The sequence below is a fragment of the Vulpes lagopus genome, chromosome X (genome assembly GCF_018345385.1).
Source record: "Vulpes lagopus strain Blue_001 chromosome X, ASM1834538v1, whole genome shotgun sequence".
Classification (NCBI taxonomy): domain Eukaryota; kingdom Metazoa; phylum Chordata; class Mammalia; order Carnivora; family Canidae; genus Vulpes; species Vulpes lagopus.
In genome coordinates, this window is record NC_054848.1 from 94,962,739 (window position 1) to 95,251,096 (window position 288,358).

The 288,358-nt window shown below is 39.1% G+C and overlaps 2 protein-coding genes, 1 non-coding gene and 3 pseudogenes across 20 annotated transcripts; 3 read left to right on the forward strand and 3 right to left on the reverse strand.

Moving 5' to 3' along the window:
- Positions 1-3,658: 3,658 nt before the first annotated feature.
- THOC2 (THO complex 2) lies at positions 3,659-142,247 on the reverse strand. Of its 11 annotated transcripts, XM_041740690.1 has the most exons (40): positions 142,108-142,247; positions 133,976-134,100; positions 99,196-99,254; positions 93,286-93,377; positions 90,809-90,860; positions 86,241-86,311; positions 85,265-85,386; positions 84,562-84,695; positions 74,312-74,478; positions 63,808-63,900; positions 61,036-61,191; positions 60,312-60,484; positions 58,879-59,074; positions 47,723-47,764; positions 47,161-47,291; positions 46,961-47,062; positions 39,763-39,859; positions 39,057-39,150; positions 38,558-38,638; positions 36,662-36,758; positions 34,387-34,504; positions 33,619-33,798; positions 32,696-32,860; positions 27,903-28,178; positions 26,738-26,879; positions 26,116-26,273; positions 25,096-25,224; positions 24,595-24,726; positions 24,323-24,507; positions 23,613-23,791; positions 23,277-23,379; positions 22,182-22,612; positions 21,895-21,953; positions 20,339-20,455; positions 15,412-15,549; positions 14,995-15,064; positions 14,755-14,912; positions 12,425-12,501; positions 11,903-11,948; positions 3,659-6,299 (listed from the first exon to the last, which is right to left on the reverse strand). In XM_041740690.1, exons 5-39 carry the CDS (start codon positions 90,843-90,845, stop codon positions 11,921-11,923), a joined length of 4,638 nt encoding a protein of 1,545 aa, XP_041596624.1. In that variant the 5' UTR covers positions 90,846-90,860; positions 93,286-93,377; positions 99,196-99,254; positions 133,976-134,100; positions 142,108-142,247; the 3' UTR covers positions 3,659-6,299; positions 11,903-11,920. The 11 variants fall into 11 exon arrangements, with proteins under 11 accessions (XP_041596624.1, XP_041596623.1, XP_041596622.1 ...); XM_041740689.1 differs by lacking the exons at positions 133,976-134,100; positions 142,108-142,247 and adding an exon at positions 119,697-119,958; XM_041740688.1 differs by lacking the exons at positions 133,976-134,100; positions 142,108-142,247 and adding an exon at positions 116,161-116,313 and having other exon boundaries at positions 20,339-20,374; positions 22,182-22,609; positions 39,775-39,859.
- LOC121482649 lies at positions 5,671-9,174 on the forward strand (annotated as a pseudogene).
- Positions 142,248-198,479: 56,232 nt separating the features above from the next.
- On the forward strand, positions 198,480-198,585 carry LOC121483765. The gene has a single exon (XR_005985855.1). It is a non-coding gene; the product is annotated as a U6 spliceosomal RNA (small nuclear RNA).
- A 6,546-nt stretch (positions 198,586-205,131) lies between these two features.
- LOC121482650 lies at positions 205,132-211,337 on the reverse strand (annotated as a pseudogene).
- Positions 211,338-214,577: 3,240 nt separating this feature from the next.
- On the forward strand, positions 214,578-268,820 carry LOC121482906 (X-linked inhibitor of apoptosis). 8 transcript variants are annotated; one of them, XM_041740960.1, is made up of 9 exons: positions 214,578-214,758; positions 215,026-215,152; positions 240,712-240,797; positions 245,386-246,294; positions 247,326-247,425; positions 248,437-248,503; positions 249,396-249,438; positions 255,491-255,691; positions 264,110-268,820. In XM_041740960.1, the coding sequence occupies exons 3-9, from the start codon at positions 240,791-240,793 to the stop codon at positions 264,301-264,303; spliced, it is 1,521 nt and encodes a 506-aa protein (XP_041596894.1). In that variant the 5' UTR covers positions 214,578-214,758; positions 215,026-215,152; positions 240,712-240,790; the 3' UTR covers positions 264,304-268,820. The 8 variants fall into 8 exon arrangements, with proteins under 8 accessions (XP_041596894.1, XP_041596896.1, XP_041596898.1 ...); XM_041740966.1 differs by lacking the exon at positions 240,712-240,797 and adding an exon at positions 221,586-221,669 and having other exon boundaries at positions 214,599-214,758; XM_041740965.1 differs by lacking the exon at positions 240,712-240,797 and having other exon boundaries at positions 214,580-214,758; positions 245,391-246,294.
- LOC121482651 lies at positions 237,926-240,285 on the reverse strand (annotated as a pseudogene).
- Positions 268,821-288,358: the final 19,538 nt, after the last annotated feature.

A 288,358-nucleotide genomic window follows, 5' to 3' on the forward strand; every position in this document is an offset into this window, starting at 1 on the left:
AAGGCTACTTCTGATTTGCAATGATGCATTTATGTGCCCTGTGTTCAAAATCTCCTTTTCTTCTTCCACTAAACACCCCCATTTAATAATACATCAAAGGAATTAAATTTTGTTATTAGCCTGACTGATGTGGATGGAACGGACCATTAGAGCTTAAAACAGTATCTAAGAAATAAAAAGCAATTATTCTTACAATATAGACCTCAGGTTTTCACACCTCCTTTAGTCACACTTTGAATATCTGTTCTATTGCTATTCTTAGCATTTATAAATACAACAAAATCTGTATGCAACTTGCATGAATTAGCATCTCTTAAGCAGTTTCTCTTTCTGTTCTCAACTCTAGGCCCAATAAAATCTCTTTGGCCCTGATAGTGTCTCTAGAAATGCCACTTCAATCAAAAAAATTAGGGACACCTGGGTGGCTCAGTGGCTGAGCGGCTGCTTTCTGCTCAGGGTGTGATCTCAGATCCAGGATCCAGGATTGAGTCGCACATTGGGCTCCTTGTGGGGAGCCCGCTTCTCCCTCTGCCCGTGTCTCTGCCTCTGTCTCTCATGAATAAATAAATAAAATCTTTTTTAAAAAATTAAACGTCTAAACCATGCTTCTGGTAAGTTTTAAGATAGAATATTAAGTGGCAAAAAAAAAAAAAGAATATTAAGTGGCTATAAGCGCCATTCTAACTAAAAGGCAGCCTTAGACATGAGTACCCATAAAAACGAACAAAAAAATCAAAGGCCAAGCACAGCTTTTAAACTAATGAGATCGTTTATCTTACTTTTATCATGGAAACCAATGATCACTGACTTTTCCTGATCTTTACAAACATGCTTATGAAAAGTAAGGCCATCATAAATCCCAGTTTAGAAAACCTGTTGTTAATATTCAAAAATATTTTCCTGGACTGAATCAAATCATCAGAGACCTTGGCGACAGGACCATGTATTTTGGTGTTATTTTAGAAATATATTCACCAGAATGACTTGAGGTGTTGGCCATGAGCTAATATTCCGGGCCACTATAAGAAACACTTGTTTACTGAAAAGATAGGACTTGGTTTTTTTTTTTTCTTTTTTGGACTTGTTCTTTATGAGAATGCGAAGAAGTTTCTTTCGGGCTTCATTGCCAGAAAATGTTCTTCTCCATGACTGCCTTTTTATTTAATGGACACTGTAATACCTGTAACTGACACATCTTCTCTGTGTGGCCTGCCAGGTTTCTCAGAACTGATTCATGGCCCAGTTGTACATGACATTTTGGGGTGTTAATTTCATTTTAGCTATTAATTTCACCCAGAAATCAAATTTTCTCCTTTATTTCTTAAATGCTGTACTCTTTTTTTGTAAATCCTTTTTAGAATATGGTGGGGTAGAAATAAACAACTACACAATTGCTGGGAAAAAATAAGGCTGCTAGGATTCTCCACCCGTATTTGGCTAAGGTGCTTCCAGGAAATAGAAAATGGTCCTATACCATAGCTCGGTGACTTTCCAACAATAAACTGCAAATCACTTGTACACTGACAAGGAAAGATATTCTAACTTTTACCCCTACCATTTAAGACAACGTAGATGAATGGACAATTGTCTTCCAACTTGTCACCAGCTCAAGACAGACAGGTTCAGGGTTACTTGTATGTGTTTATATACAGTTCTTTGGATCAAGACCCAGAAAAACAAAACTGCCACCTTAAAATCTTTTGAGAACTAAAAGCTAGAAAAATGCACATACCATAAAAATTTCGGGGGGGGGCCGTAGATACTCTCCAAATCCATTTATGAGCCTAAAGGCAAGAACTCTTCTAAAAGACGGCAAGCTTAAGACACCAGTCACAACAGCTCACAGCCTAGTTCCTAAAAGAGAAATCCTGCATATTACGTGATTTTCATGTAAAAGGTTCAAAGATTGGTGTGAGGGCTGAGGGGGGTGCTGGTTAGGGATAACTACTGCTCATGTTACTTAGTAATAAAATATTCATAGTGTGATAACTGCCTCACTCACATTATCCCCCTATATAGAAAGCAGTAAGCCCTGTATCACTCAGGTTTAGATTTCCTCAGAGGACCTCCCTCTACCTAACATTGTTTGCCTCCATTGACTAGAATGGAAGTCATTACATGAGGTTAGCAGGAGCTATTTTGCTTCTTACATACCTCTGGTGCATAAGCACTCAGATTTTTTAAATGAATCTATAGGAGGCTCTATTGCAGGTTTTTGTAAACGAAATTCTACTAGAACTCAGCCATGTCTATTTATTTATATATCATCTACAGCTGCGTTCATGCTATAATGGCAGAGCCAAGGAGTGGCAACAGGTTATACACAGCCATAAAGTCTCAAGTATTTATTATCTGGCCCTTTACAGAAACTGTTTGCTGACCCCTAATTACACTCATTTGGCCTACATTTCTCAAGCTAGATTGGAAGCATCGTAGGTACGGAAGTTAGCTCTTAATACTCCTTTGTACCTAGAACAGAGTGGATGCTTAAAAATAGCTATCACTACACAAATACAGACTTCCTACTTCCAACAAATTATTTTTGCACAGTTAAATCCAAAGTTAGTATTTTCCATCCTCAAGGCATTTCTAGCAAAGATACAACCAAAGCTCACCTGTGTTCAACAATTTGGGGGACAAGGAGACAAGATCTTGATGCTAAACAAGTGGCAAACTCTAGTACAAACTCACAATCATGTATTCTTTAAAATGTGAATGCAACATAACTGGAGAGCTCCTCCCTATGTTTCAGACAAATGATTTTGAGGTGAACCCTAGCTATTTTCTCAATGTCAAAATCATTTTAACAACGTACAAATTCTTTTTATGCTAGACACATTATGGGTGCTCAAGTCACTGAATGTATCATTCTCCCTAATTATTGTACTTACCAATTTTTGCAAATTAAAATTACCTGAAAAGGGGTATCAAGATTTATATCCCTTTGCCAATTCTCAAATATGCTCACCATTTCTCAATCCTTTATTTTTTTAAGATTTTATTTATTTATTCATGAGAGAGGCAGAGACATAGGCAGAGGGAGAAGCAGGCTCCCTGCAGGGAGCCCAATGTGGGACTCAATCCCAGAATCATGACCTGAGCCACACACAGAAGCTCAACCACTGAGCCACCCAAAAAGCATCCCTCTCAATCCTTCAAATAAAAAATTATAGCCTTGTCATTCTCTTAAAAAATTTATTTGCATAGGTATCATTGGTTCCAAAGAATTGAAGAGTATATGGATAACTTTAGGTATGTTTTCAGCGCACTGGGTGAGCAAATAAGATCTTTTCATATTATTGGATGAGATATCATTTGAAAACACTGTAGACCATGGACTAGGACAGAAATGGAAAAGAAAGGACTAGGAGCCTCAATGAATTATCTTTGATAAATTATTATGAATAAGCAACAATATACACAATGATATACAATCATTTGAGAAAACTATTGTTTATTTAGAAAAAAGGTTACACTGGTAGAATTCAGTTGATAAAAAATTTTTCTTTTAAAAATGTCACTGTGAAACTTTTCCAGATGAAAGTTCAGCAATACAAAGCTCCTGTAGCTGCAGAATTAAAACATAATTAACTTTTTATTCCCCCCCTCATGATTTGTCTAACATAATTACAAGGAAAAATGGCAAGGGACAAGTGAGTGCTGGTACCTTTTTCTTTTTTAAACAGGTTTTAATGTTGTACACATACTATATAAAATGATTTCTAAGCGTTGCATAAGACACTGCTCCCACTTTTAGTGACTAGTATTAAAAACAGGCCAAATAATGAATTAAAACTGAGTTTGAAAATGAGGTAAATTCAAAATGGTTCAATAATTGTTTATTTTCAGTTTCAAACAATAAAAAGGAAGCATTTCATATTGAAAAAAAAACAAAACAAAAAAACAAAAAACTAAACCCAGGCAATATTTAGTTAACCTAAAGTGAAATTCTGTACACATGTAACCTTATTTGCTTGTTGGGAACTGTATGCAGCACATTGTGCTAAAAATATGGAAAAGTTAACACTTTCAGCCATTTACTGAAAATAAACATGTAGAAACTAAGCAACAAGTTAAATATAGTAATGCACAACTCAACAATTTTAAGTTTTCAGCATAGAGCAATAAAGCAGATAACTGAATAACTTAAGAAGATGCAAATGGGCCCTCTTGATTCATAATTCTTGGCAATCTATTCAGGAAAATAAATTTCTGGTCACAGCTGAACAATTTCATTCCAATCTCACCTGAAAGAAACAAAGTGATTATATTGATAGATAAGGAAGGAAGAGAAAGAAGGAGGGAGAAGAAAGGGAAGGTGGATGGATGGAAAAAAGGGACAGAGAGAGGGAAGTTTCAAAACAAAGGAGAGAGGAAAGGAATGAAGGAGGAGGAAAGAAGGAAGGAAGGAAGAAGGAAGATTTAAGAAACAAAGAAAAATCAATGAATTCTCTCAACAAAGGCTTGAATTAAGTCCCTATTAGAGAAGAATAAAGTATTTGTGTATTTCTCATCACTGCTCACTCTCAGAAACCATTAAAGATAGGTACACTATGAGGAATTAAAAAAAAAACACTAAATATTTTGTCTGTGAGAGAAGGAGAAGGGAGGGGGAGGGGAGAAAAGATAAATGAAATAGAAACAAGTAAAATTTTCCACAGGGGCAAGCAATAGCTTGTCAAAAGTAAACAGAACACATAGCAATGAAAAGGAACCAATTTTACATGATCAACAAAAAAAGAGAAAAATGACATCACATTTTTCACAAGGACATGATTTTAATAGTGACTTATATTAAGATGCAATGTCTGCTAAATTATAAAAATTGCTTTAAAAATATATTGACTTAATTATACTCATTTCCTTTCCTTTATGTACTGACATTTTCAAATACTGCATATTGAAATAAATTCAAAACATGATCATTACAACATGTGGCAAATAACTTCATATCTGCCTAACATTGTTCTCATTCAAATTTTAAACTAATGCTTAAAGCATTAAACTTTATTGACGAAAATACTACATTCACATATTTCATAAAACCAGAGCTAGAAGGACCTTGGAAAGTAATCACACTTGCATGAAATGCTGACAAATAATTTACACATTATTTCTATACAGCATTCTGTTCACACCATGTATAACCTTGACATTACCAATTATAACTGTGGATACACTAATGTTGAACTTACAATTTTAATACTTAAACTCATTGTTCCTGTCCATCGCTGATGAATGGATAAACAAAATGTGGTACACATTCATACAATGGAGTATTATTCAGTTATAAAAAGAAATGAAGTTCTGATATATGCTACAACATGGATGAACCTTGAAAACATGATAAGTGAAAGAAGCCAGACACAAAAGGCCACACATTACATGATTCCATTTTTATGAAATGTCCAAAACAGGGAAATCAATAAAGACAGAAAGTTACATTAGTTATTCCCAGGGGCAGGAAGGGGAGAACTGGGTGTGATTGCTAATAGGTATGGGTTTTCTTTTGGGGGCAATGGAAATGTTCTGGAATTAGTGGTGATGGCTACAACATAGTGTATATACTAAAAACCACTTTAAAATGGCAAATTTTGTTATGTAAATTTTATCTAATTTTTTAAATTGCAAAAAAAAAAGTGTTGTAATAAAGAGTATTATGGTATCAGTATGGCCATAACTAGAGTAAGAAATAGGGGTCTCATTCATGATGATGTCACAGTAGAATTACTGAGCAAGGGAACTTTTGCTGACATTATTTAAGGGCACATTAAAGGATAAAACTGCTATTGCCATTAAAACATGTAAAGATGATCTTTCCCAGGAGCTGAAATTAAAATTTTTACAAGAAGCCAAAATCCTCAAGCAATATAATCATCCTGATATTGTCAAACTTATAGGAGTTCGCACACAAATACAGCCTATCTATATCATTAAGGAACTGGGTCCAGGAGGCGATTTCCTCTCCTTTCTGAGAAAGAAGGATGAACTAAAACAGTTATTGAATTTTTCATTAGATGCTGCTTCTGGATGGCGAAATCTCGAGTAAAAATTGTATACACAGGGACCTTGCTGCAAGAAACTGCCTGGAGGTGAAAATAATGTTCTGAAAATCAGTGACTTTGGAATGTCTCGTCAAGAGGATGGTGGTGTGTATTCATCTTCTGACTTAAAGCAGATTCCCATTAAATGGACAGCACCAGAAGCTCTTAATTATGGGAGATACCGTTCTGAGAGTGACGCATGGAGCTTTGGCATCCTCCTCTGGGAGACCTTCAGCTTAGGGGTCTGTCCATACCCTGGAATGACAAATCAGCAAGCACAAGAGCAAGTGGAAAGAAGATAGTGGATGTCAGTCTCTCAGCAGTGTCCAGAGCGTATTATCAATACAATGCTGAAGTGTTGGGATTACAAACTTGAAAACCACCCCGAGTTCAGTGAACTTCAGAAAGAACTGCCATCAAGAAGAAAGTCATATAGTGATGACACAGTGCCAAACTCAGCCTTCAGGACTCTATCTTCCAGCAGAGTAATATTTTCTTGTCATTAACAATGTGTTTATACCACATTACCTGGAACAATCTCCTGAGATTATTTTTTTTAACTATTTTTTAAAAAAATTATGTGCCACTTTAACGATTGTAAGTAAGAAAGCACAGGCGCTAAATCCAAGAGATAACACAGATCGATCTTTATCACACCTAGGACTGCTGATGTTTCTCACAGGGTTTCTACTTCAGGCTTGGTCCAGAGCTGGCTGTCCTCCATCCTAGACACCTCTACCGGTACTATCAACTGCACTGGTAATACTGTGTTTTCAGACAAGATTAAGATTACATCTGTAAACATCACTTCCTACTGAATGAATATTAGCTGGACAGGACATCCTGAGGTTTTTTTCTTCCTTCTCCCCAAAACCCCCTGAAGTAGGCCATGCTATATTAGTAAGGTTGCAATTTCCCTAGGTTCACCATACTCTCTCCCCTCCTGGGTATTAGACAACTATGCATGAAATGCCCTCAAAGAGCATGCTCTCACAGCTGAGGCAGCTGGTTTAAATGTTACTTTATAGAGAGTTGTGACAGCAAGAGGCAAGTCTGAAAAGTAGGGTGGTCTGGAGAAAAGAACAACTAGACTGGTGATCAAAGTAGAGAAGAAAGGCAAATATAAATTCAGCCTTTTCATCCAAGGTAATGCCTTTATAAACACACGCGTGCTCTCTCTCTCTCTAATCTTATGATTAAATTCACCAAAAAGGTCTTAAGAAATGTTTCAACAGTACACAGATTCCTCATAAAGGAGCCTTCTTGATGGCAACAGAATTTTTTTAGAGAAACTATAAAACACAGGCCCACAGAATAGATTGTTTTGGGTTAAGTGTCTTCACCTCAAAGGAGGCATCTGAGAATTTGGTTCCCTTCATTTTCACCAGTTTCTGAAACTGTCAGGATTTTGTGATCCTATTTCTCTCTCACACACACAGAGTAGAAAGGCATATATGGATGAAGCTGACAGTTAAAAAGCCAAATTAACATTTATGAGGAAAAGAAGATATAGAAGACAGAGATAGCCATCTTAATTCTACTTTACTCCTTCATTTACTCTTATACTGCTACCTAGGAATTATCAGAGCAAACATACTTCCTGAGATGTTCCACATAGATAAATGTAACACAGAATTAAAACTGAGATTCTGACCTGAATCTTAGCACACCCAGAGGTGCCTCTCAGAATAAAGGCATGTATAGGGATAGTCATACTCAGGGTAAATGTGGCATTGGATTCCTTTTCTAAGTGCTCATGCTGTGCCCCAATAAAAATAGCACAATGCCTAGTGAATATTTGGTCTACCTTACATGGGAAAAAGGAAATAGAAAATTCTTCCTATTGTGTCCTACCAATTTTTTGGTACCTATGAATATCAGTGCAAAGAACACATACTAAAGAGTATAAATGATGGTAATGAAGAGAAAAATAGTTTGTATCTATCATTTCAATCTCCTAACAAAACTTTCAAACACATTTAACAATTCCTACATACAGACCCAAAGGAAAGCATAATAAACCTGCCCTCAAAAAATATGTTGTAGGGCAGCCCAGGTAGCTCAGCGGTTTAGCACTGCCTTCAGCCCAGGGCATGATCCTGGAGACCAGGGATCGAGTCCCACGTCAGGCTCCCTGCATGGAGCCTGCTTCTCCCTCGGCCTGTATCTCTGTCTTTCTCTCTGTCACTCATGAATAAATAAATAAAGTAAAAAAATATATATTGTAGCACACAAAAAGCAATTTCTTCTTAAACAGGATACTACCAAATGCTACAAAGTGAACCTTCTTTTGAGGGCAAAAAAAAAAGTCAATGCTCTTTTCCTCATCAATAACAAACAGATATACATAATACTTCTGCACAGAGCCCTCCCTGTAGAGTTAACAGAGTATCTGAAACACAGCAGGCAATAAAGAAAACTACCTGGTTGATTAGAAGGAAAGGATGAAGCCACTGCCTTCAACAAGATCACAATCTAAGGAGAGGGATATGCTATATACTCATATATTACATAGGAATCTAGGACTAGGACTCTGTAGGGAAGCTGACATGCCCGCATGTAAGCAATGGGAAACTGAGAAAGAAACTTAACTGAACATTCCCCACTCCAACACATATTACCAGGACCTAGTACTGTGCTTCACCATGGTGACAGATTCCTAAAATAAGCTATCTTTGAGCCCTTAGGAGGTCAGTTTGCAATTACGGAATGAAGAAAAGAGGCTCAGAAAAGGAAATACAAAATCAATTTTTTACAGAGGCTAGTATATAATGGAAACAAATAAAGTGGGTGGGGACTGATTGAGGTAAACTATTTAAAAAAAAAGACCCATTCTCAACATAAGGGGGGTGGACAGCACCCTAGGCCAGCCTAGCTGATTGTTGCCATGCAAAAATCAGGACACAATGTTGCCAGATGGTCCAATTCTTTAGGAGAAACTGAAATTTGGATTTTGTCATATCACTTAAATATTGTGTGAGGCCAGGTATACATAATAAGCCACATTCTGTGGAGGATTGGAATAGGAATGTAGTATACTACAACTACAGATGGACTGGATAGAGCTAAACTATTAATGTCCTTTGAAATCAAGAATCAAAGTCCGAGACTGAGTTTCTCAAAGTCTGGGAGCAAGTCTCAGCACAACATCTGGTTCTCAAAAGTTAGCTAAACTTGACACTCATGAACTGAGGACCACGCATATCAAACTAAAATTGAGAAGCTAAAATAACCTGGTTCTGAGAGAAAAATTTTAATACACAGGAGTTTTTTAGATATTAAACTAGGGGGAAAAGTTAAAGGCAAAGCAGCCAGTACTGTTCAAGAGACTAAATCAAGGAGAGATAAGATGAATTTGGACAAAAACACTAGCAATAACAAGTAATAGAAGATACATAGAACAAGAAGAAAGGATTTTACAACTAAAAATCACAAGATAGGAAAAGACAACAGAAGACTTTGGAAGGAATTTAATCTGGGTCATATTTATATATTGTATTTTCTTACCTCTAATGTGATCATTTTAATTTTCCTGAAATCAGGACAACATTTGCAAATCAGTGTCATTTCTCTATCCACTCTGCTCAAAAAATAGTTCTAGAAACCAACAATGATTCTTACAATCAGTAACTTGTTTGAATCATGGAAATGTGACATTATGTAGCAGCTCTCTTTTCTGCAGAATGTAAAATTAATTAAAAAAAAAAAAAAAAAAGGAGGGCATCCGGGTGGCTCAGTGGTTTAGTGCCACCTTCAGCCCAGAGTGTGATCCTGGGGACCCGGGATCGAGTCCCATGTCAGACTCCCTCCATGGAGCCTGCTTCTCCCTCTGCTTTTCTGTCTTTCTCTGTCTCTCGTGAATAAATAAATAAAATCTTTAAAATAAAAAAAAAAGGAGCAGGGAGCAGCAGATTTGAAGTAGCTTAAAGGCAAATGGTGCCAATCAGAAATGATGAGACTTATAATAAAGGAAAAGGAAGAACAACAGAAAGACTTGACCAATCCTAGAATATATCCAAATAAGAGGCAGCCAGAATAGCATGAAGGAAAAATCAACCAGAGCCTCACAAAATTAAGAGTCTACCCAAGGGGAAAGTACAGGACATGGCTGTCAAGAAGAAATTGAATAGAATGAACATCATGACAGATGTATCTTTAAAGGTTATCTGAATTGGTAAGGTTTGCTACAAGACCACCAACCTAACATCTTTTCATGCCAAACCAGTCTTTTCATGCCTTTGGTTCTGAACATTTATAGAAAGAGGTAGAGTACAAATCCATGGCCCATATGAATAAGAACTCAAATCTATAGTAAAACCTTCACATACCAAAGAATAATATTTATGTACTGAGTAAAGAGAGATTATACAAAAATCACAGTGAATGAAAGTGGTCAGTCACAATGACTGGCCCATTTGTAATGAATATATAAGTGGTAGGTTTTTTTTGTTTTCTTTAATAAGGAGACCATGCAAAAGTAAGAAGTAAAAAAGCAAAATGCCAAAATAAAAAAGTTAAAAATAAAAAAAAATGACTAAAGAGTTTATAGTTCACTAGGGAAGACAGACAGTTGTTGGGGCAAGAAATGAATAGAACTGAGGAATGGGCAATCTTTCTTAAGGTTTTAAAGATAATCTACTGAATTCTAAATGCTCTCACCTAACTCTCATTTACCCTATTCTATCACTAGATAACAAGCAGAGAATAAAAAAACTGAAAAGGCACACACTACTTGTCAGGATATTAGCCATCGGGCAAACTCCAGTCCCTGCCCTGCAGCCAAAATATATTCAACAAATTACATACCCTAAAATTCATACCCCTATATAGATGGGGCTCTCATACATTTCTGACTCTTAATTTAAACTGTGAACAGCCTTGGTTATCTCTCTGGTTTCATAAAAGCACCAGCAAATAATATTGGGGGAGGGTATAGATAGCAAGTATACTTGATATCATTAAGAAATGACAGCTAATATGGAAGAAAATGGGCTACAAAAGAGTTGACAACTTCAAATACGGCCATCTCAAACCATTAAATGTAGAGGGCAAATCATCCTACATATTTCACTAATTCTAAGGCATCACAAATAAGAGCTATTCAGATGATGACCTGAGTGCTCAAAAAAAAAAAAAAAAACTATTTTAAGTTCTGAATACTCTCTTCACTAAGAGTGAACTACTGTACACATACAATTTATTTAAGATGGTTAAACACTTTTTAAGTCTCATACAAGGCATTATTACCTTGAAAATGAAATTGCATATTTTAAATTCCAGAACTAAAAGCAGACCACATTTTCTGGCCTTGCAAAACATGTGCTGTGGCAGCAAATGAGGCATAAAAACTTAGAACAAAAATTTCTGTGTAACACGTCTGCATGAAAAGGCAAAAAGAACAGACAACACTAACGGGCACAAAAACCTATTCTGTGAATTCTGGCTCTGTCAGCTAATATCTCTGCTAGCCTCTTCAACTTAACCTCTCAGAATCTCAGTTTCTTCACCTATAAAAGTGCAGATACCAGAACCACCTATAAGGCTACAGGTATTTTTAAAAAGGTGATTAATTACCCAGAGAAGATGGGAATGAGTGGTGAAAAGAAAGCCAGATGTTTTTAAATACATCTTGGTGCTTAAAAAAAAACAAAACCTTGTGGCTAATCAGCAAGCTTAAGATGAAAGCAGCTTGAAAATAACCATGAATCTTGTTTTGCATCTGTACCCAAAGACCTGGTCATTAGAGTTAGGTGCAAAATTCAAGTTGTATCTTGCAAAATGTATCTAGTTTCTTCAACATTATCATACCTCGTTTCATATTTCTATATTTAAATGAAAGGAGGTGAGAAAACACTCACCTTGATTGAAAGTCTTCATTATCTGTGCTTGTCCGAGGACTTATGAGTAGATGACAAATTAAGGGAAAACAACTTTGGAGAAAAAAAAAAAGGAATGGTGTCTCAACTTTTAGTGCAGTCCTTCAGCTTGCAGGCCTAATTGGCTCTGATGAGCCTGGTAACCTCAACTTCTACCAGCTCTGCTCATCTGCTGCATCATCTTGCCCTTCTATTCCCCATATCCCCAGCCCAAAGAACTCTGTTCCCTTTCTTCCTCTCAGTGGTAATACAGCCAGCGAGAATCTAAATCCTTTGATGGCATAAAACAACCTCAGGCACCACAGAAGTTAAAAAAAAATATATATATATATATATACACATATATATACACATCAAGTCTCCCACTTCTGCATTTCATACAATTAAGAGTTAACTGAAGAGACTATTTCAGACCACGTACTACAAGGGTACAATTCTAAACATGACCAGTATCAAAGCTTTCCATTACACTGATTAAAAACTCCAATAAGATGAAAAGGATATTGTTTCTTCTCTTCCTTTCCTCCTGAACTGTCCCGTTTCTCTTTTTTTTCTATCTTTTCTTTATCATGCCTGGACTCCTATAAGGAATGGTGGAATTAGTTTGGGAAGGGAAAACCAAATATAAAAATCAGCTCAAAATCCCTTTTTATCACCCATCAGTCATACATTTTTCTTCAACAACATATTTAATGATGCCAAAAGCACAAGCAACAAAGGAAAAAATGTGGAATTCATCAAAAACAAAACTTTCATGCATCAAAGAACACTAGCAAGAGAATGAAAATACAATGTACAAAATGGGGGGAAATATTTGCAAATCATACATCTCATATAGATCTAGTATCTAGGCTATATAAAGAAGTCTTACAACGGAGCAACAAAAAGACAAACAATCCAATTTAAAAATGGTCACAGCATCTGAAGAGATTTCTCCAAAGAAGGTATACGAATGGTCAACAAACACATAAAAAGATGCTCAACATCATTAGTCATTAAGGAAATGCGAAATCAAAACCACAATGAGATACCACTTCATACCAACTAGGATGGCTATAATAAAAAAATTTTTTTAATTAAAATAAAAAAAATAAAACAGAAAAGAACTGTCGGCAATGATGTAGAGAAGTTGGCACCCTCATACATTGCTGGTAAAACATAAGCTGTCCAGCCACTGTGGAAAACGGTCTGTCAGTTCCTCAAAAAGTTAAACATAGCATTACCATATATAACCCAGAAATTCCACTCCTGGGTATACGCACAAAAGAACTAAAAACAGGTCTTCAAACAAACACTTCAGAGCAGCACACAAACATTCATAGCAACACCATTCACAATAGCCAAAGGGAAACAACAAAAAAGTCCATCAATTAACAAATGGATGAACAAATGTGGTACATTCGTACAATGGAATATTATTCAGCCATAAAAAGAAATGGAAGTAGTGATACATGCTACAGCATATAAGAATCTCAAAAATGTTATGCTAAGTGAAAGAAGTCAGACACAAAAGGCCACATTATTATACGATTCCATTTATATAAAATATCCCAAACTGGTAAACCCATAGAGACAGAAAGCAGATTAGTAGTTGATAGGGGATAAAAGGGGAGGGAAATGGGGAATGACTGCTTAATGGGTATGGGGTTTCTCTCTGGGATGATGAAAATGTTCTGGAACTAGATAGACATGATGATCATACAACATTGTAAATATACTAAATGCCACTGAACTGTACATTTTAAAATGGTTATTTTTATGTTATGTGAATTTTACCTCAATTAAAGAAAAACACTTTTAAATATAGGAGCAGCATGACTTTTAAAACATATAGAATTTTTTTTTTTTTGAGTAGCTTTCACACCCAGCATGGAGCCCAACTCAGGGCTTGAACTCATGGCCCTGAGATCAAGACCTGAGCTGACGGCAACCCCCGTGGCCCAGCGGTTTGGCGCCCGCCTTTGGCCCAGGGCATGATCCTGGAGACCCGGGATCAAGTCCCACGTCGGGCTCCCTGCATGGAGCCTGCTCCTCCCTCTGCCTGTGTCTCTGCCTGTGTGTGTGTGTGCCTGCCTCTCATGAATAAATAGATAAAATCTTTAAAAAAAAAAAAAAAAAACCTGAGCTGAGACCAAGAGTCGGCCGGCCACTTAACTGAGCCACCAAGGTGCCCCAAAGCACAGAGAAATTTTAAAACAATCACCTTGCAATTTTTGAAAAATGCGTTTAAGAACTATGACTATATGTACCATAATAATGCTTTTGAAACACTTTATACCTTAGTAATGACTTGCCTACTTTATGGCAGATGCATGAAATGTATTGTGAGTATCATCCATGAGTAAGAGAATACACACTATACTTAGTTTGAAAATCAAATACAAAGTTGCAAACACATAAGTTTATTAGGAGAAATGTTATAAAAATGTTTTTTATAAATCACAATTAATAAGGACTTTATGACAATGTAATGATCAGGGAGAAAAAATACACATGACCATATTTTAATCTCACGAACGTAAAGAAACCAAAAAACACTGTCGGCGAGAGGAAATAAAAGAAAACAAAAAGAGAAAAACTCAATGAATACAAGTAGGTGGGCGTGAAATGGAGACAAAAGAAATTTCAAAGGTAAACTAATTCTACTCTCCCAGTAAGTTGGGACCCAACTGGCTGGAATTCCCCCAGATAACCTGCCCTCCCCAACTGCCTCCTCTTCCCACCCTCAAATAATTAACCAAAGACTACCTAATTACCAAAAAACTCAATATTTGCTAAATAGTTAATTTTTTTTTAAAGAAAAGGCCTTTTGTTCCTTTGTTTCCCTAATTTACCTTTTTGCCACCGGAGGAGATTTTATCCATCTTTTCAGATTTAAACGAATCACCACCTTTTTCTTTGCCTGAAGATTTTGACTTATTTTTTTCCTTGTCTTTCTCATTTGGATAAGGAGACTCACACGGACTTTCACTTTTGTGTTTTGAAACCCCCACTAAAAGCATAAAAGAGAATCATGAAAGCCTTTTCCAATTCAGTTTGATGACTGCAGCGAAAGTATTAATAAATCCACCTACTTGTTCCATTTTCCTCTTTTCGCCTCTTGGCTAAGTCCGGCGGCACTTCACGGTCATTGTTTGAATGATCCTAGAACCAAGAATTGTGAACTACATTGATCAAGAGTTTATGTTATTTTTTTAAATTACTTTTATATAAGGGCACAGCTAACTAGCACTGGAGAATATTGGCAGTGGTTTTACATACTTGGTAAAATGATATGAAAGACAAGCAGAGCTGGTAGAGATTATTAGGCTGAAGATCCTTATTACTGTAGAAGATTCAATTCAAACACACTTTAGGGTGAAAATACCAGTTAAAATATTTAATAACAGCCTGACATGCAACAAGCTAGTACTTAAAAAAAAAAAGGCAACAAACACACTACCATACATGATACAATGACTTTCCAAACTATTTTTCAAAAAGTTACAAACCCTTTTCCGTTCTTTCCTGTCCTTTTCATCTTTTTTCTCTCTTTCTCTGGATCTTTCCCTTGACTTGTCCAAATCTTTCTTGTCCATTTCTCTCTCCTTACTCTTGGACAGTGGTGGAGGAGTATGATTAATGTAGAGCTGTTAAATTAAGGCAATATTACTAAAGATTATTAGTTTTCCAGTATCAGCATCATCTGCTTGATTGTTTATTTAATGAAAGACAATTGGTAGTTAGACCCAAAGTCAAAACTGGTCTGCTGTCTGGATTACAAGAGGTGAAATAAAAGAGCAAGGCACAAATTATGCAGACTTCCATTCTTGGCCTTACAAAAATTTTCATTTAAACTCAATTGGTTCATTCCTGTCTTAACTAAGACTCATTAGTAAATCTATAAGCTACAGTTCCCTTTATAGCTCTATTGTGAAGATCTATAATCACCACTACAGGAGTCCATATGTGAAAAATAATGACTGGACTTTCTCTAAAAAACAATCTCTACAGAATCACAAAATTTTAAATGGTTTTACCATCCACTTACAAGGCATTTGATGACAGCAAAAAGTACAAAATAAAACCTAGCCATGACTTTACTACTACTAAGTCTTTTTTTGCCTCAGCATAATGCATATGTTATCTAAACTTATTTTTATAAATATAAAGGCTGCATATTCTCTACTTCTGAAAGCACTACAATTTCTACCAAATAATCATAACTGACTGTGAAATTTGTCTTACTGGTTCTAAATAGCTCAGAAAACCATCTGGTCAGCTGAGGATGATAAAACAACTCAAAGACTGAAAAATGATGAACTGATGTCTGCCTATTGTTTCTCCAGCAAAAGGCTCACAGGCAATAAACAGCCAAAGATGAAGGATGTGCTACCTAAATAATTAAGAAATAACCTTAGTAACTTATACAAGTTGTAAATATGGAAATCTAGTATAAAAGAAAACATTAAGTAAGTAATCAGATACCTATCCTTACAGCATTTATAACTGTGCTACAAGCTTATGTTCAATTTAAGACAAGAATTAGGCGAAATATGAAATATAACTCATTACATAACTACACAATCCTAGATATACCTTAGGAATGAAAAGAATAGTGAGTCAAAAGTCAAATAGTTTTACGTGAGGAAATCCTTTGGTATTCAAAGGAATACACCAAAAAAAGACCATCAGTCTGAAAATTAAAGAAACACTTATTTTTTAACACCACCAAATATTTTCGATTCAGTTGGCTCAGAAATACTGCCATAGCAATGCAGAAGTAGATTCTTTAAAATGTCAATGATTAAAAGTTGATCATCAACTGAAATAGACAAAATGTTTATTAATAACAAAGAGCAAGAGAATAAGAAACAGTCATAAAAGTGCTAGTCCAAATGGTACTCTTGCTGGGTTAATGCCCTATTCGACACTTTTCTAATTACGAGGTTTCTTCATATCTTAAGTTAATATTACTTATGAAACTGTTAAGACAAAAGAAATAATATATTCCAGCAATACTCAAAGAAGATTCCTCTAAGGGAAGTATTGCTTAATTCTCCTGATAAAAAGAAAAAAAGGGGGAGTTGTGATTACAGATAAGTATACAAAGTACACAGATAAGTGTGTGTGTGTGTGCGCGCACGCGCGCGCGCACACACACACACACACACACACACACCTCTTCCACAAGAATGAGGTTTTTAATTGTGCCTAACTTAAATTCTGTATTGCAAGGAACTGAGAAACCTATATATTCTTAATTTAGAAATATACCTAATTCTATTCCTTCTTCGTACCCTTCTAAGAATAGTTCTGATCACAATACTCTTTTCCACAGTAACATGTAGTCTCTCACTGCCTACAGAATAAAATGCATAATCCTTGGCTTAGGTTATGTCCAATCTCTTCACAATCTTTGCACAATTATATCATACTGTGAAGTGACCCAATGCACTCTATGCTGTGGCTACCACTGGCTCCCTAACACCCTGTCCTTCCCAGCAGTTGTCTTCACCATAATGGTTGCTCACTTTTATCTTAATCTCTTAAAATCTTACTAGCCTTCAAAGACAGCTCAAAAGCCATCATCACTTCAATCGTCCCTCAACTCTGCAACTCGCTTTCAACTCACTTTCTGGTGAACTCGTTATTTATTATTTTATATTAACCTTTTTTTGTGACAGGTATTCCTTATTAATTTCAAATCATTTATTATTGTCCATAACATAGTTTCCAGTCTGGTATGGAAACTAATGTGTCTTTTCTATTTTTACACATATCCTAGTGCCTGGTACACACCAAGTACTCAACACATGTTTGCCAAACAAAAGGAATGATTTGATAAATTGATCTGCATATAGTATTGATGGATTTTGCTTTTGATTTGCTTTTATTCTTGACATTGGGATCAACAGGTCCAAAAAACAATACAACTGGTTTTCAAAATCTGTTAACACTGCTACACTGACTTTTTTAAGGCTACCATGTATAAAGATGGCCTCAGTTGCAGGCTTCCATTTGATTATAAATCCTTGTTTTAAGATGATTAACAGAATTAAAACCTGTTTTGAGGAGTCACTGCTGCCCTCCTCAATTACAGAGAAGCTTGGGTAAAGGAAAATGCTTTTCACACTTTCTTCATCAACTGTAGCTGCTAAGACTGCTAGGTGAAAACACAAGTGACCAAACTGGAAATATGCCAATTGGAAATTGGGAGTGGAAGGTAAACAAACAAAAAGATTTGGATATTTTAAGCTAGATTTTTCTCCCTTTAATCCCACTTGAAAAGCCAAATCCATGTATTACTTTTACCATGGATTAGAAAGGGAAAAAGTAATTTAATAAAAAAAGAGGATCTCAGGGAAAAAGCATAACTAAAAAAATTAAAGCATAGAAACAATTTTCAATGTACAAGTGACAAGATAACATGAAAAAAATAGACACACATCATTAGAATCCTCTAAAAAATAAAAGCTATCCCAGAAACAATGAGTTGATATAGATTGTCAATTTTAGAGATCAAAGTCAGGTAACGTTTTTTTCCCTAAAACTTTCATATGCTATTGAACTTTCCTAGACATATAAAATTGCAGACCAGTAATCTTTGGATGCTTTACCAAAGTCCAAAGGCATTAAGGTTCATTTCAAATAGTTATTGAATACCTAATCATATCCCCAAGTTATCATACTAAGCACTAAGGCCCTGAAAAGTGGTATGAGTCACACGATTTTGACAGTACATTTAGATGCCATTTTCAAATTTTTCTGGTTGAACGTGGAATAAACCTATTGAATTTTTAATGCCCAGAAAATCACTATTTTTTTAAAGGGGGCTAGGGAGACTAACTTGAAGCACTATAATTTTAAAAACAAGGCAAACACACTAAAGAAGTTAGGAACCCCTTTTGACTACTGTTGAAATAGGTGCTAAGAATCAAGGGACCATACTTTTTTTTGCAATTTTTTTTTACATTGTGGTAAGAATACTTGAGGAACCTTAATTTTAGTATAAGTTTTGGTACTAACAAGTTATATGCCACTGGGAAAAAAATCAAGAACTTTTTCAATCTCTTATTTGTCAAAAAGAGACTACCCTCCTGTCCTATCTACCTTACAGCACTGTTATGGGCATGAAATGAGATAACATGTGTATCTCACCTGTTTTTTGTTTTCAAAAGGCTTTCACAAATGTAAGGAACCATAATTTTCATCACGGATGAGAAATTCCAGTTAACTATAACAGCAGGTTTCAAACTGCTTCAAAGTATATTTCAGGAAATAAATACTTACAAGGTAACATTGTTAACCCATGAATTTAAAATAGCCCACACAAACTACTGATGGTTAAGACTGACATACACAATCCCAAACTGGCTATGAAAACCAACTGTATTGCAATACATACTTCATTTAGCCAATAAAGAGTTTTACCTTAAAAGAAAGCATTCACACAGTACAGCTAATACTCTTGATTAATACAGTATACTCTAAAAACAATGCTACAATTTCAGGACAAAGGCACATTGGCTAACCTAAACTATTAAATTAGTGCTTATTTGCCCAATATCCACAGACATTTCATTATAAAGCTATAAACCTAAAAGCAGTAATGTCAACTGGCTTTGTTTCAAAATTTCATTTTGTATTGGTCCACCAGGAAGAGATAATACTTAGCAGATATAAGAGGAGGCAAAGTTGAAAATCAAAGTGAAAGAGGGTACAAATTTTATAATAAGTAGACAAAATAACATGAACAATGGACAATTCAACTACAATAATGAAATGAACTCTGTAATAAGATACACAAAAATTGCACATTATTTTTAGTAGAAGAATACTCAAGAAAGCAGAGTAATAGGCAAGAATCAATACTGACATGCAAACATGACCATCCAGTTGAGTATTCCCCTCCAAGAGAATGATCAGTTGACATTAACCATACTTCTTGATATTATGCTACAACTACCAAATAGGTAGCTCAGCAGAGACAACAGAAAGTTTTAGGGATTGAGATGGGCTCAGTTTTTAGAATAGTTACGTGAATGCATCAAATTTATTTTCTGGTCTTTGGGGTTGTCTAAAAAAGTCCGAAAATAACCTAACGGATTTGTTTTGAGAAATTGAGCAAGCCTACTCCCCAAAATAAATCAATAACCTCTTGCCCAAATCTTAAACTTATTTCCAGATTTTGAAGCATAAAAGGATAATGCACAACACAGCAAGCAGAGAGAGATTATAGAAATGTTGCCACATTACACGCATTTCATAACAAGCTCATTAAAAGGGACCGTTGTCATCCACTGTTTCAGTTTGTGACACGTATTTTTAAAGGTTATTCACTAGCTTACTGAATTTACTAGGGTGAAGGTATCTACTAAATAAATGAAGAATTTTTTTCTGTTTTACTTAGGCATGATGATTTTAAAAGACTCAAACCTTTGCTGAAGACTCCTTGAGTTCGATGAGACTGTCCTGTAGAAAATGAATGGAGATGACAGGTGAGCTGGCATAGTTCTCAGAACCCAGAGGAACTTTGGGAAGTATGGCTGTAACCTGGAAATAAACCAGCTACTTCTTGTGAGGATAAATCTTGTGATGTCAATTATTATATGAATATCAACAATAAAAAAAAAAAGCAAAACCATGTAATGGAATTGTAATGTTAAACAAAAAACTAAATCATATGTACTCAATGTAACAAATAATCTTTCTCTGCTCATAATTTAAAAATAAATTTCAATGCCACATTTTTCATAACACTGTACTTAATGTTAAGAAGCTTAAGAAAGCAAAACATTTCTTTCCCTCCACAAAAAGGTTAAAACAGTGGAGGTCACTGTGGAAGAAGATTATCTTACATTTTCACAGTTTTTCTTTAATTGGGAGGTTTCTTTTTTTTTTTAATTGGGAGGTTTCAAATCTTACTTTACTTATGACTCTACCATAAATATACACATTTTTAATCCTAGCCAAAAAAACTCAGTGGCATTATATTAACAAGAAAACAAAATGTATGTATTCTCTAAAAGAGTAGTCACTTTTTTGCAAAGTGCCTCTGATGGTGAATCTTATGCCTCCCACAAAAATAAGCACTTAAAAAAAAAGTAAGAAAGAAAAAGAAATAAATTACGGTATTCCACCACAGTGCTCTTTATGAGGAATTAGTTAACTTACAGTTTTAAAAGTTCAACGTACTGCAAATTCAAAGATTCCATGAAATTAGATGACTTTAGAATTAAAATTAAATATGGAGCAAGGAATGGCTACCCTGAGTCTTCAAGAAGGCTACACCCACGATTTTGTGCTGCAGTTGAATGCCTGGGGTTTCTCTTTGCTGGGTGGTAGGATTGGATGCCACATCTGCTTTTATCGTAACGCAAGGTTCAACTTGTTGGGAACCCAATGGGTATAAACAAACCTCCAAGGGAAGATACAACAGAAGCTGCATGCTCACTGAATATACACAACTACAGGAGAACTGATCACCAAGGAGACTTTAAAATGGAACTCCTTTCAAGATTCCTTCTTAGAAGGCACACATCGGTATGATGCTCATCAAGAAGCTTGATGAATTCAGAGGTATCTTGTTTATCCTGTATCATCCAGGAAGTCTTCAGTGCTATATATTCTTCAATATTTATGCTGAAAAATAGGCTTCATTCTGCTGAAAAGATTCATTTGCTTGTAGCTACCATTGCACTCCAAAAAAGACTGCTTAAAGCAGTGAGGCACTTCTGGGTAAAATTTCTCTTGCACTTTGAAACACTACAAAATTAGTGCTAGGTCCTTGAAGTTTTAATATTTTTATAATAAAAATACTCAATAGGAAAAAAATATCAGTCCACCAATATGTAAAAAATTCATTTTCTAATGCAATATAAAACCTCCAGTGGCTCCAGTGAATACTTGGCACAAGACTTGAAGGAAGTCAGGACACGTATTCCAACCAGGTGAGCCTAACATGGACGCTGCCTTCCTCAGGCTATACTAACCTTTACTGTTGAGGAATGTGATGGAGAAGGGTGGGTATCAATTTTGCGGCGTTTTTGTTCTGTTGGTACAAAAAGAAATGGTCACCATAAGATAGATTTCTACTTTTTCCAAACACTTTAAAAAAAACATCACTTTTAAGGCCATCAAGTATTAGCAGCAGTCCCCCGCCCTCCGCCGCTGCCCAATGAAGTCCCGAGATAACTTGCCAAAACAAGGAGACAAGAACCAATTATATATTAACAAGAGCCAAAAGTAAACAAATACAAATAAAGAAAGGCAAACTTGCCCCTTTCAGGCTCTGCAACATCTGATCGGGGAACAGGAGACTTCAAGGACCCAGAAACTGGTGTTTTTTCTCCTCCTTTAACATTTTCCTTTGATTTCATTTCCTTTGCTATATCTCTTTCTCTGGATGGCTCCTTCTCTCTTTCCTTTTCTTGAGTCGATTTTGATTCTACGTTGGGGACAGTGGTTTTGAATTTCTCATCTTTAGCTTTTTCTTCCTTCTTGAATTTTTCTTTCTCTTTGTCAGACTTGGGTGTTCTTTCCTTCGTCTCTCTTGCTTTTTCATCTTTATTTGGCCGCTCTTCCTTCGGTTTTTCTTTACCATCTTTACCAAGTACCCTGGCCTCTGGAGTAGTAGCTGGAGTCTTTTCTTTTTTCTCTTTTTCTTTCTCTTTCCCTTTTTCTTTGTCATTTTCTTTAACAGCTTTGCTGCTTAAGAATAAAAACATGAAATTTTAAGACAAAGTCATAAAACATTCCATATTATAAACCATAAAGGGTTTCTGACTTCAAAAATACTAGAACTAAGAGTACTCCTTTGAAAACTCAAGGACCTTAAGACAAGTAAATAGGAAGTACTTCTTTATTCAGCAAATAATGAATAACCAGATTCATGAACACCAGATTAAAAAAGAATGATTAAAGTGACATCAGGCCCTTTTTATGTGTATGCTCATAATCTCTGAGGATTACAAGGTAACAACCAAAAATTATCCCATAAGCCAACCAAGGGTGCTAATATCAGGAACTGGATTACTTGGCTGGATGGATCACTGGTCTAAATCAGGGTAGGCTTCTATTATGTTCATTATCCTTACCTAGAATGTCCACAGCAAGCACTAAATCCTAAAATGTTTTTCTAACTTCACCACCTACCTTCACCTGCATAACTCAGCAGGGAAACAAAGTTGGTCTCAGCATTATACAAAACATAATGAGGACGGTTAAGCACATCATCAAATTAGGGATACGTATAAAATTCCAAGGTCCAACATAAATGACTTTCATAGTCTTTACCACCCTCTCATTCATGTCCAATGAGGTTAAAATATAATATAAGAATTCAGAATCCTGACATACAGCACAATGTTCCTACCTGTTAGAGCTACTGTTTCCATTGCTTGAATTCCCTTTCGGTGCGGCACTAGAAGCTTTATTAACAGCTTTCACACCACACTGAGATCTCTCCCTTGATTTATCTGAAATAAAGGTAAGGTTTTATTTGACAAGCCCCTAATTGTAAATAAACTACAATTTCACAGCAAAATGATCAGAAATTAAATAGAAAGGGCTAATTATTTAATAGTTAAATACTCCTACCTAAGATAGAAACTATAATATCAAGCCAGCATTTTTACTTGTCATGTGATATAAAAGATCTAAGTTGGTGGAAACAAAACTATTACTTATAAATTTCTAGAAATAAGCATACCAGTCTCCTCAGTACTGCTTTCATCCGATTTAGATGCACTTCCTATCGACGATGAAGAAGGCCCACCACCAGGCCCATTTTGTACACTGGCAACTGCATTCCTCGGAGGGGGATCTTTGTGATGAAACTCATTTTCAGGTATCATGTATGACTTTCTACTTTTCAACTGCCCAGAGTAGCTGAAAGTCGCACAAAGTGTTTAAATATACAAATACAAATCAAAAGCACAAACATGGAGCTTAAAAGAATAAAATTGGCAAGTTATTCACTTTGCTACTTGGTTTCAGAGAATAAAAAATATTAATTTTCAATAAGTTCCTGAAGGTCTTTATAGAGAGCCCCAGATGCTTTCTTTTTTTTTTTTTCAGATGCTTCCTTAAAAATAAAAATTTCAATGTAAACTAATCCTTAAACTAAGATGCCTTTTTTTCCACTAGTGAAGATCCAAAACTCAACTGATGATAAAATTACATTTCCTCCAAATCAAGACATATTATATATGACTTTTGAAACTATCATCCAGTATAGACCGGAAGCTGATAATCAGAAGTGACAACTCTCACCAGCCTGTGGGAACATGATCGCATAATCTCCCATAATCTCCTGAAGTAAGGCAGAAGATAAACTTCAACACTGTAAAACATTTTAAAGTCTTCAGAATCCTTCTGTCATCTAGTCTCATAAATCACATTAAAGTATAATTGTGTTACCCCATAGCCAATGCATATAGATCTGGCCTCTTCTCTTTTTCTTCTTGGCAGATTTTATGTACTCTTCTTTCCAAAGCCTGACCCAGATTCAAAACTTTGGGGTACCAAGGAAGTATTTTTGTTAGCACAATCAAGATATTCCTGATGTGAGTATATTCGCCTGTTTCAAGGCAATGTACGGATGCCTACAACAAACATTTTAAGATCTATTATTATAAAAGTTTAAGTATAAAGAGAAAAAAACCACCTTTGAGAAACATATTTTTTTTTACCTTGGTTAGTTTGTAATGCCATTTATGTACAACATGTCGAAAATTTTCATAGTCTAATTGATCTGCTTTATTTCCACCATCAAATCCAGTTGCCCGTAATATAGTAAGGAATCCTGGATAATTTCCACATTCCTTAAAAAAAAAAAAAAAAAAAAAAGGTTGTTAAAGAGAAATTCTGCCCCCAAAATAGCAGAAGCTGAAAACTTAAGTGGACCAGATTAATGATTCCATGCAAAAACAAGATGTGTATTTGAAAGACAGGTAGTTCTCAAAGAAAGGTTCAGCTTATTCAATGGTATTAATTTGGAATGTCAGTTTGAGATAGGATTTTTTTAAAAAGCACTTTTTAATAATGAATGAATGATGTTTAAATTTTAAACACTGTTTTATAACTCAATCTTAGAACTCAGCTTCCCTTTTAGAACTAAACAACCTAAGGATTACTGAAAGTGGTTGTTATTATATACATGAGTAAAATGTAAGGGTGTTTATTAGTCATACCTTTTCATATGTGGCTCTATCACTGTGCCACCTGGTTACAGTCTCTAACATGCAGCAAAGAAATCTCCCATATCGACTAGCTTCATTTTCAGTACAGCTTGCAACTGTGTAAATTATATCAGAGAAAACCTATAGGAAAGATGTTTGAAAAATGAAAAATCAAGGTCAAAATTAGTTCAAAATATTAAAAGGTTATGTTATAGCAAATAATAACAAACTAAACAGGTTAGTCAAAATGTATCTTGTCCTTTTAGAGTCACAATTCCAGAAACCAAAGATTTTAGCATTTGTGAGGAAACAGCACATTCATAGAGCAACAAACTTTTATTTGAAAAACTGATTTATAACAGATGAAAAAACTCATTATTATTACAACATAACTTCTTCAACAAAGACTTAACCATAGATATTACTGGGGTTAGGAGGACAGTAAGCAGAGGTAAGGCTGATAGAAACCAGAAATAGGCAGCTGACATGCTATGACATATACATTTTTAAACCACAAATGCAGTAATTTACTATTAAGAAAAAAGCCAGATCCAAATATACATAAATGTGACTATACTGAAAAGCATCCCTGCTTTTATGTATGTGTGAAGGTGTAAGCTGTTTTGTTGTTTCTTGAGGGAGTGAAGGTTAAGAAAAGAGTTCTACCTATTATGACAAACGTATAAACCCATATTACGAGTTAACAGATTTACCAGGGGTGCTTATTATATGTCAGGCACTATTCAGAGCACTTTTGTGTGCAGTGACTTGTTTAATCCACAACAATCTTATGAAGCGAGTACTATCATTCCATTTTACAGATGAGAAAACTGAGGCACAGAGAGTTAAAAAAAAAAAAAAAACCTGCCAAAGATCATATAGCTAGAAAGTAGCAGAGCTAGGATTCAAGTTCAGGCACTTGGCTCTTGAGTTCATGCTTTTAACCATACACACAATAAAACCTCTACAGATTATAATTTTAGTTATCTTTGTGAGACTTTTTTTTTAAAGGTTGCAATAAAAAGAACTTACTCGATCATAGCAAAGAAGTGTGGAAAAATTTGGAGTTTTCTGTTGATGTACCAATTCAACAAAACGAGCACAGTAAACAGCATCAATTGCTGAAAAAATACATCGAGGAAATATACACAGCTGTAGAAATTTTGTGATGGTCTCATTTTTGGTAGATTCTAAAAATAAGGGAAGAATATATTAAGTGGTAAACTTCTTCCTCAAGTGCCTCAAGGCCATTAAACATGACAACATATTAATTTTAGTGTAGAGAATGTTATAAAAAAAAACCCACAAACTCTTTGTAGTTTGTAACCAAAAGGTCATGCCTGGGATAAAACTTTCATTTGCACTCTGTGGACATTTCTCTCTATATATTTCTCCAGAAACATGATTTCATACAGAAAAGTTGAATGATAAGATGCCAATATTGTAACTGTAAATTAATTAATTTCACCAGCAAACTACATCAGTTCCTTCAGTGAACATGTGAGGTTGACTCTGCCTTAATGAATAACCAAAGAATGGGATAGTGAACACTGAGCTGAAATACAAACATAATACACTTCAACACATCTGAAGTTACAGAGGTCTGCTTTTGTAATTTGGCAGTAGCAGGAATGTAACAATTCCAACAACTTACTTGCTAAAAGCCAGTTGTCCTTTTCCAGTTTCAGTCTTTGTAGAACTCTCTGTACGTGTTCCATCTGTTTCTTTTCTTCTTCAAGAAGCTTGTCCTGAAGGGCAGTACAACGCTCCTTCTCTTTTTTCTTTTTATTTGGAGGCTACAAAGTATAAGTTAGATACTTTTCTAACTACAAGCACATTACCTCCCCTTCTTTTAATTAAAAGATTCAAAAAGAGATCAATGCTGATATTTCATATTAATTATTTCACAGGGATACTGAGGAGTCTACTTGGATGTGCTTTCACCTCCATTCAACAAATCCAAAATCTGGTCTTCCCCTCAAAACAAGCCATCTTCCTAGCACTGATACTTTTAATCTCAGGCATGAAGTCATCTTTGACTCTTCTTTCTCCATCATTCCAGTATCCCAACTGCTTACCAAGTCTCATGCATTCCCACTACCTCTACCAATAATCCATGTTCTCAGTACTTGACAATGAATTACCCAAAGAGCCACCTAGCTGGACTCAGGCCTGATGCCAGTCCCTTCCCCTAACAAATGTATTCTTCATACCACTGTTAAGAGTAATCTTTTCAATTATCATTTTTACCATTATCACTTCCCTGCTAAGGAATCTAACTCAGCTCTCAATTTTATCAAGTCCTCTAACTTTCACTGTTCTGCATAATCTGGTCCATCCTAACCATTCACAAATTTATCACTAAACCCATTCACGACAGTAAAAGTAGTCTCTTTAAACCTTAAATTACTTCACACCTTTGCTGAAGCTTTTGAGTGACCAATCTGCCTCCCTATCTCCAAACAATCTATCTTCAAAGCCTACCCAGCTCAAGACTCACCTCTTCAATAAAGCCTTCTCCTAAAGAGTTCTCTTTTGGGGAATTCCTAATGCTCTTACATTTGAAGTCACACAGATCATTTTAAGTTGCTAACACAGTCTTCAGTTAAAAAAAAAAAAGGCAAGCTCAAATACCTTTTGTGTGAACATAACCGTCATGTATTAATTCACCAAGCCCTGCCCCCACCACAAACTCACTTAGAAAAATATTATATAGCAGTAAGATCATAGATTTAAGGAACCTGAGCTAATACAAAGTATAGGTAATTGAATTAATACCATAAAATTGCTGTACTTGACCTACTAGAACAAAGACCTACCATTTCCTGATTGTCATCAATTGCTTTCATCTGGACTTTAAGTTTATTGACTTCCCGTTCATAGCTGGTGTGTGGAACTGCAAGGTCATACATTGTCAATGACCAAAATGTGGCATAGAATTGAGGGCTGATGTCATCCCAGACTTTGGAAACATGTAAGGAGACCACTGCTTCATGGACAGGAGCCATCACCATTTCACATGATGTAATGTACTTGTGAACTTTATGTTGCTGTTTACTTCCCTTTTCTGATTTTTTAAGTTCATCATACTTGGACTGGAGATAAAAAGTAAAAACAAACACAATACAATTTATAGTACTGACTTTCATAGTATAAAAACCAATGTTTCCTTCTCAAGAATCAGAGGACAGCCAATCAAAACTGTTGTAGGAATTCTAAGTTCTTACCAATGGCATTTATTTTAAGATAAATCATCCCTGGAAACTGTTCTAATCTTTTTTTTTTTTTTTTGATGTTCTAATCTTTAGTCCTTTGTGCTCACCAGGAGCTTTTCAGAAGATTCTTATTAAACCTGACCTGTTATGTAAATAAATAGGGTATATATATCCCCTCCACCATCCATATCCCCCACCCTACTCTCTCTTACTCTACATTAAGGACTGAACATATAGGATTTCCACTCCTGCTTTAAGATCTTCAAGAGAACCAAGTAAAGGGTCTTAACACTAGTAAAGAAGCATAATGGAACTAGTAATAAGCCAACCAGCACAGAATGTTTTATTACTACACATAGCCCCTATTCGCCATTACAATTTATTAATTAAGAAAGTAGATTAGAGGGAAGAAAAAAGAAAAAAGAAAAAAGTGGATTGGGATGCCTGGCTGGCTTAAGTCAGTGGGGCATGCAACTTTTGATCTCAGGGTTGTGATTTTGAACCCCATGTTGGGTATAGAGATTATTTTTAAAAAAAGAAAGAAATTGGATCAACATTAAGAAAGGCTATAAGAAAGTTACCATGAGACTGCTGCTAAGTAGAGTGATGAGGGGATTCCCAGGATGCAAGAGTATAGTGCCAAAACTGGCAAAGTCCCAAGCAAACAAGGACAAGCTGGTCACCCTACTACTAAGCTAAATAAGACTTTTTTTTTAAGATTTTATTTATTTGAGAGAGAGAGAACATGCACGAGAGAGAGAGAGAGAGAGAGAGAGAGCACGAGCAGCAGGAAAGCCAGAGGGAGAGAGAGAAGCAGAATCCCTACTGAGCAGGGAGCCCAACATGGGGCTCGATTCCAGGACACTGGGATCATGACCTGAGCAGAATGCAGATCCTCAACTGACTGAGCCACCCAGGTGCCCCTAAATAAGACTTTCTATGAATGGATATGGTGTATTAGAGTTTAAAACATGTGGGAATGGACACTGCAGCTTTTTTAGGCCAGACTGGTTAATCCTAATTTAGAAGAGAGTCTGAGGAAGGCCAAACTTTTAAGAGTATGAGGAAAAGAATCTGTTAGTACAGTGGGAGGGAACTACATTATTAGATCATAGAGTATAATACCAAATGTAAAAAAGAAAATAACACAAAGTATTGTTGCTATTATCTCATGTCCTTCAGTCTCTTTAGGATGAAAATTTTGTTTGGGTTAGGCATCATTCCTGAAGGTGAACCTCAATGAAGATCTAAAACTCACTTCTTTTTTGTTAGAAAAGCATTTAAATCATCACAGTTTGTACTAAACACAGAACCCAGAACTAGAAGATCAGAGGTCAAAGGTTCCACTTTCAGTTCTACATTGTGATAGGCAAGAGTCTTGGCTCCTTACACTCCAGCTGTCTTCCCTCCTGAGTGCCTCTATACACCAGGCTAACTGGACTGAAGACAAACCAAGTACTTTGTTCCAGAGGGTATCTCAAGCAGCAACTTACAATTATTAAAATATAATTACAACTGAGAATCTTACAGTTTTTCTCTAAGTGGGAAGATTTATCTTCTGTTAACCCCATTTAAGAAAGCATGCTGATAATTATTGAGACCACAATACTACAAACTACAAACAATATTACTTATGAGAGAGAAGTCCCAATTACATCACAGACCTGAGAGAATAGTAGCAGGAATAAAAGAAAGGGTTTTAAAACTTTGAGAGCTGGTCCTGTCCATGGTAACTAGTATCAATCTATGTGAAGCAGAATGACATCTGCTAAAGTTCTAACAAAACATAGGATAAGTAGTGCTGAAACTCCCTACATAGGATAGCTTAACTACTTGATTTGGACAAGATCTAGAACATAAACTGAGAGAAAGCCTTTCTTTCAGAACTGAGTTACAAGGTGAGTCTCAATAATTATAACTTAAAATTAGGTTTTTAGGTATGAGAAAGTAATGATGGGGTATGGACAACCCCCATCTCCCCAGTCCTCGGGTTCTGAATCTGTCACTTCTATTACTAGGTGCCCACTTAGTTCCTATCTAGTTTTAAAAAAAAAAACAGGCTTGATCAGAAAAGACAGCTATATTTCATATTTAACTAAGATGAATATTTCCTTGTCTGAAGTTAAACTTCCTCTCCAAGCTTACACCTTTAGTCAAATGGAGAGACATGACAGCTCTACATCTCAAGTCATCCAGTGCACTAAACCTATGGCATAGAACTGATATCCACAGTTAGTGCTATACTTCTAATTCCTGTTCAAAAAGCTCTTGTTGCCATAACCTGAACAGTGTTTGGTTGGCTGAATTATTCCCATGAGAGCCTGCTAATTTATGGAAGGGTCCTAGCAGTCCTCCAATACTCCTACCCTCTCATCAAAAGTTCTTCAAAATGGGCTCTCATCCAAGAAGCAAGAGCAAGGATCCCCAGGGAAGTTTGGATGTCCATCCAGTGCAACCAAGGTTTCCAAAGAACTCCTTTTCCAGAGGATGTTACGTGGCCTATCAGTTACAGACTCATCCCTGATTTAGCTGTATAGTCACCTCTATATAGTTCTTTGTTTCCCTCTGCAACCCAGAGACAGAAATGGCATTTCTTTGTTTAGATTTTTGTACACAGGCTATGGAAAAGGTAGCTACTGGCATGAATGACCTGCTCCATTTCTGACCTGGAAAAGTTCAGCCAACCTCAGGAAACCAGGTGTTCCTGTTTGCTAGGGTTCAATATCACTGATTAGTGTGTTCACTTCTCAGTATAGCACAGGGCAGGTCAGAATTCCTGAGATGAAGCAATTCTCCCACCTCAGTCCTTCAAGAAATCAGGTCCCCTATTGTATAGCTGAAACTGATCTACTGTGGGGTGGGGAGACAACACGAGACATAACTATGCAAAGAGAGCACACAATTTTCTAGATTGAGAGATTCTAAAGGGGGGGAAGAGACCTAATCCTACTCCTGTCCCCTTTTCCCTTCTGAAGAATATAGCACAGTATTACTGCATAATGCTAATAAAGTGATAAATCAATTAACAGGTAGTTGTTAGAGGGAAGTAGGACACTTAGCAGCTGATATGTAAACACTAACAGCTGATGGTCGATCGATTAAATGATCAATTAGACCCCAAATTTCTCAGCATCTTTTCTCCACACCTCTACTACACAACCCTACATTCCTACTGGGAACAAAGAAGGGATCATAGTTTAAGACCAAGACCTTCCCCAAAATCTATAGTGAAAACTTTTCTTACACAGTACAAGATTAAAACCAACAACAAATAAACAGAAGGGCCAGAATTCAAGCCTACACAAAGGTGAAGAATATGCTGGGGCTCCAGTCAGAGTAGAGAAGTACCATAGTTTCCAAACAGAGGCTTGACCATGGTCTGAAGGAAAAGGAAGTCAATTCCCATTAGAGGTCACTGCTCGGCAGGCAAAAGTACAGGTGGCAGATAGAGAAGAGGGAGGAGGGATCCCTGGGTGGCGCAGTGGTTTGGTGCCTGCCTTTGGCCCAGGGCGCGATCCTGGAGACCTGGGATCGAATCCCACGTCGGGCTCCCGGTGCATGGAGCCTGCTTCTCCCTCTGCCTATGTCTCTGCCTCTCTTCTCTCTCTCTCTCTCTCTCTCTCTCTCTCTCTCTCTCTGTGTGTGTGACTATCATAAATAAATAAAAATTAAAGAAAAAAAAAAAGAGAAGAGGGAGGAGGGCGGTCTCCTCTTCCCCCTACCATCCTTTCAGTCACTATGCGGATGTCCTGCTTGGGAAGGTTTGCTTTGTAGTTTTCTCTTTTTAGTTGTCTCATTTAGGTGGAGAGAAATAAAACAAGAACTATGAATACACCTTTCTGAGAAGTTATATAACACAGCCTATAAACGTTTTTAGAGTATCTGGGGGTGGTTAAGTCTGTCTGTAAGTCTGTCTTTATTTCTCTCAAGGCAGTATGACTAGCAAGTAAACTGACAGGGATATTGTTACTAAGGAAAGGAGCATTTTGCAGAAGGACATACCATATTTTCCTGTTATCAGAATCAACTAGCACTTGTTAAAAAAACAAAAACAAAAACAAAACAAATTCCCAGGTCTAAATTAGAATATGGGGACATGGGATTGCGTTTTGAAGACGCTTTGCTGGGGACTCTCATTTACATTAATGTTTGAGCACTAAGTTCTAAAGGACCCATAAGACATCAACCTGGACAACTGGTGGTATAGTAACAGTAAAATTATAGTACTATTAAGACTTACTTTTAAAGGGAGCATTTTCATTGTACACTGCTGAGAGATGAGTATTAAGAGTAAATCCCCAAGAACATAATCTATTATGTGTCAAACTGAAATATATTTACAGTTAAGAAATAATTTGGAATCATTCTTGAATGGCAGCAAAGACACTTACACTTACCGAAATATGGTGTGCATACATTGGCCTAGACAGGAAAAATGCTGCATCGTGGGGTGTATGAAATTCATTACAGAGCACATCAATTGAAGGCACTCGCTTTATATAATCTTCTGTGCTTAGATTAGATGCTAAAAAACCACCAAACTGTACCAGGGTATCATGACACTAAATTTAAAAAATAAGACAAAAAACACAAATGTGCTACCATTTTATGAAACCAACATAAAAATATTCTAAAATTATTATGTCATTTTAACAATATTTTGATTGACATTTAAGAATTCAAAATTTTACAACTTAAAAGAACTTCAGAGATAACCTATAATATCATCACGTAATCATATTACCAAAAAAGATGCCAAGGTCCTGAAAAGTTGATCAGTCTAAGGCTTTAAATAGTCAACCAGGTCTCAAGTTCCAAGGTATTGTTCATCAGTTTAAGTAGCAGAATAATTTACCCTACATCACATGTAACAATTTTATGTATACAGAATCTCCTTGCCTTTTTTTTCTCACCTTACCCTTACGAAAACTTCATGTATAAAATACATGTGATCTTTTTTCCCTTATAATATAGTAGGTAATAAACACATTTTGTAGGCTAATCACAGGTTTTGCCGCTTCATATTTATAGATATATTTTATAAAGCTCACATCAACTTTGTTCTGATTGAAATTCCAGATTTCCAGAGATGAGTAAAGATATGAGCAAACAACTTGAAGTTAACTACTTAACTGAGAACCTTATTACATATTATTACATCTCCTGGAGCCTTCTCTTAAATTGTATAATTTGCACAGAATGTTTATTTTACATTAGAGCTGATGTGCGAAATGACATTTTAAAAATTTTATCACAGTCCATATTTTCAATTATCAGGATAAAAAAACTCTACATAAACACAAAAGCCACTTTAACTTGCCTGATCATAGAGTTTTCCCACAAGTTTCAAATGTTTCTCTCCACCTTCCTGGAAGATTACCCCATTCCTCTGTTGAGCCATAAGCAAACAGAGAGGAAGGGCAAGATCATGGTCCAATAGTGCATCCTTTAATCTCTGGGAGGATTTTTTAGTGTTTCTGATCTGGCCAAAATAACCACCCTGCATAAGGGAAGACATAAATTTACCAGTGTACAATGTATTAACACATGCTACCTGATTTGAAGAAAAAAAAAAACACAAAAAAGGTTCAGTTATAGTTCTGAAGATAAAAAAAACTTTACATTCCTTCCCTTTCTTCACAAATTTATTTTGGAGACACTATTGCCAATTACAGTCACTGGCTTAAAGATAACTGTCAATTGTCTTTAAATTTCTGCATATTTTCCATTTTCTACCTTGTAGTCCCTTAAAAAGAATTACTCTTTATTCAATGTGGAAAAGATTAAAAAACAGAGTAACTATGTTCAGATTTACACCAGCTAGGCTATCAGGTACTATAGAAGACTAGATATTTATTTCTCTTATAGATCTATTACTGTCTTTTATACTTTGTTTCAGCTTTTTCAAAGGGTTAAAATAACTAGTATATCTCAATTTTTAAAAGGTAGGTGAGGACAGTCATGAGGGAAAGGTATGTATGGCTTTGACATTTGGTTTCATGCATTTATGTGTTGTTTGGATTCTTTAGTATGAGTATGCATATATTTTGAACTTAAAAAGTCAACTTAAAAAATTAGCAACTCTCACCTCAGCTTTTAGTTGCTCTCCACCAGTCATGGCCTCTAGTTGCTCCATTGTCATTTCCTCTGTAATTTCTATTCCTGCCATTTTTTGTACCACTTCTTTCAATATAAGCAGGTCAAAACTATTCACAAAAAATAAGAAAGTCTACAGTTGAAACTTCAAACATAAAAGTGACTATATATATTATAATTAATATGCTGAGAATCCCTAAATTATTTGTATATAAATATGGAGGAGGAGGGGCTGGAGCGGTATTTAAGGGAAAACTGCATTCCTAGAACTATACTGGAAAATATTTGGGGCATGTAATAGGTTTAGCTTTTTCCCTTGCAAATAATTTCAAACTTACAGATAGAATATAAAGATATAAAATAGTACAAAGAACACCAATATAACCTTTACCCCGACTTCACCTATTATTAATATTAAAACATTCTTACTCCCGGTCTTATCATTTGTTTTCTCTCTCCCTCCCTTTCTTCACATACACGCACACACATACAGTTTTTTTGAACCATCTGAGAGTTAACTTATTTAGTAAGCAACATCATTTTAAGGGCACATTTTGCCCCCGAAATTCCTAGTATATTTCCTAAGAGTACATTTTCTAGGAATATAGCTATTCTCTTAACACAACCACAGCATAGTTATCAATTTTAATAAATCTAACATTGATTTAATACTTTATAGTGCATATTTCATTTTTATCAGTTCACCCAGTAGCACTTCATAGCATATTTTAATGTTTATTTTTTTAATTCAAGCACAATTAACAGTTTATATTAGTTTTAGTCACGTACAATATAGTGATTTACATTCCATACATTATTCAGTGCTCATCATTGTTTAAGTGTACTCTCAATCCCCTTCACTTCTTCACAGCATTTTTTTTATCTTCCAGTACAAGGTGGCCAATACATAGATTTGGTGGTATAGAGCCATCTCTCTAAGCAATCACACACACTTGGAAGTAATGGAGGGAGTGAGGAAGAGAAGAAAAAAGGGAAGGGAATGGAAGTTCCAAGTTGTGGTGTATGAGCCTAAGATGACAGCCTCAAGAACATGTTATTGTGCCAATAGTTATGAATTTTAATTCTCAAAGTTTAGGACTGTCAATGGAAATAACAACTTATAACTTTCAAGATCTTCTTTAATTAGTTAAGTAATGAAGATAAAGTGGAAACCTCCTTTCCTACAAAACAAATACAGATGTTTTTCCAAAGGTAAAGCCAGACATACTCAAAACACAAGTTAATAACAGACAAAAAGCACAGGTTTTGAGGATTCTTAAGTGCTTACTCTCTGAACTTGTCTTGCCTTCCCTAAACATAGTTTATGAAAACAAGAGAGCCCTCATGCAAATTAGTATGCAACAAGTACCAATAAAATGTTTTAATTTTTCTTTAAGCTATCTTTTAATTAAAAACTATATTCACAGCACAGAAAACTGACTTAGATTTTAAAATAATGTTATATTCTCCTGGCCCATAGACACAGAAGAGCAAAGTATATAGGAATGGTGGACAGATGTGCATAGTGAGTGAAATACTGATAAAATCCTAAATCTAAATTTTTTTTAAGTTTTCCCTAATCCAAAATAATAATCTGTCAAGAATTACTTAGGTAATACTTGGGTGGAACACTAGATAGCTTTACAAGTTTTGGTTTGCCTTCTACCAGAAAGTTTTTTGGAATAATTTCTAGTTCTTTGATTCTAGTCAGTGTACTGCTGATGAGGTTTAATAGACATACTAATTCAAACTCTAAATAGTAATATTGTTCCAGAATAAAATAATAATATGAATAGTATTCATAAAGAAAAGAGGACACTGCCCAAAAGGTATATAAACTGTACGTATCTCCAAGGTTCAAATTTCTAAAAAATTTATTTTTAAAAAATTCTGTGTACACCCTCAAAATAAATGTTCCTACCAATTACTGTCCAGCAGCAAAATCAATAATGTAATACGTTTTCTCATAAGAGGATTTATAACATACCATATAAACCATTTACTCAAGAGCCTAACAGGCAGTCAAAATGAATTGTCTTTTTAATAAGTTACATATATAGCCAAAAATTACATTTCTTTCTGCAAAAAAGTGTTTATGTATGAAATTACAATTTCTTTTATTAAAGAATTCCATATAAATAAGTGAGCAACTATTCTACTTAAGCCTACAAAACAGTTTTTCCAAATAATAGCAATCTCAATATCCCAATACCACCAGAAGTAGTCTACTTATTGAATTTCATTTACATATAATTTGCTATGAATACCTTTTGCCTGCCTTTAGCTGATTAGCCACATATTGAAGAAGACCAGCAAGATCAATTGGATATTTACGAAAAACTGCACCACAGAAACTAGCCAGACCTATATGAAATAAAAAAATAGGGCTTTTAAAAAACAGTTCATAAAACAAAAAAACACAATATTAAGTGGCATTTCTCAACTAACTCAATTTCTAAAACAAAATGAGGTAGGAATAATTGTACTGCTGATGCCATTGAAAGGAGCTTTACAATTAATAATAGCTAATATTTATTGAGCATACATATGCTAAGCACTGTACTATGTAAGCACTTTATGTTAATTAATTCATTTAATTTTTGCAATAATCATCTCAGGTTGGTATAAACCAATCAAATGAAGAAAATTTGGAACAGATATATCATGCAACTTGTTCATGTCACATAGTTGGTATGAGGTAGAGCAGTGATTCAAACCAATACGGCCTGATTCCAGAGCCTGTTAGGCCACAACAAAATCTTGCAGCTCACTCAGTAAATTTGAATCATCAACAAAACACCTGCCCCACTGTTTGAGTCACAAAAACAAAAACAAACAAAAACAATCAAACAAACAAACAAACAAAAAACCCTATCTTCCTCTAGAAATATGCTACTAGTTGTGGAGAGGCAAGCAAACAGGTAAAGAATTGCCAGACCTAGAAGCAAACAAAAGACCAATTTTAACCAATAGTCCTTACCACATCATTAGGAGGGAGCAAACCTCAGAAAGACAAGAGAAAATCCTAGTAAAATCAAGTGACCTGTAGCCTTTTCGACAATTATTCGCTGAGCACCTTAAAGGATATGGACAAAACACAGGTCCTGCCCTCAAGGAGCTTAGAGTCAAGTGAGGGATACAGAAAAGTAAACTGAAATAACTATGATGAATAAAAGGTTCCATGGGAGTACAGAGAGGAGCATGTAATTCTAACTTTTGGGCAGGAGCACTAATAGGGAAAGTTTTCTGAAGAAAAGTGACCCCTAAGCTGAAATCTGTAAGTAGAAGATGTGGTGGAGAAAATAAGTAAGCATAGAAGGGTATTCCAAGTAGAGGCAATAACATGTGCAAAAAGGCCACAGAAAGTACAAGTTCAGTATTACTGGAACCTAGAATATTAGGGAAGGGCAAAAGATGACCCTAATACACCAAGCAAGGACCTGATCCCAAAAGAACTTACTTGTATGACTTTAATGCAGATTTCAGACTTTATTTTTTTTAATAATTTTTTTTTATTTATTTATGATAGTCACACATTGAGAGAGAGAGAGAGGCGGAGACACAGGCAGAGGGAGAAGCAGGCTCCATGCACCGGGAGCCCGACGTGGGATTTGATCCCGAGTCTGCAGGATCGCGCCCTAGGCCAAAGGCAGGCGCTAAACCGCTGCGCCACCCAGGGATCCCAGATTTCAGACTTTAAAGGGCAATGGGGAGCTACTACAAGATTCAGCTATCAGAAACAATAGGTCAAAAGAAAAGAGAACTCACTGCTAGAAATCAAAAGCACAAGAAATTTAAAACAAAACTAGGGTTTCTGTTAACAACCAAGTTTTTGTTCTTTTAAGATGACTGAAACCTCAGGATGGAAATGAGAAGAGTTCCCCTAAGATCAATTCCCCTAAAATAATAGAAGGGAATTTTCAACTCCCCAGTAATGCTTGCACAAATTCTATCATAGCCAATAGCAGACTCTTGAGTTGGAAAATGAGTACTATATGAACCGCCTTACACAACCGAAGACTTAGACACTCCAAGAGCAAGCTGAGTGGCTAGGTATTCTCAAGACCTCTTGACAAACAGGCTCTTAACACTGGTAATAGAATACATAACACAGCAATTACAAAAGACGGAAATCTCATTCTTGGAAAAATAAAAATACTTACTCTGAAGCCAGCTTGAGATGGTTGTGTCATCATGTTTCATTCTCTCCTTTTCTGGATTAGCTAAAGCTTCAATAATACAATCTTTCACACATTAAGGAAAAATTTTAAGTCACTACATCTCTAACAAAGACCCAAAACAACAAAATGCCACATCTTGGGGGAAAAATAAATTGTTAGCCTCAAGTTATTAAGAATTATTGAAAATTCCACTCACTGTAGTACCGACTTTTCTTCTTTAGCCGCTTTTCCATCTTTCAGCAAGGCAGATTCCACCTATATTACCCCATTTAGTAAACTGAACATTCTCTCCCTACACACAACACAGACACACGTACAAACTCACTCCTGACTGGCCAACCTTTACATCAGTCAATGGAAGTAACCTCATATGGTTACTAATGGAACTTAGAATGAAAAAGAAAAAAAAAAAGAAAGTAAATGTTCATCATTAAGATCTATGAAATGTGAAATTTATGTATTACTTCACTTGAAAGGATACAGGCCAAAACATCATAATTCAATGAAGTGAGGTATTTCAATGAATCTACTACAGGTGTTATTAAGTTATCATACTTCTGTATTTGTGACAAGATCTGAAAGACAGCAACAATGAATAGATGGCATTAACTCAAAAGAGAACTTCGGTGCTAAATAATGGCTATACTTTTTTTCAAAAGAAATAATGCTTAAAATTAAAGCAGCTTCCTTCTACTTTGTATTTATGCAAAAACTACTATTCTATCATTTCTTTAGAAAATATTTTCTGCGGCTACATTTTCCAATTAGAAAATAATTCCAGGACATATTAACTTGAACTTTGGAATGATAAATGTAAAATGTCTTTTATAAATCTCATTCTAAATATGAAAGTATTATACCTGAATCATAAAGAAATGCTATTCAACTGTTTCTAACAACTAAAATAAAAAATAATGCATCTCTTTATTGATATTTTTATAAATCAACAAGGGGTAAACAAGACAATGTTAGACTGTTAACAGTAGTAGCAGTTACATATGACCAGAAGAGTAGATGAATGTGTTAAATATATTGTATGCTGTTTTATTTTTAGAGTAATTATATGATGTTTCATTTGCTAAAGATTTTTTCCCCTAAAACTACCATTTTTAGAATTTTATCATTCCATTTCCGCTTGTGCTGATTTAAAGACAACAAAAAGAAAAATCCCTTAAAATAATATTAACCTCAAAACATACATAATCAAACAAAATGGTTGGATTGCTGTGGCTCAATTTCCCAATTTGTCTTCCAGAAGGCTTCACATTTTCCTTGGTTAAACGCCTACAAGGGGAGAAAAAGGTGGCAGGGATCATCTTAAGTCATTTCCCTCAAAACATTGATAGCTTTGTTATATTATAAAAAACAAACTCAAAAAAAAACAAAAACCAATTCTTTCCCAAGTATCCAAAATGGATTCATGTAAAACCACCACATTCTTCTTTTACGTTACTATAGGCCTTAAGTTACTTTGATTAGGTGTTCTCACAAAGGGTTTTAAGATTTTGCAATACTTAACATTTTTAATACATACATTTCCATTTTATAGGAAGTCTAATAATCAAAAACTTTTAATATACTCTACAAATACATCAAACTCTTCTTGAAGAAAACCGTAATTGTTTTAGATTTAGAAGTGCTCATTTATCAGCTTAAGGATTAAGATATCAAATTCAGTGTAATGCAATGAAATACCTAATGTATTGAAATATCATCTGTCTCAGTTACCCTAATAGAGTAATAGCTAATGCTGCACTCCTTGATATAGGAAGTTCTCTGGTTTTCATATAAACAATTTTTAAAAGTAAAGATTTTTTTAAAAATCAATTCTACTCCTTTCCTTCCTCTAATTCTTCCTCTGCTCAGTATTTCTTTTACTAACATTCTGGAAAATACATCTATGAATGCTTACAGCTCAAAATTACTATACAGCATCTTAAACTCTTCTGGTATTACATAATAAATCTAAAAACTTAAAAAATCCTGATGATTGAAAGCTTTCTAGAAGGAAAATACAATCCAATGAAGGAAATAATGAATTGACAGTTCAAGGAATGGGATCATTCTGGAAGTAACAAACTTGATATTCTCTGATGTTTCTTATGACAAAACTGACCCATCAATCAAAATTATTTCATCATCAACTGCTTCCCTTTCCCATTCTCCATGGCCCCGTTTCCTTTTTTCCCCCACAGAAGAGAGAGACCTATCAAGTTTGAAACTTTGACTCTACTCTGTTCCACCTTCAAACTTACTACCACCTGTCCTTACTTCTGTTCCTACTATTTCAGGAGGTCCCCCTACTCACCAAAGCAAACCTTTCCTCCTCTCTATGCCTTTTATCCCCTTCCCTTTCTGCCTCTACTGTGGAAGGGGGGTGGAAATCAAAGGAATACTTTCTTGATTAAGTCTTCCCCTCTAGCTACTGCGATGTCTGGCATATGGAACACAATCAATGACCATCTGTGGAATGAACTACCGAATGCCTTACAGCAAATTCATTTTTTAAACAGTAATCAAAACTTGTGAAATTCTCCTAGTAATAAATTAATACATTCCATTCCCAACATACAAAATTCAATCAACACCAAAATCACATTGTTCAAGCCTGGTGAAACAGTTACAACTAACAAATACAACAAAAATCCAAGTACATAAAAAATTCTACAGATATCCTTCTGTGACATACATTTTTATTAACTCATATTAATGTCTTCTATAACAGGCAAAGAGCTAAACACTAGGAATACAAGTATGAACAATAGCTCCTCATCTCAAGCTTAGTCCAGCTGGGGAGATGGACTTAACCTATTTTTTTAAATTTACATTCTCAAATCCAGCAAATTACAGAATAGTACATATTATATGCTATCAGTAGTATGAAAGGGGGGAATAATATATTTGTATCCATCTGTATATACATAAAAATCTCTAGGACAATAAATAAACAGTAGCTACTTATTTTCCTTCAGGAAGACTGAGTGAATAAGGAATGGGATTACAGACTTTCTATTATCTACCTCTTTATATTTATTAAAATTTAAACCACGTGAATGTATAAACTATTCAAAAGATTAATTAGATAAAAATAATCATAGCAATGTATCTAAATGGTATGATAGCATCATTTGCATATGGGACAATGACGGCACAAATAAAGAATAGTCAATTGTGCTTGACAGTATGTGCTACAAAAGGGTTCATTAGGAGCCAACACTGGAACCCACCCTCCAAGGATGAGGAGGTTACCAGATGGAGAGAGGAAAAAGAGAGAAGGAGAAACCTTGTACAAAGAGAAGAAATGAAAAATACAAAGAAAAAGGAGACCACAGCACATTCAGGGAAAACTTAACTGAGCTCAGTATAGCTGGAGGTAGAATTAGCAGGCAAAGAGGTTGGAAATGGGGAGGGACATCACGAAAGATGTCTTACATCACCATGCCATAAAGGCTGACACATAATCTGTAGGCAATGGTTAGTCATCTCACAAAAGGATCTTGAACAAAGAATACAAGGCACCATAATACTCCAGATAGAAGAAATAAGTTAGTGGCAGTAGACAGTGAAAGAGACAGGGTCAAGATATTCGATACTACTTAATATACAGTTAACCCTTGAACAGCATAGAGACTGGGGCAACAACGCCCCCATACGGTCAAAAATCTGTGTTTAATTTTTGACTCCCCAAAAGCTTAACTATTAATAGCCTACTAATGACCAGAAGCCTTACTAATAACATAAACAGCCAATTAACACATATTCCACATATGTATTATATATTCTTACAATAAACTAAAGAAAATATTAAGAAAATCATAAGGAAAATACATCTACAGTACTGTACTCTATTTGTCAATACTGTTAAGTTTACATCATCTATTTACAAGATGAACAGTTTGTCAGTACCTACATCAATATTATATGATACAAAACACTGGATGTTATATGCATCACTAACACTAGACATCAAAAATGAAAAGATAATGTGAAAAAGAAAGTCATATTTATTTACAGGTATGATGATTCATGCACTGACAACGAAGCAGCAACATTATGATTGCTTTATGGAAGCCTAGTATAATCGATACGATTGTTTCATGGTAGCCTAGGCTATACACTAATGAATGAGTTGTCCTAATATTTTATGGCAATATAGCTTTACAGTCATATTCATAGTACAGTATTAGAAATACTGTTACTTTTTTTAAAAAAACCACTTACCTGTGATGATAGGCTGATAATGCAGTTTGTCCAATTATGAGAAAGGCATACTGTACAGTAATACAATTCTTTGAAAGCAAAGTTATAAAACAGTAAGAAAATAAATATATTCTTAATTTTGTAAAATACTATTCACTTTATGCCTATGTAAGGATAGGCTATCCACTTCTATACATGTCTTGCATGATGAGGAGGAGGACACAAAAAATGTCTCCTACAGTTCTTGCCATTGGGTTAGACTTTCACACAAAGACACACAAAAACAACAGATAAGTTTATTAACTATATAGCATAATGATTATTTACATTCATTAACTGGAAGTGGATCATCATAAAGGTCTTCATTCTCATTGCCTTCACATTTAGTAGGCTGAAAAGGAGAAGGAAGAGGAATGGTTGTTTATCTTCTATCAGGGATGGCAGAGTGGAAGAGGCAGAGGAGGTGGAAGGAAGGCAGATGAGGCAGGCATATTCAGTGTAACTTCATGGAAGTACATGGTAATTTCTGTCTGACGTTTTTTGCTTTTCCACTTCTTTAAAAATGTTTCTAAATGGTACCCATACTTCTTCCACCACTTGCTTTAGTTTCATTGCCCGTATCATAGAAAGGTCCATGTCATAAAAGAAGTCAAAAGCAGTTTAGAATAATCAGAACTTTCTGTCAGATGGTCTAGTGTCAATATGTTTGCTGGCACTGTTTCTACACCTTCTTCATCATCTGGCACTGGTTCAGAAGCACTCATCTCCATTAAATCGTCTTCTATGTGGGTCTATTAGTTCTTGAACTTCTCCAAACTCCATACCCTTGACACCTTTCAGCCCTCCAACTTTTTTTTCCCATATCCACAATCTTTTTCATGATTTCCTTGATTGGTTCTGTTATAAATCCTACGAAGTCATATGCAACATCTGGACAGTTTTCTCCAGCAGAATTTGTTTTGGGCTTAAAAGCTTTTATACCGTTTTCTATAACAATGATGGCAATCTTCAATGTTGTAATTCTTCCAGACTTTCATGATGCTCTTGAAATTGGGGTTCTCTTTGATAGTATTCACAATCCTTTCCATAAAGTATGGCATGTAATGCGTCTTAAAGCCCCTGATCTAGAGGCTGAATTGAAATTGTATTTGAGGGCAAGAAGACCATTTTGCCATCTCTGGTGCTGAACTCTTGGGGTTCTGGGTGGCCAAGGGCATTGTCCAATATCAAAAGAACTTTAAAAGGCAGTCCCTTACTGACAAGGTACTTCCTGACTTCAGGGACAAAGCATTGATGGAACCAATCCAGAAAAAGGGTTCTTGTTGTCTGGCTCTTCTTGTTGTACAACCAAAAGACTGGCACTTGATGTTTATCTCTTCCTTCAAGGCTCAGAGGTTAGCAGTTTTATATATAAGGGCAATCTGGATCATAAACCTGACTGTATTTGCACAAAACAGCAGAGCTAGCTTATCCTTTCCTGCCTTAAATCCTGGTAGTTGTTCTTTCTTCCTTACTAGTAAATATCCTTTGTGGCTTTATTTTCTAGAATAGGGTAACTTTTGTCTGCATTAAAAACCTGTTCAGGCAGACATCCCTTCTCCTCAATGACTGTCTTAATGGCACCTGGAAACTCATCTATTTTCTGCCTCTTGGTGAGCATAAACTCACTGTTTCTCCTGTCACGTTGACATTTTTTAAGCCAAACCTCTCTAAAATTATCAAACCATCCTTTGCTGGCATTAAATTCTCTGGCTTCTGATCCTTCACTTTCCATTTGCTCTAAGTTGTCATATAATGACTTGGTATATTCTCAAATCATATTAGAATCAATAAATATTTCTTTCTTACAGCAATCTTGCACCCACACAACAGTTGGATTTTCAATACAAGATAAAAAGTATTTCACACAAAAAAATAAAAGGTATTTCACAAAAAAGTACCAGGTTTTCACATCTGCTCATAGAGCTACAGCAATGATTTCATTATTTTCCTTTAAAAAAAAAAAAAAAGACAGTCCTTACACTGAATTCATTTATCCTAAAATGGCTAAGAGCTGTAGCTGCAGACCTCAATCTAAGGTACATATTAAGCAATTCAACTTTTTCTTGTAACTTCATGATCTTTCTTTGCTTTGGAGCACTTCCGGCCACACCAGAGGCACTTCATATGGGTCCCAGGGTGTTATGCAAGGTTTACAATACCCAGTAAACACGAAAAATACATAAGAACCGTGAGAGATCACTTTCTACTGCAATACACAATTTACTGGAGATGTGAACTGCTCAGAGATTAGCATCACGCAGTGTTTTAAGAGGATATTCCCAATACTTGAGCTCACTGCACAGCAACAGGAGGTGGCTACGAAATTATTACAGCAGTACAGTATTAGTTTTATGCAGTTATGACTTAATACTAAATTTTTACATTTGTTTACATCTCTCTGGACTATGAACGTCACCACGTAAGTGTACATATAAGTTCTGGTAAATTTTAACTTTTTAGAATAGATCGTTGTATGTTTTATGGTAGCAAATGATAAAATAGACTTATCTACATATATTTTATGCATTCGTGACATACCTCTTTCTTGATTTTTTCAATATTTTTAGGTTATGTGATTTGCATGAAGATTTTTCAAATTTGTTCCATATCTCCAGAAATTTTCCAATACTTTTATTTTTTTTTAAGATTTTGTTTATTTATTCATGAGAGACACACAGAGAGGCAGCGTATACACAGGCAGAGGGAGCCTGCTGTGAACTCCATCCCAGGACCCCAGGATCATGCCCTGGGCCAAAAGATGCTTGGCCACTGAGCCACCCAGGTGTCCCTCCAATACATTTATTGAAAGAAACCCATATATAAGTGTATCCATATAGTTCAAACCCATGTTGTTCAAAGGTCAACTGTATTATTAAATAATCCACCTAAAGCACTTAGTCCAGGGCCTGGCACATATAAATATTAATGGCTCCATAAATATTAGCTGCTATTGTTACGCTAGATACTCCACTTGAGGAATTCTTAAGACCAGAACTCTTTTTGGAAGGATCAATTCTAATATCATCTCCTTCCATGACTTCACCAACGTTCACATGGTGAAACAATTCACTCTCTTCTCTATCCTCCCAAAGAACGTTAAATATGCTGTATAACAACAACTACTGAACCAGACTGTGCACCTGTTTCCCCAGGAAACTGTGGCCAGGGACAGGATCACTAGGCAGACAGTATCACTGCATACTGTTAAATCTAGTTAAACTACAGAATGGACTATTTTAATTTAGAATAACCATACCACTGCACAAATATAAAAGAAACAACAATCAATAGCCTTGCTGAAAACACTTGTAAGATAGCAGTGTAATCAGCATATAAACTGACTCCAATCTGAAGTATACAATTTTCATAATTAAATTTCAGTTTACCAGGAAGTAAAATAACATCACTCTTATGTTTTTAATAACATGAAAGTAAAGCACACAAATGAAAATAGAAATTTTTCAAAAGTTGACTCAAGGAGGTAGTTCTGCATAATCCCATTAGATCCTCCAAAAAAGAAAAATCTTTTAAAGATTTTACTTATTTGAGAAAGAGAGAGAGAGAAAGCACACGTGCAAGCAGAGGAAGGGGCAGAGGGAGAGGATAAAGCAGAAAATCCCAAGCAGACTCCATGCTGAGTACAGAGCCCAACACAGGGGTCAATACTCAACCCATGAGATCACACCCTGGGCCAAAACCATGAGTCGGGCACTTAGCCAACTGAGCCAAGAGCAACCCAAGAAAAACCTTTATTACAATAACTTCTGGTAGAGAAAATCTCGAGAACTTTGACCACCATGTATAAGCCATTAAATGTATCTTGCAAACTGAGCAAAGGCTATCCTAAAAAAAAAAAAAAAAAAAAAAAAACAACCTTCATCCTAGAATATGACATATTTAAATAAGATTAGATTTTACAGCTATGCAAGCATGACAACTACAAAAACTAATTTGGTAGTCTAAATGAGCTTTAAAAAAATTGACAGTCGTTCTATCTTCAGTATATAATCAGCTATACCATTAAGCAAATATTCCTGGGCTTCCTCAGAACTGAGACTCAGATAGCAGAAGTTGGCTGAAAGAAAGTAAATTAGATCCAGATATACTTTCCGCTAATACAAAGAAAAATAAATTAAGACTTACTTCATGATATATTTGGCTCTGTCTATTGTTTGGGCTTTAACTTTTACTAAAAGTGGGTGACTGTTATAAGTTTCATTCTTCCACTGGCCATAGAGACGGTATCTTAAAAAACGATGAGATGAAGAATTAGAAAAAGTTAAACACTTAGAGGTTAATGCACTAGAACAGTAGTTAAAAATACAAAAATATTATGTATTTACCTATGCTGATATGGAAATGTTTTAAACATTCCCCATAGTTCCTCAGACATACAAGCATTGCAGTCCATCAAAGAAAGAGATGGAAGTAGTACCTGGTCAGTAATGCTAAGTAAACAGCTAAGGATAACTTCCTAAGAAGAAGGGAGGAAAAATTATTTTAGTAAAAGATCCATATTAATCCCCCCAAAATAAATTTATATCAGCCTTTGAGAAAATTCCATTCCTGGATCTCATACCACCCACATCTAATTTCCCACACTATCACTGTTCTTTTCACAATGGATATTTGTGCTTCTCCCATCTAAGAAAGCAATAAGGTGAGGTAAGGAAAGGGGTAGCAGGAGAATGAGGGACTCTAATTATCCTTCTTCCTTTTTCAACATGATAATCCTCAAAACCAGGGGTTGTCAATCTTAAAAGATAACTGTATGATATGCCAAAAGCTAGATTCAGCATGTAGAATACAAAATATTTGCACAGTAAAATTAAGCTTGTTCACAGTAAAATTTACATATGCTGTATATAGACAAATCAGACACGTTAGATTTTTCTAGTCTCTTACCGTTTTCTCTTTATCTTCTTGTTTGCTTCCATCAGACTGAAACTAAAATTAAAAAAAACTATAAATAAAATGCAAAAAGGTTAAGATTATGATGTCACAATTTAGCGTCTTATTTGAAAATTAACTTGTACAAGGTTGTGAATTATTTCCTTACTTTTTAAACAAATGTAGATTTTAAATATAGCCAGTATTACCAATTAACATTTTAAAATTTCACCTATATCTCTAACTTCCAAATCAGTTGCAACATTCATGAATTTTAAATGTCAATTTTATAAGCCAATTCTTTTCTCAACCTCATTATCATAAACCAAAGCATCCTAAAACTGATCTAAGTATTTATTATAAGATTGTATCAAGCATAATTTAGTTATAATGCATTTCCATTTTTTTCATCCAGAAGCTCTGGTTTTCTGCTACAGAATTTGTAAAATCTAAAACTAAAGCAATAGCAAAAGAATTAAACCCAAAGAAATTTAAATTGTTTTTATTCATCATTAAACTCTCAATGAGAAATAAACCCAAAATATTAGTAACATTGCTGACAAAGACCAGACCACTGTGTAAGTTGGACTGAATGAAAAAATCTAGGTCATTTTGTATCAATGATTTGCAGGTGGACCGCTGAAGTGCCATGTTTGATGCTGATGTTGTTCATTCAAAGTGAAATAGTAATACTTGTGTGTATATAAGCAGGTGGAGAGTTAAAGGAGTGTGCAAAGGCCAAAATGACAACTGAAGCACTGACAGTCAAGGACAATCTAGATTTCTGGGAAAGATTTAACTCAATACCAAGTGAGGGAAGGGGGAAAGCTAACATGCAGCTAATGAGCTTATTATTTTCTTGGCAGAACTGAGTATTTTGTGCACGTATGTTTTCATGCTTGAATAATTTAATGGGTACTACTACAGAGAAGTCTAACTTCTGTACAATACTTTCATATAAGACTAATTCCAGGATTGCTGTCACGCTGATGGGAAAACACAAACAACCCCCCACCCTTTTTTTTTTACCCCCCACCCTTTTAATCAGCAGGTTAAAAAGATATGGTTCCCCTTCACAGAAACAAATGTTACATAAACATGTATCTTGGTCAGCAAATAATGCTGAGGTTATGAAGGAGTAACCTGACAAAAAACAAAGTAGATAGCCACTTTTTTGTTTTGTTTGGTTGGGCGGGGGGGTAATTCTGGTGGCATACTAGGAAGAACTAGATTTACAGTATATTTATGTTGGGTATAAAGGCAGTTAAGCCACTCCTTTTCTACTATACTATGATTCTAATAAAGCTACACAAAGTTTTCTCAATAGAAATAAAACATTTTCTTACCTACTAAGCTGTCCTAATTCCCATACTAAATACTTATTTAAGTTTGCAGTCTCTGTCAATTCTCTACATTTCATAACCAGGAAAATTTGAAAAAGAAAAATACAGAAAGCACAATGAAACTAGAAGAGCAGTAAGGAACATTTCTATCAAAGGCTAACTATAACGAAGATGAACAAAAAGTAGATGGAGAGGTACAGGCAAGTAATTTTCTTTTCTTTGGTAAGAATATAAAGACACATTCTACTCCCTTGATGCTTTTTAATTTAGTTTAATTTGCTTTTTAATTCAGAGTAAATATAAAACTCTCCATTCCCATACTATTTTATTGAATGGCCAGTCCAGGAAAAAATGGGAGGAAAAATGGAAGGGGACGAACAAAGACATCCACTTCATTCATTCATTTACTATGTGCCAGACACTAGGATTTCAAAGATAAAGAGACTTCCTATCTTTGAGGAACTAACAAAGACAGTTCCTATCTTTGAGGATTTCTTGAAGATCAAAACTACACTTGCCAATGTACTATTAGGAACTGAATTTTTAAGTCTCAATAAAATTAAGTATTCATAATTATTCCTAGACAAACCATCAGCTATGAATGGCCCCAAGCAGGTTCCACTTCTGCCCTATAAAGAGGGATCAGATGACAAGGCTGCATAACAGTAGTGGGTACAAAAAGAATGTAGGTCCTCCACCAAGAGAGGGGCTTCTGGGGAGTCGAGAAATAAACCTTGGGGGAAAGTTGTAGATTTAACTAGATAACTCGTTACCAATGTCCTATTTTTTATCTCTAACCCATAAATATCTGAAATGTTACTTTAGACTATATTTCAGAAAAGAAACAAAAAAGAAAAATACTTAAAATTTATGACTAGATTTGAACCTGAAGCTATATCTAAGTAAATTACAGCACTATTTTCACTTTATTTTTCTCATTCTGATTAACTACTATCTATTGAGTACTATGTGCCATACACTAGGCTAAGAACTTCACGTTTAGATCTTAAAACTCTAAGGAAAATCTTTTTGCTAGAAAGGATCCAGCTAAAACCCATCAAAATAACTCAGAAATAGGAAAATATAACCTGTAACAGGTTAAGTTACAGGACTATGAGTTTACCGAGCCTAAAGAATAGAAAAATGAATTACCCTTCAATGTTTCGTTTGAAAGTTTTGTTTTTATCTTTTAATCAGAGACTCTTAAATTTTTATAAAATACCTAGAAACAATCAGTAATATTAATACTGCACCATTTCCGAAAAGAGCTACTAAATGAAAAAGCACGATCATCCAACACATTTCATCTTTAATCACTACAAATCTGTATGAAAAATAAAAATCTGTACCGAAGAGTTAATAATATGGCCATCTATATATACACAGGATGACCATTATGTGCTGGTTCTCACTTTTTATCCCAGTATTAAGTACCAGCACAGCCTTTCCATCTTGAGTGTCCTGGTTTAGACAATAAAAGTACATGGTCTCCCTACCACATGGTAGCATTCAAACTGCAGTAAATAGACTTGTGGGGAGTGGTTTAAACATTAAAATAGAGCAAACAAAACAAAATGCTAAGTAGCTATACTTAGTTTCATAAAATTCACCACCCAAAAGTAATTACTTTGTTTAAAACATTGATTATGATATGAGACTGTGCTGTTTTACACAAGCATAGTTCTAACGAGCTGTGTGTAAAAACAGGTATTTCTGGTGCACTTAATGAATATGAATATGTAATCTATTTAAATGAATTCTCTGTATAAATGGACCTCATAAAAGAAGTCTTCTGTAAAACAAAAAATTGCCCTGTAAATCTATCTTTAGGGATAATTAAGGTTTTCATATGGAATTCATTTAAAGGAATATGCCCCTGTGTTTTCCTTTACATTCCCCAAAAGCAGACTCTATTCAAGTGCAGGCATAGTTTATTTGGCAAGTAATCCTAGGAACCACCAGTAGGAAATTATTCCTATGGGTTAACTGGAGCTTAATCCCACTGGGGACTCTGAGGGTCTGTGGAGAAATACATCTCAGGATTATTATTCCATCTTAAGGCATGGTAGTTAAACACTAACTCCTATCATTTCCCTGGTTGAGGGCTGAGGAGAGGGGGCAAGGTGAGTTACTTCTCCAGCAATTCCAGGATACACTTACTATGCAGGCTTCCAGGGCCAGAAAAGCCCTCAGAAAATGAGATAGAGGTGCCAGCAGCTGAAAACCTTTGGCTGTGTAAGAGCCAAAGGAATACAGATGGAATCTAATTGCATCTGCTACGCCCTGCATGGACAAATGGCCAAACCTCTAAGAGAGGAGAGTTTTTCACAAATATTTTTTCATGTTTATACTTTCTGAATTTTTTTCCTGAAACTGAACACTGAGGTTCAATTTCAGGAAACAGTCTTTGAGAAGAGGAACAGAATCATTTGCTTATAGTGTGCATCTAGTACACAGTAAAAATTCTACTTTTCTTTTTTGTATGAAATATACTTCTTAAAATTATACTGTTTGTACATAAAGTCGACATTTGCCTATTAGGGCTTAATATCTATGTCTGTATGTCTCTCTTAAGTAAAAAGCATAGCTAATGGTAAAAATTAAGATCCTCCTATTTGTAATTTATTACTTTAACTATGATTCTACATCTTGATTAGAATTGTCACATGAAGATATTCAGTAATATCTAAGGTGACTTTAGTTCAAATCAATTATTACAGGTGACAATATAAGTACAAATATAAACATGCTAACAGTTCTTCCCTGCTCAGGCTCATTAAATAGCAAGGATGTTGTAGATTAAAATTTGCCTTGTATGAGACTTATAATAGCAAAAGTACATAGAGGAGCTTAACATACAGTGCCAATGAGAGCAGTGTCTATCTCCTGGACAATTAAGAATTATAATGCAAGGTTCTGATTGTCTTAAAAATATTCTTACATATCCACTTAAAATTGGAAACTGACATGTCCATAGCTACCCCTAACTAGTTTACTCACAAAACCCCAGCAATAAAAATTTCCTTTATTTCGGGCAGCCCCGGTAGCCCAGTGGTTTAGCGCCGCCTTCAGCCCAGGGTGTGATCCTGGAGACCAAGGATAGAGTCCCACGTCAGGCTCCCTGCATGGAGCCTGCTTCTCCCTCTGCCTGTGTCTCTGCCTCTCTCTCTCTCTCTCTGTGTGTGTGTGTGTGTGTGTGTGTGTGTGTGTCTGTCTGTCATGAATAAATAAATCTTTTTTTAAATTTCCTTTATTTGATAAAAATGTTGATTTGTCACCAATTTATAACAACAATTTCCACAATAAAAGGGGGGGGGGAACATCTAATTACCACTACACTGAAAGAAGCCAAAGGCATTCATATATAAAAATCAAATCTGCTCCTATGGGAAATGAAGCTGCTACTTTAAAGTAGTATCTATTACTTACAAACAGAGATAGATGAAAGTATATTAACACTTTAAATCATCATCAAAAGCTAGTGTTGTGACAACTTACAAAAGTAAAGCTGTTAACTTACTATGATCTAAAGAATTCATGACAACTTTAACTCTCTAAAGTTTAGTGCCTAATTAACGTTAGTATCTAATTAATGTTGAGACATTAATTTGATTCTCATTGCAACCCCAGGAACTAGATAAGGCAAATATTCTTACCACTCATTTCTGGCCTAGAAAAGTGTCCAGACAGATTAAAAGTCACAGAACTACCAAGCAGCTAGCATCTCAGCTAGCAACTCATCCTGATGAAACCAGTTGACTCTTCGTAGGCAAGTTAGGTTCTAAAGTCAATATATACAATGGAAATGACATATACTTACAATTATCCTTAAAAGTCCCTTAAATTATCTATAGAGTAACAGACACATTATCTTTCATTTCATTCCAACACAAGACTGGTCTTTCCCCCTATAGTATTAGAAGAAATCACTGTTAAGTGAACCTGAGATAGGAACATGAAGTCATGTGAACATGAAATGAAGTAACTGGCTTGCATTTAGTGGCCAAGTCACATGAAAACACATTACTTTAAAAACCAGACTCATGGGACACCTGGGTGGCTCAGCGGTTAAACGTCTGTCTGCCTTTGGCTCAAGAGGTGATCCTGGTCCCGGGATCAAATCACACATCGGGCTCCCTGCGAGGAGCCTACTTCTCCCTCTGTCTGTGTCTCTGCCCCTCTCTCTGTGTCTCTCACGAATAAATAAATAAAATCTTATAAAAAAAAAACTAGACTCCTGCTGAATGTGGTAAAGGACCTGAGAAACTGAACCAAACTGAGAGGAAAAAATTATCCAACTTCACCCTTACTCCTAGGCATACACACTTGAGTGTCCTGATGGAACAAGTCTGGCCACATTCACAAAAATTAAGCACAAGTAATGGTATAATTCCACTGTACTTGTCCCTGCATTCAAAAAGAATATTAAGGGATCCCTGGGTGGCGCAGCGGTTTGGCACCTGCCTTTGGCCCAGGGCGCGATCCTGGAGACCCGGGATCGAATCCCACATCGGGCTCCCGGTGCATGGAGCCTGCTTCTCCCTCTGCCTGTGTCTCTGCCTCTCTCTCTCTCTGTGACTATCATAAATAAATAAAAATTAAAAAAAAATATTAAAAAAAAAAAAAAGAATATTAATTCTGAGCTCTAACCTACACAACTAGGGTAGATCTTCAGTTTGGAAAGAAAAAAAAAGTAAACATCAAGCCAAAATTCTAAAGTAACTGTTTCATAAACCAGAGCTTTGGAATCAATGGTCTAATATAGATTCTGTCCCTAGCAACTGCAATTTTTATTATGAAAAATTTCAAGTTTCCATAAAAGTGCAGTGGATAGTGCACTATCAATAAACACAGATCTACTTTGCAAATTCAACAATTAACATTTTGCCTTTTTGATTCACAAAAAAACATAGCAGATATATTTCATCTCAAAATAATTCTGTATGCATCTCCTAAAAAGAACATTCTTCCACATTACCACAATATCATTATCCCAGCTAGCTATTCCTAATATCATCTAATGCCCAGTCTAAGAAATATTCTGACCCTCTGACTCTAGGTTTCTAAGCTTCATCTGTGAATCAATATAAAACACTTTGGCTTTTACGAAAGGCCAACACAAGAAACAGCCTGACCAGACAAATGAATTAAGATGACAGAGTGAAGCATATACACAGAATTTCTGTCCCCTATCCCTAATGCAATTAACAAGATATGCCTTGCTGTTGTTTTAATGTTGCAAATCCACCACCAACCAAATAAGAGGAAACTCTGCTATTTAACTTCAAAGGGACGGGGACATGGGGACATGGGGACACGGACACACACACACACACATGATTCTGGTCCCACAGTGTGGTATGGCACCTGCCCTTAACCCAATCCCAGAAGTAGTACAAAGGAAAATAAGTCAACAAAATCCTTTAGGCAAAAAAAAAAAAAATTCCTTTAGGCAATAAGACCTGCAAGGTAAGTGAGTAGACTGAGGAAAAACTTGCTCAGCAGGACTCGGGAAAAGGAAGAACCAGCTGCTAAAACCTGCTATCTTTCAAAGGAACTGTGCACAGATGGCTGAGGGAATCAAAGTCCAAGGGAGCTGGGATACCCACTTGGCTAGACATGCCTAGTACAGGATAGGTAATAGTATCTCAGAAGAGAAAGCAGAGGTACTCCAAATGAGGACTACACTCAGCCTCACTGAGCTCATTCACTCCCCTATCAGAGACTACATAAAAGATTGAAAGGAGAACCCAATACTCAGACTGCAGCTTGGAGAGAGAAGTGGTCATAAATAAGGTAGGAAAGGTAAAAGGATTTACTCTCACTCTATCAGAAAGAAGTTGTGAACAGAACTATACGTATTAAGATAAAATGAAATGCTGTGACTACAATGGAAACATAAATAGCATGCCCCCCCCCCCAAGCATATAAAAGATAATGAACTTAGTGTGGACAAAAGTAGAACACAAAGGACAGAGGCAGATTCTCCACAAGTATCTACATATAGTCATAGAAAAAAGCATTAAGAATGAACCTAATAAAACAAGAAAAGCTTGGAGATGAGATACAGAGACCAAGATGAACACAGATTGCAGAGATAAACAAAATACCACTAACAGATTTCATTTAAAATAGCAAGGAATTTCAAGAATTGCAAAATTCAGATAACCTATCATTTCTTCCATTTCACACTCACTACATTTGTATAGGCAGGAGAGCATGATGATTTTGAACTTGGCCTCTGAATCCAAATTGCCTGGATTGAAATCTCAGCCCTGCTGCATATTAACAGTGTGACCTGGGACAATTAACCTAAAGCATAAAGGGTATGGTAAAGATTAAATTAGCTGATCCACATAAAGTACTTAGAATAGAACCTGGCACACAGTAAGAGCTCAATATTAGCTGCCACTATCATAAACAACTTAACCCATTAACATCAGCTGGATGCAAAAAAGCACCAAGGAATTCATCTTTAGGTGTGCAGGTGTCAAAGCCATTTAAGTATGTCAGGTGAGTGTGTTTAAGCTATGTTCTATAATTAAAGAAAATTAACAATAGCAAAATCTGTCCATTCATATAGAAATATTCTTTAGGGCTTCCCCCTCTTTTGAGGCTAAAATAAAGACCAATATTGGTTAATATACTAAAACAACAGTTCTCAAAGTTTGGTCTTTCAATCAGTAGCATCAGCATCATCTGGTAAGTTGTTAGAAATGCAGATTCCCTTCAGTAGGTTCCACCCCAGACCTATTGAATCAAAAATTCTGAGGATGGGACCCAACAATGTGTTTTACGATGAGCTCCAGGTGATTCTTATATATGCTCAAGTTTGAAGATCCCTGTACTAGATGGTTCTATGTTATGTACCTCAAATTTAAAAAATACAGAAATAAATGATTATAAATAAATGTAAGCTAGAAGACCATTAAGTGACAGCTGGCATAAGTACATAAGCAACATTTTCAAAATATGCATAAGTTATGTATACAAGCAACCCCAAGCTTATAAATGAATTGTTCAAGAAATTTAATTATATTTTTGGAACAAAGTTCACATTCTCCCTTTAGAAACAGTCTTATAAACCCTAGTTAAATTCCTAGCTACACAACAAAAGCCTTTTAAACCTATAAACACAGGACAAATGATCTGTTACAGTGAAATATCTTTATGGGTAAAAAATAAACGAAAATTCTAATTCAGATCATTTGAAAGATTCACTTTTCCTACCACAACCTTAGCAATGAGAGAAGACAGATTTCTTCTCACACTGTGATCAAAATAAACATTTTCTTCTTCCTTTCTGCCCTTCTACCTCTGCAAAAATAGAGACTGGAGTTAGGGGCAGGCACCAGGCACAACTGTAATAGAACAGAGGTACAGGAGAGCTGCGATGGAGATGGCAGAGGGGAAGGGTGACAGCTCTAGAACCTACGCATCTTGGTAACAATACTGTCTATGTTTAGGCATATGTTCATGCATATGTCTACGTACAGGACTTCCACAAGTTGAATGTTTGGTCTCCTGCTTACAGGTTTATAATACAGCCAAAGAAAGAATTTCAGAACAAGAGATCTGAACATTAAGATGTTCAATTAAAAAGAACTGCATTAGCGGGTGAAGGTAAGATAAGAAAGAGGCTATTTACATTGTCAGAAAAGTATCTCCCCGGAAGGTCTATATTAACAATAAAGGAAAAAAATAGTTGTACCCTAGAGAAACCTGGTAGTCCATCACCTTAACCAAGTGATCAATGTTAACATCATCAGTAATGGGATAAATTGACTTCATATGCTTCCCAATATGGGGGCACTGGGAAAGACATTGACCCTTTTGTTCTTTGAACAGGCACTAGTTAACATGACCCATCCCTTTCAGACTATAAGAATTAAGATAATGAAAAAAGAAAAAAGAATTAAGATAATGAAACATCACTATACTTTCTTTATATATGTTATATAATAAATGATTTCTATAGTAATAAACCTAGTAGATTTCTTTAGAGTACCTTTACACAACGTAAATTTGTGAGCATCAAAAAAATCTATCAGTTAAGTATTAAAAGCCAAATCAAATACTTCAGGTATCAAAGGATTAATATACAACAGCTGATAAATTACTGTTGTCAAAAATTAAAATTAGATGCAAGCACCAAACACTAGAGAAAACTGTTTTGTGCTTAACAATTTGCAGATTAACTTTTGGTAGCCTTGTTTTACAATTGAAAAGAAATTATGTATTCTTTTCTGCTTTAAGACCTTGAGTTAGGCAAAGATCTCTTAGAACACAAGAGAAAACCATAAAAGAAAAGTACTGCTAAATTGGAATTAATCAAAATTTAAAATTTTGCGTTTCAAAAGACAACATAATAAAAAGGCAAATCAGAAAAATAATAATAAAAGACAACCCAATTAAAATGAGTAGAGATTTGAATAGACATTTCAATATATGATGATTACAAATGGCAAAGAAGAATATGAGAAGATGCTCAAAACCACCCATCATCAGGGAAACGTATATTAAAAGCACAACAGGTACCACTACATACCCACCAGAATGACTAAAATTTAAGAGTGACAATAACAAATGCTGATGAGGATGTGGAACAAACTGGAAGTCATATACAGGGATGCAAAATGATACACACATGTTGGAACAGTTTGGCAAAAAGTTATACACTTACCCATATGGCCCAGCAATCCCATTCCTGGGGAAACAAAAACATACGCCCCCCCAAAAAAAAGACTTGTACAGGTATATTCATAGCAGCTTTATTTATTAATAGCCCCCAACTAGAAACAACCCAAATGCCCATCAACCGGTGAATGCATAAACTCTGCTATATCTATATAATATTGGTCAGCAATAAAGGAACTACTGACACGTGCAACAACTTGGATGAATCTCAAAAGCATTACGTGAAAGAAACCCGACAGAGAAGAGTACATTCTATACAATTCCATTTATATAAGGTTCTAGACAAAGCAAAACTATAGTGACAGAAAGCCTATCAGTGGTTGCCAGGAACCAGCAACAAAGGGACAGAATTGAAGGCAAAGGTGTAAGAGAGAACTTTCTGGGGTGATAAAAATATTCTCTACTATGATTGTGGTGGTGGACACACAACTGTATACATCTGTCAAAACTCCTCAAATTGTACACTTCAAATTGTAAGTTTACTCTATATAAATTATAACTCAAAGCTGATATAAAATTTTTAAAATAGCATAAATGGTTACCCTTAGAATAGTAACTAGAAGGGAGTACAAGGGAAACTTGGAGTAGTGTTCTATTTTTTGATCCAGGTGGAGGATACCTGGGTGTTCGGTTTGGAAAAAGTCACTGAGGTGTACAATTATGATGTGTTACTTTCTGTACATTTTATTTCAATAAAAAGTTTACTAGAAAAGAACGGATCCTCAACAGTCTGACTTCATACAAATAATCACAATGATTCAAAATTGCAGCCAAGAAAATAACAGAGTAGAAGAAAAGTAAGGGGAAAGAAAGCTGAGTTGACCACTAAAATTATAAAGGCATTCAAAAAGGAATCCTTGTATAATTTATATTTTCCTAAGCGGGGGTGTGTGTTGGGGGGGTGGGTTAGGACACAATGGACTCTGTGTGTGTGTGTGTGTGTGTGTGTGTGTGTGTGTGTGGTTATGACACAATGGACTTTCCCCAAGCTTTACTCAACATATCCTTTCTGTAAATTCAATTTGTAAATTCAACTTTCTTTTTATTTCTAGAGATACACATAAGACAAATATACCTAGAACACTTTCGTTTCAAAATTTAGTTTTCTGCTTGGAAGAAAAAAAATCTTACCTCTTTCATAAATGATTTGCCTATGCGCACCACTTTTGCAAATAAAATGGGATCGTGGGAAAGGTGAGGACCAAGGTAACAAAACATATTGAAGACATCTCTCCTCAAATCTTCAAAGCTCTCTGCTTGTTTTGGTGCCCTCTTATTTTGCAAAGCATTAACAGGTGAACCTTTAGCACCTTTAGGAACGCCAACTCTATAAAAAGAAGTAAAATTTCTATGTATACAATACTTCATTTTAAGTTAACACAGTTATATTTAATCAGTAAGTAAAGCTTTTCTTGCTCAAATTTGCTTTCTATATTTCACTTGTGCCTAACTTTATTAGTACCAGATAATTTAACTTGTAGAAAAAGACAAAAACAATACTCATTTGGAAAAACTCAGAGCTCATAGAATGTTTCAAACTAATTACATAAGGAAATCAGAGAAACGCAGATTTCAAGTAACATTTAACATACATCATATGAATTTGTTTTTAGTTTAACTTGGCCAGTATCAGGAATTTGGATATGGGAATGGGGAACAAGAGATGGACCTCAGAGACACTGGAAGATGAAACAGAAAAATATGGATATAACAACAGTGATTCAAGTCAATAAACACTTCTCAATCTGGGTTCCACTATCTAAGACTGAGTATGAGGTAGGTGGTGGTAGGGAAGGTGAGCAGCATAATGAAAGAGGGTGTCACACTAAAAAGGACAGCATGCCCAGAGTTCTCACCTACTGAGCAGGTGTCCCGCTGTGGAGTCACAGGGGTCACTCTCTGAGAAGAAGCCTTCATGGTCCACAGCCCAGGTGGCACTGAAGGCAGCAGCCAGCAGCTATACACGAGTCACAAGGCTGGGGCTTTTGAGGCAGGCTCTGATCTGTGGGGCTGAAGCCAGAGCTGCTGCCAATACTGCTCCTAAGTATCCTGCAAGTAGGCTGAGGGCTAAAGGACCGGTTGACACAATAACTAGGGATGATGAGAAAGGCTGCACTAGCAAATTCCAGAATAGCAGCCTATATGCCAGAAGAGATAAGGCAAGCAGAGAGGCAATGTCCTCACTCAGAGCCACTGAACCCCAGGACAGAGGAAAATTACACCAAGTAAAAACCTTAAGAATTCTCTGCCCTCCCCCAAGAGAGGAGGCAAAGTCAAAAACAGAAGAATGGAGTTTTCACTCTCAATGGAGCAACCCAACCTAGATGTCTAATCTACAGTTTTTAGACTACACTGCAGCACACATTCTGCATCACCTGCTCTAGACATTAGGGGACAAGTCACTGATTAATACGTATAAAACTGATACACTCTGTGAATATTATCTTCTAATAAAATATACTTAAATATTTGCTTGGTTGGAGGAAACAAGATAAATGTGCAGATTTTTTTGTAGTCCTAAACTGCATCTACCTCAATGATTAGAAAAGCATACAGTAACATACCTTCGGTAGAGAGGCTCAATAGTTATGTGAATAAGCTTGCAAATAGCAAGGGCTATTAGCTTATGTGAAGCTGCATAGTATGGAGGCATCTGATCCATAATGTTCTGTGCGTGCTGCCAATCACCAATCTTTAACAAGGCTTCCAACAAACCAAGTTTTTGGTTGTCAGGTGGCTAAAATGAACAATTACAGTGAAGATACTCAGAATACAGATTCTGATAAAGGTCAGTATTATTTTATTTTAAAAAATTGAGTTAAACACCATAATAATGTATATCAGCAACAGCTGCCACTCATGGGAAATGCAATATTTCCCTGAAAGTACAATCAAGTTTTTTAGCTATCGAAAAAAACAACAGGATATGCTTTTTAGGAGACACAGCATGAAAGTTTTTTAGGCCTGAAATTAAGTTCTATTTAATGTTTAACTGTGCCATAGGGAACTAGAATTCATTCATCTTTGAGAATCCCCTTAGGACTTGAAGACATTAATACACAGAGCGCAAATATAGCCATATATTTTACTTAGAATACATTTTGAAATTTAAGTAAGAAAAAAATATGGCAGCCTCTTTTGGGAAGGTATCAGATTAAAAATAAAACCATCTCTTCAAATTAGTATTCCAAAAACCAGATTTCACCACAATCAAAATTAATAAATTATTCTCCCATAATTCTAAATCCAGAAGGCAATGTTAATTTTACAAAAAGGAACCATATATACCTTCTCTACTTTCTCCTCTTCTTTTTCCTTTTCTTTCTCTCGCTCATCAATTTTTTCAGAAGACAATACAACCATTGTAAGTTTTCTAACAATTTGCTTAGCTTCCACAATTTCTCGTTTGTGTTCATCCATAATGCAATTATCAGCTGGAAGAAGCTAAAAATGGTTCATTAAAGTTTCATAGAACAGCTAATACTATTTGTATACATAAAAAGCAACACTGTCTACTCTCAATTGATAAAACTATAAATAAGGTCTAGCCTATTAATGACCATGATTTGCCTTTAAAATAAGTTTCTCTCCATTATTTTCTTATAATCTAACAGAGTTAAGTACTTGAATTTTATACACCTTTTAAAATCAGGTAGTAGTTTTAAGTTCCATCTCTTCTTTATGTTAGAGTTCCTATACTAAACCAATAATACAACAGTTTATCATTGAATTTATTAGTTTACCCAAGAAAATGTGTACCTGTTCCATTAAAAATATCACAGATTTCCCCTTTAAAGGTCAAACTCCAAATTAAATAAAGTACTGTATATGGATCCATTTTGGGAGAGCTGAGCTACTGAATTACATGAAGGGGCAAATTTAATTCCTCTAGGTGAAAAATCTCAAGTAAAAAAATTACGAGCAATCTGACATCTCACTTTTCATTTTCTAATACCTATTTGATGACTTAAATCACAAACTAGTTTCTAGCTTATTACAAAAGAGAAAGTAATATGTATTATGTATAGTCGACCTTCCACTATGAAAAAAGAATCAATTATCTCCAGTACAGCCATCTTGTATGAGTGGAAGATGGTTAATGTAGATATTTCATAAAATAAATGAAACACCCAACACGAAAATATAGCCAACAAATTATTTAGTAGTTTCTGCTAGGCACAATGGTGGGCTATAAAAGCATTCCTGCCTCTAGAAATACATAATCTACTTCAGTAACTAAGTCTAATGCAAAGTAAATAAACACTAAACAATAAAAGGAAACATAGTGAAATATTAAACTACATATTGTAGACTTCATCCCATCAGTCAAAAATGGGGGCAGAAGAAAAGTCACCAGGCACTGATGGCAAGGATGTAAGCAAGACTTTTTCTCATTCTTCCTGCTTTCCAACTGTCCATCAGACCTATTTTTATTGCTTTACTTATGTACCTGCCATACGTCTTCATCTTTTACCCAGATTAATGCAATTGCCTCTAAAAATCTCCCATTATAATGAATAAACTGTAAATTTCTTCTTTTATTTTTTTAAGTAATCTCTATATTCAACATGGGGCTCAAACTCACAACCCTGAGATCAAGAGTTGCATGCTCTACCTACTGAGCCAGCCAAGCATCCCTGTAAGTTTCTTCTTATAGTTCCTCTCAGTTTCTAGTTTTTTGTACTTGGAGAATATGTAATTAAGTGCATATAAAGTTATAAATGTTTTATTTTCCTAGTGAACACAACTTTATTTATTATGAAGTGACTATCTCTTTTTGCCAAAAAGTCCATTTTGTCTAACAATAATAACTTCCCTGATATATTTTTCCCACCGTTTTACCTTCAACGTTCCTTTTTCCTTAGGTTTTAGAAGTCTCATGTGAAAAATAAACAATAAATGGGTTTTTAATCCCATCTGAAAATCTTTGACAACTTAACAGGAACACTTAGGCCACTTGCATTTATTGTTAAACTCAAACAATTCAGTAATAAATCTATCATCATCTATCATCTTTCCATTTGTCCTACCAGTCTACACTTGCCCATAAACTTATACCTGTCTTTGAATTCCCCTTTTTCTGACCAACATTCCATTCCATTCTCAGTTTGTATATCACTTTTCTCCTTTAAATCTTGAATGGCTCTCTACTTGCAATAAGAAAAAATCCAAACTCCTAACATTACTAGTTTGGAAAAGCCTTCCAAAATCCCCCCCGACAAACATGGTTACTATCTATTCTGAGCCCCCACAACACTTGGTGAATACCTCCAATATAGTAGTTATTACATAATGCAAAGTGTTTCCTCCATTGCTAGACTATGACTGCTTCCAAGGTAGAGACTGAGTTTCGTTCAAGTCTGTAACCACAGTACGAGAGACCAGAAAGTGACAAAGTGATTACAAAGACAGTGAAGATGATGTCAGCTTTAGACAGGTTTAAGTCCATTGGTATCCTAATGTACAGCCAAATAAAACAAAAATTTCTATACCAAACCTAGTTTTTTCAAACTGACAGGCTAAACTGTTGTTAAACTGGAGGTCATCAATCACAATCACATACACACTCTTCTAGATCCTGGATCCAGCAATAAAAGCACAATACTATTTATTTACTACCCAGTAAAAACACAAGAAAAGCCATTAAAGAATATAAAGAGTTCTCCATTCATCTTGAATGCCTAAAATTAACAGCTGGGGAGAAGGAAAAAGTATCTAGATAATCTCATATTTCTGATAATTTGCATATAAGACAGAAGTCTAAAGCCACATTGGTTAGAACTTGGCCTCTCTTCCCATGAGACATACTCTGCTAACAATTAAGAACTTCATATCCAACCTGGAACTAAGAGTGACAGAAGGTATTTAATTTCCATAGTTTGTCGAAGAATTATATTAATTTACTTCATAAAGTTAACACAAAGCAATAATGTGCATTATGGCTTCAAAACTTAAAACTTGAGACCCTAGAACCAACCTTGAAGTGCTATATGGCTGCCTACTCCTCTTCCCACCCCTGGGATGGACAACCAAATATTCTTAGCAGCCCATTTGACTTACATGTACATAAAGATCATCTAAATCAATAAGATTAAACTGTAGAAGTACTGCTGCAACTCTGTATAAAGATGAAGGAGTCTCTCCATTTGGTTCCTTGAAAAACAAACAAAAAAGTTTGTTTAGCGCATAAAGTGCAACTAAAATCATATCCTTTACCTATCAATAATTAAGAACAATTACACCAAATAACTAGATCAATAAATGATAAGCTTCATTGTTCTTCCTGAACATACATCTGAATTGAGGACAAAGATAATTAGGTCAACATCCCTTTTCACAGTCAAACATCTTCTGATGAACACAAATAAAGGTTTCAAAAATGGACACATTTTACAATGCATGCTAATATTTCAACAAAATCTGAAAACGAAGTGAGATTTTATATTGCATAATACTTAGTTTTAGGTTTTGTTTATACGTGTGTTTTCTTAACTTGCTTTTCAAGTTTTTCTCAGTGGAGATGCAAATAGACAAGAATGCAAATTTGGAAGTGCTGAACTGTGTCTACTTTACACTTTTCTCCCTATTTTACTTCTTGGGTTTTGTGTTAAATATATCTGCTTGTCAACTGATTTCCCCTTCAAAACAGGTGTCTATACATATTACATATGGATAAATCAACATTTCAAAATATAGAATGTCCAATTCCAGGCCAGCCCTGTGGACCCTGCACAGAAACAGAAGGATATTTGAATGTTATCAAGAAGAATTTTCCCCTATTCTTAAACTGCTTGTGGTCAGCTGAATGGAAGAAGTCGCGACAACTAGCAATTACTAAATGGCCAGATGCAAATAAAAAGCAAACAATGACAGTACATTATGTTCTGCTTCTACTCAACACTAAAAGCAAAATCTTTGCAAGGCTCCTCACAATTGTGGTAAGTGTTATGGATATAACATAGGAAGCTAACCAAACTAATGGATATCATATAAAAAAGGCACTGTTCACTGTATTTTTTAAGACAGGTAAGTCTTCAACTTCACAAAAGTTTAATTCTAAATGTATATAAATGGTTATTTAGTATCAAAACATTTCACTTTCCCATAAAAACAAATGGTAGTCAGGGTTTCAGAGCAAACCCACAAAAGCTTATTATCTGACTTGAATCCATCAAAAACACCCTCATTACTCCCCTTATTTCTGTGTTTCAATGAGTTCAACACAAGAAGCCCGACTCCTGGGCCAAACATCAACTCCCATACTATCTTCATATTGCTCTGTACAATCCCTGTTCTGTCCTAATCTGTCATTCTGTATTCTTGAAAACCTTCCATGGAATCCTCTGGAATTCATAATCCGTCCTCAGCAAAACCCTCTATATATATATCCTGAGCCTATCCTCTAACTGTTCCTTCTACCGTCCTGCTCAAAGAGAGCCTAAGACGCCCCAGGAACACTACTCTCACTGTAATCCAGTCAAGCAGTGGCTCTTTTCTCCAGACCCCTCACACCTACTAGGCCTGGAGGTAGGGTATGATTCATCTTCGCTTTTTATAGTTGTTTTCAGATTATTCTCCCTCTACCCTCCCTTTAAGCCCACCCAATTTTGAATTTCCAGTCACTCATAATCCCTTACTATTGCTGTGGTCTAGTTCCATTCCACTGTGGTCAAAGAAGATATTTTGTAGGATTTCAAAGTATTAAACTTATTGAGATGTGTTTTGTGACCAGAGTCTATCATGGAGAACATCCCATGCACACTTGAAAAAATATGTAATCTACTGTTGCTAGGTAGTGTTCTATGTATATTAAGTCTAATTGGTTTATGTGGCTGTTTAAGTCCTCTATTTCCTTTTGTCTAGTTGTTCTATCCATTAATGAGAGTGGGGTGGGGTATGGAAATGTCTAACAACTGTTGCAGAAATATTTCTCCTTGCAATTCTGTTAATGTATGCTTCATAAATTTTGAGGCTCTGTTTAGTGCAAATGTGTTTACAACTGTTTTATCTTCTTAATGGGCTGACTCTTTTATCAATATATAATGTCCTTTGCTGTGTATTGTAAAATTCTTAAATAGACTTTAACATATATCTAATATACAATAGCCACCCCAGCTCTCTCGTGGATACTATTTGCATAGGATATCTATTTTCATACTTCCACTTTGAATATATTTCTATCTTTGAATTTCAAGTGAGTTGCTTATAGAGAGCATATAGTTGAATCATGTTTTATACATTCTGCCAAACTGCCTTTTGATCACAAATTTTAATCCATTTACATTTAAAGTAATTACTGAAAAGGAAGGACATTTGCCATTTTTCTATTTGTTTTCTACAGGTATTATATTATTTATTCCTCATTTATTCCTAATTTATTCCTCATTTCTTCCATTATTGCCTTCTTTTATGTTTTTGTTTTTTTTTGTTTTTTGTTTTTCTGTAGTGAAGTCTTTTCATTCCCTTCTTTCCTTTTCTGTTTTTTATTTTCCTAGTGGTTACCATGGGTATTGCAAGTGATATTTTAAACTTAATCTAGTTTGAACCAATACTAACTTAGCTTCAGTAGTATACAAAAACTCTGTACCTATACATCTCAATCCCTCCCCCTTCTATATTTATTGTTTGCCAATTAAATTTATAACTACTGTCTTATTCTTTTATCTTTTAAATCATGTAAAATGAGCTACAAATAAAAAATACAATAATACTGGCTTTTATGTTTACCTATGTAAATACCTTTACCAGTGTTATTTCTTCATATGGCTTCAAATTATTATCTAGTGTCCTTTAATTTCAGCTCAAAGGACTCTAGCATTTCTTGTAAGGCAGTCAACTAGCAACAAATTCCCCCAACTTTTGTTTATCTTGGAATGTCATAATCTCTTTGAAGGATAGTTTTACTGAATACAGAATTCTTTATTGACAATTTTGTTCTTTCAGCACTTTATATATGCCACCCCACTATCTTCTGAAGAGAAATCAGCTGTTAATCTTATTGAAGATCTTTTGTACATAATGGGTCATATCTGTTTTATCGCTTTCAAAATTCTCTGTCTCTGGCTTTCAACAATTTGAGTATAATTATAATATGTCTTGGTGTGGCTCTCTTTGAATTCATCTGCTTGGTGTTTGTAGTTTCTTAGATGTGTAGATTCATAGCTTTTATCAAATTTGGGAAGTTTTCAGCCATTATTTTTTTTCAAACATGCGTTCTTGTCCCTTTCTCTCTCCTCTGCTTCTGGTACTCCAATGTAAATATTGGTACTGGATGGTAACCTATTGTCTTAGACTCTTCATTTTTCTTCATTCTTTTCTCTTTCTGCTCCTCATACTGGATAACCTCAACTGGCTCATCAAGTTGGCTGATTGTTTCTTCAGTCTGCTGTTGTACTCCACTAGTGCAATTTTCATTTCAATTATCATGATTTTTGACTCCAGAATCTGTTTGGTTCCCTTTTTTATATATAATTTCTCTTTTTTTATATTGCTTGGTCTCCTTTAGCTCTTTGCTCCTGGTTTCCTATAAATCATAAGCATATTTAGGACTGTGATTTAAATGATCTAATAAGTAATCACCTGGACTTGCTCAGGGATAGTGTCTATTTTTTTTCCCTTATGAATGAGCCAGAGTTTGTTTCACTGCATACTTCATTATTTCTTGTTGAAAACTAAAACCCAGAATTCGTAAAAGCTGATTGACAGTTTTTACCAGCTCATTAGTTGCTTTCATGGAGGGACAGAGCTCTGGAGTTCCCTACTCTTCCATTTTCAGTTATGTCCTACTCTTGCCATCTATGGACTCCTGGGTCACTGTCCTTCATTTAGCAATGATCTTATAGCTTCTGACTCACTGTCACTCTGTCCAATTCTATTCCTTAATTTTTGGAGACTTTCATATATATGTAAGTGATATTTCCATCATGCCGGCCTCTTGGCTCCTGGAACTTCTCTCTTCCAAAGATCTTCTCTTCTACCCCATCTCAGCCATTCATTCTATATCCTAAACTTTAATATTACCAATACCTACATTCCTTCCAAAATGTCAGTTTCACATCTCTACCCTCAAATGGATCCTTAATGCTGCTGGACAGTCACACTCTATTTCTCTCATTCATTCATTCATTCATTCATTCATTCATTCATTCATTCATTCTCCTCTCTCCTATATAATTATTTCCTACCTTCTCTCCTAACCTCCAATACCTCCTCTCCCTCATCCTCTCTCAGCTGATGACCTTATTTTCTATTTTAGTAAGAAAACTGGAACAATGAGTGAAATTTCTACAAACTCTCACCACCATATCCATCCACCTACATATGCTGCTTTTCTAGATGAATTCTCTATGCTCCCAAAGTTAATCCATCCACTGATGCCCTAAACTCCATTCTCTCTATCCAAGAACATTACTCCAATAACTCTCTCCTCCTTTCCTACAGTTTTCTTCCTTTCTACTCAATCATTCCCATTAGCATAAATATGTGTTCTCTCATCTTCAAAGAATAATCTCTTGAGCTCACTTCCCCTGGCAGCTACCTTTATGCCTCTTTGTATTAACTGCTTTAGAGTTGTCTACTCTCACGATCTCCAATTCTACTCTCCCCATTCTCTAACACCAATCCAACTTTACCAAAATGGCTAGTTTTGCCCTCCCCAATGATAAATCCAATGAACAAATTTTAGTCCTCATCTTAAATGACCTATCAGGGCATTAAACAAAGTTCATCATTGCTTCTTTCATTTAGTTTCCAAGATGCTATATTCTCTTTGTTTTCCTCTTACCTTATATATTATTTCTCTATCTCCTTTGCTGATTCCTCCTCTTCCCCAGGCCCTTTAACATCGGAGTGCCAAGGCTCAGCACTGGTTCTCTTCTCTGTCTCTCTATACCCAACTCTTGGTGATTTCATCCAGTATCACAACTTTATAGATCATCTACATTTCTATTTCTGACCCAGTCCTTTCTCCTGAACAGCAGATCTGTACATCAAATTATTTAATCAAAGTCTCACCTAGATATCTAAGACATCTCAAACTCAGCATTATGCAAAACTGAAATTCCTGATTCCCACCCCAGGTACACCAAACCCATTCCACCTGAAATTTACCCTATCTCAATTGATATAACACCATCCTTTTTGCTGCTCAGTCCAAAAAAGAGGTTAGAAATAGCCTTAACTCTACTTCTTCACATTCTGTATTTAATGAACCAACAAATACTATTGGCTCTACCTTCGAAATCTATTCGGAAGATCAACTTCCACTGCACATTAACCATATCAATTCACTGAAAACCTAAGTCAAAATACACATGCACACAATGTCTTCTGTCTCTTATCTCTCTCTCTCATATCCATACCACTCATATCACCATTAGAGGCCACTACTGAAAAAAACCCTTTACTCTGATAGCTAGTAATTAATAGTGGGGGGAGGAAGTGAAGGAATCATCCTGCCATTCCAGTAGGAACTGTATTTCAGTGTAACCACGCAACCCAAGTTGATAAAGGACAATTCTTCTGTACAGAAAAATGATAGCTAATAAATGTGGAAGGCATGATAACATTAGTAAATCAACAATTCGGAACCCCTAAGGTAACAATTGACTCAGGAAAGGATCATCCATGTATTCTAAGCCACGTAATGTAAGGTTAATGAAAAACTGGATATTCACGTGGTGCCAAAGTATCAACATACAGATAACTTCCTATTAATATGAGGGAAAATGTCATTGTTGAATGGAGGGATAAGACTGTCATCAGCTTACTAGGACATTAAAAGTCAGACAGGTATGAGATGTTACATGATATGAAACATATAGCACAACCTGTGAAGTCTTGTGGAATTAAATATTTTACCTGAACATGGTCAAGCTCTGAGATCTAAGTACAAAAGACAAGACTGGTGACAAAGAACAAATTTAACCAACCACGAAAAAGCAATCAGATAAATCTAATAATACTTGGAAGACTAATGGAGTCTTCTATGGTAATGTTCTTTTCAACAAGTCAATGCCATTAAAGGAATGGGAGGATACACTATTCTAAATTAAGAGACTGAATAATCCTAACAAATAAAACACATGGCCTCTGACCTGATCATTGTTTGAACAAAACAGTTTGAACAAAACAGTTTTGAACAAAACAGTTTGAACAAAACAGTTTGAACAAAAAAGTCAGATCACATCACTCTCCTACTCAAAATCCTCCAACAGCTTCACCCCACCATCAAAGTCCAAAATCTTGCAACACTAGCTTTATGTGATGTGTTCTCTCATCTTTGACCTCATCTCCTACCACTCTTCCCATCAGTCTAATCCAGCCACACTGGTCACCTTATTCTCTTTTTGGCTGTTCTCTTTGCCTAGTACCTCTTCCCCAGATATCTGCACAGTTTAAACCTCACATCCTTTGTTTCATTGTTTAAATTTACCTTTTCAATGAGGTATATGCTCACTATTCTATGTAACATTGCAACCTACCACTCTATCACTCGCACTCTTCCTCTACTCTGCTCTACATTTTGTTTGCCTCATCTCATTGATCACCTTCTAACATACCATATAATTTACCTCAAAAGTAAGCATCATGAAGGGAAGAATTTGTTTACAGATGTAGCCCCAGCACTTAGAACATTATTACCTGGCACATAAGAAGTACTCAATCAATGTTTCCTTTTTTATCAAATATTTTATTTTGTTTAAAGATTTATTTATTCATAGAGACACAGAGAGAGGCAGAGACAGGCAGAGGGAGAAGCAGGCTCCATGCAGGGAGCCTGACGTGGGACTCGATCCCGGGTCTCTAGGATCACGCCCTGGACTGAAGGCAGTGCTAAACCACCCAGGCAGCCCTTATTTTTTTTTTTTAAGTAATCTCTATACCCAACTCACAACCTCAAGATCAAGAGTCTCATGCTCCACCAACCAAGTCAGCCAGGTGCTCCAAAGATCAATATTTTTTTAAGTGGGCTCCACACGTGGAGCCCAACGCAGGGCTTGAACTCATGACCCTGAGATCAAGACCTGAGCTGAGACCAAGAGTTGGACACTTAACTGACTGAACCCAGATACCCCCAATCAATATCTCTTATGTGAGTGAATTTAGGTTATAACAATGCCTAGCCATTATACCACTATTACTCCTATTGTTGTGTTTTGAATCCAGAAACCAAGGGACTGTGATATGGGTAAGAGTCCTCATCTCCTTCCTCTTTCCTGTGGCAAGACAACACCAGCCAAGTTTATCTTTTGGTACCCTCGCACTTTCTAGTACTCCTTTCTGTCCTTTGTGCTGATCCCTCATGCTGTCCCTAAGCCCTCTATTATAACCATCTCTGTTAGGGAATCAAGCAAATGTGTCTGCCAAATTTTCCAAAGTGTGCTCTCAACCTGCTTACATTCCACGCCACCCTTCTAAATCAAAACATCCAGTATAGCTGATCCTGGGTTGAAACTAGGATAAAATCACTCTCACTGACTTCATAGCATATAATGAGCTTTGCCTAGAAGTTCTAGCATTAAGGGGAAAAAAAAAGCTTATTCATCCAAGTAATTCCCAATTGATAAAAATATGGGTTGTGGGCAACAAGAATGAACATTTTCAGGTAGTGATAGGAAAAGGGATGGTGGAGTAAGGCGAGGGACCAATACACAAGGCTGACCATATATGCCTAGGAGCCAATTCCTAGGCTTTTATGCTCTTCATTTTCACGGCTGTCCTTACTTTACCTCCCAGACCACAAATTATCTAAAACCTTTGACATTTCTTCCTCCACCTTCAGTGGTCCTTCAGTCTGTGGATTTGTATAAGATAGTTCAAGTAGCAGAAACAAAGGAATGGTATTACACAGAGCAATATGAGGGTTACACTTTCCAATAATAGGTTATTTCTAAGTCAAATGTTTCTTGACTGGGTACTTCTTATATAAGAAAAGGGCCCATCATCTATTAAAAAAAATTATTCCAACAATGTCAAACCCCCAAGGATATTTTAAATTCAGCTCAAAAGTATTACCATTATAAGGAATATTTTCATGTAAAAATTTTAAGATTCTAAAACTCACATTCAACTAACAATACTTGATGTTATACAGTAGGACATCATTATTCACTGTAATATACTCTGAAACCTACAGTCTCCAAAGCCCTCACCTATATTCTAATTAATTAAGCTCAAGTTAAATTTCAGCTACCCTGTCACTTCAGCAGTTGGCTTCATGTTCTCAAACTCAAAGCAAACACAGTACCTCTTAAGATGTGATAAATACTTCAACTTTTCTTTCCCTGTACTAAGAGTGGACTCCCCAGCTGCTAGTAGAAACAGGGAAAGCTGAGATCACTAATTTTTGAACAAAGATAATCTTGCCTAAAAACCCTGCCATGTGTCTTATTTGTATCAAAATGCTATATGAAGTTCTGAACTGATTTCTCTTCTGGAGCATCCCAAAAACTGGAAAATAAAAGATAACCAGAGACATTAAGTGGTGTTATCATTTGAGAATCCTAAAAGAAATCCTCTTACTATCCTGAATTTGAGCTCCAGTGGACAGGAATAGACCGTCTTTACCCGAATATCGTCAGTGCCTAGCAAAGCAACAGCGTATGATAAACATTCCATAAATGAAAAAAAAAACATTCCATAAATGAGTATTTCTTGACTGAGTATCCCAGGCAGGTAGACAAATTAGGAAAGCTATACCAAAGGGACAATAAAGCCTTATTAAATTAAAATCTTCCATACGATCATGAAAGTCCTCTTCCTAAAAACATAGATCAGTCATTTACAATTAGTGAGCGTTTACTATAGGCTAAGCAGTATATTAATCCAGAAAAATTAGTAAAATATAGACACAGATGTAGTTTATGCTAATATAAGATTTTTTTTTATTAGAGATAAACAGAGAGAGAGAGAGAGAGAGGCAGGCAGAGGGAGAAGCAGGCTCCATGCTGGGAGCCTGATGTGGGACTCGATCCCGGGTCTCCAGGATCACGCCCTGGGCTGAAGGCAGCGCTAAACCACTAAGCCACCAGGGCTGCCTGTTTATGCTAATATAACCTGATAAGTGCCAGAAGTCTGTGTCAAGTTTTGTGAAAATAGAGATTAAGAAATTACCAATTCCAAAGGGGTGAAGGTCCAGCAAGACTTTACAGAACAAGCAGCACTTGAACTTAAAGAACAGAAGTGTCCTTGGGGGATCCCTGAGTGGCTCAGCGGTATAGTGCCTGCCTTTGGCCGAGGGCGTGATCCTGGAGTCCCGGGATCAAGTCCCACATCGGGCTCCCTGCATGGAGCCTGCTTCTCCCTCTGCCTATGTCTCTGCCTCTCTCTCTGTATGTCTCTCAGGAATAAATAAATAAAATCTAAAAAAAAAAAAAAAAAAGAATAGAAGCGTCCTCAAGACAAAGAAAAGACAGGTGAGAGGGCTAAGTAAGAGTTTCTAGTTATAAGGAACTGCATATAAATAAAGGCCTAAATAAAACAATATCTATACCTAAGTTCAAAAAAATGGCTAGTAATTTAATATGACTAGAATATTAAGATTTGAGTGGGGGGGGGACTATTAAAGATGAGGCTGGAAAGAAAGAATGGGGCTAAATTGTAAAGAGCCTTTTCTGCCACGTTTAGAAGTTTGAATTTTATCCTACAAAGGTTTTGGAGCAATTTGATCTCTTCTAGAATGTAACAGTAGAGGGACACCTGGGTGGCTCAGCTGTTGAACGTCTGCCTTTGACTCAGGGTGTGATCCTGGGGTCCATGATTGAATTCCACACCGGGCTTCTGCAGAGGGCCTGCTTATTCCTCTGCCTATGTCTCTGCCTCTCTCTCTCTCTCATGAATAAATAAAATCTTTAATTAAAAAAAGAATGTAATAGTAGTAATAATATGAAAAATGGATTGAAAGAGAAATAATCAGAGGCACAGATTTATTAGATATAATTATTATAGTAGTTTAAATGAAAAATAATGTAAAATGCCTCAATAATTTATCCACGTCCATAAAAGAATTCCCACGGTCACCATCTGTGTAATAAAATTCTAACTCAACACAGTAGTCAAGGCCCTTGACAATCTAAAGTGTGCCTACCTTTCCGATTTCACTTCCTGTCCCTTCTTTCCCCTGTATCTTACAATCCAGCCACATCAGACTATGTACCGTTTTTTCAATCAGTTATATACATTTATACTGCCTTGTCTTCACTCACAGTATTTGTTATTTCTGAACAGACAACTCTCAATCAACTCCTACTCATCCTTCAAGGACCAGATTTAAAAAGGGTTATATCTATAAAGTCTTCTCTAATCTCTCCCAAGGCTAAAATTTATTATGTTTTCCTCTAGGCTTTCACATCACATCATTCATACTACTAATACAGTACTTATCATATGGCATTGTAGCTATCCATTTATCTACCTCCTTAGCTAGAATGGCCAAGCTGAAACAAATCATTTACAAATAAAATTCAAATTAAGTTGTACATATAAAACAATGAGATTTATCACTCTCTGTAACACACACATACACATGCATATGTACACACATACACTTACATATTTTTTTTACCTGGTAAAATTTGAATTTGAACCCAAGAATATGACACAGTGTTTGCGGTTCACACATACTCATGTAAGATTCTAATAAAGATATAAAGAAGTCATCATGTTCTGGCCTGCATTCAAATACTTCTAAAATGACATCCAAAACTCTATTGGGATCCAGATTAAAGCATCCTGCAACAGAGGAGATATACACAAATTCAAAAGTGATTATACATCATTTCTAATAAAACCATTAACTTTCAGGGAAAACATATAATAAGATAAAAATGTTTTTAAAAACAACTTCTTTTACAAGTTTGCTTCCCCCGCACCAGAGGATAATCTTAATAATTTTTAAGATGATCAAGTCCACTCCCCATATTTTACAGATGAGAAATATGACTTGCCCAGGATTACCAAGGGGTTAATGACAGAATTGGGGCTGGAGCCCAGGACCTACGATGCACAATCAAGTAAACTTTCTTGTATTCCACACTCTCTTGATTACTCAGGCTAGTTAAACAGCTCCGCATTTTTAATTCTCAGGAAAATATGACAATCAATGCATTTACAAGTTAGGCAACTAAAGGAAAGAGTTTTCTTTCATGTTTTAAAAAGCAATTAGAATGTTGGTAAACAGTTAAAAGTTCAGGTTCATAAAAGCAGAACATCATTTTTAGAATCAATTCTTAGTTCATCCTACATACAACAGAACTATAAACCATAACCATACCACTGATTTATATCTATGGTTTGGGGCAGACATTCGAAGAGGAAAACGAGTATACTACTGATACTGAAGAGATTGAAGAATACCAAGGAGTTGGAGAAATAACCAAAGAGTGTAGCTAACACAGGCAAGAGAGGAGAAAAACAATCTAGGCAGAGCCAGAAAAGAAAGCAAAAGAAGCACTAACTAGGTTCCATTGGTTACTTATCCTTCCTAATCTCTTGGGGGTAAGCTAAAAAGGGCCAATAAACACGGATTTAATACATTCCTATCAGCCACCCTATTCTTAATACATTATTAATTCCACTTGCATTCAGCTTCACCTGTACCATAATTATATTATAGTGCAGTCATATTATATGCACAACCATTTGCACACAACAAAAAGAAATAAATGTAAACAATACAAGCGATTCCACCCACCATTTCCTCTCAATAAAATGTATGCTTATGACCCAGAGTGAGCATAAAATATCAATCTGCTGTTCCCTCAGTTTATATCAATTCCCATATGTCTTGTACATCAAGCTGAATGGAATTCTACAATTTTGAATTACCTATTTTTCAGTAGATATAACTCCTAAATGCAAGCTAACCACTTCATTGAGGCAAACAAATAAATACTCATTTCTTCTAACGCTGGAGGAAGAAAGAACAACTGTGTTGTTATAGTTATAGATAGATGACTTAGGAGATTTTTCAAAGAAAATTCTTATATAAGGTATTTTATGAGAGGAGATTTCCAGAGTTACTTCTATTAACTCCACACTCAGAGTCACATTGAATGCTATAAAACTAATACCTGATTCACAGTATCTTAGCAATCACTTGGAAAACCAAACTCTCCAAATATAAAAAGTATTTCTTTCCTCTTTTTATGAAATCCAAAGAATACATTTTCTTCTACTTCTCATTCTAAGGGGGAAAAAGACTAACACAGTGATCATGTCTTACTGAAAAGAGCTCCAGATTTTGATAAATTCTCCAAAGAAATATTTACCAAAAGTTCTGAGAAGAAAACTTCTAAATATTTTTGTCTCGCCCTGTGCCCCCAAAAAGTATAGCCTATGAATGTAAAAATGAATCCAAAATAGCAAATGGGGCAGCCTGGGTGGCTCAGCACTTTAGCACCATCTTCAGCCCAGGGTATGATCCTGGGGACCCGGGATCAAGTCCCACACCAGGCTTCCTGCAGAGAACCTGCTTCTCCCTCTGCTTGTGTCTCTGCCTCTCTCTCTCTCTCTCTCTCTCTCTCTCTCTCTCTCTCATAAAAAAAATAAAATCTTTTTTAAAAAAATAGCAAATGGAATTTTTAAAGGCTACTAGTGGAAATATAAAATGTAAAATGGTACAACTACTTTGCAAAACTAGCAGTTTCGGGATCCCTGGGTGGCGCAGCGGTTTGGCACCTGCCTTTGGCCCAGGGCGCGATCCTGGAGACCCGGGATCAAATCCCACATCGGGCTCCCGGTGCATGGAGCCTGCTTCTCCTTCTGCCTATGTCTCTGCCTCTCTCTCTCTCTCTCTCTCTCTGTGACTATCATAAATTAAAAAAAAAAAAACTAGCAGTTTCCTTAAGAATTAAACTTATAACTACCCTGATCTAGGCAATTCATTCCTAAGTATTTATCCAAGAGAAATAAATGTCTATGTTCATACAAAGACTTGTACACATCTTTGATAGCAGCTTTACTTGTAATAGTACAATCTCAAATGTCTATCAGCACATAAATGGACCAACGATAGAACAGTGTAACTGAGATAAAAACAGCAGAATACTACTCAGAAAAAACAAGGAAAGAACTAATAATACAAGCAACATGGATGAATCACAAAATAATTATGCTGAATGAAGTAAGCCAGACAAAAAAAGAATACTCACTATATGATTCCATTTATAAAAGAATTCTAGAAAATGCAAACTAATCTATAGTGACAGAAAAGATATCAGTGGTTGCCTGGAGAGGGGGAAACAGAATGAATAAGGATGAAACAAAAGGGGCATGAGGAAATCTGGGGGGACAAGGCAGTGGTAAATGTGCATTATCTAGACTGCAGTGATATTTTCACAGATGCATACACGTTATAACTCAAACTGTACACTTAAAATATACAGTTTATGTCAAGTATGCCTCAATAAAACTGAAAAAAATGCTTCTAAACTATTCTAACACTGACAGTAAACACTGAAAGTAAGACCTAGCAAATTCTCCAGCCTTATATCTGCTCCTAATTTACTAAATATGAAAATCCAATCACTAAATAAAAATGAATACTCTGTCATAGATGACAAAAGATACATTAAATATAATTTAATTTTGAAAAATTGCTGGTTGATAATTACCCATCAAGCTACATACACAAAACTTGTGAAATGACTAGAACAACATGGCACATGGGAATATTGTGCTTCATTCACACTGTTTTCAAGTTTATATTTTCAATGTGCTACAATGTGAACCACCCTCATTATTGCTTTTTTTTTTAACAGTGCTACTGTATCAAGGCTATCCTATCAGTGATCTGTACTGTCAAGTAACTACCAGTTTCTTTGTAGGTGCAATTTAAGGCAGTAATCTAAAAGAGAAAATATGTACTTTTATTTATGACAGATATTAACCTTTGCATCTTTCACAAAAGAAAAACTGGCTTATGAATTTTCTATTAAATGTCTCAAATTTACTGCAACTAAATAGAGTGACCTCTGCTCCATAAGATGGAAAAAGTAACCAAACCACAGATTTATAAAGATGATTTTTAAAACCTTAAAGATTTGCTAGGTGGGCAGTCCTGGTGGCTCAGCGGTCTGGCACCGCCTTCGGCCCAGGGTGTGATCCTGGAGACCCCGGATCGAGTCCCACGTCAGGCTCCCTGCATTGGAGCCTGCTTCTCCCTCTGCCTGTGTCTCTGCCTCTCTCTCTCTCATAAATAAATAAAATATTAAAAAAAGATTTGCTAGATAACAGTTATTTCATATAGAATAAGACTCTAGTAACAATCAGCAAGCTTGGAATGTCCAAAATAATTTTTGTTCTAATGGCAGCTGTGGTAAAACATAAGCACTCTTGTGCTCAACCATCTTAGAAAGGCTTTTGTGTAGCCCAAGAATCAAGTCAGGTGATCTTGAAAGAGATCATATGCTTAGCTCCCTACCTCTATCACCAGCTACACTAGGGATATATGCACACATATAATGCCTTTATGTCTTCTGAGGAACAAGCAGGGAACAAGTAGAAAAATAAAGCAGTAACAGTAACAGACCTGTAATGGCCATGGATGCAGTCCTTCATTTAAATAAACATTCATTAACCACCTGCTATGTGCCAGGTACTTGTGATATGGAGATTAATAAAATGTCTAAAAACAGAGTTTACACCTTTTGAATGTATCTTTTTAGAAATGCACTGAAAAGTAACTGAAATTTTCCCAAAGACAGACAAGATGGCAATAGTCATTATTAGAGAAAGTGATTGCAACTAGAGGCAAAAAAAAAATTATAGGTTAAACTTACAATGGCTGTGTGAGGAATATGCCAAATTGAGATACCTAACAGGAAAGAAATCCCAAGGTAATATTGTAAACATGACTGGGAGAAATGTCCAGCCTGTACACTTGAGATGAGAAAACAGAATAGCTTCAATTATCACGTTCCACACAGAAAGGACCTTATGAGACAGAGAAAAACCACGTCTTGAATAAAAGGACATGATCTGGCATCTAGAATTACTTTAGAAACAGGCTATGCTGTAGTTTGAGTGCTTGGACCCTCCCACCAAAAATTCCTTTAAAAAAAAAGATTTTATTTATTTATGAGAGAGAGAAAGAGAGAGAGGCAGAGACACAGGCAGAGGGAGAAGCAACAGGCTCCATGCAGGGAGCCGGATGTGGGACTCGATCTGGAGTCTCCAGAATCATGCCCTGGGCTGAAGGCAGATGCTTAACCGCTGAGCCACCCAGGCTGCCCCCAAAAATTCGTATGTGGAAATTCTAATCCCCTATGTGATGGTATTTAGGAGGTGGGGGCTTTGAGGGGTGATTAGGTTATTCACTAGAGCAGAGCTCTCATGAATGAGATTAATGCCCTTAAAAAAATAGAGCTTCCCTGCCCCTTCCACCATGTGAGGATACAGCAAGAACTCAGAAGTCTGCAACCTAAAGGAGGCCTTCACTAAAAATCCTGATTTTGGACTTCCAGCTTCCAGAACTCTGAGAGATACATTTCTATTGTTTATAAACCACCCAATCTGTGGTAACTTTGTTATAGCAGTCCAAACGGACTAAAACAGGCTAATAAAAACCTAATTTCTAAGAAATAATATTTGCAAAAAACTGTACATCTCAAGGAAAGAACCAGAGAACCAAGATGCAGAGAAATGCACCTAACAAAGTACAATTTTAAGGAAAAAAAAAATCTATGCTTGAGAACTCCAATAGCTGTCTTTTTCCTTTTTTAAAGTTTTTTATTATTTATTTGAGACAGAATGAAGGAGAGAGTACGAGGAGGGGGCGGGCCAGGGGTAGAGGCAGAGGGAGAGGGAGAAGCAAGCTCCCATCTGATCAGGGAGGGCTCTATCCCAGGACCCTGAGATCATGACCCGAGCCAAAGGCAGATGCTTAACTGACTGAGCCACCCAGGTAGCCCAGCAGTCATCTTTTTCATAGCAGAAAAAAACTTTATAACTAGTATACAGTAAAGAAACTTCAATAAAGCAAAAACACAAAGGAGGCAGTCAACTGGGCTTCCCTTTTCAAGGGACAGCAGAAAGCTCAAACAGATAAGATGCTTCTAGGCTAAAAAGCTCTTACATCCAGAATGGTCCAAAAAAAAAATACAAAGTGCACTCAAGATAACTTAGTCAAAGGGGTTAAATGTCCCATAATATACACAAGAATCATTCGACTTGGGGTCTTATTTTAATCTCTTATTTAATCTCTCTCTGGTCACCTGCCAAGCAGCTAAGAGAACTTGTGAGATTAAATGTGCAGAGATTCTCACCCTATCTTTCCCCACCCACAGCCAAATCTACAATCTTGGAAACCAGGCAACAAATTAAGGTCCTGAGGTTTGGTGAAGAGGGCTTGGGTTCTGAGTGAGAAGGAAAGGGTTAGAGCCTAGGCCAAAAAAGATCCTGGACCACTAAACCCAAAACTAGGAAAAACTATTTCCACTCCCTAAAACTACATTCAAGTTAGTCCAGGACTAATTTTTAGCCAGAACTTTTTATTTAGAGCAGAAATCAGCATTGTGTGGCCTATGGGTCAAGTCCATTCAGTTTCTATAAAAGTTGTACTAGAACACATTTATTTACATATTATCTATGGTTGCTTTAAAACTACAAAGGCAAAGTTGAATAGTTGCAACAGACACCACATGGCCCACAAAGCAAACAAATATTTACTACCTCATCCCTTATAGAAAAAGTTTCCTGAGTCCTAATTTAAAAGAAAGAAAAGGAATACCTATTACTCTTTTTTAAGGGCATTCAGAAGAATAATGCTTATAGTTTAGTTCAACAATCAAAGATGTCCATCTCTGGTATCTTTCTTTGAATTTCTAAAAGATGCATTTTGCCATCCTGATGCAGGGTTCATTTGTGTGGGGTCTAGGACTTGGTAGCTAAAGACCCTACTAATAACTATCCATTCTCGTTTAATAAGTTTTTTAAAATTAGCGTCAGACTTGAGATCACAACCACCAGATTCATGATTCTTCTTTGCTTACTCATGCAGTAAACAGTCCTATCTGACAGGATATAAACATTTTTATTACATTTAGGATACAAACATTTTGATGTGTCAGAATCTTTTAGGGAGCAATTTATTAGCTTTTAATTAAGGATGATAAGGATTTCTCCTGATCAGGCCAAGTGCCCTGAAACATAAGTGCATTTAAATGCATACCTCCCAAATTAGGTATCAGTTCTGCCAATGGCTAGTGAAGGAGATCAGACCCAAGATAGCTTTGTATGAGGTATTACGTCTAGATTGCTCTACAGAGAAAATGATGGGAATAAACAAGGGGAAGCTTGTTTAAAGATGTCTTGAAAATAAGATGCTAGGTCAGTGAACTGCTCTGGCCAGATGAGACAAGGCCTGTGTAGAATCTGCATCCAATAAATTTTAACACTGAAAAAGTACTCATTGGAATTGGGAGTCTTAACCTCAATCTCCATGTTGATGAAAAACTCTTTCCTCAGACAATAGGGGAGAGGATAGACTCAGCTAGCCAGAGAGAAACCAACACTGAGTCAGGGAGATGAGCTTACTAAAATCTTCCACATTGGGGCACTTGGGTGGCTCAGTTGGTTAAGCATTTGCCTTTGGCTTAGGTCATGATCCTGTCCTGGGATTGGGTCCCACACTGGGCTCCCTGTTCAGCGGAGAGCCTGCTCCTCCCTCTGTCCTTCCCCCCTGTTCATGATCTCTTTCTCAAATAAATAAAATCTTTAAAAATTAAAAAAAACCCTCCATGTCAAGGAAAAGAGGCTAAGAATTACTGTAAACTCTACAAGAAAGAGAGAAATACTCATTCATTTTTCAACAAATATTTACTTGGTACCTTCATACCAGGTTCTGAAGTACTGAACAAAACAAAAACCACTGTTTTCATAAAGCTGATGTTCGGGCGGGGGGGTAAGAAAATAAAATGCATTTCATATTATATGGTGATAAGTGTTCAGAAGAAAATACAGTGAATGAAAGGGAGTGTTGAGGGGGATGGTCAGGGAAGACTATACTGAGGAGGTAACATGTGAGTGCTTCTGGCCTAGTCTGCTTGGAGGTCCACTTGGTATATTGTGAGACTGCAGTTGTGACTACCACACCGTTCTTCAGAGACAGTAACATAACCTGTTCTATATGAGAGCCAAGTTCAAGGTAAGAAAGTAGTGTATATTTTCCCAGTTAGGTAAAAGCATACCTTCAAGAAAATCCCTCTTTGAAATGTCCTAAAATAACAAAGAACTAAAAAGGTATAAACCCACAAAGACAAAACTTAGAAGAAACAAGGACAAGAATTATCAACAAATAGATAAAACAGAAACACAAGAATAATTGAGGAGCTTACACAGCATAAGAATTTTTAATGTGAGGGGCACCTGGGTGGCTCAATTGGTTAAGCATCTGCCCTCAGCTCAGGTCATGATCCTAGAGTCCTGGGATGGAACCCTGCATTGGGCTCCCTGCTCAGCAGGGAATCTGCCTCTCCCGCTTCCCCCACTTGTGTGTTCATTCTCTCTCTCAAATAAATAAATCTCTTTAAAAAAATTTTTTTTATCTGAGAAATATCATCTTAAAAGAGTACATGGAAGGATGTAAGGAATGACAAAGCTATAGGAAAGCAATACTACAAAGCAAGCATCTCAAGCTAGATCAAAATGCTGTAGGAAAAATGTAGAGCCTACCCTGAAAAAAATAGAAAGGAAATCCTTTGGAGGCTTTTTAAAAATAGGTCATGCCACACAGATAAGAGCCCTGCAGCCCACAGCCCACTAGTCTTAGTGGTAAATTGATAACAGGAGGAAGTAGCAAAGAGAATAAATCAGCTGCCAGAACTACACTCACTTCAAAGGTGGGAGAGGGATGGGTGAAACAGGTGATGGGGATTGAAGAGAACACCTGTGATGAACACTGGGTTTTGTATGGAAGTGGTGAATCACTATATTATACACCTGAAACTAATACTGCACTGCGTTAATAGGAATTTAAATAAAAACTTTTTTAAAAAGATAAATTTAAAGTAAAAGTTCTTTATCTGCTACACCTGCTGATCACCGAAAGCCTAAGGTAAAAACAAAGGTAACTGTAGTAAATCTAGTTTTATCTGGGTTTCTATACATAGGAATGGAGGAAGGGAATGAGGATTGGGACACTTCCTCTCTCTTACTCATACATAAATTTCAAAAGCAGAGAAAAAAAATTGAGAAGTCGAGCATAAGCATCCCCTAAAATATAACCAGTAATGCAGGGAACATGACTTCTCCAACAGGTCTCAAAATCTAAGACCTCTAGGTGTTGTGAAATCTTCCCTAAGATAGCACACCTAACAAGTAATAGCAAAATCTCTTTCCATTCTGAAAAATCAGGACTACCATAGTTTTCTACCATTCATTCCTCCTTTCTACAGAAGCCAACTATTTCCTCCAAATGCTCAATGCAAATAAAAAAGATTAATGCTAAAGAAATTCTATTTAAAAGGTAGGGAAAGTAACACTTCCCTATCTTTTACAATATCTGCCACACTTATTTTAAATAGGCTGTTAAATAGGCTGTTGTACAAATGTTGGAGAGGAGTGGAGAAAGGGGAACCCTTTTGCACTGTCGGTGGGAATGTGAACTAGTGCAGCCACTCTGCAAAACTGTGTGGAGGTTCCTCAAAGAGTTAAAAATAAAGCTACCCTATGACCCAGCAATTGCACTACTGAGGATTTACCCCAAAGATACAAATACAGATGCAGTGAAACAGCAGGACACCTGCACCCCAATGTTTATAGCAGCAATGTCCACAACAGCCAAACTGTGGAAGGAGCCTCGGTGTCCATCGAAAGATGACTGGATAAAGAAGATGTGGTCTATGTATACAATGGAATATTACTCAGGCATTAGAAAGGACATATACCCACCATTTGCTTCAACATGGATGGAACTGGAGGGTATTATGCTGAGTGAAGTAAGTCAATTGGAGTACAAACATTATATGGTCTCATTCATTTGGGGAATATAAAAAATAGTGAAAGGGAATAAAGGGGAAAGGAGAGAAAATGAACGGGAAATATCAGTGAGGGTGACAGAACCATGAGAGACTCCTAACTCTGGGAAACGAACAAGGGGTGGTGGAGGGGGAGGTGGGCAGGGGGATGGGGTGACTGGGTGACGGGCACTGAGGGGGGCACTTGACAGGATGAGCACTGGGTGTTATGCTCTATGGTGGCAAATCGAACCCCAATAAAAAATATGCATAAATAAATAAGCTGTTGTAATGATAAAACAAGATATGTATCAAAGTCTCTTGTAAAGGTATTTTTAAAGTCAAGCTCAAAAGAACTAAACATCACCATGTTTCGAGAGTTCAATGAAGATTTTATTAAAGTTTCACATGTTTTTATTTTCCGCCCTCTATAAAATTACTGAGAAATACTTAAAAATTAAAGGTAGAAATACTAGAGAGAAAAGAAACTAATACACACAGGTAACAGTGACAAAAAAAGATTTCTCATAAATATCATCCCAAATTTTATTAGTACTGATAAAATCTTAAAAGTACAAGCTAGACATTTCTTTTTTTAAGATTTCATTTAATTATTCATGAAAGAGAGAGAGAGGCAGAGGGAGAAGCAAGCACCCTTCGAGGGGCCTGATGCAGGACTCGATCCCAAGACCCTGAATCATGCCTTCAGCCAAAGGCAGATGCTCAACCACTGAGCCACCCAGGCGTCCCATCATTTCTTAATTAAAAAAAGAAACCTATTGGGTGAAATGTGCTTTTTGTCTTTATGGTTATTCTCCAACAGTTTAGAAAAACTTACTATCACATAGATATGTCTTACCTATTAAAGATTTGATATTTTCTAAGATTAAATCACTAGTAATATTTCCAGATAAATCTTGCCCCAATTCAGCGATCAGCTTGGCATAACCTTCATTCTCTTCTCTTAACAAATTGAATTTTTGCTGCTTATAACTGAAATTAGATAAACATCATAAAGGGAATAAAATTAATTCAATTAACAAGCTTACATACAAGTACTGTATTCTCACTGAATTTTCATATCTACTATTAGAACAATTATAAGAATAGTTGTTGAAAGTTTACTTGTCTATTTTTTAAAATAGAACATAACAATGATTCATAAGGAACATCTCAATGTTAATTACACAGGGAAAACCAGTAACACAAAGAATACTACTAATCCAAAGGAACAATAACATACCACTATTTCCACTGTTGACTAAGAATGTACCCTAGGGTATAACCATACTTGTAAACTATTTTATTAGTAATAATAAAAGCACTGAATATTATTTTAACTTCTAATATAGAAAAAAATTAACATTGGTTTCACACAGGTAAAGTTCACTGCTGACTCAATAATCCTAGGCTTCTTTCAAAGGAAAAATCATAAGACATTCCAACAGCAGCAACAAAAAAGAAAACTTCAAACTGCCTTTAAAAACTTCTAGTATTCAAAATGAGAACTAAGAAAACATACTCAGATATTTGATCTGCAACACAAAGATATATGTACTTACAAGAGTTTTGTCTTGATTTTAACGGACTTTTGATTAAACTGCTGTGATTGTTTGATAAGCCCTAATGATTCCAAGGTTTCTGGATCCAGGCGTTCCTTTAGAACTGTGTCTGAAACTAAATACTGTATTAAAAAATATTAAAGGCCATTTATTCATTAGCATATCCACAATTTAAGTACATTCAAAATAACTTTTCCCAAATAAGAATATTAAAATCACATTTAAATATATATCAACAACTTTCAATTTATTTTTTTAAAAAAGCTTGGAACTTCAATTTAACAAAAATGATGACTCTTCAAATACTGAAAAGTGTGACATACAGCTCTTTAAATAAAACTCACTAAAAAATTATATGCATGCTGTACACAGCATACAAATGACAAGAACTACAGATGAAATTCTGATTAAAATTGATTTTTTCTTTAAGATTAACACAGCACTTCAGCCTTCATTAGTTTCTACTGTTTAAGTCAAATTCTAGTAGACCAAAGACAAGGACATCTTCCAGGTCTGAGTAATAGCATTTCTCCTTGGTTCTAAATGTATGAACATAAAATAGTTTACTAGACAATGATTATGACAAGTTCTAGAATTTATTATTTTTAAACTACCTCCATTCTTGTTCTCCTTGCCTAATAAAGAGTTTATGAAAAACTCTTCAGTTTAAAAGCTGTCCACATCACTTCTACTGATTTAATAGATTCTTACCTTTTCCTTATTTAGGAACTTACTAGGTCAGGAATATCACCAAATTTTGATATATACAGATAGTTTATGTGATATGAGGCCTGCATATTTCATAAAAGTAATTATCATGTCTAATTTTACAAAGCATTCCATTTCAAAATCCAAATCTCACCTTATAATGAATAGCCAACTGAATGTCAATATCGTCCTCCATTAACATGATTAGCTGTGATTACAACTGTTAAATGTAAAAATCTAGAAAGGGAAAGTATTTTTTATAACTTACCAAACATGCTAATACCAATTGTGTAAAATAGTCTCTCTTGCTTTTTTCTTCTAAACAATTCGTCTCAATATCTATAATGATGGAAGAAAAAAAGACAAAAGTTTGATTTTTCTAGACTGTCTTCAGCACTAAGTAAGCGCTAAGATACTTATTTTCTTTAAAGCTACCTAATTTTAAAATGTCTCATTCTGAATTTGGAAAAAAATTTGCAACTATAGTAAGCACGAGCTGTCCTTCATATGCATACGAATGTTTAGGATTAATTTTTCCTGATACTGGAGATTGACCCTGTGACCTATAGCATATCCATAAAATGATATGTTGATTACACAGGAGCTATATGCTATGGTACTGGAAGCAACAAAACTTTGAAACAATAATGTTTGTAAAAATGGAAATATTCAAGCAAAGTTTAAATGACAACACGTTAGAGATGCTGAAGAAGAGATTTCTTCCTTAGGTGGAAAGCTGAACTAGGTGACAAAAAAGACCTCCTAACACTAAAGATCTTATTACCTATGAAGATTAAACCTCTGACCTTGGCCACCTTGGTACCATGTACCATGTTCTAACCAAGCTATCTGGCATCAACTCTATGAAAAGACAGTATTAAAAGAATATTTTTAACATCCTATTTTGAATTACCATTCGAGTCAGCAAACAAAAATTTATTCATGATTTTTATTTTCTTCCTATTGAAATATTAAAAAAACTGAGGGGCAGCCCTGGTGGCTCAGCGGTTTAGCACCGCCTTCAGCCCGGGGCATGATCCTGGAGAGCCAGGATCGAGTCCCATGTCGGGCTCCCTGCATGGATCCTGCATCTCCCTCTGCCTGTGTCTCTGCCTCTCTCTCTCTCTCTCTGTCTCTCATGAATAAATAAATAAAATCTTTAAAAAAAATAAAGCATGGGGCCCAGGGAAGAGACCCCTCTTAAAAAAAGAGAAAAGAAACTGAGACCTCCCTGAGTTTCAGTAGATTATTCAGAAAATCTGTCAAACAAATTTTATGATTATGGAGGACATAAAATAATTAGCTCTTAATGCCAAGCATCAAAAAAATTCAACCAGGATTGACAGGATTACAAAGTTGATCTCAGGATTATTGCTTTAATGATTACATACTATTATATTAAGCTCAACTCATAATTTACAAGAGACACCAATTTTGGTGATGTAATAAAATTGTCTTCTAAGGGTTCTACAGTTTTCCCCAGATGTCATAGCACTGATTGACTTCAGTTTACTTTCTATTGCCATCACTGAGAATCAAGAGAAAGGAATTTATCATCAAACGTGTTCACATTTTCCTGGCCCTTCTCCCCTTTCCAGTCTTAGTGCCATTTCCCAATATCCTGGCCACTGGAGCTAAACACATGGTCAGCTCAAACATATTAAGAGAATTATAGGGTACAATTTATACAATGTAAACTGCAATACAATCTCATTCTCTCAGTAAGAATTTTAATCCATGTGTATCTCATCAATCCCTTCCAGGGATTCCTAGTTGTCTATTTTCTGGTCTTCTTTTCCCTCCTCGGCCTAGAACTTCAAGGACACTGATCTTGAGGGCTCAGGACTAAACTGGGCCTATCCTTTTAACCAATATCTATCTACCCAGGCCCAAAAGTCCCTGAGATCTACCCCCAAAGTCCCTAAGATCAGAGCACCTGGGTAGCAGGTTCATCCTCTTCAAGCCAAGTCTGCTCTCCTTTTAGCCATCTGACCTGATCAAGATACTACTCTCTGGGTTCTGACCATGTTAGGAAATGCTTAATAGAACCTCAGTAAATTTCTTTGTTGAGCTATCTCAACAACCAATACAGGACTCTTATAATCACAGTTATGCTTTCCCTGTTCCTTCCTTCTTTTTGTCCTAACTCATGAACTATTACTAATAAATTCATTATCCCTGACTCATCAATCCTGAATCAGTACCTAGTAAATTCTCTTTAATTTCCCCTATGAGGGGCTCTGGATGGCTCCGTCTGTTAAGCCTCTGCCAGCTCAGGTCATGATCCCAGGGTCCTGGGATCAAGCCCTGCATTGGACTGCGCTCTCTGCTCAGTGGGGAGTCTGTTTCTCCCTCTCCCACTCCTGCTCCTCCTGCTTGTGTTCTGTGTGTGTGTGTGTGTGTGTGTCAAATAAATAAATAAAATATTCTTAAAAACTAATTTCCCCTATGCTACTAAAAGCCCTCAGTCATTTCCAACTGTAGGTTCCAGTGTCATCAAACCACCCACTCCAGCTCAGAGATCCTATCAGTGCATCAAGTTATACCAGACTTCCCTCTCCAGGTCAATATAGCTTTCAGAAACTCTCATCCTTACATAATCAGTCTTTTAAAGAAAACTGTTATCTTAACCAGGGAAGTACAACACTGATTTCTCTTAGAACTCTTAAAATATTAGAAAGACAACATGATATAGTAAAAAAAAAAAAAATTACGAGCTCTGGAACAAAAAAGACCCAGGTTCAAACTCTGCTTTACTGGCTATGTGCCTTGAAAAATCCCTTCTCTGAGCTTCAATTTTCTGATCTATACATCTACCTTACAGAAGTTGCTATAAGGATTAAAATGAAACTAAATGCATAACATAATGCTTAGAACATAGAAAGTGCTCCAAAAATAGCATCTACATTATTATTGCCATTATTTTTACAGGTAGCTCCCATTCTCACTCCTACTCCCCTAGTTTGGCCTGGGGTCATCCTTGGATCATTTTTTCTTCTGCTAACAGTAGGGGTGGGTGAGCGAGGGGACAGGTGACGGAAATTCTCTTTCCAAGTTTGCCACTCAAATCTTGCTTGTAAAAATTGACTGAATAGGCTGAAAGAAATTTCCCAAGAGCAACCAAACATCCTCATAAATTCATATTAGTAGTAAAAAAGCAGTGACTTGTAGTAATACTTCATATTACTAAATACAAAGGGGCAATATATCCTAATAGAATAAATGAATAAAAAAATTATTAAGACGTACTATTAAGCTGATAGTTGATGATTACCCAAAAAAAGATATAAATTATACTAACACACACAAAAAAAATAAATAAATAAATAAATAAATAAATAAATAAATAAATTATACTAACACTATCAAGGACAACATCTTCCACAAAACTTAACCTACAAATCACTTTTAATCCTACAAATATATAATAAATAATTTTTTTAATTTTTTAAACTTGTTTCAAGCTATACTTATATGTCACGTTATGTAATAACTTTAAAGCCTGCTTTAAAAAATTAAGCTTAAAAGGTTTATTGTTGCTGGCATAAATCAATTCAATAGACAGAATGAACTTATACTTTATGATCCAAACCAGGACAGTTTTAAGGTTGAAATAAGGCACTATTAATTATGCCAGGGAAAACAAAACAAGAATGGGACATATGGTCACCCCATCAGTGATGTGCTCTTTTCATTTATCACTCACAGTCCACATACATTTTGACCTGTTCCTGACATTACTGCTATTATGAAATTTTAGACATCCTGAAAGATCAAGATCAAGCACCAGGCATTCAGATTTGCTAAGATCAAATTCCCAGATTCTCGGTAACACATTTAAGTAACCTATCTATTCTAGGAATTAAGATTAATGAGCTAAATTAATTCACTTCAGTTTGACAAACTCTCAGAGGATGTCTTATTTTAAAGTGAATATTATAATGTCTGGTAAAGGTTTCTATTAGAGCAAAGTTATAGAAAGCATAACACTGATGGGGAAAACTGTGTTCAAAGTTATTTTAATTCAAATCTAAAATTAAGAGAAATAAATTTATAATATATATTATCTTTTTAAATCCATGCTTCCCATGGAGGGATACTACCTTTTGTTATAATTCAAAGAAATATTCCTTTTAAATCTTGCATAAATTCTTATTTATTCTGGACAAATAGAGAAGTTGCTATTTCCAAAGCTGGTTTCTCATCCTCAAAACAAAAGTACTTTTGATTACTTTGGCTCTTCCTGCTCTTTCTAAAATTAAGAATCAAAAGAGTGGGCAGCCCAAGTGGCTCAGCGGTGGTTTAGCGCCGCCTTCTGCCCAGGGCATGATCCTGGAGATCCAGGATCGAGTCCCACTTGGGCTCCCTGCAGGGAGCCTGCTTCTCCTTCTGCCTGTGTCTCTTATAAATAAATAAATAAAATCTTTTAAAAAAAAGAATCAAAAGAGTATAACAACAAAGTAAATATCTCAAGTGCCCTTAAGTTTGAGATTCTGACATTCACTGATAACCTGCATTAAGATTAATTATGCAGTACTAAAATCTGAGTAACTCAGACTAACTGAACTTAAAAAAACTTGGCTTTTTTTACTTGAAATGATTTAATTTAGTCGAATTTTAGATAAAAATACATTCTATAAATTCAAACTAAATTATAAACTATATCTAAAGCTAGTTTATAAACAGTAATTATACTCATATTTGACTTAAACACTATAAAGTAAAAAAATATAGTCTAGTTCCTACAAATGGTTTGAAAGAAAACATTTTATTTAACACAGTACATTAATTTACCAAACAGCATTTTTACAGGTAAAATAAAGGCTTGATACCTACCTAATATGCAGAATACATCAGCAAGAATGGAGGGCATATCCTCACGAAATTCCTAATTATAAAAATATAATTATTTACACAGTAAATACAAGAATAGCACACCATCAAGTATGCTTTCAGAATTAACACTCTGCAGTAAAACTTAAAACCTAACAAAACCCCAATACCCTTATGGTGACAAATAATAAAATGCAAGTTTCATAATACAGAGAAAACGGAAAGAGACAACAGCTGGAAAAAAGTGTTTAAATGTCTACCATGAAACAACTTGATAAAAAACCTAACCAAGTACCTCCTGAAATATTAAAGAGCACAAATGAGGGAGACTTTTCCCTCATGTTAGAAACCACTGGAATTTGAGAACCTTACACCTACCCAAAGCAAGACTGTTTAAAATGGCACATTTTTTCATCTACAACTTTAAATGTTGTGCTTATGCCTGCATCAACACTGACCTATGCAAAAGTCCTAGTGGTGTCAGAACAGACATCTAAAAAAGACAAATAAAATTACAAACTGTTGTTCCATTACTCAAGATTCTCTGAAAATGAAAATAATTACCAAAAATATATCTTTATTTTCTTTATGCACTAATATTTGTAGCCTTTGGAAAAACTAATGCAAAATTCTCCCTTCATTTCTGGATGAAAACTTCAACATGTATTCTAGATTTGTCTCCTGACTTCCCACTCCCATGCCCAATTTTAGAGCCATTTTCCATTAGTAAAGATCATAGTTCTATCACTGCAATTAGTTTGCTGGCACTATAGCAACCCTTAAACTAGACTATTTTCAGAGTAAAAGAAAGAAATATAATCCTAACGAAAAAACTAGCAGCTGTAAGAGACATACAAGATATATTTCTATGACTAAGATATAAGATAGTGAGATATGGGACTATGAGAAAGCCATGACAAAGACAATCCAGCTGCAAAAGTATGTATAAGGACTCAAAGGAAAGGGGAAGCCAAGTAAAAACAAAATACATATTAAGTCCATTTGGACTTTTCATTTTCAAAAAATGGGAAAAGTATTAGAATCAAATCCATAAACAGACTATACCAATAGCCAATTCACAGAATGAAAGAACCTTAACTGCACACCAGATTTCATTCTCAAAAGTTTCTTAGAGGCTATGGACTTTTGCTATGTCTACTTGAATACAAGTACTCAAGCTACCTGAAGACCAGAAAGAAAAGAGGAAGACCAGAGTTTTCAACATCGAATATTAGTTGTTGAAAAAATAGCCTACTCCAACATGAATTAATACTGCTAAAGTCAGATAGAGACAGTTTAAGGACAAAGAGAAACTCATATTGAACCTCTACTACTTAAATACATTTCAATCAATATGTAGGGGGGGGGGGAATCACAACAGCTGAACATAGAAGTTTCTTACAACTATCTTCACAAAAGCACAAAAAGCATACTAAGATTACCTATCCTAATGGAAAAAGGTTACAAAAGTTAAAGCAACACAGCGGAAATTCATCCTGGTGTCAAGAAGCTCCAGGTCCCTTACCTTAGTAATACTCATTTTGAAAGCTGTTCTCAACTGAATAGATAATTTCATTTATACAGGGTTAAAATCCAGCCTAATAATAATTGAATAATACACCACTTAACTACTTAAGAAACTTAACTACTGGTTTACAATCAACACCCTTACAATTTAAGAGTTCAGGAATGCCTGAGGGGCTCTGGTTGAGCGTCTGCCTTTGGTTCAGGGCGTGATCCTGGTCCTGGGATCGAGTCCCACATCCGGCTCCCTGCGTGGAGCCTGCTTCTCCCTCTGCCTGTGTCTCTGCCTCTCTCGATGTCTCTCATGAATAAATAAATAAAATCTTTAAAAAAAAAATTTAAGAGCTCATCTTACAATTCAAATACCAAAAACCCATGAAAAGTATCTGGTCTGAATCTATCCTAAATTCTCTAATAAATAAGAATGAAACAGAATAATCGTATAAAGGTCAGGAAAATATCTAATTATTAATATTTCCTAACACAACAAACACCTGAAAATTGATAGCAGGTGAACATTAGTTAGAACTATGCAATCTCAATATAAAATAATCCTAAAGTTTTAAAATATATTTAATTTCTGAACATAAGTGCAAACAAAAGCAAATGTTTTGATATGCTACAATAAGAGAAAAATATTCTAGCCATATTATTTTATAGTTGCATTTTTAATTAAGTATATCTTGATTTCATTACAAGGCAGGCTTTTTTTTCTCCCTCTCAGCTTATCTAATGTTTTCTGCCTTACAAACAGATAAAAATCTGGCCATAAAGATAAAATATCTTTATTTCTGTCTAGCAACAAAGAATTACCAATATTGCCTTAAAACATTCACTACTATAACTTTCAACAAAATGAAATGCAAGTTATATACTTTAGGGATCTTTGTATCAAAGGTTAAAAAGAAATACGTAACAATTATTAAATTAAAAAACGTGTGTATAAATATACTTACACTAATGTCATTAAGAACATTAGATGCCTGTTCATGCTTTAGATTTCCTTTAATGACATGGTATGATAACTCATAAAGAGCCTGTTGGAAATCTGTTGAACATAAAAGAAAGAATATAAGAACACAATTTCTTAAACATGAAAGGTAGACCTTCTGAGGGAAGACCTCTATATTTCCTACTTTTCAGAATTGTAAGTATCTAAAATGGTAAGAAAAATATACTTCTAATGCTTTTCCCTAGCAGATTTTTCCCTTTTATTTTCACAAAAATGCAATACTAAAAGTAGAAAATAGTTAACCTTGACTCCACTACTATAACATAACTACTGTTTAAACATTTCCTTCCAATCTCTATGTATCCACATATTTTACGTATTTTCATTCACAGTACACATGATTTGGTATTCTGATTCCCCCACAAACACTTTTTAAAGTATTTTCTCACACTACCAAAGTCCCCAAAATTATTTTCAATGACTGCAGAGAATTCTAGCAGGTGGATATAAACTAATTTAACCATTTCTCTCACCAGCAAATTTCACAGACTTTTCTAAATAAATTCAGAATACAGTCAATTCAATCTCAGGGCTACACTGACAACAGGTAAAGAATACTAGTCTATATAAAATCAAGTTTTATCCATATCCTACTCTCAGAGAAATTTCTCCCCAAATCTAGATCTTTTCTCCTCTATCAGAACTCAAACTAAAATAATTACATACATACATACATACATACATACACAAAATTGCAGTTCTATGAGAACTGTCAACCACAAATGGTCTCATTTGCTATTACTATCACTTCCTTTGCTGGAGAAGGAATTTGGGTGAGAGGGAGTTAATGGTCACATGAATACCTCCTTCTAGCCATATTTTTCTTTAGTCGTATACACTGAAAACTTTACCTCCTTCTTCTCATTAAAAGTAGAAAAACAGGGATCCCTGAGTGGCTCAGCGGTTTGGCGCCTGCCTTTGGCCTAGGGCGTGATCCTGGAGTCCCGGGATCAAGTCCCACATCGGGCTCCCTGCATGGAGCCTGCTTCTCCCTCTGCCCGTGTCTCTTTGTCTCTGTGCCCCTCCTTCCCTCCCTCCCTCTCTCTCTCTCTCTCTCTCTCTCTCTCTCTCTCTCATGAATAAACAAAATCTTTAAAAAAAAAAAAAAGGTAGAAAAACAACTGTATGGTGACAGATGGTAGCTACACTTGTGGTAAGCATAGCATAATACAGGATCACAGAGTTGTTGAACTAATTTATTACATGTCAACTATACTTCAGTAATAAAGAAAGGGGGCACATGGATGGCTCAGTTAAGTGACTGCCTTCAACTCAGGTCATGATCCCAGAGTTCTGGGATTGAACCCCACATGGGTCTCTCTGCTCAGCAGGGAGCCTGCTTTTCCCTCTGCCTCTCTCCCTACTCATTCTCTCTTTCTCTCTCAAATAAAATCTTTTTAAAAATACAATAAAATACAATTTTAAACATAGAAAAACAGCTGTAGCTCTAAAAGCAGCTGTAAAATAGTCAATTTATAATATCCTTCTGAAGGGAATCAAAAATCTTTCAGGGCAAAATAGCAAGTAAAACATCAAATATTTAAAAATCTTCTCACAAGGCACGCCTGGGTGGCTCAGTGGTTGAGCGTCTGCCTTTGGTTCAGGGCGTGATCCTGGTTCTGGGATAGAGTCCCACATCCGGCTCCCTGAGAGAAGCCTGCTTCTCCCTCCGCCTGTGTCTCTGCCTGTGTCTCTGTGTCTCTGCCTCTCTGCCTCTCTCTCTCTCTCTCTCTCTCTCCCCCTCTCTCATGAATAAATAAATAAATCTTAAAAATCTTCTCCTGGGACCGCCCAGGTGGCTCAAGGTTGGGCGTCTGCCTTTGGCTCAGGGCGTGATCCCCAGAGTCCTGGGATCAAGTCTCACACCGGGCTTCCTGCATGGAGCCTGCTTCTCCCTTTGCCTGTGTTTCTGTGTCTCTCATAAAACCTTTAAAAAAAAATCTCCTTTAGTTTGACTACTTGTCACAAAAAGGGAACAGCATAGAAATCAAAACTTATATCAATACCCCTTTAAAAATCCTTATTGAGGGCAGCCCCAGTGGTGCAGCGGTTTAGCGCCGCCTGCAGCCCAGGGCGTGATCCTGGAGACCCTGGATCGAGGCTCTTAGCATGGAGCCTGCTTCTCCCTCTGCCTGTGTCTCTGCCTCTGTGTGTGTGTGTGTCTCTATGAATAAATAAATAAAATCTTTAAAAAAAATAAAAATAAAAAAATAAAAAATCCTTATTGACAATTTTATTAATTTGCTATTATTTTGCAATGAAATTTGTCCATTAAAGTATTTTCTAAAGAAATATAGTCAGAGTATCCAAATTCCTTATGAATTCATTATTAAACATATTCTATACCTTTTTAATAAATATGCCTTCATTACACTCATAATAAACTATATAAAAGCTAAGATGCAAAGGAAAAAATTCTATTTGTTAGTATGGTAGAAATATGAGGTCAATTTCATGCTTTGAATTTCCATTAATAAAATGCTTTTACAACAAATACTACTCAGTTTTGAAGTTACCCAGGGACATCTGGCTGCCTCAGTCAGTGGAGCATGCAACTCTTGACCTCAGTGTTGTGGGTTCAAGCCCACGTTAGATGTAGAGATAACTTAAAAATAAAATCTTTAAAAAAACTAAAGGGGTACCTGGGTGGTTCAGCTAAGTGTCTGCTTTCAGCTCAGGTCATGATCCCAGGGTCCTGGGAATGAACCCCACATCAGTCTCCCTGCTCAGTGAGGAGGCTGCTTCTCCCTCTCCCTCTGCCACCCCCCTTGCTTGTGCTTTCTCACACTCCCACTCACTCTCTCAAATAAATTATTTTTTAATTTTTTTTTTTTTAAATCTGAGCCACCTGGATGGATCAGTCGGTTAAGCATTCAACTCTTGATTTTGGCTCAGATCATGATCTCAGGTACATGGAATTGAGCCCTACATTGGGCTCCACACTCAGCAGGGAGTCTGCTTCTCCCCCTCTCTCCACCCTTCCCTTCTGTCACATGCGGGCTCTCTCTTATTAAAATTAGTAAGTAAATAAAATTAAAGTTATCCAGATAACTAAGTTTTTAAAAAAGCAATCACTCTTAGAAGGACAAAACAGCTGAACAACAAATTAAATTCCCAGAAGAATATGGGCTCATAGGCACTGAGGAAATTCTGGTATTAATCAGACAAGGTAATCCCCTTGAGAACAAAAAGCCCAGGTCATTTTGCTGACACTAAGTGACATGAAAATAATCACAATGTTATCCACAAATTAGCAAAGGCAGTTCCCAATTCACATGTTTTTAATGCCCATTTAAGTGGTTAGGAACGTCTATTGTTTTTCAGCCACAAAAACAAGAAGTGGTACTCTAAGATTACCAAGAATAACCCCACAAAATCCTGTAAAATCTATACTAAAGTTGAAAAACATTACATTTACAACATGGAGAGAAACTTAATAACCTTTATAATTATACACAAAAATAAATAAATAAAAGATTTTATCTTAATGCTAACATCTCAGAAAAAGCAGGGCTTTTTTGTTTGTTTGTTTGTTTGTTTGTTTGTTTGTTTTTAGTATTCTCTACACCCAACAAGGGTTCAACTCATGACCTGGAGATCAAGAGTTACATGTTCTTCTGACTAAGCCAGCCAGGCACCCCACAGAAACAGTATTTTTAAGGAGAGCCACAAGTAAAAGGGACTTCTAGAGATTCTTAGACATTCCTTGTGGGATCTGAACACTAAAGGCACTAGTTCTTGGTTATGTCAGGACTACTCATGTTTATCAGCCATCATTACAGTATCATTTTACTGGGGAAAAGGCAACTTATAAAAAAAAAAGAGTATGTGCAAGGGAAAGAATTCAGGGAACACTACCCAAACTCAATTCCCCTGAGACAGAACAAAGGACATTCTGAAGAAATGACATTCCATTAGTTTCCTGCATGGACTACCAACTGGGGCCGAGACCAAAGCTTGATTGTTGGCAGATACCAGCCAAAGAATGTGTGCATTGAGGAAGTAGGCAAGGGCAGGTCTAGCAATTCAGTAACTGAAGCCATGCTCATAACTATTTTGGGTTTCATATGTGAATCAGAACAGCCATGCAAATTAACAATAATCTGGTAGTTATTAATGATGCATACAGTGCCATTTAAAACTGACGAGTAATCATCCTATGTTACACTATTTACAGTTTTCTGAAAATTCTCTTATTTTACCCAATAAGATTTCAATCACAAACAAGATCAAAATTAAATGAGAAGTTATACACTTGTTTTAAAGATAGGGAAGGAGGGACACCTGGGTGGCTCAGCAGTTGAGCATCTGCCTTTGGACCAGGGCGTGATCCTGGAGTCCCGGCATGGAGTCCCACATTGGGCTCCCTGCATGGGGCCTGCTTCTCCCTCTGCCTATGTCTCTGCCTCTCTCTGTCTCTCAAGAATAAACAAATAAAATCTTTTAAAAAACAAAAATAAAGATAGGGAAGGAAAAAAGTAAAGTATCCAAATGCTTTTAGAAAAGAGTCTTTCTTTACTTTCTTACAATTCTGGCAGTCAATGGACTTATACAAAAGAAAAGGCATTAAAGCAACCTCAGAAATCTTTTATGATCGATCATGCAACTTTATAAGAAGGATAAATTGGAAAACAACTAGGGGTGCAGGCTAGGAATGTTAAGTCTTAAAACAGGTCTTACCCAAATGACAGAAAAAAATGGCTCATTTATTTGTTTAAAAATGCTTTCCACTCAAAAATTCAAATGTTCTTTAAGAAGTATACACTTTCGGGGATCCCTGGGTGGCGCAGCGGTTTGGCGCCTGCCTTTGGCCCAGGGCGCGATCCTGGAGACCCAGGATCGAATCCCACATCGGACTCCTGGTGCATGGAGCCTGCTTCTCCCTCTGCCTGTGTCTCTGCCTCTCTCTCTCTCTCTCTCTGTGACTATCATAAATAAAAATTTAAAAAAATAAAAATTAAAAAAAAGAAGTATACACTTTCATATTACTATTTAATTTTTGATAAAACCAAAGTAAATTATCTTTAGAAAAGCATTTTCAATCTTTTATTCACAAAAGCATAATAACTATAATGAATTGTATTTAATCACTTTTTATTTAAAATAGATCTATTGGTTATAAGTTTTTTCCAGAAAAAACTGTTGAGTTCCACCCTCAGTGAAAGTTACACATGAAAATGCTTTAAATTTACCAGCCGTATTTGCTTTTGTTTTTGCCCCCTCTTTTTCTAAATCCAAATGACTAATTTTAAATAAATGTTAAATAGTAAAATCCTTTAAAATTAAAATTTACATCCTGTTTAACTACATCATACTTAATAAACCATACTTGTGATATGCAGTAAACAACTCCTTTGCTTTTAATGTTTTCCATGACAACTGCCTTTAATAAGATCCCCAGATACTACCTAAACATAACCAGCTTTAGTAAAACACAACCTCAGTTTCTGGAAATTTCCTAGTGCAAACAAGATCAGAATAGTTATTTCGTGCTAGCTTTTCTCTTCTGTTTACAACTGATAGCTAGCCTGTGTAATTTTTAATACAGATAGCAACTGCTGGTATTTGGCTAAATATACTATGTCACAATTATAAAAGCCAAGCAACATATGACTATTATGCAGATAAAGTATCTATACAGAGAGAGATATAGTCTTACTGTAACTATAGTTTTATTTATTTTTTATAACTATAGTTTTAATCCTAACTGTAATGAGCTCATATAAAAGCTTTATATAATGTGAACTATCTCATACCTTTTGCTTTTCATTCATAACAATTTAACAGAAAACAGAACATCTATTAATTTTGACAAAGCCAAAAATAATAGCTATGATACTTTTAAAAGTCTTACCTCTGTAAGTTGAACTATCATGGCTTTTATTTTCACTGAGGATCCGGCATAAATGCAAACTAGAATAAAATAGAAATAATCTGCATTCATTTCCAATCCTAATATAGACAATCCTTATAGAGCAAATTATATCAACTAAAAATATTTGGAAACATATCAGATGTGTTAAATCCATTAGTTTATAATGAGAATAAAACCAACCTAAAAACCCTAGTTGTCAGGACTGGAGGAAGCTAGTTATTTTTGAAAACTGGTAACTAAAAGAATAAAAATCAAGTACTTATTCTGCCTTTCACATATGAACCAATAATTGATAAGAAAAAAGTCTCTGTACTGAAGAGACTAATAAATAATGACAAAAGAACATCACCATTTAAAAATGCCTAATAAATTAAAGGATCTAAGTATCTATCAATAGCTCTTACATCACAAGAAGAGACAAACATTAAGCATGTCCTGATCGTAATGAAAGAATACACCAGCCACCTATGAAGCTGTCAGAAAGAAAGAAGAAAGAAAGAAAGAAAGAAAGAAAGAAAGAAAGAAAGAAAGAAAGAAAGAAAAAAGAAAGGAAGGAAAGAAAGAAAGAAAAGCCAGCCATGAACCTGAATTCAAACTGTGGAAACTCTACAATGACCCTGTCTCTTCAACAAACACATTGCAAGGAAAAATTAACAATGCTGGGGAATCCTCACGGTTAAAAAAGGCTTGAGAGATGTCAATCACAGTGTTTGGATCCTATTTCAAATAAGTATTTTTAAAATTATTATTTCTGAGTCAACTGGAATATTTTTATAAAGATTTTATAAATTTTAGGGGCACCTGTGTGGTGCAGTCAGATAAAGAATCCAGCTCTTAGGTTTCAGCTCAGGTCTGATGTCAGGGTCATGAGATCAAGCCCCATGTGCGGCTCTGCACTCAGCATGGAGTCTGCTTGAGTTTCTCTCTCCCTCTCTCTCTCTACTCTGCGCCCCCCCTCCCAATTCCAGCTCGCTCTTTTCTGCTCTCTCTCAAATAAATCAATCTTCAGAAAAAAAAAGATTTTTTTATAAGAGATTCTTTTTTTAAAAAGATTTTATTTATTTATTCATGAGAGACACAGAGAGAGAGGCAGAGACACAGGGAGAGGGAGAAGCAGGCTCCATGCAGGGAGCCCGATGCGGGACTTGATCCCATGACTCCAGGGTCTTGCCCTGGGCCAAAGGCAGGTGCCAAATCACTGAGCCACCCAGGAATCCAGAAAAAAAAAAAGATTTCCATAAAAATTTATCTTTAAAAGATAATACAGAAATAGTCATGGATAAAATGATATTTACTTCAATAGAATGAGAAAATGGGTAGGGTAACAAGTGAAACAAGACTGGCCAGCAGTTGACAATTACTGAAGCTGATTGCTAATTTCACTGGTATTCTACTTTCTCATCTGAGATTTTTTTCCAATAATAAAATTTAGAAACAAAAAAAAAAAGAAAATTGGGGAAAAAAACTTGTATTTTAAATACCTCTTCATTAGATTAATTTAAATATTGCAAGGAAGGGCAGATATACAGAATATAGTGAGAAGAGGTATCCTTAATTAGAATTCCAGAGATGAGAGAACAGGGATGGGGAACCTGGGTGGCTCAGTTGGTTAAGTGTGTCTGCCTTCGGCTCAGGTCATCATCCCAGGGTCCTGAGACCCAGCCCTACATCAGGCTCCCTGTTCAGCTACTCTGTCTCTCCCCCATCTCTCAAATAAATTCTTAAAAAAAAAAAAAAAAGATGAGAGAAGACGGCAAAATCAGTATTTAAAGAAATAATAGCCAAGAATTCAGTTTTCTAGAACTGAAGTGAAATCCACGACTCGGCACATCATAATAAAGCTAGAGAAAACCAAAGACAAAATCAGTTAAGCACCTAAAGGGAAAAAAAGACAGTATCTTAAGGACTTCTAGACAAGAACTCTGAATGCTGAAAGATACATCCAAAGTGCTAAAACAAAGTATTTGCCCACCTAATTTTATACCCAAAATATTTAGTTGCAAGAAAAGGAAAAATAAGGACTGGAGCTCAGACAAACAATAACTGATTGACACGCTAAAATAAACACTTAAGGACGTTTTCTAGGTAGGATAAAAATTATTACAGAAAGAGTTGCAGCAGGAAATGAGAAAAAAGTAGCAAGTACATGGGTAATTCTAAATGAATATTAACTGATAATAATAATAGTGTCTTGTATTTAAACATGTACAGTATTAAATATACAGATAAATGGAAAAATACTGAAATACATCAGGACTAATGTGGGTTTGGGACGTATGGGTGGCTCAGCGGTTGAGTGTCTACCTTCGGCTCAGGGCATGACCTCGGGATCTGGGATCGAGTCCTGCATCAGACTCCCTGTGCGGAGCCTGCTTCTCCCTCTGTCTGTGTCTGCCTCTTTCTCTTTCTGTGTCTTTCATGAATAAATAAATAAATCTTTTTAAAAAAAACTGATGTGGGTTTATCCCAAACACACAAAGTTGATTCAAATTAATTCACATTAAACTGACTTTTAAAAAATCACGAGTTCAACAGATACATAAAAGACATTTGACAAAATTCAACATCCATTCACTATTTTTTTTAAAAGACTTAAAAAAAGGAATAGAAGGAACCATTATAATTTGGTAAAGTAGCAGTTCCAATAGTGTGGTTCACGAAACTCTGACCCCAAGACACTTTCTAGAGTTCTGCAAGATCAAAACAGTATTCATAATAATACTAAGACTTCATTTCCCTTTTTTGCAGTATTAACATTTACACTAACAGTTCATTTCTTTTTTTTTAAATTTTTATTTATTTATGATAGTCACAGAGAGAGAGAGAGAGGCAGAGACATAGGCAGAGGGAGAAGCAGGCTCCATGCACCGGGAGCCTGATGTGGGATTCGATCCCGGGTCTCCAGGATCGCGCCCTGGGCCAAAGGCAGGCGCCAAACCGCTGCGCCACCCAGGGATCCCAGTTCATTTCTTTTTTTTCTCAGAGGGAAGAGAGGCAGAGGAAGAAGGAGAGAAAGAATCTTAAGCAGGCTCCGTGCCCAGCACAAAGCCCAACACAGGGCTGGATCTCACAACCCTGAGATCATGATCTGAGCCAGAGTCCAACGCTTAACCAACTGAGCCACTCAGGTGCCCCTGAACTAACAGTTCAAAAGAAAAGGAAGGAAAAAGACTGCTGGCATCTTAGCATGTATCAAGGCATTTGCACCAAACTGCTTCATTGATTCTTCATGATCAAGAAATCAAAAGAAAGAGGGACGCCTGGGTAGCTCAGTTGGTTGAGCATCCGACTCGATTTTGGCTCAAGTCATGATCTCATAGGTCCTGAGATGGAGCTCCACATTGGACTCCCTGGTGGGTGAAGCAGCAGCTTGGGATTCTCCCTCTCTGCCCCTCCCTTCACTTGCATGTGAGGGCCCACACTCTCTCTCAAATAAATCTTTAAAAAAAAAATCAAAGAAAAGAATAAAGCCAGTCCCATGTAAGATGTTACCAAACTACCTTTTCATGATCATTCATAAAACAAGCCAGTTTCACTTAAGAAGGTACTTGATGGAAGTGGCATCAACAAGATGGCAGAACAGGAAACCCCAGGTTTTCCTTCCTCCCAATGAAACATCAACTCATCAACAATACACATACCAATTCCCTTTATGAGAAATTAAGAAACCAGTTAAGAGGCTCCTGCACCCCATGTAAGCCTAAACTAACTGCATCAAGCAGGAAAATTCATGCCACCCTTTTACCACAGTCCCTCCTCCTGGCACAATACCACACAACTAGAAAAAAACTTCCAGCCCCCAAATTCTCCCTGAGGATTGAAATAGAAGACTGGACTTTACATCTAACATTCTGACTTGGGGTATGGCCTGTCTGAGGGGCTGGTTTCTTTCCTGAACATCTTGGAGCACAGACAGGACTCTGTATACACTTGGTGCCTGAGGCCTGCTAACAACGACAAAAAATATCTGGGTGGCAAGATGTAGATTCAGAGAATCCACAGTACAGCAAACAGAAATCAATACACCTCAACAGCCTCTCCCTCAGGGGAGAAAGAGTATCCAACATTCCAGCTTTGGGGGATACTGCCTGAAGGAACAGTTTCTGTTTAGCCTGACCTAGGGCCGTGACAGCACCCAGCCTCCTCTAGCTGCCGGGACCACCAAAAACAAAAAAGAGCTGAGTGGTATGTTGCTACTTCATAGGACCCACAGTACAACAGATGGACACCAAAGGATACAAAGAAACAAAGGTTTCTAAAGCCCCCAGAATCCATAGCCAGGCTGACTGGTAATGGAAGGCTGTACATTAATAAGCCAGTCCATAAAGACTGGAAAAGAGGAGTGTTTTTTCAAATACAATCATACGAACACAACATTAAAAAGAACGTAAAGAAACAAGGAAGATGGCCCAATAAAAGGAATAAAGCAAGTCTCCAAAAACTGACCCTAAAGAATTAGAGGTATATGAGTTACCTGACAATTTAAAATAACCAACATAGTAACGCTTGGGTGGCTCAATGATCATCTGCCTTCAGCTCAGGGCATGATCCTGGAATACCAGGGCCAAGTCCCACATCGGGCTCCCTGCATGGAGCCTGCTTCTCTCTCTGCCTATGTTTCTGCCTTTCACTCTCTACGCCTCTCATGAATAAATAAAAATCTTCAAAATAATAAAATAACCACCGTAAAGTTGCTCAATGAGCTCAGGAAAATGATGCATGTATAAAAGATTTTCAACAAAAGGATAGAAAATATTTTAAAAAGAACCAAACAAATTTTGGAACTAAAGAATGTAGTAACTGGGGCCCCTGGCTGGCTCGGTCACAGTAAAGCATACAACTCTTGATCTCAGAGTTGTGAGTTTGAGCCCCTTACTGGGCATGGAGCCTACTTAAAAAAAAAAAAGAATGTAGTAACTGAACCTAAAAATTCACAGAGGTTCAACAGCATTTATAGATAATCACATGCAAAAAATGAAATTGGACACTTATCTTACATCATACAAAAACCAACTCAAAATGGATTAAATAATAAATTTAAGATCCAAAACTGCGAAATCCCTAGGAAAAGCTATATGACATTGGTCTTGGCAATGACTGCTTGGATAGAACAACGAAAACAAATAGACAAGTAGGACATCAAGCAAAAAATTGTGTACACAGCAAAGGAAACAATGAGCAGAATGAAAAGGCAACCTATGGAATGGAAGAAAATATCTGCAAACCATGTATCTGATAAGGGTTAATATCCAAAATATATAAGGAACACCTATAATTCAATAGCAAAAAATCCAATTAAAAAATGGGCAAAGAACTTGAACACATTTCTCCAAAGCAGACATACAAATGGCCAAAAGTTATATGAAAAGATGTTCAACATCACTTACCAGAGAAATGCAAATCAAAACCACAGATATCGCCTTCACACTTGTAAGGATGGCCATTATCAAAAAAACAGAAATAGAAACACTTGATAAAAGGAGTTATCCAAAATATACAAAGAACTTACAATTCAATAAAAAAAACAACTCAATTTGAAAATGGGCAAAAGACCTCACACCAAAGATATACAGATGGCAAAATAAGCATATGAAAAGATGCCCTACATCATGTCATCAGGAAAATGCAAATTAAAACAACAATGAAATACCACTACACACCTATTAGAATAGCCAAAATCTGGAACACTGCCAACACCAAATGCTATTAAGGATGTGGCACAACAGGAACTCTCAATCATTACTGGTGGAAATGAAAAATGGTACAGCCACATTAGAATAGTTTGATGGTTTCTTATAAAACTAAACATACTCTTACCTCATGATCCAGTAATCCCACTCCTTGTTATTTACCCAAAAGAAGTGAGAAATGTCCACACAAAAACCTACACATAGATGTTTACAGCAGCTTTATTCATAACTGCCAAAACCCGGAAGCAACCAAGATGTCCTTCAGTAGGTGAATGGATAAATAAACTGGTACATCCACACTATGGAATTACTCAGTTCTGAACAGATATTAGCTATCAAGCCATGAAAAGGCATGAGGAAACCTTAAATGCAAATTACTAAGCGAAAGAAACCAATCTGAAAAGGCTATATAATGTGTATTTCCAACTATATGACATTTTGGAAAAGGCAAAACTATGGGGAGTAAAAAGATCAGTGGTTGCCAGGGGTTGGGGGTAGCCAGAGAGATGAACAAACAGAACACAGAGAGGATACTTAGGGCAGGGGAAATACTCTGATACCAAAATGGAGGATACATATCAGTACACATTTATACAAACCCATAGAATATACAACACCAAGAGTGAAGTCAAAGGTAAACTATGAATTCTGGGTGACTGTGATGTGTCAATATAGATCACCAATGGTAACAAAGGTACCACTGTGGTGGGGAATGTTGAAAATAAGGGAGATGGCTATGCATGTGTGGGTGCAATGGGAAATCTCTGTACCTTTCTCTCAATTATTCTGTGAACTTAAAACTGCTGTAAAAAATTTCTTAAAAAAAAGGGCAGCCCCAGTGGCTCAGCGGGTTTAGCACCGCCTTCAGCCCAGGGTGGGATCCTGGAGACCTGGGATTGAGTCCCATGTGGGGCTCCCTACATGGAGCCTGCTTCTCCCTCTGCCTGTGTCTCCGCCTCTCTCTCTCTCTCTGTCTCTCATGAATAAATAAATAAAATCTTTAAAAAAAAAAAAACAGAAAATAACAAGTGTTGGGGAGGATGTGGAGAAACCAGAACCCTTGTGAATTGTTGGTGGGAATGTAAAGTGGTGCAGCACCTGTGAGAAACAGTTTGAAAGTTCCTCAAAAAGTTAAAAATAGAACTACAATCCAGCAATCCCACTGAGTATTTATTCACAAGAGGTGAAATCAGGATTTCAAAAAGGTATTTGCATTCCCATGTTCACTGCAGCATTATCCACATAGCCAAAAGGTAGAAACAATCTAAATATACATCAACAGATGAATGTATAAAGAAAATGTGGCATATACATACAATTGACTATTATTCAGCTATAAGGAACTCCTGTCATATACTACAACATAGATAATCCTTGAGGACAGTATATAAAATGAAATGTCACAGAAGCATAAATACTGCACGATTCTGCTTATATTGAAATATATCTAAGAGAGTCAAACTCACAGAAGCAAAAGTATAATTTCAGTGGTTGCCAGGGACTAGAGAGAAAGAGAAATGGGGAGTTGCTATTCAACGGGTATAAAACATCAGTTATACAAGATGAAAAACATCCAGAGATCTACTGTACAACATTGTGCTTATCTTTAACACAGTACCATTCACTTAAAAATTTATTAAGGCTAATCTCGTTATGTGCTTTTACCTACAATGAAAAAATGTGCTTGATGAAGTAGTGAAAAATATTTAATTAAATCCTGAGCCCTGATAACACGTCTTTTTAAGAACATGTATTTTAATATTCTATGTGACAAAATGGAAAGTACACATAAAGCATTTCTACCACACACCAAAATACTATGGTTGTCTCCAGAAAATCACTTAAGCAATTGTTTAAATTGTGAGTTGAGTTAGCTGCTTTTACATAGAATGCCATTTTTACTTGAAAGAACTGATAATGGTTATTCAGACTTGGGTTTTTGGCAGGCATTTTCTCAAAAATGAACCAACTGAGCCAGTCACTTCAAGGAAAACAACTGAGAGTATTTGCTGCCAATGATAAAATATAAGGTTTCAAGCAAAAATTCAAGTATTGAAAAACTTATAGCTACCACCTTGGACTTGACTAGTTCCCAATTCACAAAAACTTTCCGGATTAGTTCAGTGATGATATTAAAGAACGCGGGGGTGGGGGACTTTTATTTAACACAATGTATTGTGTCAATACTTTGAAAAGGTGCATTCTTCAGTGAACCAGTATTTTCCAATTGACCAATGCATGATACTGCAAAATAATGCATGGGTAAAAGATCCCAAGTAAAAGGCAAATGCATTTTAATTTAAAAAGTACAAAAAGTTCACTGATGTTGTTTTGGATTTGACATTGCAACAAATCACTAAGATACTACCACTTCACGGGATGCCTGGGTGGTTCAGCGGTTGAGCATCTGCCTTTGGCTCAGGGCGTGATCCCAGAGTCCCAGGATTGAGTTCCACATCAGGCTTCCTGCATGAAGCCTGCTTCTTCCTCTGCCTGTGTGTCTCTGTCTCTCTCTCATGAATAAAATCTTCCAAAAATAAAAACTACCACTTCACAAATTTTGTCATGATAATCAAAGAATACTATCTTCAATTATCTGAAAAGACTATTAAAATTCTCCTCCTTTTGCCAACTATTTACCTGTGTGAGGCTAGATTTTCTTCATATACATCATCAACAACAATATATTGCAAATTCTACTTCTATAAAACTCTATTTTATGCACACACAAAAATCAACTCCATTCAGGTAAGGCTTAAAAAATTAAAAGCAAAATAAGATGTTTCCAGGGGCGCCTGGGTGACCCAGCCTGTTAAGTGCTGCCTCTGGCTCAGGTCATGATCCCAGGATCCTGGGACTGAACCTCACATTGGGCTCTCTGCTCAACAGGGAGCCTGCTCTTCTCCCTCTCCCTCTGCCTGCCACTCCCCTTGCTTGTGCTCACTCATCAGAGCACGCACACACACGCTGTGTCAAATAAATAAATAAATAAATAAAATATTTTTAAAATAATCATAAATCATAGGAGGATAAGTTCATTTGCCTTGGAATGGGGAAAATCATAGGAGGATAAGTTCATTTGCCTTGGAATGGGGAAAGATTGCTTAAGCACAAAAAAAAACTACTAATCAGGGCAGCCCGAGGGGCTCAATGGTTTAGCTCTGCCTTCGGCCCAGGTTGTAATCCTGGAGACCCTGGATTGAGTCCCACTTCGGGCTCCCTGCATGGAGCCTGCTTCTCTCTCTGCCTCTCTCTCACTCTGTGTCTCTCACGAATAAATAAAATCTTTTAAAATAAAAAAAACTACTAATCATAGAGCAAAGGATCAAAAATGACATTAAGGGACGCCTGGGTGGCTCAGCGGTTGAGCCCCAAATCGGGCTCCCTGCATGGAGCCTGCTTCTCTATGTCTCTATGTCTCTCTAATGAATAAAATCTTTTAAAAATAATAAAATAAATGACATTAAAATAAATAACTTCTGTTCATCATTTTAAGAGCGGAAATACAAACCAAATAGTAACAAAAGATATCTGCCACATATACGGTATAATGCACAAAGGACACAAATACAGGCTATATAAAGAACTCCTACAAGTCAATGAAAGAAATGCTAACAATCCAATAGAAAAATGGGAGAAAAAATATAAAGAGGCCCTTCACAAGAAATCAAAATTTCAAATGGCCAAAAACACATAAAAAGATGCCCATGAAAACATAAGCCCCTGCAACAGGAATTCCATTTTTAAAATCATAGGAAACAGACTGAGGGTCGCTGGAGGGGCAGGGGTGTGAGGGCAGGGTAACTGGGTGATGAATATTAAGGAGGGCATGTGATGAGAAAAAAAAAAAAGGAGGGCATGTGATGTAATGAGCACTGGGTATTATATAAGACTGATAAATCACTGACCTCTACCTCTGAAACCAGTAATACATTATATGTTAATTAACTGAATTTAAATAAATTTTTAAAAAAGAAAAAAGAAAAGCCCCAATAAAACATCATTACATACATACCATATTGACAAAAAATTTAAAGTCTGAAAATATTAACTGTTAGTGAGGATGTGAAGCAAGGTGAACTCTCACACAAGTGTTGTTGGGAATGTATTTTGAAATAGTTTCACAGTTTTTAAGATTTTATTTACTTATTCATGAAAATACACAGAGAGGAGGGAGAGGCAGAGACACAGGCAGAGGGAGAAGCAGGCTCCATGCAGGGAGCCCAACGTGGGTCTCCAGGATCACGACCCGGGCTGAAGGCGGTGCTAAACCGGGCTGAAGGCGGCGCTAAACCGCTAAGCCACCCGGGCTGCCCCAGTTTCACAGTTGAAAGGAGAGCTAAAGTTAGTCACAATCTAGAACCCAGTGATTTCTTATACTTATACATTCCACAAAAACACGTGCTTGTGTACACCAAGATACTCATTTAAGAATGTTTCTATTGGCGCTGTTGGTAATAGCTGAAAATTCAAAACAGCAAAACTGTTAATAGCATAAGAGATAAATTATGGTACAGCTATGGAATGAAGCATCCTATAACTATGAAAATCAAAGAATGGCTAATACTTCCAAAATTATCGATGAATCTTAAAAATATAATAATGAGCAAAAGCAGCCAGTCAGAGAATACATTCTCTATGATTCCATTTATAGGAAATTCAAGAACAAACTTAAGCTTATAGGGTAATAAAACTGCAAATAAAAACAAGGAAGAGAAAGCCATAAACGTCAGGATAATGGTTACCATGGAGAGGTAAAAAAAAATGGGCAATCTGGAAGGGCAGTTGTCTTGACCTGGGTGTGAGTTACACAGGCGTGCATCTTACACTGATTCTTTAAACTCTACGTTTATGTTTTATGCACTTTTCTATATTTAATTGTACAACTTACAAAAAGAAATATTCCTATTACAAGCTTCACAAGGCTCTAACAACAAAAAAATTAATGCATATTTTCTTTACTTTTATGTCTAGCAATCTTTTTCCCATAAATCCATAAAATAACTTATAAGACTTATAGAGTATGTTTCTATATCACACCTAAAGTTGAAATATGCCACATAAATCACCCACAGAGAGATTATCTACTTTGCAGATTATCTATGCTGTTGCAGCTGGCCATTCTGTCTTCTGATTATTTCAATACCCCATCATCCTGATGAGCAGAGAGTAAGGTTTTTTAAAGTCAATAAAGTAAACTTTTGTTTTAAAGATTTTATTTATTTATTCATGAGAGACAGAGATAGATAGATAGAGAGAGAGAGAGAGAGAGAGAGAGAGAGAGAGAGGCAGAGACACAGGCAGAGGGAGAAGCAGGCTCCATGCAGGGAGCCTGATGTGGGACTCGATCCCTGGACTCCAGGATCACGCCCTGGGCCGAAGGCAGGCGCTAAACCAATGAGCCACCCAGGCATCCCCAAGTAAACTTTTTCTGGTCAACAATTCACTTGTGAGTCTCACAAAATTATCTTCAAAATCAAAGAATAAAAAAGCCTTGTCAAAGGAGACTAATTAAATCTGCATAGTTTGAAAATCTCATTTAGTTATTTTTTTTTATTTATTTTTATTTATTTATGATAGGCACACAGTGAGAGAGAGAGAGAGAGAGGCAGAGACATAGGCAGAGGGAGAAGCAGGCTCCATGCACCAGGAGCCCGATGTGGGATTCGATCCCGAGTCTCCAGGATCGCGCCCTGGGCCAAAGGCAGGCGCCAAACCGCTGCGCCACCCAGGGATCCCTCATTTAGTTATTAGTTTTTAACCAACTTCTATTTAAAAAAACGTTCAGAGCACATTATAAATGGTGAAATAAACTGATTAAAGTTTGACCCAGAACTTTCAACTACTTCCCTGAAGAACTAGACAGATCTTCCAATACACTGAGAACAGTGGTTAAGCTTTTAATTTCTCAAAATGTTAAACCTACCACAAGCTTATCTGAAATATAAAACAGAATCAATCTTCCTTCCAACAAGCAACACAGAAATATCTGATTCAGACTAGCATCAGAAAATGTAATCTAAAAACGTCTACATCCAGCTCCTTTTTAAGAGGAAATATATGAGAAAGTATATCAAGATCACTTCAATATTTGCTTTAAATAAAACAATTCCTTGTGGTTCTCACAGCCCCCAAAGGTTCAATTCCCTGTAGACAGTAGTAGTAGGAAACACTGGTTTTTGACAGAATGGAATGGAATCAAGTAACTCACCTTTCCCTTTGTATCCCGGCTACTAAAAAGCAAGATCAAATATTCCTTCTTATGGTGAATGTATTTGCTTATTCACATTTTAAATAGCTTCATTTTCTATTTGTGCTAATAAGCTTAAAGCCTGTCTTTCACAATAATCCTTCCAGTAGGGAAGAGGGAATGTCAGTGTTCCTACCTCATCCCACCTCATCTAATGGTACAGCCATTGTTACATAATTTTAAGAAGTAATTAAAACATAATTCCATCTTGTCAGTCACAAGGCCACAAACATATTCGTTAAAATGCAGGTAATAATGTCATCACAAAGTATCAATTAGCATCTCAAAGATTTGCTCAAATTGTGTAAGGAATCACTGATGGTTTATTATGATAAGGCAATTCACTTGCATAAGATACTTTTATTTCCCTAGTATAAAAGTTCTTCCTTAGTTGTAGGAGGAAACTAAACCAATTGCTAAGAATGTTCCCCCAATCAGTCCATGCTCTTCTCCCTAAGTAATTCACTAAAAGAACATAAAGTATCCTTAAAAAAAATTCTGGTTCTGAATGCTGCATGTCTTACCACAACTGTTAAACAGTTTTAGTACTCTACCCTAAATTATAAAGGAAGAAAAAAACAAAACTACCTCCAACAGTGCTCATTTCAATGTGGCTTAAAAATAATCAAATATTATGCCTTAGTCTATATTATTTTATTCCTCTCATAATCTTCAAATAATTGAGTTTGCCAGTTTTTCCACTTTTAAAACAATATGGTGCTATTGTGGAGATGCTGTCTCAGATCCCTGAAAACAAAGACAGAATCTACATTCTGTCAAAGATCTGTGAAACTTAAACTGAATGTCTTAAATTCTTCCAAGGCCCCACATATTTTGTGAATACTTCTGGAGTATTTAGCTTTCCACCTTACTTGAACCCATTTTCCAGTAAAAAAAAGGAAGCACACCACAAGCCTGAGCTATTTGATTATGGCCAGCATCTCAAAGTTGGCTTCACACATAAAACGCTGATGTCAATCTGTGCTTCAATTAAGTCTTCAAAGCAAAACAACAAAAAAGGCTAAATTTGGTGAAGCAAAGTACTGCCTCTACTATCATTATCAGAACAGAAATATGACACAAAAATGAGATATTTGACATGCAGTTTTATCTTGAAACATGCATTTATGAAAATGAAAATATTCACTTATGCGGAGGAAAGGGAACAGGAAATGTTTAAAAAGCAAAGGTTCCTGCATACAAGTACATTAAGAGCATTCTCTCTACCTTAATATTTAAGCATTGGAGAATAATTTTTCTAACAAAGAAAGCAATAGCCTAGAAAATCTCCTGATACTGCTACATTTTTTTTTTTTTTTGAAAAACACATCTCTTACCAGGAAAATGGACCAAGACTTATTCTTAGCTTGTGAATACAGGTCAAAATGAGAAAATAAATGTCAATGAAAACTAAAATATGAAGCAGCTGAATTTAAAGTATCTTTTGAAGAAAAAAAAAAGACTCAACAACCAAGACAAATCTCTTTGAATGATTATTTGCCATAAACTCCCTCCTCCTGCCTCCCTCCAAAAAATTCAGGTCAGACAACATTTAATGAACATCCAAATGCACTTAGATAAGTTCTGTAAGATGTAAAATCATTTAGTAGCAGAAGAAGAAAAAGAATGGCAACCAAAACTCTGCCAATTAAATTTTAAAAGTTTATTTTAACTACCAATAATAAGACCTAACAAAAATTTCAAATTGAGATGTAATTTTTTAAAAACTAAAATAATTAAGTTCTTCTAACAAATAGATAATACTCAACAAATATAAATATCTCAAAATTAGACCAGGTATGGACATGAGGCTAACATCTTTAGATTAACACCTTGGAACATAAATCCATTAAGGTTGCTTGTGACACAAAGAAATGCTAAGTTCCCCGTGTTAACGATTTTTCTAAAAACAAACTTCACCACTGGATCTACCAGTACATGAAAGTTTATTAGTATAATCATAGCAAGTCCTATGCTAGAATGAAGTTGTCAAGAAACTAAAACTCTATTCCCAAAATTAAAGTGATTAAATCCGTATCTTTCATATGTGGCAGAATTAAAATGTTTGCATTTATTTTTTTTAAGATTTTAATTTATTTATTCATGAGACAGAGAGAGAGGCAGAGCAATAGGCTGAGGGAGCCCCATACGGGACTTGATCTCAAGACCCCAGGGTCACAACCCCAGCCAAAGGCAAACACTCAACCACTGAGCCACCCAGGTGCCTTGATTTGTTTTAAATTAATATTCAGGGAATATGTCTGCAAGTGAAACCATTCAGAGTTCTCTGTTCTCTAATTCTTTGGAATGTTCACCTTTCTTGTGTATTTTACAATATTGGTCATATTCTAAAAGCCAAATCTATAAATGGATTTGCTAATTATCTGTTGGCACATTAACTTCATTTTTTAACATTTCTAGTTGCTAGTTTATATTTAAGAAGCTCTGTTTTCAGACAAAGGAAAAGATTTTTGGTAATATATTTACAACCCCATTCATTCTAATAAAATGAAATGCTAGACACAAGAACTCTGAAGTTAGACTATATGCAACCAAGTTTTCAAAGAGGGGAAAGGAGTCAAATAAATGAAGCCTAAGTACTGGATGATGATGTATTTGTCTATTTAAAATATCTGATTATGTCATACAACTGACCATTTTATGCTCTCTTCATGTAACAGAATACAATTATAAAACTACACTGATTTGGATCTACTATAATTCAAACAACATTCCTCACGTCATGGAGTAACTACATACAAATAAGCCCTAACAGTTTTGAAAAAGCTCTTCAGGAACAATACACATAGCATGGATCATGCAAATATACATACAGCGTATCCAAAATCTCATTTTGACAACGTATTTCAACCTCCTACATCACTATTTTTCTCCAACCAATGCCAAGAAGCCAATCAGAATTCAGATTTTCACCTCCTAGCCCTAATACCACTCATTGTAAGGTAAAAGCAATAATAAAACTGTCAAAAACAGATGGAACAAGGAAGCTGAGCAATCTATGAAGATGACAGGCCCTAAATAAGTAAACAAAATAGTGACTGATTTATCAGTTTGGGGAGGTTATCCTAATCTAATATAGATGAAAACGATGGTTTAGGTAACCTCCCGTTCTGCTTTCCCTGCACACAAGGAACTTAATAGCTTAATTTGTTAAATGGCATGTACAAGGATCTGGAAAATGTTCCTAACAGTTAAAAATGAATGTTTATCAAATAGACATCTCATGTAATAAACCAAAAAGCTCTCACTCCAAGCATATGCTAGAAAGGCGAGGGGGAGTGAGGCGGGAGCTGGGGCCTGCAGTGGGGGGACGGCGTGGGAGGGGGGACCAAACTAAATTTGAAACATAGTCCCCACTCTTCAAGGGTCTCTCAATTCGTTAGAGTACAAGAGTACGCAGCAGTAAGTCAAAGACCAACTAATTGCTAACCTGAGTGGTACAGACTTTAAGAGCAAGAGCTGTCCAGAGAAGTTTAAATATCTAAAGATTGGAATAATAATATTACTTTTAATAGCTATCACTTGAGCACTTACTATAAGCCAAGTGCTTTACAGGTATTATTAATCTTCACAACAATCCTTTGAGTAGAGTACTTATTAATCCCAATTTACTCAAGGGGAAACGGTCAAAGTGGTTAAGGAACTTACCCAAGGTCACTCAGCTAGTTAAGTGGCTAAGACCGCCGCTTATCCAGGAAATACAATTCTAGAGCTCACACAGTTAAGACTTGGTAAAGCAGCGCGAGTGCGAGTGCGCGTGGAGCGGGGGGGAGGGGGGCGCGGGAGGGGAGGAGGAGGAGTCCATACAAGCTGGCAATATCACACGCGCAAGATCGGGCAACGCATTCCCCGGGTTTCGTTCGAAGTAACGAAGTTCCAAAGATTCGTTATCTTTCGCGCGAGCAACCGTAAACTGACTATGGGGGAAGGGGGCGGCCGACCGCAAAAATGGCTAACGAGAGTTAGCTCATACAGCGTTGAGCTTTGGTTAATAAAGCGATTCAGAGAACGAAATTAGAAATAAATTCTTTGTTTTTGAATCTGGGGTTTTACTGCTTAAACGATTTCTTTCTTTCCGAGGGAGCGCGAACTGAAATTTGGGGCGAGGAAACCGCGGGTATGGCAAATTACTGTTTTCTGTATTACCAGGGAAAAAAACAAGTTTTATGACTAAAGGAAACGCGTTATTCCAGGTACTTGAGAACCCTGAGAGTCGCCAAAATTAGTTGCAGTCCCAGGACAAAATGGGGTTTAAGAAACATTTAATGACGAAAGTTGAATCAAAACCGAAATGGCTCTAAAGTGAAAAGCCGGAGCAAAGAAATGCCGGTAGGTCTTCGTGGGAAAGCGGCAATCCCAGCTACACTTCTCCCACGGCCAGCGGCGCCGCGCGAGGCCGGGACAATCCGAAAGACCGCTCCCCGGGAGGACGAGACGTGCCAACCGGGGCTCTTCGCGACGCCCCGGGCATCGCGGCGGCGGGCGGAGAGGAGGGGAGGGAGTCGGGACGGTTCGCCCTCCTCGGACTTCGGGCAAAGGAGGCGTCGGGCTCCAAACTGCAGAGTCGAACGGGTGCAGAGTGAAGAAATGGGACACAAAGATGTAAAGTCCGAACCCCCCCTCCCGGCGCGGCCCCGTAAAGAGAAAGGAGCCAAGTGAGCTCAAGCGAAGAGGGGGACAAAAAGACGGAGCGGGAGCACGTAGACCCGCAGGGGCGAAACGGGAGTTCTGCTGAGACACTAAAGGAAGACAGCCTACGGCGGGCAACGGGGATTTTGGAGAGGCCAGAGAAGGAAGGAGGTCGGCGGCGGTTACCAGCACCTCTCCTCCCCGAGTTCGAAACTCCTAGCCAACCCTCCACACCCGCCGCCCCGATGGGGGAGGGGGCACATCTTCCCCCCACAACCTCTCCCCACAAGGGAGAGCACGGCTGACGCCCGGGCCCGGCCCGGCCGTGCGCCCGCCTCCAGCCCGGACACTCACAATTCGCCTCTCCCTGATTTCTCCCAGTTCTTTATCCACTCTACGGGAACCACCACAGTTGCGGCCGCCATCTTCCCCTCACTAGTAGCAGAGGCCCGGATGTGTAGCACGCGAGCGAGGGGTCAAAGGGGAGCACCGCCCACGGGGAATGCCGGGAGCTGCGAGTTCGGTTTTCGGTTTCCCGCCCCACTTTCTTCCCCACCCGCGGAAACCCGAGGCCTGGCCTCCAACCAGGTGGCTGAGACCCGTGGGTCCTTGGCAGTGACTACGCCGACCGCGCCCTCTACAACCCTTGCTCTGGCTTCCCTTGAGAACAGGAAGAATGCCATCCCCAGACCGACACATAGCCCTTGTCCTCTTCGGTAGTATCTACTCCAGGCCACTAATTCAAACATGTATTTTTCAAGCACCTAGTGTGTGCTAGACACTGGGGACAGAGAAGCACTAAGTCATTGTGCCTACCCTCAAGGAGCTCACAGTCTGTGGGAAAAACTAACATAAGATCAATTTACAATACACGCTACTAACTGCTGAGATCAAAGAAATTCATCAGAAAATAAGCAGCCATTTACTATGTGCTAGACATGCTAATACAAGGGATACAAGCAGAAACTGACCCCTGGAAACACTTGCCGCCATCAGCGCTGCCACCCTACTGTAATCAGCCTCTGTCTCCGTAACCTTAGACAAAACTAGGGGGCGCAATTACCATAAGAAACAACTTGTTTACATTACAGAGTCTCAAAGTATCTCCTGACAAATACTATTTCAAAGGCGAAATAGGAACTATGGTGGGAAAATATGGCGGACACCGTCCCAATTATGATGAAAAATCAGCACGCCCGGGAATGAGCATCATTTGCCTCCTGATAAGGTGATAAGAAAAGCACTAACCAATTTTGTAGCATTCATGACACGGAAATTCGCAGAACCTGAATTCAATCGTGAGGGAACATCAAACAAACCCATAGAGGGACAGTCTACAAAATTACTGGCTTGCACTCTTCAAAATCATCAAAGTCACTAAAGACAATCTAGACATATTGAGGAACTCCTCCGGATGAGTAGAAACAACAGACAGGACAACGGATCCCCAGCCAGAAAAAGATCATTTTTCTTTTGCTAAGGGCATTATTGGGACAATTGACAAAATTTGAATATCTGTAGATTAACAATATTCTACCAATGTAAATTTCCTGATTTTTTTTTTTTTTATACTTGTACTATGGTTAATGTGAAAGTCCTTGTTTAAGAAAATACTCGCTGGAGCACTGAGAGGTAATAGGACATTATGTTGCAACTTACTCTAAAATGTCTCAGAAGAAAACCTAGGATGATTAAGCAAATGTAAAATATTAACATGCTAGGAGTCTAAGTGAAGGACATGCAGGGACTTTCTGTTCTATTTGTGCAACTTTTCAAAATAAAAGTTTTTTTAAAATACGGGTTTGGCAGAAATTTTAGAAAGCCTAGGCAAACCAAAGAAATAAACCTTATCACACATATATTAAGGTATGAACTTTAGAACTAGTATCTTCTAAATTTGGCAGTTTTCACCAAATGGATCAGGTTCATTTGCATTGAAAAGATGTTGAGAGGGATAGGCTGTATTCAGAATAAGTTCTGGGAAAATACTACATTGTTCATGATTGTTTTTCATCAGCTATTTCTAGTCTCCTAACGTCCTGATTTTGAAGCCCTAAAGCCACTAATTAGAAAATACACACCGTTTAGTTTCAGTGAAATCTGTTCATAAAAACCCTTTGCCATTTCAAGGAGGTTCAAAGATATGCTCGCTGATTTTTTTCATTTTTCATTATTATGGATTCTTCAAAAATGAACAGAAAGGCACAGTGAATCCTCATTGCACCATCATCCTCCCTTAAAAACATGTGAAACCTTTATTACAGAATGGCTTTTGTGATACAAGAAACATTCTCCTGCTGCTTATGGATACTTTACTGTGTAACCTATAGCAGTGGGCATTATTTACATTTGAGTCCAAATAGATCTTTGCAGAGGACAGGGAGGATGGTGTGCAGTTTATAACCCCCCAACACACACCAGTTGTTACAAAAGGCTCTCTAGACATTGCAAAATGTCTCTTTCAGTGCAAATAACCCTGTTGAGAGCCAATGACCATATTCTGCTGTATTGTGGTTTACCTTGCCACTTTATCACAGTGATTTCTCCTTCCAAACACTGAACTATGTGCAGTATGCATACTACTCAGTATGCCACAAATGTGGTATGACCTGACTGCAGTGATGTCCTTTGAAGCCTTGATTTTCCCTTCTCCCAGAGCCTGCAGAACTATTTTTACATGTTATTATGACTCCTTTAGGAATTCCTCAGAGCTAATTGGCTTTTCACTCAGGCCCTGAGAGTACTGTTCCCTGGTGATCTCACTGGCTCCGGGGTACCAATGGACTAGGCAGGGACTGAGGTCTGTGGTGAAGGCTAAGGATTGGGTGTTCAATGTTGACAGTCTGATGCATGAAGTGATAGGTTAATTTTAGGTCGTGTAAGGTCAAGCAAAACAAGACAAAATAAATAATCGAAGGATGAATGCAAAAACTGTATCCGTTGTGGAATTGTGCCCTAGAATGCTGACTATTGGTAATGGATTTCTATTAACTAAAGACTTAATTATGTTAAATATACATATCAAAATTTCTAGAATAACCACTATCATAAAAGGATATTATATCTCCTCCAAACTACCAAGAGGGGAGAAATTTAAAGAGAGAAAGAGAAAAAAAAATCAACCAATCCAAAAAAGGCAAAGGAAAAACTTTTTGGAAAAGTGGGACAAAGAATAGAGGAAGATGGTAGATTTAAACTTAAATATATCAATAATTGCATAAAATGTAAGTGAACCAAATGCTCCAGTTAAAAGTAAAGATTTATCAGTCTGGATTTAAAGAAGTCTAGCTATTTTTAAGAGATAGCCCCAAAACACACATACACAGTAAATTTGAGAGTAAAAATGATAGAAAGAAATACACCAGGAAATAGTATGATCAACAAAACTTAAGCTGTTACAGCTAAATTAATATCACACAAAACAAACTTCAAGGGAAAAATAATTACTAGATTTAAAGAAGGTTACAAGGGGTGCCTGGCTAGCTCAGTTGATAGCGCATGCAACTCTTGATATTGGGGATGTAGGTTCAACCCCCATGTTGGGTGTAGAGATTACTTAAATATAAAATCTTTTAGGGGTGCCTGGGTGGTTGGGTTGGTTAAATGTCTGCCTTTGGCTCAGGTCATGATCCCAGGGTCCTGGGATCCAGCCCCACATCCCAGGATCAAGCCCCACATCAGGCTCTCTGCTCAGCAAAGTCGGCTTCTCCCTCTCCCTCTGCCCCCCTCAGCTCGTGCTGTCTTTCACTCTGTCTCGCTCTCTGTCAAATAAATAAATAAATAAATAAATAAATAAATAAATAAATATTTTAAAAATAATTTTTAAAAAATAAAGAAGGTTACAATATATTGATAAAATTTCAATTCAACAGAAAAAATATAATACTAACCTTGGATGTATTCAACTGCTTTGACTATGTGAAACAAAAATTAACACAAATTCAAGGAGAAATAGACAAATCCACCAGCACAGTGAGTCTTTAATTCGTCTCTCTCATAAATTCATAGATGAAGCAGACAAAAAAAAATCAGTAAAGATGTAGAAAATTTGAACATCAAATGAACAAGCTAGTTCTAGTAGATACACAAAGAACACTGTACCTAGCAACTGGAAAATAAACATTCTTTACAAGAACACATGAACAAGCCACCATGTACAGACTGTTCACTGATCAAAAGCACTTAGCCAAGGGTACAAACGGGGGTCAAAATCCATCCCATGCTCCACTTGCCAAACCACGTGCTCAGGTATGGTGCTATATCCATCTAGAAGAAAGAGCACATTTTCCTAATTCATACAAAAGCAATATGTCATCCAGTAGTGGTCCAGCACATGGAACATTTATGAAAGTTAATCATATACTAGGTTAAAAAAAAGTCAACAAATTCCAAAGAATCAGTTTCATACAGTTCACATTTTCTGACCACACTGCAATTAAAGTAGAAATTAGTAACAAGAAGATAAAGAAAACATTTATGTTTGGAAATTTCAAAACATACTTTGAAATCATACATCAAAGAAAAAAGTCATACTAAAAATTAGAAAATACTTAGAACAGAACAATAATCAAAATATTATATATCAAAACTAATAGGGGCACCTGGATGGGTCAGTTGGTAGAGCAAGCAACTCTTGATCTCGGAGTCATGAATTCAAGCCCCATATTGGGCATAAAGCCTATTTAAAAAAAAAAAAAGAAAACTAATAAAAAATTATGGGTTGCCACCAAAGTGGTATTTAGAAAGATATTTATGTCATGAAACCTTTGTATTTTTAAAGAAGGCTAGAAATTAAAAAGCTAAGCATTCAATTTAAGAAGTTACAATAACAGTAAATGAAAGAAAGCAAAAATAAGGATGTTTCAAAATAACAAATATTAATAAAAAAAAATATCCGATACAAAAGATCAATAAAACCAAAAATTGGTTGGTTGAAAAGTCTAATAAAACAGATAAACCTAAAAAAAACCCAGATAAACCTGTGGAAAGACTGATAACAAAAATGGGAGAAGGTATGTATAAACAAGTATTAGGAATTGTATCAGTTGGGTTCATGACAGGAAATAGATGACATACACAAAGTGGATAATTATTTTTTTAAAGATTTTATTTACTTATTTGAGAGAGAGATCATGCTTGCAGAGGAGCAGGGGGGAGGGGCAGAGGGAGAGGGAGAAGCAGGCTGTAGGGAGCCCAACGTGGGGCTCAATCCCCGGATCATGACTTGAGCCCAAGGCAGATGCACAACCAGCTGAGGAACCCAGGCACCTCTCAAAGTGGATAATTAAAGACAGGTGGGTTGGGTTTTTTTTAGATTTTTTCAAAAGATTTTGTTTATTTATTCATGAAAGAGAGAGACAGAGACATAGGCAGAGGGAGAAGCAGGCTCCTGCAGTGAGCCTGATGCAGGACTTGATCCCAGGACCCCAGGATCACGACCTGAGCCAAAGGCAGACATTCAACCACTGAGCAACCCAGGTGCCCCTCAGATTTTATTTTTAAGGAATCTCTACACCCAATGTGGAACTCAAACTTACAATCCCAACATCAAGAGTCACATGCTCCATGGACTGAGCCAGCCAGGCTCTCCTAAAGAGGGTTTAATGAAGGAACCATGCACAACGATGTGAGTGGGCCAGATTAAGGGAAATCAGCAATGGATGGTGAAGCACCTCAGGGCTGGCAACACTGAAAGACGTTACCATCTGTAAGCCTGAAGAGGCAAGGAGAGGGAATGGTTACCAAAAACTGAGGAAATAAGGAAAAATAAAATAAAAAGGAAAGAAACATTCAACAGGAAATGTGGCCTTCTGTAGAGGAATCACTGCCAACTCACATCCCTGCAGGGAGGGAATGTGGGGAATACATGTCCTGACTTTTCCTCCTTCTACCATCTGATCTCCTGTGGCTGATACCTCCCATTGGCTGATGGCTACTGAAAGCCATAAGGGGGGAGGGCGGGGGAAGCCAAATGCAGTTAATATGGGTCAGGGAACAGAGCAGGGTGGAGAAGGATGTAAAGTGAATCTTGAAAGGGAACAAAAAAAAAAAAACAAAAACAAAAACGGGACGCTTGGGTGGCTCAGCGATTGAGCATCTGCGTCCGGCTCAGGGCATGATCCTGGAGTACCGGGATCGAGTCCCACATTGGGCTCCCTGCATGGAGCCTGCTTCTCCCTCTGCCTATGTCTCTGCCTCTCTCTCTCTGCGTGTCTCTCATGAATAAATAAATAAAATCTTTAACAAAAAAAAAAAAAGGAAAACAGAATTCCCAGCACTGACTGTTCCTTTTGCCCCTCCAAACCACTCTTGCCCTTCGTCCAGATGAAAAACCCATGCCCTCCAACAGAATGTACAAATTGCCATCAGCTACTGTATTATTGCAGGGGGATGTCAATTCATTCATAATTCCACATGAAATCTAAAAATATTCACCACCACCAGTGCTTTTCATATACAGTAGAAGGGAATGGGGGCTCTAAACATAAAGCATAGTTGCTATAGGGGCACTTGTGTGGCTCAGCTGGTTAAGTGTCCAACTCTAGATTTCGGCTCAGGTCATCAGGGCTGTGGGATCAAGCCCTGCATTAGGCTTCATGCTGGGAGTAGAGATTGCTTGAGATTCTTTCTCTCCCTCTTCCCCTGCCCCTCTCCCAGTGTGTGCCCTCTCTGCCCCCTCAAACCCCCCCACTTTCAAATAAATATTTTAATTTTTTTAAAAACATAGTTGCTACAGTCCCTCCTTCTTGCCTTCAAGCAGGCCCAATGTTGATAATCATAGCTTCAATTTTTCTGCCACCCACTCCATGCTTCCCTTGCCCTCTGTCAGCATCTCAGTAGGACAGGATATGTTCCCTGGTGGAGTGACATAAACCTTCATCCTCATGGATGTGAATCCTTATAATCTTACCTTGACTGGGTTACCAGTTTTCACTGACCAGTACTATTGAACAAGAGAGTGATAGGAGGCACCTCAGTGAGGCCCCTGAGTTCTAGAGATAGTTCTCCTTGCCTCCATTGTGTAGGAGCAACCTAATCTGCCTTTGGTAATCAGGATAGACCACCCTGGTCTGTACAGTGACCCCTTGCCTGCCTGTTAAACAGCATGGAGAACACAAAATGGCCAGAGGGCAATGTCAGTTCCCAAAACAGGATCCTGACATGTTCCCTGGTGGAAGCATTTCTCCCTTGGGCATTAGAACCTCTTAATCCACTGAGTCCAAGATGTAGGGATGGGAAGCAAACATTTCTTGAGGGAGAAGGGTCAATCCCACCTCTACCTCTCAAATCCTGGACCCACACATTCTGACAACAAGGGAGATGATATGATATATTAGCCCTTGGTTTAAAGTATATACTAGGTTCTGTAGGACAGTACCCCAAATTTGCAGGTTATGGTGCCATAATTGAGCCTTTGGCAGGAAATTTCACCATTCTATCAAGCCAGTTGCTTCTAGGTGATGAGACATGTGCTAAGACCAAAGAATTCCATGGGAACAAGCCCATCGCCACACTTACTTCACGCTAAACTGAGTTCCTTTGTTGAAAGCAATGTTGAGTAGGATACCATGGTGATGAATCAGGCATTCTGTGAGTCCACATGGTAGTGCTGGCAGAAGCTTTGCAAGCATGAAAATCAAATCCGTATTCAGAATATGTATCTATTCCTGTGAAGACAGTCAGTGCCTCCTCCGTGATGAAGGGGTTCAGTGTAACCAATCTGCCACCAGATGACTATCTGGTCCCCCCAAGGAATGGTACCATATTGGTGCCTCAGCATTTGGTCTCTGCTGATAAGCAGGTTGCCAATTCAAAGTGGTAGCAGACAGATCAGCTTCAGTGAGAGAAGACCCCGTATATATACCTCATCCCAGCTGGCACAACTATTTTGTATATGGGTCTACTGAGCAAGCACTAGGGTAGCTGAAGAGGCTGACACCAACAGAATAGGTTATCTTATCCACCTGATTACTGAGAGCCTCTTCCATGGTGGATGTCCTCTAGATGCAATTGTATGGAACACAAATATCTTCACACTTCTGGCCCATTCTAGGAGGCCTATACATATACCTTTTTCCCAGGTCCCCTTATCACCAAATTCCTATCTTGTTCTTTCCACATTCTTCTCTGTCCAGCCAACATGTTAGCCTCTGTCCCTGAATCAGTCTACATCAGTGTATTAGGCCATTTGTCCATCCACCAAAGTAAATAATTAGATATACTACTTGGTAGGATTTTCCTTTCCTTCTGTCTTTAAGGGCCATCCCTGAGTGGAGCTGTCAGCCACCTGTGACCTACTTCTGCCAGGTGCCAGCCTACCATGCAGATCCATCTATAAAGCCATAGGAATACATTTTCTTGTTCTGTTCAATGATTATAGAGAACTCTCCTTGAGGTCATATGTAGGGGCTGATGGAGAGGCAGTGATGTAATAGGACCAAGTACCATGTGAGTCTGAGTCATTTCCTCATTCACTTTTACCTTCCCAACTTTCTCAGATCTGATTTCATATACAGTGTCGATTTAACAATGGAATGCTGCTGCACATGGCCATTTGATAATTGAGTGAATTAAATAATACCCATTTCCTAATGGCCAGTTCAAGTCACATAGTCTCTTGGTGTCTCATGGTCAGAATTCAATCACTATCAGGGCCTGGTAGCCATTGCCTTTCAAATGGAGAATAACTGTCAGTTAAGGAAAGTATGGCCTGGGATCCCTGGGTGGTGCAGCGGTTTGGCGCCTGCCTTTGGCCCAGGGCGCGATCCTGGAGACCCGGGATCAAATCCCACATCAGGCTCCCGGTGCATGGAGCCTGCTTCTCCCCCTGCCTGTGTCTCTGCCTCTTTCTCTCTCTGTGTGACTATCATAAATAAATAAAAATTTTAAAAAATTATTAAAAAAGGAAAGTATGGCCTTACTTCAGCACCCTAAGAGTCTGCACTACGAGGCTTCATAGAACATGCACCACAGACTCGTATTTGTTGCTGAGACTTTTCTTGCTTCAGATCCGACTCAAAACTGGCAGCCTCAGAGATTACTCAGTAAATGGGTTAGAGCAGCATATCCAAATACGGTATATGTTGCCTCCTAAATCCAGAGAGGTCCAAGTATTGGTTTCTTTCTTTGTGGTGGGCAGTACAAGGAAAAACAACTTATCTCTTACTTCAGAAGAGATATTCTGACATTCTCCTATACCACTGGACCCCTAGAAATGTCATCCATGTAGCAGGCTCCTGAACTTTCACAAGGCTTATCTCCTATCCTCTGGTCATAAGGCATCTAAAATACTTGATTCTTCCTGCCCCTTAGACTCATTAGCATAATGCTATCAATGTCATGGACCAGCATTATATCTATAGAGTAAAAAGAGAAGTTCCTTCTGGTAGATTATGACAGAAAATGGCATAGTTTGAGATAGCCCTAAGGTAAGAAAGCGAGTGCAAACTATTTCTGATTATCTCTGCTGATGATAGTTGTTAGGTCAATAGGTGCCAGAGGCTGGGTTCATTTGCTCCAGTAAAGATACCACATTAAGGGATCCCTGGGTGGCGCAGCGGTTTGGCGCCTGCCTTTGGCCCAGGGCGCGATCCTGGAGACCCGGGATCGAATCCCACATCGGGCTCCCGGTGCATGGAGCCTGCTTCTCCCTCTGCCTGTGTCTCTGCCTCTCTCTCTCTCTCTCTGTGACTATCATAAATAAATAAAAATTAAAAAAAAAAAAAGATACCACATTAAGAGACAGAGTTGTGACTGGTGTCACAGCCTGATTAAATTAACAATAATTCAAAAGCATTCCCCAAAACTTAAATGCCTTTTCCTACAGGCCAAATGGGGCATGTGGTTGGAGTCATCACAATTCCATTGTTCAAGTCTTTGGTGGTGGCTCTTATCTCTTCAACTTCCCCAGGAATTTGGTGTTGCTTTGGTTTACTTTCTTGGCAGTAGAGGTGAAAGGGAAAGGGTTGCAGTTCCAGGTGAAACTACTTGACCTTTCCCTATAATAAGAACCCTCCCTCCGTGGATCATTAAGTCAGAAAAATAACGTGTGGTGAGTATGCCAAGATGGGTCCAAGTTCCCACTGAAATGAACTCAGACCAAGACCTAATTTATCACCTGACTCCCTAAGTCCCCACCCTGGATATGAACCACAGTGGCACACTATCCAATAATTAGCATCAATTCATAGCTGGAATGTTATAACCCTCAAAAGTTTCCAGATATTTTCTTTACCCTGGTCATGGCCTCCTAGTAAATGACCACAGGTCTCAGTGTGAGGAAGGAAGACTTGGAAAAAGATTTTCAGTATCCATCTGTAATAGCATTGTGGTAAGGTCCTTTCTCAAAGAGATCTGCCCTCCCCCTTAACCAAAGAGCTCCAAAAAAAAAAAAAATCACAGAGCTCCAGATCTGGGAACTGGCCTAGTAGATCTGGGAATAGAGTAAGAGTTCAAGAGCCTGCAAAATTTTTGCCCACTTGACCTAGAATTTTTCTGCTTCTCTGTATCACATCTATTTCACTTCTAGGAAATTCCATAATCATCCTCTGCAACAGATGGAAGTCAAAACACTCTATCCTTGTGCTTTATGTCAATTGCACCCACATCAATTATGACAGCTAGGCACCATCACCTGGACTCTACCTTTTAGGGCTCCATTATCCTATTGAAATCAGGGTGTCCAATTCCACTGAAGCATCTCCCACTATCATTTGTGGCCTACAGAGACTATTCGGTGGAGATTTTCAGTCATACTGGTGCTCCTCTCAGCAATATATTTCTTAATGCTTTAGTGAAGAGTGTCCTCCCAGCAGGGTGACCAACTGGTCCAGATTTTCCTGGGACTGTCACAGTTTTAAAACTGAAAATCCAAAAAAAAAAAAAAATAAAAAAAAAAAAAAAAAAAAAAAAAAATAAAACTGAAAATCCCACAGCCCAGGAAACCCTACTGCAGTCTTTCTACAAGTAGAGTTAGAGGCAGGCACTGAGCAGATTGCACATCATAGATCCACTTCAACATGCCCTTCTCCTTGGGCATTAGAACATATAGGCTCTACTGAAATCCAATAACACTTATGGGAGTGGAGACAATGAACTGTTGTGGGGTTTGGTCCTGAGGAGAATCAGTATTTCTTGTGAGGCAAACACCCCCATGAAAGTCATCAAAAGGTTTTTATGCAGAGGAAGGCTGGTACCATTAGACAAAAGATGTATGACTCCTTCTACTGGCAAGGAAGGTTCCGGGGAACATGAAGGTTAAATTTTTCTCAGCTTCATCTGTTTATATCCAAATATTTCCACCCAATGTGTCAGGGTTCTATTATTTCCCCAGGAGAGCCTGTCAGTTAACCTAAGAGCTCCAACAAGGCCGTACCTTTAATCAGTGCTGCACCTTTGCAAAGTTTATGATCAGTCCCTGAGCATGATTGCCAGGCATATCTGTCCTCCAGTTCCAGGAGAATAAAAACTACTTAAATGGTGACAGTGAGGCTCTTTGATTTTCCACTCTGATCTGTGTTGTGCATTCAAGGCTTTCCATTTGTCCTCTTTTCTGTATAAGCTCTCTACGGTCATCAGAAGCAGTTAGCCCTAGCCACATCCTTTGCAATCATCACTGTCACCATAGGGATAAGTGCTCTAGCCACTTGATTTCCCAAAGCTTTGCCCTCCACTTGTATTCCATTTCAAGCCGCCATCGCTGATAATTTGAGTAATCATCATTCAGCGCATACCACGCATTACAAGTGTCTCATTTCCCCCTAGAAAAGAGGTTGTCACAGAATGCATTCTTTAGGAAGCCAAAGCTGAAATTGAGTTTGGATGCAAAGCATTTACTGGAGAGAAAAACCTGTGAAGCAAATGAGGAGGAGGCGGCACTGGGCAGAGGCAGTACAGGCAGGCAAAACAAACCCAAATCCAAAGTATATGTCGATTCCATCAAAGACAACTCGCCATCCCTTCCAAGGTAGAAAGGGTCTAATGGAATTAAGACCATAAGGTGGTTGGCTAGTGTCCCTTTAGCCATCCACTGAATAAAGGACTCACCATTGGTCTCTGCTGTTGGCTTCTTAGGCACTCAGCAGTGGCAGTAGCTAAACCAGGCTTGGAGAGGTGAAGCCCACGCTGCTAGGCCCACTCATTGCCTCCCTCTCTGCCTGTCAGCATAACAACCTATTTGGGGCCCACTGCACAAGTATTGTGGTGGCCAAGGAGAAAGTTTGGCTTATATACCTGGTTGGTTTTGAATCTACTCTGCAGTGGATGCTTTTTGGTGAATATTAATGAGACAAAAATATGCACACTTGGAGCCAGCCCCAGTGGCCCATATACATACCTCTTTCCCAGACAGCCTTGCCACTGGTATGGCAGTGTTGTTCCTTTCATGCCTCCAATGAGGCAATATACTAGCCACTTTTCAGGATCTACTGTCCTTATATCAGGCTTCATCTTCCTCCATACAAAAGGAATGCCCAAGGGTACTGCCCACCGGAATGAGCTCCATTTAGCAAATAAGAAAGGGAGCAAAAGAAATGGGCAAGTATTTCACAGAAAAGGCCAAATGAATGTAATCAAAGAAATGCAGAATAACATCATATTATATACACATTATGCCACCAGATTGCTGACAATTCAAATTTCAGTGTCCATTTATGAAGTTTTATTGGCACACAGCCATGCTCATTCATTTACATATTGTCTCTGGCTGCTTTCCCACTACAGTGGCAGAGTTGTGTAGTTGCATTAGACTGTGTGGCCCACAAAGCCAAAAATGCTTACTGTCAGACCCTTTTCTAGGCAGTAAAGTTCAAGAAAAATTTAAGTTACATTAAGGTAAGTTAAACACAGAATCTCAACATTTCTATCTTATTCAGAATCTTCTTAGGAGCATGCAAAGGAAAGAATAGGGAAGAGAGTTAACCTCCTTCTACCTGGAAAAGATCCCTGAGTAAAGAGCCAAGGAATGCTGCCTAAAAAAGAAAAAGTAAAGTCAGTGGTTCTCAGACTTGAGTGAGCATCAGAATCAACTGGAAGGCTTGTTAACAAAAGACTGCTGGGCCCTACTCCCAGAGGTTTTGACTCAGTAGGTCTGGGGTGAGGCTGGAGAATTTGCCTTTCTAACAAATTCCCAGGTGATGCTGATGTTGCTGGTCTGGAGACTGCACTTTGAGAACTGCTGCCCTAAGAGTTAGAAGTGATTCCTAAACTGCGGTGCTTCAGCAACCTGCAACAGAATCACCTAGATCTCTGGCCCATGGTATTTACATTCTAGTGAAGAAGTGATATAATAAACAGTTAAGCAAGGAGCACCTGGCTGGTTCCATCAGTAGAGCATGTGACTCTTGATCTGGGGATTGTGAGTTCGAGCCCCACGTGGCAGGGAGAGATTACTTAAATACACTTAAAAAGGGCAGCCCTGGTGGCTCAGCGGTTTAGCGTAGCCTTCAGCCCAGGGCCTGATCCTGGAGACCTAGGATCGAGTCCCACATCAGGCTCCCTGCATAGTACCTGCTTCTCCCTCTGCCTGTGTCTCTGCCTCTCTCTCTCTCTCTCTCTCTCTCTCTCTCTGTGTGTGTGTGTCGCTCATGAATAAATAAAATCTTTTTAAAAATAAACAATTAAACACATATATAATGTCATATAAAATAAAGTGGATCATAGGAATAAAGAGTGACAAGGCATGCTAGTTAAGACAGGGAGGTCAAGTCAGGCCCTCTTTAAGAAGATGACATTGGATAGAGACAATGTCACGGGGAGAGCAAGCTATTAATAAGTTAACATTAATGTTAATTAATATCAATATGTTAATATGTGAGGAAGGAGTATTTGAGTCAGAAAGAACAATCAGTGCAAAGACCATGAGACAAGAATGTGCTTGGTGTGGGTTTCCAGAACAATTTAAGGCTAAGAATTTGACTCTTTGTTCTTTCTGGTTCCTTGTGTTCTTCCTTCCCCAGGGCAAGAAGCTTCAGTTTATTCTCTATCACACAAATAGGGTCATACAATACGTTCTGTTCTGCAACTTGCATAATCCCTTAGTGATAAATAATGAACAATCTTTCATGTCCCTACATTTAAGATTCATCTCATTGTTTGCAAAGGCTGAATATTCCTTTGTAGACATGTACCAGGGGTTTACTTTTTAAAAATCAATTATTTGTATGATGAGTTTCCTATAGATGAACAGTTAGATTGCTTCCATTTCTTGGCTATGATCCAGAAAATGCTATAGTATGCTTTTTCAAATGTGTGTGTGTGTGTGTGTGTTTGTGTCTGTGTACTTGTTCATACATTCCTTTATACACTAAAAGTTTACCAAGCTGCTACTACATGTTAGGTACCGCGTTACATGCTGAAAATACAACGTTCAGCAAAATGGACATGGGTTCTTGCTCTCATGGAATACAGGATCTACTAGGGGGAGAAAATCACACAAGAAATACGTAATTACAAACTTTGAGAAGTGCTAGCAAGGTATGGCTGTTGTTCAGCTTACCCAACTTTCACTCTCAAGCCTCCTTCCAGCTAGAATTCTGGCCAATGAGACAAAAGTGGGTCGTGGTAGACAGATCACTGTCCCCTCAGTCATATCCTTTAAAAAAAAAAAAAAGACTTTTTTTATTCATAGAGACACAGAGGGGGAGCAGAGAGAGAAGCAGGCCCCATACAGGAAGCCTGACATGGGACTCAATCCCAGGTCTCCAGGATCACACCCCAGGCTGCAGGCAGAGCTAAACCGCTGCGCCACCGGGGCTGCCCTCCTCAGTCATATCCTAATCCTCAGAACTTGTGCATATGTTAGGTTACATGGCAAAGAATTAAGTTTGCAGATGGAATTAAGCTTACTAATCAGTTAACCTTAGAAGAGGGAATGTAAGCACTGGGTGTTATAAGGAAATGATGAATCACTAAATTCTACTCCTGAAACCAATATTAGACTATATGTTAACTAAAGTTTAAATAAAAAATATGAAACAAAAAAAAGAAGAGAGAATGTAGCCTGGATTATCCAGGTAGACTCAGTGTAATCACAAGGATCCTTAAATGTGGCAGACGGAGGGCCAAAAAGTCAGAGAAGATGTGATGACAAAAAGCAGAAGTCACAGCAATGTGATTGCTGGCTATGAAGATGGAAGGGTGGGCACCAGTCAAGGAATACAGGCACCCTCTGGAAGCTGGAAAAGGTAAGGAAATCGACATTCCCTTAGAGACCCCAGAAGGAAGGCAACCCTACCAAAACTGTGATTTTAGCCTAGCAATACCCATTTCAGACTTCTAACATCCAGAACTATAAGATGATAAGCTTGTGTTGCTTTAAGCCACTACATTTACAGAGCTTTGTTAGAGCAGGCATAGGAAACTCATGCATGGATTACTTGGGAAAACTTTTGCTATCCTGATAAAAGTATCGTCCCTTCCTCTTCTTCCTTATTCTTGCCTTGAATGTGCAGCCATAGAAGTCATCCAGTGACCCTGAGGGAAAGGCCAAGACAACTGCGGAGCCATCAGCCCTGATATTGTTGAGCTGCTAAAGAAATGCCAGCAGCCCCTGACATCTAGTCTTCTAGTTCCCCTCTGTGAGCGGGGAAAAAAAAAAAAACCCTATAGACCCATACTTTTCAGCTCTTGTAGTTATTCAGTTACATGCAGACAAAAACATCTCTCAGTGACAAGTGGGTATAAACGGCAATGAGGGAATATCATGAAATATGCGCACAGTGGAATTTTTTTATGTCCAACATCCAATTCCCTTCCTATTTGGGGGGAAATCCCCAGTGTGCACAGCATTCGTGGACTACACTGCCCACTTCAAAGTCTAAAGGAGGAAATCTTTCATCTTCCTGCCCCTTGGCAGCCAGTACACAGGGCACATGCTCGCCTCAACTAGAAAAAGGACACGAGTGTATATAAAAGAAAAGGTTAACATCCTGTGCTTGATGCCCCTCCCAATATTCCCTAGGCACTCGTTTCTGTTTCAATGACTTCTTACTGCAGGCACCTGTGACTCTGCCTGAGGACTTTCTGGCTCAGGATTGTGCTTAGCCAGCAGTGTGGCAGGGAGTTAAGGTCCAAAGGAGCAAACCTATCAGTGATGAAAATGAATATAAGAAAAATGTGCCAGCTTCCTTGTTTCCTGGATGGAAAACCCAAGGCAGGGATCCCTGGGTGGCGCAGCGGTTTGGCGCCTGCCTTTGGCCCAGGGCGCGATCCTGGAGACCCGGGATTGAATCCCACGTCGGGCTCCCGGTGCATGGAGCCTGCTTCTCCCTCTGCCTGTGTCTCTGCCTCTCTCTCTCTCTCTGTGACTATCATAAATAAAAAAATAAAAAAAAAGGAAAACCCAAGGCATATTTTGTCTTCCTGAAGTCCCAGTAGAGTCAAGTCCCAGTTGCCCACAGCACTAACCTGCTCATTAAAAGGTTGTATTGTTTTTCAGATCTTCCCTGTCTCACTTCCGCACTCCCCTCCATGGCTTCCTGGGATTACCTTCCAAATAAATCACTTGGTCTCAAATACTCATCTGAAAGTCTTTTTCACCCAAAGTAAGAAATTTGATACCAGAAGTGGTCTTTTGAAGTAGACCTTCAGTATGGGGTTCTGGAATTGGATTACTCATATAACACATGAACACAAAGACCTCATTACTACTGGTAAGTAAAGTGTGGTGGCAATCCCTGGCATGCTGTAGAATTACAATTGAGAGACTCTTACCTATGCTGGATTGGGATAGGATAAAAATGGAAGAAAATGCACGGATTCATCCAATAGCTCTAGCGCTTGAAAGATGAAAACTGAGAATCAGGGAATTGGTTTGCTCTTGTCCAACAAGACATGACCTGTCTCAATGATCATAAAAATCCTAAAGAAAGCAAATGACAGGGACGCTTGGGTGGCTCAGTGGTTCAGTATCTGCCTTTGGTTCAGGTCATGACCCTGAGTTCCTGGGATTGAGTCCCACATCGGGCTCCCTGCAGGGAGCCTGCTTCTCCCTTTACCTACGTCTCTGCCTCTCTCTCTATCTCTCGTGAATAAAAAAATAAATAAATTTTTTTTAAAAAAGAAAGCAAATGACAGATGTGGTCAACCAGTTATTTTTTTTTTAATTTTATTTAATTTATGATAGGCACACAGTGAGAGAGAGAGAAGCAGAGACATAGGCAGAGGGAGAAGCAGGCTCCATGCACCGGGAGCACGACGTGGGATTCGATCCCGGGTCTCCAGGATCGCGCCCCGGGCCAAAGGCAGGCGCCAAACCGCTGCGCCACCCAGGGATCCCGTCAACCAGTTATTAAGTCAAGGAACAGAATGGAAGTAGAAGGCCTTCACGTGAACTTTTATCTTTTTTCATCTCTTCCAGAAAGGGGCAGTCTAGGCTAAAAATCAGGCCCAGATTTGATTGTGAGAGTGGTAGAGTTACAAGGAGGATGATGCTCATCTTTCTTAAGATCTGCCCCTGCCTCAGCATATTTGTTTTAGGGACAATTCTTAGTATGGCCCAAGCAGAGAAATACCATTTCTAGCAGAAGATAAAAGAGATTATTCACTGAATAGTTGTAGGACTTGGTAAATATATACTTGATGGAATTGAGAGAATAAACCTGGGAATGGATTTTGGGGGTACTGGACCAGGGAAGAATATAAAACTGGATACGGAAGAGTTTTTGATATTGGAACACTCTCCCATGACTCAGGATTTCACATCTTGGCAGGGATACCTGGAGTCAGTCCTAGTATGCTGCTGGAATGGCTCCTTGAAACTTGGAAACAACAAAGCCTATATAGTAAATGAAGTGGAGTTTATTTCCTCACAGCTCTCAAAACTAGAAGTCCCAAACCAAATTGTTGGCAGAGTCAGTTTCTTCTGAGGCCTCTCTCCTTGGCTTGAAGATGGCTGCCTTCTCCCTGTTGCCCCTCAGTCTGTGTGTTGTCTGTGTCCTAATTTATTCTTCTTATAAGGACACCAGTCATATTGGATTAAGACCTACTCATTCTGCCTTAATTACTTCTTTAAAAGCCCTATCTCTACATACATCACACTGTAAGATACTGAGAGTAGGACTTCAACATATGAATGTTGGGAGGAGGGGACATAATTGAGCTCATAACAGAAACCAGCAAGAGTATTGCTTATAAAACTAAAAAAAATGAAGATCAAATCAAGAATACTTACTCAGTAGCCTGTCAGTTGCCACAGTGGAAAAATCATTTTCCTTTTTCTGATTTCCACCCCTGAGCAGGTTCTCAGACCCAGAACTGATCAAATGAAGAGAGGCCAAGTCCCCATGAGGAAGGATTCTGCAAAGCAACAGCAAATATACACAGTTATGATTCCAGCAAGTCTGCCTTAGCAGGACCTAGCCCATTTATCAGTGTGACTGTGAAGCAGAGGGAAAAGGAATACCCGATACCCATATTTTGTGGAGGTGATGTCAGAGAACCTAAAGCACTGTCATAGGGCCCTCTGTTAGAGTGGGATGTGTGGAGGTTCAGTAAGAAATGGAGTCCTAGCCCAAGTCTTACAGTGAATCCAATGGATCCACACCAGAGAAATTTCTCTGGTCCCTGACTATATTCTTGGAAGAGACATATTCAGCAGTTAGAAGAACTCTCAAATTGTTCCCTCACATAACAGGCAAAAGCCATCATGATAGAAATGGCTAAGTGGAAACTCCCCGAAGCCAGCGAAAATAAGAAGCAATGCCATACCCTGATGGGACTGGCAGGGAATAGTGCCAGCTTCCTTACCTCCTGCCCAGGTGAGACAACTTTGAGGTGTATTCCACAGTCACCCCATGAGGACTGAGACCTAACTTCCCAGAGCCATACCTGCTCACTAATGCAATTTGCATTGGTTTCCTTCCTTCCCTGCCTCGCTTTTTTATTTCCCTACCGATGCTTATCACCTCCCAAGTAGACTACTTATACTCAAAGCCTTACCTCAGTGACTCACGGTGGGAAAACCCAACCTAACACACCTCCTCTCTGGCCTTTGTTCATACTGAAAAATACACATATGGAAGGTTTTTGTTGCCATTGTTGTTGGTTGTTACCTCCCAAAAACTCATACCATATGCACTGTTCTGCAATAAACTTTTTTCATTTTATAAGGCTTTATGGAAATTCTTTAGGCCAATAAATTATATATCTAATTCATATCTTAATAGCTGTGTCAAATTCCATAATATGGATATCCATATCCATCCTCCTACAGCTAAACATTTAGGTAGTTTCCAGACTTGCCTCCACAAACAATGCTGCCCTGCCATAAGCATTCTTAGACATACAGCCTAAGGAACCAGTACTTCTATTTATATAGGATAGACTCTGAAATTAAGGATTGCTAATCAAAAGTTATGCGGGTATGTGTATTTTCACTGACAAAAATCTGCCTTCTGGGGCAACTGTGGCACAGTCGGTTAAGCATCCGACTCTCACTTTCAGCTCAGGTCACGATCTCAGGGTTGTGAGATCGAGCCCCAAGATGGGCTCGTGCTCGTAGGAAGTCTGCTTGAGATTCTGTCTCCCTTTCCCTTTATCCCCTCCCTCTGCTTGCTCTAAATAAATAAAATCTTAAAAACAAGCCCACAATGATGGAGGTATGTCAAAGGGACACAGGAGTCAAACTGAAAGAGCTCCTGATAACCCAAGCTGGAACAACTTAAGTAACAACAAAAAAGTAGTGTTAGATTAAAGTATAAAATACATATTCACAGATTCATACTCTTATAAATAAACGATTATATAAAGACATAGGGAAAAGAGAAAAATCTCCCACTCAGAAGAATTCCAAATAAGTTTATGTAAACACTCTGCCCTCAAGGAGGTATGTCATAACCCCCCACTACTTATGTGGACTATGTGGGACACTTGGGTGGCCCAGTCAGTTAAGTGTCTGCTAGGGTCATGGTCTCAAGTCCCACTCAGTGGGGAACCTGCTTCTCCCTCTCCTCCCCCTCTCCTCCCTGCTTGTGCTCTCTGTCGCTATCTCTGTCTCTCTCAAATAAATAAATAAAATCATTTTAAAAACTTATTTTAAAAAGTGCAGACTGTGCATGATGGCATCCCTCCAAAGAGTACAGTATAGGTGATGGGGGGAGCAATTTTCCAGTGGACAAAACTGACAAACGCTACCTCAACAGGTGATCAAGGTTAATAAGAACAAAGATGCTATTTTGATAATATGTCCTCTTTGCTAATATGTGATGACATAGCATGTTACCTCCATGGTGATATTCAAAACCCGTAACACTAGTCTAATATTGAGAAAACAAACTTCAACTGAGGAACATACTGCGAAATACCTAACGAGTATTCCTCAAAGCGGTCAAGGTAATGGAAACCAAGGAAAGTCTAAGAAACTGTCACAGTCAAAAAGAACCCAGTGAAATATGACTGCTAAATGTAATGTAGTATCCTGGATGGGATCCTGGAATAGAAAAAGGACATTAGGGTAAAACTCAGGAAACCTAAATAAAGTATAGAGCTTAGTTGATAAAAATGAATCAATATTGCTGTATGGTGAACAAATTATGACAAATGTACCGTCTATATTAATGTAAGATGTTAATAAGAGAAACTGGGTGTGAGATTTATGGAAACTCCATACTATCTTTGCTATTTTTCTGTAAGTCTAAAATTGTCTTAAAATAATTTCATTAAAAATTGTTCATTCATCTAAGTTATACTTTTGATGTGGTATGATGTAGGGGCATGGCTGTTTTCTTTCATGTGGGATAGCCAATTGTGCCAACATCAGTTTATCAAACAATTGGATTAAAGTGCTGCTTTTGTTATCTATTACTTTACAATGCATAGTTGGATTTTGGTTCTGGACAATTATATTTCGTTGACCAAATGTTTATTCCTGGATAGGTATCATACAACAATCAATATGTTTTGATTATGGTGATTTTATGGTACCTTTTATATCTGGTAAAATATACTTGCAGCTAATCTCACAAAGGATCAATTTCTGTAACATGTAAAGAGTCACAATAAAATCAACAATAAAATGAGTGACAACCCAGTAGAATAATGGCAAACAATATGAGCATACAGTTCACAAAACATAAATATAAATGGCTCTTTGACATATGAAAACATGTTCAATCGGAGAAGGACAAACATTATATGGTCTCATTCATTTGGGGAATATAAAAAATAGTGAAAGGGAATAAAGGGGAAAGGAGAAAAATGAGTGAAAATATCAGGGAAGGAGACAGAACATGAGAGACTCCTAACTCTTGGAAACGAACTAGGGGTGGTGGAAGGGGAGGTGGGCGGGGGGTGGGGGTGACTAGGTGACAGGTACTGAGGGGGGCACTTGATGGGATGAGCACTGGGTGTTATTCTATATGTTGGCAAATTGAACACCAATAAAAAATAAATTTATAAAAAAAAGAAAAGAAAAGAAAAGAAAAGAAAAGAAAAGAAAAGAAAAGAAAAGAAAAGAAAAGAAAAGAAAAGAAAAGAAAAGAAACTAAGTCCGCAGGCACTGTGGAACTGCGAGGGACAAGACGTGTGCTCAACTCGCAGAAATAAATACGCCTTGAAGAAAAAAAAAAGTAAACATGCTCAAACTTTATCATAAATAGGAAAACATAAAATGAAACCACAGTTCACAGATAAACAAAGACCAAAAAGTCTAATATAATGCTATTTTTGTGAGAATGCAGGGAAACACCCACTTTCATACATTGTTGGTAGAAATATAAATTGATACAACTTACATGGAGAGCAGTTTTGGCACCTTATACAAGCATTTAAAATATACATGCTGCTTGACTCAGAAATCTTATGTGCTCTACAGAAGCACTAGAAATCCTATGCTATATATGTATATTCCCATATATATATATGTATAGTTGGGAATATACATATTGTATATATGATGCTATTCATTGAAAGACTGTTTATTATAGAAGGAGATCTGTGAGGTATTTTAAATATTAAAGTCCATCAACAGAGAACTCGTTAAACACTGGTAAATCCCTAAAATGAAATTCTATATGCACAAAGGAACAAGAAGCAAGCTCTTCAGGAACAAGAAGCAAGCTCTTCAGGAACATCTCAGAGTTACATTGGTAAGACAAAGCAATATGGGGACACCTGGGTGGTTGAGTGTCTGCCTTTGGTTGAGTGTCTGCCTTTGGCTCAGGTCTTGATCCCGGGGTCCTGGGATCGAGTCCTGCATCGGGCTCCCTGCATGGAGCCTGCTTCTCCCTCTGCCTCTGTCTCAGCCTCTCTCTCACTGTCTCTCATGAATAAATAAAATCTTTAAAAAAAATAAAAAAGGGAAAGTAATATGAAGAACAATGTGAATACTGTGTTAAAAAATGATTCAAATATAGGGGATCCCTGGGTGGCTCAGTGGTTTAGCACCTGCCTTTGGCCCAGGATGTGATCCTGGAGTCCTGGGATCGAGTCCCACATTGGGCTCCCTGCAAGGAGCCTGCTTTTCCCTCTGCCTGTGTCTCTCTCTCTCTCTCTCTTTCTCTCTGTGTCTCTCATGAATAAATAAATAAAATCTTAAAAAAAGGGATCCCTGGGTGGCGCAGTGGTTTGGTGCCTGCCTTTGGCCCAGGGCGCGATCCTGGAGACCCGGGATCGAATCCCACGTCGGGCTCCCGGTGCATGGAGCCTGCTTCTCCCTCTGCCTGTGTCTCTGTCTCTCTCTCTCTCTCTCTCTCCGTGACTATCATAAATAAAAAAAAAAAAATCTTAAAAAAAAAAGAATCAAATATCTCTGAAAGTATATGGGAGAAACTTATGACCTAAATTATCTATGCAGAAGATAAGTGGCTGTGGGAGGGGTGACGAGAGCTGCATGCTTCTTGGTAACTTTTGATCTTGAACAATATGAATATTTAACTCATTTAAAAGAATAAATAAAATATTAATTTTTTGATTAATTAAATAATGAGACTTTTATAAGCGTCATATTTGAATTTTGAATTGCACTATATTTGTCATTTGGGGAAGATTACTGTTCGTATTGTATTATGTCTTTCTATATCTTCAGATCTTTTCTTTTAAGTAATCTCTCCACCCAGTGTGGAACTCAAACTCACGACTCTGAGATCAAGAGTTGTAGGTTCCATCAACTGAGCCAGCCAGGCAACCCCCTTCAGATCTTATATTATGGTCTTCAGTAAGAAGCTATAATGTTCTTCATATACATTCTGTATATTTCCTCTTCCACTCATTCCTAAGTATTTTTTTTAAGTTTTATTTATTTAAGTAATCTCTATCTCCAATGTGGGGCTCAAACTCAGAGCCCTGAGATCAAGAGTTGCACACTCCCCTTACTGAGCCAGCCAGGAGCCCCTCATTCCTAAGTATCTTAAATTTTTGTCAGTATTGTGAATGGAATTCTTTCCCACTACTATTTCTAGCTGGTTATTGATAATATTAAGAAGTATTTTTGGAAAAAAAAGTATTATTGGTTTTTGCCTATTTTCATATAGTTAACCATCTCACCAAAAACTTATATTACTTCTGGTAGTTTTTGTAAAACTAGAATCTAGTAAGCTTTCTACAAATATAATTTTTTTAAGATTTTATTTTATTTATTCATGAGAGGCACAAAGAGAGAGAGAGGCAGAGAGACAGGCAGAGGGAAAAGCAGGCTCCATGCAGGGAGCCCGACGCGGGACTTGATCCCGGGTCTCCAGGATCACGCCCCGGGCTGAAGGTGGCACTAAACCACTGGGCCACCAGGGCTGCCCAAATATAATTTTTTAAATAGGATAATCTGGGGGTGCCTGGCTGGCTCACTCAGTGAAGCATGTGACTGTCCATCTCGAGGTTGGAAGTTCAAGCCCCACACTGGGTGTAGAGATTACTTTAAAAAAAAATAAAATCTTAAAAAAAATAAAAATAATAATAAAAAATAAATAGGAAAATTTTTGCATATTCTTTCTAATGCAGATTCCTATCATTCTAGTTGTAGTAAAAGCTGAATACACCTAAGAGAGAGAGAGAAAAAGAGAGAGAGAAATACAGTGATGAAAATAAGATCGAAGTTTCTTTCTTTCATACATAATTGTTGACCAGTTCAGGCTGGCAGAACAAATATCCTTGCTCCTCCAGGTTATTCAGTGACCCGTGTTCCTATCATCTTGTTGTCCTGCCATCTACTGGAGCGTTGTACTCATCTGCATGGTTGAAGTGGAGTTACAGTTACATCTATGTTCCAGCCCCAGAGGAACAAGGTGGGAGGAAAGTCTAGAATAAACAATTTCCTTTTAAGCAATTGTGGGATATGTTGACCTCATCACATCTGTTCATATGCCACTGGTGCAAACAGTCATATGGCTGCACTTAGCTTCAGGAGAAACTGGGAAATGTAGTCTCTCAGCCATGCCCTTAGTTAAAACAATATTTCTAAGGAAGATGGGGAGAACAGAATTTCGAAGACAACAGTAGGCTACACATAATACTTCACTGTCTTGTCTGACTAGATTAGTTAGAACATCCAAAACAATGTTGAATAATGCTGACAGCAGCCTTCTCTCATTCATGACTTTAATGAAATGAGTTTACTATTTTATCATTTGGTATAATGTTTGCTGTAGAGTTTTGGTAAGCAATCTTTATCATATTTAAGTAGTTTCTTTTAAATGTCTACTTTAGTAAGTTAATAAATTTCTATTTTACTTGAAGTACTTATTAAGAATGGCTCCTGAAGGGGTACCTGAATGGCTCAGCTGGTTAAGCATCTGACTCTTGATCTCAGCTCAGGTCTGAATTTCAAGGTTGTGAGTTGAGGTCCACACCCTGAGTGTGGAGCCTACATTAAAAAAAAAAATTTAAAGGATGGGATGCTGAATTTTTAAATGCTTTTTAAGTTTCTGTTAACATAATACTATGGGGTTTCTCATTTATTTGTTTTGTCATAAATTATGTTGATTAACTTCCTTTTTTTGTTTTGTTTTTTTTTTGTTGATAAACTTCCTAATGCTGAATCATTTTTGCATTTCTGAAATAAACCCTACTTGATCATGGTGTATTATTCTTTTGCTACACTGCAAGGTTTTGTTTATTAAGATTTTATTTGGAATTTCTATGTGTATATTTTGTACAAATATTTTGATATCATATAAGCATATGTAAGGCTATAGTAGCTCTAAAAAATGAATTTGGGATCTTTCCATCTGTTTCCGTGGACTGAGAACTGGTGCCAGTCCCTGAACTGTTTGTTACCAACCCATGGTGGTTAAGGACAGAAATGGAGAGGGTTTAGAAACCTTTATAGCGATCTGACATCACTATGACATCCAAGCAGTGACCGCTGGGTTCATCAATGAACAGTGCATGCTGTTTTTGTAATTACTTTTTTGTCCATATGTTAAATTGGTTTTGGTCATATTTAATAAAATGTCATTTATTTCCGATGAATCTTAACATTTAAAAATTGTGCTCGCACTTTGCTTACTTCATTTCTCTAATATTCTTATTAAATATTACAAAAGTATCTCTCCACAATAATCACACTTTTTTTTTTAAACGGATCCTTCACAGGTAAAAGAAATGTGTGGGAAATATCAGGAAGGGAGACAGAACATAAAGACTCCTAACTCTGGGAAACGAACTAGGGGTGGTGGAAGGGGAGGTGGGCGGGGGGTGGGGGGGAATGGGTGACGGGCACTGAGGTGGACACTTGACGGGATGAGCACTGGGTGTTTCTCTGTATGTTGGTAAATTGAACACCAATAAAAATTAATTTATAAAAAAAAAGGGATCCCTGGGTGGCGCAGCGGTTTGACGCCTGCCTTTGGCCCAGGGCGCGATCCTGGAGACCCAGGATCGAGTCCCACGTCGGGCTCCCGGTGCATGGAGCCTGCTTCTCCCTCTGCCTGTGTCTCTGCCTCTCTCTCTCTCTCTCTCTCTCTCTGTGACTATCACAAATAAATTTAAAAAAATTTTTAAAAAGAAAAAAAAGAAAACGGATCCTTCACTACAGATGTTTTGAAAAACACTGGTCCAAAAGGGACCACATGATATTCAAATTATTTCTTTTATTAAATTTGATTTATTATTCTCTAGAACTTCGCTATGAAAGCAACTGGACCTGCCGCCTTTCCATTCTCGGCTACAGTTACCGCTCTTTTCCGGTTTTCTACTTCTTGGGTCAATTCTGGTAGTTTATAGTCTGCCAGGAAATCCACCCTTCCGTCCGCACATTCACATTTGTCGCACACGAGATTGGTTCTCTTTAAAGGTTGTTAATATATGTCTGTTTTTATCTCCATCGTCCTTTCTAATATTTTGCCTCCACTTCCTCCTTTTCTTCCTTCCTACCTTAGTCTGGGGGCCAAGAGTGCGTCTATTTTATTGGTCCCTTCCAAACAACCCGGCTTCGGGAGCGGGCGCCGGGCGGCCGGGCGGGGAAGCCCAGCCCGGGGTCAGGCGGGGGCGCCCGGGCGCGGGGCCCGGGGCCCGGCCACTCCGAGCGGACGCAGCAGGACCGCGGAACCAGCGGAACCAGAGCCGCGGCGCAGGAGCGGCAACTCGGGGGTTTTCCGGGCTTCGGGAAGTGGCCGCCCGCCCCATCTTCCGGCGTCGCGGCCCCGGATGCTATCACTTCCGCCCCCGCCCCCGCCCCCGCCGGGCTCGCGGTGCCTGGTCCCTCCCGGAGCCGCTCCGGCCGCGCCGCCGCCTCCGCTCGCTTTGTCCCCCGCACCGGGTGTCGCGCCGAGCGCCGGGCGGGAGCGAGGGGCGCACAGCCGCGGGGGCTCCGCTGAACGCGCCCGGAGCAGGTCGGCCTTCACAGGCCGGTCAACCGAAGGACTCGCTGGAGCCATTGTCGCTCGCGGTGCCGGAGAACTTACTGAGCCTTTCGTTGGGTTTGCGCCCCTGCTCGTGACCTTCCCATCGTGTTCCCCGCCCTCGATGTGCACTTTTCAGTGTGGACAGACGCCGGATATCTTCACGTCACCTCCCCATTGACCAGAAGATTGTGGCGAATTGGAAATGAACACAGTAGTGACATACCTCAGCCTTTATCCGGTTCAAGGCATAGCAAGCCGTAAGGATGCGTTTACCAGCATTCCTGTGCTGGCTGGAACGCCGAGTGAGTTCAAAGAACGGGAATTCAAACTCTATGTTAATTATGCTGGAATTGAAAAAATAAGCAATTTTTTTTAAAGAACGGGGATTCGGGAAACTTCGCAGTAAATATCTAGTGCAGCGCTGTACAATGGAAATATGATGCAAGTCACAACTGTGACCTACATGTGTGGCTTTTTTTTTAAGTTCATTTATTTAGTAATCTCTACACCCAATGTGGGGCTCGAACTCAGGACCAGGAGATCAAGAGTCCCATGTCCTTCGGACTCAGCCAGCCAAGGCACCCCTAAGTGTGTGATTTTAAATGCTAGTAGCTACATTTAAAAAGTTAAACAGGTCAAATAAACCTTAATTTATTTGCTCTAATACATCCAAAATACATCCATATTCATCAGTATGAAAATCATGAGACATTTCACATTCCTTTTGCTTTTCCTTTTTTTAAAATATTCTTTTAATAAGAAGTGAAACAGTTGGGTTACAAGGTATGTATAATTTTTTTTCATTTGGAAAAATTATTTTATTTTATTTTTTATATACATTTTTATTGGTGTTCAATTTGCCAACATATAGAATAACACCCAGTGCTCATCCCCTCAAGTGCCCCCCTCAGTGCCCGTCACCCAGTCACCCTCATCCCCCACCCACCTCCCCTAACACCACCCCTAGTTTGCTTTTTCATACCAAGTCTTTGACATCTTGCATGTATTAACACCTCTAGCACATTTCCAATCGGATTACCAACATTTTGAGTGCTCAACAGCCACATGTGGTTAGTGATCAGCATACTGGACAATGCCGTTTCTTACATTTCTGCCATTAAGGCCAAATGTTCTGAAGAGTTGTGCTAAATCTGCAGAGCCAATTAATGAATCTATTGACAATCTAGAATCTCATCTAGATAAAACTTATAGGAGTACTACAAAATAATTAAGCCCCATATATTTTAGCAATTCCTTGAAGAAATTCCATAATGCAATGTGTGGAATACATCCTACCAGTTGTTACTAAATGTTATCAGGGAGCTCCAGAAAATTTGAATGACTGTGAGTTTTTCCCATTTGAATTATGCTGTCAAATCAGTGTAGAAACTGGCAGGAAATCCCAGTGAGTTGGGCACTTGGGGCAATCTGGGTCCATCAAATCTCTGAATCCTCAGGGGTCCAGTGCAAGTCACAGACCCTGTCAGGTTCTAGCCCAGCCCTTCCTGATCTTGGGAGATAATGAAACCTCAAACCGGTAACAATGTTCCTCTCTTGTTTTCTACTAGGGGTAGCCTTTTCTTAATGTCAGGTCATTAAAAATCAGTTCCTTATTTACAGAGCAGTGGAAGGAAGGCTAGCACCAAAAATCTGGTTTAAAAAGATGAGGGACTTAAAGGCCCCACCATGAAAGGCAGGTCTTTGAATGCTACCTGTTTTTACCTCATACCATTCAACATATCCTAAATGTCCACTCTTTGCGGATTTGTGCATACATATTACACTTGCAGAACAATTTTGCAAATTGTGTGCACACACACAAAAGGACCAAGCTTTAATAAATTGAATTAATTTTTGTAAAGCCACCTTTTGGTTTTATTGAGGTTTTATTAACTTTTATACCACTTTTTATTGTTTTTGTGGCAGAGAGGCAACACGCAGACCCCACTTCAAGAAAGGACTAATCATCCAGCTGCAAGGAGTGCCAGCAGCTGTTAGTACCTTCAGAGTCCACCTCTGATTTTGAGCTGAGGGTCACACTGCTCTTGGGATGTCCACGGCTAATGACTGAGCAAGATGGTAGGACTGGGGTATAGCCTTTTCTGCCCAACACGGGATCCTTCTAATAGGTAATCTTTGCTATGCAGCTCCCCAGTGAGCTAGCAGAAACTTTGTGGGTCTGCATTACTGACAACATGCCCTGCCTCTTCTGTTTCACAGATGTTACTCCTCAATAAACCAATAAACCTTTTGGATCCTTTAGTCCTCAGCATCTGTTTCCCAGGGAACCCAACTTGTGACAATTTTCTACTTCACTAATTTGAGCTTTATTTTTATTAATTCCGTTTATGTTTTCTTTTAGATAATTTTGCAGCTTTGTAACTGTGTTCTTAGTAGATTCCTTTATGTTTTCCTTTTTTTCTTAAGATTTTATTTATTAATTCATGAGAAACACACACAGAAAGAGAGGCAGAGACACGGGCAGAGGGAGAAGCAGGCTCCATGCAGGGAGCCGGACTAGGGACTCAATCTTGGGTCTTCAGGACTAGGCCCTGGGCCAAAGGCGGCGCTAAACCGCTGAGCCACCCGGGCTACCCCCATTTTTTTCTTTTAATGCTAAAAGCATTTATTTTTTTAGAGAGATTTAATTTATTCATGATAGACATAGAGAGAGAGAGAGGCAGAGACACAGGCAGAGGGAGAAGCAGGCTCCATGCAGGGAGCCCGATGTGGGACTCGATCCCAGGTCTCCAGGACCACGCCCTGGGCCGAAGGCAGACGCTCAACTGCTGAGCCACCCAGGGATCACCTACTAAAAGCATTTAAATGGAATATAACAAACTGGTGGACTTCAGTGCTTTCAGGGCAGTCATGTACCTTCTAATTCTCCACAGGCCCCCTCCCTCTACTTTTACATCTAGCCACTTCCTACATGTCCACCACCCACCTAGACTTTTGTGATTCCTGTTTTAAAGCTGTAAATTTTCTTCTAAATAAAGATTCAGGTGATCCCAGAGGTTTTGGTATATCCACATTTTGTTACTTCCTAAAATGTTTGAGTTTTGTTTTTATTTTCTCTTTAATCTAGGATTAAATTGGCATTCCTCAATTTCCAAGTAGTAAAGATATTTTGACCATCTTTTATTATTTATTTCTAATTTCACTGGATTATCATGAGAAAATGTAGCCTCTAAAATCTCCTCTCTTAGGGGTGCCTGGTTGGCTCAGACAGTAGAACATGTGACTCTTGATCTCAGGGTTGTGAGTTCAAGCCCCACATTGGGTGTAGAGTTTACTTAAGAAAAAGAAATTCTCTTCTCTTAAATTTATCAACTTTTTCGTCTGTGATGAAACACATGGTTAATGAACATTAGAAAATAATTCATACTGTTGGATGCATATAGATATATACATATAGTCATACATTGAGTTTGTTGATTGTATTAATCAAATCATCTATTTTCCTTTTTTAAAAATATTTCATTCATTTATTTATTTAGCAAGTGTCAGCTGGTGGGGGGGGCAGGGCAGAGCAGAGAGGGAGAGAGAGAGAATCCCAAGCAGACTCATTGTTGAGTGTGGAGCTCGACAGGGGGCTCAATCCCATGACTCTGAGATCATGACCTGAGCCAAAACCAACGGTTGCTCAACCAACTGAGCTACCCAGGTACCCCCCAAATCATCTATTTTCCAGCTTATTTTTTGTGTACTTGATCAGTTAAGTTCTGAAGGAGGTATATTATAGCCTCCCATTATGGTTGTGTTTTTTATCAAAATCTTCTTGTGTTTCTAAGAGTTTTGCTTTAGATCTTAAGCTGCTATCACAATTTAGTCCATAAAGGTTTTTGGCTCATCTCATCATTAAGGATCATATAATTTATGTCCCCTTTTGTATTGTTTATTGCTTTTAATCTTGAATTCCATCTTAAAAAATAAAACTTAAAAAAAGACTTAGCTTAAGCAACACACATGTATGATCTCATCATTTCTACGGGTCAGGAATAGCATGGCCTAATGAGTCATCTACTTCACAATCTCTCAGAAGATTTCCACCAAGGTGTCCACTCAAGGTCTCTCACAGGCTGCCATCAAAGTGTCAGCTGGGGCTGCAATCTCATGTCAAGGCTCAGCTGGGGCAGAATCCATTGCCAAGTTCAGTCACATGGTTTTTTTGGCAGGATTCAGTCCCTTGCTGGCTGTTGGACTGGAGTCCTCAGTTTTTGGCCAGGTGGCTCTCTATGTCAGAGTATAAGAACAGCCAGAGAGGGAATGTAAGCAGAACAGGAGCCACAGTTTTTCATAACCTAATTATGAAAGTGACATCCCATCATTTTTGCCATAGTCTGTGATAAGTAAGTCACTAGGACCAACACACTCAAGAAGAGGGAATTACACAGGGAGTGAACACCAGGAGGTAAGGATTATTAGGAGCCATTTTAGAAGCAGCCTGTCACAGCTCAGTATAGGATTGTCAGCCAGCAGTTCTCTTCTCCCAATATTCTATAGGTGGTATTCCAGTATTTTCTAGCTTTCTGTGTCATATTAAAAAATTCTAATCCTGAAACACCTGGGTGGCTCAGTCAGTTAAGCATCTGCCTTGGGCTCAGGTCATGATCTCAGGGTCCTGGGATTGAGCCTGGAGTCAGGCTCCCTGCTCAGCAGTGAGTCTGCTTCTCCCTCTCCCTCTAACATCCCCTGCCCTGCTGCTCGTGCTCACTCACTTGCTCTCTCTCAAATAAATAAATAAAATCTTTTTCTAAAGCCCCAGCCTTATAAGGAAAAGAAAACCCCTCTAATCCTGGTTTATTTTCCTTTGTAAGAGTGTCAGTCAGAGTCCAGCCAGAAAATATAAACAGCTCGGAGTATTTAAAATAGAGGGAGGTGCACCTAGGTGGCTCAGTCAGTCAAGCATTTGACTCTTGATTTTGGCTCAGGTCATGATCTTGGAGTCCTGGGATCAAGCTCAGCACAGCAGGCTCCATGTTCAGCAGAGAGTCTGCTTTAGGATTCTCTCTCCCTCTTGCTTTGCCCCTCTACCTGCTTGCACTCTCTCTCTCTCTCCCTGTCTCTCAAATAAATAAATAAATCTTAAAAAATAAAATAGAGGGAATATCCAGGGCACCTGGCTGGCTGAGTTGGACAAGCATGCGACTCTTAATCTTGGGGTCATGAATTCGAGCCCCGTGTTGGATATAGGGATCACTAAAGAAATAAATGAATAAATGAATAAAATTGAATGTAAACATACAGGGAGTGGAATACACAGATAATGGAAGAATTGATAAACTAAACAGGGGAAGATAAGGTATAGCCCAGAGATTAAGAACAGCAGGGAGCAACTACTGCCCTGAGGCTGGGGTAGGGGCCAAAGGCAGGAAGTAGTTTTCCTGGAGCCCAGGGGCCCAGATTACCCAGCGGAAGCCTGTCTGGGGCTCCAGAGGATGTATAATCACTACTAGAGATGCTATCTGAGGCAGAGAGGAAGATGAAGAAATACTCAGGCATCTCCCTATTCCCTGCCTCCAGCCATCCACCAATGCCTCCTGTGGTCCAAACCAGCTGGAAGCCAGAATGTGTTCTTTCTGCTTGGAAGCTTGCAAGATTTCCTCTTTATCTTTGGAATGCAAGGCTTTCACAAGGATAGGTTTCAATGTGTGTTTTTTCATAATCATTCATGAGACTTGGTGAACCCCTGCAATCTGCAAAACATAAGTTTTCTTCAACTCAGGGAAATTTTCTTCTAATATTTATTCACTTCTTCCCTGCTGTGTGTTCACTTTATCCTTCTGAGCTCCTACTATTTTCGTGGTAGATCTCCTGGATGTTTTCTAAGTCTCTTACACCTCATGATTTCTACCTCTTTATATTTTTGTTCTCTGTTGAAAGATGTATCTTCTGGTTGATCTTCCAGACTAGTAATCTGGCTCTTAGTGGCCGTCCTTTTCTTCAGTTTGTGTACCGAGTTTTTAAATTCTAAGACCACACTTCCTAGTCCTACGGTGTCTTTTTTTTAAGATTTTATTTATTTATTCATGAGAGACACAAAGAGAGAGAGGCAGAGATACAGGCAGAGAGAGAAGCAGGCTCCATGCAGGGAGCCCAACGCAGGACTCTATCTCCAGTCTCCAGGATCACACCCCGGGCTGCAGGTGGTACTAAACCGCTGCGCCACCAGGGCTGCCCTATAGTGTCTTTTCTATGTTCCAATTCTACATCCTTGGGAGTTCTCATTACTTCTTGTTATTTAACGAACATGCATATGACATGAATCGTTCTAAACCTTGTGCAAACATTAATTTATTTAATAACTATCTTCTGGCTCTAATTTTCTACATTAATGGGAGCTTCCTGTCTAATTGTTCTAGTCAGTCTTCCTCCCCTAAATTAATCATTTTTCTTAAATGGGTTCTTTTTCTTTGCCTTCTTGTGATTTTGACCCCTTAGCAATCAGGTCAGCCAATTAGGGTCTCCTGAGCAGTGGTAAACCAGTGAATGGTAGAAGGTTAAGCAGGTTTTGTTTTTGTGGGTCAGAAATAAACTAGATGAAGAGCCGTTATGCCTTTGTGAGGCACAGGGAGGAGGCTGCTCTGTCCCCTGTTTCCCTGAATACAAGTGGAAATCTCTTCCAACCATAGAACTAAAGGCAATTCAGACCAACAAAATAGTTTTCCTGGAGGTCCACCATGGTCAGCTGAATCAGGCCCCTGTAGAACCTCAGGAAAGCCTGCAGGCAGGCCCAGTCTTCACAGGGCGGCTGAACTTCCTCAGAAAACTACAAAATCACTGTCATCCCAATTTTCAACAGATATCCCTTGTCATCTACCATTATCCCTTGACTCTCACCCAGCTCTAAGGTGATCAAACAGTCTCAGCCAACCAAAGGAGTAACTCCAGAGCCAAGATCTCCTATTCAAAGTGTCCCACTTTGGGCAAAAATGGTCAGGCACTAGCACTCTTGCCATGCTTAGTCATTAGCTGGAGGGTGCCCAAGAAGAGCATGACCTTGACTTGAATCTGTTCTTCATCCCCACTAGAGGATCCTAAAAGAAATATGGCTTTAGCTGCAGCTTCCATGCTCTATCACCTTTCCTACTCTGGCTACTGTGTTAGTCTCAAGCAGAATTGGGTAGGAAGAGTGTGCCAGGAACATTTGTTCAAGCTTCCATCTTCCCAGATTTTGAAAACAAACATTTGAACAACCACTAAAAAAAAAAAACCCTCAAAAAATATAGAGAATGAATTAATTTTACTATGATGTGTGTATCTGTGGCTCTCCTTATGTTTATCTTTTTTTAAAAGATTTTATTTATTCATGACATACACAAAGAGAGGCAGAGACATAGGCAGAGGGAGAAGCAGACCCCATGCAGGGAGCCTGATGTGGGACTCTATCCCGGGACTCCAGGATCATGCCCTGGGCTGAAGGCAGATGCCCAACCGCTGAGCCACCCAGGTGTCCCTCCTTATGTTTATCTCACTTGAGATCCACAGAGCTTCATAAATGTATATAATAAATCAATTCTCAATCAAATATTTTTAGTCAGTTTATTTGAAACAACTTGTTTTATTTAACTTACTTTTCTCTTTTTTCTTTTTTTAAAGATTGTATTTATTCATGAGAGACAGAGAGAGAGGCAGAGACACAGGCAGAGGGAGAAGGAGGATCCCTGCAGGGAGCCCGATGTGGTACTTGATCCCAGAAACCGGGGATCATGACCTGAGCCAAAGGCAGGCAGATGCTCAACCACTGAGCCACCCAGGCATCCCTTAACTTACTTTTCCTAATTTTAAAACTAATTAGTGCTTGATGAAACAAAATTCATACAGAAGCAGAAGCATATAAAGTAAAAAATAAAATTGTGCCCCACCCTTTCCTTCCCCTAAATCCCTAGTAATTACCATGAACAACAGTTTGGTATGTGTCTTTCCAAACTTTTTCCAATGTATATTCAGAGCTATAGATATATGATTGATTTATTGAACATTTTTAATTTGGTGGAGTGTAAATACAAAAAAGTTTTGTCTCAGGGACGCCTGGGTGGTTCAGTCAGTTAAGCATCTGCATATGGCCCAGCACATGATCCTCAAGTCCTGGGATCGAGTCCCACATCAGGCTCCCTGCATGGAGTCTGCTTCTCCCTCTGCCTCTCTGTGTGTCTCTCATGAATAAATAAATAAAATCTTTAAAACAAAACAAAATAAAAAAAGTTTTATCTCTAACCACTCAGCTCAAACAGTATGCTTTGCCACCCCCCACCTCGACGGCTCTTTCATTCCCCTTCCCCTCCCTCAGCTGCTTCTGGGTCCTCTGGGGCAAAGGGGGTGGGGTGGGGGGGCTTTACAGGAAAGGAGCCACATGTTTTGTTTTTGATATTTCATTTTTGTGTTTATTTTTACTTATCTGGTCTTTCTTTGGTCGCTCTCTCCCGGCTAACACAGGCTGGCCTTGATGTCTTCGGCCTGGCAGATATATTCTTTTCTTTCTTTCTTTCTTTCTTTCTTTCTTTCTTTCTTTCTTTCTTTCTTTCTTTTTTTATTTTGGCAGATATATTCTTAATGCTTGCTTTGGGGAGGCAGAGGTTAGGAGGACACATATACGGATTCTTGAGATGCCAAAAAATTCTCCGCACTGCCCAATTCCCTGATTTTTTTAAAATTTATTTATGATAGTCACACACAGAGAGAGAGGCAGAGACACAGGCAGAGGGAGAAGCAGGCTCCACGCACCGGGAGCCCGACGTGGGATTCGATCCCGGGTCTCCAGGATCGCGCCCTGGGCCAAAGGCAGGCGCTAAACCGCTGCGCCACCCAGGGATCCCCCAATTCCCTAATTTGAACAATGGGCTCTCTTGCTGATTTACTTGCAACCTTCCTTCAGTTCCTTTCCCTGATAGGGTACCTCATGGCCTCTTACTACTAGGGGCCCCTCATCTCAATAGGCTGCCTGCTGGAAGCAGGATAACTTCACAACAGCTTGAGTCTAGCTTCATTCTGAGGCACCTACTTGTTCCTTGGGAAACTCAAACATCCTCCTCAGGCCTACCAATGGGAGAACAAGCTCCCCCACTTTCGCGTCTCTCCTTACCTGGCTGTCATAGATTATTTTATTCCACCTGCAGCATTCTCTGGGGGAGAAGTGGGAATCATTCTCTATGTTCACAGATGCCCCCCAATTCCAGGAGGCACGTGTCAAGTTCTCAGAAATTCTTTCACCACCCTCCACTCTAGTGGCACTCCCAGGGCAGTCCTCTGTGGCATGCGTGGAAGATCACTGTGAGGCTCTCCCTTCGAGAAAGAATTTGCCATTTAGTTGCAAGGAGTAGCTTAGTTGCAAGGAGTAGCTGACAGCCTCAAGCTGCATGCAGCCCTTTCAGGATTTACTGCAGTGTTTAACCAAGATGCTCTCTTTCTGGGCATCCTCCAGCCAATGACTGAGCATGGCAGGGGTACCAGGATCTGTCCATTTTCTGCCCAACACGTGATTCCTCTAACAGGCAATCGTTGCTCCAGAGCTCACCATTGGGTTGGCTGAAACTTTATCAGATCTGCATTGTGGTGTCAGGTTCTTTCCTCCCAATCCTACTCTCTACCCCTTTACAGATGTGATATCTGCATCACTATCTGTACGCTCCCCCTGCTTAATTCTGCACCCCCCACCTCCTGCCATTTCTTTTCACAGGTGTGAAATGTGTATCATCATCAGAACTTTTCCCTGTCTGATCCTCCTTCCCTCCCTTTACATTTCCCAGGAGTTTATCTACCCAATAAGTTTAACTCACTCTCAGCATCTGCTTCCCAGAGGACCCAAATTAACAGTCTCCAAATTTCTGCAGCTCAGCAGCCACCCTAGCTTCAAAGGGTTCTCTTGGAGCCCCCACATTTAAACAGGAAAACCACAGCATTCATCACCTTAGTCTATCAACTCCTGGATCTGATGTCTGGTTTGTCTGTCAATGAATTTGCCTCAGATTTCTGGTCTTCTCTTCATATGGACGTGGTAAGGATGATGGCTGAAGAATCAATTCCATATTTTTGTGCATGTTGGAGGGGGTGCCTGGCAGGTCCTTGGTCCATTCTTTAGAAAGAGGACCTCAGGTTGCTAAATGGGAGGTGGGGTTGGATAACTGGGTGATGGGCATTAAGGAGGGCAAGTGATGTGATGAGCACTGGGTGTTACACTGTATGTTGGCAAATTGAATTTAAATTTAAAAAATAAAAAAAGAAAGTGGACCTTACACTTGTGGGCCACAGACTGGTGGCTGATTCTGGACTGGGTGCTCTACATCAATAGCAAGTTTAAAGACAATTTAACTGGGATGCTGGGGTGGCACAGTGGTTGAGCGTCTGCCTTAGGCTCAGGGTGTGATCGAGTCTGGGGATCGAGTCCTGCATCAGGCTCCCTGTGAGGAGCCTGCTTCTCCCTCTGCCTATGCCTCTGCCTCTCTCTGTGTCTCTCCTGAATAAATAAATAAAAATCTTTAAAAAAAAAAAAGAGGATTAAACTGACCTTCCTTGGACTCCTCTGGTGTCTACTGGTATTGTCTCCTTCTGTTAGCTCCTGCCTTGCCTGGAACAGCCCACGCCCTCAGGATGCACGGCAGGGAAATTGACAGCATGACTTAGAACTCTCTGTTTCTGAAAATAGCTTTCATGTTTGAATGCACACAGAACTAGACCTTGCTCTTAAACCTGGAAAGAAAGAAAGAAAGAAAGAGGAAAGAAAGAAAGAAAGAAAGAAAGAAAGAAAGAAAGAAAGAAAGAAAGAAAGAAAGAGAAAGAAAGAAAGAAAAAGAAAGAAAGAAAGAAAGAAAGAAAGAAAGAAAGAAAGAAAGAAACAGGACCTCAGCTTTGCATTTTAGCAAGATTCCAAAACAGGACAATTCTCATTTGAATTTTATATGCACACGCCTGTGCGCATGCACACATGGATTATATGCACACAGATATATTTATGTATTAATGTTGTTTATAAAAGTGAGATCATGCTATTTATTTCTACACTTGCTTTTAAAAACCCATACAATACATAGACTGTCCAACACCAAGAATGAACCCTAATGTAAACTATGAACTTTGAGTGATAATGATGTGTCAATTTAGCTTCATCAATTGTAACAGATGTACCACTGTGTTATAGGATGTCAATTGTGGGGAGGTTGTGCATGTGTGGGGGCAGGGAATATAGGAGAATGCTCTGTACTTTCTGCTCAATTTTGCAGTGAACCTAAAACTGCTGTAAAAATAAAGCATATTAGTTTTTTAAAAGGTTTAAAAATGTAACAATAGCAACTTATATCTAATTCCTTTAATTATTAGATAGAATTCTACTACATGGGTTACTATTATTTATTTAACCAGCCCCCTACATTTCAGAATTTTTCATCTTTACAAATAATTCCATTATGATCAACACTATATATCCAGCTTTAAGTATTTCTACGCAATAGAGTCACCAAAGTGTAGTGGCTAGATCAAAGAGTCTGGATCTTTAAAATATTTATAGAAATACAATGTTTATAGATATACAAAATGCTTTCCAACAATACTGACCCACTGTATAATCCCACTACAGTGTTGAGTGGCTGTTTCTCTGCACTCTTGCCCACCCTGTAAATTGTCAATATTTTAAAACTACCAATCTGATAGGTCAAATGAAATATTTTATTTGTATTTCTTTGGTTATTAATGAGGCTAAGTATCTTTCATACATTTATTAATCATTTGTACATTCTCATATCCTTTGTTCATTTTTCTAATGTGTTGTTGGTCTTACTGATTTATAGGAATTCTTTTTCTGTACTAAGTAAAGTCCTATATGTCACATCTGTTGCAAATATATCTTCCCAATTAGTTTTTTTTAAGATTTATTTATGTATTTATTTATTTTAGAGAGATAGCAAGTGAATGGGTGGAGGGGCAGAGGTAGGGAGAGGGAAAGAATCTTAAGCAGACTTCCTGCAGAGGGCAGAGCTCAACTGGGGGCTCCACACAGGGCTTGATACAATGACCCTGAGATCAGGACCTGAGCCAAAACGAAGAGTTGGACAGGACCAACTGCATCATCTGGGCACCTCTGTTTTATCTTCATTTATGGTGTTTTATGCTTTGCAGGTTTTAAACTTTTTTATGTAGTTGAATTTATGTCTTTTTGCTCTTAGAGCTTCTTGTTTTTGTGTCACTCTTACAAAAGCCTCATCCATTTTTTCTTATACTATTTTTATGATTCTTTTATATCTTTGGTACATTTCAATGTATTTTGTAATAAGGAATGAAATAGTACATCATTTTTATTTTTCCAAATAGCTAGCTAGTTCTCCAGACATCTTTACTAGTCAATGTTATCTTTACTGATTTCAAAATGCTGCCTTTACCAAAATCTAAACTGTTGTATGCACTTGGTTTATTTCCAAACCTTTTATTCTGCTTTTTTTTTTTTTTTTTTTTTTTTTTTTTTAATTTTATTTATTTATGATAGTCATACAGAGAGAAAGAGAGAGAGGCAGAGACACAGGCAGAGGGAGAAGCAGGCTCCATGCGCCGGGAGCCTGATGTGGGATTCGATCCCGGGTCTCCAGGATCGCGCCCTGGGCCAAAGGCAGGCGCCAAACCGCTGCGCCACCCAGGGATCCCCTATTCTGCTTCTTTTTTTAAAGTAGGTTCCACACTCAACTTGGGGCTCAAATTCATGACCCTAAGATTAAGAGTTGCATGTTCTACTACCAGCCAGATGCCCCTGCTTCTTACTATTTTAATTACCATATCATACTTTAAAAATTGTCACCTTCCAATTACTTTAATATCTAGTAGAGCTAGATTTCCCTCTAACCTATTTTTTATAATTTTCCTAGATATTCTTGCATATTTTTACTTAGGTAAATCTTTAAGATCATTTTTTCAACTATCTGAGTTAGGGTCAAATGGGGCTAGGCAAGGCTACATAGGAGGCCATTGAAGCAGGCTCACAAAAATCCCCAAAATTCTGAGGTGTAAGGAAACTAGAGATAATGGAACAAGCCAGACCACCCTGCCCTACCTAAATTGTGGGTGGGAAGGGTGTCTTCTTATAATAGCTACTTATGACCAACAAAGAATAACCAGACCCCAAAGAAGAAGTAAGCCATTAAAGATGTTATCAATAGTCCTAACTCAAAGGTGATGTCAATAGATAATGTTAAAGGATTTAGGATCCCTGGTTGGCTTCTAATAAAAGACCAACCCTACAAGCTCTCAGTGGCAACCCTGGTGGGACCCTTCTCACTTCTGAGAACTTTCTCTGTATCCTCAGTTAATGAAACTTCTATCCCTTTAATCACTCTCCTGTGTCCGTGAGATTCATTCTTCAACTCCGTGAGACAAGAACCAAGCTCTCCCATATCATATCCATAAAGTACTATGGTGTTTTAAAATCAGGATTGCTATTGGAGCACCCGGCTGGCTCAGTTGGTAGAACGTGTAGTTCTTGATCTCAGGGTTGTAAGTTCAAGCCCCATGTTGGGTGTAGAGTTTACTTAAAAATAAAATCTTAGGGGAGCCTGGGTGGCTCAGTTGGTTAGGTTTCTGCCTTCAGCTCAGGTCATGATCCCAGCATCCTGGGATCAAGCCCTGCATCGGGCTCCCTGCTCAGTGGAAAGGCTGCTTCTCCCTCTGACCCTCCCCTCACCCCCTGCTTGGGCTGGTGCTCTCTCTATTTCAAATAAATAAAATCTAAAAAAATTTTTTTTAATTTAAAAATCTTAAAAAAATAAAATCAGAATTGCTATAAATTCATAAATCAATTTAGGAGTGATCAATACCTTCACAAAATCCAATCACTTGATGACTCTCTGGAAAAAATTAGCTTCCTTTATATAGGTTTTACACAATTTCTTCATTAATATAGTATTTATGGAGCCCTTTAATGTGCTATGCACTATTTTAAGATGCTGGACATAAAAAATAAAGTTTCTGTTTTTGTGGAGCTTACAATCTTGTAGGAAAAAAAATCAGTACTTTAAAAAACAAAAATATAATATGACAATTGGTGACAAGTACTCTAAAGAAAATAAAGCTAGGGGTGCCTGGGTGCCTCAGTCAGTTAAGCATCCAACTCTTTTTTTTTAAAGATTTTATCTATTTATTCATGAAAGACAAGAGAGAGAGGCAGAGACACACACAGAGGGAGGAGAAGCAGGCTCTATGCACGGAGCCCGATGTGGGACTCAATCCTGGGAATCTGGGATCAGGCCTTGAGCCAAAGGTAGAAGCTCAACCACTGAGCCAGTCAGGCGTCCTGAAATCAAGCCCTGCCTCAGGCTCCATGCTCAGCAGGGAATCTGCTTGAGATTCTCTCTCTCTTCCCCTCCTCCACTCCTCCCACCCTGTGTGTGTGCACCTCTCTCTCTCTCTCAAATAAATAAATCTTAAAAAAAGAAAAGGAAAGAAAACTGGATAAGAGGATAGAGAATAAAGGGAAAGGAATGTTATTTTATATAGAGTGGTCAGGAAAGGCCTATCTGATAGGTGAAACTTGATCAGAAACTTTTTTTTCTTATGATAGTCACAGAGGGAGAGAGAGAGAGAGAGAGGCAGAGACATAGGCAGAGGGAGAAGCAGGCTCCATGCACCGGGAGCCCGAAGTGGGACTCGATCCCGGGTCTCCAGGATCGTGCCCTGGGCCAAAGGCAGGCGCTAAACCGCTGCGCCACCCAGGGATACCCCAGAAACTTTTTTTTTTATCAGAAACTTAACAGAGGTGAACAAACCAGCCATGTGAATATCAAGGCATTACAGAAGTAAGTACAAAGCCCTAAGGCATAAGCATGATTGGTTTGTTGAGGAACAGCAAGGAAGCTGATGTGACTGAAGTGCAGGTTTTAAGATCTGAGTGGTAACTAAGGGTCAGGTTATGTAAATTCTTACAGGTCATGGGAAGGACTTTGCATTTTATTCTGAGTGGAATTAAAAGCCACTGGGAGGTTTTATTTTTATTTTGATTCTTAGAAAAGATTTTATTTATTTTAAATATATATATATAGAGAGAGAGAGCAAGAAAGAGAGAGAGTGCCCATATGGGGAGGAGCAGAGGGCTATGGAAAGAAGTAGACTCTCTGCTACTACTCTCTCCTCTGGTAGGGAGCCCAACTTGGGGCTTAATCCAGGACACTGGGATCATGACCTGAGCTGAAGGCAGACGTTTAACTGAACCGCCCAGGTGCACTTTGACTTCAAATTATCTTTATAAATAATTTTCAAATGTGACACCCAACATATAATTAAAGGTAATCAGATCCATAGTGAGAGGCAACACACAATGAACAAGAACCATCAGAAACAATAGACAATAGAAACAGACTCACTAGGATGCTAGATAGTGAGAAAAGCCTTACTCAAACATTTCTCAAGGAACTAGAAATTAGAAAAGCTATAGTACAGTTTTGAAAACAAACCAACTAGAAATTATAGAAGTGAAAATTATAACCAAAATTAAGATCTTGGTAGATAGTTTTCAGAATAGACTAAACACAGGTAAAAACAATCAATTATCCAGAAGAGAAACTAAAAGGAAATTGTTCAAATGGATCTATTTATCTCAACTGCAGACCAAGGAGCCAGAAGATAATGGAAAGAAATCTTTAAAGTATTAAAATAAAGTGACTGTCATGAAATCCAAAAAAGAAAAGAAAAAGAAAGTGACTGCTAACTTAGTTGTACCAATTCTATACAGGTGAAAATATCTTTCAAAATTGAAGCAAAGGGTGGCCCAGGTGGCTCAGTGGTGTGATCCTGGAGTCCCGGGATCAAGTCCCACGTCGGGCTCCCTGCATGGAGCCTGCTTCTCCCTCTGCCTGTGTCTCTGCCTCTCTCTCTCTCTGTGTGTCTCTCATGAATAAATAAATAAAATCTTTTAAAAAAAATTGAAGCAAAATATGGGGAACAGAAAAAGAGCAACGCAGCTTTGTTTATAATTGCCAAACCTTGGAAGCAACCGAGATATCCTTCAAAAAGTGAACAGAAAAATAAACCGTGGTATATGCAGACAATGGAATATTATTCAGTGCTAAAAAATGAAATGAGCTATCAAGTCATAGAAAAGACATGGAAGAATCTTTTTATTATTATTATTTTTAAAATATTTTATTTATTTATTCATGAGAGAGAGAGAGACAGACAGACAGACACAGGCAGAGGGAGAAGCAGGTTCTATGCAGGGAGCCCGACGTGGGACCCGATCCTGGGACTCAAGGATCACACCCTGGGCTGAAGGTGGCGCTAAACCACCGAGCCACCCGGGCTGCCCTGGAAGAATCTTAAATATATATTATTAAGTGAGGGGATCCCTGGGTGGCGCAGCGGTTTGGCGCCTGCCTTTGGCCCAGGGCGCGATCCTGGAGACCCGGGATCGAATCCCACGTCAGGCTCCCGGTGCATGGAGCCTGCTTCTCCCTCTGTCTGTGTCTCTGCCTCTCTCCCTCTCTCTGTGACTATCATAAAAAATAAATTTAAAAAAAATTTATATTATTAAGTGAAAGAAACCAATCTGAAAAGGCTACATACTGTATGAACCTAACTATATATATGACATTCTGGAAAAGGCAATACTACGGAGATAGTAAAAAGATCAGTGGTTGCCAGGGTGCTTGAGGGAGGGAGGGATGAATAGGTGGAACACAGGATTTTTAGGGCAGTGAACTATTCTTTTGTCTGTGTGTGTGAGTGAGTGTGTGTGATCTCTACACCCAACGTGGGGCTTGAATTCCTGACCCCAAGATCAAGAGTTGCATGCTCTTCCAAATGAGCCAGCCACATCTCCCTAGGGCAGTGAACTATTCTATATAATATATAATGGAGGATACGTGTCATTCATTACACATTTGTCAAAAACCATAGAATACACAACACAAAGGGAAACCCTAACATAAACTATGGCCTGCTACAACATAGGTGAGCCCTGAAGACACTATGCCAAGAGAAAGAAGCCAGTCACAAAGGGCCACATGTTATATGGTTCCATTTTAATGAAATGTCAGACAGGAATTGTGAAGAAGAGGGGCACCTGGGTGGCTTAGTCAGTTAGGCATCTGACTCTTGGTTTCAGCTCAGGTCACAATCTCAGGGTCATGAGATTGAGCCACACATCAGGCTCTACACTCGGCAGGGAGTCTGCTTGAGATTCTCTCTCTCTCTCTCTCTCTCTCTCTTTCCCTCTGCCCCTTCCCCTACTCATGCACGCACTCTCTCTCTCTCTCTCTCTCTCTCAAATAAATAAATAAATAAATAAATAAATAAATAAAGTATTTAAAAAGGAATTGTGGGGCAGCTCCAGTGGCTCAGCGGTTTAGCGCCACCTTCAGCCTGGGGTGTGATCCTGGAGACCCGGGATCGAGTCCCATGTTGGGTTCCCTTCACGGAGTCTACTTTTCCCTCTGCCTCTCTCTCTCTCTCTGTCTGTCTGTCTGCCATGAATAAATAAATAAAATATTTTAAAAATAAAAAGGAATTGTGAGGAAAAGAGGAGTCTTATTCGGGGTACCAGCAATGGTAAAATATAACATTACTTACAGTTCATTTTCAGGAGAAAGTCACAGTCTGACTAAATAAATACTAAGAACAGGTTTGAGACCTGGTAGATCTGAACACTAAGAGTCAAAAGGAAGGCGCCTCAAAACTGCACTGAACAAAAGGCTTAAGAAAGAAAAAGGCAGTAACTTGGAAGGGAGAAGTATCTATTGGAGAAATGGCATCACAGAATCACAAGTTCAAATGACCCCCCCACCAGCACCATTTATTAAAGATATTAAAGAAACTGTACTTCATCATATCAACAGAAGAGGGTGCTCTTGAACCAATAAACCAAATAAGGCCTTCAAACTCCTTTCCGCCTATGGCATCAACTATTATTGCTGAACCAGGAACTTCCAGCACAGTTTATAATGATTTAAAAAAAGGAATCTAACATCTGCACAAAGCTACTATAAGAAAAATCATGGGTTTAATATATTAAACAAGCAATTACAGATATGAAAGAATACTATGAATCAGAAATTCAAAAACTCAAAATAGACACAAACAGGAACATGTGAAGTGCGTGCTGACTGAACTCAAGGGGAAAAAAATGAAGAAAAAGACAAAATCATCTCAGAAGACCAAATTACAAAGTAGCCAAAGGAGAATGGATATGATTGACTAATACAGGAAAGAAAGAATGACAATGGAAAAGAGCCTATCGAACCAAAACAAAATAAAGGTAAAGAGGAAACTGCTAGATATATCTGGAATCTCTTGAAAAGAAAAATCAAATAATGAAGAGAACTAATATTATTAAATTAAAATCTTAACACAACTTTCTAGAATAAAAGAGCACCTGATACATATTTAAAGAGCACATTTTAGGGGCACCTGGCGGGCTCAGTCAGTAGAATGTGTGACTGTTGCTCTTGGGTTGTAAGTTCGAGCCCCACAATGGGTGTAGAGATTACTTAAAAATAAAATCTTTAAAAAAAAATAAAAGATAAAGAGCCCATTCTATAATTGGAAAAATTGACCATCAACTCAGAGATGCAATCTAATAAAATGGACATTAGTGATAAAAAAAAAATCCTTTAGATCTACAGGCAAAAGGAAGAAAAAACTGAAAACAAGTGACCTACAAAAAAGAAAATTGAGTGGCATCAAACTACTTGATAGGATCATATAAAGTAATAATACTTTGAAGAATGCTCTCTGACAAAGTAGAAATACAACCCAAAAAGGGAATGAAGGAGAAACGTAGAAGTAACTCAACGATCGCAATATATGCCATAGGTGAAAGTCAAAGGATATCATTTTTAAGATGTTTTTTTTTTAATTTGAGAGAGAGACAGAGAGAGAGCAAGCACACAAGGAGGCAGGGAGAGGGAGAGGGAGAATCTCAAGGAGGCTCCACGCCCAACTCCATGCAGGGCTCAACTTGGGGCTCAGTCTCACTACTCTGAGATCATGACCTGAGCCAAAACCAAGAGTTGGACACTCAACCAACTGAGCCACACAGGCACTCCTCAAAGAATATCATTTGAAGCCAGCAAACCAAATAGCAGAAACCTAAGTGTGAGGGAAATAGGGACTAAGAGTTGAGATCCTTAGCGATTCCAATATAGACTACCTCATCTATCTTGGTTGATGGCTTCACCTAAGCCTCCTTATGCTCTGACCCTTGAGGTAGCTCTTAAAGTATTTCAAGTATCCAGTAGGTTCCATGCTAGACAGCCACTCTCTCCCTTCTCTCCCACCAGCCCAGGCCATTCATTACATAACACTCCTCAATTCTGTTTTGTAATCTTATGGTGACACTCCCTCTCTCTCACATTCTCAGCCCACAAAAAAAGAATTTTTACCTTCCTGCTTGCCAGCTGCCCCACTTCTAGCCAGAAAATCCAGCTTCCTTTCAGTCTGCCAAAGGGCTTCCAGCTCAGCTTTATTTACACAGATTTGCACAACACATTTGTCTGTAGGGGCAGCATCCGACTTCCATCAGAGCCAGATATTGAAAGGTTACTCTCTATTCCAGAAGACTGTTGAAATGTAAAGTTGTTTTTTAAAAAATTCCAAGCTGAGGGACGCCTGGGTGGCTCAGTGGTTGGGTGTCTGCCTTTGGCTCAGGTCATGATCCCGGGGTCCTGGGATTGAGTCCTGCATCGGGCTCCCTGCATGGAGCCTGCTTCTCCCTCTGCCTATGTCTCTGCCTCTCTCTGTGTGTGTCTCTCATGAATAAATAAATAAAATCTTTAAGAAAAATTACAAGCTGTAGCCATTTTCTTTAAGGCAAACCCAGTTGCTTGTTAATCAAGGCATCAAAGAGAAGACAGGAGGTAGGTCAGAAAAGAAAAAAACATGAAATGATGCTCGTTTTTTGAGGTCAATTTTTCTTGTCATATTAAGGCAATATCCATTAATTCCTGCTTCAGTAAGGTTTTATAACATAATATCCTAAGGATACATGGAATTCTCTCAGATGTCTTTTTGAGCATATATCAAGAGGATCATTTGTTTTCTACTTTTCCCCTATTAATATAATAAATATTATAATATTAATATATTTCATCATACTGAAGCATCTTTGCATTTCTTTTTTAAAAACCTTTTATTTGCTCGGGGATCCCTGGGTGGCTCAGTGGTTTGGCGCCTTTGGCCCAAGGCGCGATCCTGGAGTCCCGGGATCGAGTCCCACGTCAGGCTCCCGGCATGGAGCCTGCTTCTCCCTCCTCCTGTGTCTCTGCCTCTCTCTCTCTCTCTCTCTCTCTCTCTCTCTCTCTCTCTCTCTCTCTATGTCTATCATAAATAAATAAATAAATCTTAAAAAAAATAAAAAATAAAAGCCTTTTATTTGCTTATTTGAAAAAGAGTGAGAGAGAGAGAGAACATGAGAGAAGGGAGGGTCAGAAGGAGAAGCAGACTCCTTGTTGAGCGGGGAACCCGATGCAGGGCTCAATCCTGGCTCTCTGGCATCATGACCTGAACTGAAGGCAGACACTTAACAGTCTGAGCCATCCAGGTGCTCCAATCTTCACATTTCTTTTTTTAAAAAAAATTATTTATTTATTTACTTACTTATTTTTTTTTTAATTTTTTAAATTTATTTATGATAGTCACAGAGAGAGAGAGAGGCAGAGACACAGGCGGAGGGAGAAGCAGGCTCCATGCACCAGGAGCCTGATATGGGATTCGATCCCGGGTCTCCAGGATCGCGCCCTGGGCCAAAGGCAGGCACCAAACCGCTGCGCCACCCAGGGATCCCACTTACTTATTTATTTATTCCTGAGAGATACACAGAGAGAGGCAGAGATACAGGCAGATACAGGCTCTCCTTGCGGGAAGCCCGATGCGGGACTTGATCCCAGGACCCCGGGATCACGACCTGAGCCAAAGGCAGACGCTCAACCACTGAGCTACCCAGGCATCCCAATCTTCACATTTCTAAGGTAAATTCCATGTGGTCATGGTAAATATGTGATGGCATTCTTTTGTTAGTATCAGAGTTCTTTCAGCAGTATTTTAAGTGATATTTCATCAAATTTATTTTGAACCATCCCTTTTTCTTTTTTTTTTAATTAATTTTTATTGGTGTTCAATTTACCAACATACAGAAAAACACCCAGTGCTCATCCCGTCAAGTGTCCACCTCAGTGCCCGTCACCCATTCCCCTCCAACACCCGCCCTCCTCCCCTTCCACCACCCCTAGTTCGTTTCCCCGAGTTAGGAGTCTTTATGTTCTGTCTCCCTTCCTGATATTTCCCAACATTTCTTTTCCCTTCCTTTATATTCCCTTTCACTATTATTTATATTCCCCAAATGAATGAGAACATACACTGTTTGTCCTTCTCCGATTGACTTATTTCACTCAGCATAATACCCTCCAGTTCCATCCACGTTGAAGCAAATGAACCATCCCTTTTTCTTGATCAATTTTTTTTCCTTCTAAATCATCTTCTTTCAAGAGCAGCACTCATATACATACCACAGCCCAGCAACCATATATGGTTCCTGCCCAGTCCAGGATTCCTTCATATACTGTGTCTTAGCCTAACATAAAGGAGCCCTCATATAGCCCACAGTCCTTAACCATAGTAGTCATTGAGGTGAGGGATGGAGCCCTCTGTCTAGTTCACAATCCTTATACAGACCTCCACTTCCAAAATCATTGAGCAGACAATCTTCTAACACATATCAGACCAGTAGGATTTCTCCTGTGCATATAAGTACTACTTTTAGCATAAATAGGGCCTGCTTAATATTCTCTCTCCCTTGCCTTCTCTCTCTCTCTCTCTCACTCTCTCTCTCTCTCTCTCTCTCCCTTTCAAAAAATAAAAGAAATTCTCCTTGTCAGAAAATACAGGGCAGCCCAGGTGGCTCAGCTTTAGCTCCGCCTTCAGCCCGGGGTATGATCCTAGAGACCCAGGATCAGGTCCCACATCGGGCTCCCTGCATGGAGCCTGTGTCTGTGTCTCTGTGTGTGTCTCTCATGAGTAAATAAATAAAATCTTAAAAAAAATAAAAGAAAATACAATAAGGTGAAAAGACAAGTCACAGAATGGAGTAGATATTTGCAATAAATCCAGTAGAAAAAAATGGCTGTTTTCCAAAATGAATAAAGAATTCCTACAAATCAAAGACAGCAGAATAGGAAAATAGGCTAGAGACTTGGGTAGTCACTCCACAAAATTGTAAATCCAACTAGATAATAAACATATGAAAATTTGCTTAACCTCATCAGTAATCAGAGAAATGCAAATTAAAACCACAATATGACGCTATTGCATACCTACTTGATTGGTGAAGATTAAAAGCCTAACACTAACAATGGCTGACAAGAACATGAGACTGTAAATTGTTGCAATCATTTTTGAAAATTATCTGATATTATTTACTAAATTTGAAGATATACTATTTCATGAGTGAGCAATTCCATACAGGTATATATTTGGCAGGAATACCTTACCATGTACCCTATAATATACAATATAATATATGTATGTATATGTTTAATAGAAGCTATCCTTCAAAAGTAGAATAAAACATGCTATGTTCATTCAATGTACTATTATAAAAGAATGAAAACAAACTATAGATACAAACAGAAACAGTGTAAAAAAAACTTATGGTGTAGAATTGAGTTGTTGGTTCTGGTTTGGTCACCTACACAAGTGAGATTTGTATCACGGCTTACAGGGGCAGGAATAAAGTTAAGGTGCCTTTCTTCTTTTTAAGATTTATTTATCGGGTTGCCTGGGTGGCTCAGCAGTTGAGCACCTGCCTTTGGTTCAGGGCGTGATCCCGGAGTCCCATGATCAAGTCCCACATCGGGCTCCCTGCATGGAGCCTTCTTCTCCCTGTGCCTGTGTCTCTGCCTCTTTCTCTCTCTCTCATGAATAAATAAATAAAATCTATAAATAAATAAATCGGTAAGTAAAATCTAAAAAAAAGAAAAAAATAAGATTTGTTTATTTATTCTAGAGAGACAGAGAGAGAACACGAGAGAGAGAGTTGGGGGAGGAGCAGAGAGAGAGAATCTACAAGCTGACTCTCTGCTGAGCACAGAGTCCAATGTGGGGCTCAGTTCACAACCCAGGAGATTATGATTAAACTGAATGATGCTTAACCGGCTGAGCCACCCAGACAGCCCAAGAGAATTTCTTAATTTTAATGCACTTAAAATTATAGTTTGTTCCTGGACTCTCTGTTCTGTTCCACTGGCTTACTTCTCTTTGTGTTCATATCACACTGTATTAATCAATATAGTTTTACAAAATGAGTTTTTCTTGATATCTGCCAAAATAATTCCTCCCACCCTGCTCTCCAACAGTGCCTTGGCTATCCTTGGCCCTGTGGATTTCCATGTATGTTTTTGAAGCAGCTTGTCAAATTCCACAAAGAAACCTGCTGGGATTTTAGTTGTAATCTACAGATTACATTGTATCTATAGATCATTACATTGAATCTATAGATCATTTTACTTTTTTACAATTGTTAGTTCATTCTCTGCGTAAAATTTGAAACCACCCCCTCCCCACACACACAAAAAGTAGGCAGGAAGAGACCCAGGGAAGAGAGCACTCCAGATTGGTGGGTGGCAGTCTTCATAAGCAAGGGAGTTTCCATATGAGGCTTGTTTTGGGTAGTCATGTCCTTTCAATGACTTTCTTCTGACAACAATATTTAGTCTTCTATTCCTTGAACACAGTATATCTCTTCATTTGTTTAGGTCTTATTTTTTAATTATCCACCTACTTATTTTGGAGAGAGAGAAAGAGAAAGAGAGAGTGGGTATGGGACTGGGGAGGGGCAGAGGAAAGAGAGAGAGAATCTCAAGCAGAGTCCCTGCCAAGCGCAGAGCCTCATTATGGGCTTGATCCCACAACCCTGAGTTCACTATCTGAGCCAAAAATCAAGAGTTGGATGTCCAATTGACTGAGCCACCCAGGCACCTTTGTTTAGGTCTTCTTTAAATTTTTTTTTTTTTGCTTTGTTTTTTTACAGAGAGAAAGACTGACAAAGCACAAGCAGGGAGAACGGCACAGGGAGAGGGAGAAGCAGGCTCCCCTTTGGGCAGGGAGCCTAGTGTAGGCAGGGGTAGGCAGAAGGAGAGAGAGAAGCAGACTCCCTGCTGAGCTGGGAGCCCGACATGGGGCTCGATCCCAGGACCCTGGGGTCATGACCTGAGCCGAAGACAGCCACTTAACCAACTGAGCCACCCAGGCACCCCTTCTTTAATGTTTTAAAATAAGGTTTTATATTTTTATTCATAGAGTATGTAAACTTCCTCTATTTGTTTCAAGACTTTTCCAACATTTTATTATGAAATTTTTCAAAAGTACAGAAAAGGTGAGAGAATATTACAGTGAACACCCCATATACCCACCACCTTGATTTTTACCATTAACATTTCACTATACTTGCTTTATTATGTATAATTCATCTCCCTAACCCTCTATCCATCCATTAATCCATGTCATTCTTGGTGTATTTCAAACTAAATTGTAGGCATCAGTGTAGAGGCAACTTTTAGGCAACAGGCTTGAGAAATGGAAACATAATCGAGGAAAAAGGGCCCACAGTGACCACTGAGCTGAATGCAAACGGGCTCATTAAGCCACCCACCTCAAGATAGTCATAGGCCTTAACTGACCAATTACAACCAGGCACAATTCCTGAAATTACCAAAAAAAAAAGGGGGGGGGGATTTCATATCTGCCCATACTCCCTCCATCAGCCCTATAACCACAGTCCCTCACCAAAGCCTTGCAGTTTCTGCTTTGCTGTCCTGCCCATCATTCCCTTGTGGTGTATTCAATAAACTTCTATCTCTTTTGTTCTGCCCTGGGTGAATTATTTCACCATTATGCCCTGGCCTCCACCCTGTTGGGTTGCCCCATGTTTGGTGTCCCCCTGCCATCTGATCAGAAGACTCCACATTTGGTGACCTCCATGGTTGGTACACTTAATACTAAATTCCTTAACATGATATTTCAAGTTTTTTTAAATGACACTGCTGGCATATTGTATCCTTTTTCGTTTTATTTCCATTTTTCTATTTGTTGTCATTATGTGGGAAAAAATTAAATTTTATATATGGATCTTTTATCCAGCATCCTTGCTGAACAGTCCCATTAATTCTCATCATTGATCTATTATGTACTTTTAGAACATTTACATACATAGTCAGGTCATGTGCAAATAATAAAAATTCTGCTTTATCCTCTCGAAACCTTATATCATTTTCCCCTTGCTGCACTGCACAGGACTTCCACCATAATGTTAAAGAAAAATGGTGATGATACTGGCGTCTCTGTTATGTTCATGATCGCAAAAGAAAAGCTTTCGATTATTCACTATTAAATATAATGCTGGCTTTAAATTTTTTCAAGATCTTTATCAAATTAAGAACATTCTCATCTATTCTTTTTTTTAAAAAAAAAAGATCTTATTTATTTATTCATGAAAGACACATAGAGAGAGAGGCAGAGACATAGGCAGAGGGAGAAGCAAGCTCCATGCAGGGAGCCCGATGTGGGACTCAATCCCAGGACCCCAGGATCATGCCCTGAGCCAAAGGCAGACACTTAACTGCTGAGCCACCCAGGCATCCCTATTCTCATCTATTCTTGTTTTGCCATTAGTTTTTATGAATGGATATTAATTTTTTAAAAAAAATATTTTATTTTTACTTAATCTCTACACCTGATGTGGAGCTCAAACAACCCTGAGACCAAGAGTCACATGTTCCACTGAGTGAGCCAGCTAGGCACCCCTGAATGGATACTGAAATTTTTATGTTTTTTCTGCTTCTTCTGAGGTTACAAGATTTTCCATTTTAATATGTTGATATGGGATAGCCAAAGCAAACCTAAAAAAGAAAGCAAAACGGAGGCAACACAGTTCCAAATTTCAAGCTCTATTACAAAGCTGCAGTCATCAAGACAGTGTGGTACTGGCACCAACACAGACACATAGATCAATGGAACAGAATAGAAAACCCAGAAATGGACCTACAACCATATAGTCAACTAATCTTCGACAAAGCAGGGAAGAATATCCAGTGGAAAAAAGACAGTCTCGTCAACAAATGCTGTTGGGAAAAGTGAACAGCAACATGTGGAAGAATGAAACTGGACCACTTTCTTACACCATACACAAAAACAGATTCAAAATGGATAAAAGATCTAAACATGAGACAGGAATCCATCAAAATCCTAGAGGACAACACAGGCAGCAACCTCTTTGACCTCGGCCACAGCAACTTCTTGCTAGACACGTCACCAGAGGCAAGGGAAACAAAAGCAAAAATGAACTACTGGGACTTCATCAAGATAAAAAGCTTCTGCACAGCAAAGGAAACAATCAACAAACTAAAGGGCAGCCTAGGGCATGGGAGAAAATATTTGCAAATGGCCTATCTGATAAAGGGTTAGTATACAAAAATCTATGAAGCATTTATCAAGCTCAACAGCCAAAATACAAATAATCCAGTTAAGAAATGGGCAGAAGACATAAATAGACATTTTTCCAGAGAAGATATCCAGATGGCTAACAGACACACGAAAAGATGCTCGACATCACTCATTATCAGGGAAATACAAATCAAAACCATGATGACATACCACCTCACAACTGTCAGAATGGCTAAAATTAACAACACAAGAAACAACAAATGTTAATGAGGATGAGGAGAAAGGGGAATCCTCTTGTACTGTTAGTGGGAATGCAAACGGGTGCAGCCACTCTGGGAAACAATATGGAGGTTCCTCAAGAAGTTAAAAATACAACTACTCTCTGATCCAGCAATTACACTACTAGGTACTTACACAAAGGATACAAAAATACAGATTCAAAGGAGTACATGTACCTGGATGTTTATAGCAGCATTATCAACAATAGCCAAACTATGAAAAGAGCCCAAATGTCCATCGACTGATGAATGGATAAAGAATAAGTGGTATATGTATACAGTCGAATATTATTCAGTCATCAAAAGGAATGAAAACTTGCCATTTGCAACAATGTGGGTGGAGTTAGAGTGGATTATGCTAAGCAAAATAAGTCAGAGACAGACAAATACCATATGATTTCACCCATATGTGGAATTTAAGAAACAAAATAGATGAACATATGGCAAGTGGTGGGGAAAGAGAGGGAGGGAACAAGCCATAAGAGACTTTTAAGGATAGAGAACAAACTGAGGGTTGATAGAGGGACTTGGGTGGGATGGGCTAAATGGGCGATGGGTATTTTTTTTTAAGATTTTATTTATTTATTCATGAGAGACACACAGAGAGAGGCAGAGACATAGGCAGAGGGAGAAGCAGGCTCCATGCAGAGAGCTCAATCCGGGACTCGATCCTGGGACTATGGGATCACACCCAGAGCCAAAGGCAGATGCTCAACTGCTGAGCCACCCAGGTGTCCTTGGGTGATGGGTATTAAGGAGGGCACTTGTCATATTGAGCACTGGGATGAATCACTAACCTGTGTTCCTGGAAAAATATTATACTATATGTTAACTAACTAGAATTTAAATAAAAATTGGAAAAAGAAAAAAATATGTCAATATGGCCAACTAAAACAATTGCTTCTTTAATGTCAAAATATCTTTGCATTTCTGGGCAAAGACTCAACCTATTGAAGATATATGATCCTTTCCTCCATATATTGCTGGACTTGGTTTCCTAAAATTTGGTTTAGGAGTTTTGCATCTATGTTGATGAATGGAAATGGCCTATCATTTTGCCTCTCTCAAACTCCTTGTTGTGCTGGTACCAAGGTTATCGGAGCCTCATAAAATAAGTTGGGCAATATTCTATTTCTAATCTCTGGAAGAGATTGGAGCTATTCTTCAAATGTTTAGTAGAACTCAATTGTGAAGCACTCTAGGCCTAAAACTTTAATATTATTTGAGCTTTCTATTTTCTTTCTGCATTAACTTTGATAATTTGTACTTTCAGAGAATTAATCCATTTTATTTAAATGTTAAAATGTCTGACATATGGGGTACCTGGGTGGCTGTCAGTTCAGCATCTAACTCTTGGTTTCGACTCAGGTTCTGATCTCAGGGTCAAGAGACTGAGCCTCTTTTCTGGTTCCACACTCAGCGTGGAGTCTGCTTGAGATTCTCCCTCTCCCTCTGCCCCTCCTGCTCTCTCTCTCTCTCTCAAATCTTTAAAAAATGTCTGACACAAAGCTGGTCATGAAAATTCTCATTACCTAAATACCTCCTCGATCTTCAGCTAACAAAATGCCTACAACGTTAGTAGCTCTTTTGATGGTTTAAAACATTTTTTTCATAGACTTTGTCCACCTTTTTTACTTGCCTTTAGAAGGAGGGTTGTTCTGAATTACCTGGTCTATTACCTGATATAGAAGACCTTAGGCAGTTCTTGGTTTAGGGTTTCACACGTGCATTTCAAAGCTATCCATACAGTCAGGTTGATGGGAAGATCAAGAGTGGTACCCTGGGTACTCCTTATTTCCTAATTTGGTGCTTCCCAGACTTGTCGTGGTACAGTTGCAGCAAAATTTAACTGAGTAAATTTGAAGAGCAAATTGGCTTTATTCAACAATTCATGAATCAGGCAGCAACACGTCAAACAAGTAGAAAGGCACTATACAACGGAGTTGAACAAAACAGGCTTTTAGGGGCAGAAACAAGGAAGTTATTAAGAAAAGAAAAGAAAGGATCATCTCAGGCAAGATCACATTCCCTTAGGAAGAAGTGCAGGGGGGTCTTATCATGAAGATTACTTCACTTGTGCTGATTAGGAAATTCCAGATTGACTGGTTAAAGGTCACGTTAAGTCCTGCAGTTAGTTCTTGGTTTGCAAGTGACTCCATTTTAGACCTTTTTTTTTTAACAGTCCTTCTAGAAACTGATTTTTTAGGGCACACTGTGGCTCATGACAGATGATTAGCTTAGGGGCTAGTCCTTGCTTGGCTGTCCTGAGGACTGAGGAGGGCAACACCTCAGGATCCCTAGAACCCACAAAGGGGCATACCTGTGTGAAGTTGTAAATAATTAGGAAACTCTTCCCGAATTCTTCCCTCCTTTCTCCTCCGCAGTTCACAGTTCTCCCTCTTTTTTTTTAAGATTTTATTTATTCATGAGACACAGAGCGCTAGAGAGAAAGCACAAGCTAAGGAGGGGCAGAGGGAGAAACAGATTCCCCACTGAGCAGAAAGCCCAATGCAGGGCTCCATCCCAGGACCCCGGGATCATGACCTGAGTGGAAGGCAGATGCTTAACCGACTGAGCCATTGAGGAGCCCCGGTTCTCCCCTTTTAAATTGTTTCCCATTCAGAGGTCAATCCTTTACACCCATCCTCATACCCCCATCTTTGTGATATATGTTCTCTCTTCACAGGATAATGAAGTCCCTGCTCCCCCAAGCTCTTCTTTAGCCCTGAAAAATCAGGCCTCTGGCTTCCACTGGTTATTAGTGGGTGTAATGAATAAGATCACTACATTTCCTTACTACTTACAGCCCATTGACAAGTCCTTAAAACAGGAAGAGTGACATTCCTCTAGGGACTCAACTGCCTGGATGTTGACACTTTGCTAAGGGCAACAGCCAATCTTAAATATTAGCCCAACCCTCCAGGATCCTGTGAGTCTACTTTAAACATATAGACATTCCTTTGGAGCTCCCTTTGTCTCCCCCCCTTCCCACGTTAGGAATCATCCTCCAAGCATATGGTCCACTGATACACATCTGAAGGGTCTCATGACTAAGGGTTTACTAAACAATAATACATGACCTTTCTTAAGATAGCTAACCCCCTCAGGATCCTGGAAACTTTGTTTCCAAAATACCTTGGAGGCTTGTTCTGTCCCTAACCACCTCCCAACTTGAAAGTATATAATCAGCCACTCCTCATAACTCCAGTGCAGCTCTTTCTGCGCAAGGGTCCTGTCCTTGTGCTTTAATAAAATCACCTTTTTGCACCAAAAACGTCTCAAGAATACTTTCTTGGCTGTCGGCTTTGAACTCTAATATCTTTCCTACACGTCAGTTGGGACAAATCGTATGGCCCACAAAACCTCAAATGTTTGTTATGTGGCCTTTTACAGAAAAAGTTCGCCAACCCCTGTGCTAGAGGACTGTTCTCATTAGTTTGGCTTGTCTAGGAGAATAACAGCCTAAAAGTAACATTAAATTTAGTCTGTGGCCTGAATCCTCTCAACAACCCTTTGACACAGGTTGACACTCTCATCACATCTTGCAGATGTGGAGGGACACTTACACACACAGGTGGAGGGACACAGCGAGTGGGTGCCCCAACCACGATGTGACCTGGGTGGGCTGGCCCTGGGGACTGGCTCCGAACTACTACAGAGGACTGTGTCCTTTGTAGAGCAGAGCTAGGAATGCAAACTTTATCTGGTCTCCAAACTGCTATATCCTGATTCTAGAGCCCCATGAGGCAGTTAGCCTGTGGCTAGACTGAAGAAACTCCCAGAACACCACTGGGAGCCTAGTAGACAGATAATTGCACTATTCTTGGCATCGTCTGCTTTCCTGGATCATGTGTAGCTCTGCCCCCACCGGAACCGTACCCTCCACACAGAGCAAAGGACAAAGACTTTCATAGGTAGCTTCCTACCATTCAGGAACAAATTCAGCATTTTCTTACATATGTTTCAACATTTCAGTTACTAAGTAATAAAATATAGCCCCAGCTGGAGCTCCCTCTGTACTTCTCTTGGATCTCTACCTTCCCTCTCTGCAGGTAGCTGCAGTACTGATATTGGGAGTTTTTCTCTTCCATGCATGCCAGAACTCTTGACTAGCCTGCCTTTTTAAGAATTTCATCATCCAGCCTGGGCAAGAAATACTAGTTCTTCGGGTTCACAGACTCCAACCATTTTCATCCCTCCTCTGATGAGGTAGGTATCTTTGAACCTGGTTGTTTGGAGTCCAGTGTCTTTGTTCTCAGTGATCCTAATCATGGGTGTGGTTGCCTGGCAAGGGGTAGGGGTGGAGGTAAACAGACGTGGAGTGATGACTGAGTTATTAGTCTGACATAAATAAGGGCTTCCCATCTCATTCTGTTACATCCCCTTGCCCAAACTCACAGGGCTAAGACAAGAAATTCTTGCTATGAGGGCCTTTGCTGAAATAGTGTTCCAGAATGTGTCCTGAACTGGGCAAGGTTACCCAGAGGAGATGAAAACATCTTTGCCAAAGGGATGAGGGAGGGAGGAGGGAGGCTAGAAGTCACAACTATGGTGTCTCTCCCAATCGGATGGGGGCCCCACAATGGGGCAACCCGATGGGGTAGAAGCCATTGGCACCAAGGCTGAACAAGAGATAGAAGTTTATTGACTACACCGCAAGGGAACAAAGCAGAGATTGCCTACATGGAGGCAGTGGGTGGGGGCTGTATTTAAAGGAAGAAGGTGAAGACGTAGGAGGATGTTTGGGATTTTCCCTTTTTGGTAACTGCATCTGTTCGTTCGTAGCCCATTGGTCAGTTAGGGCCTATGGATATTTTGAGGTGGATGGGCCTGTCCAGATTCAGCCAGGGGGTTGGAGACCCATGGGCCCTTTTGCCTTGATCGAGTTTCCGTGGCTCAAGCCTGTTGTCTAAAAGCAGCCTCTACAACAACTAGGAAAAGGTGACAAGCATTAGCTTCCAAAGATGAGCTTCAGTTTTGCATTAGAAAGGCAGATCATGAGATGGTAAGATTAGGAAATAAAATGTAAGAGAGGTGGAGTCAAACACTTCAAGACCCAGGCTGTGATGAGAAGAGAGTATTAAGGACCTTGCTCCTGTGGCACCTGGGCAGCTCAATTGGTTAAGTGTCTGTCTTTGGTTCAGGTCATGAGCCCAGGGTCCTGGGATGGAACTCCATATCGGGCTCCCTGCTCAGCAGGGAACCTGCTTCTCCCCACCCCCCACCCCCGGAGAGGCCCCCTGCTTGTGCATTCTTGCTCTCTTTCTCCCTCAAATAAAAAAAATAAAATCTTAAAAAAAAAAAGAATGGGATGTGCACTGGGTGTTATACTATATATTGGCAAATTGAATTTAAATAAAATATTAAAAAATAAAACTTCAAAAAAAAAAAAAAGGACCTGTGCTCCTTATGCCTTATTGATTTGCTCCTCCAGATCCACTCCCCTCTCTGTTCCGCACTCACCTATATACATTCATCAGTGAGCTCTTCTGCCCTGGATTCCAGTTGGCTTTGGCCAATGGGGATGACTGGCAAGAAATTGCAGGAATGAAGAACAAAGTTGAGATACCTACTTCTATGACTTGTTCCCTGGGAGGTTTCTGTAGGCTGTCCGGTTGTTTCCCTCACCTGAAGGACATAGTTCCTCCCATCAGGTAACCCTTGCCACAAGGCCCTAGTGCTCTCCCCAACACAGGCTCAAGAAATCACTCTCTCTCTCTCTGCTGCTTTAGGTATAAGAATGTTAACAATCTTGCTAACCGCAGGTTTTGGAAAATCACTTGTGGATTCTTGACATACTACCCAAATTTTGCAAATAGTTACTTTATTAAATACTTCTTTCAAAAAATTTGAGTGTGCCATCTGTTCCCGCTGGTCAGTGATACAGGGCTCATTTCTTATGTTACTGAGAAAATTGCTGACAAGTTACTTCTATTACTTCTATTAATGACAAACCAACAGCTTTAACTTTCAATCTAAGGAGGAGATATAGAGAAAGAGTCTAACCAATACTTTTGTAAAACCACAAAAGGTATACACCCAAACTTCCTAAAGAAATAATTTCTAGGAACATTGAGTCTTAAGCCTGGGAAATCTGTTTTTTTTTTTTAAAGATTTTATTTACTTATTCATGAGAGACAGACAGAGAGAGAGAAAAGCAGAGACACAGGCAGAGGGAGAAGCAGGCTCCATGCAGGGAGCCCTATGTGGGACTTGATCCCAGGACTCCAGGATCAGGCCCTGGGCTGAAGGTGGCACTAAACCGCTGCACCACCCAGGCTGCCCCATATCTCTTTTTCAATGTTGAGTTTTACAAGGGTAATCTTTGATATACTTGTCTAATATCTATCTTCCCTACTACATTGTAAACTCCATGACACCAGAGACATACTTGTTTTGTTCACTACTGTGTCCTCAGTGACCAGGTCAATATCCCTCAAACAATAGATATTCAATACATTTTTTCAATTGAATGAATGAGTGAATTATGCTTAAAAAGGTTTTTTTGAATTATGTTTTTTTTTGAAGATAGTCAAAAAGCAGTAGTAAAAACAATTAACCATCGTGGAATACTGATGAGTCATTCCCTTAATTAGAGGCAGATATAATGAGGCAGGCACTTGTTTGGATAGTTTCTTCAGTGAATCATGTGACTTCTTTGTGTGTTATAATCATATCTTATGAAGGTGGTGTGGGAATGTTCATACATTTTTCAGGGTGTCTGCTCAATTACAGAGATAACAGGAAATGATAAATTTCAACATAGCCCGCACAAAAATGTTTGGGCATTGCTTTCAGAAAGCCTTAACATATTCAGAACTGAGGAATCCATAACACACGCTTTAAGGAGATATGCTTGTGATATCAAATGAGTCCCAGAAAGAAAGAGGCAATTACATCAAGAGATCTACACCACTGTGGGAAACAGTATGGAGGTTCCTCAAAAAATTAAAAATAGAACTATCCTATGATCCAGCAATCCCATTTCTGGGTATTTATCCAAAGAAAATGAAAACATGAATTCAAAAAGATATATGCACTCCCTATATTCACTGCAGCATTATTTACAATAGATAAGATGTGGAAACAACCTAAGTGTCCATAGATGGATAAATGGATAAAAAAGATGTGATACAGGGACCCCTGAGTGGCTCAGCAGTTGGGCATCTGCCTTCGGCTCAGGGAGTGATCCGGATCTGGGGATCAAGTCCTGCATCGGGCTCCCTGAGGGGGGCCTACTTCTCCCTCTGCCTATGTCTCTGGCTGTCTCTGTGTGTCTCTCATGAATAAATAAATAAAATCTTGAAAAAAGAAAAAGGTGTGATACCTATATATAATGGAATAGTACTCAACCATAAAAAAAGAATGAGATCTTGTCATTTGCAACAACATGGATGGACCTCAAGGGTATTATGCTAAGTGAAATAAGTCAGACAAAGAAAGACAAATACTGTAATGATTTCACTTACATATGGAATCTAAGAAACAAAACAAATGAGGAAAACAAAACACTCTGAAACAGAGGACAGATTGGTGATGGCCAGAAGGGAGGGGAGAGGAGGGTAGATAAAAAGGGTGAAGTAGATTGAGAGGTACAAACTTCCGGTTATGATGAAATAAATGTCACAGGAATGTAATATACAACATGATGATTATAGTCAATAATATTGTATTGCATATTTGAAACTTGTCAAGAGAGTGAATCTTGAAAGTTTTCATCATTAAAAAAAAAGTTTGTATGACTATGTAAGGTAACCAGACTTAGGCAGTGATCATTTTGCAATGTATACAAATATCAAATCATATTGTACACTTGAAACTAACATGTTATATGTCAATTTTACTATAAAAAAAAGAAATACGGGGGATCCCTGGGTGGCTCAGCGGTTTAGCGCCTGCCTTTGGCCCGGGGCACAATCCTGGAGACCTGGGATCGAGTCCCGCATAGGGCTCCCGGTATGGAGCCTGCTTCTCCCTCTGCCTGTGTCTCTGCCTCTCTCTCTCTCTCTATGTCTATCATGAATAAATAAATAAATAAATCTTTAAAAACAAAACAAAACAAAACCAAAAAGATCATGAATAAAGCCATACAAATTATTAAAAAAATAAAAATAAATAAAAAAAGAAATACCACAAAAAAATATATTAACTGCAAGAAAAAGAAGCCTATAAGTGCTTTGATAGGAGAACCAGCAGACTTCTTTTTTTAATTTTTATTTTTCTTTAATATTTATTTATTTATTTATTTATTTATTTATTTATTTATTTATTCATAAGAGACATAGAGAGAGAGGCAGAGACACAGGCAGAGGGAGAAGCAGGCTCCCTGTGGGGAGCCCGATGCAGGACTCGATCCCAGGATGCCAGGATCATAACCTGAGCCAAAGGCGGACGCTCAACCACTGAGCCACCCAGGTGCCCCCAGCAGGGACTTCTTAACTTGCCTGAACTCTTAACCTAAATATCACCCAGGAAACAACCCTCATCAGCACAACCTTTGTGGGGCATTCATTTGCAAATACTTATGTTCAATCATCAAACATGCATTGCATACCTGTGAAGGTACCCACTCACTACCAGGCCCTGGCAATGGTGATTAAGTCTGGGGCACTTGACTGGCTCAGTCCATGAAACATGTGGCTCTTGATCTCGGGTCATGAGTTCAAGCCCGACGATGGGGGCAGATTACTTAAAAAAGAAAAAGACATAGTCCAGGTCTGTGATTACTCACAGACCAGTGGAGCCACAATCACAATATAATATGACACATACTCTAATAAAAGTACTATTGTTTTGTTTTTTAAACTTTTTATTTGGAGATTTCAAGCTTAGGGCAAGGTGCTAGAGTAAGAATAGTATCAAGGACACCTTTTGTTGGTTTGAAACCTTGGGAGTTTTCTGGGTGAAATCTAAAACTGGCCCCTGGACACAGAGGGCTATAAGACACCAAAGAAAAAGGCAGATCACTCTAGATTGGTAGATGGCAGGTTTACTAAGCAAGAGAGCTTACATGCAAGCTATATGTTGGATGGCTATGAGATGAATAAATCTCTGTACCCACCCACTAAATCTTAAAAGTTAAGAGGCCTTGGGGTTATCAGGTCATGAGCTCAGGATCGTGGGATTGAGCCCTGCCTTGGGCTCTACACTCAGTGCAGTGCAGTATTCTTGTCCCTCTCCTTTTGCTCCTCCCCCCACTTGTGCTCTCTCTCTCTCTCTCTCTCTCTCTCTCTCTCAAATAAACAAATAAAATCCTTTTTAAAAAGTATGTATAGGGGCCTTAATGGGGTTCAGTTGCATATATACTTTAGATGGTCTCAACAACACCTTATTCTCTCAAGGCTATGTCCTTGGAACAGCTTCCTCTATGAGAACTGTGGGCAGAACATAAATTCCAAGGACAGGAGAGAGGTAATGAGCTTCCAATTGCCTGATTCTAGCTCATTCTAGCTCAGGGTTCATCAATCAGGTCATACCTTCTCAAAGACCTCCTCCAGCACCTTTACTCAGATTCATGTATGTTAATTTTCCCCCAAGTGCTTTATAATTTCCATGCTTTATCTACCTATATTTTCCCCAGAACTATTTAAGAGTATTATATATCATTGCCCTTCACCCCTGTATACTTCAGTTTGTGAACCAACATCTTGTCTCTTTAGCTTCCTTTAGTCTGGAACATTTCCCCAGACTTTGTCTTTTTTTTAAGATTTTATTTATTTATTCATGAGAGACACACAGAGAGAAGCAGAGACATAGGCAGAGGAAGCAGGCTCCATGCAGGGAGCCTGATGCGGGACTCAATCCTGGGATTCTGGGATCATGCCCCGAGCCAAAGGCAGATGCTCAACCACCGAGCCACCCAGGCGTCCCACATCCCCTCCTTTAAAAAAAATATTTCACGGGGTGCCTGGGTGGCTCAATCAGTTGGGCACCTGACTTCAGTTTGGGTCATAATCCCAGGGTCCCGAGATTGAGACCTGCATCAGACTCTGCTCAGCAGGGAGTCTATCTCTTCCTTTCTATTTCCCTCTCCCTCCCGCTCATGCTCTCTCTCACTTTGTATCTCAAATAAATAAATAAAATATTTTTTAAAAAAATATTTCTCATTTTGTGTTTGTCTAATATTTCCTCATGACTACATTGAAATTATGTGTTTTGTTTTAAACCTCTATACCCAATATGGGGTTAGAACTCATAATCCTGAGATCAAGAGTCCCTTGCTCTACTGACTGAGCTAGCCAGGCACCCTCCAGTTTAATTATTTTTAAGTATAGAGTTCAGTGGCATTAAATACATTCACATTGTACAACTAACACCATCATCCACTCTCCAGAACTTTTGCATCTTCCCAAACCGAAACACTGTACCCATTAAACAGTAACTCTTCATTCCTCCTTTTTCCTAGTCCCTGATAACTACTGTTCAGTTTTCTTTCTCTGTGAATTGGAATACTCTAGGTACCTCATAGAAGTGGAATCATTCAATATTTGTCCTTTCTGTGTCTGGGTTATTTTACTTAGCATACATATTCGGGGTTCATCCATGTAAGTAGCATGTGTCTTTCCTTTTATGGCTGAACAATATTCCATTGTAAGTATTCTTGACTGGAATCTTCCATAGGCAGTGTCTCTTTCTCAGGCTTTTACCACTGGAGGTACATGATGTTCATCTGTCCTTCATCAGTGATGTTAATGTTTCTTTAAAAAGAGAGAGAGCACGTGCAAGTTGGGTGGGGAGTGCAGAGGGAGAGGGAGACAGAGAGAATCTTAAGCAGGCTCTGTGTCTATCGCAGAGCCTGACACTGAGCTCTGTCTCATGACCCTGAGATCATGACCTGAGCTGAAATCAAGAGTCAGATGCTTAACTGACTGAGCTACCCAGGTGCCCCAATGATGTTAATTTTAATCACCTAGTTAAGGGTTTGTCACATTTCTCTGCTGTATAATTCTTTTTTTCTTCCTTGAAACTAATAAGCAATTCTATAGGGGGGACATCTTAAAACAATGAAAAGACCCTGCTCCCCATAAAAAAATTATCCTGGAATTATTTATTTATTTATTTATTTATTTATTTATTTATTTATTTATGTATTTATTTATTTATTTATTTATTTATAAGTAAGTAAGCTCTATGTCCAGCATGGTGCTTCAACTCACAAACCTAAGATCAAGAGTTCATTTTCTACTGACTGAGCCAACCAGGTGCCCCAAAAAACTCCTTCTGGATTTAGCACCTTTGAGGATTCTTGCCTGATCCAAACTTTACTAAGGTAGTTACAAAACACTGACTTTCTACTCCAGAATTCTTTTTACATTAATCAGTGGGCACCTGGTTGACATTCTACTTTAAACAAGAGCCTACCCTCCTCCCTTATTGATGGATGGATGGATGGATGGATGGATGGATGGATGGATAATAACCCATCTATCCAGGTAGATGGAGAAGCAGGCTCCATGCAGGGAGCCTGATGCGGAACTCCATCCCGGATCCTGGGATCACGCCCTGAGCCAAAGGCAAATGCCCAACCGCTGAGCCACACAGGCATCCCAGTCTTGTTGTTTTCTGGTTTGTCTTGTGTGTCTTTTTAAAAAGATGAATAGGTATATGAATGCTTGTGAAATTTTTCCTTCTTTCCAGAACAAATGGGAGACTACTATACATACTCTATTTCACTTTGCTTCATATTATGTAATAGGGTTATTTTCAAGGGCTACCAATGTCAGGACTAGGGTGAGGTAAGTAAGGCATGTAGGACGTAAAATTTAAGGAGATGCCAGTGACTTCCACCTAGAGGAGTTTGACAGGTAACTAGGAATAAAGCCATAAATGATGAATGAACTCATTTGGGACAAGGGGAAGAGAAAGCACAAAAACAAGGAAGCTCAAAAGATCATGGCAACAAGTACAATGTACCTGCAGTATAGGGTGTTTGCTAGGGAGGGCCTGGATATGGGACAATGCTGATAAAACAGGTTGAGATCGGGTTATAAAATGCCTTAGTGCTAAGAGCCTGGACTGGACTTTACCCTATAGGCAACAAGAAACCCATGAAGATTTTATTTCATGCTCTTGATTGCTTTATCCATTCCATCATTAAATTCCATGTACTCCTGCACTGGCTTCCTTTAAAGGGTTTTATTTAATTTATTTAATTTTTTTTAATTTTTTTATCTTTATTTTTTTATTTATCTACGATAGTCACACACACAGAGAGAGAGGCAGAGACACAGGCAGAGGGAGAAGCAGGCTCCTATGCAGGGAGCCCGATGTGGGACTCGATCCCTGGACTCCAGGATCATGCCCTGGGCCGAAGGCAGGCGCTCAACCGCTGAGGCACCCAGGCGTCCCAATAAATAAAATCTTAAAAAAAAAATAACATCTTTTTAAAAATATGACTTATACTAAATACAAAGTTAGCACCTATGCCAATTTTATTTAATTCATTAACAAAGAAACAGCAGTATGGTAAATTGGTTCAAAGGAGAATTTGAAGAAAAGTGCATATGGGCACTGAAAGAGAGAATTCTAGAATAAGATTACTAAATTAGATACAAAACTAGTTAATGGACTGTAGGGAAATACAATCGTTACCATCAGTGCTGTTTTTTTCTACTAGACAGAATTACTTGCATCTCTACAAACAAAAATCCGCAAGTTCACAGAGACTTCACAAACACTTGGCCTTAATCAGTAGTCAATAGCAGGGGAAACAAAATGCATTTTCCTAGAGAGTTAAATCATCTTCAGGCAGACCTGTTAGACAAGGTTTCAGTATGACATGGAAAGGACACCCTTTGCCTTATTTCCAGATTTCACATAATTTTTCTTACCACCACCTGTGGTAAGAATTTTTCTTCACCATCTGTGAAGATTGTAGCCTAAACTGCTGAAATTGCAAATCATCGAGGCATCAGGGGAGTGCTCCCTCCCATGCTATCACACTTCATTTGGGAACCAGACCCATCAGCTTTTGCCATTAGCCTCTCTCTGTATATAGGGCTCAAATCTGTGTCTCTGAGGCTGGGCAGGAAAACCAACACCCAAGAAAAAAGAGGCACCATCTTCTTTATTTTCATATTTCCCCCGGTGCCCATGAAAACCTCCTTTACACAGGTGCCCTGTGCAATTTGATACTGATGCAAATAAATAGCTCTGTGTTGCCTCCCCTCCAAGTTATGAGACATGCACGGACATGGTTGAACTCCAGCCATGGGAACAATTAACACAAACTAGGAGACCCACTATAGTCACTGTAGATGATTACTGTCATTCCCGAGGTCGTAGAGGATGCCATATAGCTGGCTGGGGACCAATGTAGGCAGAGGAAATACCCAGTACTCACACTGCCCCGCTAAGGACTAAAATGACATCCTGATGTATCACACTCCCTCTGATTCCGATAAGATCGGTCATGCCCATGAAGTCTGTACTTGAGAGCACCCGATCCACCGTGACACAAACCAGAAAGTCAGGAGTGAATGATAACTCTGCACCATCCTCTTTGTTTAGGGTCTGGGAGTCCCAGCAAAGCCTGGCCTCCATACCTCACTTCTTCACTCAAAGCCCAAGAGCCTGGTATGAAAGAATATCTTTTGCACCCCTACTTCAGATTTGTATTCGCCTTTTTTTCTAGTACCCAGGCCCATGGCCCTGACAACATGTGCTCTCACTTAATGGGGAGGAGAACCCCAGGCTGATGGAAATGGCACTATCTTGGCCCCAGGTCCAGGGTGGCTCCTTGCCCAGCTTGGATGAGGCAGGGTCGTGGTAAGAAACATTTGGCACACTCAAAGGATTTATCCGACATGAGTTGAAGGAAGATGTAGGCAGGAATAAGGGAAGCCACAAGGGATGGCAAGGTGTTCTGGAACTAGCAACAGAGAGGAATCATTACTACCCCTTGACCAGAAGAGGCAAAGAGAGGGAAGTAATACCAGAGCCTCATGAGGAAAAGAGCTGTGGAAGAGGGTGGTCTCATAGCAGTTGTGGCCATTGAGGAATGCTGCCCTTTCCAGAACCATGGCTGGACAGGAAGGGAACAGAAAGAAGAAACACTCTGACTTCTCTCTCTTCCTACCCTATAATCTCATGTCAGTGTCTGCCGCTGGCCAAATCCAACTAGAAGCCGGAGGGTAAGAAGGCCCATGTGACACAAACCATGGAAGGGTTAGCCTCCTGGGGCATAGGACACAGCAGGAAAAGGTGGAGAATGGATTTGGGGAGCGGGTAAGAAGATCCATGGAAAATACCCAGCACTTCTCTCTTGTAGGCAGAGCTCTTGGTATGCTAGTTCACCCTGTCTGTCACATACTTATAGGGTGGGCTAGGGACTGTCCTCCATGCTCTTCCAGCAATGGTGCTGGCAGGAAGCTAAGATGAATCTTAGGGTCCAGTTTTTATTTTTATTTTATTTATTTTTTAAAAAGATTTTATTTATTTATTCACGATAGACAGAGAGAGAGAAAGGGAGAGACACAGGCAGAGGGAGAAGCAGGCTCCATGCAGGGAGCCTGACGCGGGACTCGATCCCGGGACTCCAGGATCGTGCCCTGGGCCGAAGGCAGGTGCTAAACCGCTGAGCCACCCAGGGATCCCCAGGGCCCAGTTTTTAGAAGATATTGTGAAGTAGTGGGTTAAGTGAAGTATATACTCAGGGTTGCAAGGTGACAGCAGAGACAATGGGAGAATCCCAATGGTAAACGAGGAGGGAGGGAGGGATGGAGGGAAGGAAGGAAGGAAAGAAGGAAGGAAGGAAGGAAGGAAGGAAGGAAGGAAGGAAGGAAGGAAGAGAAATTTTAAAAGGAAGGAAAGAAAGAAGCAAAATGGAGGAAAGGAAGAAAGGGAGGAAGAAGGACTAAGAGTAGATAGGGAATCAAGAGAGGGAGGCAAGGGGAGAGGGAAGGTAGGAAGAACATGCCGAGCGTCAGTTCTGAGAAGAGAGACAGGCTATGACATGGGAAGGCTTCCTTTGTGACAGGAATCCTAATGAAGACATAAAGGGCAGTACAGAGAAGTAATCAAAAGCACCGGCTTTGGAATTAGACAGATCTTGGGTCTCTCCCATAGGTCTAGATGTCGCAGTGCCTCGTGTTGAGACCAATGCGATGCAGCAGCAAGTAAGCGTGAGCGTCGCCGGCAAAGGCTGTCTCACAGAAAGCAGTCTGCAGAGGCCAGGTGACAGCTCCAGTCATCCCCTGAAGGGCCAGGGCAGGACGCACTTTCTCTCCCGGATCAGGAACCACGGAATTTCGACCCCAGAGCCCTGGATGGGAGTAAAGTGTGTAGCATGAAGCCCGCATGCAAATCATACATCTCACTATTTTTTAAAAAAAGATTTTATTTATCTATTCATGAGAGACACACAGAGAGGGGCAGAGACACAGGCAGAGGGAGAAGCAGGCTCCATGCAGGGAGCCCGATGTGGGACTCAATCCTGGGACTCCAGGATCACTACCTGAGCCAAAGGCAGAGGCTCAACTACTGAGCCACCCAGGCACCCCTTGCATCTCACTATTATTAAAAAAATAAATGCTCTGGGGCACCTGGGTGGCTCAGTTAGGTAAGCATCTGCCTTGTGCTCAGGTCATGATCCTGGGGTCCTGGGCTGGAGCCCCACATCAGGCTCTCTGCTCTGCGGGGAGTCTGCTTCTCCCTCTCCCTCTGCCTGTGCCCCTCCCTGCCATTCATGCTCTTTCTCAAATAAATAATCTTTAAAAATAAAATAAGATGGCAAACTACATGTGATATGAACTTATTCTCAATTAAAAATAAATAAGCAAACACTGACACTGTAGTCAAAACTGCCCGGAAATTCCTGGGACCCGTGGTCGCAGAGCTACACTAGTAATCATCGTGTTTTATACTGTGGCAAAACAGTTCAGGACCATTTCAAGCTTGTTGCATGTCTCATATGCAGCTTGCACATAAGGCTTGGCCCTTATAGAACGTCAATACGTGCATTCACCCTCACAGCACCGCTGCCAAACACAGTGACCCCAGACCAGAGCTGACATCAACTCCTTTTGGATAAGCCCTCCAGAAGCGGGCCCAACCCGTGCCCCCTCCAGGCAGCCCTCCCCTGGCAAACTCAATACAGGCCCATAGTCCTACAGGCACATCCTCACGGGGCTGCAGCTTAGACCTCTGCCCCCTTCATTTCCTGCGCTCTAAAGAGCAGGGGGGAAGGAGCCCTACTTGAGATTGGCTCCTTCCAATGCCACCAAGGGTGAGTAACTGTCCCAGTTTGCCTGGGGCTCTGTCCTGGTTTGCAAACTCAAAGTGTCACTTCTTTGGAAATCTCCAGTCCCAGGAAAGTTGAGACAGCTGGTCACCTGGATGCTACCCCCCTCCCCTTGTGTCCATGATGGCATCACCGTCATAGTGTGGTTGTGTGCCTCCATTACTATGGAAAGTGCTCTGGCTCTGCATACAGGAAGGGGTCTGGCTCTCCTCACTCCCAGAAGCCATCAGAGCCCTGCACTTGACCTGAAACTGTAGGGCCACTACTTCTTGTTCTGTTGCAGCTGGGTTCTCTCTACAAGCTGCTCATGCAACCTCCCTCTCTTCTGCCTGCCAAATTATCTTTACTAACAGCAGGAATTCAAGGGCTCTTCATGCCTCTTATGATGGCTAAGTCTGCACAGACGCCTCTCAGCTGATTCAACACACATTTACTGAGCCCTTATGGGGGTTATTAGAGGTGGCCCTTGCTGCCACTTGCTGGGAGCAGGCCTGATTTGACGGCCCCTCCCACCTTCTGCAACAGCTGCCCCCCCACCGCCCGGCAACATGCAGGCTTCCTGCCTGTTCCTGGGAGCTAAGGATTCTGTGCACAGGCCCTAGCTGCCCCCTTGCTTCCAAACACACAGCTTTCCAGCTCCAGAGGCACACAGTTTTCTCAAGTGCTAGTTCAGAACCAGGTTCTGCACCTCCAACAGGAGACCCAGATGGGAGTGACAGAGGGTTTCTGCCTGTGAGGACCTAAGCTCTACAAGGGGAGGGATGCTCCCCCGCAGAATGTAAGGTTGCACTGTGCTAGAGAGTCAAGTCCAGGTACTATGGGTGGGATCAGCCAGGGTTTCTTGGAGAGGGGACACCCAAAGGAGACTCACAGGTCGCCTGGAAGTTGTGCAAAGAAGTGGGCATTTGAGGGGATCTACAGGGGTCTAGAGATCAGCATCCATGGGGACATGGGATGGCACGAGGAGTGTGTGGAAAGGTAGGGAGATGCAGGAATAAAATCCAGGGACCTGAGAGAGGAGAGACTTTCACTGAGGAAGCTAGAATCCAGTATCTGATCTCCCAACCAGGTCCAGGAGGTGAGGGCTCGACAAGCAACCCTTGGGTGTGGTAATTGAGCCATGATGGCAGAGGCCAGCTTACAGGGGTGGAGGAATGAATGGGAAGTGAGGAGTAGAGACAGGGCTACAGAATGCTCCTGTAAAAGCTCAGCTCTGGGGAGCCTGGGTGGTTCAGTGATTGAGCGTCTAACTCTTGGTTTCAGCTCAGGTCTTGATCTCAGGATCTTGACATTGAGCCCTGCGTGGGGCTCTGCACTGAGCACAGAGTCTACTTGAGATTCTCTCTCCCTCTGCCCCTCCTACTCATGCTCACTCACTCTCTCAAATAAATAAATCTTTAAAAGATAAATAAATAAATAACAGCTCAGCTCTGACATGAATAGAAAGAGAAGTAGAAAGAGCTGGCTTGGGGCAGCCCGGGTGGCTCAGTGGTTTAGCGCCGCCTTCAGCCCAGGGCCTGATACTGGAGACCGGGTATGGAGTCCCACGTTGGGTTCCCTGCATGGAGCCTGCTTCTCCCTCTGCCTGTGTCTCTGCCTCTCTCTCTCTCTCTCTCTCTGTGTGTGTGTCTCATGAATAAATGAATAAAATCTTTAAAAAACGGGGGGAGCTGGCTTTGGTGTTGAGGATGGAAGAGAGCGATACAGTGGGTTATAAGAGGGACTTTGGGGAAGGGCCCAGTAGAAAAGGAGTGAATGAAGAATGAAGAGATAGAAGAGACGGTTCTGGATGGGGGCTGGGTCCAGGCATGCTGCAAGGGGGTAAGGGTGAGGTCTCAGGTTGAATGAAGTCTCTCATTCATTATCTTGAGCAACTAAGGACACTGTTTCCCTGTCCTGAGGGTGGCAAGTGTACAGATCCTCAGGAAAGATTGTCCTGTGCCTTGCTGGGTATGGGGACAGGGAAGATACTGTCCTGAAGGCAGTTGTTTCAGCTGGTGCTGGAACCAGTATCACAGTTTATTCTGCTGAGCCAGTGAGGGCATGGGATATGGCTTGGGGCTGTGTCATGGTTTGTGAGCACTGGGCAAGGATCTATGTCCAGGTCTGACTGGGGAGGCCCTTCCTGTAGTATCCTGAGCAATGGTTCAGGTATGACCCATGTTCTGATGCTTCCTGGTGTGTCAAATTGGGGAGGTCTGGACTTAGTCCTATACTCTCCGAGATTGCATTGTCTGTACCAAGCAGTCACCTATCCAGGCCCTAACCTAGGCAGGAGACTATGCTCGGTATGCAGATCAGTGGTCTGATCATCCCATCTGTCCAGTGGCTCGTTGAGCAGAGATGTGTTCACAAGCTCTGTTTTTGGCTGAGGCTGTCTGTTGGTTCACCAAGGTGGAATAGGTCCCAGTTTGGTCTGAGCTATCTCCTCTTGTGTGAGGCACTGATGCAGGGAGAAAGAAATGGCCTTTCCCTGGGCAGTGGAGTGATCTAGTGGAGTGGTTGGTACTGGGAGGATGAAAGTATGTGTCCTAGACCTGGTGGTAGCTGAGGAGTGGGGTTCTTCATGTGGGCAGAGTGATGATCTAAGTTTAAGTGTTTATCTTTGTGGGAGCTTTGTCCAGGTGTGCCAAGTCCTGGTGTAACCACAAAGCGTGGTTTGGGAAGAGACTGTCTTCTGGTCTTCTGGCATATGGAGGAGTGGCGTGGGCAAAGGCTCTGTTCTGGGTTGGCGCTACCTCATGGTGGGCCATGTGGTTTGGTATGACTATCTGCACCCATCTGAGATGGGCTGTATGGTGGTGTGGTGGGGTAGAGCCATGTAATGGCTCAGTTCTTCACAGGGGCTCATTCCTTCTTTGGTGAATAGATACATAGTCCCCTCCCATATGAATCCTCCTACTATGCTAAGTAATGATATGGGAGTTTGATGGTCTAGATCAGATTGTGGTTTTGATATTTATAATGGTACAGGTATAGGATCTTATCCAAGTGAGGGCTATTCCCTGATGAGCTAAGTGTGAACATAGTCCTCAGTCTTGATCAACAAGGACTTTCTGGTATGGTGTTCAATGGTGGTATATATTACCCCTTTTCTGTGCAAGGCTTTTTCTCTCGGTTTGCTGAGAAGCATTTGCAATATAGACCCTAGTCTTTTTGGGGAAAGCCTCGTAGTGCGATGAGTGATGGAATGACTCTGGATTATTACCCTGGGTGTGGAGCTCCTGATGGCCGAATGAATGATGGGATAAGTGTGTTCCCTGGTCTTTGCTTTGTACACTGTAGAATACTGAGATCCGGGGGAAGGTACAGATAAGTCTTGGTCTTTGTGCTGTCCTTCCCATAATGTGCTAAAGCAAGTATGTGTATGGACTTGCTAATGAGCTGTGTGGCTCTTATTCTTGCTTGGGTTTGAATCTGTTCACTGCTGTGCTACACACCAGTATGAGTATGGGTTCTGGCCTGATACAGGACTATTTCATGGAAAACTTTAAAGATGTGTGGGTTCTCAGATAAGAGCTATCTCCTGACTTACCAAGGACTGTGTGGGTATGAGCCAAGAGCAGTGATCTGAGCAGGACACTGTCAACGCATGTGGAAGATTGGAATGGCCTTAGGAGATATGGCTGTCTCCATGTGTTTAGAGGTCAGATGTGCACAAACAGCAGCCCATGTGTGAGCTTTCACTTAGGCTTTATGAGTATTGCTAGGGATATTTACTACATGAGCTGTCTGGCAATGTATTGACTAGTGGTGAGACAGAGGGTAAGGTTGGTTCTAAAGAGCGTTTTTTAAAGATATTTATTTATTCATGAGAGACAGAGAGAGAGAGGCAGAGACACAGGCAGAGGGAGAAGCAGGTTCCCCGCAGGGAGCCCGACGTGGGGCTTGATCCCAGGACCCCAGGATCCCGCCCTGAGCCGAAGGCAGACGCTCAACCGCTGAGCCACCCAAGGAGTTTAAACCCAAAGAGTTTAAACGGCGTTCTATGTGTCAGCCTTGGTTTCAGTTTGAGTAAGGGTAGACTGTTTTTTAAGCAGTGGTGTAGCTATGGACCCAGCTCCGGGAAAGGACTATACTCTAATACACTGAATGGTGGCAGGATATGCGTCCCTGTCTGGGTGGGTGCCACACATCCCATCAGCGTACAACTGAGCTGCCCATTTCCGTGCTCTGAACTTATGCTGAAATAGCATAACCCTCTCCTCCATAGAGAAGGCTCATTCTGAAGCAGCTCTGGTTTCTAGACACAATACTGTACTCTGACCACATAGGTCACATCAGTAACTTCAAGTTGCAGGATAGGGAGCCCTCCCAGAAATCATTCTACCCTGATACTAAGAAATCTGGGTAACAACAAATAGTAAAGACCTTTCACCATTATTATTCTTAATTCTGCCTTTCTTCCTGAGGTTCTCTACCAGTCACCCCTTGCCATCCCCAGTGGTAGTCTCAGAAACCCAGAATACATTTGCTGTCCTGGTAATAACAGCACAGCCTTGAGAGAGTACATTTCCCCTTTGTACTAGGTTGAACAGTGTCCCCCAAATTCATGACCATTCAAAACCTGTGCATGTGACCTTATTTGGAAATAGGGTCTTTGCAGATGTCATCAAATTCAGATAAAGTCATACTGGATTAGAGTAGGCACTACATCCAACATGACTGGTGTCTTTATAAGAAGAGGAAATCTGGGGCAAAGACACACAGAGACACACAGAAAGGAGAGTGCCATGTGAAGACAGAGATTGAAATGATGTGTCTATAAGCCAGGGAACGCCAAGGATTGCTGGCAACCCACAAAAGCTAAGAAGGGGCAAGGAAGGCATCTTGCCTACAGCCTTTGGAGGGAGCAAGGCCCTGCTGACACCTTGATTTCAGGCTTCCAGCCTCCAGAATTGTGAGAGAATAAACTTCTATAGTTTTAAGTGACCCAGTTCATGGTAATTTGTTAGAGCAGCCATAGGAAACTCATATACCTTGCTTCTACTTCCTTTCTTTTTGCACAGGCCCTGCTTAAATGCTGAGGATTTCTTTTTATTTCTCTGGAATGTTCCTCTTTGGGGGCATGTGGGTGGCTCAGTCAGTTAAGCATCTGACTGAGTTTTGGCTCAGGTCATGATCTCAGGTCTGGTTGGACTCCACGCTCAGCGGGAAGTCAATTTGGGAGATTCTCTCTCCCTCTCCTTCCCTCTCTGCCCCTCCCCACACTCAAGTATGCACACCTTCTCTCTCTCAAATACATACATACATAAAATCTTAAAAAAAAAGAATGCACCTCTTTGGACAAGTGAGTATAATTTAGCCAACTGGATTTCATCAAACATCCATATTTATCAAGCAACTGTAACTATTAAAATACTACCAGTGTACGTTGGCAATATCTATTACCTATTGAAAATAGGACTAAGATTTTTTTCTTAGTTATGCTTTTTCTCACAGCATAACAAGTGAATTTAAAAATTTCCCACTGATTTAAAGCACAGTAACAGGGCTGCCTGCTGGCTCACTTAGTAGAACATGCAATTCTTGATCTTGAGGTTGTAAGTTCAAGCCCCACGTTGGGTGTAGAGATTACTTAAAAATAAAGTCTTTAAAGTAAAAAATAAAGGGGCACCTGTGTGGCTCAGTGGCTGAGCATCTGCCTCTGGCTCAGGTCGTGATCCTGGGGTCCTGGGATCGAGTCCCATATCAGGCTCTCTACAGGGATCCCGCAGGGAGCCTGCTTCTACCTCTGTCTACGTCTGCCTCTCTGTGTGTCTCTCATGAATAAATAAATAAAATCTTTAAAAAATAAAATAAATGAATAAAATAAATTACAGCAACATCTTTTATTCTGAGAGACAGAGAAATAAAAATAACCAGGGGAATGTTTTGTGTCAATCCTGCTTACTCAGTTTTTTCATCTTATTAGTTTTGTGAGTACTGTTTTAATCCAATTCTTAAAAAATATTTCATTCATATATTCATGAGAGACACACAGAGAGAGAGGCAGAGAGAGACACAGGCAGAGGGAGAAGCAGGCTCCATGTAGGGAGCCTGACGAGGGACTCGATCCCGGGTCTCCAGGATCAGGCCCTGGGCTGAAGGCAGCACTACACCGCTGAGCCACCCGGGCTGCCCTAATTCACCTTTTATAAATAAGTTCACTTCATATTTTAGAGATTTATTTTGTTATTATTTAGAATTAAGTTTCTAGCACTCACATATTTGGACTCTAGATACTATATTTGATGGAGGGAAACCAAATATACTGCATTATTGTTCCATTGCCTCCCCTTCTTTTTTAGAGTTGTCTGCTATCCAACCCAACACTTTCCCTCTTTTTGTTTCATCCCATCATCAAATACTCCAAAAACATGGCTTTTACTATCCTCAGCTCCCCCATTCATCTCCTTTTTCGGTCTCCTTCCCATCCCAATTTCGCTATTCTTTCTTCCTACCTACTAAGTATTATTAAAGAAAATCTAAATCATACTGGCTGGTGGTTGCAGAGATAAAAATACAAAGTCGAGTTCTCTAGCCTCCATAGTGGGTCATAATGAATGGCCCTTAAAGTCCAACTCAGGAAAGGTATAATCTGGGCACCTGGGTGGCTCAGTGGTTGAGCATCTCCCTTTGGCTCAGGTCATGATCCCAGAGTCCTGGGATGGAGTCCCACATCGGGCTCCCTGCATGGAGCCTGCTTCTCCCTCTGCCTGTGTCTCTGCCTCTATCTCTGTGTCTCTCATGAATAAATAAATTTAAAAAAAAATTTTTAATAAAATAAATTTTTAAAAAAGGAAAGGTATAACCTCTGGGTCTAACGCAATGCCCTAGCTAGCAAATAGTTTTCCAAGATCTGTGCCACTTAAACCCTACTGGTTAAGGTTACACCATGTGATGACCTTTAGTAGCCTGCTGCTCTCTCCTTGCTTAGATCCCAGCTCCTATCTGTGCACTCATCCATTGCTGAGTGCAGCCTCATTGCACACCACCTACCCAATTCTATGCCATGTCCCCAGTTAAAACTCTGCCCAACTCCTGTCAGTTACCTTGACTACTTCTAGTGCCCAACCAGGACTTTGACTTCTCCACAAGGAGCTCTTTAAAACTCCAATTTAGGGGGTGCGTGGGTGGCTCAGTCAGGGGTAAGCATATGTCTTTGGCTCAGGTCATGATCCCGGGGTCCTGGGATTGAGCCCCACTGTGCAGGGAGCCTGCTTCTCCCTCTCCCTGCCACTCCCCCTGCTTTTGCTCTCTCTCTTTGTCAAATAAATAAATAAAATCTTTAAAAAAGAAAAGAAAAAGAAAAAGATAAGACTCCAATTTAGGGGCACCTGGCTGGCTCAGTTGGAAGAACATACAACAACTCTTGATCTCGGGTTTATGAGTTTGAGCCCCACATTGGGTGTAGAGGTTACTAAAAAATAAATAAGTAAACTTTTAAAAATTAAAAATAAAACTCCAATTTATTGAGCCACATATGCTAAATGCTTCACATCCACTATCTCGTTTAATGCTCACAACCATATGAGATAGGAATTACCCCCTCACCTTCAGCCAATGACCATGGTTTCTGCTGTACTGGAAATAATGAGTACATCAACATACACTTCCTTAATTACCTTCTTCACCTCAAAATGTATCTGGATCTTCAGATGCTTCACTTCCTTTATTCCCATTATGGAAACATGTCAATTGGGCATAGACAGAAATAGAAGGGCATCTGAGAGACAGACACGGTTGATCCATGGTCTCAAGGAACACAGACCTTAATGAATTCCATGAGGATCAAGAACTGTCTAAAAGGAAATACCAAGAGGGGCACCTGGGTGGTTGGTTAAAGGTCTAGCTATTGATTTCAGTTCAGGTCATAATCTCGGGGTTGTGAGATTGAGCCCCACACTCAGCAGGGTTTGTTCCTCTCCCTCTGCCCCCCACCCCCATTCTCTCTCTCTCTCTCTCAAATAAATAATTAATCTTGAAAAAAGAAAGGAAGTCCCCAGAGCTGCCAAACATTTTAGAAAGCTGTCATCCAAAAAGATGTTGAAATCAGAAGACAAGGAACCTACTCAAGTTTGGGGCCTAAGAGTATAGCATTTCTTGTGGGGCAGCTTACTGACTGGATTTCTTTTTTATAAGATTTCATTTATTTATTCATGAGAGACAGAGAAAGAGAAAGAGAAAGAGAAAGAGAAAGAGAAAGAGAAAGAGAGGGGCAGAGACATAGGCAGAGGGAGAAGCAGGCTCCACATGGGACTCCATCCTGGGACTTCAGGATCACACCCTGGGCCAAAGGCAGGCACCAAACTGCTGAGCCACCCAGGGATCCCCCTGGATTTCTTTTTTACGTGGGGTCAGCCAATGTGTGGAGGCTTTCATTTTCAGCTTTTTCAAGGCACTACTCACCTTCTGCTCCCTGTCTTTTCTACCTGCCAAGGTTAATTACTCAGATGGTTTTGGTTTTATCTCTGCAACCACCATGTCTATTCTGAATGCTCCCTGATGAGTTTCAAAATAATGACTCCAAATGTTCCAGTCTCCCACCAAAACCAAGGGTCCCAGCTTGCCTTAGTTTAGAGGATAGCTACTACTAGTCCTCTTTACATTCTATCATATCTGGCCACTACCGAAGATGAAGCCCCTCTGATCATTTATCGTGTCCCTTTGTCTCTACACTTTTCTGTGCTTTCTCACCCACCCAAATTCCCACTGTGCCTCTCCGTCCCAGACCTTTCCACTTGGCCCTAGAGAATTCTCATTCAAAGATAGACAAACTCTCTTCCATGGAAACTCTCCTATTTTCTGGCCTTAAATGAAACATGGTTCTCCCCTGAAGACAACACTTCCCCTGCATCTCCACATATCACAGGACCTAGAGACAGGGTTGGCATTCTCCTACTACTTCACCACTACTTCTAAGCCATAACTCTTTCAACATTGCTTCCTTGGGGTTCATATCATCCATTCATTTTTTCTTCTTCATTGTGGTCATCTAACAACCTACTGGTCAGTCTCTCTCTTTCTCTATCTGTCATTCAGTGAGGTTTGCCACTTGATTCACAGTCTTCCTCTCTAACAAATTGGCCATCATCCTAGACATCTTCAGTGTTCCTATCAACAAACATCCATCTTGGGACCCTAATGTCCAGGTAAAGAAGTCGAAGAAGGCAGCATTTGAACAGCCTCAGCTGAATGAAACTTATGGGTTTTTTCTGGTGCTTTCTCAATATGAAATGGCTGCATTTGAAAAGGAACTCAGCCTTGTGGTGTCCAGGATAGAGTCTAGGATGATTGTAGGTGAGTAGAGTTTCAATAGATTTGAATTTTTCCCAGAATTAGATATGGTCTCCAAGTATCTGAGATGGGGAGATTTCTGGGTAAGAGCATTTAAGCAAGAGTTGCAGCAGACTGAGTCTAGGCTTATCTGGCTGGTGGCACTGCCTTCACATCAATTCTTCTTCTTTTTTTTTTAAGTAGGCTCCACACCCAGGATGGAGCCCAGCATGGAGCTTGAATACATGATCCTGAGATCAAGACCTGAGCTGAAATCAAGAGTTGGATGCTTAACCAACTAAGCCACCTAGGCACCCCTACATCAATTCTAGTACAAAGATACTGCCTTCTGAATTAATGTTTCATGATGTTGATAAGTATAAAATATTATTTTAAGAAATATTTCCTGAATCAGAAAGGGAGACAGAACATGAAAGACTCCTAACTCTGGGAAATGAACTAGGGGTGGGGAAAGGGGAGGTGGGTGGGGTTGGGGGCGACTGGGTGACAGGCACTGAGGTGGGCACTTGACCGGATGAGCACTGGGTGTTATTCTATATGTTGGCAAATTGAACACCAATAAAAAATAAAAAAAAATTTTAAAAAGAAATATTTCCTGAGAACCTACTATGTGGCAAGCACTGTCCCAGGAGCTGAGTAAAGAAAAAAAAATCCCTTACCTATTGCTTAAATCAGTTCACAGCCATTTAACATAAATAATCCATATGTCAAGTCAAAATAATGATATTTCAAGAGGGTTGTTTTGTGTATTAAATGAGATGATTCATACCATGCTAATAGCTCAATAAATGTAAGTAAATGGTAAAGGGGTGGGGCTATTAAAAACTCCTCTGCACCTCCCAAATGTAACCACCAGGTGTCAGGCTCCCCTAGCTAAACCCTACTAGGTCAAGGGTGACCAGGTCATCTACCCTCTCCAAACACCAGAAGAGGAAGAAGAGGACCTGGAGGCACTCTTTGCCTCTCCCCATACTCCTGATCTGAGCTACTTGGCGCAGAAATCTCTTAGTACTGATTGTAGGTGAGAACGTGTGTTCCTACAGAGTGAGCCCAGTCCAAAGCATTCTGCTGTCTCATTAGGCACCACAATTTGGAAATGACCATGAACCGGTCAAGGAGAAGCAGAAAAGGGACATTCAAGGCAAAGAGGAGCAAAGCAAGGCCAGGGAGAGAATGAAGTAGGAATAGGAAAGAAGACACTGAAAGAGAGAGAAAGATAAAACTTCTCTTTCTCAGCCACCTCTCCAGGGCCTCACCCAAAGCTTTGCGAGAGCCCTCTCATTTAAGCCTTGAGCAACCTGAAACCCCCACCTCCCGGGCTCCTGCCACACGTCAAATCCCTTTGTAATCCTTGTAATCCCACTGATTCTCTAGCTGGCTTTCTCTCGGATACATTTCAGAGAGGAGCTTTAGAGTCCCTGGCAAAGAACTCCTCATTTTTTTTTTTTTAGCCCATGTAATTTCTACTTTGTATCTGAGCTGCCATATTTTCCCAGACTTCCTTTTTCTCCTCATTAGAAACTATATTTCCATTTTTTGAAAGATGCCTTTTTCCCCCCCTTACAATAGCCTCTTTGACTTTGCCAACTAACCCAGCTGCATATTTTATTTCCCAAGTGCCTAGTATTTTTGATCATTGGCATACATTTTTCTCAGGCTTCCAATACGTTATGTTGAAAATAGTCCACAGGCTTCCTGTGGGTTATTGAGTTTTTGAATGTTAGTCTTAATTTTTCCTAATGTCTTGTAACATGTGGCATACCCAAACAGGAATGGGCCTTGTTCAGACACCATCCTGAAGTAGAAGTGTTGACTTAGTGTGCTCTCTCTGGACAGAAACCTCGCTGCAATCATTATTTAGACCCAACTACCAGTTAAGAGTTCTTTCCTTAACACAGAGATCTTTGCTCAGGAATTTCTAAAGAAAGCCCAAAGAATTAATTGAGAAAATGTGGCCTACGCTCCAGAAAGAACCAAGTAATAAAAAGTAAAGTATACTGCAATTAACATAGAAGCCAAACTTGTAAACTACCACTAATATCTTCTCTCCCTTGGCAAAGTGTGGCAAAGGGAAGTGAATCTATTCCTAGGACAACATATAGATTCTAGGAACTAACCTAAGATATCCAGTTATCTAAAAAATCTGAACTTGGATTTCTTCCAAATCATGATCAATCCAGGTCAGTGCCAGATCATGCAAGAGGGGCCTGAGTCCTTTTTTTTTTTTTTTTTTTAATTTTTTTTTTAATTTTTTTATTTATTTATGATAGTCACAGAGAGAGAGAGAGAGGCAGAGACACAGGCGGAGGGAGAAGCAGGCTCCATGCACCGGGAGCCTGATGTGGGATTCGATCCAGGGTCTCCAGGATCGCGCCCTGGGCCAAAGGCAGGCGCCAAACCGCTGCGCCACCCAGGGATCCCAGGGGCCTGAGTCCTTGCATTCACCCACGGCCACCGCTACTGTTTCTATCCATTGTTGGTAGAGAAATAGCCTTATGTGGATGGCTCTTCCGTGGTGACATTGCACACATCCACACAGCCAAAGGCTTGAACTACCTGAGTTTTGGCGGAATGCCTTGTGATCCTCCTGAAACACAAGAGCACAGGAGGTCTCTAAGGAGGTCATCTCCCACTCACATCGCTATCTTCCCTGGGAGGCTACCATGAGACAGTTTCTCATCACCTTGCTGGTTCTGATGGGATATGAAGCTCTCTGTCCTATGCCTTCGGAATAGAGCTGCAGAATATAAAACCCCTTAGTGGCAGACTAGAATGGACTCCCTGGCAATGTTGGAACACCGTTGTTTCCTTGTCCTTTTTAGTGTGTGGAACAAGGATCGTGGGGAGCAGGCACCTTAGGCTTGTTCTTTTTTTTTTTTTTTGCTGTCTACTTAAGTAATCAAATGTCTAAGTCTAGAAATGACTTGCTGTCTCTTTAACCAGCCAAAGCAGTCAGGCCTTGGCCTTGCCTTTCTCATGTGTAAGCTTGACAGTCCTTGAACCCTCCTACACAACCAGCTGTGATTACATCCAAAGCATGAGGCTACAGGTGATTCCATTGACAAGGTCTGCATTGCATTCTTTTACCCAGTGGAAGCTGCTGCTGTTTATGATACTAAGTGAGGAGGGGAGAAACTAATTGCCTCCCCTTCTTTAAAATGTTGCGAATCCAGAGGCGCCTGGGTGGCTCAGTTGGTTAAGCATCTGCTTTTGGCTCAGCTTGGATCATGATCCCAGAAAACCCACAGCATGCTCCCTGCTCAGTGGGGCGTCTGCTTCTCCCTCTGCCCCTCCCCCTGCTCATGCTTGCACTCTCTCTTTCTCTCTCTCTCTCTCTCTCTCTCTCACTGTCTCTCAAATAAATAAAATATTTTAAAAAGATGTTGCAAATCCAAATTTAAGGACATTCTACAAAGCAATTTGCCTAGGCTCCTCAAAAGCCAATGTTCCGAAAGGCACAAAGAAAGGCTATGGAACTTTACCAGAGACTAAATGAAGTGACAACTAAATACAATCTGTGACATTTGAGCAGATTCTAAATGGAGTTTTAAACACCTCTTTAAGACATTATTACAATAATTAGAGATATTTGAATATGGATTATAAATCAGATAATAACGTTATAATAAATGTTACAATGTCTTGAGTGGAATCATTGTATTGTGGTTATGTAGAAGGATGCTTTTGCTTTAGGAAACACTTGCTGTGCTCCTTCGGCAGTACACATGTTAAAATTGGAATGATACAGAGAAGATTAGCATGGCCCCTGCACAAGGATGACATGCAAGTTCATGAAGCGTTCCATATTTCTCAAGGTCTTTATGTAGGAAGTACATGAAGTATTCAGAGATTATGTGCAATTTACTCTCAAATGATTCAGGAAGAAAAGAACGTATATTTACAAGAGATAAAGCAAATGTGGCAACATGCTTACAATTAATAAAGGGTATATAGATATTTATTGTATTATTCTTAAACTTATTATTTTAAATATTTCAAAAAAATTAGGGAGGAACTATGTTGCAAAGAACATTCTTGCACATATTTTCTTGGGCACACAAAACTCTAGGTTATATACTAGAATTAGAATTTCTAAGTCATAAAATATGAACATCTTTAGCTCTACTAGATATTGCTAAATTACTAAGGTGGTCGTACCAGTTTATACTTCCACCACGTCTCACCACATCTTCACAGAACACTGTCAGTTCTCATTTCTGCCAATCTGGGGGGTGCAAGGTAGTATCTCATTACTGCTTTTTTTCCTGACATTTTATTATGAAAAATTTAAACACAAAGTTTAAAAAATTATGCAGTGAATTCAGGTAGTGGTTACATGAGCATTTTGTCATATTTGCTTTATCACATATCTACCCATCCCTTCATCCATAATTTAATTCATCATATTGTTAAATATTTTGAAGTAAATTGAAAACATCTTTACACTTCACTTATAAACACTTCAGCATGTATATCATTAAGAAGAGTTCAACATTTGCTTACAGATTTTTTAAAAGATTTTTATTTGTTTATTTATTTATTTGACAGAGAACACAAGCAGGGGGAGCCGCAAGCAGAGGGAGAAGCAGACTCCCCACTGAGCCAGAAGCCCCATGTACTGTTGGATCCCAGGGCCCTCGGATTATGACTTGAACCAAGGCAGATGCTTAACGGACTGAGCTGCCCAGGTGCCCCTGCTTACAGATTTTTTTAAAAAAGATTTTATTTATTTATTCATGAGAGACACAGAGAGAGAGAGAGAGACAGAGACAGAGACACAGGCAGAGGGAGAAGCAGGCCCCATCAGGGTCTCCAGGATCACGCCCTGAGCTGAAGGCGGCACTAAACCGCTGAGCCACCCAGGCTGACCTGCTTACAGATATTTAAGGTAAAATGTATACACAGTGGAATGCCCAAACCTTGAGTATATATTCGCTGAGTTTTAACAAATGCATACACCCATGTAACCCAAACCTCTACAAAAATATAGAACAATACCATAAGCCCCCTAGAAAGTTCCATAATTACCCTCCAGGTCAAGCCCTGCTCCAACTTCCACCAGGTAACCACTGCTCTGATTTGTTTTTCCATGATAGATTTTTCCATGATAGATTAGTTTTGTCTCTTCTAGATATAATATGTACTTTTTTGGGGGACAATTTCACTCAGCACGTTTTTGAGATTAATACAGATGGTTGCTGGTTGCCTCTATCACTAGTTTGTTCCTTTTTATCACTGAGTAGAATTCCATTGTATGAACATGGCACAGTTTGTTTATCCATTTTTCTGGTGATAGACATCTAGTCTCTTTTCAGTTTGCGGCTATTATGAATAAGGCTGTTATGAACATTCTTGTCCCAATGTTTTTGTGGATATGTTTTCATCTCTCTTGGGTTTTTATTGTTTTAACTGCATGTCTCTGATTACTAGTGAAATTGAACATATTTTTTTAAGTTTATTTAAGTAATCTCTACACTCAATGTGGGTCTCGAACTCACCACCCCGAGATCAAGAATCGTATGCTTTTGACTGAGCCAGCCAGGCACCCCAAACATATTTTCCTATTAGCCATATTTTACTGTATATATTATCTACTTTTATCTTTTGTTCATTTTTCTGTTAAGCTGTCTTTAATCTTTTTTTCCTTAACAAACAGCTTTCAGGACACCTGGGTGGTTCAGTCAGTTGAGCATCTGACTTTTGGTTTTGGCCCAGGTTGTGATCTCATGAATCAAGAGATAGAGCACCGCATCAGGCTCTCCACACAGTGGGGAGTCAGCGTGAGATTCTATCTCTCCTTGTCCTTCACCCCTCCCCCTCCCCCCAAGCACACACTTTCTCTCAAATAAATAAATAAATCTTTTTTGGAAAAAGCAGCTTTTGGGATACCTGGGTGGTTCTGCAGTGGAGTGTCTGCCTTTGGCCCAGGGCATGATCCTGGAGTCCTGGGATTGAGTCCCACATCAGGCTCCCTGCATGGAGCCTGCTTCTCCCTCTGCCTATGTCTCTGCCTCTCTCTCTCGTGTGTCTCTCATGAATAAATACATAAAATCTTAAAAAAATAAATAAAAATGTAAAAGCAGCTCTTTTTTTTTAGAGTTTTATTTAAGTCACCTCTACACCCAATGTGGGGCTCTAACTCATAACCCCAAGATCAAGAATCACATGCTCTTCTGAAGGGGCCAGCCACCCACCCCAAGAAGTACCTCTTTTTATTCTGGATGCTAATTATATATCTCTTATGTGTTGTAAATATCTTGTCTCTCCTGTTTATGGTGTCTATTCTTATATAGAAGTATTAATTTTTGACTCAAATTAACTAATTTTTTTCTTTTAGAGTTGTACTTTATGCCTTGTCTAGGACAGTGATCATTGGTTTAGGGTACATATTCCCTGAAGGTATGTGAAGATTTTCAAGGTGTTTAAGAGTATGGATGGCTTTATTTTTTTTATTTTTTATTTTTTTATGGATGGCTTTAAAGGAATTGATTTCTAGATCCTCAATTGCCATATAGATTCTTTCCTGAAAGTGAAATATTTCAGTATGCCTGTGTGGTGGCCTCATTCTGGGTCTACTTTTCCTTTCATAAATGCCTGTATCCTTTTTCCCCAGTCTGAATCTTAGTGTTGTTCGTACCCCTAAGTATAAAACCTCTGGTGAGCCAAATAAAGGGCAAATCAAAATATTTGTGTTAACAGTGTACACACTGTATTTATATGGAATTATAGAACAGGGAAAATGAATTCCCAGTGAAAATAGAACAGTGGTTGCTTCTGGGGTGGGAATGAAGAATGACTACTTCAAACAAAGAAATACAAGAGCAAATAACATGCATATTGAAGTTTTCAGGAGTGAAGTATACTAATGTCTGAAACTTATTTTAAAATGCATAAGAACATTAAGATGGATTAATGGATGGTATGGCGGCCCAGGGCAAGTTGCCCCAAGATGGGCCACTTTGGCAAAGATTATTTCGAGTTAAAAGAAATCAAAACCTAGGAGATACAGGAAAAGCTCTCTGCCTCCCCCACAATAGCCTAAATTTACATTGGAAAGCAGAGCCTGTACCAGGAAGAGAGCTATGAACAGAGACTCCCCTTTACATAAGGAACTTACCTGCATACTAGGACAACCTTGTTTTTCCAAGCATCCCCTTTCACCTTCCTGCTAATGGCCTTCTTTGTAGCCTCAGACCTCTCCTTAGTTCCTATAAGCTTCACATTGCCTCACTGTCTTTGGAGCCTCAGACCTCACTGTCTTTGGAATTTCCAGGTCTGTAGATTTATTATATGTATGCCTATACATTTTGGTTTTCTCCTGTCAGGTTGTCTCATGACAATCTAAGTTCATTTAGAAGGATCACAGTGGGGCAGCCCGGTGGCTCAGCGGTTTAGCTCAGCCCAGGGCCTGATCCTGGAGACCTGGGATGGAGTCCCATGTCGGGGTCCCTGCATGGAGCCTGCTTCTCCCTCTGCCTGTGTCTCTGCCTCTCTCTCTCTCTCTCCCTCTCTCTCTCTCTCTCTCTGTCTCTCATGAATAAATAGGTAAAATCCTTTAAAAATTTTTTTAAAAAAATAGAAGGATCATAGGGCAAAGGTAGGTCTTGCACCTCAACAATGAATAGAGGGATGGGTAAATGGAAAAAGAGGTATTAAAATGAACATAGCAAAATGCTCATTGTAGAATCTAGGTGTCAAGGACATGGACATTTATGTACAATTCTATCAATTTATTTACTTGTTTAAAACAAGTAGATGGGGCAGCCTGAGTGGCTCAGTGGTTTAAGCACCTGCCTTTGGCCCAGGGTGTGATCCTGGGGTCCCAGGATCGAGTCCCATGTCAGGCTCCCCGCATGGAGCCTGCTTCTGCCTCTCTCTCTCTCTCTCATGATAAATAAATAAAATATTTTATTTTATTTATTTTTTTTTTAAATAAAATATTTTAAAAAAATAAAACAAGTAGATGCTGAGGAAGATTCCTCTAGTCAGTCTTGTGTCTTTTTCTGCTTCTGAGAGACAGGTCCATGAGAACAAAGCAATGAGAGCTGTGGTAAATACTGAAGGTGTCAGTGCCTTGTTTCATCCAGGCAACAAATTCATGGCAGGGCTCTGCCTATCTAGCTTAGAATTCAGAATTGAGATCATTGTTACAAGGAATGCATTAACACATTTTTATTTGAATTGAAAAATAAAAAAGTCAGACTTTAAAAAACAAAGTAAGAGACGCCTGGGTGGCTCAGTGGTTGACTGTCTGCCTTTGGCCCAGGGCGTGATTCCGGCCGGGATCCTGGGATTGAGTCCTGCATTGGGCTCCCTGCATGGAGCCTGCTTCTCCCTCTGCCTGTGTCCCTGCCTCTCTCTCTGTGTCTCTCATGAATAAATGAATTAAAAAATATTTTTAAAAAGTCTCATTTGACTTTCTTATTTTTTTTGTATGAATAGGACTGACTGGCAGTTAGATTATGTAGTGGGCATTTCTATTAATTGAATAAACTGAGGCTCCTGAGTGGCTCAGTCAGGGGTAAGCATCTGCCTTTGACTCAAGTCATGATCCCAGGGTCCTGAGATAGAGTCCCACATTTGGCTCCCTGCTCATCAAGGAGTCTGCTTCTCCTTCTGCCTGCCACTCCCCCTACTTGTGCATTCTCTTCTGTTAAATAAATAAGATCTTTAAAATATATACATATACATATATTAATTGAATAAACTAAGATCAGTAGCTCCAAAAACATATGATGAAAATATAGTTAAAGCTCAAGATAAAATAGAAATGTTTATTTTATTTTTTTATTTTTATTTTTATTTTTTTTTTTAATTTTTATTTATTTATGATAGTCACACAGAGAGAGAGAGAGAGAGGCAGGGACACAGGCAGAAGGAGAAGCAGGCTCCATGCACCGGGAGCCCGATGTGGGATTCGATCCCGGGTCTCCAGGATCGCGCCCTGGGCCAAAGGCAGGCGCCAAACCGCTGCGCCACCCAGGGATCCCAGAAATGTTTATTTTAAAATACTGTATTAAAAAAAATAAAATAAAATACTATATTGACAAATATTTATTCAAATTAATAATATTTTAACTTTTCCAACCCTTTCCAAGTATATCAGGTTAAATAAGTGAAAAAGTATAGAGGTCTAGTTACTAGTCATCTAAAAAGCCTTTTTGGTATACTCCCTAGAAGGTAAGAAAGTGAATGACTCTAGTGAATGAGTAACAACTCCTTTTCTGAGTCAGACGGTTTGCAATTCTTTGCTTTCAACAAATTTGAAGGAAAATTTAATCAGGTAGCCAGACAACAGATCATAAAAAGACATTTCTGATAGATCACTATGTGATTTTTGGTAAACAACTCAGAGCTCATAAATAAATTTGCTATTACAATACTATTTATATTTTCAGATTCTTACATGTTTGAACAATTTTCTCAGTGTATCTATAAAAATAAAAACAGAAATAGAACTGAAACTGAACTCTTTTTTTTCTAAGATTTTATTTATTTATTCATGAGAGACACAGAGAGAGAGGCAAAGACATAGGCAGAGGGAAAAGCAGGCTCCATGCAGAGAGCCCGATGTGGGACTCGATCCCGGAACTCCGGGATCACACCTTGAGCTGAAGGCAGATGCTCAACCGCTGAGCCACCCAGGCGTCCCAAAACTGAACTCTCATTCCAGCAACAGGTTGTATTTATCCATCCATACATGGGGAGGGGAAAAAAAATCCAGTTCATTCAAGGGTGAATTTACAATAAAATTGGACTTTTAGGTTTTCCATTCATTTATCAAGATGTATAAAAAATTTATGTTTTGAGCAATTTTATACCAATAATAACAGTTACAAATAACTCCAGCCAGAGGAATTTTTTAATAGCTAAAAATATGTTTATAGGACACTTGCTAACAAATTGTTTTATATTCCTATTTCTGCTGCAAAGAAATATGATAGGGTGATCAATAAAGTACTTTTAAGCATAAAATATATCACATTAAGATAAAATTCTATGGGGGAAGTAGAAGTGAAAAATGAATTAAAGACAAAAATAGATATAAATTTTCTGGCTATTAAAGTTTATTCCTTTAATTTTCAAATGGATGACAGTGGATATCAAATCACTATGGTATTTAGATTTCACTTAAAATAATGATAGATTTGGTTTTTATGCCACCATTTATAATATATTGGAAATTACATCCTTTGTAATTATTTTAACTTATAATGAAAACATTTTTATGTCACATTAAACATGTAAAAGTGGATCCATAACTTTTCAAGATTCTTTGAGGGATATGAGAGCAAACAGCATGAAAACCACTGGTCTACAACATCATTTCCTACCCTATGATGAAATTATACTGTCTTGTATTTCTTTTTCTTTTAAACATTTTTTTTTCTTACATCAATTAACCCATTTATTATAGGTTAGCAATGTTTCAGTTGGTGGAGCTTCTACTGGTCTTTCAACAACTTCAGTCCTCTGATGGCTGACTTTACCATGACTGCAGAAGTGGTGTGATACGCTCAGGTGCCACCAGCTACGGTTTTCATGCTGGAACCACAGTGCAAGATCCCTATAGCTTGTCTTCTCATCTTGGTTTTGCCACAGAAGGAGCAAGTGTACTTGGCTTGCTGCCTTATTTCAATCTTCTTCACCATTTTCCTGAGGGAGGAGCTATAACGGGTCCTGCATTTACTCACAATTCCCACCTTTTTGGTGTTTAGCCATGTTGCCGCAAACTACATCTGAGTCCAGAGAGGAAGAGACTCTCTTGTATTTTCTTTTTTTTATTTTTAATTTATTAATTAAAATATTTATTTATTTTAGAGAGAGAGGAGAAGCAGGACTGTGGGATGGGGAGGCGGACTCCCCAGGACTCTAAGGTCATGACCTGAGCCAAAAATCGAGTCAGACACCCAACTGACTGAGCCACCTAGGTGCCCCTAATTTTTTATTATTTTATTATTATTATTTATTTGTGAGAGAGCAGGAGCAGGGGAAAAGGGAGAGGGAGAAGCAGACTCTCCTGCTGAGCAGGGAGCCCAACGTGGGGCTTGATCCCAGAACCCTGAGATCATGACCTGAGTCGAAGGCATACAACTCTTTTTTTTATTATTATTTTATTTTTTTTAATTTTTATTTATTTATGATAGTCACACACACACACACACAGAGAGAGAGAGAGAGAGAGAGAGGCACAGAGACATAGGCAGAGGGAGAAGCAGGCTCCATGCACCAGGAGCCCGATGTGGGATTCGATCCCGGGTCTCCAGGATCGCACCCTGGGCCAAAGGCAGGGGCTAAACCGCTGTGCCACCCAGGGTTCCCGAAGGCACACAACTCTTAAGTGACTGAGCCATCCAGGCACCCTCTCTTGTATTTTTTTAAAAGATTTTATTTATTCATGAGAGACAAAGAAAGGCAGAGACATAGGCAGAGGGAGAAGCAGGCTCCCTGTGGGGAGCCAATGTGGGACTGGATCCCAGGTCTCCAGGATCACACCCCAGGCTGCAGGCAGCACTAAACCGCTGCACCACCAGGGCTGCCCTGTATTTTCTTTAAAAATAAAGTTTGGGTGCACCTGGGTGGCTAATCGGCTGAGCATCTGACTTGGTTTCAGCTCAGGTTGTGAGGTCAGGGTCCGCTTCCCTCTCCTTCTGCCCTTCCCCGCTCCCCTGTGCATTCTCTCTCTCTCTCTCTCTCTCTCTCTCTCTCTCTCTCTCTCTCTCTTTTGTTAAAAAAAAATAATAAAAAACTTAAAATGTCCGTTTTGCCTTTTACATTTCCTGTCTCTAATCAGCCTGGAATTGGTTTCCTCAAAACATAGCCCAGATAGACACAGCACCGGAATCAGCTGGAGACTGCGCAGAAGCTTTACATTTCCCTCAAACATGGCCTAGCTTTACTGACTGAATCACCTGAGTGGGGATTATCCAAGAATTAGCAGTGTCAAAAAGCTGTTCAGGTGATTCTGGTTCACCATGAGGTGTGGGAACCACTGGTTTATGGGGCCAAATAATTTAATGTGCCATGCAAGCTGTCAGGGACTGGACTGTATTCCCCCCCAAATTCATGTTGGGGTCCTAACCCATGGGACCTCAGAATGTGACTGCATTTGGAGATAAGGCTTTTGAAGAGGTAATTAAGTTAAAATGAGGTGATTAGGGTGTGCTCTAATCCAATATGACAGATGTCTTTATTGAGGAGGGATTAGGACACAGAACCAAGAGGGAAGACCATGTAAAGACAGAGAGAAGACAGCCATCGGCAAGCCTAGAGGACAGATCTTAGACATGAACCTGCCAACACCCTGATCTCAGACTTTAAGCCTCCAGAACTGGGACAGCCCGGGTGGCTCGGCGGTTTAACGCTGCCTTCAGCCCAGAGCCTGATCCTGGAGACCTGGGATCGAGTCCCACGTTGGGCAACTTGCATGGCGCCTGTTTCTCCCTCTGCCTGTGTCTCTGCCTCTCTCTCTCTGTCTCTCATGAATAAATAAAGTCTTAAAAAAGAAAAAGTTTTAAAAAAGCCTCCAGAACTATGAGAAAATCAATTTCCATCATGTAGGCCACCCAGCCTGTGGTATCCTGTCATAGCAGCTCGAGTAGACTGGATTTTATCTGGGCTACCTCCCTAGAGCCTCAGGTCTCTTCTCAGGCTCCATCCAACCACCCCCCCCCCCATCACCACATATCTACACCTCTGCCTTACTAGTTTTGAGACCTTGGGCAACCCAACCTATCTGTCCTCAGTTTTCTTACTTGTAAAATGGGGATAATAACATTACCTCCCTAGAGCTGCAGGATGATTAAAAGCGATCATCTATGTAACGCACTGAACACAATGTGAACATAAAAAACAATAAATGATAGCGGCTCCGCCCGGACCATAAGGCATTAACTGCCATTCTCCAACTGCATATTGTGTTGTTCCCCCTCCATGAGTCAGCACATCTGCTCACATGTCTGCTTAGAATGTCTTTCTCCCACTGCGTCAGCTAGCTAACTCTTGGTTGTCCTTCAAGACTGAAATCCCTGTAGAGCCAGCTCTGATTCACTCTTCTCCCTCCCCCTCTTCTGGAGCTCTCCTCTAGATTCCCACTGCACCCTGTGCTTGCCCCTACCAAGTGAGATGCCATTGCAGGGGTTTAGGCAGAGGAGTGACCTGATCTGGCTTGAGTACCTACCATATGCCAGGCATCATTTTAGGTTCTGAGTCAAGACGAGAATTAAAAGAACACTTAACTTATAGGGTGACTGAGAGGATTAGGAGAGACAAAATATGCCAAGCACTGAAGACAGTGCGGCTTATGGTAAACTCTTTGTAAATGCCAACAATTATTATCTATCTCCATCCAGGACACTTGCTCGCATCTATTGACATCTGTGGCCTTGGGCTCATAGTCTTCCTCCCTAAACACAAATCCCACTAGCATCCTGGGTGATGACCCCTCCAACATGCTAGCACCTCTCCTGGACCTCAATTCCTTTTTTTTTCTTTTTTTTTTAATTTTTTTTTTTAATTTATGATAGTCACACACACACAGAGAGAGAGGGGTAGAGACACAGGCAGAGGGAGAAGCAGGCTCCATGCACCAGGAGCCCGATGTGGGATTCGATCCCGGGTCTCCAGGATCACGCCCTGGGCCAAAGGCAGGCGCCAAACCGCTGCGCCACCCAGGGATCCCTGGACCTCAATTCCTGTAGCTTTTACCTCCACCTTACTCTAGACACACCATGACCTCGATATTGTTGTTGGACTTTTGCAGACTGAATACATGGTGTACAACCATAGGAATAGATTAAAAATCCCAGGTCGAATTTTCTGTTAGCTCGAGAGTGCGCTCTTCGGTCCCTACCCCAAACAGGCAACAAGTCTCTTCTGTATGACTGAGTCCTGGAAGATAAAGAAAAAGGAGAAAGGGAAGGCTGGCTGGAGGTGCTAATTTTATGGGCACCAGATAAGGGCAAGCACCTTTATGACTGCTCAAAGAGAGGAAATTATAATTGCAGTCTTTCTGGCAGCAAGGAGGGAGAGGTTAGCAATCAAGACACCCAAGCAAAAGTCAGGAGACTGAGGAGCAGGTGCTGCTGATAGACACTATTCAGCATGAACGACCTTCACAGAGGCTGTTCTCAGTTGATGAGTCAAGAGTAATCCTATGCAGGCGTGTACCCCTTCCTGCCAGAAGGTATATAGCTCTGAGGGCAATGTCTGGAAGTCAGGGCTCACCCCGCCTTCCTTCACCCAAAACAACTCTGCTCTTAACTTAGTTGGGCTTTCACTTTACAACTGTATTTGCATAAGGTGTTACAGTGTTAAACCTTGGCTGTTCTTCTCAGCAGATATCTACATGTTACTTCCCACAGAATCCACCTGCCATCGAGGTGTAGCAACCATTCTCAAAATTCTTCTCTCCTTATCTACATCTCATCACTTTTAGCCTCTACAGATTTGTTCTTTTTCCTATCCAAGGTTAATGCCACTACTCATGCTTGATTCCATCTCTTATTTCTGCTGGGTCTTTATGCTATCAGGTTTCCTTTCTCCACATTAAATTGCCGTTTGGAGTATTTGGCAATGGCTTGACATTGGCAATTCCATATAGTTCAAGCTAACATGCCTTTATTCTTTTCCTCTCTAAATAATCCTTCTCCTCAACCAAAAACAATTACAACAGAGCATCCTTATACAGACAAGAGTAACCTCTTTGTAGATTGTGTTTTTCTAACTTCAAACTTCCGTGTATCCAGTCATATAAAACCTAAATATCATACCCCAGCTATGTCTGCTTTTGCTGTTCACATTTCCCAACTGACAATTCACCTAACAAGTATTTAGCAAGGGTCTGGCATGTTTATGAAATTTTAAAAAAGATTTTTGTTTATTTATTCATGAGAGACACAGAGAGAGAGGCAGAGGCAAAGGGAGAAGCAGGCTCCATGCAGGGAGCCTGATGTGGGACTCAATCCCAGGACTGAGGGATCATGACCAGAGCCGAAGGCAGATGCTCAACTGCTGAGCCACCCAGGAGTCCCTGTTTATGAAATTTTTATTCACTCATTCAACAAATATCTTCTGAGTATCTACACTGCCAGACATTGTTCTAAGTACTTGGGACAGATCAGTGAACGAAATAAAAATTCCTGTCCTCTTGGAGCTTATAGTCTAGTACAGGTTGGAAGGAGGAGACATATAATAAACAAACACGGGGCACCTGGGCGGCTCAGTGGCTGAGCATCTTCCTTTGGCTCAGGTCATGATCCCGGGGTCCTGGGATCGAGTCCTGCATCAGGCTCTCCACAGGGAGCCTGCTTCTCCATCTGCCTATGTCTCTGCCTTTCTCTCTGTGTCTTTTGTGAATAAAGAAATAAAATCTTGGGATGCCTGGGTGGCTTAGTGGTTTAGCGCCTGCCTTCAGCCCAGGGCATGATCTTGGAGTCCCAGGATCGAGTCCCATGTCAGGCTCCCTGCATGGAGCCTACTTCTCCCTCTGCTTGTGTCTCTGCCTCTCCTTCTCTGTGTCTCTCTCATAAATAAATAAATAAAATCTTAAAAAGGGAAAAGGATACTCCTTAAAAAAAAAGAAATAAAATCTTCAAAAATAAACAAACACGATAAAGAAAATAACCATATAGCATGCTACAAAGTAATAGATACCATGGCGGGGTGGGAGAGGCAGAGCAGGGAAGGGAGATTGAGAGTGTTATGAGAGAAGTTGTAATTTCAAATATGGTAGTCATGGTATGCCTTATTGAGAAGGTGACGATTAAGCAAAGACTTGAAGGAGCTGAAGGACAAGCCATGGATATATTTGGGGGAAGTGTTCCAGGCAGAGTGAACAGCAAGTGCAAAGGCCCTGAGGCAGGAAAGCTAAAGGAACAAGGGGTAAGAATAGTAAGAGATGAAGACATTGAGGTATGGAGGACTCTGATTGTGTAGAGCCCTTGTATTAGTTATTTACTGTTGGGTAACAAATTGTCCTAAAATTTAGCTACTTAATGGGAACCTGGCTGGCTCAGTTGGTGGAACATATGACTCTTGATCTCAGGGTCATGAGTTTGAGTCTCACAATGGGTGTGGAAATTACATATAAAAATAAAAACAAGTAGGGCACCTCCAGTGGCACAGTGGTTTAGCTCCGCCTGCAGCCCGGGGTCTGATCCTGGAGACCTAGGATCGAGTCCCACATCAGGCTCCCTGCATGGAGCCCGCTTCTCCCTCTGCCTGTGTCTCTGCCTCTCAGTCTCTCTCTCTCTCTGAATAAATAAATTTTAAAAAATGCTTATTAAAAAAATAAATAAAAAATAAAAAATAAAAAATAAATAAAAACAAGTAAGTAAAATTTAGCTATCTAAAACAGCAATACACAGGAATTCAAGAGGGTTTTGGCTGGGTGTTCCTGGCTTTGGGTTTCAAGAGGTTGCAGTCATTGGAAGTGTGGGTCTGAAGAATCCTCTTCCAAGGTGGCTCACTCACGTGGTTGACAAGTTGGTGTTTGGTGGTGGGAGGGGAGGAGGAGATGTGAAGAAGGGGCAGCCTCAATTTTTCCCTTTGTGGGCCTCTCATGATGCTTGAGTATCCCCATGACATACCAGCTGGCTTCCTACAGAGCAACCAATCCAAGACAGAGCAAGGCAGAAATCACAATGCCTTTTAGGACCTAGGCTTTTAAATCATATGCTATCACTTCCACAGCATTCTATTAGCTTACAGAGGTCAGCTCTAGTTCATTGTAGCCAAGGGCATGAAGAGCAAGAGGTGAAGATCACTAGAGATCGTGTTGGTGGCTGGCCACGAAAGCCTTTGTAGGCCATTATACATCTGTGGCTTTTTTCTGAGTGAAATGGAGAGCCACTGAAGGGATTTGAGCAGATAAATGACAATGATCTGGCTTATTAGGACAAGTCTGGCTGCTGTGTAAATACACTGGAGACAGGCAAGGAGGTAAGCTGGAAGACCAGAGAGGAAGCTAAAGTATAAGAGAGAGACAGACTAGGGTCATAGTGGTGTTATTGAGAATTGGTGATACTGTGGATATATTTTGAAAATTGAGATGGACAGGATTTGCTGAGAATTGGATAAGGGATGGAGGGGGTGGATTAAAGATGACTCCAAGAGTTTTGGAGGAATTACAAAAAAGAGTTAAGACACACATTTTACCATAAATGAACTTAAAATATAGGTGAGATAAGACATGTACACAAACAGCTATACAACATGGCAGAAAGCACTATGTTCCATAACAAAGGCATAAATTCAAGTGCCAAGTGAGATGAAAAAGTTCTGGAGGTGGATGTTGAAGGTACTCAATGCCACTGATCTGTATACTTAAAAAATGGCTCAAATGGTAAATTGTATGTAATATACTCTCTTTTTTCTAATGATCTGTATGCCCAACAACAGGGCTGGAACTCACCACCTGAGATCAAGAGTCGCATTTTCCACTGAGCCAGCCAAACACCCCTATGTTATACACATTTAATTACAGCTTTTAAAAGGTGCTAACAAAACTAAAAACAAAAATTCAAGTGCCAAGAGAGTTCAGAGGAGGAAGAAGGAATCAGAGAAGGCTTTGAGTAAGGGCAGTCCTTCTTCCTAGGCACAGGGAGCTATTTGAGTAAGTGAATGGAAGGCGGGAAAGCTGGGAAAGGGCAGTAACTGTACTTCTATGGTTAGCAGTTCTGTTTTGTTAGAAGATAGGTCGTGTGTACTAAAACTGCAGTTGATGACTGATGTCAGCCTTCAGTGACCGGCTCAAGTGACCTCAAGGAAGAATCAAAAACAGGAAGAACCGGAAAACCAATTAAGCAGAGACACGCAAGCAATATTTTTAAACAATTAGATATGATAGAAACGTAACGTATTAGGATGACCCCAGGGTCTTTCTCGTCTCTATGTGGAAATCAATAAACTGTAACTTTTACAACCGTAACAAATTATACCTTTTGATGCGCAAGTATTTGGACAGCTGCTTGCAAGCAGGCATACCCTTTGCCCCTTTTGTATATATAATCCCGGGGAGCTAGCGAAGCCCTGGAGCCAGTCTTTAGAGCAATCCGGAAGCCTGTTTTCCCAGGCTATCATTCTCAGTAAGGCAACGAATAAAGCATTTACTAACCTACTTTAAGGATACTTTTCTTTCAGTTGACAGTACGGAGCCCAAGGGAAAAGTGAACAGAAAGCTAAGGAGTTTTAACATAATCCGGGAAAGTAGTGTTGAAGGGTTTAGGTCACATTGCCTTGTGCAGTCGGTACTGCAGGGTACCACCAGTCCTAGGGATAGAGAGGCAAGTCAGGAGACCAAGTAATGGTCAGGCACATCTGGAATCGGAAGATCTAGGTTTGAATCACTGTTCCAGCTCCCACACATACCAGCAGTGTGACTCTGGGCAAGCCATCTAAACTCTCTAAACCTCAGTTTCTTCATTTGTAAAATGGAAATAATGGTAGTTACATATTTCATAAGATTGCTGTGAGAATTATTTTTTTAAAGATCATTATTTATTCATGAGAGACACAGAGAGAGAGACAGGCTGTCTGCGAGGAGCCCGATGTAGGACTCAATCCCAGGACCCCAGGATCACGACCTGAGCCAAAGGCAGATGCTCAACCACTGAACGACGCAGGTGTCCCAATTTTTTTTTAAGATTTTTATTTATTTATTAATGAGACACACAGAGTAGTGAGAGGCAGAGACATAGGCAGAGGGAGAAGCAGGCTCCATGCAGGAAGCCTGATGCGGGACTCAATCCCAGGACTCCGGGATCACGCCCTGAGCCAAAGGCAGACGCTCAACTGCTGAGCCACCCAGGTGTCCCTGCTGTGAGAATTAAATAACTGTTTGCTTGCAATTACTATTACCCAATGTCAGATGGGAGATTCTCAGAGCTATGACAATAAAGAGGATCGGAGGCGTAATATTTAGCAAAAGCCTAAAAACGAAAGAGAAGTCTCTTCTCTCCTCTCTCCAAATTCCCTTCTCAAGAAGGGAAGCATCATTTGAGGATGCAGGTGATACTTAGAATCTTCCTCTTGATATGAAACACTCTCATTCAGAATCTCTCATGTCACTACACTAGCGTATAAGGGAGCCTAAGTCTGTGAAACAAAATTCATTTGGCAACCTTACAGCATATTTGAAATAAATCCAGGATATGATCAGCATATTATGTCCCAGATTTCCGGTTTCCCTGCCTCCTGCCCTCTTTCCTATTCATTTTCCCTTTATCTCTCAATCCCCATCCTGTTCCAACTGAATGTCCTTTTCCTTTTATCCATTCCATCTAGGGCACGGACCGTATTCTAATCTCAGTTCCTTCCCTCATTTATTAGCTGCATGCTAATGGAGGGCCTTTTTTTTTTGTATATATATATTTTTTTTTTTTTGAGTTCGATTTGCCAACATATAGCATAATACCCAGTGCTCATCCCGTCAAGTGCCCCGTCACCCCAACCCCCCGCCCACCTCCCTTTCCACTACCTCTTGTTCGTTCCCAGAGTTGGGAGTCTCTCATGTTCTCTCACCCATGGAGGGACTTTTCTTCTCTGGGCCTCAATTTCCTCCGTAAAATGGGTTTAATGAGACAGGGCCTATCTTACAGGGTTGTCAAAATTACAACAAAGAACGCATCCTATGCCTCACACAGTGCTTGGTCGGTAGTGAGAACTCAACTTGTTCGCTCTCTTTCCATCCGTAACTTTACCTCTACCCCCCTGCTGCTCAACACCAAAGCCCAGCAGGTAAAAGCCGTGGGAAAAAACACCTCGCGGTTGACGAGGAAACCTTCGAGCTGGGGGCGGGGACTGCGAGGTACCCACTGCGCAGGCGCGCCCGCTGGGTCAGGTTCTGGCTTCCAGCCGGGGGGTGGGGGTTGGGGGGAGAGGGCTTCGATTGTCCGGGCTGCCCCCTTCCGGCCCAGGGAAGTGGCGGGACCTTGGCTGCGCCCTGGGAGGGCTCAGCACTAATCCGGGGCGCCGGGGCCCAAGGGTAAGTTCGAAAATGGCGGAGGGGGAAGAAGGAGGGGCCTTACAGGGCGGGAGGCTGGCCCCGGGCGGGGACGGTAGAAAGGAGCTTGCGGCGGCGCGGGGGGGCCCTTGGCGCGGCCGGGGCCTGAGACTGACCGACCGCGGCCGGAGTCTGTGTGAGGCCCTGTCGTGGACGCACCTCGGGTTCCCCGGCTCGGGGCTCCTGCGGGCGACGGGCGGGCTGGTGGGTGCGCCTGAGGGAGACGGAGAGACTTCCGTTTCCTTCTAGGCTGGGGCCCGGCCGCAAAGCGGAGTTGGCATTTCCAGATTGGGGCTCGGGCCGCCCCTCCTCCAGGACCCTCCCCTCCGGACCGCGCAGGGCGCCGCGGGCGATCCGGGCTGGCTCTCCTGGCGCGGTGGGTACTGCCTGTACGGGCTTCCTCCTCCTCCTCCTCCCCCCCCCCCGCCGCGGGCCCCGGCGCTGCGGGAAGGGGCGGGAAGGCCGCCCCTGTGCGGCGCGGGTGGCCCCTTGCCGGGGTTCCCGGGAGCACCGAAAGAAGGCGTGGGTGGGGGCGTGGGTGGCTGGCTGGCTTCGGGCTTGCCCGGTGCCTTCTTAAACCCGGTAACCTCTAAGGTAAATCGAGTCAACTTTTTTTTTTTTTTAATGATCAAAGGGACCGCCCCCTCCCACCCCCCAGTTTGGTGCGTGTGGCAGGTATGGAGCTGGGTGGAGTGTGCCTGGCGAGGGCACGTGAAGCAGAAAGAATAGGAGCCAAAGAGCTTCCGGAAGAGGAAATTAGCTAGTAATTCTTTCCAATCTTTGCTGTCCTAGTCACTTCCCCAGCATATTCTGTGAGTAAAACAAAATTCAGTCTAACTTTCAGTTTCATTATTTTAACTCCATAATACACTTAATTGTTTTTGATAGGAAGGGGGTGGTTATTGCTGAAACTAAACAGCCCCTTCCACCTCCAAAAAAAGAAAAAGGTCAATCAGAGCTTCATAAAAATCTGTCCGATTTTAATAATCTGCTACTTTGCCTTCAAATGTAATTATATCACTAGGCCTGTCACCCTATGCCTTATACTCATTGATGCATAGAAATATACTTTTGTAAGACTAGAGGTTGCTGTACTGTTCTTTTTTTCCCTTTTTTTACTTAGAATTTCTTACAGCCAGTTCAAGAGAACACGATTACAGCCAGCCATCTTAGTTAGAACTCTTAACATTTTAGAGTTGGAAGAGATCTTAGTCCAATCCTCTTATTTTGCAAAAGCAGAAACTAAGGCACAAGAAGATTCGTGGCTTGCCTAAGACTACTCAACTACTTACATTAGTACCCGGCTTGTCTGGCTCTTCGCTCACTGCTCTTTCTGAGCTATTGCTGTGCATAGCCTCCAAGCAAGAAAATTAAATGTTCAACTCACCACACACTTGAAGCCTATACTACTTTGTATCATACAACTGCAACTACCTTCCATGTATTTAACATGTTTATTGAAACCAATGCTTGAGATATTTTCCCCTGTCATTCAAGAAGTGGCAACAGTTTAGGTTAATAAGATTTATGCACACATGCACATATGCATATTTGAATATACTCAGAGAATTTCTGGAAGGATACACCAGAAAAGTGTGAACAGTGCCTACTTAATAGAGGGATGGAGAGGAATATGATGCTTTTTAATTTGCACTTCACATATGGCCTAATGTACTGTTTGAATTTTTACCATAAACAAGTATTGATTTTAGAATTAAAAATAGCTTTTAAAATTCACACACCTACATGTATATCAACATAAGTATTTATCAATGGTATGTAAATACATATATGCATTTACATATCAGTGGTTTGTATTGTAAAATCCACTGTGGCTTCTGTCAGCCCAGCTGGCAAAGCAGGCCTGATTATCAGATGCTCACATTTCTTGTTTTCTCTTATGGCACCTAGTATAAGATGGTAAAAAGAATATATGTTATTAATCTTTATAGAATTTTAGAAAATGTGCTAAATTTTTTATTATCAAATAATATAGCAAGCCATAACATTCAAGATACACAGTTTGATGCAATGAAAAAATCTGAATGTAGAATCTTTGTGGATAAGAATTATTTTAAAAAATTAAGATTGGAAGGGTCCCTGGTGATAAGTACTTCAACTCTTTTCTTTTTATGAATAGGCTAACTAGGACTCAAAAGAGAAAAAGTGAATTACCCAAGATTATATATCTAATTATTAGCAGAGCTTGGACTAAGGTCTAGGTCCTGGTCCAGTACCCTTTGTGCTACATTTGTACTTTATTGCTTTATAGTGCATTCAGTGACTCCCAACTAGGCAGGAAAAGTAATCCTGGCTAAAGGTTAGGACCATTTCAGTAGATAAGAATATTGTTAGTAACATCCCAATTAATTTGTATACTGCTTGAAATATTTGACTAACATAAATATTCCCCTTACATTTGGCCATAAACATTAATTTGTTTAATAAATTCTTTGTTTATATTGTAAATGCCTACCCCAAGTATGAGATTATGATATTTTACTGTTTTTGTTTGTTCTAATACTTAAGTCTGGTAGCTAGTGCTAAGGTGAGGGGGGGAAAGTTATGCTTTATGAAAGAGACATTTTATTGAGTGCCTACTATATGGCAGAGATTATACTATGTGGTGTAGGGTTTGAAAGATAAATATGGCAAAGTAGATGTCCTTGTTCTCCTGAGGCTGGGAGATTATCATGAGCTGTCAAATCTCAAGCTTTATCTGTGTTCTAATCTGGTAATAGTATTATAAAATGTAATCTGTAGCACTGTTTAAGGTCATCGTGAATAAATTTAAGGAGACAAAAACAGTAGTGGTAAAATAAATTGATATTTATTAATAAGAACACAGTCTTTTTTTTTTTTTTTGACTTAAGGGAAAACAGGTATTTATTGCTCACAAAATTTAAGTCTCAGGCTTCCAGCTCTTTACCAGTTCTTCCAGTGCAATTCCTGGTGAACAGATACTATTTTTGTCTTAGAGGTCATGTGGTACAGTGGGAAGAGCCCTGGATTTGATGCCTGGGTTCTTGTCTTGGCTTCGTTTCCAATTAGCTCTGAGATTGTGAGCAAGTCATTTAAACACCTCAATGCCTACATATTTCTATTTTTTCATGACTTTTTATGAATTAAATATCCCATTTAATTCAAAACATTATTTTGGAGTATTTTAAGTTACAAAATAAATATGTTTTTTAGAAGGTTATGAAATTCAGAATACTGTAACAGAATAAGTATAATTCACATTCTTTTAGATTTACTTTTATCATTTAGGTTCATATTGTACATAGATTGCTGTAATCCTTTTTTCTCATTCATTCTATATTGAACATTTCCTATGTCATGAAAAGTCTTTTAAAATGTAGGTTTTATTTATCTTGCATATTCTTTTTTTAAAGATTTATTTATTTGAGAGGGACAGAGAAAGCATGACTGAGGGGAGAGACAGAAAGAGAAAGAGACAAAGAGACTCCGTGCTGAGTGATTACCTGGATGTGGGAGCTCAATTCCAGGACCCCTGAGATATGACCCGAGTAGAAGTCAGGTGCCCTGGAAGAGGGAGTCTTTTTTTTTTTTTTTTTTGGAAGAGGGAGTCTTAAGCAGACTCTGTGCTGAGCAGGGAGCCTGGTGTGCCCGATCTCACAACCCTGAGATCACAACCTGAACCAAGAGTTGGACACTTCTCTCACTGCCACCCAAGCGCCCCATATGCTGCATATTATTCTATGCCCTGGTTCCTTCATTTTATAAAGTAACAGGCTTGGGTTAGTTGATTCCAAAGATTCAAAATCCATTGTGATAGTTTTTTTATAACTGGTTATCTCAGATTCTATCAAGGAAAAAATTCCCACATGACAATCCAAAATCTGTTTGGAATAAATGTTGCAAACAAAATGATAAAAAGAATAAGGTGGAGATATAAACCTTAATTTGTGGATTATACTTACATTTATTTTTTTCTGCCTTTATGATTTGAATGCTTGATTTTAAAATTTCACATGCTAAGTACTTGAATTTCATTTTTTGTTGGTGATGTGAATGAGATCTGTGTCACTACTGTGTTGAAAGCTAGCCTGTTTTATTTGTAGGGTGGGTGTAGAATAAATTGAAGAGGGAAAAACTGGGCTTCTGGGGTTTAACATTCTGGGATTACCATAGCATAGAAGAGAAAAATTAGTGGAAGCTAAGAAGGGTTCAATAACTTGCTCAAGGTCCAAATAGCTAATAAGTTGCAGGGGTAGGATTTGAATTCAGATTTCTTTGATTGCAGTAGTCCTGCTTTTCTTTCATTGCGTGCTATTTTTCAGAAGATCTCTTAGACGGGTTTTTGATGGTATTGCTTTGATCAAAATTGATTAAGGAGCTAAGTTGAGAAATACTGAGATAGCACTTAGAAATACAGTTTTCAGTTTGAGACAATCCAAACAACACACCTTGAGCACCTTCTGCTTTAAGCCAAGTTCTTTTTTTGTTTTTAAGATTTTATTTATTTATTCATGAGAGACACAGAGAGAGAGAGAGGCAGAGACACAGGCAGAGGGAGAAGCAGTCTCCATGCAGGGAGCCTGATGTGGGACTCCATCCCAGGACCCCGGGATCACGCCCTGGGCCAAAGGCAGATGATCAACTGCTGAGCCACCCAGGCGTCCTGAGCCAAGTTCTAACATAACTGTATTAACAGTGGCTGGCATGTATAAATAGGTGCCTGGTAAAAAAAAAAAATTATTGACTGAGGGGCACCTGGGTGGTGCAGTTGGTTGAGCATCCAACTTTTGGTTTTGGTTCAGGTCGTGGGATTGAGCCCCACGTTGGGCTCTATGCTCATGTGGAGTCTGCTTAAGTTTCTCTTTCCCTCTCCCTTTGCCCCTCTTCCCCCGCCCCCCACCTGTCTCTCTCAAATAAATCTTTTAAGAAAATTGTTGACTGAATGCTTCTACTTGTTATAGAGGAATGTATTAGACGAAGAAGGAAAAACTAAAATTTCTAAGGCCTTCCAGATAATTCCAAATAAAGGACTTCCTCTACTCTGAGAAATTAACCAAAGCAGTTGTTGATTACTGTATTTACCATAAAAACTTGAGGCCAAACATATGAGTTAATGTTTTATGTGCTCTTATTATACTTAATAGTAGGTTGTCCTTTTTGTGATAAAAGGATATTTTATGTAATTTTGTAGGACTTGGCATGGACTTTTATTGTTAACTATGGTATCATTGTAGCTCTAATATTTTGATACGTTTTGGAATTTAATTTGGTATATTGGTATCCAATCTTTGTTAAGTATACACGTGATTCACTTACCGCGTGATCTGCTTTAAAAAAATTTTTTTTTAAGATTTATTCATGAGAGAGAGAGAGGCAAAGACACAGGCAGAGGGAGAAGCAGGCTCCCCACAGGGAGCCGGATGTGAGACCTGGGATCAAGCCCTGAGCTGAAGTCAGACACTCAATCACTGAGCCACCCAGGCTCCCCCCCACCCCCCAAAAAAAGTCTGTCTCTTTGAGAGACAGACTCGAGTGGGGAGGAGGGGCAGACGCAGAGGGAGGGGGAGAAGTAGTCTCCCTGCTGAGCAGGAAGCCTGTGGGCTCGAGATCACAGAACCATGAGATCATGACCTGAGCCAACCAGGTGCCCCCATGATCTGCTTTTATAATGTATTTATAAGGATATGGTTTGTGGTGAAAACTGAGGTTTACCTGTACAAACTGGGAATAGCTTGAACTCAGATGATCAGAGGTTGAATTGCATGAGTTAAGGCTGATTTCCTAAACTGGGCAAAGTTGGTACCACTGTACATTCCCTGGAATCTATAAATACTGACATGTGGTTTGAACTTTTATATTTACCCTTATGACAATTTTGTTGGCCTCACAACACAGGCCTTTCATATATATAATCACATACTGGTATGTGATTTTACTTTTCAATGGCTCCTGCTAATTTTTCAAGCCTTGAAAGGGCAAGGAGCTGACATTTTTTGCTACCTCACCAGACTAACTCTTCTGCCAGTAATTCTTAGAGTAATTTCCTTAGACCTATATTGGTCATAATCACCGGGTTTGACTTTTGACTGTCATTTACCGTATGATCTTTGATGAGTAACAGAAAACCACAGTTTCCCCGTATTTCAAATAGGGGCTATGATATGTTGCTTAGGTTAAATTAAATACCACATGTGAAAACATCCTAATTGTAAATCACATATGTATTTTAGTTATTAGAGGTAACATGGTGAAAAAAAGGGATAGGCTGTGGAATCACGCAAGCTCATGTTGAATTTTTGACCTACTACTAAATGGGATGACATTTTTTAGTTTCAATTCAGCATGTTGTAGTAGGTTAGAATATTTATGTGTAGCTAAAATGATTGCATGGAGGAAAATTAAAATTAGTTTGTAGATAGTTTAGAACACGGGGGCACTCATTAAATATGTGGTACTGTTTTAATTTGGCTCGGAGTCACTTATTATGGCAATTTCCTTTACTTGGTGTCATTTTTATTCAAACCCAGACAGAAGACAAACCTAAATGTATATATGCAGCAGAGTGGCTTTCAGGTAGAACTACCTATTTTTACTAGAGAAAAAGAAAAGTTGTTGGCTTTTATCAAGAACTTGTTTCAGCACTTGAGATCTCAACATGATCATGGAAGACTACTTAATTCTGAGAAATATCTAGGGTAGATATTACCCATTCACTGAGTCATCTATTAAAGAACTTTGGTTGGGGATCCCTGGGTGGCTCAGCGGTTTAGCATCTGCCTTCAGCTCAGGGCCTGATCCTGGAGACAAATTTTTTTTTTTTTTTAAAGAAAGTACTTTGGCATGGCACTTGGAGAACCATCTGATTTTTAAGTACTGCAACCCCCATCACTCTGTCAGGATAAGTTATCTGGGTAAGTATCAAATAGAATAAGTTCCAGTTCTGTGCTACTCATTAACTCTATGGTCTTAGTCAAATCATTTAACATCCTTATGCTTTCGTTTCCTTATCTTCAAAATGGAAGAGTGATTTCTATTATTCTGTCAGCATAAATACAGTCAGTTATGGTGAACACGTTTTGCTTGTGTCTACAAAATATAATGATTCTACTTTACGTGTACTTGATTCAAAACTGCCCTTTTGTAAAAATTAGGGAAATTTAAAAAAATATTTATTTATTCATGAGAGACACAGAGAAAGAGGCAGAGACATAGGCAGAGGGCGAAGCAGGCTCCATGCAGAAAGCCCGATGTGGGACTTGAACCCAGGACCCCGGGGTTACACCCTGAGCTGAAGGCAGATGCTCAACCTCTGAGCCACCCACGCATCCCTAAATATGGAAATTTTAAAGTAAAGATTACAGGCAACTCTTCTTCTTACCAGGCCCCAAATTAATTGATTATTTTTATAAGGCAGTAAGTGAATAGTTCAGAACTCCAGCAATAGGCATCCCTCAGAAGATTCAACATAGTCCTTTCACTTTAAAGTCAAGTCAACAATAAGTAGCAATCAGATATTACCTGTGTTTCTCAGCCCTCTCTGCTGGTGATTTACTGCCACTGAGCAGAGGACCAAAAGACATATATTCATGGCCATCCACTGTGGACATGACTTGATTACTGCTTTTATTTCTGGGAGTTGACCTGTATCTCTTTTTCTTAACCTAATGATTGAGTGTTGACATCAATTTACAATTTCGTCTTTCTCGTTGTGGTGGCTAGGAGTTAGTAATCTAACAGTAATATTACAAATCAGCAAGCTGGCAAAAATTCTCACCATAGGTAAAAACATAAGGACCAAGAATATATCCTTTCCTCTGCAAGTTATAAGAATGATCTTTTGTGAATTAAAAGTCAAAACCTTGCAATACCTGGCCTTGCTATTGATAGTTTACTGTGCTAATGTGTTCACAGATGAAAAAAGAATTGTCACCTGGCATATAGCCAAATAAAACCCCCAATCTGCTGGGCAGGATTGTACAAGGGACCTGACTAATCAAGAGCCCAACTGCTTTTTTTCTTTTGATTAGAATCTAATATATTTACTGGATAAAATTTAGAAAATTAAGAAAAGCACAAAGAAGAAAATAAAACTCCATAATCCTACTGCCGGGAGATAACCACAGTAGAATTTTGATGTATAATTTAGCCTGTCTTTGTATATCTGTATTTTTCGTAATTAGGATTTTACTGCACAGTATTTTATTTTATTTTTTATTTTTTTAAAGATTTTATTGGGGCAGCCCCGGTGGCGCAGTGGTTTGGCGCCGCCTGCAGCCCAGGGCGTGATTCTGGAGACCTGGGATCCAGTCCCACATCAGGCTCCCTGCATGGAGCCTGCTTCTCCCTCTGCCTTTGTCTCTGCCTCTCTCTCTCTAGCTGTGTCTCTATGAATAAATAAATAAAATCTTAAAAAATAAATAAATAAAGATTTTATTTATTCATTAGAGACACAGAGAGAGATACAGGTAGGTGGGAGACACGGGTAGAGGGAGAAACGGGCTCCATGCAGGGAGCCCGACATGGGACTTGATCCCAGGACTCCAGGATCACGCCCTGGGCAGAAGGTGGCACTAAACCGCTGAGCCACCCGGGCTGCCCAACTTCACAGTATTTTATAATCAGCTTTTTTCATTTAATACAATAGCATGAACATATGTCTATGTCCTTTAGTATTCTTCTACAACCTGAGTTTGTAATGAATGCCTGGTATCCACATTACCAAAGTGTTGTCCTCATTTGTTAGACATTGAATTTTTTTGTTTATAAATACCACTGTATTGAATATCCTTATATACATTTTTTTAAAATCCCTAATCATTTCCTTAAAGTTAATGCTTACAACTAGAATAAGTGGTTCAAAAAGTAATCATATATTTAAGTTTTTATTTATTTATCTTTAAGATTTTAGAACATATTGCCACATTATCCTCTAGGAAAGGTGTACTAATTTTTTTTTAATTTTAATTCCAGGGTAGTTAACACACAGTGTTGTATTTGTTTCAGATGTACTCTATAGTGATCCAACAATTCCATATATTATTCATTGCTCATCAAGATAAGTGTACTTTTTTTTTAAAGATTTTATTTATTTAAGAGAGCACAAGTGGGGGGTGGGGGTGGGGCAGAAAGAGAAGCAGACTCCCCACTGAGCAGGGAGACCAACATGGGGCTCCATCCCAGGACTCCGAGATCATGACATGAGCCAAAGGCAGGTGCCCCAAGATAAGTGTACTCTTAATCCCCTTTACTTGTTTCACCCATCCCCCCACCACAAAATGTATACCAATTTGTAGTTTCACCAGCAAGAGTGTCTGTTACCCCATACCTTCCCTACTGCTAAATTTTTGTTATTGGCATCTTTGTTTTCTGAATATGTAAGTGCATTCAAGCTTTTTCTTAACACTATTACTGGTCAAAACCAAGATAGGTAATAGGAGGTGGTGAAGGACACACTCCTGTTCAAATCATTCAATGTTGCCACTAAAAGCAAATAATGACATAAATAGATTTTAGAGAGAAGGACTTTTCGCTCTTACATAATGATTAAAAAAAATTTATAGTAGTAAAAAATTGTTAGCTTTCTAAATGTCCATAGATGAAGGTGCATAGCTGTGTATAGACTATGTTAACACTTATATTTTTAAAAATACTCATACATGCTTGTATATTCATAGACCATCTCTGGAGGAATACACAAACTGATAAGAGTGATTGCTACTTGGAATATGTTGGGAGGGGATTTTTTTTTAATTTTCTAGGTTCCTTGGCTGGTAAACGTTAAAAGACAGATTTAATAGAATAATTACGTACATAGAAGAGCCCCATAAGAACATGAGACCCACAGGCAGACAGGCAGTTGAGGTTTATATGCCATCCTAAGCTAAGGAGAAAGGGAGTGGGGGTCTGAGTCTTCAAAGGGAAGGAAGAGTTTACAGGAAGATGAGCAAATGTTTGATAAATATTTGCCAGGCCATACAGAGACAATGGAAAGCAAAGGAATTTGATCTCCAGGCCCTACAGAGCTTCCCCTAGCTTACCACACCTAGCTCATATTCTTTGTAGTTATCTCAGGTGATAGTTTTCTTCCCAGACAGGCCCTCCATCTAAATTCTTTAGGCAGTTAAGGAGAAGATAAAAGCTTTTCCTGAGTTTTTGACTCATTTCAGTTTAAAGTAATCCATGTGCCCTGGGTGCCTGGCCAACTCAGTTGGTAGAGCATGCAACTTTTGATTTGTGGGTCATGAGTTCAAGCCCCACATTGGTGGTAGAGTTTACTTAAAAAAAAAAAAAATAATAAGGGGCACCTGACCAGCTCATTCAGAAGAGCATGCAACTTGATCTTGGAGTCATGAGTTGGAGCCTCCAGTTGGATGTAGAGGTTATAATCAATCAGTAATAATAGCAATAAAATTTTTGAAAAGTAATTTTCATTCCAAAGTGACTCACTTTGGGGAGGCTTATTCTGAAACCCTTTAGTCCTGCCTTTGAAACTTGTGCATGAAGTTTCACAGCCCAGAGGTTGAGTTGGTACATTGCTCCATCTCACTCAACCGTCTCTTAGTCCTGAGAATAGGCCAGTTCTGTTACATAGTTGTGTCTCATTTCAGGAGATGGTCATGCACTTGTGCTCCCAAAGTTAGGGCTATGGTGCAAACAATCTGGTATTTAATAAGAAATTTCTATGGAAATGAAAGAAAAAGGTTAATTAGAGCAGATTATAGTCCTAGTTTCTTAGTTCTGAAGGTAGCCAGGTGAGAGGATTTCTAGATGTCCTGCTTGAAGCAACTTCAGATGGAGTGAGGGCAGGCAGTGGCATTCTCAAAGATTTTCCTGGTTTGTAGTGGGATATATTTGGAAATGTTAGTTTGGAAAGTTGTAGCTAAATATTGGAGGAAACTTCTGAATTCAGGATCAGCCGTTTATAGGTAGAACCTCAAAGATAATAGCACTAGAATTTGAGACTTTTCTTAAAAAGATTTATTTAGAGAAAGAACATGAGTTTGGGGAGGGACAGAGGGAGAAAATCTCCAAGCTGACTCCCTGCTGAGCACCCAGCCCAACTCAGGGCTCAGTCCCACGACCCATGAGATAATGACCTGAGCCAAAACCAAGAGTCTGATGTTTAACCTGACTGAGCTACCTAGGTGCCCCAATAGCACTAGAATTTGATATTCATAATGGTTGTTACTGAAACATCCTTTTTCTCTCTACAATCACCCCCGATTTTATCAAAGATAATCACAGTATAACCAATTTATTTGCAAATCCAGTCTAGTTTCGATAAACTTGGCCTGATTGATTATACAAGTGTAACAAGAATACTGATTCATCATATAGGCTCTTTTAATCTGCTTTGTTGGAACTTTATTTTATTTTTTATATTATTTGTGATTATTTATACAAGTGTAACAAGAATACTGATTCATCATATAGGCTCTTTTAATCTGCTTTGTTGGAACTTTATTTTATTTTTTAAAGATTTTATTTATTTATTCATGAGAGACAGAGAGAGAGGCAGAGACACAGGCAGAGGGAGAAGCAGGCTCCATGCAGGGAGCCCGACGTGGGACTCAATCCCCGGTCTCCAGGATCACGCCCTGGGCTGAAGGCAAGCGCTAAACCGCTGAGCCACCCAGGCTGCCTTGTTGGAACTTTAAATAAGGAATCTCAGGTTGGACTTTTTAAAAGCCTCTTGAGGCTAGAAAGCCAAGCCAAAGACTGGCCATCAGGCTTAACTTGTAATACTTCTAGATTTGGGTTAATTCCTCTTTTCAAGGTTCACAGAATATCCTAAGGTTCCTGTACCTGCCAGAAGGTGGCCTTCCTTATTTACCTGGTAAGGCTACCAGGAACCTGTTAATAAGCAAGTTACCAGGCTGATTATTCCAAGGGGCTTTATTGCCTCTGTAAAGTCAACCTTCGGTTCTTAAAGCTGTCTAGGCATATCTGAGTGTATGTATGTCTCTCTCAGGCATAGCATTCTAGTCAAAGTCTTGGTACTATAACTAGTGTTTCCATTTGTATCCTGTTACAAGGAAAACATTATTTTTTTTAAAGATTTTACTTATTTGAGAGAGCACAAGCAGGTGAGGGGAGGAACAGAGGGAGAGAGAGAGAGAAGCAGGCTCCCCACTGAGCAGGGAGCCTGATGTAGGGCTCCATCCCAGGACTCTGAGATCATGACGAGCTGAAGGCAGATGCTTGACTGAGCCACCCAGGTGCCCCAAGGAGAACAGATTCTTACAGAACCTATGCAAATAACTGTATTGCCACGAAAATAAGAATACTTACTATGTATCCAAATTCTGGATGGATCAGGTAGAAAAAGATGTATGTTTCAATTCTGCTCACAAAGGTATAATTTACCAAATTGCTTTTAGTCATAGTTAGCTTAAGAAAGGTTTCCTCAGGTGCCTGGGTAGCTTAGTTGGTTAAGCGTCCAACTCTTGGTTTCAGTTCAGGTCATGATCTCAGGGTCCTGAGATCAAGCCCCATGTCAGGCTCTGTGCTCAGCATAGAGTCCACTTGAGATTCTTTCCCTCTCCCTCTCCCAGCTCGTGCATGAGCACTCTCCTTGGAATAAATAAATAAAATAAAACCTTAAAAAAATGTTTCCATATATTTTAGAAAATAAAATGTGAAAGAACTACTGATATAAACAAAAAGTTATAAAGAATTCTAATCATTCTCTTTAGTTCTTTACAGTACTATGTAATTAATACTTGTTCTGCTTAGATCCAGGTTTTACATTCATTATGAAAATTTTTTTTAAAGATTTTTAAATTTATGGGCAGCCCGGGTGACTCAGTGATTTAGCGCCGCCTTCAGCTCAGGGCCTGCCTGATCCTGGAGACTCGGGATTGAGTCCCATGTCAGGCTCCCTGCATGGAGCCTGCTTCTCCCTCTGCCTGTGTCTCTGCCTGTGTCTCTGCCTCTCTCTCTGTGTGTGTCTCTCATGAATAAATAAAATCTTTAAAAAAAGATTTTTTTATTTATCAGCATATGAGCGCAAGGGGGGGGGCAAAGGGAGAGGGAGAAGCAGACTCCCCACTGAGCAGGGAGTCTGAAGCAGGATCCTGAGATCATGACCTGAGCCAAAAGCAGATGCTTAACTCACTGAGCCACCCAGGTGCCCCCCCCCCGCCGTTCTGAAAATTCTTACCCAGTTTAGCTTTATAATCTTAGTTCTCAGAAACCTTTATTCTAGAGTACCTGTCAAGAGTCCTTTCTATAAGGCTCCATTCCAGGTGTGGAACCTACTTAAAAAGGAAAAAAAAAAAAGAGTCCTTTTCATTAATTTCTCTGAAGATGAAACACTTTTGCAGGAACATTTGCAAAAGTATCAGAGTAAGTAAATGTAAATAAATAGCAAAAGACTTTAAAATGGCAATTGTTAATGGTTGAAGATTTGATGAGAGTTTGTTATAATGCAGTTGACAAGAAAATGTAGTTGTTTTGTGAGATACATTTTAAAATGGCAAAGATTATACCAGGACATAACAGATTTTTAGAATTTTTTTCTTAAGATCTTATTTTATTTACTATTTAAAATATTTTATTATTTATCCATGAGAGACACAGGCAGAGGGAGAAGCAGGCTCCACGCAGGGAGCCTGATGCTGACTCAACCCCAGGACTCCAAGACCACACCCTGGGCTGAAGGCAGGTGCTAAACCGCTGAGCTACCCAGGAATCCCTTAAAATTTTATTTTTAAGTAATCTTTGTACCCAACTTGGGAGATCAAGATTTGTGTGCTCCACTGACTTAGCCAGCCACACCCCCCCCCAGATTTTTAGAAATTTCATGTAATTTCTGGAACACTTAGGTTTAAGAAAGTTTATCAGTTGACAGTGCTTCCTGTGTAATTTAACATACCAGATAAGCCTAATTAGTTAACATCTCTTTTTATAAGGAGAGGGCAAAACCTTTGAGAGGTTCAAGGAACCCTTTGGAAAAATCTCCAAACTGGTTTGAGGTAAAAAAGACTTTGTAATTTGATTTTTGAGAGCTTTGTCAAAAATACCAAAATATCTGATTAAATAGGATCAGAGATCATTGTGAAACATTACTTATCTGTTTAATCAGAGTGACAAAAGATTTTAAGAGCAAATACAAAAGGCTATAGTTGTGAGCATAACCAAAGGGCTGATAAGAACAGAAAATTATTTTAATAAAACACAATCTTTGCGTCCTAGGACAATTAAAAGATAAAAACTTTTCAGTCTCTTACCTTAGCAGACCAATTGTCCAAGAAAACATTGTCCTTTTAGTAAATGAAAAAAAATTAAGTTTTAATTTTACATAGGTATACTATCAGTATTCAAGTTTATTTAAAAAACCCTTTAATAACAACTCAGTTTAAACCAGCTTGATTACACAAGGTGGAATTTTTCTTTCTCTGTTCTCAACTTTTTATTTGTCCTTTCTTTTTACCTTTCCCATTTTGAAATAACCAGTTTTATTTCAGAACAAATTTGCTTTCTTTTCCTGTAACACAAATGCATCTCCATATCTCATGAACTTTTTTAGCCAAAAAACACAACCTGCTTTTTTTCCAGTTAAAGTAGTAAGCAACTGTGAACTGTTATGCTAGTATTCTTTTAAGATTTTATTTGAAAGAGGGGCCGAGAGAGAAAGAGAGAGAGAGAGAGAGAGAGAGAGAAACAAGTGAGGGGAGGAGCAAAGGAAGAGGGAGAAGCAGACTTCCTGCTGAGCAGGGAGCCTGACTGGAGCTCCATTCCAGCACCTTGAGATCATGACCTGAGCCAAAGGCAGATGCTTAACCAACTGATCACCCACCTTCTTTAGACTGGCAAATTTATGAGTATGTTCATAATTCCTAGAAGCATATGCTTCTTCATTTTATAATCTTTTAATGTGGCATAAGACGTTTACTAATAGCCCATATTTATCTTTAGTCTATCTGTAATAGGAAACCAAAGTTAGATAAAAATCTATGTTCTGTAATGTTTTATTATTTTGTCTTATTTGGAAATTAGATAGTCAATAAATTTCCATCACTTAACTTTGCAAATCTCTAAAGTTACCAAAAAGATTTTAGAAGCTATTTTTAAGTAGATGTACCATAAATTATAGTTATTGCTAAAAAATTAACCTAGAAGCTCTTATCCCAGTTATATCTCACCTCTATTTAAATCATTTGCTCTTGACAATTATGTTTAGACTACTCACAAAAGCTTCATGAAACATTAGCCATCATCTCAAGCTATTTTTCTTGCTGACAAATTTTGTAAGAGATAGAAACTTACTTGACTAAGTAAACCCAGGCAGAATAGAAGTTGAATGATTACATTATATTCAGTGTTGATAATTCTAAAGACCTGCCTATTTAATTTTTTAAAGATTTATTAGAGAGTGCATGCACATGAGGGAAGGGGGAGGAAGAGAGTCTCAAGCAGACTCCTATTTTAAACTCATGAACTTCAATTGGCTTCAGTACTGAATATTTTTCCAAGTAAATGAACCTGAAAAGCATTGAAGTTAGTTTCTGTTATATTTCTAAGAACTCTAGGGGTACTTAGTTTATAAGCACTTAAAATTAAGCCAGTTGAATAGAGCTCTTTTACAAACTAACTTTAGTAATACCATTTAGAGATGGAAAATGCCACCCATCTGCAATACATTCATAAACATACAGACAGATGCAAGTAGAGACCTTGTAGTTCTAAATTTTAACCATGAGCGGGGTGTCTGGCTGGCTCAGTCAATAGAGCATGTGACTCCTGATTTTGGGATTGTGAGTTCAAGACCCACATTGGGCATTTTAGCCATGAGATGAGTATGATAATGCAAAACTCACTAGTTTATAGAACAGTTAGGGAGTGCCTGGGTGGCTCAGTCAGTTAAGTGTCAACTTTTTGGTTTTGGCTCAGGTAACGTTCTGTCATGAGATCAAGCCCAGCACCAGGCTCTGCTCAGAGCAGAGTCTGCCTGAGTTTCTTTCCCCTCCTCCCTTTCCCCATGCTTGCACGCACGTACCCTTTCTCTCTTAAAAAGACAAAAAAGATCAGATAAGTTGAGTTCACTTGAATAGAAACTTTTTTGCTGATATTTATGGAGAAGACTTAAAGATTTGTATTTGTCCTTGACAAGTAATATTCCAGGAGGCTGTAGTCTAGAGTTTGGGCACGAAAGCCTTTTTAGCAGTTTGTATTTTAAAAATGCCTTGTCCCCCCCCCTTTTTTTCATACCACTCTTAGGAATTGGGGATAGTGTAGGTAAGAGTTAACACTTACATCTCAAGGGCCCAGGGAAAGAGTGCAGGCTCCTTCAAGAAAGATTTTGGTTTCTTGAGGCCGATATTTACACGCCTTGTGAGATAAATAGGGGAGGTTTGGGGAATGGTAAATAGGAAGAGAGGAACTTTGAATTGCCTCTAGAGTTGCATATCTAGTTTTGCAAAGATTTGTAAGGACAGGTGCTCAAAGAATTGGGTTGCAACTTTAATGGCCTCACAGTTTGATCCACTCATCAATCCTTTTACAAGGGCTTTAGAGGATTTTTCTTTTCCTCTGGGTACATAGTTTTATTTTAACTTAGGGGAGGAGGCCATAAAAAAACGTTCCTGTCAGGCTCTGAATATTAGCTTCCAATCTGGCCAATCTCCCACCGCAGAGCTACCTAAGCTCTTCGCCCATCATAGGGCTTTATCTCGTGACCCTGAGATCAAGAGTCATGCTCTACCAACTAAACCAGCCAGGCATCCCAGAAAAAATATTTTAAATATCTTGTCAGTTTTTAGCCAAATAAACAGCAAGCATTTTCGGAGTTGAATTCAGTAAAGTTTCTATAAGGCCTTTTAATAAGGGCCTCCTTTCTGAGTGTACAGTTCAATCTTGAATTCACCTTAAGGGGAAAAACCTCCCTATCAGACCCTGAACATTGCCTTCAATTGATATTAGTAGGAGGGCCTTGGAGAAATTCCAGGTGGTAGGGAGGTTTCCAGGGGGTGGCCTGGCTTGTCTGATAACCTAATCATGGGTGGAAAGAATACCACTTAGCAGCCAAACAGGATCCCTCTGAGTGGGGTTATAAATGGCCATTCATCTTTATAATTTCTCTTTAAATTTGGTAGGCTCCTTTGAAAGTAGAGGTAAAAGGGCTTTATAATTTAAAAGATCTGCTGCCTTCCAGAGGACATGAATTCTTTGGTACATTGCATAGCAAGGCTGGAAGCTGGAGAAGCCTGATTATAGAACCTAGCAAAATAAGCCTTATGTCTAAGACTAACTGTCCATCCTGGGTGCTTCTGTTAAATTTATTTTCTGACTTTACATGAGTAACTTGTCTACCCTGGGGCTTAGAGATCATGCTGGCATGCTCCCTGTAAATCTTGTAGGGAAAGGGAAACTGAAAAAAGCAACTAGGTATTTTAAGGGATTTTCTGGGGAAGGTGAAGGAGCTTTGGGGGCTAAAGGAATTTGCTGAGGAGATGGGCTAGATTTTAAGGGGAACTCATATTGGGGACTTTAACTTTTCTTCTAATTTCTATTCTTACATCTTGTTAAGGGAGTCTAAGACTACTTCTGTGTCTTTGTGTCTACTTTTTAGTTTGGTCTTCCCACAGGTACCATTAAGATAATTGTTTAGGATGAGAGCTTTCTAAAATTTTTTTTTCAAATATAGAACTTTTTCATTTCAGAAAAAGAGCTATCATCTGGCCATTGACAGGTAGCATCTGTTTTTTTAAAAAAACTTACTTCTTTGGGAGAGAGCATCCACACGTGAGGGAGGAAGGGGCAGAGGGAGAGGAGAGAAAATCTTGAGCAGACTCCCTGCTGCTCACCGAACCCAACAGGTGCTCCATCTCATGACCCTGAGATCATGACCTGAACCGAAATCAAGAGCCAGATGCTTAACTGACTCAATCACCCAGGCGCCCCAACAAGTAGTATCTATTAATGTCAATAGCAGTTCAAATCAAGAAGCTTTTTATGGCTTAACCAACCATGCAAGAGACATCCCACAAGAGTGCAAAAAGATGCAGTCCTTATAAGATCCTGAAAGTTCACTCCCAAAGATAGTCTAAGAAAGTAAAGCGCTTTGTTGTTACAGGCTGTAAGAATGGTGTAGTAAAACAGTGTCTCTGGGATGCCTGGGTGGCTCAGCGGTTGAGTGTCCGCCTTTGACTCAGGGCGTGATGCTGAGGTCCTGGGATTGAGTCCCACATGGGGCTCCCTGCAGGGAGCCTGCTTCTCCCTCTGCCTGTGTCTCTCAAGAATAAATAAATGAAATCTTAAAAAAAAATAAAATAAAATAAAATAAAACAGTGTCTCTATTTTCCCACAAGAAGACCTCCAGTCCCAGACCCACTAATCTGATACCTGCCAGGCACTACTAGAATGGTTTTTTTTCCAGCACTGACAAAACAATGAAGGTTGAGATGACAAAAGCCTCTTATGGACTGGGGCCCTTTATGACGGACTCCCCTGACAGCTGGTACAGTTGGATGAAAAGCTTGCTGCTTGTGACTTCATGTCTCAGAAGCCCAGTCTATTTAGCCAACAAGATAAACACTGGTATGGCAGAGACAAGAAAGAGTATTCTCATTGGTCACGCAACCATGTTGTCAAGACAGAACAAGACAAAGGAAAACCTCATCCAACTTTTTGTATATGGATGTTAACAGCTTGAGCTAAGCCTTGGGTCTCTTGGAGCCAGACTAATACCTAAGAGGGATATGCCATTGGGTGGGGATCATGTGATGGTTTACAGAGGAACTTGCATGGAAATTTTTTTGAGTTTGGCAGGTGACCTAGTATATATCTAACTTGTTCTGTGACCAACTTATTCTAATACAGGGGTCTTTGGATTAGGTGGCCAGTGCTCTAATAGCACTTAAATGCTTGACCCATGCCTTCCAATCTTGTGGCTTTGGCTTCCAAGATGTTTCTTAGCAACAGCCTTTACCTCATGTGTTCATTAACCCACAGCAAAGTTTGTCTAAACGGACACCAGTCTGGTGAGAACCATGAACTCACCAATCAGTGAGGCTGGCTTGAACAGCAGGCTCATAGAGCCTATGCCTGTGTTCTACGCTATGGTCTTCCTTTTTATGACAACACAACAGAGACAGAAAGAGTAACCGTCCCTGGGAGGACAAGGATCAATAAAAATCAAGAGTACTTTAAAAAAAAATCAAGTACTCAGATCTTTACCAGAGGTGTTATATCTAAGGAATTAGTTTCACAAATATTTTTTCCTGCTAATCTAAATTTAGAAAAGAAAAAAAAGGACTCTCACCACTCATTTCTGCTGGACCCTTCAGGCAGAGATCCAGAAGATGGACATGGTAAGAATTCTTACCTTCTGCCAAGGCCTATCAGAGGTGTACCAAGATTATCTCAGCTCCAGTAGTCCTGGAGCAGGCAGTGATCAGCCAGTAAAGTTGCTCCTGCCTGGCTCACCAACTGTTGGAGAGAAAACCTTTTTACTCTACTCTTTTGGATTCTTTGGCTGGTAAATTGATATAAGACAGATTAACAGGGGAAAAACAAATTTACCTAAGTACATACAGACACCATGTAAGAATGTGAGAGCCACAGGCAGTCAGGTGGTTGAGGCTTATTTGTCATCCTGAGCTAAGGAGAAGGGCGGTAGGTGTCTGAGGAATACCATTTATGAGAAGATGGGAAGAGCAAATGTTTGATAAACAAATGTTTGCCAGGCCATACAGAGACAGTGGGACACAGAGAGGAATTTGATCTCTAGGCCCTGCAGAGCTTCCCCTGGTTGGCGTAAGCACACCAAGTCCATATCTTTGTAGTTATTTCTGATGTTGGTTCTCTTCCTGGACCAGGCTCTCTATCTAAATTCCTTTAGGCAGTTAAGGAGAAGGTAGAAACTTAAACCAGAGGTTTAAGGTACAAGGTGGCATGAATGAGGTGACTTCTTGAATTGTTTGATCATGTGTGTTTCTCTCTTTTTAAAAATATACATCTAAAATTAGTGTCCAGAAATATGTGAGGCTATGATATATTTGTATAGTCATGTTCTAGTCCTCCATTTAAAAAAATGTTCTGATCTTGATAAAGATTGATGTGGGAAGGTGCGTTTATGATATATTATTAAATGGAAAAAAGCAAGTTATAAAATACCATGTTTAATAAATCCCCTCTAGAAATATTTATAATGTGCATGTGCACATGCACATAGAAAAGGTTCTGAAAGAATAAATAGACTAAAGGACACAGCCTGGGTAGTAAGATTTTTTTTTAATTCTTCTCTTAAAAAGGGAAACATTTGGGGCTCAGTCGGTTAAGCATCTGCCTTGGGATCAGGTCATGATGTCTGGGTCCTGGGATGGGGCCCACTTCCCCTCTCCACACTCAGGAGGGAGTGTACTCCTCTCTTTCCCTCCCTCTGCCTTTCCCCCTGCCTGTGCTTCCCCCCCCTCAAATAAATTAATAAAATCTTTAAAAAAATAAAAAGGAAAACATTTGTTTGTATATACATCTTGAGATTTTTTTTCCTGCCCTGATTTTAGCAAAGGTTTTGATCTAGGCTCTAAATAAGTATAAATAGTATTAATTATGTCATGGATCTACAGTTTGGACTGTAGATGGTTTATTTTTTAATCAAAGGCTACTGATTAGCAAGCTCTTAAATTGCTTAAGTTCTGAACAGTTTCCAATGAAATTAAAGAGGGAGTAATAGTAATAGTGATCTTGAACCTTTTTATTACCTTCAGTGAATTATTGAGCCCCAGACCTGTATATTCCTCATGCAAAACATTCTTTTGGGGAACACAGCTGCATAATTTGTTAAAAGATGAGGGAATACCTTGCCGTGTGTCCATTCTGAATAACTGTACCTGTGGAGTTAATTATTATAAATAATTAGGCAAAGACTGGAGATATGTGCTCAAAATTTAAGTATTACTATGATTTTATAAATCAAGTATAGAACATGTAATTGATACTCTCTTTGTTGAGTCTCAGTCTGCCCTTACAGGTGTTTACAGAAGCAGGTTTCATGATCAAGCATATATTATATATATAGCAGTGTTCATAAGTTTATGTTATCGACTGAGCTTATGAACTAAGGGCTCATTAATGCCGTTTAATTATTTGAATGGCTCTAAGAGTGCTTGGTTTTAGGGAATAAACTTTTGATTTGATTGAATATAATTAGCCTCAAAAATGTTTTGTTGACCATTTAATTTAAAGTTAAAAGAGGAGTACCTGGCTGGCTCAGTCAGAAGAGCATGTGACTCTTGATCCCAGGGTCGTGAGTTCAAGCCCCATATTGGGTGTAGAGATTACTTAATTAAAAATTAAATTAAAGGGGATCCCTGGGTGGCGCAGCGGTTTGGCGCCTGCCTTTGGCCCAGGGCGCGATCCTGGAGACCCGGGATCGAATCCCACGTCGGGCTCCCGGTGCATGGAGCCTGCTTCTCCCTCTGCCTGTGTGTGTCTCTGCCTCTCTCTCTCTCTCTCTGTGTGGCTATCATAAATAAAAAAAAAAATTAAAAAAAAATTAAATTAAAATATGCTTCATGGTTTGAATAACCCCACTAGTATAAACAAAAAATTTGACCAAAATTTGAATTTTTATGTAAATATAGCATAAAGACTTAACTTTAAAAATGATATACCCTTTTTGTTCAGGGCATATCATTTTTAGAAGTTAAGCTTCTTAATATTATGATAAATTTACATAGATACTACAGTTTTGTAAATCAAAATGCTATTTCTAAACAGGGAACTAACTGGCTGATACTTGAAGGTAATTAAAAAGAGGGATTGGCCTCCTTTGGGTCAGTGAGAATGTTCCTTATTTTAAAAGATCTCTGAGCGGGATCTTCTGTAGGGAGAGAAGGTGACTAATGAAATAAATTTAAAATTATGATGGTGTTTTATGGTGAACACATAAAAATTTTTATTGTTACTATGAAAAATTTTATGAATCCTGTAATATTTTTGAAATGTGATTTTAAAAAAGTTTTTATTTAAGTAATCTCTATACCAGAGATGGGGCTCGAACTCATCACCCCGAGATCAAGATTAAGATGCTTCTACTAAGCCAGCCAGGTTCTTCTAAAATGTGATTTTAGGATAAGTTTTATCACTGAAGAATTACACTGTTTGCATAGTGTGTATGTGTTTCTTGTATTGTTCATATTTCCTAGGCATATATTTTTTTTAAAAAGATTTTATTTATTCATTAGAGATACAGAGAGAGGCAGAGACACAGGCAGAGGGAGAAGCAGGCTCCATGCAGGGAGCCCGACGCAGGACCCAATCCCAGGTCTCCAGGATCCCGCCCTGGACCGAAGGTGGCGCTAAACCACTGAGCCACCTGGGCTGCCCCTCCTAGGCATGTATTAACAATTTTTAGTGCTTATGGTGATCTCAAATGTCCAGGGGAGACAGTGGGTGGGATGTGGCATAACAACAACAGTAACCTAATGGAGGTGGTTCAGCATGTGTTCTTTTACCCAACATTTATTAAGCACTACTGCATGTCATGCATTGCCTTTGGCATTGGGAATACAGATGTGATAAGACACAGTCCTTGCCAAAAAGACTTTCATTCTAGCAATGTACTACGTATATACACACATACAAACATGCATGCAGAAATTATTAAATCTTGTTCTAGCACAACTTGGGTCATCAGCCAATTGTGTATAATATATAATGGTGGCACAAAGAGTAATCATTCTGGGGTATAAATTTGTATTAATTTGCAGAGTTTCATCACTGTGGCACACATATGAAACTGCTTACTTACATTTATTTATTTAAGAGAGAAAAAGAGAGCGTGAGTGGGGGGCAGGGAGAGGAAGAAGCAGGCTCCTCGCTGAGCAGGGAGCCCGTCACAGGGCTGTATCCCAGGATGCTAGGACGCTAGGACCATACTTAAATACATTTCTGAATAGTGTTCTGATATTAAATCTCACAGAAGAATACTTCTCTGCATGGGATTTTTTCTACTGCTTTAACATTAGAGGTTCTTTGTTTTATTTTTTTTTTTTAATTTTTATTTATTTATGATAGTCACAGAGAGAGAGAGAGAGAGGCAGAGACACAGGCAGAGGGAGAAGCAGGCTCCATGCACCGGGAGCCCGACGTGGGATTCGATCCCGGGTCTCCAGGATCGCGCCCTGGGCCAAAGGCAGGCGCCAAACCGCTGCGCCACCCAGGGATCCCGAGGTTCTTTGTTTTAAATTAATCAGACCTTATTTCATTTTTTTTCTTTTGCCATTTAGGGAATATGTCCTTCAGAATGTAGTCATTTGATTCTTCCATTGTTGTAATAGCACACAGTAGTTTCTAAAGGCATATTTAGGGGTGCCTCAGTGGTACAGTTGGTTAAATGGGTTGTGAACTCGGGGTTGTAAGGTCCAGCCTGGTGTTGAGCCTGCATCAGGATCTGCACTGAGCAAAGAGTCTGCTTAAGACTCTGTGTCACCCCCGCCCCCTCAAATAAAGAAATAAATCTTTTAAATAAATAAATAATTGAAGGTGCTCATAGTATACCTACCATAAAATTAATTAATAGGGGTGCCTGGCTGGCTCAATCAGAAGAGCATGTGACTCTTGGAGTCCTGAGTTTGAGCCCCACGTTGGGCATAGAAATTACTTAATAAATAGCTTTGGGGGGGAATTATCCATAAATTATAGGGAACTTATGTGCTTCACAATATTCTTAATTTCTATATACATGAATACTGTAGTGCTTGTGCACAGTGTACAATGATAAATACCAGAGAAGTCAGGCAAAGAATGAAACTTGGCAGCTTTACTCTTATTTGTTCTAAGTGGATATTAAAAAAATAATCTAATGAAAATAATATAGATAGCCTTTGTCAGTAATAAATATCATGACTTTCTCCCAAAGTGTAGTCAATGATCCTAGAATATTATTATCCTACTGTAGAAGATCCAAAATCTTTGTATAAAAAAAGTACACAAATCTGTCCTATGTGTAAAGATCTGTAAGTATTCAAAATAATTCACACTACTTGCATACATTAAGAGTTCAAAAGCACACTAACATACATATATGTAGACATGTATAACATGTATAACAAAAGGAATGCTTTGCAATGAGAGAATGAAGAATTGAGAGAGTCTCCTGTTACCAGAGCCAGTACAGTTTAACTGAACTTCATAACAAATTATGCCTATTTGGAACTAGTTTATAAATACTTAAGCTATGAGATGAACAAAGTGAATGTTAAAAACACAGAATTTTGTAATTTAGAAACATAGCTTCAGTGCTTCATAATATGGAATGAAGTTCCTAAAGATAGCCAGTTGGTTTGATTTCTTAGAAGTTAGGAAAAAATGAATTTCAGAAAATTATTTGTAATGATTAGGAACGGTAGAACATTAAGAAATATAATATTGAGAATATAAGAACTGAGGTCCTCAGTATCAAAAGCGATAGGAATCAGACTTCACATTAGAATTTAAAGAATGTAGTTGAAAGAAAAGTTAACTAGAATCTTTGTAACAGGTTAAATAACCACTTCCAATAGAAGTGATTTAGTCCTCTCAGTAACCAATTGCAGTTACTCCCCCATTCCCCTCCTGCGCCAGCTGTAGGCATCCATCTATTTTCTGTTTCTATTTATTTTGATAAAATTTTAAACTTGCAACACTGTTGTTTCTCAGGCTTATTCTAGGTCATGGACTCTGGGCTTTTAAAATTCTTCAACTAGCCATATTTACAAGTCCTGTCACATCTTCATTCAGAAAACATTCGAATGAGGATTCCATGATAGGGTTGTTCCATATTCTGAGAGTTTTTGATCTGGTACATGTGTTTCAAGTTCTTTTTGTGCCACTTGCTACTTAAACTCACTTCATTAGAAGGAATAAAACCATTTGTCCAGACTCAAAACTTTAGTTTGTTCTATGTGTGTTAACCATTCCAGCCTTTCTGGTAGTGAGAATAGCTTTAAGAATTTTTTGTAGCATACTATTATATTCAGTAATAATGTCATCTTCATCACTGTCTTCATCCTTTGGTCAGTATTTGGTTTAATTTGCTTTGGATAGCCAAGAAAACTATCATCAGTAGATTTGCTAGAGCTACAGGAAGTCCTACTGTTTCCTAACATTCTGGTTTATTGGTCTCACTGTGATGATGAGATTTGCAACTGTTTACAATCATCATGTCTATTACTTGACTGAAACTCTTTCTGAAGTTTCTATGCCATTAACTTCTAAAACTTCATTACATGTGTCTGGGTGACTCAGTTGGTTAAGCGTCTGCCTTTGGCTCAGGTCATGATCCCAGGGTCCTGGGATCGAGTCCCACTTCGGGCTCCCTGCTCAGCGGGGAGCCTGCTTCTCCCTCTCCCTCTGCCCTTCCTCTCTGCTCGTCCCCCCTCCCAATAAATAAATAAATGAAACCTTTTTAAAAATAAAACTTCATCATTAATATCTGGCAACCCTGTGTGTGAACCAGATCTCCTAGAATAAGCCAGGATGTAAAGATTCCTGGGACTTACCTAAGCCATGTGGTGTCTCCCTTGGGCTTTCTGAAACCATCCTGGCTATAGAGTCCAAGAGAATTTTCAGTGCTGTGTTTGTAAAGATAAACTAACCCTATGGTGCGTTTCTGGGAGAATATTCATGTCTGTAATAGAAGATGCAGGTTTAAAGTCTCGGGACATACCAATGACTGGATGTGGCTTTTTCCTATGGTTGACAACACAGTGCATTGACTAAAACATTTTCCTTCTTTGTTAGCATGTCTGTACCAAAGACACTGTTATCTGCTTCTTCCTTCTTTTGTATAAAAATCATAAGCAATGGGTTGTCTGTTGAAACACCTTTGTGATAATTATCATTATTTTTAGGAAGTAAGTCTCCCTAGAAGTCTGTATAGCCTAATAAATTGTCAACAATGGGTATCTTATGAACATGTAGTAATCCATAAAAATCCTCAGAATGTCCAAATTTTGCTCTTTCTAGCAAAAACCAGTGAGAATCCTGCTCTTCACCCCCAGGATGCCCTGGTAGGCAGTCATTGAGTGCCGGGTTCCTCTCTGGAATGCCAGGTGGGCGCATGTACACTCTCAGCTGCAGCCCAGGAATCCATAGCTCCCCAAACACACCTATAGAGGTAGCTTGGATCTCAGTACTCAGCTCCACTGAGCTCCATAGGACTCCACAGGGCAGCAAGGAGTGGTCTGGCAGTGCAGCAGGTAGAGGCACAGTTCCCTCCCTCCTCTCTGCAGGGCTCCAGTGGAGGAGGTTGAGGTGGGGCAGTTATTAGTCCATCTACCTCCCCATAATTGGGCCCCTGACCTGGGCCTGGTCTCCTGATCCAGGCTGACACTTCCAACCCAAGAGACTGTAAGTGAAAATATTAAAGACATTTTGGAGGAAAAAAAGACATTTGGGAGAAAAGGATCACCTGTATTCCTGCCACCCTAAATAATTTATCCATTTAATAAAAATTACCTTCCAGTAAATAAGAGGGGATGTGCCTGGCCAGCTCCGTTGGTGGAGCATGCAGTTCTTGACCTCGGGGTCAGGAGTTCAAGCCCCACATTGGGGGTAGAGTTTACTTTAAAAAAATTACAGGTCTTATTGACGAGTATATGTTTTCATGCAGTGGCAGTCTAATGTACATCTTCTGTCCTTTTCCCCATTAAAATAACTTTTATTCTGTTTATTTGACAACTTAAGTAATAAAAGCCTGGGAGAAATAGAAGCTTTTGTATTGTGTGCAGATGCCAGTAGGTGGGTTTTATGTGTATGTTTTACACCCCACATTTCTACATTATCGCTAGATTAGTAATCAGTCTATCTTTGGCACTTGCTCATGGCTATCTTTGCCTAGTTGACTATACTAAATACATATGTATGCTGTGTATCTATGTATATGTACATGTATGTGTATTTTTTTGGTATGCGTATATTTGAAACACATCTTACTACTTTGAAATCTTCCATGCCCCTCATATAAACATGTAGGGCTGCTCACAGATTCTTTCTGTGCCAGTGTTGGCTTCCATAGTACCATTTTTCCCAACCACTGTTCCCCTCAAGATTACTGACTACCTAGCTCCTTTAATGTCAAAGCTTTCTTTGACATCTTTCTCTGTGTGCTTTCTTACCTTTCTGCTTACCCAATACAAAACCCGAGTATGCTTTCACAAAGAAGCCTTAAATTATCTCAGCATACTTTATTGCACTTTGACCTTTTCATATCCAAAGCCTTTTCATCACCCTTCTCCAATATCTGTACCCCATTTTCTTCTCTATTCACAAATCCTGTGCTCCATGTATAGTTATTTTCTAAATATCATCTCTCCCACCTTCATTTCACTTAAATCCTTTTTTAAAAAGAATTCTCTCTCATGCCTTTCATTTGGTGCCTTCCACCAATCCCAAGGTTTCTATCTATTGTCATTTTTCTCCCTTTCACCCTTAACCTCTGTGGTAATTCTGCTTTCACATCCTTTGACAAAAACTCACACTCTGATAATGTATATGTAGTGTTCAGTTGAGTGCTTCTGAATAAATACCTGCTTTTCAAAACAGTGAAATCTAAACTATTAGCATGGAAATAACCCCTGGGAAGATGAGGTCTCCACTTGAAAGCTTCAGATAGAGATTCTCCTGCCATTATTGAATGATGGAGTTTTATGTAATATTATCTGAAATGGGGTGACTACTTGAACCATACAAAATGTCCACTATTGTGAAATGAGAATAGATCCTTGATTTTATACTTCTATTTTGATTCACCTGAGAAATAAAACTTACCACCTCAGAGAAGGTAATTTCCATATGTTTTGGATTATATTGAGCATTAATTCTGCAGGGTCATTATAGACTTAGAAATGTTTTGTCCTGGGGTGACCTGGATGGCTCAGTGGTTTAGCGTCGCCTTCAGCCCAGGATGTGATCCTGGAGTCCTGGGATTGAGTCCCACATCGGGCTCCCTGCATGAAGCCTGCTTCTCCTTCTGCCTGTGTCTCTCTGTCTCTCTCTGTCTCTGTCTCTGTCTCTGTCTCTCTGTCCCTCATTCATAAATAAAATCTTTAAAAAAGAAATAAAATCTTTAAAAAAGAAATCCTGGGCGTCTGGGTGGCTCAGTTGGTTAAGTGTCTACCTTCAGCTCAGATCATGATCCCAGGGTTCTGGGATCGAGTCCCGCATCAGGTTCCCTGCTCAGCAGGGAGTCTGCTTCTCCCTCCACCTTTCCCCCCTCCTCCGCTCATGCTCTTTCTCTCTCAAATTAATTTAATTTAATTTAAAAATCTTTTTTTAAAAAACTGTTTTGTCCTGCCTTCTTGTTCATGCCCAAGTGCCTTCCCATGGTGGGAAGAATCTACAAGGCACCCCAACCCCAACTGCACTGCTGTTGATTGTTGTAACTGTTCATCCTTGTATTGGGTTAAAATCCACTGGCTATAGTTATATTCATTGACTCAGCTTCACTCAAGCTACACTGAATTTGGATCCCTTTTCTATATAATGGCCTTTTAGATAACTAAAGGTAATTATTCTGTCTGCTACAGCTACAGATCTCTACCCACAATTTTTTCCCTTTGAGATAAACACTCAGCTCTTCTACCTGTTCCTCATTGGACACCATTTTCGTCATCCCGGATTGCTCTCTATAGATAGGATGCTTTGTTAATGTTCTTTCTGAAGTGTTTTCAGTACTGAAGATAGTATTCAATGTGTAACTGAATTGGATCTGGGCCTTGTACATCTGGACATTAATGCAGCCTGGAGTTGCTTTAAGTTTCTTTTTTAGTAGCCATGTAATGTTGGCTCATAATGAAATTTTTTTTAAGATTTTTATTTATTTATTTATTTAAGAGAGATCACCGGTGGGTGGAGGAAGAAAGGGGCAGAGGAAGAAGCAAACTCCCAGCAGAGCAGGAAGCCCAAAGCAGGGCTCAATCCCAGGACCCTGGGATCATGACCTGAGCTGAAGGCAGATGCTCAACCGACTGAGCCACCCAGGCGCTCCATGAATTTTTTTAAGTAAGCTCTGTGCTGAACACGGGGCTTGAACTCAAGACCCCAAGATCAAGAGTCTCATGCTCTACCAACTGAGCCAGCCAGGTACCCCTCATAATGGAATTTTTAATTAACTAAAATCCCAAGATTTTAATCTAGAGGTTTTGGCTTCACATGACTTCTTTCCAAACCAAGTTTCCATTTTCCTTTAGTTGTGCCACAGGTTTCTAAAGTCAGAATGTAATGTTTAATATCCCTATTAAATTTCATCTCAGCCTGTGAGACAGCCTTGGTTATTATCATCCGGCTTATGCTCATTGAACAAGGGGTCTTGAAGCTACTGTCAAAATGTTTTCAGACATCTGGGAAACAATAATGAAAAGTCATGGAGACTATCTTCCAAAAATTGTTCTATGCAGATATATCTCCGCTCTTGCGTTACATATGAATTACTACCATTGTAAATTGACAAGACCAGGAAAGACTGAAGTTTATTGCCAGCCTGCAAGACTTGTGTTGAACATTACACTGAAATGATGTTCCAAGACATATTGTGTCAACATAATGCCAGGGCTGCTAATTCTTCCCAAGAAATCAATTAATTGACACATGAAGTAGAGGCAGAATTATCATGACCATTCTTTTTCTTTTTTTTTTCTTTTTTGCCAAACATATACTGAGCACAGTATTAGGAATAGTGCGAGATTCTGGAGAATCATGTTTGCTTGGGGCAACCCTGATTTATCCCTGTTGTCCTAGTGTAATTATTAGTAGCATCATTTTTCACTTTCCGAAGTGTCCAGGTTTGGAGGATAAATTATCTGGCCACCCTTCTCATAACCCACCCAGTTTCTTTAGTATTTTATTTCGGTTATAATGTGGCAACTTTAATGAGGCTGCAGTAGTACTTCTCTTCCATTTGAACAGATCATTTTTCGACCATGGGAAGTTGATAGCAAAACTTACTGCAATTAAGGTCTATACATACTTACTATCTTTCCTGAGCTACCCTCTAGAGGGCAGTAATATATACATCCGAAAAGATCCATTTCCCACAGAAAATGGACTACAGGAGTCCCATTTTCATATGCATGAAAATCAGAAACACTCAAGTGCTCTTAAACACTCGATGCTCATATTGGAACCAGTGTTGTGAGTAAAACTCAAATACCTTTTGCCAAGCAGAAAAGTAAAGAAATAATAAAAATTAATTCATTAACATTCTGAACATTTTTTTTTAAATTGAAAAACTGAACTTTGATGCCTTGAATATATAATGATCTATTATAACAATTATACATAGAGTTTAATAATCTGCATAATTTATGCTTTTGTTTTTCCTAATTAATAATTTTACATGGTTAATAATTTTAATATATTCTGTATCACAGTTTCCATATTTATGTAAAGTAATCAATTAAAGAACAGTTTTATTCTACCTGCTTGAATATTACTTTCCTCCAGAAAATAAAAATGCTGATTTTTACTTTATAAAGCTTGAATCATGTAATGCAGAGCTCTAGTATTTGGAATTAGAATGTTTTTTTTAAGAGATTGTGTAATTAATTTTATGTCATCAGGTAATTTGTTAGCTCCTAATATCAAAATTATATTGCCTGTGTTTCAGATTTTGAATTTCCTAATGTAATGTTCTCTTTTCAGAAAAGGTGGACAAGTCCTATTTTCAAGAGAAGATGACTTTTAACAGTTTTGAAGGAGCTAAAACTTGTGTACCTGCAGGCATCAATAAGGATGAAGAATTTGTAGAAGAGTTTAATAGATTAAAAACTTTTGCTAATTTTCCAAGTAGCAGTCCTGTTTCAGCATCAACGTTAGCACGAGCTGGTTTTCTGTATACTGGTGAAGGAGATACCGTGCGGTGCTTTAGTTGTCATGCATCAATAGATAGATGGCAATATGGAGACTCAGCAGTTGGAAGACACAGGAAAGTATCCCCAAATTGCAGATTTATCAATGGCTTTTATTTTGAAAACACTGCTGCACAACCTACAAATCCAGGTATCCAAAATGGTCAATATAATGTAGAAAACTATCTGAGAAACAGAGATCATTTTGTTTTAGACAGACCATCTGAGACTCATGCAGATTATCTTTTGAGAACTGGACAGGTCGTAGATATATCAGACACCACATACCCGGAGAACCCTGCCATGTATAGTGAAGAAGCTAGATTAAACTCATTTCAGAACTGGCCAGACTACGTCCACTTGACCCCAAGAGAGTTAGCTAGTGCTGGATTCTACTACACAGGTATTGACGATCAAGTGCAGTGCTTTTGTTGTGGTGGAAAACTGAAAAATTGGGAACCGTGTGATAATGCATGGTCAGAACACAGGCGACACTTTCCTAATTGCTTCTTTGTTCTGGGCCGGAATGTTAATATTCGAAGTGAATCTGATGTTGCGAGTACTGATAGGAACGTCCCAAATTCAACAAGTATTCCAGAAAATCCAGCCATGGCAGATTATGAAGCACGGATCGTTACTTTTCGGATGTGGATATGTTCAATTAACAAGGAGCAACTTGCGAGAGCTGGATTTTATTCTTTAGGTAAACTTTATTATAAAACCAGGCTAATAAATAACTTTCCAACTATCCCAGTCCTCCTAAAAAGTGGATTCCTTTAGCCCCCTGAACTGGTAAATATAGGCTGGCATGATTAATCTGTGAACCTTTATGTTGAATTTGCTGCAGTGTAACTACTACATTTATGTGAAAAAAAGACTACTATATTGTGAGTTATATTTATCTTTGTTTTTTTGGAGAAGGATGACATGCAAAAGATGATAGATCTCCCAGATAGAAGAATGGGTCTGACAGTAATATAAACTATAATTTATTGAGCACCTACTATATGTGCTCAGTACATGTATCACATGCATTCTTTCTATACCTCATAAAAAGAGTTAACATTAGAGAGTTTAGTTTGGCTGATATTAAAATTGGTACCTGCCCTTTGTACATAGACTTTATATTTGAAAGCTGCCCTGCATGCCTTTTTGCTTCAAATAAACACTTCTCAAATGGACTACTGTAAACTTGTCAGGAAGGGCCCTTAGTGTGATGACTTCCAGGAATATTCAGAAAAGTTATATCATTATATATCTGACCCATTTGCTTTAGGATTGAGTAGTGCCAAAATACAAAATATTAGTTATTTCAATATTTTATTCACATAGTATCCTGTAGCAATTTTGAAGGTTTGTTTAGTGTCATGTAGCTATAACCCTAGAGAAACTTACTTTGTAATTTTGTTAGCCTGAGCCTTATTGTTAAAGTTTCACAGTTTGAAAAAGTGTAGTATTGGTAGACCCAAATGATAACAATTTTAATTTTTCACATAAAAATTGGTCAATTTTATTTTGTCTTCTATTAAATACCTCAAATTGAATCAGTGAATTTAGTGTGTATTCCCTCCTCAAACAGTCATGGCTATTATTTAGATGTGAATTTGAATGTCATCTTTGAAGCTGAGATTTTCATGTAATTTAAAATGGTTAATTTCATGGTGTTAAAGGGGCATTTTTGCATGGGCTTCTAATTGCACAAATACATGTATTTTTACTTGTGTCTCTTCTTAGGGGATGGTGATAAAGTAAAATGCTTTCACTGTGGAGGAGGGCTAACTGATTGGAAGCCCAGTGAAGACCCTTGGGAACAACATGCTAAGTGGTTTCCAGGGTAAGGTATTTAAATGTTTATTTAGGAACAGGCAAGTTAGACACTTTGCAGTCGGAAAATCTTGAATAACTTTTCACCTCAACTATTTTTGCCTTCACTATGGCTTGCAATTCACACCAAGTTTATAAAAATGGGGTCACCTACTTTATAGAAAAAAAAAAAAGGCCCTAAGCCTTCTCTGGTGACCAAAGCATTCATTGCTTATATGTTATATCTATGACATTCAAATGATTCTATTTCTAAACACTAATTAGGAATATATAGTTTTGTTGTTAGAAGTAGGCTCTTTCACGATGACCACGGGAGAGCCCTTGTTGCCAAGGATTTTTCCTTGGAACCCATCACATCCCCTAGCAAATTTTACTGTATCTCTCTGATTATAAGACACACAATTGTTCACATTTTCAAATTTTTGAAATGACACATCTGATGGTGGGTCATAATTTAATTGGCAGCGGTGGTACATAAAGTAATCATCCTTCTTATAATCAGTGGCATCTTAGAATGATAATAACATACTCTGTCTCTTTGCCATCTTGTTTCTTTAAAAATAAAGTATTCATACATATAAGTGATGTAAAATTTTTGACCTACAAACTAGTACAATTTAAAACTTCAGAGCGATTGTTTGAAAATAAATCTTAAGCTTAAAAAGCCTTAAAAGGAAAGGTTGAAAGCCTAAGGAGTTCCTTCAGAGTGTGTAGTTGGTTAATCCTCTAAACAAAATTAAACTATTTAAAAAAATTAAATCTTAAATTTAATAACTTGGTTTAAAGTTGGAAGTTCTCAAGTTGGTATTTTTTGCCTAAGATTACCAAAGAGTAGTATAACAAAGGAACGTATTTCTTTAACTTTGAAATGACAGTTGGTAGAGATTAAATAACATTTCATTTTGCAGCTTCTTAGAAATACCAAAAAGGAAGTAAATGGAATTAAGATAATGGAGATATCTGTATTTATACTTTACTGATTTATCAGCTACCAAAGTTTAACCTTCTTTTAATTGTTTAGGTGTAAATATCTGTTAGAAGAGAAGGGACAAGAATATATAAACAATATTCATTTAACCCATTCAATGGTAAGTCACATATTGTAGAATATAAAATATTATTTAATTTGTTTTACAATGATTTCTTGGTGTAAAATTCACAGTATAGTATCTTAAATTAATAATGTATGGTGGGCTTTAAAGGGGAGATCTTGAAAAATGCTTGTTATTTCTTAACCTGAAGTAGTTTTGTGAAAGGGGAATCCCTATAAGCTGATTGATTTAACTCACCGTAACTAAAAATGGGTTTGAAGAACTAAAATACTTAATCCCTCAACTTTCTGAAATTAGACTTTTGTATAATGTGTTTTATACTCATAAATAATTGTGAACTTTCCAAAGGCAGTATTTTAAAACTCAGAAGCGTGTCTAAATTGATGGTGCAGCCTGGGATGGCTAAGGTATTGGTACCATGTGGGAAGAGCCATGGACTAGAATGGGAAGCCAGAGTTGTCATTATGGCTCTACCATGAGCTCCCTTGCCTCAATCGAGTTGTTTAAACTCCCTGAGACTCAGTGTCCTGTCTATAGAGTGAGTGGATTGTGTTAGATGATCTTTTAACTTCCTTCTAGTGGGGATCCCTGAGTGGCTCAGTGGTTTAGCACCTGCCTTCAGCCCAGGGCGTGATCCTGGAGTCCTGGGATCGAGTCCCACATCGGGCTCCCTGCATGGAGCCTGCTTCTCTCTCTGTGCCTGTGTCTCTGCCTCTCTCTCTTTCTGTGTCTCTCATGTATAAATTTTAAAAATCTAAAAAAAAAAAACTTCCTTCTAGCTTCATCAGGTTATGCCTCTTGCAAACATTCATATGTTGAATTGGAATAAAGCCAATTTATAAATTCATGATTAGTGTAACTTTGCAAATTGAGATAATCGTCTTCTGCCAAAAAGAATTCTAACTTATAATCCATATTTCTATTTCAGCTAAGAACTGCTGAAAGAACACGGTCATTAACTGAAAGAATTGGTAAGTATGTACATTAAAATAAGTATACTTTTAATTTCATTAGCAGTTTATTACATTTGTTTTTTATAGGGTGGAGCCATAAGCTTATTCTTTCAAGATAATCAGGGTAGATTTATTTGAGATGAGATTGCTATAAATTTAAGGATTAGGAAGTGCCTATAAATTTAAGTCAGTTATAGGTAGCTGAGTGGCTCAGTGGTTGAGCATCTGCCTTTGGCTCGGGTAGTGATCCCAGGGTCCTGGGATCGAGTCCCATATTAGGCTCCCTACAGGGAACCTTCTTCTCCCTCTGCCTATGTCTCTGCCCCTTTCTCTGTCTCTCATGAATGAATAAATAAAATCTTTTAAATTTTAAGTCAGGGCAGCCCAGGTGGCTCAGCGGTTTAGCATGGCCTTCAGCCCAGGGCGTGATCCTGGAGACCCAGGATCGAGTCCCATGTCAGGCTCCCTGCATGGAGCCTGCTTCTCCCTCTGCCTGTGTCTCTGCCTCTGTCTCTCTTCTCTCTCTCTGTGTCTCTCATGAATAAATAAATAAAGTCTTTTAAAAAATTTTTAAGTCAGATATTTATATAGTAAGAACATTCATGTGACTCATGTAACACTGGACATTAATTGTACTGGAAAAATTTAAATTATACTAAATTATGTTATAAGTTATATAATTATATACATTACATAAAATGATACTAATTATAGTAAAGTAAAAATAAAATAAAATTTTAAGAAAGGACATTCCTATGGCGGTTGTGCAGTTAGCTTTTCCAAGCTTAAGAGGAGCAGCTATAGGCTGTCCATTGCCATTTCTGTTAAAATCCCCAAAGGAAGAGAGATAAGTGTATTTTTGTCCCAGGTACTTTTTGAGTTAGCCAGGACCATGAATCCAGTGCTGTACTAATGTGCCATCACCATGGTCGGCCCTACCTGCTTCCTTATCCCATGCCATTCTTGAGCCTCTCCCAGTTTCTTCACAGAGGGGCATGGTTCGGTTTATCTCCTCTTACCTTATAGAAAGGTAGAGATTTTTATCCCAAAGATTATCTACTCATCATAAACATCTTTAAAAGCCAGAAAGAGGGATCCCTGGGTGGCGCAGCGGTTTGGCGCCTGCCTTTGGCCCAGGGCGTGATCCTGGAGACGCGGGATCGAATCCCACATCGGGCTCCCGGTGCATGGAGCCTGCTTCTCCCTCTGCCTATGTCTCTGCCTCTCTCTCTCTCTCTGTGTGTGACTATCATAAATAAATAAAATTAAAAAAAAAAAAAAGCCAGAAAGATACCAGGATGCCTGGGTGGCTCAGCGGTTGAGCATCTGCCTTCAGCTTAGGGTATGATCCCGGAGTTCCGGGATGGAGTCACACATCAGGCTCTTTGCATGGAGCCTGCTTCTCCCTCTCCCTATGTCTCTGCCTTCTCTCTGTGTCTCTCATGAATAAGTAAATAAAATCTTTTTTTAAAAAAGCCAGAAAGATACTATGTTAAGCAAAGATGATATTGTTATCTCCACTTTTCAGATGCAGAACCAGAGACAAGGAGGTTAAGTGACCCGCCCACAGTTACATTTACAAATCATTAGTGGAACTGGGACTATAAACAGGGTCTTCTGAAATCTGCATCACACTGTGGATCTCGTTTTCCGCTTAGGCATCATGTTTCAAAAATAGTAGAAAGTGTAATTTAGAATATGTCTGCTGATTCCCCATTCCTTATACCATCATCTTTTTGGTATCTTAAGGGTTACAAGACAAGAGAAAACTATAAGTACTCATAAATATACTTAAGAAGGAGAGCCACTTTGATAATATTTGATACAGATTTTGAAATGGGCATAAATAATAAAGTTTAAGAAATCATTTATTGGGATGCCTGGGTTACTCAGTGGTTGAGCGTTTGCCTTCAGCTCAGGGCGTGATCCTGGGTTCTGGGATTGAGTCCACATTGGGCTCCTTGCAGGGAACCTGCTTCCCCCTCTGCCTATGTCTCTGCCCCCCCCCCCCGTCTCTCATGAATAAATAAATAAGTCTTTAAAAAAATGGAGATATGAAAAGAAACAATAATAAAATAAAATTGAGATGTGTAATTCACGTAGCAAAAATTTCACCCTTATAAACTGTACATTTTAGTGGTTTTTAGTAAATTCACAAGGTTGTGGAACAAACCATCACTGCCATTTAATTCCAGAACATTATTATAATCCCAAAAAAGAAACCCTGTATCCATTAGCAGCCACTCCCCATTGCTGCCCCTTCCCCCTCAGCCCCCAGACAACTACTCATCTACCTCTATCTCTCTGGATGTACCTATTCTAGACATTTCATATGAATGGAATCATAATATGTGGCTTTGAAGTTCATCCATGTTGTGGTACTTATACATGATTACTTCATTCTTTTTTATGGTAGAAAAAGTTTCCTTAGTGTAGATAATACCATGTTCTGTTTATCTACTCATCAGTTGGTAGACATTTGGGTCTCCAGTTTTTGGCTCTTATGAATGATACTGATGCTGCTATTTACATTTGTGTGCAAATTTTTGCGTGGACATAGGTTTTTAAGTTGCCTGAGTATATATTTCAGCATGGAATTGCTGGGTCATGTAGTAACTCTACATTTAACCTTTGATAAATGGCCAGTTTTCCAATGCGGCTGTACTATTTTACGTTCCCACTAGCAGTATATAAGGATTCCAGTTTGTTTTTCCATATCCTTGTTAACACTTGTTATTGTATATGTTTTTTAAAGATTTTATTTCTTTATTTGAGAGAGAGTGCGCATGCAGAGGGAGAGGGAGAAGCAGGCTCCTGGCTGAGCAGGGAGCCCAATGGCGGGTCTCAATTCCAGGACCCCGGGATCATGACCTGAGCCTAAGGCAGATGCTCAGCCAACTGAGCCACGTAGGCACCCCTTGTATGTCTTTTTTTTATAGCCATCCTAGTGGATGTGAAGTGGTATCCTACTATGGTTTTGATTTGCATTTTCCTGATGGTTAATGATGTCGGGCATCCTTTCATGTGCTTATTGGCCATTTGTATGTCTTTGGAGAAATGTCTGTTCATCGCCTTTGCCCATTTTTTAGTTGGGTTATTCATTTTTTTTGTTATTGAGTTGTAAGAGTTCTTTATATATTCTAATATTTTTACAGTTACGTACCTTGTCGGATATATGATTTGTAAATATTTTCACTCGTTCTTTTCACTTTCTTGCTGATATACTTTGAAGTATATAAATTTTTAATTTTGATGAAATTCAATTTATCTTATTTTTTGTTGCTTATTCTTTCAGGGCTATATCTAAGAAACCATTGCCTAATCCAAGGTCATCTATGTTTTCTTCTAAGAATTTTATTACTTTTTTTTTTTTAATTTTTTATTTATTTATGATAGTCACAGAGAGAGAGAGAGAGGCAGAGACACAGGCAGAGGGAGAAGCAGGCTCCATGCACCGGGAGCCTGATGTGGGATTCGATCCCGGGTCTCCAGGATCGCGCCCTGGGCCAAAGGCAGGCGCTAAACCGCTGCGCCACCCAGGGATCCCTAAGAATTTTATTACTTTTTAATCTTTTTTTAAAAATTTTATTTATTTGACAGGGAGATAGCGAGAGAACACAGACAGGGGGAGCAGGCAGAGGGAGAGTGAGACACAGGCTCCCTGCCAAACAGGGAGCCCAATGTGGGGCCTGATCCCAGGACCCTAAGATCATGACCTGAGCCAAAGACAGGTGCTTACCCAACTGAGCCACCCAGGCGCCCCAAGTTTTATGGTTTTATCTCTTACATTCAGGTCTTTGATCCATTTCAAGTTCATTTTTGTATGTGTGTAAAGTGGGGGCCCTTCTAATTATTTTTATATGGATATCCTGTTGCCCATGCTTTTGGTTTTCAGCAAAGTAAGCTTGAGATACCTGCAGGGTATCCAAGTAGGTGGGTCTTAAAACCTGGAACTCATAAATAAGGGTAAAATTGTGGTAGTGGGGCAAGTATCCAGAGAGATTATTAAAAGGGGATCATTGAGGTAATGGAAGGGAACCACCAGTGTCTAATCAGGTGAGCAGAAGGAGCCAGCAAAACAAGCTGGGAAAAAAAACAAGTAAAACCACGAAAGAGTGATGTCCAGCTGACCTCTGGACATCTCCACCTGGAAATCTTAAAAGCAGCTCAAATTCAGCATTTCTAAAAATCACTCAGACTGAATCCAGGCTTGTTCTTTGCACGTGCCCCCCCCCCACATTCGTTAATAGTTTAATAGTTCACAAGGTCACCCAGTAATTTGAGCCATTTTAAGCTCTTTGCTTTCCTTAATCCCTCTACATTTAATTAACCACCAGGTCTGATGAATTCAGCCTTTTTAATATTGTCTAAAATCCAGTGGTTCTGCCCTAGATTCTGCCCTTATTTCTCATTCAGATGCTTTAGTAGTCTCATAAATGGTCTTTTATCTGTATTATAACCATACAACAGTGTTCTCTTTATCAAACAGAAATCTTAAGGTACACTTTCCTACTTTTGTTACTTACTATGTAATATTTCTTATAATCAAATCCCTTTCCAGCTCCTCTTTTTAAAAAAAAAAATTATTGAAGTATAATACACATACAATAAAATGCTTAAAATAGACTTATTTATTCAACTCAATGAATTTTTACATGCGTTTATTTGTGTAGTCATCAGCCAAATCAAGATATAGAACAGGGGCATCTGGGTGGCTCAGTTGGCCAAGCATCTGCCTTCAACTCCTGTCATGATCCTGGGATTGAGCCCCACCCCCTCCCTGCTCAGCTGGGAGTCTGATTCTCCCTTTGCCCCTCCCCTGCTAGTGTGCTTTCTCTCTCTCTCTCTCTCTCTCTCTCTCTCTCAAATAAATAAATAAAATCTTTAAAAAAAAATAACATTTCTGCCAGGCCAGAAACTCCTTCAGGCCCTTTTCCCAATCAATATCTGTCCCTGATTTATGTTCTGATTAACCATAGATTAGATTTGAACATCTTAGAAATGTAATCATACAGTGTATTCTTTTGTCTCTGGTCCATCATTACGATGACATTTTGTTCATCAGATCTGTGAGACTTATCTATGTTTCTGTGGCAATAGTTCGTTTTTCTGCTTGCTCTGTAGTGTTTCAATATCGCAATTTACTTATCCATTCCCCTGGTGATAGATGTTTGAATTGTTTCCTATTTGAGGCTGTTATACGTGACACTGCTGTGAATATTCTTGTGCATGTTTTTGGTGGACCTTGTCCTTATTTTTGATACTTGAGAATAGAATTGATGAATCAGAGAATGTAAGTCTCCTCTTTATCAGTTCCCTACATAACCTGTATTTCTACTTTGAGTACCATTAAAGTGAGTTTCTATTCATTTTATTGTCACTCCCCTGGGCTGCAGAAACTAAGTCTCAGAGATGGGAAACTCACATATTCAGGGTCAGAGACTTTGACTTCCCCCTATTTCCTGTGATTTTTCCAGAATAATTGCTAGTGACTTGGGAAAGACATCCACTCTTTACATACTTAGGTTAGTTGTGAATACAACTGATTTGAAAAAAAGTTCTGGGTTTTGAAGTGCTTAACTTTTTCTTACTAGTTTTACCTAATCTTGCACTATTTCTTCAGCCTTTAGAGCAACTAATCTCAATTAATAGTACTATAAAATAGGGGTGCCTGGGTGGCTCAGTGGTTGAGTATCTGCCTTTGGCTCAGGGCCTGATCCCAGGCTCCTGAGATCGAGTCCCATATCAGGCTCCAAGGAGCCTGCTTCTCCCTCTGCCTGTGTTTCTGCCTCTCTCTCTGTACCTTGTGAATAAATAAATAAAATCTTTTAAAAAAAATAGTACTATAAAATAATACTGTATTTGCGATGATTAAGATTCTGAAAGATTCTTCAGTGCTTAAATATTTCAAAATCTTCTTCCCAAAGTGGCTTTCATTTGCTGGTTTGTTTTTTGTTTTTCTACTTGCTGTTCACCTTTTTCTTTTTAACTGTACTTTGCTGTTGAGTTGTGTTAATGAAAATAATTGTTTAAACTCTCTGTTCTTTTTCTTCACCAATTTTCATTTCAGAGGATGCCATCTTCCAAAATCCTATGTTACAAGAAGCTATACGAATGGGATTCAGTTTCAAGGACATTAAGAAAATAATGGAGGAAAAAATTCAGACATCTGGGAGCAACTATGTTTCACTTGAGGCTCTGGTTTCAGATCTAGTGAGTGCTCAGAAAGACCATACACAAGATGAATCAAGCCAGACTTCATTGCAAAAAGGTATGCATGGCTATTTTTAAAAAGCAAGAAACACTTAACGGTACTTCATTACAGATAGTATTTTATATGACTTGGTGGCGCATTCACTTTTTCCTTCTCACATGTCTCTTAGAATAAACATTTTTAAAAAGTTTTTGTTAAGGGCAACCCTCTCGGGTGCCTTCCCTCTTTGGGAGCTTTGTGTTCTATCATTAAGTAAACTTTATTATTGCTCAATAAACCTTGCTTTGCTGCCCACCAAAAAGAAACAAAACTTTTTGTTAATAGGGGTGCCTGGGTGGCTCAGTTGGTTAAGCGTCTGCCTTTGGCTCAGGTTGTGATCTCAGGGTCCTTGAGTTGAGCCCCACTTTGGGCTCCCTGCTCAGTTGGAAGTCTGCTTCTCCTTCAACCTCTCCCACTCATGCTCACGCTCTCTCTCTCTCCCTCTTAAGTAAATAAATAAAATCTTCATTTAAAAAAACAATTTTTGTGGGGGATCCCTGGGTGGATCAGTAGTTTGGTGCCTGCCTTCGGCCTAGGGCATGATCCTGGAGTCCTGGGATCAAGTCCCACATTGGGTTCCTTGCATGGAGCCTGCTTCTCCCTCTGCCTGTGTCTCTGCCTCTCTGTCTCTCTCTGTGTCTCTCATAAATAAATGAATAAAATTTAAAAAAAACAATTGTTAATAAAAAATTCAAAAATACTCAAAAGTGAAGAAAACAGTACAATGAACCCTCATGATAAACCAGATTCAATAATGATCAACAATTTTCCAATCTAATTTCATTTCTTTCCCCAACTTTTTTTGCTATGGTATTTAAAAGAAAATTCCAGGCATCCTGTATATCATTTACCTCTAAATAATATGTATCTAACAGATAAGGATTTTTCTTAACATAATCTAACACACATACTGTGTGTTAAGCAGTTACTTAAACTGTGCTCAGACTACTCTAACAGAATACCATAGACTTATTAAACAACAGACATTTATTTCTCACATTTCTGGGGGCCAAAAAGTCCAGGATCAAGGTGCCGGCAGGTATGGTTCCTAATGAAAACTCTTCCAGGCTAGCAGATAGCTGCCTTCTCTTTGTGTCCTCACATGGCCGAGAGAGAGAGAGAGAGAGCGCACTCTGGTCTCTCTTCCCCTTATAAATACATGGATTCCATTGGACATCTGGCTGGCTCAGTCAGTAGAGCATGTGACTCTTGATCTTGGGGTCGCAAGTTTGAGCCTCACATTGGGGATAGAATTTACTTTAAAAATAAATACGGGGGCACCTTGCTGGCTCAGTCGGTAAAGCATGCAACTCTTGATCTTGGAGTTACGAGTTTGAGCTCCACGTTGGGTGTAAATAAAAAATATATACATACGTACATAAATAGAAATAAAAAAGATACTGATTCCATAATGAGCAATTCTACCCTTATGACCTCATCTAAATTTAATTACCTCCCAAATGGCCCATCTGTGAGCACCATCACATTGGGAGTTTAGGACTTCAATATGAATTTGGGGGGGATATATTTATTCTATAACATACCTAACATGTATAACATACATACACTTGTGTTAAGTGTTACCACACTTAACAGAATTTCCAGTAATACCATAATATCATTTTAAAATAGTTGGTTTTAAATTTCCCCATTGTCTTAAAGCATTCTTAACAGTTGATTTGTTCTAAATGGGATCTAAGTAAGATCCACTGGTTTATTGATTTAATTTTATTTTTGTCATGATTTATTTGTTTATTTTAGAGAGCACGCAGTGGGGAAGGGACAGAGGAAGAGGAGAGAGAGCAAATCTCAAGCAGACTTCCCATTGAGCAGAGTCCATCGCAGGGCTTGATCCCATGACCCTGAATCATGACCTAAGCCAAAATCAAGGATCGGATGGGTGCCTGGGTGGCTCAGTCGGTTGAGCCTCCAGCTCTTGGTTTAGGCTCAGGTCATCATCTCACGGGGGATCAGGCTCCTGCATTGGGCTCTGTGCTCAATGGGGAGTCTGCTTGAGGATTCGCTCCCTCTGCCCCTCCTCCCTCTGTTTCTCTTTAAAATAAATCTTTTTTAAAAAGAAAAAAAAAGAATCACTTAACTAAGTCACCCAGGCACCCCTGATTTATTTATTTAACATGTGGGTTTGTATTTTAATTTAGATAAAGAACAATGAAGGCTGTTACCATTTTGTGTGGAATCTATAAGTTTTGTAGCTGAAACAAATTTTAGAGTGTTCTGTAACTTTTCATGTGATGTAAACCTGTAAGAGCACCATATTACTAAATAGAGCTTGGATGAGTGGAACCCTGATATACTTTAAATCATATGTAGAAACCGTATTAAACTTTTTCTTTAAGTAGGCTCCATGCCCAAGGGGGGGTTTGGACTCACAACCCTGAGATGAGGAGTCCCATGGTCTACCGACTAAGCCAGCCAGGTACCCCTAAAAAGTGTATTAAATAATGTGCAAGAGAAGCATATAAAGTCCTTTTAGGAAAAAAAGATTAAAAATACAAGTTCCTTCTTTAGGGATGAAAGCAACTATAGTATTTGATGGCAACACAGAAGGTTAAAGAAAAGGTTTCAAACTGTGAATACATTTTGGGTACTAAGGTACGTTGTTATAGTCGTTCTCTGAGCTCTTGACCACCTCTCCCAAAAGTTGAAAATTCTCCCTGTGCTAATAAACCTAGAAGTTTACTATTTATTTTTACATTAAAGACCCTTTTGGGGCACCTGGCTAGCTCACTTGGAGAAGCATGCAACTCTTGGTCTTGGGGTTGTGAGTTCAAGCCCCCATGTTGAGCATAGAGCTTACTTAAAAAAAATTAAAAGATGAATAGACCCTTTTGATCTTTGTTATTTCAAACACTTCTAAAACACTCAGTTAATCACATCAGTCACAAAACAATATAACATTCATGATTCTTAAATTACGTCAGTTGATGTAAAGCATTCAGCAGAAAGCTTACTACTCTTTTCCTATGTGTACATTTATTTAAAACCTGTTAATAGCTTCTCTTGTCTTAGTGATGGTAAAATGCACCACTGACTTGGTCATCTTTCTACTGCAATAGAAATACAAGTGATTGTATCATTTTTCCCCTGCATCTTAACCATGACTCAAGTTTGACAAATATAGGTGTTAGTTTTTATACCTGAAGGTGTTGTTAGCAACAGGATGATTTAGTGAGTTGCAATAGGGAGAGAACAAGGGACAGAGTGCTTTAGGGAATGCATGTTTTCTATCCAGCAGGAGTCGATGAAGGTTCTTATTATCACTGAGACTACAAGCTAGGATGGTGTGGAATGAAGGGCCTAAGCAAAGGGCAGCTCTCAGAAGCAGGAGTTGCAATTCATCAGTTGACCTCTCCTTGGTCTCACTAAATTGAGAGGAAAGTTAATTGATACAGGTTATCTTCTTACACAGGGCTGCTTCCTATGCCTCTTCCTCTTCCCAAGGGCTGATGAGTAAAGATTGGCACTAAGACTCTTTTAATTCTATACAAAATAGAAGGTGGGCCTAATTGAGGTAAACCAGGTGGAAATTATTAGAAACACTACAGTGTTATTGTTGCTTACTGAGAAATCCTAGGTTCAGTACTAGCTTCAATCCCAATGCTTATTTGACAGAATACCCCAGTAAATCATCTTCTAAAAGTAGTACCAAATATTATCTTTCTTTTTAAATATCACATAATATGCTGCAGCACCTACATGGCTCAGTCAGTTAAGCATCTGACTCTTGATTTCAACTCAGGTTGTGGTCTCAGGGTAATGGGATCGAGCCCCGCAATGGTCTTTATGCTCAGTGGGGAGCCTGCTTGAGTTTCTCTTTCCCTCTCCCTTTGCCTCCCACCTTTCACATGCTATCTCTCACAAATAAATAAATATTTAAAAAAAAAAAAGATGAGGTGCATAGGTGGCATAGTTGGTTAAGCACTCAACTCTTGATTTCAGCTCAGGTCATGATCTTAGGGTCATGGGATTGAGCCCTGTGTTGATCTCCATGCTCAGTGTGGGGTCTGCTTGTCCTTCTACCTCTGCTCCTCCGCCTACTTGCATGCTCTCTCTCTTTCTCTCTAATTAATTAATTAATTAGTAGAAAGGGAAAGGTGCCATAGTAAAGGATGTAGAATCCAGTATTTGCCCTAAGGTTTGAGTGAAATAATTGTCAGAGGTAAACTGTTGGTCTCAGGGGGTAAAATATAATTCCACAGCCTCACCATGTCAAATAAGTGGCTGTACATAAGGCTGAAATAAGGTTGAAAAACTTGATAACATTTGTTTGGTAGGCCTGACATTTCATTCCACTGTGGTCTGTAAAATGGAATCACAAACCATCAGAACCAAAATGAACCTGAAAGATCATATAAGAACTTTCATTACTTCAGTAAGAAAACTGAAGTATAGATTTGCTGTAGGCAAAGATTACTCAGATAGTTGGGAAGAAAAATCAGGTTTCCTGACATGTGGTCCAGTGTTCCTCTTTAAAAATGTTTTATGTGTACAGTTTTATGTGTACAGTAGTGTTAAGTACATTTACATTGTTGTGCAACCAGTCTCCACAACTTTCTTTATCTTCAGAACTGAAACTGTCCCCATTAAACACCTCGTTGCCCCTCCCCCCAGCCCCTGACAACCACCATTCTTTCTCTCTATAAATTTCAACTTTTCTAGGTAACTGGTCAGTCTAGTGTTCGTTTTTATTCATTGGAGTGTCACATCCACAAGTAATGTGTAAATTTCTTAATTGTTTTCCTCTTTTTTTGGGGGGGGGAATGAATATGTACTTGAGTCTGACTTTTTGGTTACATGCTTTCCTATAATTTAAATCAGTTTACAGTGCCATCCCTTTACTTCCATTGTTACCTCTGCCCCAACTGCCTTTTCCCTGTCTGTGTACCTAGTCTCATTCCCCATTCCACTCCCAGTTCCCTAAATCCATCTTGTGAACTCATCCTTCAAGGCTCCACATAGAATTCATTCTTTCTAGCTTTCCCCAGTACCCATAGCTGAGTTCGGAGCTCTCTATTCTTTACTTGCCCTGCTGTTAGAGCATTCGTAACATTATTTTAGAATGGTTCTTTTCTGTCCCGCACATCAGACCAAGCTTGAGGACAGATAGATGCATTATCTTATCTCTGATGCATTCCATGTTTGAGCTTACAGTTTTGACTATGCCCATGAGGTTGCTTTTTAAGAAGAAAGAGATTAAATAATACTTTCTCTCCACCCTTGGTCAGGCATACCTCTCCAGAGCACAAATCTCTTCTCTCTCTCCAGGTTAATACCCTACTGGCCACCAGTGCCTCAGGATCAAGTCCAAACTCCTTTACATGGGTTGCCAAATCCTCATGGTCAGAACCCTGCTAACCTTCTGTCGCCTCCCGTCCTGCTGTGTCCCTCCCCAAGCCTTACCCTTGCACTCATAGGCCTGCTTCTGCCTCTCCCCTTAGAGCCTGCTTATGCTATTTTCTCTTCTCCCACTGCCTCTGTCCCCCAGGGACCCCTCTCCATCTTTCCTGGTTAACTCCTCCTCACCCTTAAGGACCCAGTTTAAGTATAATTTCCTTCTGTTTCTGTGTGCATGCACAACTCACACCCTTCCTGTGTTCTCCATAACACACTAAATTACCTTTATCATTCCACTCTAATATAATTTCCTGTCTACTTGTGTTTCCTACTTGTTTATGCACGATTAGGGACCTGGGGCCTATATATTTGTTAATTGTATCTCCAGTTCCTAGAACTTAGTTAAGTATTCAGTAAATATTTGTTGAATAAAAGTCAACCACTGTTCCCAAACTTGTTTTGAAAACAGTGTTCCCCAGATGTTAAAAGGGATGCCATGAAAAAGGACCAAAAAAAAAAAAAAGAAAGAAAGAAAGAAAGAAAGAAAGAAAGAAAAAGAGGAACTCTGTAGTTAAATAGGGACATGCATTGTGACTTTCTAAGAGGGGACATACACTGTACTGTATTGATCTGTATTTCACAGCACTGGTTGCCAAATACCAGTGTGTGCCATCTCAGAAATTGTTGCTGTTGTTGCTGTATAAAACCATATCTTCTTTATTTTGCATACTGTAATTTCAGAACAACAACAACAACAACAACAAAAAACAACCCTAGAAATTTTAGATTTAGTGAGTGGGACCTAGCCATCTATCATTTAAAAGAATTCCTCAATTGCACCTGAGTTGCTCAATCATTTAAGCACCTGTCTCCTGGTTTAGGCTCCGGTCATGATCTCATGGCTCAGCAGTTAGTCTGCTGGAAGATTTTCTTCTGGGATCCCTGGGTGACTCAAGCAGTTGAGCATCTGCCTTCAGCTCAAGGCGTGATCCTGGAGTCCCGGGATCGAGTCCCGTGTCGGGCTCCCTGCATGGAGCTTGCTTCTCCCTCTGCCTGTGTCTCTCATGAATAAATAGATAAAATCTTAAAAAAAAAAAAGATTCTCTTCTGCTGCCCCTCTTTCTTACATAGATAAATAAAGAAATCTGGAGATCCCTGGGTGGCTCAGTGGTTTAGCGCCTGCCTTTGGCCCAGGGCGTGATCCTGGGGTCCCGGGATCAAGTCCCGCGTCGGACTCCCTGCATGGAGCCTGTTTCTCCCTCTGCCTGTGTCTTTGCCTCTCTCTCTCTCTCTGTGTCTCTCATGAATGAATAAATAAAATCTTTTAAAAAAAAAGAAATCTTTTTTAAAAATGCCCCAAGTGATTCCCATGTGAGACCAGATTTGGAAACCACTGGCCTACAAAGATTGTTAAAATATGTAATGCCTCTGGAATAGTGCCTGGCACGTAGTAGTAAGTGCTGTGTTACTGTTAACTGCTGCCATTGTTGATGATGTTGTCATTATAGTTTTGTTTTTTTAAGCAGGCTCCACACCCAGAGTGGAGCCCAACACAGGGCTTGAACTCACAACCCTGAGATCAAGAGTCAGATGCTTAACTGACTGAACCACCCAGGCGCCCTTGTTATTAGAGTTCTCTTTCACCATGAAACACATTTCTGTGATATGTTTGTTAACACATCACAAAGCCTAGTTTGAGAAAGGCTGAATTAAGCAAGTGCTTTAGTGCCACCTATATGCTAATGTCACCCAAATCTCTGTCTCTAGCCCTAATTTCTTCTGACCTCAAGACGTGACTGTCCAATGACATTTACATATGGATGCCCTGCAAACACCTCAAAAACAACTTGAGGGCAGCCCAGGTGGCTCAGCAGTTTAGTGCCATCATCAGCCTAGGCTAGGGTGTGATCCTGGAGACTCAGGATCGAGTCCCACGTCAGGCTCCCTGCATGGAGCTTGCTTCTCCCTCTACCTGTGTCTCTCCCTCTCTTTTTCTCTGTGTCTCTCATGAATAAATAAATAAAATCTTTTAAAAAAAAAAACTTGAAAATGCCAAACCAGTACCTCCTATATTTCTTTTTGGCATCACCATCCTCTTGTCAGCCACTAGAAATCTTAAAATCAGCTCTTGTTTTCCTCACCTCTCACATCTAATCAGTCCCCAAATCCTAGTAGTCCTGCTTCAGAAGTGTCCCTCAGATCCATCCCTCTGTTTCTGGAGTAAGCCATGCCCTTCCCGTATGTCAGTTCTTTTACCTAATCCTTGCTTCTCAGCCTGGTAAATTGCTGGCCATGTTTGTTTACTTATCTATTTGTTTTAAAGATTATTTACTTATTCATGAGAGAGGCAGAGGGAGAAGCAGGCTCCATGCAGGGAGCCCGATGTGAGACTCGATCCCTGGAGTCCAGGATCACACCCTGAGCTGAAGGCAGTTGCGCAACCACTTGAGCCACCCAGGCTGCCCAGAAGAGAATCTTCAAGCAGACTAACCACTGAGCCATCCAGGCGTCCCCTGTTGGCCATGTTTAAATGTCACTCCTAGGGATGCCTGGGTGGCTCAGCGGTTGTGCGACTGCCTTCGGCCCAGGGTGACATCCTGGGATCCCGGGATTGAGTCCCACATCGGGCTCCCTGCATGGAGCCTGCTTCTCCCTCTGCCTGTGTCTCTGCCTCTTTCTCTGTGTCTCTCTCATGAATAATTAAATAAAATCTTATAAATAAATGTCACTCCTCCACTTCCCCTGTCCCTCCGGCCCCCTGCCCCGCAGCTGCCAGCCTGTGAAGCCTTCCCCAACTCATCTGAACAGAAGAACTTGTTCTCTCAGCTCATCCCCGACCACTTTATATGTAACTTTATGATAACACTTATCACTTTGTACTTTGTGCTTCCCCCACAGCCTCAGCTCACGCCCTCCTCTCCTCTAGCCTGCAAGCTATTGAAGAGCAGGTGTCACGTGTGACTCATCCTGTCTCCCAGGCCTTGATTAGCACCTGGCACATAGTAGGGGTTTTCGTTGTTTCAATGCATTTCAACAACTAAGAAAGTCTAAAATTAACACATTTCTTTTCTCTTTGTGCAGAGATTAGTGCCGAAGAGCAGCTCAGACTCCTGCAAGAGGAGAAGCTTTGCAAAATCTGTATGGATAGAAATATTGCTGTGGTTTTCATTCCTTGCGGACATCTGGTCACTTGTAAACAATGTGCTGAAGCAGTTGACAAATGTCCCATGTGCTATACAGTCATTACTTTCAAGCAAAAAATTTTTATGTCTTAATCTCACTCTACAGTTAGGCGCATTATGTTCTTCTCGTTACCCTGATTGAGTGTGTGATGTGAACCGACTTTAATTAGCATCGAATGCCATTAGCATTTGCTACCAAGTAGACAAAATGTAAACTACAGTGCTCTAGTTTGTAATCTAAAATTTGAATTTCTGGATTTGGGGGGACATTAGCTATGTTATATATCTTTTTTTTACTCAATTGAAATCTAGACTAAGAAGCATCATATTGTAATTGATCACAATGTGTATTTGTATTTGTACTACACTAACTTAGTTTCTAAGTGTGAGTTAACTGAATTTTTCATTCTTTTCATATAGGCTTAACAAATGGAGCATTCTGTGTAAACGTGGAGATTAGAATTAATCTCCCCAATCTCATAATTTGTTTTGTGTGAAAAGGAATGAACTGTTCCACACTGGTGGAAAGATACCGATTATTTTTAGATGTTTGTTTTTGTGTTTTAGGATTTTGTCCATTCTCTTTTAAAATTATACACATGTGCTTCGGTGGGTGATTTTTAAAAATGATTTTGCCATTGTTAAAAGGGTATTTAAGAATAGAGTACCATCTAGCTAACATGTACTGACATGGAAAGATGTCAAAGATACATTGAGTATAAACTGAAGTGGCAAAACACTGTGTATAGAATGAGCCAGATGAAGGTGTGTGTATTTTCTGTATGTATAGAACAAAAGATTTGGAAAAATAAAGCATCAGACTGTTAAATGTGGTTTCTCTTGAGGGGGGTGGGGGGGGCCAGTCCCAAAGGGGATTTGCAGGGGCCTTTCACTTTCTACTTTTTTCATTTTGTTCTGTTTGGATTTTTTATAAGTATATATTACTTTTGTAATCAGAATTTTTAGAAAATATTTTACTGATTTAAAGGCTTAGGCATGTTCAAACGCCTGCAAAACTACTTATTGCTCAGCTTTAGTTTTTCTAGTCCAAGAAGGCAGAGCAGTTAACCTTTTTGGTGCCAATGTGAAATTTAAATGTTTTTATGTATTTCCTGCTTTGTGGATGAAAAGTATTTCTGAGTGGTAGTTTTCTGACAGGTAGACCATGTCTTCTTCTCTTGTTTCAAAATAAATATTCCTGATTTTGTAAAATGAAATATAAAATATGTCTCAGATCTTCCAATTAATTAGTAAGGATTCATCCTTAATCCTTGCTAGTTTAAGCCTGCCTAAGTCACTTTACTAAAAGATCTTTGTTAACCCAGTATTTTAAACATCTGTCAGCTTATGTAGGAAAAAGTTAGAAGCATGTTTGTATACTGCTTGTAGTTATAGTGACAGCTTTCCATGTTAAGATTCTCATATCTTGTACCTTAAAGTTTCATGTGCGTTTTTACTGTTAGGATAATTAAGATGTACATAGGACAAAATGTCAAGTCTTTACCTAAATCGTTTCCTTGACTAGTAATAGTAGTAGATACTTCTTAAATAAATGTTCTCTCAAGATCCTTAAAATCTCTTGGAAATTATAAAATACTGACAAAACGAGAATACTTGTTTAAGTATTAAAAAGAAAATAAAACTTGAATAAGAGTCAATATAGATTTTTAAAAAAACCAAAACAGTTTAAAAGTGCTTCGTAGAACACCCAGGGTTTACTTACAAGATTCTTAAAACGACCCATTATAGAGGTGAGTGAGGCATTGTACTGTGGAGAAATATTTGAGAGTGAAACTAAAAATTCTATTTTCATTGTATTTTCTAAGAGAGTATTGTCATGTTCTCCTCACCTCTGTTGATGATATTTTAAGTGATAGTCATTTAAAGCATTGCAAATTTAAATGAGAATTTTTGAAATTAAATGACTGCCCAGTTTTTTGTGTAAACTCTCAGTTTTTTACCTTTGCACTTCCACTAAATGTTCATTAAATTAAATTTTACATAGTCTAAGCTTTGGGTTTAAATTACAAGGGGAGAAAAGTGTTAAAGGTTTTTATTTTTATTTTAATTGTTTTTTTGTTGTTGTTAAAGGTTTTTAAATGTGTTCTCCAGAACATGTCAGCTCCCAGTCAGGTAGTTAGTTCAATCTAGTTGTTGGCCAAGGACTGAATTGTTTTAACATAAGGCTTTTCCTGTTCTGGGAGCTTCAGTTCATTAAAACTCTTCTTTTAAAACTTGTATGTTTGGAGTTAAGAAAGACCTTTTTTCTCCCCATGAGTTGTGAAATGTAATGCATGAAGCTGATGTGGCTAACAAGTTTATTTTAAGAATTGTTTAGAAATGCTGTTGCTTCAGGTTCTGAAATCACTCAGCACTCCAACTTCTAATCACATTTTTTTTTTAAGACTTACCAATGTTTGTCTGTGTTCTCACTATAAAAAGCACTGGATCCTTTCCATTTAGTTGTGCAAAAAATGATTACTTGCAAGGTCAAAAATATAACGAGATCCAAATCTGTGCCTCCCTCTTTCCCAAAATAGTTCTCCGTATCTACATGTAGACATTCCTTTTCTGTTAGAAAGTTCACTCTAAAGATTTTGAAGTCACCGCCTATCTTATACTACATTTTAGTCATGCAATGAGTCAAGTTGTTTGGTAATAAGTAGTCATCTTTATTCATAATAATTTGGTGTGTTGATCAAAAGCCTAGTTTTAATTTTTTTTGAAAAATAGGTTTCATGTTTATAAAGCATAAACTCCCAATTTATTAATCAATGGCTTTGTATTGCCTTTCCTGCTAGGTTTGGGTTTTTGGTTTTGTTTTTTTCCCCCTTTGGTTAGGAGCTAAGACGGGGTAGGGCAGGTGTAATGGGTGTATATAATGTGATTTGGCCCTGCTTTGATCTTTTTTGTTGTTATATTATTTAAATTTTGTTAGGGTTTTTTTTTTCCCCCGTTTTCATTTTAGTGGATAAAATTGGTGTTTTGAACTCTCTGAATGGAGACTACCACCACAGCATTAGGTGCACGTATTGTACTCTTTAGGCCCAAATCATAATTTCCTGATCACCCAGGTGTTGAATATGAGGGGAAAGTGTGGCGGAGTGGGAGGAACGGGGTAGGCTTTTCATTCCCATTAGAGAAATTAAGAAAACAAGAGGGGATATTTGACAGATGTAGTTATTTTTAGCCAAGTCTGCTTTAAAAAAGAGCTGTTTCTTCATCTCTAAAATAAGAATAATACCTATGTTATGAAATCATGAGAGTTCAGGGAGAACCCCGTATATAAAATACCATTCCTGGGACACCTGGGTGGCTCAGTTAAGCAACTGCCTTCGGCCCAGGGTGTGACCCTGGAGACCTGAGATCGAGTCCCACATCGGGCTCCCTGCATGGAGCCTGCTTCTCCCTCTGCCTGTGTCTCTGCCTCTCTCTGTGTGTTTCTCATGAATAAATAAATAAAATCTTAAAAAAATACCATTCCCTTCCCAGCACTCTCTCACCCTTCATGGGTTTGCCTTGACTGGAAATTTGGGCAAAAATTTAGATGATGACTCTTTCAGTGACCCTTACTCATCTTTTTTGGTGTTTCTCATAGTTAAGATGTAAACTATAAGAAATAGGTCAGGTCTTTGAAAATATTTAAGTTCCTTTTTTAAAACTTTGAGAAAAAAAAACCCTATTCTTATCAAATTCAGGTGAGCTTTCCTAATAGAAACAGTTGGCTTATTCCCACTTTCATAATCAGTGTCAATTTGACTCTTACTTAGCACAATGTGAATTTCACTAGCGGCATACTAGAATCCTAGAGTGTCAGAGCTAGGAGTGACCTTAGAGAGTATCTGATTCTTTTCCCTCGTTCTACAGGTGAAACAACTGTGGCTCAAAGGTGAAGTGATTTATTCAAAGCTGTCTAGCTAATTAGTGGCAGCCCAGACTGGGACATAGTTTGAAGGTGAAAAACTTCGAGTTACCTCCCCTGGGAGGTCTCAAATGTTTATTTTTTCAACTCTTCTCTTTTATACCATAACTTTCACTACATATTAAATGACACTTTATGACTAATACAGTAGGACAATCTTAAATACATATATCTTCAAATTGTACAATACTACGTTAATGTTTTGGGTGGTAAGATTCTGTTTTGAAGACTAAAGTTTGCAGATGTGCATATAGATTTTTTTTGACATTTCCTACGTTATTGTGTATCATTAATGCAACATTTAAAATTACTGTGTAAGTATATTTTGTCATTTTCTCTATGCTTAGTAAAAAATTTGAGTTTTCAAGTTGATGTAATAAAGGCTTTAATGTAATTTTTGTTAGATTTTGCATTTTTTTCATTACTGTTATAGTTTATCTAACCTGACAGAATGACGGATACTATGTCATTGTATTAGTGTTGTGAATAATCATGTGAAATGTTTTGAGATAGAGTGCTATATTTGTGAATATAATTTTATGACTTTTTTTGTTTAGTAGAAACCTTTCCATCAGTATGGAAAACAAAGAAAATTGCTTTCCACCGTATAATCTGGCAGTCATCATAGATTAAAGCTTATTTTTCTGTGAATAAAACTTATTCAATAAAGTACTATTCTTTAAAATGATATCTTACTATTTGTTTTTATTGTACTTTCTCAGAAAAAAACAAAATAGCCCTCTGAAAAATACTAAAGCAAAACCTAAATATATTTTCTGCCATTGGGCCAGACATGAGGGAACACATCATGAGGGAACAATATCCTGTTACAAAAGACAGTGGGACCCCTGGGTAGTTAAGCATCTGCCATGGGCTCAGGTCATGATCCCAGAGTACTGGGATGGAGGCCCACATTGGGCTCCTTGATCAGCGGGGAGTCTGCTTCTCCCTCTGCCCCTGCCCCTGCTCCTCGAGCTCTCTCCCTCTAGTCACTCTCTCTCTTAAATAAATCTTTTAAAAAACAAAAGACATCTGTTTTCATATTAATTTATAGAATTCTGTACATGCAAAAAATTATATAAGTGCCTGTTTTTAAAATGTACGAAAAGATGAACCATAATAACACCCTCTCCCCACAAAGATTGGCCTGTTTCTCCTAAGAGAGAATACGGTTACCATAACAAATCTTGAGCAAGCAATTTAAATGCAGTCTACCTTTCTTCTTACATGTCAACTACACTTTCAATGAATATTGATAAAGATGTGAATATTCAAAGCTTTCTCTTAGAGTTCAAGCCCCAGAGAAGGCACCAAAAAATTTTTTTAAAACATTTTATTTATTCGTAAAACATAACAGAGGCAGAGGGAGAAGCAGGACTGAATCCCAGGATGGGCAGGGGGGGAACCTGAGCAGAAGGCAGATATGCTCAACCACTGAGCCACCCAGATGCCCCTCCCCCAAATTTGTTTTAATAGCTTTCTCATGGGGCACCTGGGTGGCTTAGTCGGTTAAGCATCTGCCTTCTGCTCAGGTCATGATGCTGGAGTCCCAGGATCAAGCCAGGCATCAGGCACCCCACTCAGCGGTGAGCCTGCTTTTCCCTCTGAGCCTCCCTGACTCATACACTCTTGCTCACTCTCTCAAATAAATAAAATCTTAAGGAAAAAAAAAAAAAAGCTTTCCCTTACAGAAAATCTCAAACTGACACCATAGCTAACCCTATGGTGTTCTACATTCAGCTTCAATAAATAATATTTTGCCCATCTTGTTTGATCTGGCATCTCCCCCCTTCCCTCCCCTTTTTTGCTTGATTATTCTAGAACAAGTCCTAGACATTGTGTCATTTCTCCTGTAATTACCTTGTTATGTTCCTATACCAGATTAGAACATTTTTTACAAAAATTGGATTTTGGGGACGCCTGAGTGGCTCAGCAGTTGAGGGCGTGATACTGGAGACCCAGGATCGAGTCCTACGTCGGGCTCCCTGCATGGAGCCAGATTCTCCCTCTGCCTGTGTCTCTAACTCTGTGTGTCTCTCATGAATAAAGTCTTTTAAAAAAATTGAATTTTTAACTCCCCACTAAATTTTAATGGACATCTAAGAATTAAAGTCAACTTTATTCCCCTTCTCCCCCATTTGAAGATTAGGGTAAATAAACCCCTTCAGAACTGGTATTTAAAAATACTTTCAAACTATGTTCTTGGGTGGCTCAATCAGTGAAGCATGTGACTCCTGATTTTGAGCTTGTGAGTTTGAGCCCCATGTTGGGTGTAGAGATTACTTAAAATCTTTACCAAAAGAACCCCAAAGCATAAAAAAAAAGTATGTTCTCACTGTGTCATTTGTAGTTGGCTTATAGATTATATAATAAATGTGGCACTTATTAGAAGTTAGTAGGCTAGGGGCACCTGGCTGGGTCAGTCAGTAGAGCATGTGACTCTTGATCCTGAGGTCATGAATTCAAGCTTCGTATTGGGCATAGAGTTTACGTAATTAAAAAAATGGGGGCACCTGGGTGGTCATTTGGTTAAGCATCTGACTTTGGCTTGGGTCATGATCTCATGGTTCTGGGATCAAGCCCCAAGTAGGGCTCTGTGCCCAGGTAGGCGTCTGCTTCTCCCTCTCCCTTTGCCCCTCCTCCCTGCTCACACTCTCTCAAATATATAAAATCTAAAAAAAAATTATATACATATATACATGAGTAGGCTAACTGCATGGTGAATGGATACTTTGTTCTCAAAGTGTGGTCCTGGGGTCAGCCACATCTGCATCATGTAGGAACTTGTTGGAAATGCAAATTATTGCGCGCCATCTCAAACCTACTGAATCAGAAACTCTGGGGCTTGACCCAGCAATCTGTAATAGGCCTTCTTAGTGGTTTCAATGCAGGCAAAAGCTTGAAAACCCCTGGAGTATGGTAAGGGGTCTGAATCCAGAAAGAGCTAAATAGCTGAAACCTATAAATCAAATTGATACAGCTCTCTGCAAATGACTGTCCTCACTTTTCTTTTCCTTATAACTTACTGCTGATCCAGTCCTGTATTTTCTCCTGCTACCAAAACATGAAGACCTAAAATACAACATCCTGAAAATCTCTTCTGATTCTACTTTTCAACAAAATTTTCATAGAGCACTCTTTGAATTTTATGAGTATAAATCTTAAGCCTTTCACTGCTAAATTCAGAATAGCCTCACATTGCCCAGGACGTTAAACTATCCTCCAACCAAGCAGTGAAGGCGTTAAATATTTGAAGATGCACTCATAAGCATTGTGACAGCAATCAGTTGAAATTGTACAGAACAGACTTGCACTTCTAGAAAGAGCCAAAAGCTTCAGTGAAATGTGAGCAGTTAATCTACAATGATAGAATGTAAGAGTTGGAAGCCTCTCTAATTCATAATAACTAGCAATTCTGATTTTTTTTCTGCAGTGGTGTCATGTCTCTAAAGGCCTTCAGAGTGGCATAAATCCACACTTATAGGTCGCCGTTGGTCTCAAACTGTAACCAAAAGTAAAATCTTTTTTTTTTTATTAATGATAGTCACAGAGAGAGAGAGAGAGAGAGAGAGAGGCAGAGACACAGGCAGAGGGAGAAGCAGGCTCCACACACCGGGAGCCGGACGTGGGATTCGATCCCAGGTCTCCAGGATCCCGCCCTGGGCCAAAGGCAGGCGCCAAACTGCTGCGCCACCCAGGGATCCCCAAAAGTAAAATCTTAAGGCTAGATGAAAGTCCATGATTTTCTTTTCTGTTCTATTCCTGCAAACTGCTAATTTGCTTATAACAAATACATAAACTGGCCATTTGGCTTTGTATAGATTTGGTATGCTCAGATGCTTTTCCCCCAATCTTATTCTGTTTAATTTGAGATTTTCAGGGCCCTATATGCACCATGACAACAGCATAAAAAATCTTTTGCATGGGCCTATGCTTCTTAACTTTAGCTTGTGAGTAAACATTGGAAGGATACTGGTTCAAAACAAGGAATAAAAATCCGATAGAAACCAAACTTTGATCATTATTTCCCCCCATCATTTTTCCAGAGGAATTTAAATTTGAAATAAAAACCCCACACAACTAGAGTAGAATTAATTGAGGTAATAGTATTTAAACAATGATCCTGCTTCAAAGTCTAATTTTTGTTTCAATAAACTTTACCATTCTAAAGGTATATTTTACAGGGGTGCCTGGCTGGCTCAGTCGGAAGAACATGTGACTCTTGATCAGGACTTTGAGTTTGAGCCCCATGTTTGTGTAGAGGTCAATTAGATAAATAAACAAAAAGATATATAATATATATATATATATATTAAGATATATTTTACAGTAGCCTTCCCTTATCTAGTTCCCTTTCCATGGTTTCAGTTACCTGTTGTCAAAAGTGGTCTGGAAACAAAGGATTCTCTTTCTGATGATTGTTCTCAGAAAGTGAGTAGTAGCCTAACGCTGCGTCACCATGTCATTCCCCTCACTTCACCTCATCACGTAGATATGCAATCATCTCACATCTTCACAAGAAGGGTGAGCACAGTACAGTAAGATATTTTGAGTGACGGACCACATTCACATCACTTTCATTACAGTGTATTGTTACAGTTATTGTTAATCTTTCACTGTGCCTAAATTATAAATTAAACTTTATCATAGATATGTAGCTATAGGAAAAAAAAAACATAGTATATATAGGGTTTGGTACTATCCACGTTCTGAAGCTGCCTCTGGGGGTCTTGGAACATATCCCACGCAGATAAGGGGGGGCTGCTGTACGGACAAAATGATCGATGTCTGTTACATAAACTTTTGAGAGTGATTTTTCTTTAAGTCTGTGCATTGTATTTCTTTGACTTTATTCCATTACCGGGTACTAGAGATTTCTTTTTAATTCCATTAGCTTATATAAGGGGCTTTGCATTTTTGGCTAAAGCATCAAAAATGTATTTTCTCATTAAATATTGGAATTTTGTTTGGCAGTGATTAGGCTCTGCTTCTGCCAGATTACTGACAACTGTATTGAGAAAAAAAGAACATACGAGTATGTTCATGAACACTTGCTAATGTTTCCAGAGGAATTTCTTAATTTTTTCCCCCAGAGGAACTTCTATTAAAAACAAAAGACTCCAATTCTCCCTCCATTAAATTAAATCTGAAATGGAGAAAAACTTAACATCATTTTCTTTTTTCGTTAAATAAACATTGTGCATAGATTTCCTAGTAGAAATTTAACAAAGGCCTGTGTTAATCATTAAGAGAATGACCTAACTTGTCTGGAAAAACCTGTTTTTCTTTCAACTAGGTTTTTTGTTTGTTTGTTTGTTTGTCATTTGATTACTAAAGAGACTGTACTGATTCCTTTCTTTCTGTTTTTTTGGTACTTATTCCTTTCTTGGTTTCCTAATATAAACTTTTTGTATACGTTATATTCTTATGTGATATATAAGAATAAAGTAAAAAGACCTATGCTAAATATGGATTATAAAGCAAGATTTGGTTACTTATACAAAATAAAATGTAACAAAAATATTAACACTCCACCAACCTCAGAGGGTTGTTGCAAGTGTCATATGAGTAAATGTACATAAAAGAGCTTCAAAAAGTATAAACCCTCTCTATAAGCCCAAGGAATCATTCCTCTAATTAGAGTTTACTAGACTAATTATGGGTTAGTTTCACACAAAATGAAACAGTTCTGGACCAGTATCTGATTAATCAAGGGATATACAGTGATGAAATTCATTTATATAGTTTCTTGGCCATTTCCACGACTCTCAAAAACCTTTATCTACATTATCTCTATGTCTTTCACTCTCTACATGGTTACTCCTTGTGTTTAAATCAGAAGTGTATGGGAAATGGCACAGAGATAATTGGAGAAATTGCTCCTGTGTACAATTGTGGAAATTGTACTCATAAACGCTGCCATTCAAGTGGCTCTCAAATAGATCCACTTGGGCAGTCAGGTCAGCTCTATTTTCTAACACGTGAAAACGAGGATACATAAAACAGATTAAGTTTAGGAACAATAAAATAATTGGGCTGGTATTCTTGGACTATGCCATTGTGTCTCTCATTCATCATATTCCTAGCATCTCTGTAATTTACAGCGGAGAAACCCCAGACATAAAGGTTATGTGACTCACCTAAATCATACGGTGAATCACCAGTCAAGCTGTTCTTATAGGCAGTGAGAATGTTTTTAGCTAATTTTTGGCATGAATTAGCTAGATTGGCTGCCTCACTGTCTGAACTTAGAGTATATATGTCCAAATCCAGGCTCTATTTTGGATGGCAAGACCTGGCTGGCCATATGATACCAAACCACAAGACCAAATAGAAGCAATAAAAGGATGTATGTGGTTCTTAGTATGTCTACTCAACTAGAATTACAAAATTAATTCTAGAAAATACAAATTTATGTTTCTTTCTTTTTAATTTTAATTTTTAATTTCCCACATTGTGGAGCTCGAACTCACGAACCTGAGATCAAGAGTCACATGCTCTACCAACTGAACCAGCCAGGAGCATACAAAATTTATGTTTCTCGCTCAGCGGTTTAGTGCTGCCTTCAGCCCGGGGCGTGATCCTGGAGACCCGGGATCGAGTCCTGTGTCGGGCTCCCTGCATGGAGCCTGCTTCTCCCTCTGCCTATGTCTCTGCCTCTGTCTCTGTGTGTCTCTCATGAATAAATGAATAAAATCTTTAAAAAAAATTTATGTTTCTGATCTCAAGAATTTGGAAGTGGGAAAGAGAACTTTTCACTCATTGCCAAGGCAAACCTTGGAGGTCAGGAACCATGTCTTCCTAATCACTATGTTTGCAATGACTACAATGCTATCTAGTCCATTAATAAGCACAGAATTAATTTTTTCAGGACACAGATGTATGAGTAGAGGAATGAATGAAGAAATTAATAAATGAATGGAATGGGAAAACCTCCTCTTCTAAAAGTTGTACATTGGGACGCCTGGGTGGCTCAGTCGGCTAAGCATCTGCCTTCAGCTCAGGTCATAATCCCAGGGTCCTGGAATCGAGTTCAGCACCAGGCCCCCTGCTCAACAGGAAGACTGCTTTTCCCTCTGCCTGCAGCTCTCCCTGCTACTGCACTCTCTGTCTCTGACAAATACAAAAAAAAAAAATTTTAAGTGCATTGACAAATACAATACGATTTAGAATCCATGCCTATTTTCTATGAATGTCATTCCTTCTTATGAAAAACATCGAATACCTGCTATGTGCTGGGCTCTGTGCTAGATGCTCTGGGGTCCATTCTGTCATAGAGCACTGAAGGGCAATAGGAAGTGTCTCTAATTCAGACTGTTGTGGGAAGCGTCTCAGGGCAAGTGTTCTGAAGGAGGGGACCCTTGAAGTAGTCAAGGAGGTGGAGAAAGGGAGTTCTGCCTAGGAGAGAAGCATGTGAGCTCCGAATCAACAAAGTGTGACACGTCTGAAGAACTGAAAATGGGTTTTTTTTTTTCACAGCTTTTTTTTAATGGTTTTTTTAAAAGACAATTTATTCATGAGAGACACAGAGAGAGAGGCAGAGACATAGGCAGAGGGAGAAGCAGGCTCCCTTCAGGGAGCCGAATGCAGGACTCCATCCGATGACCCGGGATCACGACCTGAGCCAAAGGCAGATGCTCAACCCACTGAGCCACCCAGGGGCCCCGAAAATAGAGGTTTTGAATGAGAGGTTCGAGGGCAAGTAATGCAAATTCTCAAGGGCTCTTGATGTGCCCTAGGTCTCCTTGGGTACATATTTCATCTCTCCCCCTACAGGTGAGAGAAATTCAAGCTGGCATATGATGGGTTTTGTATTTCTGAGCAGGAGATTGTAAGTTATTTTCTTTTTTTTTCTTTTAAAAGATCTTATTTATTTATTCATGAGAGACACAGAGGCAGAGAGAGAAGCAGGCTCCATGCAGGAGCCTGATGCAGGACTCGATCCTGGGACTCTAGGATCACGCCCTGGACCAAAGGCAGGTGCTAAACCGCTGAGCCACCCAGGGATCCCCTGTAAGTTCTTTTCTTTTTTTTTTTTTTTTTTTTGTGTGTGTGTGTGTGTGTGTGTTTTGTAAGTTATTTTCTAAAGCAGATTTTGTGACGTGTGTTGGGGGATAACAGGAAAGATACTGACTTACCAGGCAACCATCACGTGTCCTAGCCTTTGCTGGGGCTGGATAGAATATATGAGTTTCACATAGGCACCTTTTTATTTAAATATATATTCAAATTAAGCCACCTTGTTGGGATCCCTGGGTGGCGCAGCGGTTTGGCGCCTGCCTTTGGCCCAGGGCACGATCCTGGAGACCCGGGATCAAATCCCACGTCGGGCTTCCCGTGCATGGAGCCTGCTTCTCCCTCTGCCTGTGTCTCTGCCTCTCTCTCTCTCTCTCTCTCTGTGACTATAATAAATAAATAAAAATTTAAAAAAAAAAGCCACCTTGTTTAATGAGTTCACTGAAACCTTGTTTCACTTCATTGCTGGCCTCCACCACCGTGTCTTAATCTTGTTAAAATCGCACCGACAGTGTATTTGAGTACTTGCAGTATACTCAAATTCTGGGAGGTAGTGATAGGAGAAAATAAGACCCAGGTTTGGCCCTCCTGGAGTTTACTGTCTTGTTGGCAAAAAAGAGATCTACATTCATCATTCACAAGATAGGCCCCGACTGCAAACTTAATACATAGGTCTTTGATAACCACTGTGTTGTTTAACTCAAAATATCAAAGGAACGTAAGAGGGTAAATACAGTGTGATACGGTGCTAGATTGTATGGTACAGATTATTATTATTGTAGGAACACGGAAGGACAAATGAGGGTGTGAACCAATAATTAGAGTGGGTTTCATGAAGTTGGTGCGACCAAAGCTAAAAGATCTGAGATTGTTGAAGGCCGTTCCAGATACTAAAACTTTATGATTGTATATGATACCTTTGTGGTTTTGTTCTGTTTTGTTTTGTATGCAAGGGTGATGATGGAGGACAAAAGGACCCACTTGGACTGTTACGCTATATAGGCTTATACCTGTGTGTTGTGGCATATGTCTTGAATAATATCTTAATATATTTCCATACATCCCATTCACTAATAACTCTTTGAGCAGCATTCTATCTTAAAAGGAATTCAGCCTCCCTTGCATCCAAACAAACAAAAAAAGAAGCCAAAATTCACTCGAAGCACTGCTAAAGTGTTCCCTCTTCCTTTGGAGCTGGCCAATTAATTCAAATGACAAATTGGAAATAGGAGCAACCCAACAGGTGATTCATGGTGTGATTGAAGGGGCCTGGTCACCCTTACTGACTCAGTTGCTTCATCTGTCTGTAGGAAATAATGGTCCCACAGAGGTGTCATGAAAAATAATTGAAGTCGGTAATGTGCTTTGAGATCCACAGATGAACCGTGGTTTCAACGTGCATAATTACACCCTGTGGTGAGTCTCTCAGACTGGCTCCCTTTACTCATTCTTTAATAGGTATTCAAAATGACACAGCTCAGGTAGATTTCTCCTTGTTCTCGTGTTACTACTACATGATTTAGCCCTGATACCAGTTGCCTGTGAAATCGAACGCAGCGCACAGTAGTAAGGGCCACTAATCCTTTGGCTTTAGGATTCTTAAAGTCTTTCCTTCTGGGGAGTTTAGTTTTCCAGATCCCTCTCTACCTACATTTCTCAATTTTCCCATTTCAATCCACTCACTCATCTCTCCTCTGATAATAATCCCCAAAGATTCTAAGAGATCAACTCAATGGCTTCCCTGAAACCTAACAGGAGGCCCTTCTTTCTTTGCTTAATACTTGCTAATTTCTTCTTTGCTGTTCTCGCTCCTATTCCTCCCCTCCTCCCTCTCCCCCATTTTAATTGGCCTGTTGGAAACACACAGCAGGTGAAATTCTTTAGATGACTCCACAGCAGGAGTAGAAAAGAGATGCTAAAATCCAAATGTTGCGTTGTTGAATGGGGGTTGGGGGTGGTGGGAAGAGGGCTGGGATTGGCCAAGCAGAAAACTAGAGGGGAGGTGTGAGCAAGGAGTTGTGACAACATCCGAGTCTGTCTGGGTAGTAAGGGGAAACCTAGAAAAACAAAGCTAACTGAGAACATGGGAAAACAGACCCATTGACCCCTAACCTGGGCCGCCTTCCACGAACTCCTTTTGCCATGTGGCCATTTGACAGAAGGAAGCAAGAAAATATGGTGCCCCTCCCCGTCACAGGAAAGGCAGGTCAAACTTATCTACCCTAATGACCTTGAATCCATAGTGACATCTTTATGTTCAAACGAAAGCACACTTTTTCTGAATATTTGGTTCTTTTTTTTTTTTTTTAAAAAGATGTTATTTATTTATTTTTGAGAGAGAGAGAGAGAACATGCACAAGCCGGGGCGGGGGGTTAGGAGGAGAAGCAGACTCTCCGCTGAGCAGGGAGTGGATTTGGGGCTCCATCCCAGGACCCCAGGATCATGATCTGAGCCGAAGGCAGATGCCCAAGGGACTGAGCCACCCAGGCGTCCCTCAGACAAAAAGCTTTCTTTCATTCCCTCCAACCTGAGACTTCTGTCTGTACTACCTGGGTGACAGAGTTGTTTTTCATAGAAATCACTACTCAAAGCAGTGCCCATTGCTGAATGGCTTCAGTTCATAACAAAACCAGAAATTTAACAGACTAAGATATCCAGAGAGTGGGACAATTTTACTTTTACTTTGCTGGTAGGAAATATTTTCCTTCAAATGGAGTGGAAAATACCACGAGGGCTTGGCTTTTACCCTTCTTGATCTACTATAGCACTGCATATATTTCTCACTCTAAGTGCAGAAGCCTCTTATTTTTTTTAAAGATTTTATTTATTTATTCATGAGACACACACACACACACACACAGAGAGAGAGAGAGAGAGAGAGAGAGGCAGAGACACAGGCAGAGGGAGAAGCAGGCCCCATGCAGGGAGCCCATGTGGGACTCGATCCCAGGACTCTGGATCAAACCCTGGGCCGAAGGCGGCGCTAAACTGCTGAGCCACCCAGGCTGCCCAGTGCAGAAGCCTTTTAAAAAATAATCCTGCTGTGGAGTCATCTAAAGAATTCTTTATGTAACATTTTTGAAATGACAAAATTTAAAAAATGGTGACCTTAAGCCCGGGTGGCTTTAAGTTGCTAAGGCTTGGGGAGGGGAGGGCAGAGGGAGATGAGTGTGGTTACAAAAGAGCAACTGGAGGAATCCTTGTGGTATTGGAACTGTTTTGTATCTTGACTGTGGTGGTCGATACATGAATCTATATGGGTGATAAAATTGTATACAAATTAATACACACATGCACATGTGTGCACACACACACAAATTAGTACAGTTAAAACTGGGGAAATCCAAGTAAGACCAGTGAATTGTATTAACGTCAAAATTCTGGTCGGGATAAAATACTGTAGGGGCCAAGGGCAGGCTGTCCCAAGATGGGCCACTTTGGAATGATTATTTTGAGTTACCGGTGAGAATGGCTGAAATTAACAAGACAGGAAACAACAAATGTTGGGGAGGATGTGGAGAACGGGGAGCCCTCTTGCACTGTTGGTGGGAATGTGAACTGGTGCAGTCACTCTGGAAAACTGTGTGGAGGTTCCTCAAAGAGTTAAAAATAGACCTGCCCTACAACCCAGCAATTGCACTGTTGGGGATTTACCCCAAAGATACAGATGCAGTGAAACGGCAGGACACCTGCACCCCGATGTTTCTAGCAGCAATGTCCACAATAGCCAAACTGTGGAAGGACCCTCAGTGTCCATCAAAAGATGAATGGATAAAGAAGATGTGGTCTGTGTATACAATGGAATATTACTCAGCCATTAGAAATGACAAATACAAAAAAAAAAAAAAAGAAAAAAGAAACGACAAATACCCACCATTTGCTTCAACGTGGATGGACCTGGTGGGTATTATGCTGAGTGAATAAGTCAATCGGAGAAGGACAATCATCATATGGTTTCACTCATATGTGGAATATAAGAAATAGTGAAAGGGATCATAAGGGAAGAGAGGAAACTTAGTGGGGAAAAATTAGAGAGAAAGACAAACCATGAGAGACTCCTAACTCTAGGAAACAAACGGTTGCAGAAAGGGAGGTGGGCGGGGAGATGGGGTAACTGGGTGACAGGCACTAAGGAGGGCACTTGATGGTAGGAGCACTGGTATTATACTCTATGTTGGCAAATTGAATTTAAATAAAATATTAAAAAATTAAAAAACAAAAAAAAAGTAATCAAACCTGGGGCACCTGGGTGGCTCAGTCAGTTAAGTGTCTGCCTTCAGTTCAGGTCATGATTCTGAGGTCTTGGGACCAAGCTCTGCGTCGGGCTCCCTGCTGAGCAGGGAGTCTGCTTCTCACTCTCTCTCTCTCTGCCACCCCCCAACCCCTGTTCTCTCTCTCACTCTATCTCTCACTCTTTCAAATAAATAAATAAAATCTTTTTTTAAAAAAAGAGAAAACCCAACAAATCCAGGAAAAACTCTTTACCTCAACTGCCTACTACATATACCAGGAAGAAAGGTACTAACAGAGATTCCTCATACCTAAGAAACTTGTCTGCATAACAGGGCAACATTTGTCTTCCAAACTTCTCCTCTCACCTTCCTGCTAATTGTCCTCCTCCCCTTTGTAGCCCCACATCCTACTCCTCTTCTTAGCTCAGGATGTTCTTTATGCCTCATGTTGCCTGTCTTTGAAATTTCATGTCTGTGTGGATGCCTCATATATTGAAACTAAATTTAATTTTCCCATTCTGTCTCATGCCAATGTGATTCTTAGTCCAGTCAGTCCTTAGTCCAGAAGGACTTTGAAGGGAAGAGTAAATTTCTTCCTCCCCAACAATACTGTACTTTTTGCAAGATGTTACTGATGAGGGATAGAAGCAGAAAAATGTTCCCCTTTATCCCAGAAGGCTGACCTGCATAGTTCAATGAGGATCAAATATGTGCTGGTTGCTACATTCTTAAAAGGTCTCATGACTGCCTGTATATCTCACTGATGGTTGATGTCAAAATGAATGAGAAGTACAGAGAAATCTTACAAAAATAGTTTTAGGAGTAAAAATTTGAAGAAGACATTTATGATCTAATACTCCCTCCCCATCCCTTCACCCTTGAGCACTAACCATATAACCACCAGCTTCATACAGTAAAAGTGAAGCCCTTTCTGCTCTTGGGTCCTGTCTCCGTGATACTCAAATAAAATTACTAAGTTGCACCGTATAATGTCTCAAGAATTCTTGATCATTTGCTGGATGACCCCACAACACTACCACTGGGGGAACCCGGACAAACTGCACGAAGGCTCTCTCTGCATTATTTTTTACAACTATATGCAAATCTACAATTATCTCAATAAGAATTTTAACTTAAAAAAGTTAACCAGGACTTTTCTAGGCCCCACTCAAACAGCATAGGCAGGGGATCCCTGGGTGGCTCAGCGGTTTGGCGCCTGCCTTTGGCCCAGGGCGCGATCCTGGAGTCCCGGGATGGAGTCCCACGTCAGGCTCCCTGCATGGAGCCTGCTTCTCCCTCTGCCTGTGTCTCTGCCCCCCTCCCTCTCTCTCACTATGTCTATCATAAATAAATAAATAAATCTTAAAAAAAAAACAGCATAGGCAAGGAGACTAACTACCCATGGCTGAGACAAAAAGAAGAAAGCTTGCTCCTGAGAGGTAAGCTGCCTTCTGAGCAGATTGAGTGATTCAGAACTAAAGTTTGATACATCAGAAAAGCAGACAATGTTTGTGTTTTTTTAAGATTTATTCATTTATTTTATTTTTTAAAAATTTTATTTATTTATTCATGAGAGACAGAGAGAGAGAGAGAGAGAGAGAGGCAGAGACATAGGCAGAGGGAGAAGCAGGCTTCATGCAGGGAGCCGGTCGCGGGATCTGATCCTGGGTCTCCAGCATCACGCCCTGGACTAAAGGCATTGACAAACTGCTGAGCCACCGGGGCTGCCCTCATTTACTTTATTTTAAAAATATTTTGTTTATTTATTTGATACAGCAAGAGAGAACACAAGCAAGCATAGCAGCAGGCAGAGGAAGAGGGAGAGGCAGGCTGAGCAGAGAGCCTGATGTGGGACTTGATCCCAGGACCTGAGGCTCAATGCCAGGACTCTGGGTTCATGACCTGAGCTGAAAGCAGATGCTTAACTGAGCCACCCAGGCACCCCAAGAGTGACTGATTTATTTTAAAGAGAGAGAGCCCGTGTTGGATGGGGAGGGGCAGAGGGAGAGGGAGAGAATCTCAAGCAGACTCCCCACTGAGCATAGGGCCAACAAAGAACTCCATCCCACCGCCCTGAGATCATCACCCAAGCTGAAATCAAGAGTCAGATTCTTAACCCACTGAGCCACCCCAGAAATGATTTTTGATTACAACTTAATATTCCATGGAAAAGATTTAGGTTTCAAATCAGAAAAAAAAAAAACTGCTGAATTATACAATTTTTGCTTATTTCTTTTAAAAGTTGGTCTGAGATATCAACTTTAAAAAACAAATTAATGATACTTCCTAATATCTATTTTATTACAGAATTGTATTTTTATGAATAAGAATGGGGAGTCATGCTGAGGTTCCATCACTGCAAAATGACTGGTTCAGATTTGTTTTGAGAAATGACTAAATCTTATAAAGGTTAAATCTTCATACTCAAAGTATCAAGTGTAGCAAATGTTGTAGATATAGGCTTCTTTTTGCAAATGAAGAGATATTAAGTCTAGGTTTTGAGTATATATTTGAACCAAAAAGGTAGCAGTAGGTAGGACCAAAGTGAGATGGGAAAGACTCTAGTTGACATTCTTTGTTAGATAATTATTGTCCTGAGGGAATAAAAGAGGAAAAACTGGCTCAGCCCATCTGTTTAAGTATTAAAACCTTCTCCAATTAAATTATTCTGTGCAAGTCAATAATGAGGTAATCCAGATAGAATCAAACTAACAAATACCTTGATATAGGACTGAAAAGAATTCCAGGTCAAAGCCAAATCTCTGCCTAGTAGCCTATTGGTATAATGCAAGACTAGGTGTGGCTGAATAATAATAAATAATGCATATACTGAAAGTCCAACTACTGCGCAGATATATTCTTGGCAAATTACAGCATTCTTTCAAACAACATCCTGAAGGCTCAGCAGGATGATATTTTCCATCCCCAGGAAGACTTGAAGGATATCATCCAAGCAAGGAGGAAAATAATTTCCTGAAGGCTGAGTTAGGGATCTCAGTGCCAGTGTGGAATAGGAGACAGCTCATCACTTAGCAGATGCAGGATCAAGATTACCATGTTGGGGAAAACATGGGAGAAAGGGAAGGGCTGTGTCCTAGAGATCCTCAAAGGCATGTGGGCAAAATGGAACTGACAGCTAGGTACACTATAAAAGAATTAAAATGGCTATACAGTAATGTCTAAGGAGCCAGGAGAAACACTGGGGGAAGGGAATTGAAAAAAAAATATGATTGAAAGCAAAAAGGGGAAAAGAAGCAGTGAAAATCTCCAGATGCAGAGGCTGTAAGCGTTAGCCCAGAACTGATTCCAAAACCTCCAAATGGTTGAGAAATTATACATGAATGAGAAATGTATAAAACATAGAACTGATCCTAGGCTGTAAGAAGAACATGAAAGGAAAATAATTAATAAGTACTTTAAAAATGAGGGTTTCAGAAAGGTGTTACATAGGAACTGAAAAGGGAGTCTGGCTATATGTAATTTGGCTTTTAAAAAAAAGATTTATTTATTTATTTTAGAGAGTGAGAGAGTATGAGGGGAAGGGCAGTGGGAGAGGGAGAGAGAATCTCAAGCAGACTTTGAGCTGAGTGCAGAGCCCGACGTAGGGCTCCATCCCAGGACCCCGAGATCATGACCTAAGCTGAAACCAAGAGTCAGGCACCCTTATTTCGGCTTTTTTTTGAGCAAAGTTTACATTGACGTTCAAGTATTCCAGGTGGTCTTTAAACAAAGCTGGTGGCATCATGCCAATCACCGTTTTGTGGCCATTTAAGGGACACCTGGGTGGCTCAGCGGTTGAGTGACTGCCTTCAGCTCAGGGCATGATCCCAGAGTCCCGGGATCGAGTCCCACATTGGGCTCCCTGCGTGGAGTCTGCTTCTCCCTCTGCCCAGGTCTCTGCCTCTCTCTCTGTGCATCTCTCATGAATAAATAGATAACATCTTTAAAAAAAATACTTACAGGGGATCCCTGGATGGCTCAGCGGTTTAGTGCCTGCCTTTGGCCCAGGGCATGGTCCTGGGGACTTGGGATCGAGTCCGGTGTCCGGGTCCCTGCATGGAGCCTGCTTCTCCCTCTGCCTCTCTCTCTCTCTCTCTCTCTCTCTCTCTCTCTCTGTGTCTCTCATGAATAAATAAATAAAATCTTAAAAATAAAATAAAAAACTTACAGTCTCTTACTTCAGAAACAAATAATGGCTCTTGATGGTAATTCTGTATATATAATATTGTCTTAGATAATACTAATTATATGGATGCTTCTTCTTCCTTTCTGGGGCTAAGCATGCTGTTTTGTAATTTGCTATTGCCTATCAATTTTACCAGAAAGATTATAAATTTCTAGGGGCCCCTGGGTGGCTTAGCCGGTTAAGCATCTGCCTTCGGCCCAGGTCATGATCCCAGGGTACTGGGATGGAGCCCCGCGTTGGGCTCCCTGATCAACAGAATCATTTTCTCTCTCTCCTCCTTCCTTGTGCTCTCTCTTGCCCTCTCTCTCTCAAATAAATAAGATCTTTTTAAAAAGGAAAAGACTATAAATTTCTAGAAGGCAAAAACTGTAGCTTACTTTTTCTGAATCCCAAGTGCCTGGCATATGCTAGGAACTCAATAAATGTCTGCTTCTTTAATAAATGAACAGCAAAGAAAGAAAACTTAAGAAAAATGAAAGCAGGGGAAGCCGGGGTGAGGCCTGACTGGCTCAGTTGGCAGAGTGAGCGACTCTTGATCTTGGGGTTGTGAGTTCGAGCCTCCACATTGGGCAAGGAGCCTACTTCAACAAAAAAATGAAAGAAAAATGAAAGGCAACATTAACTCACCCACTGGGTGGGCAGCTAAATTCTGACAGTGCTTCCTAGTAATCTTTACACGATGGCATTGAAGGAAACTAGATGGTGACCTAGTAATTTCTTCGAGGAAGTTTGGGAGAGAACTGTTCACAAAGCAGCAAGGAACAATATCAGAGAAACACAATTCCTGTATGACCTGCTAAGATGTGATGTAGTCAAAGCTCAGCATTAAATGACAACTGGTAACAGCAACACTTTGCCCTTCCAGACTTAGACCCAGCTGCCCCTTTCATCAGCTACTGCCTGCTGTGCACCTTCTGGGTTTTGTTTTGTTTTTGTTTTTGTTTTTAACCACACAAGGCCATTTGCCCTTCCTGAGATAGGCTGTGCCCTTTCCATCCACTGTGCCTTTGTCCATAGCATTCACTCTGACTGGAAAGTTCTTTCCTCCATTATCTTCCTCAAAAATTCCCATTCACCTTTCTGGTGCCAGTTTGTCTCATTTACCTATTGCTGCATAACAAACTCTCCCCAGAGTGAGTGGCTTAAAGCAACCTGATTTATTATTTCCCAAGATTCTGTGGGTGGCTGGGCAGGTGTGCTGGGCTTGCCCGGGCTCCTTAGCTGGTGGGTCATCTAAGGGCTGGCTCGGCTAGAACACTATCACCCTGGTCCTCTCTCCATGCGGTCTCTCATCTTCCAGGGCCTCTGTCTCCACACAGCCTCTTCCCAGCAGGATAGCCTGGACTTTTTGTCATGGCAACTGGGTTCCGGGAGCAAAAGCAAGAAGAACCTGCTAGTTCTCTTAAGACCTGCCTAGGGTCTGAAATCCCGGAATGTCATTTCTATTGCATTTTATTGGTCAAAGCAAGTAAGGTGTTCAGCCCAGATTCAAGGGGAAGGGAAATAGACTCCACCTCTTGATAAGAGAAGCTACAAGATCACATTGCAAAGGGACATGGAACACAGGAGGCAGAATTCATTGGGAGCCATTTTTAACAACCACACAGCTGATATGTCACCTCTTTGTTCATCATTTGTGATACAGAGAGAGAGCGAGACAGTGGGAGGACTGTCACATTATCGCATTACCTCATGGCCATTATATTGTTCTTCTATGGGTCTGTTTCCCCTTTTATACTCTGGCCTGCTCCTGGCACACTTGAAGGAGGCAAAGGACTTAGGAAAAGTCTGAAAGAACAGCTTTGGGTCATGTGGTTGGAAAAGCTATACTGACAAGATGCACTTGGAAATAGTTTAGGGCCAGATCATAGAGGACCTTGAATGCCATGCTAAGGAATTTGGATTTTATCTTGCAAGCACTCAGAACTGAAGTCGAGAACATCTCTTCCCAGTCTGTTTCTCCTATATTCCCTACCCTAGTGAATGGCAGAAATAGGGATCCACATCTTTTACCCACCTGATCCAAATGACCTCCAAGTGCTACTTATCGCAATTCTTAACCCTCTGTCTCTAATTAAAAATTTTATTTATTCATTTGAGACAGAGAGATAGAGAGAGAATGAGCAGGAGGAGAGGCAGACGCAGACGCAGAGGGAGAAGCAGCGTCCCCACTGATCTGGGAGCTTAACGTGCAGCTCAATCCCAGGACCTGGAGATCATGACCTGAGCTGAAGGCAGACGCTCAACCAACTGAGTCACCCAGGGGCGCCCTTAAGTATCTCCTGACTGTCCCATCCTCCCATCTGCCCAGCCATAGCTTTAGTCTGGAGTCTACCTCATCATCTCTCCTCTGACCTAATGTCACATCCTGTTAGCAGGTTTCTCTGATACTAGTCTTGCCCTATTGTCCATCCTCCACACTTCCACCCGAATCATCTGCTGATGTTAGCCTCCGATCATAAGCTTTCATGGATTTCTAGCACTCTTGAGAGTTCAGTCTTTAGCACTGAATACAAGGGCCCTCCATGATTTGGCCCCTACCTAATCTCACTCTGCTGCCCGCCTTGCACTCGCCCTTCGTATATCAGCAACTCAAACTTCTTGCAGCTCCTCAACTCATTCTGTGCCTATGTCTTGGGGCTTTACCCATGGTAGACTCTGTGTCAAAGACTATGTTCCCCTTCTCTTGGATAATCCCCAGTTTTCTTTCAAGACTCTCTAGAAATACTGGCTTGACCTCTACCCCCGCCCCAATTCTGTATTAGGCCAGCCTCTTCTGTGCTGTGATAGCACCTAGTTCTTTTCTTTCTTTTTTTTTTAATATTTTATTTATTTATTCATGAGAGACAGAGAGAGAGGCAGAGACACAGGCAGAGGGAGAAGCAGGCTCCATGCAGGGAGCCCGACGTGGGACTCAATCCCGGGTCTCCAGGATCATGCCCTGGGCCGAAGGCAGGCACTCAACCACTGAGCCACCCGGGCTAGCACCTAATTCTTATTGCTATCATAATAATAATACTTAGCGATGACTCACATGAATAACTCAATCCTCATACCAACTGTATGAAGGAGATTCTCACAGTGGCAGCTGCTCCATGACAGAGCTGGGATTTGGAGCCAAGTGTCTGGCTCAAGGACCCACCGTTGAAACCACTGTGCTACTTTCCTGCTCAGGTAGAGCACACATCACACGGTATTTAAGTGTCAATTTGCCTATAGTTCCCCCCCACCATCTACTGTGAGTTTCTTGAGAATAGAAATCACGTCACATTCATCCTTTTATTCTCAGAAACTAACATAATGCCTGTCACATAATATGTGTTCTATAAATGTGTGTTGAATGGATGGATGGACAAATGAATGAATGACTCCTGAAATTTACAAATGATTCTTCTTGGTCTGTTGTTTTAGCCATTTTTAAAAGATAAAAATGCCTATAGAACTGGACACATACTTCGATAAAGACCCAAATTATATTAAGGGAAGGAATAGAGGACTGCTCATAGGAGATACCTTTTCTGTTTACTGATGTTCTGGCAGCCATTTAAAAATGCAAGCAGGGACGCCTGGGTGGCTCAGCGGTTGAGCCTTCAGCTCAGGGCGTGATCCTGAGGTCTGGGATCAAGTCCTGCATCGGGCTCCCTGTGAGGAGCCTGCTTCTCCCTCTGCCTGTGTCTCTGCCTCTCTCTTTGTGTCTCTCGTGAATAAATAAATAAAATCTTTAAAAAAGAAAATAAAAAGTGCAAGCAAAATCATTTTATTAAGAAAATATACATCCGTGGAATGAAGAA

Bases quoted from the DNA above. Each gene is read 5' to 3' on its own strand.
- THOC2 (XM_041740679.1), bottom strand. From the start codon at position 116,231: ATGGCGGCCGCAACTGTGGTGGTTCCCGTAGAGTGGATAAAGAACTGG. The intron at 99,255-116,160 runs GTGAGTGTCCGG...ATTTTATTCTAG, and splicing joins AAATCAGGGAGAGGCGAATT to TTTGCATTTATGCCGGATCC. The intron at 74,479-84,561 runs GTAAGACATATC...CCTCTGTTGCAG, and splicing joins AAATATCAAATCTTTAATAG to GATGCTTTAATCTGGATCCC.
- LOC121482906 (XM_041740960.1), top strand. The intron at 247,426-248,436 runs GTAAGGTATTTA...TTAATTGTTTAG, and splicing joins CATGCTAAGTGGTTTCCAGG to GTGTAAATATCTGTTAGAAG. The intron at 255,692-264,109 runs GTATGCATGGCT...CTCTTTGTGCAG, and splicing joins CCAGACTTCATTGCAAAAAG to AGATTAGTGCCGAAGAGCAG.